The 288,358-nt window shown below is 43.1% G+C and overlaps 1 protein-coding gene across 6 annotated transcripts; it reads left to right on the top strand.

The window, feature by feature from the left end:
• Positions 1-95,257: 95,257 nt before the first annotated feature.
• On the top strand, positions 95,258-232,994 carry SVIL (supervillin). 6 transcript variants are annotated; one of them, XM_035545202.2, is made up of 35 exons: positions 95,258-95,372; positions 124,476-124,564; positions 164,478-164,544; positions 169,724-169,815; positions 175,452-175,509; positions 175,636-175,787; positions 176,190-176,871; positions 186,510-186,544; positions 187,672-187,733; positions 188,103-188,242; positions 190,315-190,567; positions 193,121-193,607; positions 195,066-195,285; positions 200,768-200,897; positions 209,903-210,050; positions 212,658-212,747; positions 212,830-212,916; positions 213,941-214,118; positions 214,400-214,572; positions 215,812-215,967; positions 216,737-216,873; positions 217,383-217,530; positions 217,657-217,802; positions 218,776-218,951; positions 219,066-219,210; positions 219,551-219,827; positions 221,684-221,835; positions 223,042-223,147; positions 223,950-224,157; positions 224,818-224,951; positions 225,657-225,812; positions 226,216-226,359; positions 230,493-230,614; positions 231,434-231,589; positions 231,715-232,994. In XM_035545202.2, exons 5-35 carry the CDS (start codon positions 175,502-175,504, stop codon positions 231,799-231,801), a joined length of 5,295 nt encoding a protein of 1,764 aa, XP_035401095.1. In that variant the 5' UTR covers positions 95,258-95,372; positions 124,476-124,564; positions 164,478-164,544; positions 169,724-169,815; positions 175,452-175,501; the 3' UTR covers positions 231,802-232,994. The 6 variants fall into 6 exon arrangements, with proteins under 6 accessions (XP_035401095.1, XP_035401097.1, XP_050564567.1 ...); XM_035545204.2 differs by lacking the exon at positions 95,258-95,372 and adding an exon at positions 95,453-95,559; XM_035545205.2 differs by lacking the exon at positions 95,258-95,372 and adding an exon at positions 101,434-101,452.
• The last annotated feature ends 55,364 nt before the right edge of the window (positions 232,995-288,358 follow it).

The raw sequence follows: 288,358 nt of genomic DNA, 5'->3' as shown, positions 1-288,358 counted from the left end.
TGGATTTTCTGGTTGGTTAAAATGTTGATATTTCCCTTCACTGCCCCTTTTCAGAAGAAAAGCGATTGGGAGAAAAGTAAAAGTGAGATGTTCTTGCATTTTAAATGGCAGAAGTTCTTGCAATTGCAAGGTAGGCATTTCGTCCAAGCTCACAATCTGATTGAGGCAAGTGTATCTGAGAAGCACATCTTTACTTGACAGGAGCCATCAGATGAAGTAAGTGAGCCTTTTTAATTGTTGGCCTTTTGAATGTTTTCTGTAAAGCTGTCCTTTTGCAGGACACTGATATTTTCTTGGTTAAGGATCAAACACCCCCCTAATTTCATTCCCCTGGCAATAAGCCATGATGCTGCAGTCCTAATTTACTGGAGTGAGATTTTACTTACAGGTGTAGACCACGGAGTTTAAACTTCTATCCTTCTGCACAGTCCCAGCAAAGAATGGAGCTGGAAATTTCATGAGACGATGATTATATCATTGAATCCATTAGAAAAGTTGGGAAAGTGTGACTTCATGTTTTCATTCAAACTTGCATGAAAAAGTGTTCGCTCCACCTCCCCCTGGGAACTAAACGAAAGCTGTTTACCATCAACTCTATTTTTAAAGGAAAAAATGTTTGAAACAAAGAAAAAGGGAAATCCTGATATCAATAGCAAAGCCCCAAACCACAATGCTACCTCCCACCCATGCTGAAAAATATGTTTGCAACATGGCTTGCAGAGCTGCTCAGCAGGGAGAGGGGTGAAGTCAGAATTGACTGACACATGGCTGAGATTAGAAATAAAAACGAAATTTCCCAGCCAAGAGAAACCACAATAACATACAGATTATAAAACGAAGGAGGAACTTTCCACCACGAACAGCAGCAATCTCAGCCTTCCTTCTAGATCTGGACTGGCAGAGAAAATAATCAGAACCATTCCAAAAGCTATTCCTAACCTGTAAGGAAAACAGGCAGAGTATCCTCATGTCTTTTTCCTTACACATTGCAGATAATTCTCCATACTGACTTTCAAGATACTGTGGCCTATCTCCAAAACTAATACTAGCTCATTTCCACAGCTTTCTGCTCTAGGTAGCCCAAGGGCAGAGAGCTGGAGGAATAAAGAGAAAATGGAGGCAAGCAATTTCAATAGTATTCATATTATGTCAGAAGATGAATGCATTTTAAGAATTTTCTTTGTATTTTTTTCTGCACAATGCAAATACCGTGCTTCTGTGCTTACCTGTAAACTGGAGGGGTGCTGCTGTCCCACAGGAGACATTCTCCAAATAAAGATTTTGCATGGATACGCTCCTCTGTGATGTTGGCGTTGTTACAGAGCAAAACCGAGCATGTGCTCTGATGTTTGCATTGCCTTGAGAAAGATAAATGTATTGGTGAAGTGATAAAAGGCTGCACGTATTCTCAGGGGGCTGCTACTTCACTATACTAAAACCTGACATTGTGGCCGGCTTGTTACACCAGCAGGTACAGAAATTCTCATTACCTTTCACATATTTGCCTTCAAAAAAAATTACTTTCCACATTTACACTTACTCAGATCTTCATAAACCCTAGGTCACGTATTTCCAAATTGTGTTCTTTGTTTGCTACCATTAGGGTATGTTCTGCCTCCGTGTAAGAGTCGGTTCCTCCTTTACTGGCAGCCAGCCATTTGCACTGGGTAAACCTACCGTGTCACAGCATTTCCCACTCCACATCAGAGCATTTTCCACTCCCTTTGCACAACTTGATATGGCACTGGGGTAGTTTACTTTGGCTGTGCTGCAGTAAAGAATGGCATGCTCTGTATCTGTGCTGATAAGACTTCAAGAGAGCTAAGCTATCATTTTAATATTAAAAACCACCAACTATCTTTTTCACGCAAAAGTGTAGGCTGCTCATGGTTAGAATGTGCAGGTCTGTCTTTTGTCATGGGCTCACAAACAGGTTAGACCTTACTGTCATACTCATACATATGCTGTGGAGAAACACTGGATTCATCCTGGTGCTCCTCACCTGTCACAAATCTACCTACGGAACAAGAGACAAGACAGGGCTGGTGAAGCTGCACACAGAAATCATTGTGGCAGTTTTACTCTCCTTTTCTTTCCATCATCCAGACACTCTGAACTCACTTTACCTCCCCCTTCCCTACCTTCTTCAAGTATTAAAACTTCTAGTCTGGCATAATCCCAGCTTCCACCCATTTTTAGTCTAGAAATCAATTTTTTTTCTTATTTTTTTTTCCTGCAGGTAGGAAAGGGCAGGCACTCAGTTCTATCCAGTTGCTGTTATTTTTTTGTTGGTGATGTTCCTGTTCTTCCTCTTAGTGTTGGTCCCTGCATCACTGCATACATACAGTTTGACTTTTTTTTTTTTTTTCCAGAAGCAGCAATACACATAACAGAATTGTCCCGTCTGCTAAAGGTACGAGAGCAGAGACCTTTCTGTGCTTGCTCCCACCCACCAGCACCCACTCTCCCTGCAAAGAGGAGAGCAGCAGTATCATGGCAGACATTGGCCCACGCTGGCAGGGAGCCGTCTGTTGCTTCCAGCCCTGGATGTCAGCCAGCCAGCTCTCCTGACACGCTTCAGGCTGGCAGATGCCCTGCTGTCTGCCACCACGCACGGACAGGGGCTGGCCAACAGAGCTCATGCTCCCTCCGAGCAAATCTGTAGGCACTCCCAACAACCCTGCAAATCAGTGGATGAGAGTGGATGCTGCTAAGCCCTCAATCGGAAACCGTTTTGCTAAGGCAACCAGAAACCTGCTGAAGGGCTCTGCGCCTCCTCTCCAGCACCAGTTTGGGAGCCACCAGGTCACTCACCCTTGTCCACAGAGCCCTGACCCTTTGCTAATTAAATAAAACCCCTTGCTCTTATCTTACACAACACACACCTCATCTTCTTTATCTCTCTCACTGAACTCTTACAGCCCTAGAGCATGTTTGACCTTTGCAGGGTACTGGTGGGCATGCCCAAATACAGTTAAAGCTGTATACTCTCTCCGTGTTCTGCTTTGAATCTTGTCAGGTGCAAAGAAAAACAGCCCCTGGGAATCCCCTTGCATTCTTCATGCAGGAGTGTCACACCTCGGGGAAATGATGTGGAAAGAAAGGGGGCTGATAGGAAGCCAACTCCCTTACTTTACCCCTAGAAATAAGAACATTTCTTGCACAGATAAGCAAGATCAAGGCAAATGTTTGCCAAAAAAAAAGGAGAAAAAAACAAACAACAAAAACAAAAACAAACAACAACAAAAAACAGCTTAGATCCCTTTGAGGAGCTACACTTCATCTGAGCTCTGCAGCACTGTACTTAAAGAGCTAGCTGTAGCTTTCTTTATCAATGATTTAACAGCCAAACTTTGGGAAGGATTGGGTGGACACTTGTTGCCCTAACTGGTGAGCTTTAGCTTCTCTTACCCCTTTGCTACTCTATTTAGCCTGCAGAGTATTTAGACGCTGCTGCCCTACGTACAGCCTTTAGCCTCAGTTTCACTACAGCTGCAGGAACAACCGGCAATCTGAAACCCACTGAACAAACAGCACGGTGACCTAGCCAGCTCGTGTCATTTGAAGTGGCAGGGTTATGACACTTTGTGGGCAGGAAGGCTTGTCATTTGTCCTAGTTTCTCATTATTATTGCAGCCCAGCATTTAGAGTATAAAGGAAGTCCTCTGCTCTCCCAGCGGTGGGTCACGCTATAAATACCCCAGATGGCACAGGACAAGGAGGGCTGTAAAACTCAGGATGTGGGTCACAGGATGGCTGTCTGCTTTCTGTCTGGGAGAACATGATAATAAACCCTTGCAAAGAACTCTGATAACACCACATGAAAGGAGTACAAACATTGTGGAGATCTTCGGCTGCTGTAAAATGTCACCGCTCTCTTCACTTTGTGATATGCTGCTTTTCTTATTTCCTTCCCTTCCCAGCCCCCTTTCGAGTGCTCAAGGCTGAGAAGCATCCACAAAGCTTTTTCCTTCTGTATTACCTTTCAGTTCCTTCTCCCTGTCAGTGCAGACATCTCCATGTTCTTGCAACACACTCCTTACCCTAAGCAGCTCTCATGCAAATCAGTGACTCCAACCAAAGGTACCCTGAAGAATACCACATCAAAAATACAGGGCCCTTTCCCGTGCACCACAAGAATGACACTTACTACAGGGAGGTGAGTCACGTCAGTCCTGCATCATAGGTTTAACAGAAACACTCCTCATATAAAAATTATCTTTTGTTCCCCTGAAAAAATAAATAAATAAATAAATAAATATCACGAGTGTTGTCAGCTCCTGTAATAAAAGGATGTTCACGGTGAACATCATGCCTTTTATTCCTGCATATTTTGTATGTTTATTAGCAAATGCTTATTGGCTGGGGTGTTTTAATAACCCCTGGACAAAGTTTCTGATAACAGTTTTGGAAAAGAGGATTTGGGAGTAGAGAGAATAATGAAACAATTACAGGTACATTTCAAAGCCTCTGAAACTCCCTTTGAAATTCTTTTTTTTTTTTCCTTCCCACAAAACTCATTTTTCATTTTATGTCCCCAGGTTTTCCCCAGTCCCCACCTTTCATACAGCCACCAAAGCCTGGTGTGCACAGTTCTGCGAAGCAATGTATCTATTCCAGCTGAGGTTACAATTCACTGCTTGGTGACTGCATTTATATCCATGCAATTTTGACAACTGCTGAGAAATTATACTGCTTTAACTACATCAGCGAGGCGGCAGAGTTTTGTGATATGGGTTCACGTTTCTCCCAGACAGGTTGCAAGGTATAACTCTGGCCTCCAATGGTAAAGGAGATTTATTTCCTTCTTTTATTCTCCTTCCCCTTGAGACAGGAACTGCCCTCTCCTGCTGAATCAGCAGGATATATTGTGGGACACTGCCCTTAGCTGGCTGAAGAGCTGTTAATGGGTCCAAAAATCGCATCCCACCCAAGCCCCCCTCTGGTCAGTGAGTACTGGAGAGGGAAGGAGCCAAGCAAGAGGCATGGGAGAGGGGAGCTGAGCCCCCTGATGCACACAGCTGTTATCTATGATAAGCTGCATCCCGTGCCATGCTCCACCTCGCTGCAGCAGAGAAGCTGTTTGAACTCCAGGACCCTTTCTCGGTTCAATCGCTATCTGACAAACACACAGTAGGCAGCTCGAAGAAAAAAACAAAGGTCAGCCCATCCCAATGACTCACTTTCTAAGACTTCTGACCAATTTCCTAAAACTCTGCCTTAGGAGTTTTTTAGGCAGCATCCATACTTTTGAACCATATACATAGTTGAGGGAGTTCATCATAGCAGCAGAGCAGTGAAGCAAAGAGCTTGATCTGAGAAGGGAAACAAAAAAGCTCAATCACATGCAGACAGAACAGTAAAAAAAAGCGCAAGCCCCTTTCAGAAGTATTCAGAAGTATTGTGTGTTTAAAAGGGCGGCAGCTGACCTCCGATCTCCTGCCAGGCCGTGAACCTACCTGGCGTGGTTTTTTTTGCCTGCCTTCCCCCTTACAGGTGGCTAGTAACAACCTCACAGACCCCCCAGGTCTGACTGTCCTGTGCAGTGCAAACCTGTGGTAGATTCCCCAGTGTCCTCCTGGAAGTCTCTTCCTTGCTGCCTGGGGGTGCAGACAGCAGGAGAAACAAACCCACAGCTGTGAATTTAACTTAACTTCTGATCACCTCTGTCAAGCACCTGTCCCTCCTTTCTGTGCCCACTCTGTTTTTACACAACATGGTGTGATCACCGCTCACAGGCCTCAATAGCCTGTCAGGGAGCTGGCCCCATCCTTCTGTTCTCTGTAGCCAGCCCGGAGCACCCCTTCGGCATGATTCAGAGCTCACTTTTTCTTTCATTTCTCTTCCCACACAGAGAGGCCAAACTGAGCTGACAAGCCACTGCAGCCCCTTCCTCACAAATCCCCCCAGAGACCATGGCCCCTAGGCCTCTGCAAACCCCCAGAGCTGGCAGCCGTCAGCAACCTCCACAGGGCTTCTAGACAGCCCTGATCCTTCCTCATGTGTGCCCCAACCCCACGGCAAAATCTGTGAGGACACACCAGGGTTTCCCATGTGGGTGCAAGGGCGGTGCTGCACTGCTGCTGGGGCAGGCACCATTTTGTGTGGCAGAGCCCTGGTGCTTCTGCCACGGGGCACAGGTCTCCGCACTGGGTAGAGACTTGCCACCATGGTTGGTTGGTTGTTTTCTCAAGAAAGACCCCGTGTAAAAATATATATATAATATATATATATATTACTGTGTTGTTTTTTGTTTGTTTGTTTGTTTTCATGGTGTTGTTTACATATGAGAAAACTAGACAAGCTGAAAGAGGCTGCCCCAGCCTGCACTGCCTCCTCAGGGGGACACGATCCCCAGTGTCCCGTCAGGCCAACGGGGCTTTTTCACGGAGGGGTAAATCAGGCGAATTCACGCCTCGCAAAACGCTGCGGCCACCAACAGCTTCCCCCAGCACGAAGCGGCCGGCGGAGCCCGCAGCTCTCCCGGCCCCCCGGAGGCCGGCGGGGGCCGAGGCAGCAGCGCCATCTGCGGGGCGAGGCCGGGCCGGGCCGGGGGGAGCTGGGCTCGGCCTCGCCAGCGCCGCGGGTCCTGGCCTTGGGGCGGTGGGAGCGGTGTGGGGGGGAAAGGGGGAGGTGGTGAGACGGCGGTGGGGTTTAGCAGGAAGGTGCGGGGACAGGTTGGGGTTGGCTGGGGGCTGGTGGGCTGCACGTCCTCCACAGCTGGGGTCGGGGCAGATCGGGGTGAGGAGTGGGGAAGTACTCCCGCTGCCAGGTGGGTTAAATGCGGGGCTGTCTGTGCTGTAGCTGGTGCTGTGGCATGCTGTTTGTTAGAAACGTTGCTTGGCAGACCCACAAAGAGACAAAAAAATCAAAAGGTTTTCTACTGGAGCTCCCGTTTCCTTTGATTTACCTATGAGGCATGTATCAATGTACCTCAGTCCTGAAACTACTTTCACTGTGACTTTCCTGAGAACAGGCACATGTACTGGACCTCAGCAACTCCCTTCAGGTTTGTGTAGGTACAGTTGCAGCACCTAGGTCAGCATTTCTCTTCACAGGTCGTCAGTCCATCTTGTAGCATCACTAAGACAGGTAGATTCTACTTCAGCAACTTCCCCAAAGGTGTGGGGACCCAGAACTACTCAGAGAGTCACAGGACTAGCCAGCGATTTACAAAATGTATGTGAAATTACTCAACAGTGTCACCACAGGCTACCACTAACCTTTTAAAACATCTGTGTCTCACCAACATCTGCTTTGGCTCTGAACACAACACCTCTAGTTCCATTTTGGCCAAAAAAATATCATCAACATTTGACTTCCGTAAATCCCCTCAGAGCATCCCGCTTTCCTCCTGTAGCCACCCTTCCTCCATGCCCCCATTTTCATGCCTGGCTTGTTCTCTTTTACATCTTGAACTCTGGCCAGAACCCTCCATTTTAAATTCCTTCCTCTTTCTAAATGGGCATGCCAGTAAGCTGAGACAATAATCAGTTTACTCCAACTGAGGGCATATACAGACAAAATTTCTCCTGCTCTTACCACATATAAAATTAGTTATACGAAATTGATACTTTTAGCAACGGAGACTGAGATGTAACCAAGAACCTCAAAAAAAAAAAAAAAAAAGACAATGCATGATAGCCAGACTGCTCTGCCTGGTACATACCCAGATTATGAGTTTGGGTTTGTGTACTGTCACAAATATTAATTTAGACAAACTCAAACTTAGCAGCAATTAGGATTTATTAATAGTTTTATAGTAAATCACAAGATCAGATTGTGTGATTTTTAACAACACCTAATCATCAACCAATTTAATAAAGTGACACAAATTGGATTTATGTTATGTCTAGCAGCTCTTAAGATTTATTGATACCATATAGTAATTTAACAAAAATTAGTTGTGATTAAAACAGTGACTTAATTAAAGATTTGACAATGGGAAGGTTCACACAAAACTTACTGCATGGTCCCGGGGGGTTCTCAAGTTAGTTGTGTGCCTAAGGATTTCCCCTTGGTGAATTACTCACCCTGTAGGCACTGGTGTTAGTCAGCGGACGATCTTTGAATCTCAAGAAGTCATCCCTGAGAGGCATCCCAACTGAGGGGGGTTCCTGGGTCACAGCCTGCAATGACCCTGGACAGCTCTGGGGGCTCTTCGCTTAGGATCAGTGTTTATAGGACCTCAAGACAATTGACTCTTAGTACTTTTCCTTCCTGTCTATGATTTAGACAAGGCAATTCCAGTATTTTCCACCAACGACACCATTCCAGTATCTTCCACAAAGTACAGTTCTGGCACTTCTCAGGCTGGGCTACAATTCAGGACACAAGTGTTCGAAATGCGATCAGGGAGTGCCTGTTTTTACTCACCCACTATGCCTGTCGCCCACTGACAATAGAAAGATGGTGTAACAACAGCTAATCTTAAACCATAGCTGAGCTGGGGAACGAGCTACTCTGCCACATGTACTTCAGGCTGCTGGACTCTTCTTCTAATTTTTAATGTATATTTCAGAGAACCTGGGTTTTATTCCAGTGATGGTTCTCATGGAGTCAAAGCAGTAGAAAGCTGTTCTCAAAACTGAATTAACCACAGCTTCTTGCCACTTTCCAAACCCTAGCAGCCAGAGCTCCATAGCTCTTTCCAAGCCAGGCAACCAATACCCCAGGCCCAAATATGTGACCCACAATCCCATTTGCCTTTGATACCCCAGCAGAATTGTCCGATCCCAGTTCTGTGGTTTCAGACACAGCATAGGCAAATTGGAAATTCCATGCTTGTGTGGAAAATAGCTTTAAGGCAGTGAGTAAAAAGGAAGTCTATGGAGGTTGGCTTTGTTTTTCATTACTGATTGTGATGAAATGGCTAAAGAATAGCTGAGAAGGGATTAGGGAAGTTAGCTTGATGCTGGAGGAGGAAAGCTGTGTCTTGGCATTTCTCTCATGGGGAGCCGGGTCCCAGGATGGCTGGGAACACCCACTGAACTAAACAATTAATCACCCAGCTGCTCTGTAACCTCACCCATCACTGATACATTTTTCTCAAAATTTGAAAGAGATGTTGCTGAAATAACCCCATTTTGCCTTGAAATCCATCTAAATCCCAGGCTTAGTGTAGGTTTTCTCCAGCCTTTGAACTCAGTGAATCTCTGTTTTGGAAAGTGTACATTTGTATTGAAACATGTCACTAGATGAGCTGGGAGGAGGAATGAAGAACATTTCAAGAGAGCATGAAGATAATTTTTCACCCTTTATTCTGATGTAAATATGTTCAGTGAACTTGGCAACGGGCTTTGTGTGCTTTTTTATGTAGATCTTTAAAATAATACTGGCTTACACATTAAAGGACAAACACTGCTGGACACCGCGTTGTGTTATAAAATGGGTGTGGTTCACCCACTTCCTTCTGAGAAGCATTTTGAGAACTGAAGGTAGGAAAAGGTGGTACTAACACTACATCTCTATGAGTGTATTTTTGCCTTCACATTACCTGTGCTGTGCTAGCCACAGCTCATTAGACAGTCTTTGGAATTGCCAGCCTCTTTCAAGTCACACAACACAACATTTTTTACCTATACTGATCCCTTTGGCATCACAGACTATAGGAGGGAGATGAATGCCAAACACTTCAGATCTGCCTGCGTACATAGAAATCAAATACCAATTACTCTCCCTTGTCTCTCTTTCTCCCCTCACCTAATACTGCCTACCGCCTGTGATAAAGCAGGGTATTCATTTAAAGGCACTGAAGAGGGAGAAAATGTAGTCATAACTGTAGAACCAAAACCTGAGAAATGAACAGAAAAAGGTTTCACGTCCCACAAATAGAAACTCCTCTTGTTTCAAATGAGTATTAGATAAGACTCTACTCTGCAGCTCCCCAGAAGCATTTATCTGACTTTTTTCTGAGCTGACCGAAGTAAGAGCGCAGGCTGCCCTCCAGGGAAATGCCTGCCAGTCACCACCTCTGAACAAATATTTCTCAAATCAAATCTTATTCCACAAGAGACAAAAGAAACAGAACACCCAGCCTGATAGATGTCTGTATTTGCTAGATGCAAAGAACCAGACAGTGCCCTTCCAGCACTGGAGGTGGGAGGGGGTGGACATCTCTCCAGGGACAGTTACAAGAGCCCTGCTTCCTCAAAAACATCTTCCTGCCCTCCCATGGCAAAGGCCAGGTTTATGTCCAGCAGCTGCAAATCTTGCCCTTTGGCTGGCTCCCAGCACCTGCAGGCTGCTTTCTGTATGAGCCAGGCTAGATGCTTTCCCCAGTCTCTAAAGGGCACGGATTTCTCTTACACAGATTTTCTGTGCAGATTTATTTGCATAAAATGAATATTCTTCAAACCCAGGTTCTTCTTTTTTGAGATCAAAAGCCTAATGCCCTTCAGCCCAGCAGTGTCTGTCTTTTAATGTGTAAGCCAGTATTATTTTAAAGATTTACATAAACGGCTTCAGTGAGCTCATCTCTCCTGCAATGCAAGAGGCTTTAGAGAAAACTTATATCAGTGAAAATTAAATCCAAAAGAACAGATACAAACATAAAGCAGAGAACCCGAAACAGCATTTGGGATGATAAATATGAAAGTGTATCTACCTACCACTAGGTATCTTAATCAGAACCTTTTACAAGTCACTGTCTTAGGTTCCTCCATTTTAGCCCTTCAGAAGAGAAAAGCAGGTAAGGAGAGGCAATGCTCTCAGAGAAGGAGTCAACGTCAAGATAACACTTGTCCTTTTTCTTTCAAACTGGGCATCCTGCAAATGAACACCAACATTTTTGAAGTAGCCATATGTAGAAAGAAGCTGATCTGTGGGAATATTTATTGTCACCTTGGTTTAATAAGTGAAAATTATAGTCCATGAATTAGTCCTACACATTGTTAGTGCAGAACAGAAATCTGAGCAGACTGGATACTCACATAAACCAAGAGACTATCACTTTTTGGCTGTGGATTTAGTTCAGAGCAACTCTTGGTGTCAGTCTAATCTCAGTGAATGTCTACAGGAAAACGTAGGCCTTCATTAAAAAAAAAAAAAAAAAAGTCCTTGGCTTAATAGTTTTGAACCTTATGTGGAGAAACTTTTTTATATATCTTATATCAAGTGTTACTTTGGAGAGGTCTAGTAGCTCTGCTTATAAACCCTAGTCTTCCTTGTTTCCTTGTTTGTAATTTCACTAAACTTTTAAACATGTTTGGGCAGGAGATTTCCCACGTCAGGTATCCATCTTGGGCTTTACTCTTGGGAAAAATTTCAATAAGTTGAGCTACTTCCAGGATCCAAGCTCAGGATGAAAAATGCTTCTTTTCCTCATGTCCTGAAATATTTGAGAGCCCCTGCGAGGCTGAGGGGAGCAGAGGTGCCACTTCTTTCACTCTCAGGAGAAGGCTTACAGTGTAGCAGAAGAAGTGGACGTAGTGCAGAGTATCAGCCAGAATGACAGCCTGCAAAACACCAGAGCAGTCCTCAAGGCACGTTTACAAAATGCAGTTTTAGCATCTCCAAGAGTTCATCCCCTCTGAGCACAAACAGAGAGGGTGCACACACTGCAGCAGGGAAGAACATGCATAGTAAAGACAGTACCACCCCAGAAAGCTGGATTCTCCTTGTCCCTCTGTCCCTGTGCTATGCAGGGAACACCATTGAAATAGGCTTTAGAAACTGTGGCAGCACCACTGAAATCCAGCAGAAGCAGTGCTTTTGGCAGATGAGGTGCCATGCTTGCAAATACTGAAACATTGGGTGCAACACACTTCAAACTGAGTACTCAATTTCCTAGCAGGCTTTGGCTGTCCTGATTTATATGGGTGAGTGTAGGATGGGATGTTCACTCACAGATATGCTAATCTCACAGACTGGCTTGAAAATAATAATTGTTTTCTGTGGAGTACAGATGCTACAGTGATGACTGCAACAGAAGGATAACATGGCTCTGTCATTCGAAGTGCTACAACAGAGAATAATGACCTTATTTCTGGTATTGCCAAACTTTTGAATACTTGAGTTGGCAACCTTTGTGTTGTTATTTTAATAGAGGTTTTATGTGAGATAATATGGCTCTGACAGGCTGGAAAGCCAATTATTATCCAGGCTTCTTAATCTCTTTCTAACTTTACAGTTGAAACACCCAGCCCTGAAATTGGGTTGTCAGAGATGATTGATCTAAAATGGTGGTTGCCTCAGCCATCATCTGTGGATCCCTGGAACATCTCTGGGGGAGGGGATTGTCCAAGTTAACTGCTTGCTGTCAGCCAGCTTGCATTTGAAAAGCAGGACCTTCCCCTCCACTGCATGTTCTTTAGAGGTTTGCAAATGAAAATCATGGGTTTCATCATAGAGTCCTAGAATATCCTGAGATGGAAGGGACCCACAAAGATCGAGTCCAACTCCTGGCTCCACACAGGATCACCCCAAAACCAGACCCTATGTCTGAGAGTTGCCCAAACACTTCTTGAACTCCGGCAGCTCGGTGCTGTGACCACTGCCCTGGGGATCCTGTCCCAGTGCCCGACCACCCTCTCAGTGAAGAACCTTTTCCTAATGCCCAGCCTGACCCTCCCCTGTCCCAGCTCCATGCCGTCCCCTCGTGTCCTGTCGCTGTCCCCAGAGAGCAGAGCTCAGCGCCTGCCCCTCCGCTCCCCTCGTGAGGGAGCTGCAGGCCGCCATGAGGCCTCCCCTCAGCCTGCTCTGCTCTGGGCTGAACAAACCCAGGGCCCTCAGCCGCTCCTCATACGCCTTCCCCTCCAGACCCCTCACCACCTCAGCAGCCCTCCCTCGGAGGCTCTCTGACAGCTTTATGCCCTCCCTGGCGCACCCCAGGGCACGGCTGGCCCTCCTGGCTGCCAGGGCACACCGCTGGCTCGTGGCCAGCCGGCCTCCACCAGAGCCCCCAGGCCCCTTTCTGCGGGGCTGCTCTCCAGCCTCTCGCCCCCAGTCTGTGCGTACAGCCGGGGTTGCCCTGTCCCAGATGCAGAATCCGTCACTAACTCATTAAATTTCATGAGGTTGGAGATCACCCAGCCCTCTAATCTCTTTGCAAGGCCTCTCTACCCTCAAGGGAGTCAACAGGTCCTCCTAATTTAGCATCATCTGCAAACTTACTTGGTATGCCTTCAAGTCCTGTGTCCAGATCATTTATAAAAACTTGAACACAGATGGCCCTAAAATGGGTTTGAAGCATGAAGGCTGATTTTCCTGGTGTCCTATTGCTGGTAGCTTGCCAGTGGGTATGTGTGGCTTGGATGCATGTATCTCAGTGTTGGCACGTGAATAGAACAGAATAAACTTCTTGTATTTGGTTATTACTTTTGTGTGTGTGTGTGTGTGTGTGTGTGTGTGAATTGGCCACAAGTAGGTTATGACCATTTTGAACATTTTTGCTTAATCAGAATTACTCAGTAGATAACTTCCTGATCAAAAGAAATTTGGGAGCAGTCTATAACTAGTATTCAGTATGTGGACGCTGACCGTGCTGACCGAATTCCTGACTCATAAGGAGGTTTTTGCTCCTCGTTCTGCCATTGGGCAAGTTAAACTTAGCCGCAAGTTTTGTGCAGGATCACTCCCATTGTACAAGTCCAAAATTGCCCTTTTCTGTGGACATTTCCAATTGTCACTTAAAAGATGCTTGGCACAAGCAATAGAAGCTGTCAAATCTAATGTGCATTTGAACTCCTGCAGGGCCTCTGGAAACTAGCTTCTGATTGCTGGAGGAACAGCTTAAATTAATGGCAGTAAATGCTTCACCTCACACTTTCTTTTTATTAAAGTACCTACAGACTTCTTGGCCTTTATGATATTCCTGTAGTTAAGTGAATCAATTGTAAAGATGTGAATGAATGTTTCCAGAAAGTGTTTTGTATGTGCAAGATCTGGAGAGGGAAACTGCTTTGGTTGTGTATAGGACACCTCTGGAAGAACTGTGTGTCGCTACGGCATATCAAATATTGCAAGAGCAAAATAACAATAATATAGTATCGTAAATCAAAATATACAATTTCCCTTGTTGACTGCTATAAGTCCCTTAAACCCTGGGTGTAGTGGATTTTGAGCAGTTCTGAAAGGGCAGGTACTAAGTTGTGTGTTGCTCATTAAGTTTGTCAAGTACAAGATTGCCATAGGTTTTGAGAGATAAAACACATAAAAATTAGAAATATTTTTTTTTAATAAAATAATTTAGCTGCTATTTTCATAACAGGAACATAAAGGGTTCAATAAAGAAACAGGGTATTTTAGTCATTTCTGTTGCACTTTAGACTTAAAGGCTAATAAGCATAAGCTGTTTAAAATACAGGAAATGGGACTGAAGGGATTTTGGTCTGTCCTCTGGATTTCCCAGCCGTTGTATTGCCCCTTCCTTCCAGATCACACTGTAAGTACCAATGCTGTTCGTATTCTGCCTCATGGGCAACCGGGATTTGAACACTGCAATTCGGCTTGAATCAGGACCTGTGGAGGGATTTCATCTCTATTGCCCTGGCTTCCTTTGTAGTCAGTGGAAAGGATGGGGTGTGGGGCAGTTTGGGGGCATGTTTTTTAGGTTTCCAGTTTGGGATGAGATGTGACATGCTCAGGACTCCACTAACCAAATTATCCAGGTTTTTATTAGCTAAATATTTATTATGCCATACAAATATGTCTACCGTGTCTCTCCAGTCATTATAGCTGCTGCTCCCTCTGGTAACCTCTTCCAGGTGTAGCTGGAAAGTCACTCTGTACAAAGACATCAATGGGGCTCTCAGCACTTAGCCAAGCAGTTCTCCCAGATAGGACAGGCTCTGTTTTGGAGGCAATGAGCTGTGGGAGCTGGGGCCCTACTGCTGCCTTCCACCTTCCCCTGGAGCTGCTGGAGCACACAGGATGGCAGCAGTAGCTGGTGGACACAGCACCTTAACAGCCCCAGCAGAGTCACATCTGGCTGGCAGATGTCCTGGGACACCAGCAGATGGGAGGAGATGGCCTTCCTTTTCCCCCAGATCTGTATCTCATTTCCATACTAAACTATTCACACTCCATGAACCTTGCTCACATACACTTCTTCCCATAACTCAGAGTTTTTTCTTTCTGCTGTAAATCACATGCATAATGCACTGTAGAGCCCCATTTATGAAAACAAGATCTATAACAAAACCCTCTTACCACCAGTAAATCTTCTTTTAATGAATTGGGCCTGTAGCTTCAATTATGAAGCTGGGCTGTGACGGCTGCTGAACGAGCCATGCCAACAACAACAGTGAAGCAGATCCCTGTCATGAGGGTGCTAGGAGAGTTTCAGGAAAGGCTTGGACGCTCCCTCCTTCCCTTCGAGCACTTTCACATCTGCAGCACATTACATCCCCGTCCAGATGACTTCGCTGGGATCTACAGTGTTCTCAGGAGTATTTACATTATCAGAAAAGAAACCACTAATTTATTTGTTCAGTCTTCGACATAAATATATGCATAGCCCAATGTGAAACAGTTCACATTTATTTGTTTTGCTTTGTTTTCAAATGGACCTACCCTGGATTTTCAGTTTTACAGCGTGTATAAAGAATTAAAATGTTTAATTAAGTTGTAAACCCTCTGAATCATATTTTTACTTTTTTTTTTTTTTTTAATGCATTACATACTATCAGAGATTGCTCTCCTTCCCCATTATGAGAAATAGATAAAGCACGTCCAGGTACCTGCGGGAGCTGAGCAGGCTGCTTATGGGTAGGGACACACTAAGCGACTCCCACACAGCCAGGCAGTGGGGAAAGGCTGCAAATGCTATTTCTGTCCTCTCTTGGGCCCTATATTTGAGCCAACCATATGACAGGGTGTTGAGGAGGCCAATTTTCCCTTCTCTGGTGGTAAGAAATTGTCAGTGGACACTGAGATAGGTGACGGTCTTATCCTTGTGGTCTTGGGCACAGAGAAAGGGGCAAAGCACAAAGCAAATGCTTGTCCTCACACCTTCCTACCCTTCTGTGTGGCCAGTTTGATGATAAAGATGCTGGGCTGAAGGAACCTGATTGCCTGCTCTGAGGCAGTCTTTGGGGCTGGTCACCCCCCTAATATGGCTAGTGGGATGATTTTCACCCAGACTTGCCATATTGACACAAATTGCAAGCTTCTCCTGCTACCCGCCTCATTTGTTGGCCTCTTGGAGTAGCTTGGTGCTGTTGTAAAATTTGGTATTTCAGAGGACATCTTTGGCTCCATTTTGTTTTTAGAAAGCCTGTGTTTGTCCTGTTTTTTTGTCTGTTCCTGCAGCAGGCTGAGTCATGTTGATTTAGTGGTGGAAGATCCCTTTAGTGACGGAGAAATGGAGGACAGCAATATTAAAACAATACGTTTCCCTTACTGGAATACTTGTCCTGGACACACCTTGTCCTGTGGACTTCTTCACTGTGCTCTGGCTGAAGATGGGCACTCATCTATGTCCATCTACCTTGTGTACTGCGAGGTAGACTGCGAGGTGACGTGATGTCTGGATTGATGACAAAAACAGGGACCTAGCTCACTAAAGAGAGGTCACTGAGGAGAGAGGAAAACTTTTGAGGTTTTTATGCGTCATTCCATCTCCTTCCCCTCTGAAATTCAAGATTTCAAACTGGGTTACTGCAGAGATCCATTTCTAAGTGTTCCCTTACTGTAACCCCCTTTCTGCTGAAAATAACCATTCTAATTAACCCTTCCCCAGCCCCAAATCAGAGTGCAGTCCTCCACGGAGTTGCTTGGCTCTGTGGGTTTCCCAGCTGGGGACTGGTGACCGCTGTGTGCCAGCACACGGTGTAGGGGATAAGGCAGAGGAGAGGTGTGGGGGTGTGCATGCTGCATGGCCTTCTGGTGCTTGGGAATTTGAGGATGAATGTTTCTCCCAGTTGCTCGGTTTCTGCAAAACAGATGGAGATGCATCAGTAAGGTTTTGGCATTGCTCATGAGTCCAAAATGAGACAGTATTTATGCTTACTCGTCATCTATATATCCAACCCTAAATGGTCTGGGCTCAAAAATAATTTTGCTGGTTTGGACTTGAGGTCAGCTGCATGACCCTGGAGTGAATTTAAAGGAAGGGTGTGACTGAGAAAGTAAGAGAAAAGCCCCTAGGACCGCGGCCAGTTTTAGTCAGATGAACTGCTTTGTTATTGTATTACAGCTGCATGGTGTTCTTAACTATAAACCACGCTTTGGGCCCAGGCTGAAATGGGCTCGAGTGCTGCAGAGATTCATAGAGCAAAACAATTTACAAATCCCACATGAGACAGTGTTTGAAAGTCCTTTGAAAGCATTGTTTGGCCAGCAGCGGGGCGCTTTTCAAGCTCCGCTCTGGTCGGGACTCTGACTTCTGAGGGTACAGCTATACAAACAAGTGACTGGCGGGATGTGCACTTACATCACCTCGTGTTTGCCACAGCCAGATCCCATTTGCAGCCGGTGGTAAGTGAAAAGTTGCCTAGCCCTAAAGGCAAATTTGCTCCAGGACAAGAGGCTGCCCCTGAGAAGCTGCCGTCAGCAGCGCTGTAAATCCACACCTCCGCTCCATTCAGAGCGGTGTGTGCAGAGCCGTGCCCCGTGTTACTCACGCACTTGCTACAGGTGTGGTTTCATGGATGGAAGAAGCTGCCGTGCACGAGGTGCAGTCCAAACACGCAGCGTGGGATGGGTGCTGGAAATGGAGGCACTCTCTGAGCAGCCAGCTGGAGAGCGGGGAGACAAGTCCAGGGCAAGCATCGCTTCACAAGCCCATACATTACGATGTTATCTTCCTCCTCCGTCCATTGCTTGGAGAATTCTGGCCAGCGGGATGCTTTCCAGATGAATCACCATCTCCGCTCTGGCAATCGAAAGGAGATGGGCCGAATTTGCTGTCTGCCCCATCACGCACCGTGCAGTTACTCACATACTGACCACTTCAGCAGCACACGAGAGGAACGACGACCTGCGGGAGGCACTTGCAGCCTGGCAGGAGAATGGCTCCCACGCTTCTGGCGAGCTCCTGTGGGCACTGCATGGCCTGAGATCGTCTGCTTGTGTGGGGAGGCCACAGACTCAGTGTGGACTTTGTTTTACAGACTTCAGTCATGGACTTTGCTTTATCTGTTACCCTCTTTTATAGAAGAAACAGTGTATGAATGGGACAAGGATTACGCTATTAGTCTATCCGTTTCCCTCAAAGCAAGGATTTCTAGTGCCTCTAATTCCCTAAATTAGTGATGAGGTAAAAGAGCACCAGAGAAATATGGGCTAAGGCTGGAACTCCAGCCAGTCAATATCTGGGTAATAATTTAAGGTGTATTATTCATGAACACTCTATTAGTGTTCACGTTAAATCATTATAATTCTTTCAGTACCAATGTCCCCGCCTCACATGAGAGGTGTTTAATATTAGCTGCCGTTCAGCCCTTTCCAGCCAAATAAAATCAGTCTTAGTTCATTCTTAGATCAACAAACATGGGCTCACCCTGATCTGTGACTTATCTTTCCAGGATGGGAAAGGCAACGCATGGCAGCAAACCATTCCCCGGTGTTTTTCTTTGACAGCATGCTCTCTGACTGGAGCAAGGACTGTTGCTGCACCCTCCAGGCTCCTCCATCCCCCGTGCCTGCTCTTCCCTCTGCCAGCTGCTTTGGAAGTGCAATACGATGCTCCTGTGGCTAGGCTGCTTTCCAGAAGGGCTCAAGGAGGGCCATTCCCCAGCAGCAGCCTCTCTCCTGCCCCATCACCCCAGTGCAAGGGTGGCAGCTGGCTTGCAGACAGATGCTGCCGGGCTTCGTCTGTGTGAGTAACCCTGGCCCTGGCACTGCAGTGAGCAATAGGAAACTGGCTCACTGCTCCACTAAGTCTCACTCATAATGATGGAAGCAGGAAATTTGGGGTGTACCCTCCCCCATCTCTATTAAGAGTTTCAAAGCAGGGCTCCGGGAATGTCTTTGAATCATGAAAGCAATACCGAGAACAAAACCATAGAATAATGTCAAGTTCTTCTGATTAAATCTAAATTTTTCCCACCACTACTTGAAAATTAGAAGCAGGCAAAACTATCCATCATGTTACAGATAACTTGGCTGCAGAAATATGGCATCAGCATATGCTGAAAAGTAAAAGCTAACATGATTAGTAGACTATTAATTCTAGCAGCAGGCTCGCCTGTATGGGATCCATCTGTTTAGAAAGTTATGACTTTGTAGCAAAGACCAGCTTTACTGTGAGTCTGTAAAGCAGGTGGCATAGGTCAGAGCATTAGACTAAAAACCTGGTATTGCAAAACTGGCCGTGACCTTTGAAAATGTTGGCCCATCTGGAGCCCTGCCCGGGACCTGTACTTCTATTGATCCGGAAGGTGATGATATCCACGTTTCGTTCTGCTGAGCTGGATGGGCTGATTTGGATCCAGTGTCCAGATAAGTCCATCCAAAAACTAGGTCTTCAAAGCACATTGCAGCTCCTGGAGTAGATAAAAGCTGCGACTGTAGAAGTGGTAGTCAGTGCTCTGTGTGATGCAGTCCACATGATAACGCATTGGTTGCTGGCTCCCTCAGCCTCCAAAGACATTTGTTTCGCCCTTGGTACTGCCCAGGCGTTTTAACCTAGCAGCTGCAAATTCCTTTTCCCAATCTGTGAAAATAAAATAAAAAAATAGATGTACCCTTGGCAGATAATCAGTGCAGCTCCCTTGGCTGGGCAAAAGACTCGATCCCTGGTAGTATGATTAGCCCCACTGCATTACAGTGCTTTTCTTTTTTTCCCCAGGGAAAATGGGAAAGAAATTGCAGCCTGCTAAGTTTGGGCGGCTCTTTGGCAGGGGAAGGTCCGTAAAGAAAACACTATCAGCAAAGGTCCTGTGAAAAACAAACTTCAGCATCCCTTTATCCAAATATCCCTGTTTAATCATGTTCAGTGTTTTCTATGCATCCGCTAAGGGTATGACAGCTGGTGTCTCCATATCGCGGCAGCCTGGGTTGGGTTACAAATTATACACATACCGTCCCCTGCTCGCCTCCTTCTCATGAATCCAGCTTGGCCCTTCCAAATCAATTTGGCTACAGCATTTTCCAGCCTGATCTTTAGCATTTCAACGTAAATAATGCACGTTGCAGTTCATCCATCACAGGGTCCTCCTCTCCGTGGTGGGATCCGTTCCTTCTCCTGGGAGAGGCCGCGATTTCCTGGTGGCTGCTGCTGGGGGCAGCCATCCCTCGCCCAGCCACATGTTGTGCTGTGCAGACCTCAGCCATGCCCGCAGCTCAGTCGTGGCGATGGTGGCAGCCCAGAGCAAACCTCAGCAGGCCAGTAGACTTCTTCCCACGTGCGGCTTCTTTGTCACATTTCGTTAATTCAGGCAATTTTGATCACTAGATCTAAACTTTACAGAAAATGAAAGAATAACAGGGCAGTTAAAATTATTTCACACCCACTTGGTTTCTGTCCCTCTCATGGTTTCTACCCCCGTCCTCTGCTCCTCTGCACCCACAGGTGGATGGGCTTGGTGCTGGGGTGCTGCAGCAGGCCAGGGGCTCAGGAGCATTTTTCTGGAAGTATTGAGATTGATCATTTCTCTAGAAGTCATACATATCTCTGTCTGCACAGAGTAACTGCTTGTTTCTTCTGTCTGTGTAAAGCTAAGGTTGTGCCATGCAAAGATAACGCAGAAGTAAAACAGAAGAGCTTTGTGCACGTGGCCAGTTAGAGGAATTGCTGTCGCAGCTAAACGAAGCAAAACAAACTGAAACAAAGCTGCAGGCAGGTCAAGAAAAGTTCAGAGCGAACCTGACCGAAAGCCTCCGTCATGAGCCCATGCAAATTCAGCACACGGCTTCTGGCCTGCCCCTGGGAAAGGCAGTGCTGCCCAGCAAGGCTATGTCTTCTGCACTGCTCTCTTCAGCATTTGCAGAGCCTCACCTGAAAACCAGGCTGCCGGCTTTGCCTGGAGCACGAGAGATGGCTGGCAGTGACAGGCAAAGGCACCACCATGTGTCCAACATCGTGCTAGTCCACGCTTGCTTTTTTGTTTAGCTGCTCGAAAGCTGCTTGTGCGGAAGTGCTGCTGCGGGTGATGGAGCAGGTACCTCTTGCTTTTCACCTCTTGAGCTCTGAAGGCGCTTCTGGCCTGTTTTAAGAGAGGCAGGGGCTCGGTTTGCCAACCCAGCTGCAGCCCAGCAGGCCGGGAAAGGTGTTCCTCCTCCTCAGGCCTACTGCTGCAGCTCACGGGAGAGAGCAAAGCCCTTCACATTTGCCAGGGGCAGCTTGTCAAGACTCCTTTATTTTCCCTTTCAGACACATCATTTCCCAGGTAAATAGCAGCTGAGGACTCCTGGCATCCCGGCGTTATTCGTGTCCTTCAAAGAGATTCGAGTGGCCACTTCTGGTCAGGCTGGCGTTCACCGTGTTAGGTTCACAGATCATGGGGGCACTTCTAACCCAAGCGGTCGATGAGCCTCTTGCCCTGATCACCCTGCTGTAGTAAGGCACTTAATTCTGCTGTAAGAGGAAAATGCCACTTCTGTTTTCAAAACGGACTCATTTCCATGGGCAATAAATGAAGCAAGCCGCTCTCTGTAGGCCCTGGCAGTTATCTTCTGCTCCTCGCTCCTCAATTTATTGTGTATGCAGGCAGTTTAGCACATCAATATCGCAGATTAAATACCAAGTGGGTACAACTTTCAAGCGGATATTTCATCTCCCTTCTTCTGTTCAAACTAGGACACGCAGCTGATCAAACAGCGTGAGGCTTGTACCCATCTCCAGCCTGCACGGTCCACAGAGAGCTGTTTCTTTCCTCTCTCCCCCTCTTCCTCTCTCTGTCAAAAGTTAAATTTCACATCAAAGGCTGCTTGAAGCTTTTAGATCAGTACTGCACCATTCACTGGGTAAATGGAAGCTGCTTAAAATCCTGAATAATTATTACTGCCTTTGCATATCTGTTTTCCTCTGTGGTCTGAATAGCTTGTGCAATTACTATGTCTCTTAGAAGGATCAGGGGCAGGTACAGTTATGCCAATGAAAATGCAAATTAGAATGGAAAAAATACTGTATATGTTCTATATGTTTAGCTCTAAAAAAATATGTTAAAAATCCTCAGCCTTAACACTCTAAAGATGTCAGATACATCTCTCAGATGCTGTCTTTGGAGTCCAAGTAAGCCTCAGCAGAGGGAGATTGTTTCGTTAAAACCCCCCCGCTAATGAGACCCGCGTGTGCACCCGCCGCACCACGCGCCCTGTCTTGCTTTTCAGCTTCAGGCCCGTGCCAGTGGTTTGTGATAAACTTCTGGCTGTGTTTTAGAATATAAAATAACACATAATAAAATGTAAACACGGCACGTAGCACAAACATAGCAAAATGCATAACATATAAAATAAGATGTAAAAAATATGTCTTACTAACTATTTAAGCTACCAAGTGAATGCGCTGAGCTAGGAAAGGCCTGTGTGCGAGGCCATGGCACCCTCCTGTGCCTCCTTCTGTCACATCCTGCACAGTGACACAGCCTCTGGTGGCACAGCCGGATGCTGCGTTTCCTGCAGGACCTCCGTCTCACCCAGGGCACAGAAGGCTACTGCTAATTAACCAGCAGCTGATCAGGAGATCGGGTTCATCCTGTTCCTCAGAGGGTGACCCAGCAGCCTGCTCTGCCTCGGCGGGGTCAGACCACAGACCTGCAGCCGGAGCTCGGCAGCAAGTTGCCAGCACCTCGGGGAGCTGGCGAGGATGTGGCTGTCCTCCTGCCTTCTCTGGGCATCTTCTCACACCCCAACAGACCCGGCTCTTCCTCCCTGCCTTCTCTCCTTCCTCCCCCTTTCTTTCTCTGTCCTTCACTTACCATCAAAGGCAGGATGCTGCTTCCCACCCCTTGCCTCTCTGTGGGCAGAGGGACATTTGGGAGCCCAGCAGCGAGCTTGTGGCCATGGGCAGCCCTAGGCTGGAGTCCCAGGGTGCCTGCAGCAGCCACATGCTCACCGTGGTGGCACACGTCTGGGCCACCCCACGCAGCAGCCAGGGGCTGGCTTGCTTCTGTGGCTCTGCTGGACCTTGGCAGCTTCTGTCCCCAGCTGTGTGAGAGAGCTCCAAGTTCTCCAAGGCACAAAGGACCCTTAACTCGGGTGAATAATCCTGGAAGAGGTGTATCTCCAATGGCAGCACCAAATCCCAGCTCCAGCCCTGTGGTAGCTAGGGGAGGCTCATCAAAAGGGCTGTGAGGGAGGTTGTTAATGTTTACAGGGAGCCGAGCGGTGTATATTTTATTTTAGTCTTGGAAATGGATGAATTATTTTGTACTGCGGTCTCTGGGTGACAGAGCCCACTGCCGTGCCAGCACTTGGCTGCAGACCGTTCCTGAAGGATGACGGAGGTGAGACCCTGCCAGATCGCTGCCCCTTCCTCCTGCCACCCCCTGCTCCTCGCTGTGTGTCCCCGAAGCCACACACGTGTGTGTGCCCAGGAGCCTGGCCAGCGCCTCCGGCGTGGGGTCGGCAGTGAGAGGCACGGAGGTGGTCCCCAGCAGAGCCGGTGTGTGCCAGGACTCACCTTCCCTCCCTCAGGCCCCCGGGGCTGCCATGGAGACACGGAGTTCATGCGTTAGTGCAAGAGGAGGGGATCCTGCCCTTGGCAGGGGGAGAGCACTAAAACCTAAATAACTGCGTAAAATGAGAGTTATGCCAAGAAAACAAGCCCAAAGGTTTAACCATGAAAGTGGAACAATAACATTTCATCAGCGTGATCTTCCTAACGCTGCCTAGCACTGTTCTCCGTGTCACCCAGCACAATAATTTCCCGTTCAGCCTCACTTTCCGAGCAAAGCCAGTGACTGGCAAGCTGCGGCAGGGGCTCTGGGCTCTCCCTGCACCCCAGCCCCCAGAGCAGCCCCGCTTTCTGCTGTGCTGCTCCCAGCACAAGCCCGCTCAGCCACCGGGTGATCCTCTTGAATCACTTTTTAACCAGCTCAAGAAGACTCCTATGGCAACAACCTTGTTTGTGTTTGAGCAGCGAAGGGAATTTCTAGCGAGGTAGTGAAGGGGGAGGGAAGAGAAGACATTTGGCCAAGGCTGCTTGCAGAAGTAAAAACCAGATTTCCTCCACATCGTGCTTCAGAACAAGTTTTTGGAGAACCAGAGCTCTATAAACATGTAATTACTGTTTGCTTTCTGTACAGATAAATTCTTCTTTCTTTCTTTCTTATTTTTCTTTTTCTTTCTTTCTTTCTTTCTTTCTTTCTTTCTTTCTTTCTTTCTTTCTTTCTTTCTTTCTTTCTTTTTCTTTCTTTTTCTTTCTTTTTCTTTTTCTTTCTTTCTTTCTTTCTTTCTTTCTTTCTTTCTTTCTTTCTTTCTTTCTTTCTTTCTTTCTTTCTTTTGCCACAGGGGTATTGTTTCTGGCTCTGACAGAAGCCAGCCTGCCCAAAGCCCAAAGCCCCCTCCCTCTACCTGCAGGTCCCCCCTCTGCCTTTTCCTTCCCCTGGCCGCAGCAAGCTGCTGCCTGTCCCACGCCGTGCCCTGGCGCTTGAGGTGCAAGCAGCTTTGCTAATTGTGCACAGCCAAATCCAGATTGCTTTTCCATGCTGACAGAGCTATTTTTAGGCTCTCCAGGAACTGCATCCCAGGTTTTCTAACCTAAATCAATTCGTGCCTTGTGCAGCCCGACATGCCCCTGGGCTCCAGGGGTCTAGCAGCAGGGCCAGGATTGGGCAAGTCCCTTCTCCTCTCCTGCTCTGCCCCTCTTTGTGCCCTCCCCACCAGCTGCTGACCTGCACTCAGGTCGATACAGCTCTGAAACGAGTTCAGCTGAAGTGGAGATTTGCACCTATGCAGAGAGAACGTAGCTGCTGGGGCATTCTCCTATTTTAACCATCACTTGATACCCACTTGGATTTGTGAAAAAATAACCACCCTTCACTGACCTCTGTAGGAAACAAGGCAAACAAAACAATCTCTTCTGCTGCAAGAAGCACAGTTTGGTCTTAAATATGCATTTTTATCCCAGGGATCCAGTTATAAACCGAGCCAAGGGAAAGGACTGTAATTTCTGTAAGCTGTTCTGAAAAAAATGAAAAGCCAGTCACATGAAATTTTCTCCTTGCTCTTGGGAAATTTTCTCCTTTCTTCCTGTTGTGGGCTGGACTTTGCGGAGCAGAAATTGCAGTCTGCAGGATTTAGGCCTGAAGAGTTCTGTTTGAATTCCCCCATATTTCAAAAGTATAAGGAGCTGGTTTTATCCTGTGCTTTTTAGCTGCCAATAGTTGGGATTTTAGCCATACACCATTGCTTCCATAGAAATCACAGCTAGAAACTTGTTTCAACTCTTTTCTGTGAAGCCTTTCCTGTAAGGCTCGCTGACATCTATTTTGTGGAACATCTCGTGATGGTCCTGACTCGCAGACATCAGCCTTGGGCTGCTACTCGTGGCATCCTTCAGAGTTTTTTGCAGAACTGGATTCCTGCTGGGTTGGCAACACGTACAGAGAGTTCGTGGCGAAGCAGAGCGAAGGACCTCCGACACGACACCGAGCTGCATAGCTGAAGTGTCAGCCTTGAAGACAGCTGCATGCTCCTTTATTTCCAAGTCATCTGAGTCAATGCTAATAATTAATTAGCTATTCAATTTTTGTGGTCACAATAGAATTTTGGAGTCCTGCAGCACTGAAACTGAGAAATGCAAAACATCCTCAACGTCCTCTCTCCCACCCCCCAGGTTTAGCCCAGCTCTCCCTTCTCATGCTGAAATACAGTTGCCTTCTCCATTCACCAGACCAACTATGTGTGGGTGACATTTATAAATAAAAGGTGTCATTGCTGCGGTCGTGTGGATTTTGAACAGCACACAACTCTTTACCAAGGTGCAAACTTGCCAAAATCGGGCAATACGCTCATCCAAAGTTCAGAGGAATGGCCAAGCCCTACCAAATTGCAACATTTCTCATAAATCAAAAAGCTCCAGTGTATCAGCTGGCAGAAATCCAGTGCCTAATCTGTCCCATCACTGAGTGGAGTGATAGGGACACTGCAGCTGGAAAGATGCCATTCTGGGAAGCAGTCGCATCTTGTCTGCAAATTAATTCCTGGAGATTTTCAACAGTTTTGTCTAATCAGCTTTTTTTTCTTGTTGTTTTTAAGAAATCCTGTGAATCCTGCTCCAGTGATCTGGCCAGCCCCAAGGGTGAGGGGCTGAGAGACTTCAAATCAGATCAGACGTGAGAGCTAAGTAAATTGGGGTGTTCTTGGCAAGGCTCCTCTGCAACACAGAAACAGATGTATAGAGAGACACACAGGAACAGCAATGCCTCGGCTGCTCCTAATGAGAGCCCCAGCAGGGAGCTGGTTAACCCCGTGCTGGGGCTGGCAGGCTCCAGCCTGACTGGACCAGGACCCAAAAAAGCAGTGTCAGCACACGCAGGAGTTAAAATGACTCTTCCTAACTGTGTGAACCCAACAGTGCACGGTGCATGCAGCCTGCACTGGCACAAAATTCAGGGTATATCGAGGATTCAGTCATTTTCAACAGTCATTTTCCCATGGTGAGGAATTTGGGGTCTCTCTTGCTGCCCAGACAGCGCCAGCAAACTCTCTCCTGAAAGAAAAAAATAAAAAAAAACAAAAGGCAAAAATGTCCTCAGACCCTCCTCAGCAGGAAGGTTGCTGCTGCCCTCTGAGTACCGGCTGGAAGTGTTCCCATGCACCCGAAGTGCCTGCGGTTACATTAGTCATGCGGCGATGAGAAAACAGGCTGCTGGGGGGGCGAGGCTGGGGGAGCCTCTGCGTGCCACTGCTCCCCCCTCTCCTTCAATAACCACACAGCAAGGGGCAGGAACCAGCGACAAAAATCCCTGGCAGATCGGGTCTGAAGAGTCAGTGGGGCAAGTCAGTTGTTGATGCCCCGCTGTGGAGGGCACAGGAGGAAGACGGGCGCAGGGTGGTTTTGAGTAGAGAAGCAGCACTTTAGCAAGCACATGGAAATGCAAACAAAGGGAGGTTTGCTGTGTAACATTTCCTGCTTTTGAGGCAATCTTTGCTACCCGAGCAAGTTGCCACTTGTAGGTTTTGTTTCGTTGCTGTTTAACCAAACTCCAGATTCCCCGCGTCTCAAATACTCCTCTTTTCTGAGTTTGTCATCACCAAAAAATAAAAACTCTTGACTGACATGAAAGAAGTTTTCTTGCCTTTTTTGGTAGAGCATCTTACTGCAGTAATTCTGTCAAGACACAAACAAAGGGCACTTTTTAATTGCTAAGCAAAAAGGCAGAGCAAAAAATAAGGCATGAAATATGTGATGGGGTAACTTGTGCACTAAGGATAGCATCTCTGAGCATGGTGTCGTGATCTTGTACTAACACTCTGCAGCTACTGGGGGAGTGAGTTTTGAAATGCTCATATCCACTTAGAAAACTGAACAATGAAGAAAAAAAAAAAAAGTATATTCCACAGTGCTAACTTAGAGGACTTGTGCATCTCATGTACCTGTGCCACAGCTCCCGTGCTGGATGAAGCCTCAGGCAGTGCCCCAGGCATCACTGCTGGGGGCACCCTGGGAGCAGCAGCACAAGGCTCCATCCAACAGCCCTTCAGGAGTGCCAAAACTTGAAAGATTTTGGTTTCTTGGAGTTCCTAAGAGGCGACTCATTCCATATAAAGCCAACACCATGAAAGCCGAGTGGCATTAAAAACACAGCGTTCCCCAGAGGCATCAGGGAAACGCCTGGGAAAGCGTTGGCCACCTGTAGTAACAAAACCAGCCCACAGCTCTGCTGGTCCTCGGGAAACGTCCACATGGCTAGAGACACCCTACAGTCAGGGGACTTTCCGTGCCTCCGCGTCCTGGAGAAGAAGGGAAGGGCTGAGCACGGACACAATGGAGCACGGCAGTGGCCAAGGCAAGTCACGAGCCGCAGCAACGATGAGCAGATGGCCAGAGGTAGGTGCTTAGCATGTCTGTCTGTGGTTTTACAAAGTGACTTTAAAGTACCTATATAAGGAGCAGCTGGGGTACTTACAATCCATTAAGTTAGACAGGGAACATTAGTGGAAATAATACTCCCGCATAGTGGCCTTCCTGGGGTTGGGATCAGCATTGGAATCGTCTAAATGGAGTAACAGATATTCCTACTTGTCTTGTTACCCGTGGTAATCTCCACTTAACTGCTCACTCGCTTTTTTTTCTTTTTTTCTTTTTCCTCCCCCCTTTGCATTTCTTTTAGTTGGTAACTGCAGCTTCCTGTGGTATTGGGGCGGAAATCTGGACACGAAGTTTCGCAGAAGAGGAAGGTCACTGCAGCAGTGACAAGTGGCAAGGGAGGTTATGCAACACACGGCCCGTCCGCCCTGCTCCCTAGCCCCGGGTGTGCTGGTGCAAATGCTCTCTCCTGCTAGACTACAAAAGCCAGAGGGGAAGCATGCTAGATACCAAGGGATTTAGCTAATAGGGATCAAAATATGTTTCTGTTAATTGCTCAGTGCTCAAACGCGTTAAAAATATCCCCATAACAATAACAAATCTATTTCATAGCTTATGTATGACTGGATATTTCCAAAGATGCTGTTAAGCAGCAGCTCTTGCTGAAGTCCATGACAGCAGAGGACAGCGTGTGTGCGCACTGAACAGACAGTCTGAATGCAAGCAGACAGTAAATTTTCTGGCAAAAGTCCCAAACTCGAGTGCAAATCTTGGGGAATTTATGAAGTTATGTATTCTAGCAGAAAGTTTGGGAAAGATTATCTTCAAGGAAGGCTACGTTTGCTTGGCTGTGATAATATAATGTGGTACTGCAGCCAGGGGGAGCACTTACAGGTAGAAAGTGAAAAACAGCCACACGAAAAGACATCTACAGATCTTTCGTATCAGCATATTATATATGAGTGTCCAAAATTGCTCTAAATCTTTCCTTTCCAAAGTGATGTCTCACTCCTGTTGAAAATAGCAAGAAAATAACCAAAGCTGTACTAAGATTAAGTGCGATATGCCAGCTGGACAACTCCATCACAGGCAATGCTTGAATCTCTGCATAGTTGTTATGCGTGCATTTACGCAGCTGGAGACAGCACTGACCTCTTGGAAGGAGGGAAGGAAGGAAGGAAAGGAAGGAAGGAAGGAAGGAAGGAAGGAAGGAAGGTTGGTTATATATATTAAAAACAAAACAAAACAAAAAAGCAGTTTAGATACATTGCAGATAGCAAGACCATGAAGCAACTTGTTTGGAAAATGGTTTTTCGCTGAGCTGACATGTCCACAATGGTTTGAGCTAATCCCCAGTCCTAAACACTAGCAGGCTTGGTCTTGGCTGAACTTTGCAACTCCTATCTGTCGTACTTAGAGAGAGAGGAGCCAACAGTCCCCAAAGCACCCCTTCCCCCAGCCTCTGGCCATGAGAGCCCCGATCCTGCTCCTCGTGTGTGAGCTGCTGGTGACGGGGCGAGGGGAGGGCGCCCGAGACCACGCGGCAGGTCTGGACACATCGGAGGGCTCTGCTGCTGAACAGTGACTCAGCCAAACAGTTTAGCTCTGGCTGGCCTTAAAAATAAGGATCAGGGATAAGGATAAGAGTCCATTAACATTCCCAGGCTTCTCAGCATAGCCATCAGTCCAGCTGAGCCTGACGCCAGCGTGGTCACACTGCTGGCCATACACGCAGGAGAAAAGGTTACCACACTCAACGGCTTTTCCCCTCCCTCTGCCACACTCACCTTACCTATTTAACAGCTGATTTAAGTGCTCCCCGACTAAGTTGGACTAACCGAGACAAGCAGACTGACTTGTTCAAGCCATCCCCACCTCGTGGTGGCTCCTGCCTTTTCTGAGCCAGTAAGAGTGGGGCGAGGGAGGGAGCACGGCTGTGGCAGGGCTCTGCAGGGTGTCAGGGCAGGGAATCCTCCCTTATCTCTTTGCAAAGCCTCCATTTTTCTAAGACTCGGAGAACCAGACATCATCAGTGGTTTCTGGTGTCTGCAGTCATCAGTTGCACCACGTGAAAAATTACTCTGCATCCTTGGTATCTCCAAAAAGAGCACTGGGATATTAGTGGCAAGGGAAAATGTCCAGAAAACTTGGAGGATTTATACAGCTGACAAGAGGCACTTTGCCTTTGAAACATGTATGTGAGATCTTGAGAAATACATCTAAGAAACTACATAATAAATGTAGGTCTTTTTGGAGTAATTGCGTTCTCTCTTGTGCCCCTTTGAAACATTTAACACCCTCACAACCTTTTCTGTAAAGTTTGTGGAACTTTATGGCCCTCGTTATTAAAGTCGTTGAAGCCATTTTATTGGGGAGAGGAGGAATTTGTTCTCTGCATCACTTCACACTGAGCCTGCATCAGCCCTGTTTGATTTTCTCTTATTTCTTGCGAACGTGACCCGGGTCCACTCCTACATCAGACGAGAGAGAAAAGGTCAGAACCATAAATTTTTGACCTCGCTGGGTGAAGGTAGGCACTGCACTCAAGTCCCTGTTACTGATGGCAGCTGTACTTCATGGCTGCGCAGGCAGTGCTAAAGGGCACCAGCAATGACATCTTTCATCACGCGTGCTGAAATGCTCTTCGCTGCCGGCCTCGTGCGCGGGGTGCCAGCGAAATGAGATGCAAATGGATCTGTTGACAAACAGGTTAAATGTCAGCACCCAGGGTGATACGTTGTTAGGAGTAAAGGCAGCAGGCACTACAGAATTGTTTAAAAGGGGCAAGTGCTGAAAGGTGAGCGAGGTTGTTAGCACGGTTACTTACTGGGCGAGTACCACGGTGTGACTGCAGGGCTTTGGTTCACTGCAGCCTTCTTCCTAATCCTTCACTTCTTTCAAGCAGCCCTGCTCCAAACATTGCTGAGGTCCATCCACACCCTCGTGGCTCTCCTGATAGTGTTGCAATGCAACAGGAGGAGTGTGAGGACATACGTGGAGGCACCAAGCCCTCCTGGGACGTGATTTGGGGCTAAAATGCCTTCTGCTTGCTGGAGGCTGTTCTGAGGGAGGGTGAGAGCCTCAGGTAGGAGATGCTGGATGTTGTGCAACTTGGGGCAGCTATTAGATACACCACTCCTGTGCGCTCTGACTTGTTTGCTTTAGAGCTAGGCTTTTTAATCCTACTGGTATTTATATTGTTTTGCAATGTTTTCATTATTATTCTGAATCACTATCCAGGGCTTGTGCTAAGCACAACTTAATCAATGCATTTATTCTCGTTTGCTTTTCTACTGTAATAAGCATCTTGAGACCCTGAGAATTGCTACTGAGAGAAGCAGACTGAAAACCCCCCTTTCTTGGATACTGAAATGTGCAGTGTTATTCACAGGGAAGGAGCCAGAGTGAGGGACTGCAGCTTGTTTCCTCTGTGCCTGGGGCAAAGGAGGAAAGATGCTACCGAAATAAGCGCATACACATAAAAGGTTGTACTTGTAGATTGACTTAGTATCTTCCAGGCAAAATAATATATAAATAGGATAGCAATTAGACAAATGAGCCGTTCTTTTTCTAAAGCTGTTATTATATGTTATGTTTAATATATGACCATGCCCCCATGTCCCATTAAGGACTGCTGTCTTTTGTGCTCTGCAAACACGGTAGTGTACATAGAGGGAAAGACTAGACTTAGTCCAGTCACTTTTTGATGAGTAAACATTTTGATGGTATATTTTAATGATGTGAGTGGAGAAGCTATCCCGTGAAAGGATGTTAGTAAGAAATAGCCAAAGGGAAAAGCAACTTCTAATGAGATATGAGCAGCTCTGAAACCACAGGGTTTCCCGTCTTAAGCTGATGGATTTGTCACTTCCTCCCTTGGCTCTTTCCCAAATGTAGGTGCCAAATGAAACAAAAACAGTAACTTCAGCTGAAACTCTTCATGGATCATCACAATAATCAAAAATTGCCATGCAGAGCATCAGGAAAGTATCTCCATGAGAATACAATATTGGTATAAAATGTGAGTATCTCTCTTTCTAGAAAAAGGAAAATGTGTTAAATAATGAAAAGGAAGTGTGGCATGTAAAGTCATCAGGAACTTCTGCAGAAATAGGGCTAGGTCCTGTCTCAATCAGCGATCATCTTAGATGCTAATCCTGAAGTAACTTCTTCTTCATCTAAACAATTCAATTTTGAGACAGGAAACCAGTGGAAAAGTAGAAATTCCTGACACTAAAAAATAACAAATCGTATCCTCAATAATTTCTGTACTTTGGAATGTATTTTTTCATGCAGTTATTAGTTGAAATGCGGTGTTATTCTGAAAAGATTTTCAAATGTGAGGATTAAATGATGGTTTGAAAACAAGCAATAGCCATTTCCATTCTAGCACTACACCCAGTAAAACTGAAAGAGCAAGGGGAAGGGTCTAAACTTTCATGCAGTAGGGCAGAACCTACCCCCTCACGCCTGAGGAAATCTTCCCTTGCAGCATCTTGTCCCTGAAGTCAGCTTCAGGCTTTGCTCCTCTGTGGCCCTGGGTTCTTGCACAGGAGGTGCTGGACTGTGAGCACTACCCAGAGCAGTGGTTTCTCAGTCCACCACAGAAAAAATAAGCTTCATGGAAATATCCCACATGTACCGGTGACCAGCCCCACTTGTCATGCTATATGGCAGCTTCCTGTGCCCTGCCTCGTCTGTGCTTCAAGCTTTCTGCATCCAGGACTGGATACCTGTGTACCTGTCCTCACAAATGGCTTCATCCTGTACTTGGGCAGTACCTGGCTGGACCTCTTCCTCTCCAGACCTCTGCTGAAGCCCAGCATCTTTCCTGCCATCTCTTCTGCCACCTCTTGGACCTCTCAGCTGCCATGGGACATCTTTTTCCAGATCCAGCTACCCGTAGCTGCTAACTTAGTAGCTGTCTCTCAAACCCAGTAACAGCAGTAAATATTTATACTTTATCAGCATCTTAACTGGTATGTAGACTATATTAAATTGGGTGCTGTACAAAGTCGAAGGAAAACGGTGTTTGGCTTGACAACAAAAGCTGCAGAAGGTGGGTTCAAGCAGAATGCCTCGGGGCAGCATGTGTCAAAGGATGACCGTGCCACACCGCACAACGCTGGCTTTTTAAGTGGGAACTTCAGAGACTTTTGTATACCATAAATTTACAGTTTGTGTTCCTCTCCCCTATTACTGGGTTGCCGTAAAAATCCCGGCCAAATAACTCATACTGCCTACCAAACATTGGTTAAAGAACACCACACATAATATAAACTTACATAAACTCCTAAGGTTACTGAAGATTCAGCTCCTCCGAACAATAATATTTCGCAGCTCCAAGACCGGAGCATGAACTTCCACAGGAAATACCTCATCACCTTCTGCCCTCAGAATGGGCTGTGTTTCTTTGATGTTACCTCCCCTGAAATGTATAACAACATGTGTGTGTTAGAAAATTCAAATCATTGTATACACTGGAAGAGAGAGTAAAGAAAAGCAAGCATGGGAGAAATGAATCCCCGCGGGGAACCCAGGACTGAGGCGTGCTGAGATATGGCAATGGTGTGCGTTAGGTTCAGCGCAGGAAGAGCAGAGCAGCTGGGTGACTTGCCAGGATGAAGAAATGGCTTTCTGCTGATATGGGAAGGGAAGCCACAAGGTCTGCCTCCGGGCTTCTTCTTCAACCAGCTTTTGCAATTAAGTAAAGACATTCCTGCTTTAACAGTCGCGGTTAAAAATGAGACATTAATAACAAACTCAAAGACGTGTACCACAGGCTAACCCCGAGGTGAGGATGGGAGATAATACTGCTGCAGTACCTCTACGTGGTCAGTTGTGGCTGAGTGCAAGGCTCCCTAATGGTGACAGTGGTAACTCGAGGACTTGATAAGCTTCTTGTTATCGGGGAAGTTAGAGAGTGCTATTAGTAATTGTACATGGACTCTGTGTTTGCCTATAGCACATGTTTGTACAGCCATTTCTGACAGTTAAAGATGTGCTAAGTTTCCTTGACAGAAAACAGACATTTTAATAAAATGGCTGCCATTTAACTAGAAACTCCTGGGCTGAGCTCTATGGGAAACTGTTCCCACGACCTTCTAGGGGAAGTAATGTTTGTCTTTTAACAGGGTTCCATACTGTAAAAGAAAAAAAATCCTTGCTCTGCAGTATATAGATTTTTTTTAACATAATCCTAATGACTCAAGTGTGAGGAACTGCATATGCTGTTTTCTGAAATGTATTGCAAGTTACACTCATCTGTGCTTTCAGGAAAAGAAATTTTGCAATAGTCTTTCAGAACAATGAATCTGGAACAATGAAAGACTGAAGCAGGAACTCCTGTAATGCATCTGACTCCATTATATTACATATTTTAATCCTCAAATGACAATCACTTATTGATTTATGCACTCTGTTTAAGTAGCTGACTGCTTGTCTTGTGTGTCTGGCACTTCTTACCTCTACTCTACATGGATTTTGTTTTGGATCATAGCTAAGTTCACATTTAATGTATTTATTTTAATTTAAAGCTTGCTTTACAAAAGCAGCGAAACCTATCACCCAGCTGTCTTTATTCACTGCATTCAGTTCATGCTCAAGGGTCTCCAGCTTGAACTGGCTCCTTATCCAACATTGCTGGACTGCTTATAGGCAGCTCATGTCACTGAGCAATTGTAAGGACAGATTTGTTTACGAGCTGCCCTACCTGGGAGTGCTCCCCAGCGGCAGGACAAGAAGTGCCCAGTGGGAACTAGAGCTGCAAAGGAAGTCACACCATCTGTCTTGAAAGCAAGACACCAGTCAGGGATAAGGAAGGGATGAAGAGAGGCATTCATAACAAGCTGATTCGTCATTAATCTTCTTGCAGTCAAACACAGACAACAATAGCTTGTTTAATGAAAAGGTGCTGCTCTTCCAAAGCTGTGCTGGGAGGGAGAACGTGCTGCACGCAGTGAACTCGGGGGGCTGCTTTCATTGCACCAAAGGGCTTGTGTTGAAACTCCACTTCTTGTTTGTGGTTGGCACAGAAATTAAATATATGTTTAGGAGTAAGAAAAAAGGAGAGAAACGCCCCAGAGTCCACCTAGAGTGACCACTCCTGAAGTTTCTGGGTTGTTGGTTGACTGCTCTGCATGGACGGGGGTGCCCACACCAGCTCAGCTGCCTGGATGTGAAATGCAAACTACACTTCGAGTACCTAAACTGCAAAGTAAGAGGAGTCCTAGACAGAAGTTCCTCTAAAGGTTGCTAGTAGCTGCAAATTAAATATCTCTAGGGATAAAAAAATAAAAAATAAAATAAAATAAAATAAAATAAAATAATAAAATAAATGGCCTGTACTCTTCCTGCCGAGTCTGCTTACGGAAGGAAGTGAGGCTCACATGGCTGCACTCTCTCTGTCAAACTGCCTTCCTTTCCCACGGACCACATCTTTTCAGCTTGTTGGCTGATTCAGCCAGGTTGGAGCAGGATAAGGGTCCCAGAGAGGCTCTTCCTTCCTGTTCCATAAAACCTGGGGGCTGCACAGAGGGGAGAGACCCAGACCAGTGTCTCATCTGGGGAAAAGACCCCATTGCGTTCCCAGTAGTTATCCACTCCGTTCAGATTGTCTATTGGCAGATTAGCTCGTGGTTATTGGTTCAAGGGGATACCTGATATTTATGCTATAGAACTTCTCTTATTTTATTCCTGGGTCATGAAGGGGAAGGAAAAGTTCACTGGACTTCGTAGGGTGACATCAGGCCTCCCAGCTGCTGTTTAAGTTGGATTTTTTTTGTTAGAGTTCGATGGGGATCAACCCATTTTAACAAATCTTAACTGTAGAGCAAAGCAAAAACAAAACAGGGCCCTCAATTTTTCATCACTGTCAGACTTTACAGAGTTCACACCTGAAATGAGAATAACTGGGGCTTGAGGCTTTGCCAGTAAAAACACGACAATATTGCAGACTTTGCTTGCAGTGAAGGAAGCCAGGTAGAAGAATGGTATGCATGGGAGAAAATTTCTGGCTGGGTATTTAAATAGCAGACGCTTGCCTCCTGTACTTGATAGCAGGTTTTCTTGCAAAGGTTCAGTGAATGTGCAGTGAGTTGTCTTGTCCCCATGTGAAACATGGACATTTTGGTGTACCAAGATGACTTTTACTCCATATTTTCTTGGGAGCTGTGATGCCCATCACACAGGCAGTGCAGAGGAACAGAGCCGGCATGACCTACAGCTGGGTCTAAGCACTTTGAGTTATTCAGGTTACCTCTCATGTAAATTGTTGTCATGATAGCATCTGTTCTGATAACATCTTTGACCTGTCAAGATGCATGCCCTAGAAGGTAGACAAAAGGAATTTGCCCTGTTGAAAATGAGTTCAGAATTTATGGATAGGTAAGAGTAGTAAAAATTGTCATTGGAGTTACTGCAGGTATTACAGGAGAGCTTCTTGAAGAGATGACTGTAGACTGTCATGCTTCACACAACATGTAGAAGCAATATACACCAAAAATTATCTTCACATTACTTGGTTTTGTCTTTATTTCTTATTTTAAAAGTATAATGACAACAGAAAAAGATAAAAAACAATATCATTCCAGGCATATACTAGCTTTCAAATAGCTGGCTTTACATTTTGATTTCAACAAACAACATTTCATTAATTGATTCAGCCACTTTCATTGAAAAAAATGTTGGTAAAAACTTGGAAGAGAATTACCAAGCAGATTGTGCATGGTTAAGGATAATTGTGCTAGGGAGTGGTATAAGCTCTGTTTTCAGAGTCATACTCTGTAATTTGTTGAAATGCATTAAGTTTGTCATGTCCTTTCCTTCGTCACATGAAGGAGTGGAAATAATATTTTCCTTGTCCAAGCAGGCAGGTCTCTACATACAGATAATTTTATAAATTGATTAGAAAAGAGTGATGTACTAGAACTGTCTCTAACTACCATCTTAAATGCGAAGACCTGAATTATGTATTGAAGGGCAGTAGCAATGCATACATAAGAGGAAAATGCATTGTCTCTAAGGGAAATACAGTGCCTCTGACAGCCCCTGTAAAAAAAGAATTGTTCACATTTGTGTCTTACAACCAACCAAGTACACAAGCCGTGGTACCAACCACTCCATTGCCAAATATGAACCTCCCTGGCTGCTACAGCAGGCATTTGCTTGCTGACAGCCACAGCTCCCCCTGATCTGCACCTGGGGAACACAGGTAGGAAGAGAGGGGCCTGAGGGAGGCCCAGAAGTGGTGGGTTGCAGAGCAGGGAGAGGAGAGCGGGGGGCAAGAGGGATCTTCTGGTGGGCTGAAAGGGGCAGAGAGACAACAAAGGTCTGGGGAAGCAGTGGGGAGATGGGGTTATGAATGGGGGCGGAAAAGGAAAGCATAAGAGAAAATAAAGGCCACAGCTGAGGAAAAGAGATCCTGTGAACGACTGAAGAAAAAAGGCCAGAATGAAAAGAAAGTGGAAGAACAGCAAAAGAAAGCCAGTGTATGGGGTTGCTCAGTAGCAGCTCATGAATATACCACGAGATGATGTTAACCAGCAGGCCATGTGTAATTCAGCCAGTTAGTTAACCTTCATCCAGTAAAGTCTGACATTTCTCCTGGCTCACCCCTAATGCAGTGCAAATCATAACATGTGCCAACTCCAGTGCCAAGTAAATACTAGTAGTTATTGGTCTATAACTTACAGACTCAGGGTCTGTAGAAAGTAACAAAGGGAATTTTATCATAACAGGTTTCAACTAGCTAGAAGGTTCCTCTCTGCAAAAATATCAGAGAGATTCAAGCCATAAAGGGTTCAAAGACAATGCAATGTATAATATCCAGTGGTGGTGTCATCTGTTCAGCATCAGAGGATGGTTCAGTAGTCTGGTGGCTTTTAAGTCAGTAGTAAACACTGATCTGCAATTTCCATGTAGACAGAGATGTTTTCCAATGACCATCTTAACCACAAACACCAGAAAAGTGTGCAGACTGCTTCCAGAAGTTGCTGCTGTGTCTATTCTGTGTTGTCATCTGTCATTCATCTCCCAATGCAGGCATTGCAGGAGATTATATGCTCACATGGGATGAAAACACCTGGATGATAGTGGTGGTGCCAAACTAAAAGGAGGGCATGCATTAGGCCCAATCCCCTTACTAGGGCTTATTCCCTTCCAATTAAAGTCTTTCTGAAATTGGCCCAGTAGCCTACCACCAGCAGGTATAGTTTTACTATCCATTATTAGGTGTGGTTCACTTGAAACTACTAGCAGTGTACAGTACTGCTGTACAAAAGGAAATTCAGAATTTTCCAAATTCACAGCACATTAGTGTCTCAATGACATTCAGATGAGCCATGACCTCTTCGAGCCTCCATGATACGAAGGCTCATTACACACACTCTATAGCTGCAAAATATCCCCCTCTTCCTTTCCTTTGTCGTGACTCCATTATATTCTTCTGAATAGCTTCATACAGTGAAGAGCTCAGCTGAAGGGAGAGCACTTTGTGTTAGCTGCTTCCCAAAGACATGACCACAGCTGCAGCTGCAGGACAGAGGAAACCTGAGAAACTTTTATCTCATTATTGCTGTAATCAGAATGCTGCCTCTGGATAATAATTCTCTCTCTAATAACGTTTTAGCTTACACTCTAAGTCTTGCTCTAAGCATGTTTGTAAACTTAAAAGGAGACTTTTGAAAAGGTTGAAAAAAGCTTTGATTACACTCTGAGGTGCCAACAGAGTGCACAGGAAGATTAGACACCCAAAGACAAGAGGCCTGGGGCTTTTATTACATACCTTCACTTGCCTACAAATCCCAATCTACATTTGCTCATATTCATCCAGATGATGCAAACAAGGACTTTGGAATAGATCCTGTCTCCTAGTGTTATGTTTCTATCTGTATTCCCGGGGCTTCACAGTAGCATGGGTGTCCCAGCACCAAAACTGGAGGCAGAAGACACAGAGGGCAGATCAAATATCGGAGTTGCAGCCCAGTTAGACCCCTTTGGTCAGGACTTGCTTGAGTAGACAGCAGTAGACATCATACTTCTGTTGCTTCAGCATAGTTGCTCAGGCTCCCATCATGTTATAAAGCATTTCACTCCCAGGATCCAACATGAGAACGTCTCACGTCAGAGAGTCACTGTTGGTGTGGTTCATGGCCTAATACGCTCATATTGATAGTATAGGTCAGGACTAAAAGACATGCCTCACCACTTCCCTGTGCAACACCTCAGGATGCAGCAAACCTAGTCTCTACCATTGTTGTAGCCAGAGAAGCCTTTTATTTTATTTTTTGTCGCAGAGAGCAGAACCCTGCTGCTGGTGGTGAAGAGCTGGCCAAAGCATTGGGAGCGTGTGTGTCCCCAAGCCTCCTCTCAGCTGCCGACAGCAGCTCCAGAGCCCTGTGGAGAAAGTAATGAGGCAAGAGCAGAAACAATTAAGACAGTTTTTTTTCAAAATCCAGGTTGAGCTTCAGAGATGGCAGTGAGGAAAAAATAACATAGCAGCTTCCAACTTGCTTGCTGACTGAATATCATGCGGACATCATCGTGACGTGCCAATTTTTTGATTCTAGCTGGTCTTCATTGGATAAGAAAGGTCCTCAGAGGTCCATCCAGAGGACTGGTGCTTTGATAATCTACTCCATTTTGTTCCCCCAGCTCCCTTCCCTCTGTAATTAGACTGTCGGTCACTACAAAGGATCAAAATTGCCACGTTTAAATACTATTCTCCTTGTGAGAAACTAGCATCTGATCAAAGCTTGACAGCGTGAAATGCATTTCTTGTTTTTGCAGTAAACCTTCATGTCCCTTGTTGTCGATCCAAGTTCATGGAGGCTTATTTTCAAAGCAAATCTCTTGTTTTCATTCCACCGGAGAGCTGTTACAAAGCCAACTATTGTTACTGTAGAATATAACTTTATTTTTTTAGTCTAGCTGTTAGAAGCAAATGGTTTTCATCAGGTAAAAAGTCATTTTATATGTGCCTTATACAGACAAGTCTTGGACACAACAATCAGTTAATGGTTTTTTAATTAAATGGAGTGAGACAGGACACTCAACGAGTGACCCAAAGATTGCTTTTGGAGGAAGTTTCTCTCATGACTAATAGTGACTACAAATAAGATGGGGTATTACAATAAAATTCTACTGCTGACAAAAATATTAACAGTAAACGACGACAGAGCTTTCATCTGGGACTAGGAGAACATCTGGAATATATTAAGACTGTAAAATTTCCCTTTAAGTATGGATTGCTAAAGTTAAAACCAGCCACCCAGAAACTATGGCACTCAGAGTAACTCAATATTCTTTTTCATTAAAAATTACTTAAGGAGATTTACATCTTCCCTTGGTTGACATCGTGATGTTCTGCTTGTCCAGACTTTGAGTCCCGAAAATATGTGATGAGAAGGAATGGAGAAAAAAAAAATTGTCTTGGATATGTCTTGTGTATGTTCATCTGGGAAAGTGAGCCCAGTTCTAGGCGTCCTTCTGTAATGCAATCAGTCAGATGTTCTTTGCGACCATTCTGTGCAGATACCCACTGCTTATTAATACCATATGTGAATTTGATGCATTATGTATCTAGAGATGCAATATAAGCACCAGATATTGACAGATATAAACAGGAGAGAAGTGGGATGTGCTGGGAGATCATTCTAGAAAACAGGAACGCTTGCCTTAAATAAAAAGGCAGAGCGCTAGAAGAAGGATAAGATTGTAGCAAGGTTCCTATCTCCCATCCTCCTTCCTCCCTGTTTCCAGTTCTTGTGAGACCTCTCACTGCAGTCCTGTCTTAATTTAGACTGTGGGTTCCTGGACACAGAAATTATCCTGTAACTTGTATATATTGCACATAGTACAACAAGTCCTCCTCTCAACTGGATGCTCAAAAGGTGTTTAGGAGGCAGCTGCAGCATTAAAAGGGAACCTGGTTATCTCTGTGGCTCAGCTCCAGAGGTGACATTGGTTTTGGCTACACTGGGAGCTCCCAAAAGCCAAGCCAAGGTCTGTAGAACAAGCTGAGAGACGAGAATTAGGCACTGCTCTCCCTGCCCTTGGCAAACTGTACCAAAACCCACACAGCCTCTCTGAGCAGGATTCATCCCACCTCCTGGGAGGCCCCAGGTCATGAAGATCCAAGGTAAATGATCCAGGTTCCCTCTGCTGGGAAACAAGGAGAGAGGACTCAGGGGTATATAAAATATCCTACCCTGCAGAGCTTCCCGGCAGTTTCTGGAGGAGACTCAGTGAGATGCACACAGCGAGGCTCAGTGCATGAAGCACGGGAGGCCTCACACCCTCGTTGGTGCAGCAGTGGTAGGTCCTGGTTCCCCCTTGGAGCCAAGCACCCCGTGGTGAAAGACATGCACAAATACAGAACAGAAAGATGGTCTAGAATAAAAGCCAACTCACTGGGTGGCCTTGGTAAGCATCTGATGCCTCAGCTGAATATTTATGTATTTATTTCCGCTTATGCATGTTTTGCTCAGAATAGGGAAGGGGTTTTGAATGTCTTCCCTATAAACCGTCAGCCCAAATCCCAAAGCTGCGGTAACAACTGGTATTCACAGACTGAAGAACCACGTTAGAAAAAAAGAGATCACTCTTGTCTCTCCTTCTCCTTGCACGATCCTCCAGCTCTCACTTCCTCTTCCTTCTGACCAGGTACTTGTGTGGCTGAAGTATTTAAAGTAAATTTGAAATGAGATCAACTTTTTCAGAAGTTTTCCAGGGAGCAGGGATTATATCCGCTGAGATCCTCACAGATCTCCAGCACACTGGATCTGAACTCTGGTGAGAAGGTAGCTACTTTTTTGGCATTCAAGAGGGAGTTTTGAAATGCCAGCCTGCAGTGCTAAGAACGACAAATACTCTGTACAAGTCTCCAGCAGGAAAATCTGAACTTCCTGACCTTCCCCACATCTCTTCCTACCAAGAAATTGTCAAAAGTTAACAAAAACAATAGAACACAGAGAGAAAGTCTAATTCTGGAAATGTTATTCAAGGAGGAAGATAGAGAAATACGCTGCCTTGAGCACCAGTCCTCACCATCTGGCCCCATTTCTGGGCATGGCAGTAAGGGGTGGCATGTGTATGTGCAGGAGACAAAGCAGGGGGCTGGAATAAGCTGCTAATGTCGTCAAATTTTTCTTCCTATCAGTAAGTCGTTGCTCCTAAAGGCAACAAAGGAAACCTGCCAAATACAACAGCTAAAACCAACACCCTGAAAAACATAATATTTAGGGAACGATCTGTGTGGTGGAGCCAGCTAGCGCCAGCTGCCAAGTCTGCGGCTGCCAGAGGCCTAGGGCGCGGGGAGGCCTCCAGGAGAGGGGCCAGGCCCAGGACGACCCCCCTGCTCCTTGCAGGTACGAGACCTGTGTCCCCCACAGCTGAGGGAGGGTCCCACCGATGTTGTGGGTGGTTCAGCCTTCTTCAAATCAAATGGAGATGGAGATAGATACCAGCATCAGGCCCAGGGTGGGAGGCATGGACTTGTCAAGTGGTGGCTCAGAGAGGGGCTGGGGTTATCACTCCGGCAGCAGCTCTCAGGGTCTTAGCAGGAGCTCAGCGTCAGGCTGGGGCAAAACAGGGGCTAAAGGAAATCTTGGACATGCCAGGGTCTCCTGTTTCTCCTACAGGGAAGACATTCTGCCTGTTGACACAGCCCTGTACAATGCCACTTCTTTGTCTGCATTTCAGATGTAGAAGTACAACTGAGGGCTCAGACTGGAGCCACAGGTGGGAAAAAAGGTGGGAAAAAAGGTGGGAAAAGGGTGGGAAAAAAACTTGTAAGTCTTGAGGAGACAGGAAGTGAAGTGGACAAAGAATTCCCTTGCTTTGATGTCCTCCCTGATCATACACTGGGGAGCTAATTTGGGGCTGAAGTGAACCTTTTTTCCCCCACGTCAGAATAACATCCCCCCCTCCCCCAAGGGAAATTTTGCCTTGCCTTTGCCACTATACTGCCATTGTCAGGGAATCGGGTGCTGCTGTTAGTGGGGTGAATCCTGCTTCCTGCTGGCAGCAAGCAGCAGCTCAGTTTCCTGAGGATTTAGGTGCTTTTGTCTAACTCATGCCTATGGCCTTGAGTGACAAGCAACCAAGCAAAACTTTACTAAGTGCCTCAGCAGCAGGCAGTTTGATGACGTTTTGCCCTTGAACTCAGTGAAATCCATGGCTTTGGGGCAAAAATGGTGTCCCCATCAGCTGCTTCTCTCAGCCAGCCTGGTGTCCTTGGCACAAGGGCCTGCTGAGAAGGCTGAGACCTGAGGCCAGGATGTGCAAAACAGTGGTTTGGGATGTTGAGTGGGGATGTCTTTAAAAAGATGTGAACTTTGGAGTATGCCAAGCAGCTGTTCTCTGAAGCTGGGCCTGGTGGACATCAAGCAGAGCATCTGTATATCCAAGGGCCCAGAGTTAATGGTCCCCATTTCATGGGAGCTCTGAAAAGCTCCTGCTCATGGGACAGACCCTGCTGCAGGGTGGCAGCTCCTTCTGCTGAGGATGGTGCTACGACAGTAACACAGGTCACTGCACCTAAGAAAAAAAAAATACTTGCTTGTTTCTGATGGCTGTCTTAGTCCAGAGAGTCAGAAAGCAGCTTTTACGAACTTCACAGCAAGTTATTCCTAAGGTCTCCTGAATTTCCTGGTATCTGAAGGAATTCTGATAGGAAGGATTCTCTCCAGAGGGCTCCCAGGAGCCATTACAATTGTTCCTGGCCTCTCTTCTCCTTGCAGCTGCTGTTCTGCTCACACTCCTGCCTGCCTGCTATTCCTGCGTTCATTTTTATCTTCATGCCAGGCTTGAGCCGTGGCTCCTTGTAACAATATTTCCTCATAAGGCTGTGCTTAAAAAGTATGGAGCTTGTATTTGTTGGTGCTGCGTGGTGGCATGTGAGGCTGCACAAAGGAAAACAAATGTTTGAGATGTTTGCGAAGGTGCTGTCATGAGACAAAACAGGGCACTTGGGTCTGACATTGCTACGTTTACTTGTGCTTGGATATACCAGAGCCTGCTCAGTCTCTGCAATAACCCTCCCCTGGGAAGTTTCCATAACCTCACTCTCCTCCCTGCCCTCCTGCTCTGCTGGCCTCCAGGGTTGTGCTCTTAGGGGAGACTATGGGAAAGATCACCCTCATCTTGGAAAGAGACTGACCAACCATTGGCACCTTGCAAAATCAACTTCTTCAGCCCTGTTTTGTCACACAGGTGACACAGCCCAGAGCACCCAAGCTGCTCACAGCCACAGCAGGGCTGCTTTGCCCACCTCAGGGAAATGATTCACTCCAACCCCGCAGGTTTAAACATCAGAGTCCTTGTGCTGGCTCCAAGTGATTACGTTATTCCCCACCCTGTGCAAATGAGGAGTCAAATATCCCCGTTACTCAGTTCTGTGTGAGCTGTAAAAGTGGGAGTTACATCCTGTCCCTCGGCGTTCCTCAGAAAAGAGCTAGCTGTCCCTCCAGGAGACCTTCTTCACATGCCAGCCGTTCTCAGCCCACCCTGCTGTGGTGCTTCCACCTTGGATGGACATTTATAGGGCAGCCCGTCCACACACTTCTAGGGGGCAGGAGGCCAAGGAAAGGGCAATGAACTGCACCTAATTCAGCTTGCTTGCTCCTTATCCAGCCTTGTTTGGAAGCAGAACTTAAAACCTGTTTGTTTAGGAGGTTTGTTATAGTTTTGGAAGCTAACACTAGAGTTACACTGAGCAGCAGGGCAGAGGGTAAAACAATATTTTATTCTTAAGTTAAAGGGCTTTCACAAGGGTAACATAAGTAGGCTGCACTGGCTGAGATGTGTGCTGTGGGAGCTGGGACCTTCCCCACGCCTGCTGTCACGGTGGGCATGCTGCACCCATGGGGGATGAAATCACTGGGGCCCTCCTCGCTCTGCTTATCATCTGGGGACCCTGGTGATTGCTCTGGGATGAGAGAAGGAAAGGGGATTCTTTTAATGGCTGGTCAAAGCTGGGGCATGTGTCTCTGTTAAAGCCCTCGGAATATAAGACCTTCTTTCTCTACAGAAGAAATTTATAGGTGTGAAGACGTAATTCCTGGAAACAGGGTGCCTTCTATTACAATAGCTTGAGTTGCTGATGAGCTGATTAAAAAGGTGTAAAGGATGTGGTGAAATACTGGCATTTGTGGGTATGAGCTGGGTAACAAAGCATTATCCAGGTATTTAGGCAAAAACTTCTTTTGAAGTTGGAATTGCTTGCTACTTTGTGACCAGCTGTGCTATTCTCCTTTGAAATACGTAAAAACTTCCCCAGAGTTTTAGTTTTAGGGTTTAATATTTCTTCTTTTGACTTCTTGTTTTTCCCTTCTGAAAATTCCATACTAATTCCCCCTGGAAATAAGACACACAAAGGAAATACATTTGGAGGGCAATCATGCTCTGAACATGGGCAAAGGAGGTCCCAGGAGGTGCAGAGACTGGCCCCAGGCCTTGCAGAAAGCTAGCTGCACACTGCAGAACCAAAGGACCTCTCAAACCCCAAACCTTTGTCTTAGTTGCAAGTTTCTTGCAAATATTTGGGAGTCACATTTCAAAGTTCAGGCTGGGTTAATCACAAAGAATGCAGCTCTTCCTGCTCGGCATGAGGAGGTGTAAGGTAACAGCGGCTGTGGTGCCCTCCCCTACACCCCATGCATCTGCACAGGTTTCAAGTAACATCTGGTCTCTCAGCTCCACATCACACATACAGATTAATGTTTACCTGCCTGCTGTCCTGGCTCCCAATCTGTTCCACTTTATTGACTTAGCCTTGGCTCGACAATGGTGTATTAATCTTGCCTTTGTGTACACACAGCAGCTTTATTCTGAATATATTTCCCCTAATTCTATTAACCAATGCTATTATCGTAACACACTAAGGACTTTGCTCAATATTAATTTGGGCGGCTCTTAACAGTCTGCAGACAGGAGCCTTAGCGTGATAATTTGGAGAGGTGGATCAAGCTCTGCTGCGTGGGAAGCAATTTGTTAACAAGACCTTGTCACGTCCCGAGGGGAACATGGGCATGGGCTCTGGAGGCTGCAGGCAGGGAAAACAGGGCACAGCAACAGGGTTTTACCTGTGCTGCAGGGTTACTGCTTGGCTCTAGGTGGATAACACTTTTGGGAAAGTCTCTATGGGCCATTCCCAAGAGCTCGTTCCTGGAAACAGATAATTCAAAACATTTGTCCGGAAGATGGTTCATGGGATAACCACAAGCATTTCTATCATGGGGCACATATTTGAGGCACATCCAGACCAGCTCTTGCCAATGTTTTTGCTTTCAATCATCCTTTGGAGGAGTCCCTGGGGGTGGCCGCTGTGCTGGGAAGTGGTAGGGAGAGGAAGGCTGGGGTGTGAGGTCTTTAGTCCCCGCCGCGTGGGATGCTGTGCAGGGAGTGGGATGTGCACCCTGGGCGGATTGCTTAATGCCTGCTGTGAGCACAGTGGATGTGAGAGCTGGGGGTGGCATGGCAGATCTTCCAAAGGTTTACTTTTCTGGGAGGTAACCAGCATGGAAGGAGAAACAAGATCCTTTTAATAAAAAGTAGGGGGATTCAAATAGCAGCTGTAAAAACGAGAACCTCCAACAACACGACGAACAGAAAATTAGATTTCCCCTCATTGTGTCGAAGAGGCCAAGCTTGCAGCCAGCTGTAGAGGAAATAAGTTTATGTTATTTGCAATGTCAACGAGGACCCATGTACGAATTTCCTGTCTGGCTCCCTCTGAAGATTAGCAAAACTTCAGCAAACAATATATTTTCATTACATTTCATTTTTCTGTTTCTGTGGGGAAAAAGATGCTCCCCAAGCAGAGTGGTCACAGAAGCTGTGGCTGTGAGGAGGTGCTGTGGGACACCAAGCATACAAGAGACACAAGGAGAAAAATGTCCCTGTGATGCCGGGCACTGCAGCTCTGACACCTGTAGTTCTGGGCCCAGATCTGTGTCAATGCCCTTGGCCTTTTGGATAAGGATGCAATTTACTCAGAAGCCCAAAGTTTTTCCCAACGTGTGTATTGCCATGCAGAAAATGACCTCCCCACTATGTTTGTTTTAAACTTCAAAGTACTGACATGCAAATTTAAGTGATTAAGAGAAAAGGCTTTATTCTCTCTGCGTGTTTACTTATCCAGTCTGTGTAAGCAGAGAGCACAGCCTGTGTGTGACGGAGCATTTTTGGCATCTCCCTGTGTTTCAGTGCAGGGCATCCCCCCAGCCTGGGGGCAGGAACGGACCCCACCAGGCCCCTGGCATCTACGCTGCTTTCCCAGCTGCTTCCAGCACCCTGTGTCTGACAGCAGTGGGCAGGCAGGAAACAGACAGACACCATCAGCAGATTGCAGTCAATGCATAATGAAGCAGACACCGATAGCCCGCTGCAAACGGCTCAGCACAGGGCAGCCTCCCTGAAACACCAGCAGGAATGGCCGGGGTACAGAAAAACCCCAGGCTCAGGACCTCGACACCACAGGCATGGTGCTCTCTCTGGTTTTCAGATAATCCCATCACCATTAAAACTGGCATTACCAGCTCCTGTCCAGTATTAACACATTTGGGTTCCTAACACATTTAGGGCATCTTCTGTCCACCCTTCTCCTGTGTTTGAAGTGTGCTGGCTGCTGGACCCCTGGTAGCTTCTTGGAATAAATGGCAGACCAGCAGCTGCCCTGTTCCTGGGATGCGTGGAGGCATTCAGGGGGATTTCATGCTGGCAGCCCAGGGAGAAGAACATTTCAGGCTTCATCACTTGAGAAAATGGAAGGAGCATGGAGGAACCCTTGAATAAAAAGCTGGGTTTCACCAACCGTAAATCTTCCTGAAGTATGAAGGTGACCTGACCCAGCTACCCTCACTTTTATGGCCTGACAGGACTGATCCCTGCCCAGACAACACTGTGTTTTCAGGAGTCCTGTCCCTCTGCTCCTGTGTGTTGTGCAGAGGTGGTGGGTGACAGCCAGGAGGAGAAAGGACAGAGGGCCAGGCTAAGGGAGATGCTCCAGGAGGCCTTGAGGAGAGGGCATGGTAGCTAAAAAACAGTTTTTAGGAAAGGGACAGAGATCTGCTTAGAAAAGGCTGTGAGGTTTGTTGGCTCCATGGTCTCCCGGGCCTGTTAAGCTCTGCTGCGGAGCAGGCCCGTTTGTTTACCTTCCCGGGAGATGAAAAACAGAGTGAGATTTCGCAGCACTCAGATTCCCTGAATTTTTTTTTAAGATTTTGATTAATCATGAGGCATTTTGGCAGCCTCCTCAGATACTCCGTAACCCCTGTTTAATCAGTCACAGCCTAAGTGCTTATTCTGTCTGGTCGCTAACTGCACGGCTCGAGCGCATGGCGGGGACTGGTGGGCCTCAAAGTGCTGGGGCGGGGGCGGCAGCTGGCTCTCAGGGTCTGTGCCGATATCCCCTCGGTTTCTGCGAGGGGAGCCCTCATGACGAATGTCCTTACATGGGTGTAGAATGAGGAATAACCTTAATTTGTATTCTGTGGTGTCACAGCTTGCTCAAGGGCTCAAGGGATAAAAAGATCCAGACTTCATGGATCTGGAGGCCATCATCACTCCTGTTAAAACTGGAAAATTAGGCTATCAGTGTTGCAACTGTCAGAAGTTGTGGCCAGACAGGTTATAAAATTGGGGAATCCCAGTCTCCCTCAGCTCCCTGAGTGCCCCTGTGATGCTGGATTAGGGGATGGAAAGAGACCCCTGAGCTCAGGCACGTGCTGGCTGTGTCACCATTCACATCTCAGTGCTAATGGGGCACTTGGAGCAAACATCTCCATGTGCCATGCTTTGATTGGGATCGTGGAAGAATTTTGGAGGATATGAGCTGGGTCACTTCTGGAAGAAAAGAGTTTTTCCTTCCAAAAAAGTGAATCCCAGGAAAATGCCTAAAGATGTCACTTCACAGACCTTGGGTAATAACATAGGCCACTGATTTGCTGAACAAAGTAAAACCAAGCATATCTGGAAAATCAGCGTGAACAAAAATTGGCACAGGATAAAAGAAGAGAGCTTCTACTGCAAAATAAATGTTTTCATTTTATGTGTTACAGTGCAGCAGCATTAACAAATATACTGTTCACTGCTGCTTCCAAGTCCATTTGGAATCACCAGCTTTGGGAACATCAGGTTTCCACCATCACAGTGCATCTGTCTCTCCGTTTGCTTCGGTGACAATGACTGCAGCTATCTGTGTGGTACATGCACAGGATCAGAAGTGCCATCTGGTTCTTCTTCAACAAGCGACTCATCAGCACATTTTTCTACTGGTCTTTGTGCAACAGCAGTTATGAAGGTACAGTCTTCTAATTACCTGTTTCATTTGTTTGTTTGTTTGTTTGTTTTGCATTGATAGGAAGAAGAAGCTGATGAGGAGGTTCCTTTCAGATGTATGGCTTGAAGACCCTGGCTGACCCGTATTGTTCAATGTCAAACATAGAGTTGAAGGTGTGTAGGGGACTGCATCATTTTAAGCCTTGAGCATTTCCAACAGAGGATGAGAGGGATATAGCTGAGAAAGCAAAGCTCCAACTGGAGGTTCAGTAGATACTGACAACTGATAGACTTCCCAAACAAGCCCATTAAAACCAGTCTCAGTAAAATGAAAATTCTGTGGAATTGTGTTTCTGGCACACATAAATGATAAACTTTCCCCTCATGTGTGTTGTAGATGGTGAGTTGAGCATTCCCTGTTTTTTCTCTGTGTATCAAAGGCAGCTCATGCCTTGCACAAACATTTGTAGATATCGATATCTTTTAACTGGGGGCATGAGTTTCCTCTCAAAATAGAGGGGTTTTACAGTGAGGTGGGTATTTTTTTCACATAGGCCCTGCTTGCATCAGGTTTCAACATCCAATCATCTTCAGACCCCAAATTTCCTAAAAAGAAGTGCTAGCCCTCTTAATAGCCAGATAGTGAGTAATTCAAAGATTTAGGCCAGGTGTCATAACATACATGTTGGGTTTTTTGTTTGTTTGTTTGTTTTTTGCCATCCTATACATGCCCTACAGCTTGGGTCACCATTATGGGTTTTGGTTCATTTCCACAGTTCCTGCCACTAATGATGTCTTAGAAATTAGTTTCCCAGAGCAAGGTCTGTGGTGGTGCCTTGTAAGAACATTTCCCTGCCACTCATAACTTCAGCCAGCGGCACTGGCTTGTGTGTTTGGGAATTCTCCAGCAAGTTGTGTGCACAGGAAAGTCTTCTGCTGTCTTCTCCCTTTCTCTTCCATGCAGTAGCCACTCTATATTTACACACTAACTCATCAGATTTTAGGTGTGCTACTCTCAATTCTTTCTGCCAGTGATAAAATAATTTGTTTCCCATTCATTGTTATAGCTGAGTGACATGAGAATTGCAATGATGCAGTTGATGAATGAACAGGTGAGACAGTTGCAAAATTCACATTTAATGCCATTTAGTTTAGTTACAGAACAGTTTTGTTATAGAACACCTTTGCTGAGATAACCAAACACTGAGTTAACTGCCATGCAGACAGCTTGTAGTGGGTGTCCTGGGATCCCTTTTGCCTACAATTGCTGAGTAACCAAACAAGCAAAGGACCATTTTCTTTTAAGATTTCCTTCATGGTGGCATTTATTAGTTAGAAAAAAATATACAAACATTCCCCTGTAACTGGCACCAAACTATTATCCAAAGGAATATTCACACACGGTCTTTCATGAAAGAATTTGTTTATTCTGAAGCTATCAGAAGCAGGATAAGCATGTGTGTTGAAGATACTGAAGGGATGATCACACAGCTTCCCACATCAGGCCTGGAGCTGGCCCAGACAGATGTATGGTGAGACTCTTTGTAGTCAAGAGTTATACAACTGGCACTGATTTTTCCTGAAAAATTCTCAGGCTGCTTAGATAGACTGTTCAGCAACTGCAGTGGAATAAAATACCCACGATTTGTTGTTTGTTTTGTAACCTTGTAAAATTTCTAACAAAGATTGCAGATCACTCAGCAGTTTTCTTGTGTCCATCTTCAGACTAGGGAAGCATAAAACCTGTGCTCAGCCTGTGCCATTTAAAAACTCCAAGGACACAGTGGAAACACTCAGAAGTGTAACTTGTACACATGTGAAGTTTGATATTTTGATGTTGCCATCTTTCTTCCACTGCTGGTATGTGGAAGTGTGGGAAGAGAAATTCAAACCAGAGAGAACAGGAAGTGAGAAATACACTGTTCTGTTCTCTTGCAGCTCCTGAAGTACAAATGCTGCTGTGTCCTCTGTTAACAGCTTGATGATGCTTTTAATCATGCATACTTTTTACCTAAAATGGTGAAGTGATATGAATAGAGAGTAATGATCCTCAAGACTTCAAGGAATGGAAATGTCAACATTAATAAGCCATTGAAAGTTTGGGACTTCCCTGAAACTTACCTTGAAACAGCTTTAGCTCTGAATCCTCAGTTCCTGTTTATATCTTCATGGGAACTATCATGGCAAACCATCACAGTGGCTCCAGATCTCTGATCCTGGCTAACGTATACAGTAACAGAGCTGGATATGGGGTTTTCTTACTCTTTTTTAGAATCTTAGAAGGGTTTGGGACTTTTCTCTGCAAGATGGTGAATAGTAGCTGCAAAACTCCACTTAGAAAACTGGAAATGAGAAATTACTCTTTCAAATGGATAAAATATGTTGCCCACATCAAACAGGCAGCATTCTACAGATTTAAACGCATCTGATAGACTAGAACTAGATGGAAAAATCAATTATATATTGTACAGAACTGAAATGGAGACCTGACTGGAAGTCTTCCAATGGAAAGATTTTTCTTGCAGAATGCTGACTACAATTAACTGTCTTGAGGACACTTTTGGCCATCAATAAAAAAAAATAATCAACAAAAGAAAAAAAATTGGAAATATAATTTTAATAACATTGAACATTTTTTTATTTGGATATCATCATTCTTTTTCTTTGCATTATAAACAATAACCTCTTCCCAAAAGCTTATTTCAGTCAATCTCTTTATTTTTGTTAGCACAGGATGTTTTAACCATGTTGTAATTTATTTTTTTTTCAAAATTAGGATTCATTTGCAATATTCATTCTGGAATGAAAGAAACTTCAAAGTTGTAAAATGCTGTCTGCAATGAAAAATCTAACTCCAGGATTAGCTGTTACTTTTCTCCACTGAAATGACCTTCACTTACTGGCTTGTCCTTTTATTTATATGAGAAAATATTTCAGCCTTCAAAAGCAAAGAACAGTTGTTGACTGGGACATTCTTCTCACACCTCACAATATGTCTCTATAGGAATGCAAGGAAATTTTACTTTTTTGATATATACCATGTTCCTACAAACAGTTATACAATAAACATGTGTTTAAGTAACTCGGATTTATTAAACTTTGCCAGAAAGTTTGGAAAGCTACATTACATTATTTATTGACTTTGTATTTATTTTTTTTATAGTTGTTGTTCATCCTTAAGACTCAGACTGAAAATTTCCTCAGTCTATATGGAATCCTTAATGAAGACAAGCAAGATTTACATTTTTTAATCTGGGGTCTGGATTTTCTTTTTAATTTATGGGAATAGCAATGAAAAAGTATGTCCTTGGGACATGCACCAAACTTCTTTGATAGTATGTCAGCAGGGACTGCATGTCTGAGGATAAATAAATGGAGAATACTACTGCTTGACAGATTCCAGAGGAGGGGAGAAAGAAAAGAAGCCAGGGAGGGCTGGCATTTCCTCAAAAAAGTGATAGTGAGGCCACAGGGACAAATGTGCCAATTAGGAGAGGATGGGAGGGTAAAGAATAACTTGGCTAAAACAGTGGCTTTGGGCACTAGAGGGAAACAGAAAGGAAGAGAAAACCATGTTGTGTGAAGCATAAAGATTGGAAGAAAGAGGCAAGGCTGGAGCCAAACAGGAATATCTCAGAAAGGGACATGATACTGGTGGCTTTGCAAGCGGTGATGGTCTAGAGCATTCTAGACTGAGTTTGTACAGAGAAGCAGCAGCTTTGTTAGACAAGCTGATACGGCTGACTGAATGCATGACCTGTTGGGCACCAAGGTCCTTCCTGAGGAGACAACAAAGTAGATCGTGGCACATGTCAGGTAGCAGCTACCAAGAGAAGTCTAGAGGAAGAAGAAGCTGTTTGATAGATGCTGTCACACAAAGAACAAGGCCAAGGAAAGCTCTGGTTCACAGCTCAGCGAGGATGCTGCTGTTGGAAAAAGGCTTAAGTTTCTTATCTGTTTTTGTGCCAGTCTTTGCTGCAACCAGGTGGCCAGCATGTTAGTGGAAAAGAAGCAAGACTGTGGCTTTTAGTAGTCAACATACAGCTTAAGAAGAACTCAGCTATTTTCAAAATTGGAATGTCTAACTAGTCTTAGCCTCAGGTCCATAAGGCACAGGCTGAAACAATTACAGAACCATTGGCTTGGGTTTCCAAGCTGTTCTGGAAAAGTGGAGGGGTCTCGTAAGCCTGAAAAAAAGAGCAAATGTAGTGTCCCTCTAAGGAGGAAGAGCAGGGAAATATAAGCTAGCCAGGTTCGTTTTAATCCTCTAGAAATTTTTGAACCAATAGCAAGGAAATAAACAGTACTCAGCACAGATTTGTCAAGAAGAAGTTGTAGGAAATATTGAGTAAAATTCGTCCTGTGATGGGCTGGCGGGCTTTGTGGGTGAGGGCCAGAGGCTTGACTTTAGCCAGGCACTGAGTGCTGCGTCTTGCCATTTTTGTAAGCAAGGCAGGGAAATGTGGGGAACTGGACATCGCTCAAAGCAGACTAGATAAAAATCCATAAGGAATGGAAAAAATTTGGAGAAAAGGAAAATGCTGAGGGATCGTTCGGGTCCCTTCCCACTTATTTTTCTATGATTCTGTGACTTTTTATGTCCATAAATGATTATTATTACCTGATTTTCCATTCTGTCCCTGCCCTGCCCTGAATTCCACACTACTTTTCTGTGTCTGGTTGACACGGAGTTCTCTATAATGCCTGTTGAAGTATACTGTGAGTGCTTCTTAGTCCTAAGTGGCATTGAGATCTGACAGCCCGTTTTGCCAGAGGAGTTTCTTTATTCTTTAAAGTTATTACATTCAGTAAAACAAGGCAGAGAGATGGAATTGTTATTATCCCCGCTTTGCAGGCAAGAAACCAAGACACAGAGAAGCCAGACTCCACAGAAACCAGAGCAAAGCTTGTAAATGAACCCAAATGTCCCAGATCCCCAAAGAGCATCTTATGTGCACAGCTACCCTATTAATCCTGAGGGCAGAACGGGGTGTCATCTGCTATTGAGGGTCCTCAAGTCAGCAACTGTCATTTGCTCTCTTTCTCAATGTGAGTGGGTACAGGAGCGATCAGGTTGAGTCTAAATCATGTAAGCCCAGGAAATGCTCCTGGGCTTGAACAGCTTAACGAAGCCAAAGTTTAGATATCAGCATCGCAAGCTAATGAGCCTTCCAAAGCTCCCCTCAGGTTGTCTGGAGCCACTCCCCAGCCACAGATTTAGTTCTCTTTATACACTCTGAAAATGTGGTCTATTTAATATTCTATCCACAACTTAGCTTGAGGCTAATTGAAGCTATTGTTGTTAGGGTTTTTTTCTGGTCTGTTAACTATACCTACATTGGCAAACTACCATCTGTGACGTAAAGCTACATGTGATGTGTCCCTAAGCCAAACCATATATGATCTTGGGCTGGAAGGTTAACAGCTAGCAGCCAAATGCAGCAAAAGCTGAGCTCTGGAAGTGTCCCTTGAGCATATGTAGGCTGCAGCCAAGGCACAGTGAGAAGATGCCAGAACAGCAGACCCTGAAGCGCTTGCTCGATTCTTATGGCAGTCCTTTACTCAGGCAAAACTCTCCTTGGTTTTAGGAAAATTAAGACTTTGGAGCTTGGATTTTTGGTGCTTAGAGGCAGATGACTGTGAGGTCCTCTGAGGAAAGCTCCCCTTTGTGGTACCTACAGAGATGCTGATGGTAGGCACCGCACCCTGCCCTGTGCTCCAGGGAGGCTGACATTGCTGGCATCGTGGGCACCAACAACAACGCAGTGCTGCCAAAAACCTTCCTAACGTGGTGTAGGGACTTGGGAGCAGGGAAAATGCTGCCCTGGCTGCCTGCACATCCGTGTGGCAAAACAGTTTCAAGCCAGCCTCTCTTGTGACAGCAGGAGAGGCAGAGTGCAACAGCCCAAAGTGACGGGAAGTTTTTGGTCATCGCTTGCCTGTGATGCCACAGTGATGGATCAAGAGAAGGCCACCACCACTGTGGGTCCTCAGTGGTCGTGCCTAACTGTGGCCAGTGGGCCTGAGGTGATGAAAAACTAATTCACTCTGAGCTGGTCAAGAGGTAATGAGCACCTCCAGGAATTCCCTCTGAATTCGTGTATTTTTGTGGGAAACCACAGGATTTGGCCACCAACGCCCATCCCATGGCAAAGAGACAAACAGCCATGTCTCGCCTTCCACGTCACAACCAGCTGCCAGACCCAGAGGGATTCTCCTGAACCTTCATCTTGCAGTCCTCACCAGGAGGGACAATGCAGACCCAAACAAGTATGACGACGCTTAATGAATGCAATAAGAAAACATAGTTATATAAAAAGTAATCAGAATGGAATTAAAAAATATTTTAATTTTGCAAATCTGGGGTGAACATTCTTACATTTTTTGCAATTCATGGAATATGTTAGTATTTCAACTTTGTGATAGTTTAGCCTTGAGTTTCTTCTTTGCTGCCCAATGTAATAAACTAAGCGGTGGCCACAGGGTAGCACTTTTCTCTATTTTTTCACTTTTCCCTTTGTTACCCTAAGTTTTCAAGACATCATAAAAACAAGGAAGTTCTGAAAATTTAGAGAGCTGCAGAAGGAAAATGAAAAGAAAAATGAAGCATGGGGAGAAGAACAGGCATTATTCTTTTGCAGTAAAAGAAAAAAAGATCAAAAGATTCTGATATGGCAAATGGGCCTTTTCTCAGAAATTTGAATGGGCAACAGCAATGAGAGGCCCAGCCTAACCCAGTTTGTGTAGCCACACACAAGCCACAGGCTAGTCCCTCTGACTCCACAGGTGGATCGGTTGTACCGAGGCATAAAATGGTTTGTGCCACACTGTTTGTGCTTAAATTACAAATATTCTTAATGCCATACTTGAATGAAGTCTGAGGCAACTTAATTTGACCAATTAGTTCAAGACTGGGGCCAGTGAAATCCCTTATATAAACATTTCAGAGTCAGTGCAAACAATTTCCTACTTTGCACAAAACAAACCTCCCTCTTCCATAAAATTCAGAACACAGAAAGAAAAATTGGCCAGAACAAGTCCCTTGGTAGAAAGGCTGCTTTCTGCAGCTATGCAAAAGAAGGTGTTTTACAAGCAAAACTGTAAAGTCATATAAAACAACGCTCCAGCCACAGCAACGAAATGGGGGGTGCACTGGCTTTTTGCTTGTGCAATGACAGATCGGTGTGGAGGGAAGCACAGCGACGGCTGGATCAGCAGCCATAATAGGAACTGGACGACTGCTGTCTATTAAAATCTGTTCATCCCCATGTCACTGTTGCGTGATGCAGGATGGAGTCCACTATGACCTGGAAAGCTGCAAGGGGAGGGGAAGAGGAGAGACATGACAAAGGGGTCAGCATACTTGAGCATTTGCCTCGTACAGAACGAATCTGGAGCAGCAGCATTGCTGGGAAATAAAGTAATATAAGAGAATTTACAGGGCAACATCTGTTTCAGTGTCAGAATTCATTAGTAAGGAAAAGGAGAACACAGGTACACCAGAGGGATTTGGAAAATCTGAGATTACAAGCAAATGTGCCATTCAACATCCGTTGTTTTCTGTTTCTTGCAACTTTGCTTAACAGATCAAAAGAATTTGAATCCAGCTAAAGAGTATATGTGAGACTTAAAAGTATTATGGTACTCATTATCCTTCACGCAATCCTCTTTAATGATTTGTTTTGTGGCCGTATACAGGATCACAAATGCAATAAAAGTGGGAAATGTTGAGTTAAAGCAACAGTCTGCACAGTGATGTCATCTATACAATAAACAAATGTCAACGCAGAGCTATAAATAATCATTTTATCATAATCTTGAGTTGGTCCGATACCAGATGTATACACACTTCATGAAAATTCCTTAGCTTTGAAGAAAGAGGACAATAACCTGTAATATAACGTTGGATATATTTATATGTGTGCTTCTCGTGGGTAATATACATTACAGGCAGGAGGGGACAAGGCCATTGTCTCTCCTGCTAACGATGCCTATACGTCTGTGCCAAGCATGACACAGTGCTGCGAGCATGGAGGCTAAAAGGATCACTCCAGGCTGGTAAAGATCTACCCAACAGCAGGCAGGTCCTTAGAGGTACAGAAAAGCCTTTAAAAAATTAATAAATAAATACAATTGTTTATTGTGTGAGACAGTTCTAGTTTACATGGGGACATGCCCAGGTTCCCAGTGCTAACCCTTTCCCAGTGCACCTGAGCTTTTTCTCTGTACAGTGCAAAGTATGAACGAAGCACGTTGTTGTGGCACATCACAGCGCATAAACATTAATCCATGATTAAACACCAGTCTTGGACAGCTAAATCTGTTCTTTTGTTCAGGGCTTCTTTTATAATTCTCTTTCTATGAGATATTTCTGTCCAACAGAAGCTTTTACATTATAACAATTGCATTAAAAAAAGAAAATCTCGTTGCATCAGTCTAACAGTGTCTTGGTGCTGGCTCAAGCCTATGAGAATCTTTCCATTGACGTCATTAAGCTTTTATTCAGGCCCTTAATCTGCAATCAATCAACCCTTAATATTATTCCGTGCAGAACTCCATGCCTTCTTTTGGTGATAGAAAAAAAAATGAGACCGAATGCTTGTCCCAGCCACCCGTGCTGGCAAAATTGCCTGGGTCCCGATCGCATTTTCAGTGAGCCTCAGTCAGGAGCTGTCCTGAAATGCACTACGGTTTTGCCATTTCTCCCTTGTGTACGTTCCTCCAGCTTCATGTTTTGGCTTTCATGCTGCGCTGGACTGTCCCTGCAGACCCAAGAGCCCGCTCTTGTGGCAGCCCCAGTGCCACCCAGGACCAGCACCCTGAGCCCTGGGCTGGCTCCAGGGGGCACACATTGCTTCCCGGAGGCAGGATCTGGGGTGTTAAATCCTCCTGCCATAGCATGGGCTATTTACTAATGGTGCTGAGAAAATACATGACATTGTTAGGAAAACAGACATAAACCCTAATCTTGCTAGGCCTCTACCAGGATTGTGTTAGGTTCATCTTCTTACCTTTTCCATCTCGTGGCTGCGGTTCCCCACGGGGCAGTGACTCTGCACTGGCTGCCGTGTGGGTTCACCCATCCAGCAGGTCTGATGGTGGGGGCTTTCTCCCGTTTTATTCCCTGGTGGCCCTTCTGGTCTTCCTGCATGAAGGGGTGCCTGCCGTGCAGGGCAGTTTCACAGGGCTATATAAAGCTCAGTAATTATCATCCCTCACCCCAGGACTTACAGTGCGGCTGTGCCTGGTCTGAAACAGATTTTCTCCCTTAGCAGCAAACAGGAGAAAAAGGAAGAACCAAAAATTCGGGGATGAGCAGAGGCGTCTGGGAGCACAGGGCATGCCGAGTTCACCTGGAAGAGGAGTGGTGGGAGGGAGGGCTGCACGCCAGAAGTAAGGTTAAACACGGGCAGTGTGGAAATGGGCACAACAGTGAGCACAGAGGGGCCAGCGACTGCAAGGTCACGGGTGGGAATGGCAGCCTGATGCTTCCTGCTGTAGCTGCAGGTCCATAACACTTTTGGAAATCATCCAGCAAAGGCTTGGACATGCTTACTTCAGTGCTTAGGTGTTCCTGAATGGATAAGAAATCATCCAGCAGCCCCCATGAGGTCAGAGAACTGGGTAAAATGTGCTTAACGTTATAGAAAGACTTTAAAAAGCAGGGCATTCTGGATTGTTCTCGTGGCTTAAGAGAGCAGAGGGGTATGTGCCCACCGATGCCTGACGGTACCTGAGTCTGCACAGTGGCCAAGTGGAGGCCAAAGGGGTAGACCCAGAGAAGTACAGCGCGCCCAGATCCAGGCTGTAGGTCCAGAGAGTGTCCACGTATCTAAAGTAGACCGGGACCAGAGCAGGAACCGCTTCCAGGTCTCTCAAGTCTTGGTCCCACATCTCATCCCTGCTGACTCCCTGGGGGGCAGCTCCTTTTTTGTTCCCATTCGCAACACAGACTTGGGGGGTGAAGTGTGCAGATTTGGAAACAGGGAAAGGAAACTACCGTGGGACACGGGGATGCAGGGCTCAGGGCTGTTCTGCCCTGCCGGCAGGCACCAGCCTTCTCTGAAAGCAGCGAGCAGGCACTGCCCAGCACCCATGGGTGGGCACTGAGGCAGCAGCGCCCCAAGAGCTGACCTGGGACCAGGGAGAAAGCAGAAGAGCAGCCAAGATTAAAGGCAAGCTTGAACTTCTGACACATCTGAGTGAGGGTGAGGTGGTTGGGGCTCCGTCAGAGGGTTTTTTTAATACGCAGTGTATAGGAAAATGGCCGTGGGTCAGTGCCTCTGACACCCGTCACCTCCCAGCCCTGCTGGAGTTTCCCCCCGTTGCTGATGGCCTTGCTGTACTTGTCCTGAGCGTGCACTGGGTGAGATATGGCAAACCTCGTTCAAGAGCAGAGGGCTTTCTCCAGGTGATAGATAGCAAGGGATCCCCTGTCCTGCCCAGGTGCAAAGGTGAAACGTGAGCCTTCAGCCCCAGCGTGGCAGGGAGCAGTGCCGCAGGCGCTCAGAAGCAAACTGCTTCTTTCTGTCTCGTAAGCAACCTCACTGTAGTAGCAGCTTCTTTACAATGCTAAAGATTACTTAGTTGTAACCCGAGGTTTAATTTATGGTGAAGCCATAAATTAACTTATTCTCATCTCTCATCATTCATTGTTTCTAGGAAGATGTGAGCAGATACAAGTCACAGCTGGAAAACGAGGGGTAAGTGAAGGAGCAGCCAGAGGGTTCTGTAGTACCCACATTCATTTTGTGCTTATGAATTATGCCAACAACAGCAAATATATTTACACACATTAGTAGCACATCCAGGGTAATTTTGCGGTGCGTAAAGCATGTGCGGGCATTCTGATGCTGTATATCCTGCAGAGATATCCTGCATCAACAACACGCTGCTCTGTTTCTGAATTATTGCTGAGAGTTCCAGGTGCTGTACAAGACTGAATGCCTTTGCACTATAAATCACATGAGAGCAATAATTTTTGCCTTTCACAATGAGAAAGCTTGTTCTGGAAAACCTTCCCTTTCAAAGGGCCCCTCTTGATTTTGGGTGGTTTGGGCTTGCAGGTCTCACTACTTTTCTAGGCTAGGGTTCACAGACAGAAACTGAAAAAACAGATCTATGTCTTTAATATTTATCACAGGTGTAAATATACTATAACACAAAGGTAACGATGCCCAGCCCGGGGCAGTGAGACCTTCCTTTATGTTGCTTATAGCCACAGGAAATTAAAAAGTTGAAGCTAAGGAGGGACAAAGTATGCAATGCTGCTTGCTGAGCACTGCTACTCCCTGCTGCAGGGGACCTGCTGACAGCCCGGCTGCTGCCACAAGTGTCCTGCCATTTCGGGTGTCCTTAGAGACTTGCCATCTGGATATGCAAGAAATGCAAATGTCAGTTCACAAGACAGTGTTCTTGCTCTCAGCATTCCAGTAAAAAACAAACAAACAAACAAACAAAAACACTGGAAATGCAAACTGAATGTAATTAATGACTCACAGAAATTGAGAGGAAGAAGTACTCAAACTAAGTTATTCTACCAAATATCATAACTTTAAATCAAAGTGATCAGGTCCGACTGACCAGCCTGTACTCAGAGGTGTGTCATTTCTACAACCAGGAAGACCAGCATTTCTCCAGCATTACAGAACTATTAACAACTGTTAGTAACCTGATTTTCTCCCTAATAATGTAACCTGGCCAACCGCTGGTGCATGAATCTTCTCAGCAAAGAGCTGCAAGGCTGTGCTGATTGCCCTGGTGCTGCAGCCCCTCTGCTGTGGCTGGAGCTCTGCAGACAACTGCTTTGTCTGTAGCTCACTGAATGAAGGAAGAAGAAGAAAAAAAAAAAAAACAAAAGAAAAAACCCAGTCTGTGTCAAATGAAGGAGGGGGATTAGGAAGCAGGGAGGTACCTGGATAAGCATTTCCACAGAGGGGATTAGCACAGCTGGGCTCAAGAGCTGAGTTTCCAGCTGATTTGCCTCCCCCATCTCCAGCCCCCGGGTCAGGACACCTGCACAAAGCTCCCGGAGCACCAAGCCCTCACAGAGGCTTGCCCATCCCAAGAGGGGCCTCCCTGGCCCCACACTCATGCTGACCACATTTGCATTAGCTGTCCAGCATCTCCCACCCCAGCAGCCCCCAGGACCACCGTCCTGAGGCTCTTCTGGTCTCACGCAGGCTGCAGAGATGTGACTCTTCTCGCCTTGGAGGCTGGGCAACCAGCATCTCGTGGGGCTTCTGCTTCTGGGTGGAGAAAGCCAGCCAGCTGCAACTGGCTTTTGACCCAAAAACTGATGATGGGGAAGGGGACAGGGTCTTTGACTGGTTCTATCCAGTCTTCTGTTCCCAGGCACAAGAAAGTGAGTTAAGGAGGATTGGGGTTATGCTGTTATTCTCCTGGATAAATGCTACTGACGGCTGGGTAGCCTTGGCTGGCAGCACTGTTGGATTTCTATTCTTACATTTGTATATTTTAAGCCCAGGGAAAGCAGCTGAGGCCACAAGCTGGGTAATTTCAGAAAATCCCAGAAAAAAAAATTAATAAAATTTCCCCTAGAACATGCCTATCCCACATGAGGAGGGATGTGTTGTCATTGCCTCCAGCCATTGGCACCTCTCCCATGGCAAGAGGCGATGTGAAAGCATCGTCAGATGCTCCTGGGGCACTTGCAGTTGGGGGCCACTTGCTGACCTGCACCCAATGTTTCCTAGACCTCTTCCCTCTGTGCACCATGTTTCACAAAGGCTTGCTATGGAAACAACCCCAGATCAGTTTTTTTCACTCTTTTTAAATATATAGGCAGTGACAGGTGTAAAATTACACCAAGCAGGCAATAACTCTGACCTGTCTGAGTGCCAATTACGTGTCTTTTTACAACACTGGGCCTCTGCCTGAACACATCATTTAGGAGAAAAATGTGTTGTAAAAAGGTATTCTTTCAAAAGAATGCTGTAAAAAAATGATTGTTAGTATTGGTCTCACTCATTTAATCTTCAGCCTCTCCCTGTTCTTCCCCCGTCCTGGGATAAAAGAGCTCTGGGTGCCCTGTGCTGCATGTGCAGTCCTGTAGAGCTAGTGAATAGGCCGTCAAAACTAAATACACATAAATCTGAGCCGTGTAAGGTCCCTAGCTGGGAAAATGGCTTACAAAATCCCAGAAAGATGACCACCCATAAAACAAATGCCGGACAGCATTATTTGGAGGGCAGGGACCCCACGCACGGCAGGGTTTACAGAAGAAGAGCTGGCTTGGCAGGCAGAGCAGCTCCCAGCCCGGGCTCGTGCCCAAGGTCGTGTCCCCTTCGGTGGCTGCTACCAGAAGTAGAGCTTGGCCAGGGCTATGTGGTTTGGTCAATAACAACTAAAGATTGGCTGGAGATGGGGGGATCCAGCCACTAAAACATGGATGTCTGGATACTGCCTCTTTTCTAACAGGAATGATTTACACATGAATTTATTTACACTCTCCGTGTGTGGAACCACGGCCTGCTCTGGAGCCTGGGGGACTTCTGTGGCCGGGCAGTGGAGATCTCCAGTGGAAGAAGGCTCAGAGAAGATAGGCCAGGATGATGTGCTCATGAAGCTCATAAATACCTGTAGGAAGTAACCACAACTGTTACAAAGGAAGCTGAACTTATCTCAGCATGAAGGGGACCGGAGGGTGGCCTTTGTTTTAGATAAATAGCTGTATCAGTTGAGTGGGTCAACTAGTTATGTAAATGTCTTCCCTAAAACAATCAATAGGGAGTGTTATCTTCCTGAGCCAGCCACATCAGCATGGGGGAAGTGCATCTGTGGCTCAGCCCAACACAGAGTCTAAAAATTAAGCAACCAAATGAACCATGAAGAGATCAGTGGGCTTGAGCTGGGTTCAACCACTGGTGGAAATCACCTTTGTATCACAATCTTGCTGTACCTTGCAATTGTTGTATTGTGTGCACTGTGATTTCAGCATATTGCTGTGTCACTCTGGTACATCAAACTCTCATGCAATGTCAAATACTCCAAAATAAGTAAATTTGATATTAAATATTAAACCCTTCTCATCTGGACTATCCAGAAGAAGTTAGTGAGAGGGTATAAGGCTCTGATAACCTCACCAGTAGACGGCCTTAGGAACCGACTTCCTAAGCCATTTGGAGCACATTTCTCCTGCCAATAAAGTCGGTTTCCTGTTCCCTGTGGAGGTTATCACACTTCCTTGTCATGGTAGTTTCTGCTGTCTCCCTGTAATTTCCCAAACTGTGCATGACCAAGAGAACTGATATGAAACCACAGCTTCTCTGCAAACTTCCCCAAGAATCTCCCAAGCCTCCAGAAAACATCTAACCTGTAGAAAACCTTTCTCCTGCACGTCCCTAAGTTCTGCCCAGGCTCTTCTCCCTGATTTCCTTATCCCTCAAGTCACTCACGCTCAGGTATAGAGACTGAGATGAGCAGAAAAGCCGTTTGTTTATTATTTGTCCATGTTATGTAGAGCATAAGAGGGAAGGCTGAGCCCTTGCTCTTGAACAGTAGGCAGAATGATTCAAAACATGCTCATGCTTTTTACATTTTTGTAATTACATTACATAATGTAATGGTCTTATAATATATTATTATAAAACTATAATAATATCTTTGAGTATTTTATTAATATACATAATGGCACATTTTTATATTTAAATGTGTATGCTTTTTCTTTTTTAGCCAGCTAGTAGAAACACTGGACGAGAACCCAGAAGCCCTAACAAAAAGTTGAAATATATCAAATGTACCAAATGGAAGTGCTTTCTTTTGTGGTACAGACATATTTACAAGAAATCATTTCACACGTTCAGTTATGCTGCTGATAGACATAGTTTTCTTTTGCTGACACTGTATTCCTAAGCCTGCGGAAGCTGTTTCTTTCCTTACAAGCCATGTTTTAATAACACTTCAAGCAATTTAAAAATCTGCACTGCAAGCACAGTCAAGGGGTGTAGAACAGAGCAGAAATTAGGACAAGAAGAAGGCAGCCAAGTCTGAGGCTCGCACAGATGTTTCTGTGCATAGGTACTGTTATGATTAAGAGGAATCCCTTTTGGTAAAGGAGCTGCGAAGCAAGGCTCAAAGGTTGCACATTCCCATGTATGGGAGAAAATGCACATTTGTTAACACAAAGAAGCAATCTCCACCGAGCTCCAGACACATATTCTCCGGGCTGCTAGTTTCAGCTGTCACCTTTTAAAACAAGGTATCTTGCCATAGGGTTTTTGTATGCAAATTCATGATAAAGCCTGAGGTACCTGCTCCACTTTGACCTTCTCAGTATCCTGCTAGCCTGGGGCCACCTTTACCCTTTCTTAAATGACTCCCAAAGCCCAGGTTTGCAGCAACCTCATTTCAGCCAGGGATAATGAGATGCTTTCTGACCTCTCGGGGTCATTTCTTAGCATCATCACAACCCTTCCTTCCCTCCCCCCACAGCTTCCAAAGACTGAGCTGGAAGTTCATCTTTTTATACACATTTCAACTGCAAACACAGATCAACAAAAGCAATGAGGCTAAAAGAGATCACTGTCAGAAGGAGGTGGTGGGAGAGCGGGGGGTCTCCTGGGTTTGGGACATTTATGGTTCTTAGGACTCCAGCTTGGGACTGGGAATCTTTTATAAACCCGAATAAATATAGCCAGCATAATGGTCCAGTGGTTCTGATGGAGTCAGCAATTAATGGCCCTTCAGAGGAAAGCCTGTGGCTAATTGGTTTATAAAACTGAACAAACTGGAAGCAATGTCAAATAGCAGATCGGGATCAGGATGCAAAGTGCACCTGTGAAAGGAGATTTTAATTACTGCAAGCAGGCAAGAAGAAGATTGCAAATAAGATGGCAGCAAGAAAGTAGCAAGACCGTTTGTGTTGCCTGTGTGCCGTAGAAAGGTTAAATCCTCCAAATTCATTTCCACGTGTATAGTCTGTAGGATGTCCTGGCATCTGCTTGGACCTATTTGCAGGATACCCCATGAAATAATTATGTGCTTTAGGTCCATAGAGAATACTGGCATTGGAGGCAGTACAAATTCTGAGGAAAAATGTCTTTTATTTATCAGCGCTTGGCTTGTTAGTGTGACTGGGCCAGATGGTAAATACCAGCTTGTAATACAGTATAATGTAGTTTGCTGCAGAAAAAAATGTACCATAATTTAATATAAGGGCAAGGAACCAATCACCCAGAGCAATGAGCAGGGAAGGGATTGAGGGTATTATGGAAAAATCATTGAAACCATGAGACCAGCACACAGCTGCAGTAATAAAGTCTGCCATAAAGTAGAAGGGACTAGGAGAGAGGAGGACTTAGTGCGGACGGCATTAGGGCCCATCTGCTCTAAACCCCACACTACGTAGGGGGGCTGTTAATGGCTCAGGGGTGCAGGGGGCAGCTCAGGGAGAGGGCGTCTGTTTTACTGCCAAGTTTGTGGGGAGGACGTGACTTATATGGAGGCTCCATCCATGGATGCTCTCCTATTGCATGGAGGGATGCAGACGCACAGCTGAACCCAGGTTTGTAATGGTCAGGTCTTCAAGTCCTCAAACAGACAAAATTCCTTGTATTTTACAGATGTTTTCTGTCGTTTGCTTAGCTTCAGGTAAGGTACAAGTAGATATTTTGCAATTTGTGTGACCAGCCTGTAACTCTGGACAATGCCAAGTGCTGTGTGAGCATCGCACGGAGGCACATCAGGCAGCCAGCACCCACAAAAGCTCCTCACTGTCTTTTCCTGAAACCTACCTGCCCCCAACAAACCTTTCCATAGAAACATCCTTCCTCAAATTTCACAAAATCTGCCCCGTGCCATTCTAGATTTCTCCAGAGAAGTGTGGGAAATCTTACAAGTTATTTAATACCATGATTCTGAAATTTTTGGCAGTTTTTTTCTCAAGCAATCCTGATTTTCTGATTCAAAAAATTCACTTTTGATATGAAAGTCAAGCTGAGGTTCCCCTACTCGTGTCTCTTTCCCAGCCCCAAACAAGCTGCAGACCAGACTACACCGCGTTACCCCTGTGTGATGCATGCCACTGTACTCCAGCTCGCTACTCCAGGGGCCTTCTTTGTCTTCCGTGGGATTGCAGAGTGATGAATGAGCACAGAATCCAACCGAGCAGGTATTAATGAAGTTTAATACTGTCTTTGGCCAGCCACATTGACCACCGCTTGATAGCTGAAGAAACTATTACATTCCACAAGAAACCATATAATTAAACCTACAGAAACCTCCACATCAAACACAAGTATGTGTCATTGCCCAAGATGAAAGTACACATGGGGCATGGAAGGGGGGAGAGCTTTTACTGCCTATCCTTTTACAAAGGCTTATGTGTCTGAGAATGAGGCAGAGCAGCCAAGGGGAGCTAGCAGAGAAAATGGAAAGCAGCACTTGAAACGAAAACACCCCATTAAAAGTTGTGCAAGAAATAAAGGGTATCTGACTGGGTGAGGGATGTAAGAAAAGAGATTATCTCCCTTAGTCTATTCTTTCTTGTGATTTGCGACCAGTGCATACCCTTAGTGAATTAACAGCGGTGTATCAAAAGAAACACCTTCCTCATCACCATTTTTTCCTTTTAAAGGAAATAGGCCACAATTCTTTCATTTCACTAAAAGCTTAGGGTCAAAATGGAAGAGTGGTACTGCTGCTGGCTGAGATGAGACAGTGCAACTCAACCTCTGCACCGTCAACACGAAAAAGGAGTACATGAAATAAATTCTTGCCATTGAAGTCGGTAGAGCTGATTCTGATTTCACACATGGAATATATCTGCAAAGGAAGCAGATGCCAATTTTATACAGCCACTCTTTAGAGTAAAACCACACTTTAAATAATGAGGGAGTGGGGAAGTGCATCAAAGATTGGAATGAAACTGCTTGTTACCATGCATAAAGGCTGGCAGTGCTCTGGATGCCTTCAGACCTGAATCTGGGAGATTTTCTCATAAATAAGTTAAGTGAGTGCAATGGAGCTGTGTGCGCATTAACTCACTTCTCGTAAACAGAGAGGGGAACGGGAGGCATCCCTAACCTCACTCTCCTGGACCAGTTACTGAAGTCCATGTCCTGGTTGTGTGTCAACAGCACAATCTTAGAGCTACTCTTGGCCAAAATCCTCGTCTTCGCTGGCGTGCTCAGCACGCTCTGGTAGTGTGAGGCCTGCAGCCCAAGGCCCACGACGAGCCCTAGGCCTCTTGGCCAGAAGGGCCAGAAGGGCCAGCCAGGAGTGGCCATAGCAATATCTACCCAAAATGAAAAGGACAACACCACTGTCCTCAAACTGTTTCAGAGCATGGCTTTCCATGTGCTGAAGACTGGGGCCCGCTTGTCCCAGTTTGCCCAGCAATGTGGTTTCCCTGTTTATTTTCACAGCAGGCTTGATTGCCATCAGGGTTCCAGTGTTGAGATGAATCTCTGTTTTCACCAGCACTGTGCTCTGTCCCCATGTGTACCAGAAATTATGACTGAAACTGCGAGCCAAACTGGACGCAAACAATCTAACTGGAGACACTCCGAGCTAGAAAATACAGCCCTAATTTATGCTCAGTTGCAGCTGCCCTGACTTTATTATTACTGTTGCCCTGAAATAATAGGATGTGAGACAGTGTAAGCAACCTCTTTCCCTGTGATTTTGTGATGACCACAAGATAATACTTCTGTTGTTACATTTTTATGTTATGTTCCACTAGTGACTTGCCCTAAAGTAATGAAGCAATAACAACATTTAAGGAAGTGTAAAATATGGTTTGTTTTTAAACTGTATTTCGATAAAACTATGTGACATTTTCCATGTGGATTTCTTCTGTCTCCCCCTTCTACCGATACTTTCAAAATAGCTGTTATTATTCCTGTTCAGAATGCTCATTTTTAAACACCAATATTTCCAGCAAAATAGGAACTCCGAGGTTTTGAGGGTAGATCTGTGAGTGACAGCCCAGCTTTTGCAGTGAAGTAACATCCCCTCTGTAGCCTTGCTCAAGACCTCCAGGACAGCAAGGAGAATCCATCACAAATCTTTCTTGTCTTTGCATGTCTTTGTCTGTCCTGTTACCCGTAACAGCAGCAGAACCCAAATCCCCTTACAGAGTACACACAGGGCCTACTGGGCCATTGCAGTAGGCAGCGCACAAATCCATATGAAAGGAGAGTCCCAGGGATTTTGCCAGCCCAGGCAGAGAGTACCCTGCTCTCCTGGAGTGCCAGCTGGTTACCCCGATGCCTTGGGTTGCCCTTGATTCCTCTTCTTCCATAAACACTTTCACTGGGACGGTGCAGATCGCCACTGCTCTGTCAGATCCTCATCTGGAGCCCGATCATGTCTTCACCAATTAAAGTGAAGTCCTGAGACAGGATTCAAGTCATGGAAGCTGGAAACAGCATTCCTCATTAACTTGCCAAACAAAAGCAGCTATATCTTTGCCTATTACCCCCCACCACTGCCCCTACTCAACTTCTATCCAGCCTTCTTGGCCATGGAAGTACCAAGGAGGCTGACAGTCACTGCCTGTGCTGAATTAAAGCTGAGGGATGTAGTGAGGAGCAGTGCCACAGCTGCAAAACCCTCCTTTGGGCTTACCACCTCATGCTGTCGGAACGTATAGTGCGAGTCCTCTCTCCTCATTAGCTGTGGGAGAAGCCCGTGGGTACCACCATTAAAGCTCATTATAGCTGCCAGAAGCAACAGAAGCAGTCTTGTGGTGAGCAGTTAAAGCAGTTTAGCTCCACTCTGCCTCAAACACATCATGTCCTGATCAGATACTTGACAACAATGTGCAGCCGAATGGGATCACTGTAGAATTGGCAAATCCTAGGGGACCTTGTTTTATTTTATCAATATACTTTTGGATAATTACCCCCAAACAATTTTAAATGAGGTTAAGAAAAATAACTCCATGCTTTATTTTAACTGCAGCTGCTAATTTGTAGCAGTTCTCAAAGCAAAGGGCCCTTGTGTGCCCTAAGAAACTTTGATCTGGCATAGGTGCCTTCCCTAGGAGGCTCCAAGAAGAAGAGAGGAGTGCAACTCATTCCAGGACAAAACAAAAAGCTATATTCTTAATTGTTCAGCATTACATCTAGACTGATTTCAAACCATCTGCATTATCCAAGTACAGATCAAAGCCTGGATGCCTGAGAATATTCCTCCAGTGATGAATGCAGGATGCCAGTGACTCCATACATTACGCGACAGGTGGTGGAATACCGAGGGATCGTGTTTCTGGAGCCACTCGTGATGTGCTCCAGGAGGAATTTCACATGCAAAACAGATCAAGTGAAAGTGGTCCTGAGCTCCACTTTGAGGAAACCTCTTGGTCCTCACCTGGCTGCTGCTGCAGGGCCGTCGGGGCCAGGACTTCAGCCTTGGTGCTGGGCTATGGGGCTGCGTGGTGCTGTTGGTGCATCAGGGAGCCTGGCTCCAGATCAAAGCTGCCAGGGTTCATCTGGGCAAAGCACCTGAGTGAAGAAGCTCCCAGGTACGTTCAGCACGGAGCTTATCTTGGGGCTCTGTGCTGACTGATCTGCAAGTTACAACAGTTACGGTAATTAAATTGTTTCTTGTCAGTGAATTGTAGATCCCTTTAGGCTCTTGCTGTCAATTACGAGACGGAGAGTGGTTGCTTTTAATGGAGCCAAGCTTGGTAACAGGCTGCCCTCTGAGGAATGTTCCACTCTGGGGGCAGATTTTTTAGGGAAAGTTCAAAATGGAAAAATTTTCTTTATGTGGAACAAAAATTCCATTACCATCACATTAAGCATAACAATATACCTATATATGCACACATTCATGCACATTCATATAAATATATAGAAAATATATAGAGAATGCTTATGCTTACATATATCTGTTATTTATATAACGTTCATCCCACAAGTTCAGTACAAAAGATACCTCAGGTAGTGTTCTTTGCATTGCATTTTCTTTAGCTTTCACGTAGGGAGATGAAAATACAAATTCCTTAAAAAATAATAGCATGTTTGTGAAGGCTTGTTTAATTTATCTTTTGTGATCCACCCCAGTAGCTGGGAATAGGGTTCCCTCAGTGTGGTTGTGCTGAGCAGGACGTTAAAGAACACTGTCATCTCCAGTCACAAACCCAGCACACTGCCCTGAAAAACAATCTATAAGCATTGTACTGCATAAGCGTAAGCCCAGTCTAAATAGAGTTAATGGGATCTTGACCTGGCATGAATACCTACACCTTCAATGTGTGCTGTAAATACAGACACCATCTATTTACTTTACCTAACTCTTGTCCAATAGTTTGCAATCTGCAGTGAAGCTGTGACCAGTGCATGCTGAAATCTTGGATGAAGAAATTTTCTTCTCCCAGAAAACATACAAACAAAACCCTATGCCCTCCTTTATTTTGATGGGATGTCTCTGCCCTGCAGCTGACCTCCCACATTCAGCTGCCATTGGAAAACAAAGTCGGGAAGCAGCTCTAGTGAGTGCCTGGACACATTTGAGAAGCATTTCTGAACACCACTCATTAGACATCTTTACTGTTAGATGACTGATGTGGGTTTAGGGACCCAGGTTTAAAATCTGTCGTTGGAACTGCATGCTGCTTCAGTTAGAAACAAGAAGCTGGTAACATAAAAATAAAGGATGTTGACAAGTGAAATAACACCCTTCAATGAAAAGAGGAAAGCACCCTGGCTTCGGGCCAATGGGACTCACTCTGAAGCAATTTCGAGATAATGGCTCATTCATTAAGAAGCCTTGCTCAACCGCAGCAGTGATTTGTGGGAATCAGGATCCCCCCTGTGCTGGGGCGAGGGTCTGGGTGTGTTCAGCGGGGGAACAAGGTGTCTCCACACTGCAGCACGCCGCCTGCTACGTGCCTTCAGTGCTCTCCAACCAGGCAGAGCTGGGGACACAGCTCAGCCTCACTGCATTTGGGAGAGGCGATGCCCCTTTTAGACAGGCCTAACAAATCCTAAACAACTCTGCTTTTATAATGTAACAGAAACCAAAGTTATTTTCCATGGGATCTGTGTAGAACTCATTTTGACTGTGTTTTGCACTGCCTGTGATTTCTTGCTTTGTATTTTTGGATATAAATTCTTCATACCAGGACAATATCCAAGATGCTGATTTATTTGTAAAACTTCATACAAATGATTAAATATTAGATAAACACAGTTTTCTCTGAACTAGCTTATAAATAGATGCCTCAGTTACTGCGCTGCATTCCAGGCCGCAGGGGCATGGATCTCATTAGACAGCCTTACACAGCCTATATGGACAGCCTTGTTAGGAAAGAGGATGCCATGGGACTCTTCCTGATTTCACTTGAGCTAAAGGACTTTTTGACAGCGTATTCTTGAGGAATACTTGTTTAAAAAAAAAAAAAAAGCTTTAAGATGTACTTATGTACTTGAAAGTGAGAGAATACGAAAGAGAGAGAAAGCAAGAAAGGAAGGAAGGAAAGAGGATTATTAAGTATTCACCTTTTATTACCATATGTAATTGATGAGCAACAAATTTAACTACACAAGCATTACTGGAACAGATTCTGGGAGCACTATCACTCAGGCCTCTTCTGACCCAGCACAATTAACAAGTAGTAAAACTTCACTTCACTTAGCAGAAAAGTGGAAGAAGAAGGCATGGACTTCCCCACTTTTGTGGGTTGCATATACCATCTCGGAAGCTAGAAGCCTGTCTCTGTCCATAGGCTCTTTCAACAGAGTATGAACAATTCCTGTTGTTTCGAAATCTTTCTCCTGCTTTTGCACCCAAAAGACCACAGCCCAGACTGAAGTTCCTTTTTTGAGGAGAGCTGCACAAACAAAGATAATAACAGGCCTAATCTTGTGCCAAAATGATCTGCAGCAACAAACTAGGACATGGTTACGGCCATATTTATTGGCATTCCAGCACTATGACTCACGTGGAATTAGCTCTAGAAGTGGAACAATGTGAGCTGAAGAGGTTTACAGTTGAGGGATTAACAGACAAAGGAGATGGATTGAGGATCCAACCTGAAAGAGATCACTTTTAGGAGAGAATTGGCATGGTACAACTTCTGAGTTGCTGGGGTTTTGCTTTTCTTTCTTTCTCTTTCTTTCTTTCTTTTCTTTCTTTCTTTTTCTTTCTTCCTTCCTTCCTTCCTTCCTTCCTTCCTTTTCCTTTTCCTTTTCCTTTTCCTTTTCCTTTTCCTTTTCCTTTTCCTTTTCCTTTCAGTTCCTCAGCTGTGAAAGTGAAGTTTTTGTCAATGATGCCAAGCTTTAAGAGCTAACATTTAAGAGTTAAATGGGTAAAAGCAGTGTACCCTGCCTTTGTGCAAGATAGATGAGTGAACTTCTCTTTTTAACTTGCCAGTATGTGAAAGTGTGAAACTTTCAGTGTTTAAAATGAAGCAAAAAATTAGGCCATGAATTAGGTTTCATCCTAGAGGATTTTATCAGGATTTTAGTCAGAGCCCACCACCGCATTCACAAGATCCTCTAAAATCATGCTCAGATGAGCTCTGAGAGTGGGATCTGCTTGCCTTATTGGTGCAGTTGATTAAAACCCATGTTTTCATGTAAGAAAGCTTCTGGCCCACCTATTTTATTGTTAGGGTCCATTTAAAGTCTCGGGAGCAAGACGCTGTGTTATGAGAGTCCTACGGTAACTTCCCACTTTTCCCTGAGTTTGTATTCCCAGGGAATGTATCCCTCATCTCCTTTCACCTCCTACCAGCTGGAAGCTACTGCTAAGTTTGTATAAATGCAGCCACTGTTTTACCTTATGCCTTAAGCAGTTTGCTTCATTTCTTCAGGATTCAGCTCATTACAGTTAGATGGTGCTAGAAACTGGTGTCTTGGTGTGCTGCTAATGGGGACGAGCACCAGTGAGCTGCTGGTGCAAGTGCAAGAACAGACCAGCAGCAGCTGAAATGCGTGCAGCTGGATGCCAGAGACACCCAAACTGCTGGAGATGGAGCTGAAGCCAATGGCAGGAGGAGCAGTAAGGCCAGAAATCTGGATCAGGCCTTAGAGAAGGTGGCTGTAGGGCTACAGCCCTCAGGTCTGTCTGGGTAGAGTGGATAAAAGGTCTCAGAGAAGAGCCAAAACAGACGGCAGCAGGGTGAGTGATGGTCTCAACTTGGTTGTTACTGGGTAAAGTGCAGCATTAATATAGGTGTTGTGTAGAGCGGTGCTTTACATGGGATTGTTTTACTTCAGTTGATGGTGGGAGTCATTTCACTTCTTGGAGGTCCCTTTCTTTCCTCCCCATGCACCACCACTGGGTGCAATCCAGACTGGTTTCCAAGTGGGAGAAGGAAAGGAAACACACAATTATTGATTTTCTCTGCCAAGGTTTGAACGGATTCCTTCTAAAACAAATGAAAACTTGTTCAACTGGCCTGGAAAACACGAATGCACATGAAGTTATGTACTGCCCTCTGTCACTCTGTCACACTGGGAGTTCATTACAGAGTGAGACAGCATTGTCCCAAGCAGCCTGAATTATAAATCCTAAAGGCTGTATTACACTAAAAAAATCCCCAGGTGATGGTAAGAGTTGGTCTCTCTGCTTTACCTAGGCAGGGGACATCAGCCTACCCAGCTCAGCATCTCATTAATTTTTGAGGGGATATCTTTCTGACTCTGCCCCATTCCCAGCTGGTGGCTGACACTTCAAAATATGCAATGAAGGAGAAACTGAAGACAGTTGATCAGAATCTGAGGTAGAGCAAAATTCCCATCACCTTGCTTGTAATTTGCAGTCTTTTCCACTCCCAGTCTGGCTGGTGAATTAGTAGGTGATGAAAAATATACTTCTCACAAAGACATGATCTAGTGGTGGAAGATCTGCCACCACTAGGTAATGTGCTGCTTTTCCAGATGCACTTCCACCCCAAAAGAATTTAAATTCACTATTGGAAGCTGCTCCTGATCTGAGCATACCGTGTAAGCTTCTTAATCTTTTATGAAGGCACCAAACCTCAAATGCCTCAAATGAAATTGTGCCTGTGGGCTAACAGCAGCCTCTGTACATGGGAGCAGCTGAAAGGTGGTTACAGACCATCTTTGCCATCTTTGTTAATCCTTTCAGATCAGTACTCAGCATAGCTTGGCTAAGTTTGACTTTGCTCTAGCTTGTGAAAGCAAAATAGCGTACCCACTGTGTCTTGAAGTGTGATCTATGAAATAACTTACATACAGTTCACTTACTTTGAACTTACACAATGCAGAAGGGAGCTTGCCACAGTGACAAGGCACAGAAAATGCCTTGAAAAGCTGAGAAGTAATAGGTTCTGCTGTAGCCAACCCATGCTCACAAGAGCACATCCATAAGCAAAAGTGCCCCAGTTCCACCAATGTTACTGAGAAGTAGGTATTTCTGGCTTTGTGGGCTCCTCAGACACCATCCCCTAAAAGCAATACTAGCATCAAAACGTTAGACATTATTGTTGTGGAACTTGTGAGAAGGACTGAGAACATCAGAAGGGGAAAAGTTTTTCCTTCAGTCTTCAGCTATATACTGGCTGAAAGAGGTAAGCAGGAAAAGCACACGAGTGTGGCTGATGTCTGTTTGAAGACAGGTGCAAACTATGAAGGAGCAAACAAGCTAATGGCTACAGTGAAAACATTTAAAACCAGATTTAACCTGAACATTCCCCTCTTATCAAAGACATGGAGAGACTCCAGAAGTAACTCATTGAAGAAAACTACCCCATCCAGAAGAAATACCCTAGGATTTAACAAGTGTCATCTGATGAGGACATTTCTAGAGAAAGACAGGAGAGGTAGACTGTAACTACCTGAAATGAGTAAGTTATTATTTTTTTATACTTCCCATTACCTTCTTGGACCAGGATCAAAAATGCCAGAATGTCACAAGAAAATCTGGTTTTGCAGGGTTTTTGGCCTGTGCTTGAAGTCAGAGAGCTGGAAATTTTTGTGAGTGAAAGTTTCACTCATTCCTCATCTGCTGAGTTACGGGGATATATGTAAATGCCAAATAAACATTAGCCTTCAGGTACTTGACTGAACTCCAACTCTGAAAACTACCTAAACCTTCTTCTGAGTATTCATTTTCTTTTAGTGGGGGGAGCATGTAGAGAAAAGATGCATGGCCCCCCAAATGGATGCAACTGACACCATTTTCAAGCCTCAAACTCTTAGAATGCCCTTTGAAGAACACTTAAAATAAGTCTCCAGTACATCTGGATAGGTTAGAAACCAAGACAGTTCAAAACATTCCTTCCTGTTCTGTTTCTAATAACTTGTACTTTGGAATAACAATTAATTCAGCGCCATGATTAGGTAATCTATGGAATCAGTGTATCATTGCATTTTTGTTTGAACCGTGACTGCAGGGAAACAAACCTTCATGGGCCAGGCCATAAGCCAGCTACCTGGCTTTAGGAAGAAACGTGCCTTGGGCAGGCTAATCTGAAAGCCTATACTTACACGGTTGCTTGCACATTTTTCTGAAACATCTGGTATTAACCACTGTCAGAGCAGTAACTAAATACTGTGGATCATTAATCAAATGCGGAAAGCACAATATGATTAAGGTGCAAATGTTTCTCGTGCTAGGTCAGTTTTGTGACTACATTTTAAATACTGAAAGACTCTCTCAAGTTCTACAGAACTCCTTCCCTTTTTCCAAAGAGATGCAGGCAAGGCCAAAACAGCTCTGCCAGAGCTGAGTGCCCCCCATGCCAGCAAGGCCCTCTTTTTTTTCTCCCATCTCTGGTTCTCTGTCCACCTTGTTCCTCAGGTCTATCTTAGCTGTGATATCCAGCAGAATGAGAACAAGGGGCTGATTTCTGAGAACAAGTCTAGAAACTAAAATCTTCTGCTTCCTGTTCTTGTTTCTGACTTGATTTGCCATGTAATCTTGGGAAGTCCTTTAGGGAGAGATTCCCATCGCATTAGAGTGTTAAGAGTGGGGACAGCATTTCCATTCAACCTTCTCAGACCAGTTTACAGTCTCCCTGTGAATGTGTTTTAATATTTGAAAAATAAGTTAACAGGAATTTTACAGGGATTCAGAACCAAGGCCTGGTTATTTACAGAACAAACACATGCAGAAGGTAAAGCAGAGAAGGGAAGCCTCTTGCCTAGGCTCACATACTGTGGCTGTGGCAGAGAGATGGGAATAAGCCTTGTCTTCTGAAGTCAAAGTTAGTCCACAGCCTTATTTCCAGACTTCCAGAAAGTGTCTGCAAGTTAATGAACCAGCTAGCTGTTTGTGCATTCCTGTCATCTTAGCTCTCGATCTTGATACTTTTCTGCTGTGTTAAAACAGCTTGACAGCTTGACAGACCCAGTCTTGGAGCTGGAAACCAAATGAAGTCAGTGATTGTGAGCATTAGACAAATCTTAAAACGCTCCCCTGTCATGACACAAAAAGGGAGCTGCCACTCACTGCTCGGGCAGTGCTGCCGTGTACACGGGTACAAACGGCCAGTGCCAGTGTACAAAGGTAAATGCCACCTAACGTGCCTTAGTCTACAAGGTGCAGACCCGAGATAGCTGCCTCACAGAGCAATACAGGCACCGCTACTGACAAAATATGTGTGCGTGTCCTGACAAAAGAATTGGTTTGTCCAAAAGCTGATGCCAGACTGCTTAATTGCCTTGGAGGCAAGGCTCTTAAAAATCAGCAGAAATTCAAGCCATACCTGGATTAATAATGCAAATATGAAGGAATCACAACCCCCCTTTGGGGTTTAAAGCTCTCTAAAGAAGCAGTCTGGACTGAGTATGGACTTGCTGAAATACTGGAGAGTAAATCCCAGGGCAGCTCTTGCATGCTATGGCAGAATCCTAAAAAAAAGCTCTGCCTAGCGGTGGATCGAGTGTGAGGTTGTGTTGGGGAGTTCCTGGAGGATGGCTTTCAGCCGGTTGTACCAGGAGGGGTGTGTGGAGGTGTCCCTGTGGCACTTCTCAGCTCTGTGCTCTTAGTGCTCTCAGCTCTTAGTGAGGAAAACCTTGGGCTAGGACCCCCATGCTTTCCTACAGGGGATCTCCCTTGCTGATTTAGGAAAGAAAAATATGACCTGTTATTCCATCCTTGGCAAAAAGGAGAGACTCCAACATCAGGGCTGAGTAAGCTTCTGCCGTGCTTGTAGTCTACAGGCTTGCTTTTTGTTATGGTTCAATTGCAGCCAAAGCACACCTGAGACTCTCAATTATTGTAATTAATATTATGGCAATGCCCCAAGCAGAAATTAGGTCCCCACTGAATGGTTTGCTGCCCTAATGCATACAAAGATGTAGTTCCTGGCCTTAATGTCTTGCAAGTTAAAAGGAGAAACAATGGTCATGTTTGTGGGATATAATAGCAGAGACAAATCGAGGGAGGGGGTGATGAGAGATGCATGGCTTGTTAGCTCCACTTCTTTCTGACTCGTTTGCTTTAATTGTATTACATAAACCTGCATTCAGGGGATGTCAGGGGGAAAATATTGCTGAAACAGGAGACAAGAGGGAATATTGGAATAGGAGGAAAGATGGGGGCAATTACAGCCTGTTGGTGCACTCAGGACCCTGTATGAGATGTGGGGAGAGGGAATACAAAAGAGCAAAAAGCACGCAAGAGATGAAGCTGAGCTCACTCATTCAGCAGCAACAGAGCAGGAAACTAATGGCTTCTCTTTCTTCTACTAGGAACTATTTTCTTAAAAAAAAAAAAAAAAAAAAAAAAAAAAAAGCTGGGCACCAGCCATTCTGATTTCCTTCTTCACACAGTTGCTAGAAGGGACCTGTTGTGGCTCTTCTACTATCCTGGGGAAAGGAATGGCCAGGGAACCGTGCAGTTTGCCTACCCTGAGATGCTCCCATGGAGCCTTGAGCCAGACTAACCTTGAGAACGCTGTCAGAGCTGGTACAGATTGTTTTGGTGAAGACCATTGCACATTACCTCTCGGCAGAGCAGCCAGGCCTTTTTCTAACCCAAAAGCCAAGCCAGCCCAAGTCTTTCCAAAAGAGAAGAGGAAGAGAAGAGCACAAAAAAAAAAAAATTAACTGGGTAGAAAGAAGACCTTTAACTGCCCATCTTTTCATTTTCCAGGCCCCAGAGCTCCTGCTGTCCCAAAGCTACAAGTGCTGCTGGCTCTTTTCTTCCATGACCAAATCTTTGCTCCACTGCCTGATGCTTTAAATGTACTAGGGAAGGCAGACATGGTGCTAACATTGCAACTGCTCTTTGTGTACAGGATCACTGCCTGGTCAAGACATACCTATCCTTCTCCAGGGAAAACAATCCACTGCAAAACATCTTCAGTGAAGTATTCTTTTTATCTGCTTCTTTTCTCACCCTTCTAGGATTTCAAGGTATCCTTTCATCCTGAACAGGTGGCAAGCATCATTTGTTATTTTGCTCTGTACATCCCTTTTACATAGCGAAGTTCATTTTCATGAGTCCATATGGTTTCCTAGCTACAATTCCCTTTGTTAAGTGGCTATGAGACAGTTCCAGCTTCTTCCCAGAATATGGCTCAGCTGAGTGTCTGATGCTCCAGCTCAGAATTTTAGTTATGAAACTATTTAGCAGTGTCCCTTTTTGAAATCTATTTGGTGGCTCTCACCATGATGAATAGTGCTTTACAAGACTTAGTGTCAAACCACACAAAAGCACATGAATAGCTTCCTAGTTTTATCGGGATTTTATTGACAAATGGTTTCCAGAACTTATTTCTGACCCTCGTCTCATAGCAAACAATGGTGCCTCCGTAAGCCAAAGTTTACCCTACATTAAGTATTGCCTGTAGCTACAAATCTAAAAGAGGCAGATAAAAAAAATAGAAATGAGCTAATTTGCCAGTGTTTCTGTATTTAAACTCTCCTCTCCTTTGAAGTAAATCCACAGGTATTTCATGATGCTGGCTTCCAGAGAACACAAGTATTTCCCCAGATAATTATCCTTTGGAAACTTCTGCACTAACTCCTTTTTAAAACAAAACAGGCAGAGTGGCAAGACTATCAAGAGAAAGAAAGAAAGATCAGAAATGTTACAAGCTCAACAGCAAGGAACTAACAAAATCATGCAGGACGAGAATTGAGGCTCTTTATTATTTTTTTTTCCTCCCGAATAAACTACTCACCAGAGCCATAGTTGCTCTGTCTTTGTGGGTCATGTAAATCTGAAATGTTTGGGTTATAATGGACATCATGCACATGTGCACCTCAACGGCACGATGCATACCTTGTAGTAGATACCGACTAAGTTTGCTGCACACACACCAGAGCAGGAGAAAAGGTCTGCCTTTGCACAGTGTACACATGAAAATATTCTGGACACTGGCAGCCAAGCTAGCTATGTGCATTTGCCGATATATTAGGGTCTAAAATAGAATAATAATTATTGTTGTAATTGCTGTATTATATTAACTTATAATACTATTTATCTTAATCATTTATGTTATATATTGGTTTTGCCTTCTGGGCATAGGTCCAGGAGTCCTGGAGAAATGTGTAAAATTCTCAAGTTCTGCTTAGACAAGTGAGAGAGAATTACACAGCTGAGGAAATGTGGTCAGAAGCCAGGTTGGTTAAGAGGTTGGTGACTTCCTCCTTGTGCCCATTGCCCCAGCAGTGACACCAGGTCTAACTGGAAGGGAAAGGGCTCTTTCCCACTGGTCACTAAATGGGCAGGAGTGCTGTGACTTGACAAATCAACCTCAAACAAGTCAAATCCCACTGTGTATAAAAACAACCCCATACCTGGTAGGGGTTCTCTTCTCTCCTGCAGCTGGTGTTGCAGTTGATGGTGGTGTTGCTTACAAAGATGAGATAAAAATACACCAGCCTTGCTGCAGGAAGCGCATTGGCACCGGCTCAACCTCAGACCATGGCCGGCGCTCGCAGGGTCAGGGGAAGTCATTCAGCTCTCCCTCCCAGGAGCAAAACAGCAACCAGCAGGCAGCCAAGGCCACCAGTTGTCCCACAGAAGTAAGCACTCATCCCTGGACTCTCCCGAAAGTGGGATTAAGTTTCTCCCCGCTGCCGGGAGGGGGTGAAGGGTCCCAAGAAGGAGAATTCCCTGGCCTGCTCCTCGCTTCAGCTCATTAATTTACTTAATTCCACATTTGATACTCAATCTGGAGCTTCCACGTGCAAGAGAAAGTGATGGATAAAGCCAGGAGCACAGGACCAGTTTCCTCTATGGCATTTAAAACAAATCCCATGAACATGGAAGTAGGACTGGGCTCAGTGGTTGTTCTCTGATTGGAATGTGAAGTTAAGGGAAGAGTAATCTGCTGGGCTACTTTGGTGCTGTTCTACTAAAGTCAAGGAAGAACCTGGTATTTTAATTCCAGTCATGTCTTCCAGCCTCTTAACCATCTTAGTGACCCTTCACTAATATGTGTTATCATTTTCACACCCCGTTGTCATGCCCCATCCTTGGAAGTGTTCAAGGTCAGGTTGGATGGGGCCTTAAACAACCTGATCTGGGGGAAAACGTCCATGCCCACGACAGGCAGGCTGGAACTAGATGATCTCTAAAGGTCCCTTCCAACCCAAACCACTTTGTGGTTCCATATTTTAACTCTGAATATTTTCTGACGAAAAGAGGTCCAGTGCCTTAATTTTGATCACACTGTTGTCCCCTGGCACAGCTCCAGAAACGTATGTGTAATTTTTAACCCTACATGCATACTGATTACTGATTCTGAATTTAAAACTGAGATAAGAAATACACTTTCCATCCACCCTTAAATAAGGTTTTAGAAACTTGTTTGTGCTACCTGCCTTGGCTGGTATCTGGTTGGAATGTGAGTCTTATGTCTCTTGAGACAATGTCTGCTTTTGATATGGTTGCTAAATCCAGTTCTTTTCCTTGTTAAATTCGGCTGCCTCAATGGAGCAATCCACCCTTCCACAGACCAGAAAGGCTGGTTACATTTTTCAGGCAGTTCTCTTTTGGGATGATCAGGTTACAGCAAATGTATCAGCAATTATACAAATAAAAATATACTTCAAGGGCCTGGGATTTTTTAAGGCAGCAATTCTAATTCTAATTCAGTTACAGAGAAGATGGAGACACTTTCTTAGAGGTCAACAGCAAAAGAGGCAATGGAGATGAACTGCAAGAAGGAAATTCCAAATAGGAAAAAAAAATTCCTCACTATGAGGGTGGCCAAACACCAGAAAATTTGTCCAGAGATAAGTTGTCCAAGTCTCTCTTGTGGAGACTTCATTCTTGCAGAGGCTCAAAACTCAACCAAAACCCTGAGCAACCTGATCTAATACTGAGTTAGTCCTGTTCTGAGCAGAGGATTAGATCAGATGACCTCCAGAAACCCTTTCTAACCTAAATTATGCTTTGTTTCTATGAAAAACATTGTAGCTCCTTGTCAAACCAGACACAAGGTGACAGGCATACCACAACTTGCATGAGGAACAAGAAATACTAAAATAATGTTCATTATTTCAAGTAGTTTTGCCAATATGGGAATACAGCCTATGTATTTCATATTTATTATAAAGTTATTTTGTCTTCACTGGCTGTGAGTTTCCGGGATGATGTGACTGCCTATGCCTGAGGCTCCTGAGATCCAGCAGCTTTCCAGCAAAGCCAAGACCTTTGTTAAGTTCTTGCTACCAAATATCAGAATAATTTATCAGCTCTGTCTCACACCAGTTACAGAAGATGCTCCCGAAGGACATCTTTATGTTTGTCTTTCATTCTGGGATGCATAAATCCCTATCTAATCAATCACAGAAACTGCAAGGCTGGCAATTCACTGTGCTGCTTTTGCTCAGCCTTCCAGTGATATGTCTGGTGAGGAGAACATTTCGCTTGCATACGCCCAGGAATGGTGACCGCCTCCATGAAAGAAACCTGGAGAATAATAGACACATTCTTCTTGATTAGCAGAGTAAAGAGTAACTCTGTAACGTACCCTGCAGCTATGATAAAAGAGATATAACTGGAGATGAAATAATAGAACTCAAATTCTGTGGAGAAGTAAAGACTCTACAATCATTTTTCTCTCTCTCTGGGGCATGCTTCAGAAGTGGGGCTGGACCAAATATGTGGAATAATTTAGGCTTGGACTGACAAGTAATCACAAATTTAAGAGTTCAATATGTGAAGTAATTTCAAACCTACTCCAAAAAGAGACAGGTTTGGGAGGGGTTTCTTTTTGGAAAATATTTATCTGTAGCCAAGTCTAAGCCACACATTATGTCTAACTCGATAGCTACCATAGCTATAGTCAGGGCAGCGGAACAGGCATGTCTGGAGGTCAATTTGCTTTATTCAAGGACATACATTTAAGACTGTGATGCTTATACCTGAGTCAGATGAATACCACCCAAAGGTTTCTGTTTCATAATGTTGAAAATTAAATATTTACCTTTGGAAATATGAAATGTATGTTTTTGACTTTTTCTAAAAAATAAAATAAAATGGGGGCTGTTACTTTAAAGTAGAAAGTAATTTTGATTAATAATTACAAAGTTGCAAAATTAATCATTTTGCTCTATTTCAGGGGAAAAAAAAAAGAACTTCAAACTTTTTAAACTTTTTTTTCCTTTTTTTTTTTTTTTGGTTTTCTCCAAAAAAAAGGTAACTCATTGGTTTCCATTCTACAGGTCCAGTACCACATACATTGTAGTAGGGTGGAGTCAGTATTTATAAAGCAAAACAAAAAGCTATTTAAGTAGGAAACATGGTTGCTAATCAGCTGCAGAATGTGTTTTTTTAATTATTATTATTATTTTCTTGCCTTATTTATCAAATTACTGAGCATTTCCCTCAAAAGCTTGTGATTACAAATATTTTAAGAAAGTGATTATCCTCTTGAAACAGAATATGTGACAGTTTGGTATTTTTTTTTATTGATTTATGATCCTATTTAATATTTAAGAGTCATTCAGTCAGGGAAAACAGTATGTGAAAGTACAAACACACGACATGGACAAATATGCTGAAATGCTCGAAGGAAGCTCTTTCTAACAGCCAAAGGACTGAATGTTATTTGTGCAAGATATTCCACAAAGAAAGAACTTAAAAAGCAAAACCAAAAACATTAAAAAGCTTAATTCAGAATTTTTCCCTCTCCAAAAAATAATGCTAAATCCACAACAAACAGTTCAGCCAGCTCTAAACTCAACTGGGGTCTGATCCAGTCATTATTTTGGTGCTTGAAATCAAAAGGGATTTGATGGGAATGTATGATAGATTATTTTCTTCACGTTTTTAATTGGGTGACTTCTTCCCTTAAAGGGTCCCTAATTTTTCACACATGTCTCCAAATATCCTCTGCCAATACTAAATTCTGCTCAGATGGATTTTCTGTTAGAGAAAAATTTGGCAGTTACAACTCTTTGGCCGTAATCCAGTAAATGCAAGTAGGAGGAGCCTTCAAATTGAAATGTTTTATGTAGATAGCATGTTACTTCTTTGTGCATCCAGATTTACACATTCTTGGAAAAAATAAAGTCATGAACTTTCTTTTAGTTCCTTTTGACTTAAAAAAAAAAAAAAAAAAGGAAGATAAAAAAAGGGAAAAAAAGAAAGAAAAGAAAAGAAAAAAAGAACAAGAAAAGTATCAGTAACACAGAATCTTCTTCCAAATCATTAATAATTCTTTCTCTGGTCTTCAGTCTACCAGAAGTTAACTGGCTGTATTTACTAATGTCTACACATCTTTCTCCCTTTGTCCATGTTGTTAGTATACACAACCCAATGCAGGCATTTTTAGAAATTAAAAGTAATTCGGTCAGATGGCTTGAATTATCCATAGTCTTCTTAGGAAGGATCAATCTTATTAAGCAGGTGAATGCCTTAAGATATTACGTCCTCTTTAGTTATTCCCTCTTTTAATCTTCTGAAAAGGGATTTGAGAGAAAGAGAGAGATACCATTTGTTAAATTTACTTAAAAAAAAATAGAAGACTTTGGGTGAATAAATTACACACACTCAAATCAGAAGGAAAATTGAGATTTCCAAGTTTGTAGATGAATATTTAAGTATGCCAATAATGAGCAGTTGAAATAGTAGAGCTGAGCACAGTAATGCAGCTTTAAAAGGCTCCAAATGGTGACATTCAGATTCCATGATTTTGAGTGATTATTTTTGCTACAGATTTAAACAAAATCTATCTTCTTATTCCAGTTTGCTGAAAAAAAATGACTTGAAGAATGGGTTGTACCTTACCACTGATGCCTCCTTTGTACAACATCAGAGGGCTGATATAGGCTTATGGCTAGAAAGCTCCCACATATAATTTCTGTTAGAGGGACAACTGTTTGTATGCTTGACTTATTGAGGACATGCTCATTACAAAAATCTGCATAAATTATTTCTTCTCGCTCTCTCTCTTTTGTTTGTTTTTAATTTATTTTTTTGTTTGCTTCTCCTTGCAAGTTTGGGTTTATTGGGTAGTGACTGAGATTAACAACCATTCCCCAATCTAAAGGCTCAACAGACAGGGCTGTGTCAGAATGGGAAATTCTCTTTCACAAGAAGTTCTGACATTTTTAAATATATCCAAGTTCACAGGGGAAAAAATCATAGAATTTGTAAATTCCCATAAAACAAATTGTTCCAAAAAAAGCCACGTCAATATAAATATATCATTTTGTTAAAATAATAATGGAAAAAAACACATTTATTTTATTTTTTTAATAAGAGCTTTTCTGAAAGAGGAGTAATAAATGAGAAACATTCCACTCCAAAAGCTCTGCAATGTGCCCTAAACAAATTTCCTTTTAAGTAACCATGAATATTTCCAATATGAATATCCACCTTGACTTCTTCCCACTGATGAATCAGCATTTTCAAAATGGAAAACATTTATTTACAAACTATTTGCCCAGCACTTGTGCTCCTTTGTGCCACCTTGGCAGCATAAAAAAAGCCATACAATAATAGAAGAACTTCAGTCTTCCCTCAGTTTTCACAACTACTCATTTTCACTTGAGATCAAGTGATAATAAAGGAGCAGGAGATAAGACAACAAGCAATGTCTGAGGAACAAACTTACAGTCCTTGTCCCCATCCATAAGATATTCAGCTACACACTTTCTCTCCTCTTTGACACCATTTCCACTGGGAAAAAATAACTTGGTAAATCTGCAGAAGCACCCTTGTTGTGGCAGTGATGTTTCTCCTTGATTATCTTAACTTTCCCTGATCGTGTTTTTGCATTGATGGCCTGCACACATGCAGCACCATGAACCCCACCCATCCACAGATGCCAGCATCATCCAAGGGAAGTGGTATTAGTCACTGTTTTCCTTAGTGCTTCTAGTGTAAAATACAACATTTTAGGGTTCTTTCATGGCTTGGTTTAATAAAACACAATTATACTCACATCAGATTGGGTAGGGTTATTTGCATTAGTGAGAGTGGCTAAGAAGAAAATAGGAAATTGGACCTGGGTGTAAAGATAGCTGACAATTATGCTTAGTAGTAAAAACCAGAGAAGGACAGGATTTCATTATATAGACCTGTACAGCACATTTCATATTCCTTGACTCACGATGCCTTTGTTACAGGTACTGGCTTTTTTTTTTTTATTATTGGTTTTGGACAGGCTCCAGAGTCATGGGTTTACAGATTATTTGAACGCACTGAGATATTTTAAGTGGCTAAAATGTAAACATTTTACATTTAGTGAAGGATAACTTTGGAGCCTGGCTTTCCACTGCCTTGTACCGTATGTAGCCATTACTTTACAGTAGGAGAAAGGTCTCAAAGTGCAGTTTGGCAGCTCACTGCTCATGACCTTTCCATGACATTAAGCCCATGGAGCTTTGAGAAATGTTCTCCAGTGTGACTGGTCCTGCTCTAGCTCTTCCCTGTTGTCCCAGCAAGATGACAGTGTTCGTAGTTTATGAAGACGGGCTGCAGGGCTTTTCCCAAGCATAGGTGCTCCCGTGGTCATCTCTAACTTCAGTAACCAGTCTTTGCAACCTACCAGTGAAGAGATATCTGTTGCTGGATTATGCTGTATTACAGCTTTTTGGTTTATTTAATTTCATTTAATTTTATGTTGTTATAGTATTTGCTAGGCCTCCAAATATCTGACAAAAAGAAGCAAAAATACAGCTTAAAGTACCAACATCTTTTGCCACAAACCTGTTTCAATCATAGCTTGTCCTGGACTTTGAGATCACTTCTCAGCATATGTAAAACCTAGATTTGGGAAATCATTCCAGCTTATGTTTAACTTAAAATCTTCAAGTATTACTACTGTATACTGTGAAGAGTTCCTAGGTACTCTACTGCTATGTTTAACTGGGGCTTAATGAAAGAAGTAAATAAGATAGAAGTCAGAAAAGAATGTGTCTTTGGTTTGAGGTGCTTTCACTGTTGGTTTGGAGGCTGTATTTCATCACTAAATAATTTCTGATCTTTGCAAAGTATTATGGAAATAGCTCCTTGATGCAGTGTCACAGATGGGACTGTTATGCTTTCCCACTGCTTCTCGTGTGACACAAATCAGTGATAACAATATCATGGGGGCTGGGGGAATCATGTATGAAATTGTGTCAACATTGCAAATGAACTTACAAGCTTTTCCTTTAAAAACTTTTTTTTTTTTTTTTTTGCAATTTGTGCTTTACTGCTTACTGTATAGTGGCAATGTTCTGGATCACTTCAGAAATGTATGCAGCAGTTCTCAAGCAAATTGTGGATTGAGAGACTGAGTTTTCAACCAAATGTCACCCTAACCACTATTTTTTTGCGTATGGGAGTTGTAGGTGCTGCCACATGCTGTGTTTTCTATCTCATGTCACTGAGTCACATTGCAGACAAACAGTGAATAAATAAGAACACTAACAAAATCAGTTTATACCAAAGACAGCATTTCCATTGTGCAACACACTGAGACTGGTCATGCTTTTCACGTGAAAGTTCACAATACAATCATGCAAGAAGGAGTAACTGCTAGGTCACCAAACTGCTCACTGCATTACTTGGTAGTAAACAAGTATTTGCTTCATAAAATGTGTCTCTATTAAATTCCTGCCTTGAAAGTTTTATTTAGCCAAGAGGTTGGGGTGTTTCATTAGGAGACAAAACATCTCTGTTTAGTCTTTTTGTTCCTTCTTGAATTCAGTTTGCTGAAAAAGCTCTGAGTTGTACAGAGTGTTACTTGTTTAAATTAGGGCTTTCCTATTCAAATAACCTTATTCTATTTCCCTGAAAAGTTGCTTTAGGCAAGCCAAAATGGGATCTTTATTTCACACAGATGAGATGTAAGGTTCCATATAGCTCTTCTGACTACAAACATGGCAAGCAAGACTGCAAATATTTTCATTCCTACAGGCAGAAGTCACCCTAAGCTCCAGTTTTGCCTTCTACACTCTAATATGCTTTGATGCAGACTGTTTATAAGAAATATCTACACTTGACTGATTTCTTTTCTTTTCTTTTCTTTTCTTTTCTTTTCTTTTCTTTTCTTTTCTTTTCTTTTCTTTTCTTTTCTTTTCTTTTCTTTTCTTTTCTTTTCTTTTCTTTTCTTTTTTTCCCCTAGCTTCTCTCATATCTGTTGATAACACATCAGTGAAAGAGGGAATATACATAATGAATGAGCTATTAAATTGCAGGATCCTACTGAAAGACTGCAAGAAACTCAGGCTTTTCCAGAGTGCTAACATGATTCATACTATATGTTTGCATGATATTGGCAGCTATAAGACTTGGGATTATTTTTAAAGGTTGTGTTCTCACACATATTTAAGTATTTGTCATTGTGGCTCTTCATGGGAAGTCTGTGATTAAGTTGTACAAGAGTGCTACAGAGAAATTCTTATTGGTAGCAGATCATTTGGGACCTTCCACTTCCATCTCTTGGCTTCAGATCTCAACAAGTCTAGCTCCAGCTGAAGAGACCAAGACACAGCTTCATGCAGAGAATATTACTGGATCTCTGAGTAGTGGTCACAGCTGGCCCACGGGGCCACATGGGTCATGGATACCTGACTCAGTATGCTGCACTGGGTAAACTGAAAATTTGAAAACTTTCACAGTTGTGATTTGTTCAAGGTGTTTTGCTTCATTCTTGGATTTATTTAACTGTTTTGCAACTTTTTAAAAAATCAATCCAAATATAAAATTGACATATCACTTCCAAATCCAAAGTCAAAACATTTCACTTAAAAATATCAAAATTAAACTTTTAATATTTCAGATTCTTTCCCTCCTATTTTTCCATGTGAAACAATTAAGAAAACTCATTTGAACTTTCCAAATACTCTTGCTCCATTGAATGCAACTTGTTCAGAGAATTTACTATTTAAGATAATAAAATTGTTACTCTAAAGTAGTGCAAAACAATCCTTTCTCTACAACCAACAAGTTCTGCAAAACTGAGAGCCGAAAGGGCTCCCGGTGGCAGTCTGCTCTCATACTATCCCATACAAGCAATGAAATGTTGCACATACTAAAAGCATTTAAAGTTCTAATTGTAGGTGTTTTCAAGTAAACACCTTGCTTTAATATTTTGTTTTTATTTGCATCATTGTTTATAAGTTGAATACTCCCCTGCAGTGCTTGAAACACAAACACAGCCATGCAGAATGAGACCTCTGTGGAAGCAGAATTCGGATGTGCATTCAGACAAAAAGATAACCTGGTAAGCCCAATTACAAAATGCAAGGACTTAAACCAAGGACTGGAAACTGCAGGGTTTTCCTTGTGGGAAGAGTCCTGCATTTAAGTGGACTGGCGCAGATTTTGCTCCATCGCTTTTCCAAATGTGTCAGTCCTGAAAGCAGCAACAGCCTACAGACTCATGGTGCATCTACATTGCCAGCTGAAGCCTGGAAGCCTGAGAAATTCTTCCTATGCTCCTTGCATAAACCTGTGTTTCAAAGCCATTAACGTTACAGATCACAGCCTTCATTTTGCCACAATCATAGGTTGGTGAATGACTGCATCACTCTGCAAGGAGGATCTGTACCTTCCTGAAGTCTCTGGGATGCACTTGAGTGCAGTCCAGTATTGCCAGTGGAACTTCTGGAACTGGAAGATCTTCATTCAGTTCCTTTTAGACGCTACAGAGAGCCCGTATTCGATGCCAATAACTCATGCAATTGCTATGAACAGCAAACTGGGATTGTTAACACGAGGTGATGTTTCTTGTCATCGTGGAATTATGCCATGAGATTGTTAGATGGCACTGGAAGCCAAAGAAGAATGGAGTTCAAAATCCCAAATATTATTCTAAAAGCACTATTTATTTTAATAACTGTGAGCTCCATGTGAGGACCGTTACACCAAATAATGTGAAGAAAACTCTGTGGCAGACAGGCCCACTGCCTGTGCTGAAATCCATATGGCAATGCCAGCTAGTTTCTGACAGATATTTACCTAGGCTCCTTTCAACATTTTCTTGATGTTCTTCAGATGCTGTCGGTAGCTGAAAGGTTTGTTCAGTGTGCCTCCAAAATTCCTGTGCTCCAACATTCCACTGAGCTCAGTGGTTTGGATACCAGCAGAGCTGACCACCTACAACCAAGTCTTGCAGAATGTTATGAATGGATCCCAAACAAAAATTGGTTATTTCCAAGCAGCCCTGTCTCACCATAGAGAGACATGCAAACAGGTAAATAAAAAGTCAGTCGTTCCGAGCCCAAGAAATACCCGTCAGAAGGCTATGAGCATGTGCAGAATAGAAAATAACTGTGAGCCCAGCATGTTAAAGTACCAGATGTACAGAGCATAAATTATATAGTTAATCTGACTTCTCACGGTAAGTGGGTTTACTATGAGCTGTGCAGCTCATCTGGGCAACATATGCTCAGAAGGTCTACCTCTGTGGAAGCACTGCATACTTTGTGGAGCTGAGCTGCAGTGCACAGTGATGTGTCTAGGATTTCTAGATATCCAGCAGCTCAGGCAGAGTTGCTATTTTGGTCAGGCTGTACCAGACAATTGTCAGTATTCTCAAATTCTGCCTCAACAAAATTACCAAGAACAACAACAATTAAAAAAAAAAAAAAAGGACACATCTGGTGAAAACCAGTTGTATGGTAGGGAAGAAGGAAAAAAAAATCCATTCCTGTATATTACACATTTGTTGTTGACCTTACACCAGAGCTCCAGACTGTTAAGTCATCTCCTTAAGACCTGCGAGACATATATTTATAGAGGAAAGTATAAAAGCATGCAGAATAATAACCTGAAGTGTTAAATAAATGTCAAATAAAAAGTTAAATAAAGTTAAATAAAAAATAATTATTATTAAAAAAAAAAAAAACGAGAAAAAAAAAAAGCTTTAAATAACACAGAACTCCAATTCCACATATCGTTCCTGAGCAGAAAAACCTGATACCATTGTCAGATCAGGGAGTATGGGCTGGACAGCCTGGGCTAACCCACTTCAATATGTGCAGTTCCCAGGGACTTAGCTTGAAGAAGTGCACACTCACCAGCCACCTGAGGACTGAATGTGCTCTGCAGTGGCCATTCCTTTTTCACTAGTCTTTCTCCTTCACAGTTGGAGTCACACACTCCACGCTGTGAGTGAGAAGTTCCCGAGAAGTTGGGTGAGTGCGGTACAGCAGGTCACCTGAAGATGGCATGTTCTGGGCCACTAACCCCATTCATTCGTCCAGGATTCCTTTTCCTTCAGACACTGTCTAGTGTTACTGCGCTCGGTATTGATTGCCAGGGCACTTGACTTTTGGTTGTCTGATGAGAACAACTCACTGGAATGCTCCCCCTGAGAAAATCCATTTATATATATGTATCTGTGTACCTCTGCACATGTAGTTAATACGTCCTGAAAGCCTACATAAGGGAAACCCACAATATGCTGTTTAGGTGTAGCACAAACGTAACTGCTCTTGCTTCATTAAACATTCACTCATAACTTGCAATTCAATTCCATCACCTGAAATAAAATACTCGAGACAACTGTAAACTAAATGTCAGGCCTCTTTCTTGTCAGAGAAGATGCCTTTTCCATTCAGCAGAATTAATCAACTTATCTTACTTGAAAAGTATTCTTTTCTGGAAAACTCCCAGCGAGTTAGCTTTTTAAAGCTGTCTTACAGAAATTCAATAGAAAATAATATGGGGTGATTCAGATGGAAAGGATCGAACAGTGGGATATAAATCTTGATGTAAGACTGCAGATGTTTTAAATACTAAGATTTTTAACCCTGATTTTCATCGATGTTATACCAATGATATGAACTAGCAGAATCAGACTTGCAGTAAAGAACAAAAAGTCTATTTCTATTCAGTGCATGAATTTGAAAATAAATCATATGCTACAGCATAGTTTTCTTCGAACATCTTTTTCCAAAGCCAATGGCTTCATGGTAACGTAATTTAGGTGATGAGCATGCTTGGATAAATGCCACGTGGGCCACAAACTATCTGCTCCACCGAAAGAAACTGCTGCCCCAACTTATCCCAGCTTCCTTCGCACCCACCATTTTCATTTTTTCCAGTGCAGTAATTGCAATAGTACTGACATGATTCAGGACTTACTCCAAAATTCTCTGTAGCTCCTTTCAGAAAATATATAGGGGTTATACACTGAAAGTATCTCCTGACAAGCAGGAGATCTTTTCGGGATTATATTGCCCTCCCCTCTCCCCACCTGCCCTTTCCCTTCCCTTTATTTTCTGTTGCTTATGAGACGGATGGTTATTATCAGTTTATTATTACTGTTTTTCCACAGACTTTCTCAAATGTCAAGTGAATCTGATCTGGAGTTCAGGCCCATAATTACACTGGACTGACTCCAGGAACTCGTAAATAAATCGGTGGTGGCTGCAATGGCTGCCAGAGCTCTGTCATTCTGCTCTTCCGAGGGTGGACAGAGGCTTTGGCTGTTTTCTAAAATTCTACACTTGCCCTTGAGTTTTTCACACCTTCTTTTAAAAGACCCTAGGCTTCCTCACTCGAGTTTGGCATAGCCTTAGGCAGGAAGAGAAAGCTACTAGCCTGCAACATTGTTGAATGCATTCATTTAGAAAAGCAGTTGAAATGCAGATTGTTACTTCTTTTCTGCTTTCTCCACATGTGGAAACCTTGCAGGAATAGACATATTTCTGCCTCTCCCCTCTGGCCTCTTTGCTGACATTAACAGTTTATGCTGGGCTCTACACTGAGGCACATCTTTGTCATAGCACATCGACTGTGTTGAGCTACAGAGGTCAGTCCCACAGCTTCGCAAGAAAGTCCCTTAAGCATAGAGACGCCTGGATTTGAGTTTATGGACTGAAAAGAAGCAGCAGGCACAACATTCATTCACAGATCTGGCTTACTGAAGTCTGGTAAGTTGACTAGTAAAGCTAGATGCTATTTTCAAGCCTGTTTCTAATCATATCGATCCATATGGAGCACAGCATCTGGTTACAGATGGAATCTCCACCCAGTGTAGGGTAGAACTTAAAACAATGCTACAGATGTCATCTTCTGATAGCCCTCAACACCTTTTCCCCCAAAAAAACTTCAAACAAACTCCTTCAGCACATGATGAGAGCTGATTTGGGACAGGAAACCGTTCAGAAACCGGTTCCTTTGCATTGACCTCATCTGCAGTTAAAACTAGCCCTGTATCAGCCATTGAACGGTGCAGACGTCAGTGCACATCACAGCTTGCTTTGTCTACAGTGGGTTTGTACCAGAAGCTACAATAATTCCTGAAATCAGAGCTAATCCTGAGTGCAGACAAGACCTCAGATTACCAACCAGTTCCAAATGTTTTTAAGATGTGAATACTTATATGCTGCCAGTGTGACTGAGATGACCAAATCTTTTCACATGGCTCACTCAAAGGCAAGCAAACAATAATAGTATTTCATCAGTGACAACCTTGTTCGTTGTCATACCAATCACATAAAGGTAAAAGTTGCCTGACTCCTTTAAAATAGATTGAGTCACTGTGTCTTCTGCAGGGTGCTTTTCAAAACAAAGCAGATACTTCATGGAGTGAAATACACTGAATTCTTTGCAAAAGAATGTAATTTCTTCCCTATATCAACCCCCCAGGCAGCCCCATTGTTTAAATAAGCATTTGCTCGTGCCCCAAAGTACAGATGTTTTTGACTCCCATCATAAATCAAAAATGCTTGTGTCTAACATTAAAAAAGTAGGGAAAATCATCTTTTAAACTGACATGGATTAAGACGCTTGGTCTGACCCAAATTACGTTTCTTTAATAAACTTAATTCTTTCTTGGTTCTGCTGGGAACAAAAGATTCCACTATATCATTGTGCCTCCCTCTCCTCCCCTGGAATTCCAATCAATCTTTTACTCCTTTTTAAATGTAAATTTTAAATAATGATGTATCTGGATCATGGATTAAGTCTGCAGGAGAAAAACCTCTGGCAGAGGATGGCAGGGACTGTGCCTAAAGCTAAATCCAGACAAATCAGATCTGAACTGGGGTAAAAACAGAGCTCTTGGTAAATGGATTGCGGGTTTTTGGTTGTAAAAGTTCCATCAAGAAACCATTCTGATATTTGAAAATATATAAGGACAGTGTCGTGTCAATCACAACAAAAGCAAACTTAATATTCAATTCCTTTTTTTTTTTTTTCTTTTTTCCCACTCTGACAATTCTCTCAGGCCTGTTTTACAGGGCATTTTTTACAAGATCAAAATTCCATCTCTAAACCTTGACGATTTTAGTGAGAAGCTGCTGCCTCTTTTATCCTTAGGGAAAGCGAAGACCTTTCATGATTTCAAATAGGACGACATGACTTGTGTTGAAAGGCAGCAGGATAAGTTATACTTTTAAGGCCACTTTTCAGTCCAGGATTTTGAGCCTTGCTACAGTTTTGGTCTGTCCTCTTTTCTGTGCTAGCCTTCCTTCTCCTCTCCCTCAACCAGACTGGAATGACACGTCTATGCTTTCTATTTGATGTGGGTTTCATGTATCTGCTGCACAAAATAATTCATAACCACTAGGCAAAAGGCATGTGCCCACACCACATCGTTATCCTGCAATTAAGAAAATTCTCCCTGCCACAGAGCTATAAAGCCCAGCAGTGTTTCGAGCTAAGCCCTCGGTATTCAGTTCAGAACTCATCCAAGGGCACGCAGCTGCTGGAGTGCTGCAGATATTTTGTAGCGTGCCTTGTGAGATACACTTGGGGTGTTGATGTGAAATTTCTTTGGTTTGCCTCACTTTAGTGTTTCCACACCTGAAGATTTCCCTTCTGCTTCTCTGCACAGACTTCGTGAGGATGAGAAGATAGCTCTGCTCGTGCATATGCAACTGACAGGAGAGAATGAGCTATTCTGCCTCGCCCCATGTGCTCTCTGCCTGAGCTGTAAGGTTTAACACACCCTACGAACAATTCTCCCTCTGGTAGTTCTTTTTGTGGTCACGTTTTGGGTTGCTTTATAAGAACAAGTGAAGCAGAACTCATTCTCCACATAACACACTTCGGGAAATGTTTGCCTAAACTAAAAGATAGCGAGTAGAGGATTAAAATAAAAAGAATGACACTAAAATGACACTAAGGATGATACTAAAATGTGACACTAGGGATGATACTAAAATGATACTAGGGATGTCACTAAAATAATACTAGGGATGATACCTTCTGGGCTGCTTAGCCTCAGAGAACTTGGATGCTCTGCTCACCCTGTGCTGAATGGACCAACACCTTTGACGCACTACTTAGGTGAGGTCTACAACGTCGTAGACGTTTCCTGCACCTTCCTAACAATGCCTTGATTTTGAACCAGCACAGCCAGGAAGGAAAATGGTCTGAATTTACTTCAGGAGGGGCAATGACTTTCTGCACCTCCTGCTCCTGGCCCCACAGGGGTCCCAGCAGCAGCGTGGGCACGGGGCTCTCTGAGGTGTCCCTCCGTGGGGCTCCTGGGGGGCTTCACCCCACCGCACTCCCCAGCAGCACTCTGTAACACCGTTTGCACCACCCACAGGGGCTGTGTGCGCGTTGACGAAACATGAGGGGAACATGAGGGGGCCTCTGAGGGGCGCGGCCCCTTTAAGGAGCGGGGCAGCGCCTCCAGGAGGCGCGCGGAAGCGGGGCGAGCCGGGCGGGGGGCGCGCAGGGGAGGGGGCGGGGCCAAGGCGGGGAGGGGCGTGTCCTACCCCCTGCGTTGGCCCCGCCCCCTCTCCGCCTAGCCCCGCCCCTCGTCCCGCGTGGGGAGGGGGGGGGGAGGAGGAGGAGGAGGAGAAGGGGGAGGAAGGGGAGGAGGAGGAGGAGGAGGAGGAGGAAGGCCGCCCCCTGCGGAGGGGTCCCCGCCCCGCCGGACGGAGGCGCGGACGCCGGAGGCAGCGGCTGCCCCCGAGCCGCGGGCTGCGAGGTGAGTGGCGGCGGCACCGGCGACGGGCGGCACCGGGGACGGGCAGCACCCGGGGGGCTGCCCCCGGGGGCTGGCCCCCGAAGCCCCCCGAGGCTGTGCCCGAGCTGCGGCGGGACCCCCCGCCTGCCCCGACCCCGCTGGGCGTGCTTTGGGGAGGAACAAGTGTTGTGCTCGGGAGGACGGGCAGGTAGCAGCGCGGTGCGGGGGCTCCTGCAGGGCGCGGGTGCCCCGTGCCGCTTGCTGGCCGCCTCTTGTGCGAACGGTGCCTCTTAATGCCCGCACGTGGCCCAGGGCTAGGGCGCTGCTGGGAGAGGTGGAAGTGGTCCCGCAAAGGTCGGGTGTACTCGAGTGGATTGCTTGGCAGGCTGGGTGCGAGTCGGAAGGGCGAGTTGTCCGCTTCGTTTTGATGGTTTTGTAGGTCTTCGACAGCTGGCAGTGGCGTCGCTGACCGCTCTTAGCTCAGGTAGCATCTCGTGACCCGAGAGGTAGCGCTCTCCTTCGGGTGGGCACGGCCATCCCGGTGCGAGCACGCCGTCCGGTAGCGTACGGAAAGTGTTCTCAGCCGGCCCGGTTATTTTTATTGTGTGTTTCTTTAGGAGCAAACCGAACTATACCGTACTGAGAAATGTTCTCAGCCTGCAGTTATCTCAATCTCTCGCGTTCAGAATGAAAACAAAAGCCGCTTTGGAGTGGAAGCCTCCCTTGACAGGCTTACGAAGCCCGTGGGGTTTGTGACAGCAGAGCCGGACGCAGCAAGCTTCAGCGTTACCTCCAGCTGAGGAGGTGCCGTCCTCAGGCTGGGTGCTGCCCTGTGCGACCCACAGTCCCAGGGGTCCGCCAGCCTGTGCCTGGAAGCGTGGTCCACGCTTTCCTCTGTGTTCGCAGAGAAGCGGTCCTGGTGTGCACCACGCCTCCGAGAGACGGAGGGGCCCGTTGTGGAGACGGGAGGAAGGGGCAGTGGTTCAGCTCAGCTCCTGCAACGCAGCCCTGACAGCTGTTCCCGCCGCCAGAAATTCTTCCCTGGTATGGCATGCTGTTTTCCTGTGCCTCTTGAGGCTCCCGTGCCTCTTGAGGCCTCAGTAAGAGGGTGTTGGCCTGGCCCTTCCGTGCATCTGTCGTAGGTAACGGCGTGGGATGCACAGGAGTAGTTTGCTCTGTTTCAGTTCTTTGTTTATCTGCCTGGAGACTTTGATGGTGCTGTTGTATTAATGAAACGAGATGCATTCAATTATTTTCTGTACTGTCCCGATGGGAAATGTGTTTCAGCTTTCACTTTAAATGAGGCAAATAAGAGTTAAAAAGCTGTATCGTAGTGTGGATGTGCGTGCCTGTCAGTTTATCTGGCCGTGATACCTTTGTTAACCTCACTGATGCAGGCAGGACCGAAGCGTCTGTTCCGCACAGAAACTTTTGAAATTACTACAGGAAAATCGCGTGCCTTCGAGCAGTGAGGTTCTGAACAAAATTCCTGTCTTCACGTGATTGTTAGCTTCTGCTAGGTGCAGCCTGAGTGTATTCCGCTGGGGGAATCGTTTCACACTCTTTGTTTCTATTGAAAGCGTATAGTTTTCTAACCGCACTGCTCAGTTCTGTGTGGATGCAAACCATGCTGACTCATATTCTGAACTGTTGCAGCCTTGCTCCATGTAAACACAAGCACACTTCTAAAATATTTAATTTGTAATGTCTTCAGTGGAGAGCTATCCCACAGCTCCTGGCAAAATTCCCAGAAGCAGCAGATTCTGGGGTACTGGGAGTTTCAAAGGCCACTGGTGCCTGGTGGGATAACTGTCTGAACTGGTTGAGTGTAGTTTATCCTGGCACTGGGACAGTTCAAACTGAACAGGTATTTAATCTTGCTGAAAGCAAGTCTGCTTTGAACAATACTTGGTATGTGTATAAGCGATTTAGAGCCTGTTGGGACATGGCTGTCAGGAGATCTACATGGTAGGGAAATCTTTGTTATGGCAAGTAAACTTTGGTGTGGATGCACCTCCTAATAATTTTTAAATAATACCTTTGTGTAGTTGTATTAAATGATTTGTTTGCCTAGTTCCTCCATAGTAAATAATGACAGTAATTGCTTTGTGAAAGAGCTGAATTTACATCCATGTGTAAAATGCTTGTTAAAGAGAACTTTTCGAAAGATGGAAACTCACCCCTCTGCTGATAGATATAAGCACGCCCCGATAAGTCTTTCAGTGGAAATAAACTGTGGTATATGACTTGACTACAAAGAAGGGGAGCAGTGGTAGCAAAGAATGATTTCCAAGTACACTTATTTTGTCTGTACCTGGCAAGTACAGCACTGGAATTTTAAGATAAATACCTTCTCTTTTAAAGCAGCAAGTAGTTTACAGGAGACTAACTGACAGAAAATCTTAGAGACTGGAGTGGTGTTGTGGTTTTTTTCTTGATTGTGATCTGTCTTGGTCGAAAGAGTAATCCCTAATGGTAAGCGTGGAGAGTAAGTTGGGAGAGGTTCAGTGCAATTTATGGATGGTCCGGATCATTTATGTATCACTTGCTCATGCTGGTTGACTCAGTGCATTACTTGTAACTGTTAAAAATCAGCTGTTTGCCAAACTGTGCTAAGCTTCACGAATGTCTTAACTCATTCCAATATCCTGTTCTTGCTTTCATTTTTACTTTTTTATTTTCAGAACAAGACTTCAGAGACACTAGAGTAGTGGGGTGGGCTCAAAGCTGGACAAGTCTGGATAGCAGACCTGGCTCAAAACCGGAGAAAAAGATGGTGCTCTAGAGCTCATTCTGAGGTCCTAGAACCATAGAATGGTTTGGGTTGGAAGGGACCTTGAAGTCCATCCAGTTCCGACCCCAATGCCATGGGCAGGTATGCCACCCCCTAGACTAGGTTGCTCAAAGCCCCATCCAGCCTGGCCTGGAACAACTCCAGGGATGGGGAATTTGCAACTTCTCTGGGCAACCTGTGCCAGTGCCTTAGCACCAATAAAGAATTTCTTCCTAATATCTAATCTAAATCTACTTTCTTTCAGTTTAAAACCTTTCCCTGACAAAGAGTCCCTCCCCAGCTTTCCTGTAGGCCCCCTTTATGTGCTAGAAGGCTGCTATAAGGTCTCCCTGGGGCCTTCCCTCCTCCAGGCTGAACATCCCCAACTCCCTGAGCCTGTCTTCATAGGAGAGGTGCTCCAGCCCTCTCATCATCTTTGTGGCCCTCATCTGGACTTGCTGCAATATGTTCATGGCCTTCTTACAGCCCCAGAGCTGAATGTGGCATTCCAGATGGGGTCCCACGAGAGCAGAGGGGGGACAATCCCCTCCCTCACCCTGCTGCCCATACTGCTCTTGGTGCAGCCCAGGATCTGGCTGGCTTTCTGGGCTGTGAGCACACATTGCCACTCATGTCGAGCTTCTCGTCAACCAACACCCCCAGGTCCTTCTCCTCGGGGCTGCTCTTTGTCAATTTTCTGCCCAGCCTGTATTTATGCTTGGGATTGCCCTGGCCCAGGTGCAGGACCTTGCACTTGGCCTTGTTGAACCCCATGAGGTTCACGCAGGCCCACCTCTGAGGCCTATCCAGGTCCCTCTGGATGGCATCCCTTCCCTCCTGCGTGTCAACTAACTGCTCCACACAGCTTGGTGTCATCGGCAAACTTGCTGAGGGTGCACTTGATCTCGTTGTCCATAACTGACAACAATGTTAGTCCCTTGGAGATAGGAGACATCACTCCCTCTTCCACAACGTGGCAGTACTAGCAGCTGTGCAGCTAGCACCAAGTGCAGCTGGAAGAGCAAATCTGTCTTTTTACCTCTACAAATGTTAGGGTGAGGGTAGCATGCCTGTTACTGCTTTGCCTCCAGGAAGGGCACCATGCTGTAGCACAACAGTATTTTGGTACCAGAAATATCTTCTCTGTAACTGTGGTTCAAGGCTCTACTCTATTTTCCTTCCTTATTGAGCACATAGGTTCTATTTAGGTGAGGAAATTCTTAGAAATATGGCTTAATTCACAAAAGGATTTCACTAGAAAGTCTGTATCAGAAGTCTGAAACTGAAGTGTACGGATGTGGCATTTTGTTGGGTAAGTGTGCAGAGACACACACTTGCCACTGACAGAGTGGCAATTAAAAGAGTCTTACAACCCCTACTTCCAAATCCTTTCTGTGTTGGCTATTAGTAGCACTTTTCTTTATAAAAGGGAGGGAGGTTAAAAATTGTGCTTGCATCTGTCTTTGTTGCTATGACAGCTGTCTTGGTCCAGTTTTAACTATCATACTCTGGATAGCTCTTAACTGGGATTTTAAACTTAATAGTTATGTGCAGAGGAAGTCGAAGAGGAAATCTTTCGATACTGTCTCCTTCTCTTGCTCAAAAAAGCTTCCCTTTGAGTTGTACTGTTTTTAATCAAGATGTAATGGAATGTCTCAATCCGCTGCTAACTGTTTTGGTGCCTAGCATAATTAGAAGTGCTACAGTTACTGTATAAAATAGTAGCCAGTTTGTTAGCACTAGTTAATCATGGCTTGTCTTGAGCAAGAAAGATGGTACCACTGATACTTTGCTTCTGAGACTTGAAAACTGGGAAGATCACTTGAACTGAGGTGATGCAATTTTTGTGCAAGGTCACGTACAAAATCATGTACTCGGATGGCAGTTGTGAAACCAGACAGCGCTCCTTGCAACATGTTATCTGTCATTGCACAGCCAGCAGTAAACAAGGACTGGCCCTCTAGTGCAGGCAGGGGGACGTGTTGTCTTCAGGTACCAACTTACTTTTACACTAATGTGCAAAACCAGTGTAAAAAAGCTGTGGAATGGTCAATTTTATTTAAACGTTCTTTTCTAACACACCAAACGCTTCTTTCTCTCAAGTGAATAGCTAACTTTAGCAGTCAGTGTCTGTATTAAGAGTTTGCTGTCTTCCTGGCACTAGCTGGAAAATACTGTAATGGGAGAAACTTTTAAATGTTAGATGGCAGCCTGTTAGTCTGAATAAAGCATTTTTGGTAACTGTTGGTGGTAAAGCAGAAGTTTGGAAAGCTCTATGACCCTAATCCAGACCTGTTTTAAAGGGCAACTTCTAATAGAGAATACCGTACCGTTTAGTCCAGTTGGAGGGCCAGCTGTCTATTTTGGAAACCAAGCTGCTGCTTTTTAAGATGAAAGCCATATTTTTGTGAATATGAACTCTTTTGTATCTGCTGGCTGTGCCTCGTCTGAAGGAAGGAGCAGCTGTAGTGCATTCGCCAGACCTGCATTTGGCTGTTGCTGCCATTGTGTTGTGTGTAAACATGTACCATTATTTTGGATCACATAGCAGCCTGTTCAAAAGGGTCTCGCATTCCCCAGCTGTTCCGCAACTTTTCCATCTCTGAGCTTGCCAGCTGCTTAGCACAGGCAACTGTAGCTGCATTTGCTTTTCTGGTGTTAAGTATTAGTGGAGATAAAATTGACTTCTTGCATGCTAGGTGCCGTGAGCCCCTTTACTACATCTAATGGACTTAAAGCAGTAGACTGTTCTTGCTACACCAAGGTTGTCACGAGAAGTTTTCTTTGCCACTAGGTGCACTGATTGCTTACAAGTCTTTTCCTATAGATTTGGCACAAATACGATATAAGGCAGTATTTACCTAGAGTTGTAGATCCCATGTCCGTGGTAGTAACTAATCTAAAAGAAGCAGGGTATGAAAAGGCTCCCCTTACAGCTATGTCAACAGCTCTTTTGTTTCCCCACTTCTCTGAACAATGTTCAGTTTACCAAGGCATCTTGTGATCTGTTGTCAGCCAAGGCTTTTGCTTACCTATTCTTGAAAGGAGTTTTGTTTCAGTAGCAGCACTGCTGGGATCGGATGTCGAGGAGGAAGCAGGCTCTGAAATGCCTGGTACCTGCGGGTGAGGGACCCTCATCTGCATCCTGCCTGCTGGATCTTTCCACCCAGCCTGCTGCCCCTGCCGTGGAAGGGATAGGAAACATCCAGGAAAGCTGTTTGTGCTCTTCCCCCCACCAGTGAGTCCACGGCTATGTCCCTGGAGGCAGAGAAAAGCCAAAAGGCAGACTATCTTCATGTGGTGAACTTCACCAAAACTTTTGAACAGAGTAAGTTCCAGCACCCTTGGAGAAGGGAGATAATACATTTAATGCCCAAAGTTATTGTTCTAACCACTTAACCTGTTCTACAATGTCAGTTTGAAACTTTGGGTAAGGAGCATATCCTTGGTTGCTGCAAGAGACTGTTAAAGGTGCGACAAAGCTAACTTTTCAGAAGCTAGAGATGGTTTCATTAACTGGTACTCCCTACAAAGGTATAAATCGGGCATTTTAGTGAAAACATACTGAATACAGTTTGTAGTTTAAGAATGTAAATTTGAATTTTCCTGGCTGTGTGAATCGTGGAATGGTGAAGGAAACTGGAAGGGAATGACTTGCACGCTCTTGCTGGGGATAGCAGAAAAAGCTGCCTCTGCCCCAGGATCTTAGTTACCTGTTTTAACTGGTCTGAAAACCCTGTTATTCAGAGAGGAAATTTTGCGGTGGCTGCAGATAGATTTCTTTTTCTTCCTAACTGTTTTTTTCTTTCTCCAGGCCTATTCCGTCCTAGATGGTCATAGCTTTTTTGTTCATGTTAACATGATTAAAGTAATATTCGTGTTTAATAGGAGGATGACTGGCTTAATAATAGAGCATTGCCCTGTAAAAAACAAAACAAAAAAACCACAAGTCTCTTGGTTTAAGGTAACATAGTTCAGGATCCGTTTTGTATTTCCAAATTGCTGAGATTTTGAACTTTGCCATTCAAATGCTAGTGTCTTAAAAGAAGTTAAAACACTGGCTGTCTTTGGCGAAATGCTTGCTCTTGTCTTCTGGAAAATTACTCGTTCACACTCTGTGTTGGAATACTAAACCAGTATTTGTCTGAAATCGTAGCAGAAGTACAGACCAATAGTTTGAAATTATTGTATTAGTTACATAGTTAGGTAGGCTGAGCTAAGTCATTGATACTAACTTCTACACTATGTGTATAGAATAAGACACTACATGTCTTTTTTTTTTTTTAAAGTGCTTTTGATTAATTCATAAACCTCTTCAGAGTCTAGGGAATGGACATGGAGGAGTGGAATTTGAGAAGTATAAGAGGGGGTTGGTTTATCCTCAGTTGAACAGAGAAAGAAGAGAATATCTGATTGATAAGAGGTATTAAATTATTAAAGGCTCTAAGAGAAACATTTATTTTTCTTGGAAGGTGGTGGGAAGCCAAGCGATGAGACTTTTTTAATGGCACTAACTTGCTAAACATGTTCAAAGGAATGGGGCAAAAAGAAGGCATTACTCCCTCGCCCACCTCCAAAAATAGTTCTTAACTGCAAAAATTGGTGGAAGTTCTGGAGACACATTTAAAAAAAAAAATAAAAAAAAAAGAGCATTGCTGAAAGCATGTTGTTGTCTCTTTTATTTTCCTTTTAAATGAAAGGTTCTGCCAGTGTTGTTAAATTGGCTTAAATTTGCTCCATCCCCTAAAGGGGAAAATATTTATTTTAAAGTTTCCTCTACATTTAAATTGGCTTCCCAGCCAGTTTAAAGACATGTCTGTCCATGCAATGCCTTCCAACTCTAGGAAAGCTGGCAACGGCGAGGCTTAGCAGAGGAGGAGACCTTGTGGACTGCACAGGAGAGCAGCATTTCCAGCAGCCCGGAAATTGCTGTTCTGAAAATGTAACTTGAGTTCATCCCTTCAACCTTTGCTTCCTTTTGCTGTTGTTAATAATTTCCTTTGCACAGCTAGTGGTAAGTGCTGCTTTGCCTGCCTCACTTTGCTGCTTCTCCCACTGCTCTCTGAAACTAAAAAAAAAAAAATAAAAAAAAAAATACAGAATGTATTAACTTAAAATCAGCAACAGACCAGTGGCAGGTAGAGCTGCTTCCCCAGGCCTCGGGTTGATGTTTGCTGGGAGCTGTCATCTCCAGCTTTGGCAATTTGTTTCTCTCCAGGCAGGTTATTGCAGCTCCTACCATGGTTTGATGTGCACAGTGGCGAGCTTGGGTGCCTGTTATCTCACAGCTCGTGAGTCTGCCCCGTAATAGCTGAGCAGCCCTGGGTAAGGCACCACAGATCCAGTTACAATTTTCTCCATCACTGGAAGATTTAAGAGTTTGGAAGTTTACTTAAAGCAAAAGTTGCAATAATGAACAAAATTGCCAAAAGAAAACAGAATATATTTCCTGAGGTAATAGCTATCAGTAAGGATCTGGTGTAATTCTCTCATCTTTTTAGGGTTTCCTGTTATAGCTTTGCATGTTCTAGATGCTTTGCATTGTTTGTGAGCCTCATGTGAGACTGCGCCCTTCTTTGTAATCTTTTGCATCGAGGTGTTACATGCTAAAAAGTGACTGCTGCTGCTTCTCCCACCTCACTCCAGAAGGCTACTTAACTTATGTATTCCCGATTAGATTACACTGTTGGTTTTGGGCTTAAATTACATTAGGGTATTCTGTCATTTGTGGCTTAAAGTATGTACTGTGACAAATAGTACTTCAAAGGAGTTTGTACAAAGCCTGATCCTTGCAAAGCTCACAGAGTAAAGATTCCCCAGAACTCTGTAAACACCCCGACCGTGGCGTTGCATGCGAGCTCAAGTCCTGCTCACCCCGCGCACCTCTCCCCAGTGCCCCAGACCTGGGGGAACCCCAGCACAGACTCGAGTGCGGAGTATGTTGTGTCTGTCCTCTTCCTGTCGTGTGGTAGAGTGCCGAGAATTGACAGACAAAGGGTTTGATTATTCTTAATTACGCTTGTTTATCCTGTCTCCATAATATTTGGTGCTTGTTTGACTTTACAACTCGCATGCAATTGCCTATTTTGTATTGTTTTTGTGGGTTGGCAGTAAAGTTGTTCTGGCTTCCCACTCCAAGCAAAAGCCTGGAGTATGGAAAGTTGTTTATATGGATTCCTGGTATGCATTGCAAGCCTAATTCTTCCAGGTTGAAATAAAATTGCTGTGAATAAAATTAACTTTGAATTTAAATGGCATTGAACCCAGATAAACAACTTCCTAGGGCTGGTGCTAATAAAAGCTAACTGTAGCATAACTAACTGCTGCTAGGTATGCCTTGCACGTTCTTAAAACTTGCAGTTTGAGGGTGATGCCTGGACATTACTTCTGTAATAAACTTCACGTCTGAAATGCACAATGCATTGTGCCCTGCTGGGATAGTTCAGGCACAGACAACTTGAAGGGATTTGTGTGGGCAGGGAGGTGGCAGGTGAAACGTTACAGGTGAGTTATAAATTGCCATTCCGTAGTTTGGGAACCCAATCTGCCTTCCGATTAGCAAGCTGGGAATTTGTTTCATGTGTCCTGCTGCTGAAAATTCGACCTAGTAGCCTTCTTTTAAAAGAAATCTTTAAGGCAGAGTTGGACTTGCTCTTTCTGGGCTGCCAGGAGGTGCTTGCTGGGAATGAGCTGCTGAAACCAAAAGGCAGGTATGTGTATGTGACATAAGGGAGCTCTGCATCTGAGTGCTTTTCTGCTGAACCTCAGCCTGGCCAAAAAATCTCTCCAAATGCAATATAGAGAAGCAACACCTTACATACTGTCTTCAGGAATTGTGATTTCTTGTGAAATTCCTGGAGCAACATACATGTGTGCTGTCATGGTGTAATAGAAGACTGTATCCTTCCAATCAAACAAATGCTACCTCATTAAATCTCCTTTATGCAACGACTGACATGAGCACTTATAATTGCGCCGGTCTGCTGAAACAAAGCAAGTGATCTTGGTGTTACAGAAGCTGGTTGCTCAAGGAAGCCCCCCAAAAAAACTTTTTCCATGAACAAGCTGGTACGAATTGGCATTCTTCCTTGCACAGGAAACCACGAGTTCTTATTGTGGAAAACTTTTAGCTCTTGTAAAACAGGCATTAGTTTTATGTATGAAAGCTGTGCAGAATGTTCCGGTGTTCTCGGTACAGCCTCTAGAGCTGCTGTAAGAAACTCTGCTGTTTTGATAAACACAAGATCACTTGCTCAGATGTTTGCAGTCTCGTGTTCGCTGTGCACGTTGCTGTGGCTTGGATGCCTGTCAAATACCTACAAGCTTGAGACCATCTTTATTGCTCAATTATTTTTACCCCCTGAAGTCTCTGCAGATGACGGTTGTGGCAAGTGAACGTGTCTTAAATAGAGCATTGTGTTTGAGTTGCTTTGTTAGGGTTTCTGCGACTGGCGTACTTGGAAATTGCCCGTTGTGGTTGGGTGGCTTCTGGGTCAGGGCGGCTCAGTGCGCACACATGGATGCGTGCGCACGTGTGCTCACACACACACACTTACATGTGCTTGTGCACACTCTTTGGCAACACTTGGCCAACATGTGTGTGCAGTATCAACAGGGCTTGCATGAGTGATGTGTATAGTGCAGGCTGGGAGCTTCAAATTCTGGTGGCTTGAAAAATCATGTGGTCAGTCAGTTCCCTGAAGCTATACCGAGCTTCCCTCTTCTTCTTTATGCTTTCTAGTGACCAATTTTGGGTGTTCACCGCTGTTTTTCTCATCCTGAAGTATGACCTGATCTTCTCAATCTCCTCGTTTTTTTTTTTGTTGTTGTATTTTTTCAGACTTCATCTAATTTAAACCTCTCTTTGTTACCTGAGAACTGGACCCTAATTTTGTTCCTTTCTGTTCCACTCTCCTTTTTGTTCCACTGTCAAAAGTATAACTCAAATTACCCAGCCCATTCTTTTTTTTTTTTCCTCTTTAATGAAAGAACAATGGATGTGGGTGTAGCAAATTGCTTAAGCTAGTGGTGATAAAAATGATTTTTTGCTTTGCAGAGCAGGCTACTTGTTTGAAACTGATTTATCACATCATCTTCATTAATGTTTTATGCTTTCTACTATTTTGGAGTGTTAGCTGGGCTGTCAAGTACTGGAACATTACTGCTGCTATTTAAGGCAGGACATCTGTCATGATGTGTCTAGAGTCTGATTTCCCCAAGCCAGAACAATTCTTGCCTTTATGCTCTACCTATGTAGCTGTTGCTCTTTCTAAAGACTAAAAATACTGCAAATAAATAAAGCTACGGAGAGGTTACACGGCTCTTGGAAAGGCTGTGATTTCGGAGAGCAGGAACTTGCCAGTAGCTATTTCTTGTGTTGCCTGGACGATACCTTGGCAGAGTTTTAGTGTAAAGAATTTGCACAACTAGACCAAATTAACTTTCCCTTCTGGTCAGGCATAACTTTCTGGGCTGGGAGGGCGTGCACAAAATAAACTCACGCCGTGTTCTCTCTCATGCTGCAGGCACAAGGGGCACTGGGATGCGCCCCAGCAGCACCCTGCTGGTGTGCTACCCTCTCCTGCTTCTGGAAATCGCGGCCTGCACGCCAACCGCCTCGGGCTTTGGGACTCTTCCTTGCCTCAGTGCTGGCGGCCCTCTCGGTCGTGGTTTGCGTCCCGGCAGCTGCTCAGTTTGCAGACTTCCATTGTAGGTCCTAGTATTGCTGAATATTCCCTGCACAGCAGAGGGAGGTTACTCTGTGGAGCCTCAGAGCTTGTTTCTGGAAGGGGCAGACTTCAGAGAGTGATCCAGAGAAATTATTTCCCTTCCCCATTGAAACCTTACTCTGAAAACTTTGTTTCAGAGGCGATTTTAATGAGCTTTGAAACCCACATCACAGTTCTGAGGCCAGCTCTTTATGTGTGCATGTGGCTTTGCAATAATACCGCTTTGGGGATGAGCCTAACAGCTCTGCTCCTCCCGCTCCCATCCTTCCTTCCTGCTCCCAGCAGCATGCCTGTGCTGCTCCTCCTGGGCTGGCTCTTGTCTTTGGGCCTTTGCAAGCTGCCACATCTCCATTTCTGGTGTCGGCAGCAGGTCGGTGTTTGCTGTGCTGCTGAGCCAAGGAAGCCCTGGGAGCTCCAGTGGGGAACGGGGACCGGTGCCAGAGGCATCAGCCTTGGTCTTCACGCTGGTGGTGCAAGGGATGTGGAAATGTACAAAACGCATGCTCTCCACATTTTTTTTTCATTTAACTATAGTGCAAACGTGGATTTTCCCATCACACCTTCGCTGTGATTTGACAAATTACAGACTTTCAAACGGATTCTGAAGTGGTATTTATTTGATGCTTAAAATGCTGGAATCTGATTGTTTTTTTTTCCCTTTTCTCTATTTTTGTGGCTCCTTCACCACAGACTACTTTTTACAGTTGTTTGTTTAACGGAAGCTTTGTGCTTCGATCAGGGAAGGTCGCAGCTGGGAGAGGCCAGAAGCTATTGCAGTCATGTTGCGTGGTTTGGCTCTGTTGGACTGTGACTGTGTATGGCTACCAGAACTGTTCTCGATGGGAAATTGCAGATCCTTTACTCGTTCACCAGACTGTAAAGATGTTATGAGAACATTTTTTTAAAGACAGCAGGAGTTGGGTTTTGGAGTTAGGATAGTCGTGGTGACAGCGTCTCTCTTCTGTACTTGGTGGGGTAAATTAAGGGGGGGAAAGGGTAGGCGAGGAAGGAGATTCAGACTGGCTAGAAGTTATTCATTCTGCAGTTCTGTTCTACCTACAAGATCAGAGGTTTTGGGCAGCGTTGTTCAACTCCAAGTGCTTTAAAGTTTACTAGAGAGCAATACGTGCTGCTAACCTGCTGGCTTTGGCTTGTGATCATCAGCAAAGGCCCGCTTTTTCACCTAGTTTTGCAAATGGGGATTTGCTTTGGCACAGGGGGGACGAGCATGTTGTTTGAGCTACATAATGCAAGCACCTGGCTGGACACAATCCTAGCGGTGGTCGGTGCGCAGCCCTTTCTGCAGCTGCCCGGTGGTGCCACCAGTGCATGTTTGGCAATGAGGGAGTTAGGACAACTCACGCAAACTTGGATTTTTAAACATCTCAGAAACAATTAAACACGGGGTGAAAGTTGTTCTTTTAAAATACTAGTTTGAAACAAGAGAATTACTCTTAATGGGACATCTGGGTGGATTGTAAGTCCCAAGTGATCCTGGCTTGCTAGAAGCTGCCAGCTGTTTCAACGATTGCTTGCGTATGCTGAGCTTGTAGCACTACAAGTGCAGCTTGGTAAGTTGTTTGGCAGTGCGCACCTACTGCACGGCAAGGGGTCTTGTCTCCCAAGACATCATCTTCCAGACCACGATCTCCAGATTAACGTGAGGCTTCGTTTGCAAAGGACGCCTGGGCTGGCTGCTGAAGGTGTTGCATTGCCCAAGTGTTGTAGAGAAGGCCGTGCTGTACTGTCCATACGTTCTCCAGGGTAATTCATGTATGCGTTTTTGACCAAAATAAAAAAAGACACTATCTTCTTTCACATCTTAGCAAAACTTTTACTCTTTTTAGAATAAATTGAAGATTTTTTTTTTTTTAAATTATATATATACTTGAATTCTCCCTATTCTGGTAGTAGATGCACTGCTGCTGTGCAGAGGGAAGACTGATGGTTGTGTTAAGCTCCAGATGCAGGAGAGTGTTCTGCATTACAGGTGGATAAAATCAATTTCAGAGCCATCTGGCAATGAGCAGAGCTCGACTGCTTGACTGCACCGAACATCACTTGTATAAACAAACCTCGATCACAGCTTTCATTTTGAATTGGTTATAGCACTGTCCTGAAAAGATTCTCATTAGTTCTTTTTTACATTATTATCTGGTGGTCTTATCTAAATTTGTACATAATTCTGGATTATTCCATAACTCAGCTCTGAGATTTAGGCTGAAAGTAAAGGCAATATCTTCATGTCAAAGTCCGTGTTGTTCAGAGATGTTCCAGCGTTAATTGTTAACAGGAGTGCCCTCGCTGCTGAGCTGTGCTAGCTGTTCAGGTGCAGTTTCTGGTGTCTCACAGCACTGATGTATTTGACTTAAGAGATGTGACATGGAAGACCCTTATCCAGAAATCTGCTAGAACTTACTTGGGATTGGATTATGCTCGCAAATGTTACTTGGCGTTTTCTCCAGATTTAATTACAGCATCTATTTGATTCATTCTACTTAAATAGTACATCCTAATGGATGGAAGGGGAAGAAAGCAAGCTTTCTTTGATCTTTGAGCACAAGATCTGATATTATTTCATGGCAACCTGAGTATTGTGTTTTGTTTTTTAAATCGTCTTAATAGCTTCTGTGTTGAGTGCTGCGGTTTCAGGTTATAAAAATAAATAAATAAATAAATCAGGTTCTAATCGCTGTTCAGATTAAGCATGCATTTTTTGGTGCACCCGATTCCCAAGAATCACTGTGATGTTCCCGTGTTTTTAGGCACTTGAGAGGCTTGCTTCATCTTGTCTATTGCCCTTGCTTCATTTTGCCTCATTCCTATTTCTTTCTCGTTTGGCACTACCCATCTCCAAGACTTTGGGGAGGGGCTTTCAACTACAGCTATGGCACTGGTGTTATAAGTAAGCCTTCAGCCTTGTTCTGTAATTGCTCAATGAAGAGAGCTGTCTGAGGCATCACTGAGGGAGCTGAGGTGCTTTGAGGAGCTGCAGATCAGAAGACGATCACATCTCCGTAAGAGTTCTGCTCTCCAGCGTGGCGTAACGTCACCGTCCCTGACAGATCGAGAGTCTTCGCTTGGGTGAACAGAAGTGCAGTAGGCTTCGTGGATCCAGTATGCCCCTAAATAAGTTATTTTGTTAGTTTTTAAAAGGTATTTTTTCTTAAATATAAATTCAGTAATTTCACTAAAGAATTCTTACATTTAATTTCAGTAATTAGTGTGGAGTTTTTAGTCATTCTATCACAAGATGCTTAAACTCAGGAAATAAATCTAAACGCTAAAGAAATGTCCTGGAATACATTGTCAAGAGATGATCTGAGTAGGCCAGGGCACGACCTACTGATTAATGACCATATGGCATTAATTGTGTCCTTCTGCCTTGTCTGAGAGAGCTAAATGTTTTATATTCCTTCCATTTCTGAAACTGGCCTTTCTAGAGACTGTAGCCACTTGTTACTGTTGTCTTTTGTAAGACATTCAACTTTTTATTTTGGATTTTATGGTCTGTTTCTGTCATTAGCCTGTTCTTGGTTGTTTGTTTTTAGTTCTCTTTGGCCGTGTGTTCCTCCCTAGCTTGCAATGAAGACCTCATCGCTAGACACTCAGCCCGTGTCCAGTTGATCCAGGTGTTCCCAGCAGCCAAGCTATCTTGTATTCTCTGGCGTTTGGATAATGTGCGTCTGCATTTCAGGATGATTCATACTAACCTGATCAGGAGAGATTGTCTTGGGGGGGGAGAGGGGGAAGAGGTGGAAAAATGCTTTCTGAATTAGGTGGCCTCTTGCTAGCTTCAGAAGAGCTGCTTGAAAGCAGATACACTTCTAAAGAGCTGCTTTTGTATTACGGGCCTCTCTCTCAAGAGCTGCACAGCTTTAATTCTCATTTAAAACTTTTTGGATTACTTGGCTGTTCCTGGTTTTGTCCAGATGCACGAAGCAATTTTGCCTTTTCTGTGCTTACCGGATGAACGATGTTGCTTTGGTGCAGAGCTGTCGTGATTGCTAATCTAGCTGGGGCAGGAAATGCCAGTCCATCTCTGCCAAACCCAGATTTGATTCCTTTTTTGTAGAGATGCAGAAGGAGCATGTGCTAAGTAAGGCTTCTGCACAAAGCAAGTCTTACAGTATAGCTGAATGTAACTGAAGATCACAGCCACCTTCCAGATTTTATAGTGTTCTCCACGTGATCTATCATATATCACACAGTTTAATGGAAATCTACTGCTGAGAATCTACTGTCCTTACCCTACGAATTTGATACTGACCGCCCAATTCAAGTGAGAAGGCTTTTATTCAGCAATGACTTTAAACACAGTTTGTACTTCCCTCCCTTTCCACTTTTTATTCAAATACAACAATCCTGTACTTCCTACTTCTACTTTGGCTGGCCAGGCACCTGGAGTTGCCAGCCATTCTAGCACTTCTCTGCTTTTTCTTGCCTTCCACCAAATCCTCTCCTTTAGCCGTGTTTGCAATATCTTCATTCCTGGCCAAAAGTAAGCATGGGTGTTTTGGTTGGTTTGTGCTCCACTCGATGATTGTGCTAGACCGGGGCTGTGGTGTGCGCGGAAATGCTGTGTTCCCTGGCAGAATAGCATCTTCCTTCCTGCTGCCAGCTAAACAAGATGTTCTGGGAGTACTGGAACCAACACCGCCTTGCTTTCCTTCTGCTTTGTCCTGGAGCTCCTGCAGCTGCCTGTCTGCCTGACGTCCAGCGACGCAGGAGCTCTCCAGGGGGTTTTGGAGCTGAAGCACAAAATTCCCCTTTTTGCAGGGTGGGGTGATTTTCTTGTCTGAGAAGATGAATAGATAAATTCATGCAGTACTTGTTGTTGGGATCACCTATACACAGTTGTCCAATTCCACTGAGGTTTTTTGGGGGTGGTTGGGGAGGAGAATATAACCATTTAATAGCCTTTGCTTACCCGTTTGAAATCAGCAGCCCCAAAATCTCTGAGTTCAGAAGGTGGCAGAAGTTATGTGAATGATACTGTCTCACAGGTTCATTTTCCGTAGGTAAGGCCCAAGGAGAGTCAAAAAAAAAAAAAAAAAAAAAAGCTCTTCCAGACTAATTTGAAAAACTTGATGGTCAGAACTGTGCAATTACTACCGCTAGCACTGCCTGGGTCTCTTAATTCTTGAGGTCTGGCAATGGACAGCTGTTTCTGTTGCCTGTTTTGTTCATGAGAGCACATTCAAGCTGTAGGCACTGCTTGTGATAAGATGGGCTTCCCCTGGTGAAACTGCCATCGGCTGTCTTGCTACCTGCTGCTCTCTGTGCCTGATGCAGCAAATCTGTCCCTCTGCAGTCCCGTGGTAAGCAGCTCTGACAACTGCCATTCCTCAGCATACGGTAAGCTCAACATACCAAAGACGGCGAAAGCTTTGTATTTGGCAGTAAACATTATTCTGCAAATGGCTTTTGGCTGACTAGATTAAATGGAAACCAAGCAGCTCCTCACTTAAGTTTTGCTCAAGATTTTGTTTAAATTTTGCTCAAGATCTTGTTTGTAAACCCTGTTAGAAATCAGTTATGCACCTGTTTTTCAGCATTTCTCCTGTACTCGTTTCTCCTGTACTCAACTGCCGAGGGAGACGTGGAGTATGAACACTGGTAAAAGTTTATTTGTGTTGGAGGGAGAAAGGGAATGCGTTCTGGCTTGGGGGAACAGATACTCTTGACCTTACTACTAGGTATTAACACTGGAACTTCAGGGTAGTTTGAATGCCATAGAATGAGGTTACAACGGGGAGGTAACAAGGCTGCAAAATGAGTTGGAGGAATAAGAGAAAGTACACAAATCAAACTAAAGTTTGATTTGAAACAAAATCTTGAAAATATATTTATAGTGGGAATGAGTGGGCAGTTGGGTTTTATGTTTTTTCTTAAGAGTGTAAGCACTGTAACTTCCAGCATAACAAAATTTGTCTTTTGAAGGAGAAAAAGAAAGCTCTTAAGAAATCAAAACATGCAAATGTCAATGAGCCTGAAAGAATGTTTCTAAAAACTTACTCTGAGAACCTGGAGGACAATCTGATGAGCCTGTGTGGAAATCTGTTCCACCGGTTGACAGAAGTCACTGGATTACGTGCTGATAAAATATCTGTAAGTGTTACTATTCAACAAGTCTAGGAACATTGTAGTTTGGTTTTGCAGCCCTTTCAGAAGTTGCCCAGAACAACTGATGTCCCTGCTTAGGGAGCTAAAAGAGAGACTGTAATGGAACCGCTTCTGATGTCCCATTTCAGTTGTAGAGAAGCTTATTAAATAACAAAGGGGCCTTTAAATTAAGATTGTATTTTGTGTTGGCTAACACTGGCATTTATTTAATTACAGCTGTGCTCTAGTTCTAGGTCTTTCTTGAGGAATTTTTGAAAGCTGAACATGTTCTTGCTCAAATACGCAGTTGTGCATGGCAGTTGCCATTAGGCAAAGGAGTTTGCCTTTGTTAGGATATGAGGTCAAGATGGGCTGCTGTGTGACTGGAATCACTGGCAGCTAATTTACGGACATAAAAGAAAGCTTCTGTTTGCCGGGTGTATCTTGGGCAAAGCTGCTGAGGATGTTTGAACATGCAGTCAGTGAACCCTGCGCACGGGCTGCCGTGTGAAGACTTCAGACTTCTTCGTCACTGGGACGCCCACGCTCAGACTGCCTACAACATGTGGCAGTTAAAGTGCTTCACTTTTTTTTTTTAAATTGGATTTTGGGGATGAACTAGTTTATGCAGCTAGCACTTGGCTTTTATTTTGGTGTGTCTATTTGATAGGTGTTGGTATTGTATGTATTGATAAGGAAGGAATTCAAGCTGAAGGTTAAGGAGTAGGTGTGCCAAGGAGGGTTTGAACACTATGATTTGCCCCCTGACCTGATGACTGAAGTTCTAACTCCAGTGTATGTTTCTGGCCACTGTGTCTGTCCCACAGCACTCTGCCAGAAGAGGTTCCCACCCCTGTTAGTTGTGGACCCACACGTGTCAGAGGTAACTCTTGGTACGAGTGCACACCGCAAGTGTGCGCGGCTCTGATTTATAACCGAGCTCTGGCTGAGCAGAGCTGCCCAAGTGCAGGTTGGATAGCACTGACTGATTTATGCTCAGATAGCATAAATTCAGAGCTCTTGGGCCTGCCAGTTGGCCAGTACATGAGGTGAGTGTTTTACAGCACAGAATCTCATCCTTGCAGTTCAGAGTGAAAACAGCAGATGATTCCTGGGCTTGCTGTAAACCTAATTTTAAGCTTGTTTGTTTGTGTTGCACTATTGTGTTTTTCCTGCCTTTTTTTTTTTTTAGCCTGTAGGTAGGAAAATTCCCTTGAACTTGAATGAAATTCAAAGATAATGTAAATAGTTAACTTTTGCATTCGTTGGGGTTCTTGCCGTTCTTTATCCAGCCTAGTGGGTTACCTATCTGAGAGGGAATTGCCTTGCTGCAGTGTGGTCAGCTTCTCAGAAGGTCGTTACCAGCCTACAAATAACCTCATCCTTATCATTTCATGTGAAACGAGGCCATCTAAAATTTAATTAAAATAAAGCAAAAACAGAAGTTGAATTTACCCTGTATGTTGTAGCCCTTTGTGTATGTTTCAGAAAATGCACTTCGCCACTGTTGGCTAGCTAACGAACTGACCATCTGCCCGAGGTGTGTAGGTTATGAATTTGCACAAAGATGGGGAAAAGCAAGCGTGCACACCTCTGTGCAGGGCCGGACTGAGCTGCGGTTTCTCAAGAGCCTGAAGCAGGGAGGTCTGCTCTCCTTCAGATGCCTTACCCAGCAGTGCGGTGGGAGGAGAGGAGCGCTTGCCAGGAATGATAAGGCCTCCAGGTGGTGATCACGGTAAACACGCTGTGAGAATCTCAGCTCTGCTTTCCCAGGCGTTATGTGAGGCAAGCAAGGATGTACTTCTGTCGCTTGTACGGCTGGAAGCTTCTTGCCTCTAGCAGCTAAATGACATGCAGAGTAATCCAACTGCGGCGCTTCCAGTGCTGCTGGTGTTCTGGCTTATGGTACTTCTGTTTTCAAAACAGAATTTGTCAGCAGAGACAGACTACTTCACTCTGGAAATGTAAATCTTATCACAGGAGCTTGTTGTGTTGTAATAAACACACAACTTTCCTTTCCAACAAAAGCTGCATATCTGGTGTCTTTTTTTTCTTATTGTTTATTCAATAGACTGCCTAACAGCAAAGATACCTTCTGAACAGATTTATGCAAAACAGGCAAATTGAGTGGTAATGGCATTGCCTCCACGAAATTCAGGTTATTGTCTTCCACATACGGCATTCATGACTGTATTACTGACTAACGAGGCTGCCGTTGGCTACAATGAAGTACACTGTAAGATTTCTCTGATATTAGACTTGAGCTTTAACTTGAGACAAGTACCTTAAAACATAAGAACCCAAGTCCATAAATAAACTCTAAGCAGCATAGGCTTTTTAATAGCAGAGTCAGTTAGCAAGGAACTAAGCAAATCCCGCAGGACTAGACAGTCTCTGCCATAATTATGCAGTCCACCAAGTGAGTAAAATTTCCAAAGCTTAGCTCATAAATAAGACGATGGTTTGTTCTGTGATTTGTGATGTGATTCCTTAAAACAAACAAGGAGACTAAAGGCTCCAGAGGCTACTTAATGTTTTGCAGATGGGTTGATGGCTGCTACTTAATTGGTTAAAGCACGTATAAGGAGATGCACTGCAGTTATAGAAAGAATGGTTAATAAAGAAACTCATTATTAGATATGTGCTGGATTTCTTTGCCGATGTAGCTGTTTCCAACAGGTCACCTTTCTCATTTTCTGTCTACCATAACCTCTAAATGTTGAGTCAGGTTTTCACTGCTTACTCTGCTGGATAATATATGTTGCTAAATACATTCTGTCTGCTGCATTCAAATTGTGCTAATAAATTGAACACTTGCTGTGACGTTGCTGGTCCTGCTTTGGTACTGTTAGTGTGCGTCTGTTCTAATCCCACACATCCTGTCTTACTATTTCGCCTAAGACAGTTGTGTCAATAGAAGAACTGGGAAATAAATGACATTTGCAACAGGCTGAGGAAGAAATGCTTCCCAGAACAGGAGAAGACCAATTCTGTGCCTGTTCCTTCCTACCTCCCTTGTACTGCAGCTTCCTGCAAAACAGAGGCTTGGCCTGGAGCCTCCTGCCACAGCAAGGGTTCCTCTGAAAACTTTATTTCTGTAATTGTCTGACTCTGAGTCCTTGGAGAACCTTGACGTCTAGGTGATGGGAGCCAAAGGCTCCTCCCATATAGGTATTTTGTGAAACAATTCCCTTCCCTAGGGGTAGCATCTAAAAATTTGTTCGAGACAGTTACATTTTAACCTCTGTTTTTTCAACCTCACCTCTCTGAAATTGGGCGGGTCTCTGAATCTCAGATTATGAACCAGAAGCTGGAATATGGTATCATGCCCTCATCCACATGTACCAACTCTCCTCTCTGCATCAGCTCTGCTTTTCTGACCTTGCACTGAGTCATTTATGTGTTTAACATGTAAGGAAGGAATTGAATTATTTTTATGGTTGCTGGTCTGAAATGAGTCAGCGCAGGGCCAAACAAGTCGTGGAGCAGGGAAGGGACAGGCTCAGCAGCCAGGGAGAGGACGGAGGATCTGGCAGCCAGCAGCCAGCTGAGATTGCTGCAGAGCCACGGATTGACCCCAGGGGCTTCTCCAAGTTCTCCAAGGTCACACGAGCTTCTGCCAGCAAGAAACTGAAACCATCTCTCTCGTGTCGTAGGGTGCTGGCTGCTGATCTGTGACATGCAGTAACTGGTAGAAAGTGGCTTTAGATTGACTTGAATGTATTGTTTGCTTGCAGGTACTGATGTATGGTATGAATTAATAGGGGCTTTCTAGTGTATGCCAAAATCCAAATGTACTGGTCATGTAGATTTCTGCATGTAGGCTGTGTGCGTTTGATGAGGAACGCAGAGTTAACTTCAGGTCACTTTCCCATAGAAGTGTGGTGGTTGGATAGACAGTGATCTGCCAGCTACAGCCCCTTTGTGTTTCAGGGCTACTGCCTCGATAGCCCAGGAATTAGCACGTGGTGTTATATTGCCAGTTTGGGAAAAACTGAGTCACGCACACAATTGCCTGATAACTCACGCAACCTGCAGCGTAGCACTTTACCAGTTGCCTGATATAATATTTAGCATGGAATATTTCACTAGTCTGGGACGCACAAGTGTCTTAGTAGGTACCACAACTTGAGCTGTGTTCCTTGTGATGATCACAGTGCTGAATGTAAGGGTCCGAGGGCAGAGCTTAGGTAGTGTGTTGTGGCATCAGTTTCTGTGCCGTCCTTTTGTTTGGGTTTATTTAGGAAGGAACGAACTAGGAAACTTGAGTGAAGACTGTAGAGATCTCTGCTGGCTATGATGTTGTCTGCTTCACTCCCGTGTTTTTAGTTTCTTTAGAAGAATGGCTATCCATTAAAAAAAAAAAAAAAAAATCTGGACATGATTAGTATATTGTAGAGTGTGTCAATATGTATTTAATTCTATTTCTGGAAATCAAAGAATGCTTGTGCCAGTTCAAAAAAAAAAAAAAAAAAAAAAAAGAAAAAAGAAAGTCCGGCTTCTCCAATAATGTCTTTAGCAACCCAACATATTGTCCGATGTTTGTCTAGGAACAAATGCATCATATGTGGATTTTTATGTAGGAGGATTTTTAGCCTGTAATGGTTGGGTGTCAGCCACGAGGTTCATGTGACATGACAAATGTGGAACATCTGTGTACTGATGCACACCACTGTTCTAAAAGTCATTCCATCGCCACATGCATTGAATTAAATACAAGAATTTAGGGCAGAAATAGTTGGAAGAACGCATTCTGTCAAATACAATGGCAAGGATCTGTTGTGCAAGCCATCAGAAGTCAATTATGCACTTCTCCACGCACTTTTTGTTCAGGGATCTGCCTGATGTGCTCGGTGTATTAGCCATTGCCCCCCTTTGGACTGGGAGGAGCAGTGCTGTGCTTTCCTGGTCACTGGCAAAGCATTTGGTGGGCAGAAATGGCAGTTCAGCGTAGGTGACTTCTTGTTACAGCTCCTTTTCTGAGTGATGCGTTGGCTGTATGGGAGGTAAATAGCTGGCCAGGCTGGCATACTTGAATTGGAAATGAAGTGTGGCTGAGTGGCTTAGACCAGGGTCTCTCGTATTAAAACATCATCTTATACGTAACTCAGCCTGAAATGACCTTACTTGGTGGCCAAGATCCTTGGAAATCCTGAGCCCTACTGTTTTGACTCCATGCTATAACTGGGGTATGAGTGTTTGGCTGTAAAAGGGCTGTGGCATAGAAAAGCAAAACAGTTCTTGTAGGTAAAATTCGTCCTTTGCAGTTCTGGACCAGTGGCCAGGAATCCCATTTCTTCCAGACTGTTTGGTGGATTGCTTGAAGGGTGCAGTGCTTCATTATGGTTTGTGTACTCGGTGTTATGTCTTAGGTCTGACGAGAGGCTGCCAGGTTAGACTGCAGGATACAGCGCGTCCAAACCCAATCTAGGATGGATGCAGAGGGGCTGCTTTGGGTGCTGTGTTCATGGCTGGGGCAGCAGGGAGCTCGCTGTGGTGTACAAGGCAAGTGTCATAGATGCCAACAGTTGTCTTCCTAGTTGCATACGTGTATTTCAGAAGTAGCTTTTAACCTTAGATGTTTAGGTTTAAGCATGTAACTGAATAATTGTGTTGTGTTTTGTTTGTTTTTAACACAAAACTGTTCTTTTAGGTGTTGTCATTGCAGATAAGGATTTATTGTACTCACAGCTAAAAACCAGCCTTAAAAAAATCAATCTTTACTTTCTAGGTTGCCTTCACAGACTCGGATAGGGAAACGCAAAGAAGAAGGACCTCCTCTAGTTGATCTGAACTTGGTTTCAAACGACTGTCTTGGAGATGGTTTCCAAATACTTCCTTCGTACATTGAAATTGTGATGGCTGTTTTCATGCTGTGCTGAAATCTTTTTGAACTTGATATTTCCTAAGCTTTTAATGTCTTGTTCTAAAGAGATTTCAGTGTGTAAGAGCTTGCCCTCTAGAGCCCATATGAAAGCTTTTGTTCCAACGTAGCCGTATATGTCTGAATTTCAGAGGCCGTGTGTACAGAAATGGGAACACTTGGACACTTTGAAAATGACACTTCTCTTGGAAGCTGTTTCTGAATGACACCCTGCTTTTACGGGAGGTTGAGTTAAATTGAATATCACTGGGACTTGTTGTACAAAGTCTTCTGGACAGGTGCTTAGGGCTTATACCAGAAATGGCATAAAGGCCCTAAATAATTTGGGCATCCATTTTAATTGTCCTTTTCAGCAATGCTCTCTTAAAATTGGTTCCACCTTTATTAAGTAGTTTTTATAATAAAACTATAGTTAGCTCATAAAGAAATGCTGACATTTCGATTGTTAAAGCTGTCGGGGGGAATTGTTTCTGTTCAGGTTTTAAGATGACAATTTAACAATGTTTTTTCAAAAGCTGTCGGGCAAAACCAACCAGCCACTCTCTCACCTTGCTCTGCCTGGGGTGGCTCTGGCTGGTCCTTAGTGAATGAGGACCCACGTGGATTTTTGTATCCTCTACTTCCAGCAGACTTCTTGTCCTGAGTGCTGGCTACAGTGAGTACCTCTGAGCCAACAGCTCTTTCCACATGCCATCTGAGAGTCTGATACAGAACCTGGGCTGATCTAATCGTGTCTCTCGGGTACAGAGCTTGCCCAAGCTGAGTGTTTATATTTGAGATGCTTTTAACTGAGTTTTGTGAAAGTTTAGTTAGGAAACAATTCTGTACATCCAGAATATTTAGATGTTAAATTAAGTTGGTGTTCAAAGTACCTAAATACAGCTTTGTTACAAAGTACTTTATGTAAACACAGCAGGAGCCTCACATTCCTTAAAAGAATTTAAGTTTTGTAGCTTTTTGTACCAGTCCTACAGTTTTCTTAAACAATTGAGAATAATCCTGCTGGCACCATCTGACTGAAGCGTGTTTTATTTCACGGAAGCGTCCTTCAGAGTGTTGGGAAAATAACTTGATAATGTTTCGTAAGGCTTTGAAGAGACTTCTGATGTTTTGAGTCTTTATTACACTAGAGGTCAGTGTATGACGGCAGCTTGTGAGGTGGTGTAGAGTTTCTTGCAGAATCCTATTTCATCAAATTTGAAACCAGATTCGAAGAGAAACTGTAGCCTACAACTATGGAAAAAACTTCACATTAACATGTCTTGTGACTTTCTTGGCTAAAGGGCTTTTTTGAGCTTCCTACTTTTATTTCTTCTTGCTTGAGAAGTATTTGGCATGTATCAATAATAGCGCTTTAATGTGGTAAGGATGAATGTGCACACTTGATTGTTCCAACATGCACCTCAAACATTTATGTTGCTTTGCAGTAACGTGACTTTTTGGTTTGGATAATATATTTCCATAAGCTATGCTAGTTTTAGGAGTCATCTGTCACTCTTGCACTGTATAAACCTACTGCAGGTGTGGTGAGAGAATTGTATCTGTATCTGTTATGCTTTGGGTAGCTCTCAACTAGATAAATGGGTAACTTTTGGGTGAGTGGTTTCTCATTTGGGTGTTGAGGGAAGTTGAGAGTCATGCATGTTTCTACCACAAGACTTGCAGAGATTGGCTCCTTAGCAGGTCTTCCTCAGTAATGCAGAAAAAGGATTTCTTTCAACATCTGGAATGTGCAAAAGCAGATTGTTTCTGAAAACGTCATTGGCCAGGGGGGACTAAACCAGATGGTCAAGTACAACAGTGTTAAGTAAGGTCAGACGGAAGAGAAACTTGCTGAAGGAGAGTCCTGGTTGGAGCAGATCCCCGTGTGTGCATAAATGGTAATTTAAGTGAGAGGACAGAATGGAAGAAATAACAGTAGGGTGGATTTGAGCTCTTGAGTGTGTTTTCTAAGAGAATTGGGTACAAACAGAAGCGTCTGTATCGTGTTCTTGCATCGGGTTCTTCCTGAATGACTGGAGAGCAAGAAAAAATGGGCAAGGACCAATGTAGGGGGGTGAGTGCAGACAGAGCTGAATTTTGCTGTTCTTAAGAGATTTTTCCAGTGTTTGAGAGACCCAGACCCATGCACATGTTTGTGATCTTTCTTTTTGGTGGGGGGGGGGGGGGGCGGATGGATGCTGTAAAAGCATAACCATCAGGCTGAAAATCTCCTTTGCACTTGGCTGCTGCCCGGTATGTTTTGTTGCATGCTTCTGAAGCATGAAGCAGGATGGCACCTCAGCTCAGACAGTGTGAAAGAGGTGTTAGGCACTGCTTTAATTGGGCTCCCTCTGAGGATTTCTTGCTTTACGGGAAACTTGCTGACTCCCCTGCCTCTCCGCCGGGTTTTTCCAGTGTGGATTTTCTTATTCTCTGTGAGAAATGAAGCTGTACCAAGGCTTTGCAGAATGGTGACTTATCAAAACATCTTTAAGAAGTTTTGTGTGCTCAGACTTAATTGGATGGCGTTTGAAGAGCCTGAGAAGAGGAAGGCTTTGCAGAACAATGTGATACAAGTCGATAAATAAAACACCCTACAAAATTCTTTCCTTTTCCTGTCCTTTTTGACATTGGAGGGACGCAGAGAAAAAGTTTATCGTGTGAAAACACACAGCATAAACTCCACAAGCCCTTCAAAGTCCTTTTGAGGAACGGAGCAGACCTGATTATAAGCAATTGATTAGAAAATTCTCACCTTTTTAATGAAAATGTATTTAGGGCTATTATATATATAATATAATAGGCCTAAATATAATATAATATATAAAATCATGGAATGGTTTGGGTTGGAAGGGACCTTAAAGCCCACCCAGTTCCAACCCCCCTGCCATGGGCAGGGACACCTCCCACCAGACCAAGCTCAATTTTTTTTTTGTTCATGAAGTACAGACACAGACATTATTTAAACCTGGTATTAAAGGGTGCATTGGAATTAATTCTTGTGCTTCAGACACTCACTTGAAATTTCTAACCTTGTTTCAGGAAAACTCTTTAAAGTCCGTTTTGCATGTAAGAACTCCAGAACTAGGAGGCTCTTTAAAGAAGAGAAGCTGTCGTATCTGTCATGTGGCCGCCCTATAGATAACCCGATGGGTCACTGTGCATTCTTACAGAGCAGGTATAGCTCTGTCTGCTGTGTACAAAGTGGCACCGTTTCCTGGTTTGGCTTTTGGGTGATAAATCCAAGCAAATACTGTTGTTATCTACATCTGGGATAATCTTTGTCTAGAAAAACTGGAAGTTTGGCTCTTTTTCTTGGTCAAAAATGATGTGTCTTTGTGGCTAAGTGGAAGCAGTTACCCACTAGCCTGTCTTCCTAAGTCCCAATATCCAGCATCCAAATAATGAATTGGTGTCTGTCTTTTCTTCATAATATGCTGTCTAATCCCAGGAGCCATGAAGTATGTAACAAAGCAGAGCCCATCAGAAAGGGAAAATTAGTATTTGGAGTGCCTTTTCCTGCTTTTGTTCTAAGCTCTCACAATGCAGAAGTTGTCAGATACGTGGTTCGAGTGACCCGCCAGACACTTCTCAGATGAACTGGACAGAGTACAGAAAATCGCAGCCAAGGTCAGGCTTTAAAAGGTTGGAATTCAATTTCCAGCTCTCACATTTTGATTGCAATCTCAAATGTTCACTGATAGTTGCTCTGTTTCTTGTGCCTTGTGCTAGCCTCATTGTCTGTTCGTGCCAAAACTTCTTGTAAGACTTCAGACGCTAAGAAGGATTCACAGAATATAGTGACATAGGCAAATATAAAAAATAATAAATAAATAAAAACACCCACCCCAAATCCGTCAAGATAGTTCAACTCACACTGGATATTCAAGGTCCCTTTGCAAGGACAGACTTTATCAGGCCTCAGAGATACAGGCCTTCGAAACTGCAGTGCTATTTTCTCGGTTTTGTGCCAATACACAAACATAGCATTTGCCAAATCAGAAGAAATAATGAAATACACCAAGGGAACAGTAGTAGCACAGACTAGGTTTAATACATTCTGTGCATTATAAATGTGATCTCTTCCTACCTCATGATGACTTCCAGGAAACCCTTGAAGTAGTTGACCGAAACTATTATTGCTTTTCAAACCCTTGGCTTGTCTATTTGAGGACAGCAAGCCTCTGCCATTCATTCACCTCAGAGGAACATTCCTCAGAAAGCTGGAGATGGGCAAACAATAGGTTGTGGTTTACCATATTCAAGGAACTTTAGATTAGTTTCCTATCTGAAATACAAAGATAAATGTGGGTAGGCCATAAAAACTCAGTTGGTTAACATGTATGAACAGCTGCCATGACATTACGGAGCGGGCTGAATTGCTCCCTTAAATGTTCCCATAGGCTCTAAGGTAGCCTACATCTAGGGTTTTGTTTACCTCCTAAACTCAGATATTTTCCAAACTCGAGCAAAATTCCCGTGTTGCGTGTCTGTTTGTCTTTTCAATGAATTATTTACGCTGTGACCTCTTCTCTAGATGCTGTTCTTAGCGTCTGACATGTTCAGCAGCTGCAGTGGAGGCAGAGCAGCAATCTGGCTGCTCTTAGCAGTTGTTGCTCTGGTTGCTCAGGATATCATGATGTCATTTGGTGCCTCTTATTAGATTAAAAAAGGAAGTTTAGTGAAGCAGCTGTGAAAGTGAAAGACCTGAGCGGTATATTTGCCACCTAAAAATACCACGCAGGTGAGCTGAACCTCACCCTGCAAGAGTAAAAATATGTTTTTTGCAGCTGGTTGTTGCAAGGGGGAGACAATAATCTCTTTAACAGCAGGTACTATTTTGTGGACTATTCATATTATATAATATATAATATTATAATATTTAATGGGCTATTTTCCGTCTGCATTGGAGCTCTGTTTGTTTCCCTGTGGGAAGAAACAGCCTCATCAGTGGTAGAGAATACAGTAGCAAGCCTTGAGTAGTTGATTACTGTGGGTTTATGAGTTCAAGGGGTTGGCATCTTTAAGGACAATGTAGTGCCAGGATAGTGAATCTAGGTTGAAACAACCTGAATTGAACATTTCATGAACATGAATCACCACACCTGGGCTAGGTCACCTTTTGGGAAAGCAGTTTGTGTTACAGGCAGACCTGGAGATGGTTTATTATGGCTCTTCTGGTTGTATCCATTGATGTTTAAAACTGGATTTTAAAGATAGTAATCTTCTGGTAGGCGTGCGGTGGTCTTGTCATCTTCAGTGCCACGTGACCTTACTGAAAGGTGTAATACAGACTATTTTCTGTGAGGTTGTTAAGTAAAGGCTCAGTGTTTAAATAGTTCAAGAACGTGTCTCGTTAAAGGCTCTGACTTTAGTAACTGAAGGGTCAGGTTCCTTGGGGTTCCTACTAAACTTGCAGAACCCCTCTTTCCATGTGAATGTAGCTACAGCACATAGGCTCTGAAAAGTGCTGTTGCTTGTGGTGGCAATCTTGTCTATATGAATGGATGAGGTAGCTGTATACTCTAAACCGCTCTCTTCCATGTAGTCAACCCTTTGTCCAACTGCTTAGTATTTCTAAAGTTGTTTTCATATCCTGGGATGTGCATTTGCGGTTCTTACCCATACTTTTTTGTGTTTATTTCTTGTAGGAGGAGGACTGCCTTTTGGATTGTGAGCCACTTGGACATGCTAATGCAGATGTACCTTGAGAGTCAGACCTGGATGACTGGGATTTAAGGTGAGTGTGTGCTGAAGAATATGTGTAGATCTGAACCACGAACTATTTTTTGTAGTCGTCTTTTTTTTTTTTTTTCCTGGAGTTTGTACAAAACATTTAAAGCAGAATCCATCTGTACCTCCTTGTGTATGTGTAGAAGAAATGTTATTCAATGTGAAAGTGACAAGAGGTGTTCCCCAAACTTCACATCAGCATGCACTGAGAGCCAGCAGGCAACTGGGATGGATCCCTTCTTCCAGACCTTCTGTCACTCACTCTTCCAATTGTTGCATGTTAAAATAAGTAGCCATTCTAATGGCAATTCTTTGAAATGTAACATTTTAATTAATTGCAGGTCTATAGCCTGCCCTCTAGGCTGTACAGTCTTCATTTTTCAGATTTTTGAGGATATATTTGCAACTTAGACTTAATTCAGTTATTTTGGTTCTTGCCTGTTAAGGTGCTTGAATCTCGCCCTTACCACATGTGGCCTTATGGCTCTATGTCATGTACTTTGATCTAAATAACTTTCTAGATTCTTCTGTAATGAGTGAGGTTGTCTAGTACACGTTGTCTAGCCTTACAGAGCAGGCTGCAGCTGTGTGACCTGAGCGTATAGTGTTAGACATCAAAGATCTGCTCTATGAAGGTGACCAGTAGAGCACTTTGATGCCAGCCTCATTTAGTATCCTTGTCATGCTCAGAGCTATGCTTTCGAGTCCTTCCTGCTTTGTAACACTGAGGAATTGATTCTTTTTGAAAGGTAAAATTATAAATAGGCCCATGCTGTCATTGTATTTGGAAACAAATGGTGGGGTGACACAATGAGAGAATCTTTCTCCTCCACCTTCAGCTGTTGTTTCCCCCTTACTGGAGAGAAATGTTTCTTCACCTGTAGCACCTACTCTTTCCTTTATAAAGGACAGCTATTCGGGGAACTCAAAACCAATGCAGAATATAAATGCAATGCATTTTGTTTTCAAATCACCCTGGAAGTATAACGTTGTTGGGACAAATCATTTTAAGAACATTTCAACTCCTTCTGTTATTTGAAAGCTTGAAGTACTGTTTAATCCAGCCATATCTTTCACATATACTACACTTGTTTTCCCCACAGAAAGTGGTAAAGCATTTTCCCACACAAACCAAGAACAAAAGGTACCTTTTTTATTTTATTTTTATTTTTGTGTGTGTGTGTCTATCAGGTTCTGTCACTCCCATAAAGACAACTCCCACTACTTGTGTAGTGCATGGGATTAATCTTGCTCTGAGAATTATGTAGTTTCTGTGCGTTGTGATTTCTTAGAGGTGATCAGGATCTCACTATTTTGTGTCTGCAAAATAAGGGATAGAAAGTCCTTTCCTAGCTTCTGAAGGCTTGGGAGAGCATGCTGTAAAGAGTGGAAATTTGAACAAAAGCTGTGGTGGTTTTTTTGTTGTTGTCATTTTTGTTTTTTTTTAAGATGTTAAAAACAAGTGGAGGAGTAGGGATAGTGGTCACTGTCCTCTCACACATGCTAGGCAGCTTGAAAAGTTGGAAGGAGTTGAAGTAGAAAAATGAAACTTGACCAAGATTTGAAAAAAAAAAAATATTGGTTTGCACGGTCATGAAAAAATGTATTGAATCTTGACAATCCCGAATAAAAGCATTTGTGTAAAGTGTCTTCCAGAAATGTTTAGAACGAGCATATTCACATCTGCTATTAGCTGTATGTTTTCCGAAAGTGAGCAGAAGTAGCCTGTTTGAGCAGTAATGCCAGGCTGTAGCTCACAATCTCCTACTGACCTAGAACTTTTTTTTAATCTTCTTTCTGATTTGAGAATACTTTGTCTGAACTTCTGTGATTTACTGCTGCAGAGCAGTAGTATTGGACTTCTTGCAAAAGCCAAGCATACAAGAAAGATCATCCTCTTGAGAGTGGTATGCTCTTGTACAGTAAATGCTAGTGTTTTCTTGAAATGTGCATTTGGTGACTGGAGAGTTTTCTGGCATTTTCTGACAGTGAGTATTACTCACACTCAGTTTGCCTGAGGATGAACGTGTTAGTGTTGGGTTAGCTTGGTACCTAGTGCAGGCTGTGGGGTTCTCGCTGTTTGTTTTCTATCTTGTTGGTAAGGACTGGTCTTCAGTTATCTTCTACCTAGATCCTCTCGGGCTTTGGGATTGCACAGCTTGAAGTGCAATACTCAAAACTTTGATTTTTTTTTAATCCTTTTCGTTGTTGTTCGTTCGTCCAGATTGTCGTGAATTTTTAGTAAAGATAATGCCAAGTGAAAAAGTATGAGGTAGGTAGAGAGTGCAAAAGCATCTTCCATACTGCTGCATCCCTCTTCAAATGGATGAGTACTGGTAAGGAAGTAAGCTATGCCCCATGTCATTCCCAGAAGTTTAATGTGCATCTCTGCACATGGCTTGGATTGGTGACAAATGCCCGTAGCTATTGATTACGGTCAACGAAATAGCATCTTGGCAATTTGAGAGTTGTAAACTTTAGATGAAACCACTAGTTGATTCTGTTTAATAGCCCTTCTGAAAGCAAAAACCTTGTAGGAAGTATTTGAGGAGCAGTCTGTCCACTTAGGAAGCTGCTTCCTGATCTCCATTCACTGAAAACTTTTGCTTTTGTTTCTAGAATCTGAATTACCCCTGCCTCTTTCCAATGTTTTTGTTGCAGCGTCGTACTGAAAATATCAGAAACTTTTGGTTTTAGGAATATTTTGTTTCCCTCAAACTGCAATGGCTCAGGACTGTTGGTGTGAAGTTATGCGCAGCAAGAGAAGGTCAAGAAATCTGAGAAGTGATGATGTAATTATACTGCTTCTGCTAATTTCCTTGAATTGTGGATTCTAACTTCATTAGTGCCTTTGCAAACGTTAGCGTATGAGACTTGCAACTGATACCTTTTCTAAAAATGGAGGATGGGAGGAGAGGAAGCTCTGTTTATTTCAACAAGCACAAGCAACACTTCCAAAATACACTCGTGGCCGTATCGCGGAGTTATGAATCTTAGGTTATCTAGCGGTGACTAACGTGGCGAGATGGCAGCCTAATATGTCCATGCTTTATTTAGAAAAGGTAGTTCTTATCAAAAGATGAAGAGGGCCAGTGTTTCATTCACTGTGTGTGTTGAACCTCCAAGCACAGATACCACGTCTGTCAGCAGTTCGCACTGTGAGATACAGGCACTCGCCTCCCAAAGTCGCACTGGAAGTTCTTGAGGATTGCATTGTACAGAAAGGAACAAATGCCCTCTACCTTCTCTCCTCCCAAGTGCATACTTTTTAGGCTGTCTTATTGTTTGATCGAAATTAACAAAGGATTGAGATGTCTTTTGATCAGATAGAGTTTCACTTGCATTGTGGCGAGGTTTTTTTTGACGCTGTATTATCTGACTGGGGTGGTGGTTCACAAATAGATCGTAGCAGCTTTCCAAATTCCTTGGGCAGAGCCTAGCTATTACATTCAAAAAACCCTTCAGATTTAAACGAAAGAAAAGAAAAAAAAGAAGACTTTCCTCACTGCAGTTTAACATGCGGAGTTGAGGTGTGCGACAGCAGCCCTTTACCATTCTGCCTATTTAAAAATAAAATGGAAGGGTAAATCCTCCCTGGAGAACCATGAGATCCTCAGTTTGTGGGGTGTATATAGATGCGCTGAAGAGAAGCTGGAGGGCGTAGGCTTTGACACAAGGCACGTGGCGTTTCCTCCACGGGCAGGCAGTGCCTGGCGTTGGGGATGGCTGATGCTAGCCCTCCCCGGCTGGCCACCTCCTCATCGATTCTGAGCACGGGCAATTGCTTGGCCCCGTGACAACACCACCAGCTGTAACGTGTGTCTGATAGCGAAACAATGAACTGTTTGTTCTCCCAGAAGTACAAAAAGGGGGCTGGGTTTAAAAAAAAAAATCAGTAAGAATTTCCCTATGGCTGATTTTAGGCTCTCACAGCAACTTGAGTGTGCTGAATGAGTGGCTCCCGAACTGAGCCAATGGGGGTGGTCAGGCACAGGCAACACTTTTATCCCACAAGAGGGAGGAGGGGTGAATGAGCTGGAAGATATAAGCTGAAACAAAGCCATGCTGTCCTTCTGAGTCATTCGCACGCACTGGATGGGTAAGGCTTCCTGCTTCCTGGGACGCAGAAGTGGGGTCATGATTCTGACAATGGATGCTGGTAAGTCACTCGTTATTAAATCTGCCTTTGATTTTTCTGGGAAGTCTTGCCCTTCCCTCCCATTCCCAGCTGAAAAGAAGAAGATATCTGTAAACTGGGAAGCTGAAATGTTAAATGAATGCATGCTTGCTCACTTCAGGCTTTTCAAACTGTTTTGTCTTGACTGTTACTCATCTTGCAAAGCAAGACCATGGTACCAAAGTTGTGTCTGTTCATGTGCACTTCTGTGTTCACCGAGACAGAACCTGTGGCCTGAAAAGGGCACAGCATCTCTTTTTTTTTCTTTTGGTAAGAGATGTGTTACTCTTTGTACAGTACAAGCCAGATCTCACACTTGCTCTAAAGAGCTAGAGGTGATTTAATATATTGGATGTGGCTTCCTCTGCTCTGCTTAGAGAAATTTTGTAGTGGCGAGGAAGAGGAAGAAAATGCTGCATTTCCATGACAGTCAGTTCTGTTTTGTGAGTTTGTAGACAAGGAAGTGTGTGTGAAAAGAGCATATGCAGTTGTGTTTTTTTTAAAATTAGCTGCAAAAGTGAAATCTTTACTGTAGTGCCCTGTGTGATAGGGAGAATGGATGCGAGCAGTAAGATGTGGAGTGGTTTGTATGAAAGAAACAAGGAATCCCAGTCCTGCTCCTTGAGAGGGGGTGTGTTCCCATGTCATAACTCACATCCTTCAAATTCCTCAGTAATAAAAGACCTAAGATTTGAAATGGTTATGGATAGGGCACGAAACGCCAGCACTTGTGCTCTGGCAGCGTGCTCATGACTGCTCTTTCTCTTCAGCACTTGCAGGCATGCTTGCTGCATTCTAAGAGCTCCGTTGAACTTTTGTCAGCAATGGGTTCGGCTACTTTTTTCACCACTGTGCAGCATAATGTGACAAGTTCTACAAGCAGTGTTCAAAGTGATAAACTTATTCAGGCAGATCTTGCAGGTCTGTTTAATCTACTTGTCACATGCTCGGTTTACTCCACGCTAATGAAAAGCTCGCTGTCCCCTGTGCATCTGAATTAATTTGGTTGGGCATTTAGTAGGGCCTAAAGGGCAGCCCTCTGTGCCCAGTTCCAACTCTTTGACTTTTCTGACACTTCCAGAAAGTGACACAGCTGGGCTCTTCATGCACAGTTACAGCTAAACACAAGCCTCTTCATTTAACCCACCCACACTTAATTGAAGTTACTTCGTCATCCATCATCTGTGCAGGCAAGATGGAAACCAGCGACTCCTCCTGTGTTTAGTGTGTGTTACGTACTTTGCACAGCAGTTAAAACCCAGGTCCTTTAATTGAGGTGATAACATTTAACACAAGCTCAGAGAGGAGCAGGGTGGCAGATAGTTGACAAAGGGATACAGAATTTTCCATGATGGATTTTTTTTTGTCCTTCTCATTAGATTAGCTTCCAGAGGAGCCGAATTCCAGGCCCTTCTTGAAGCAGTTTGAATACTGGGAATTAGAAATCCTCTTCTTCCTGTCTTGTGCAAGAAGAACCAATGTTTAAATGCTAGATGTTATGCCCAGTATTTATAGGAGGATGCTCTGGCAATGTTCAGGGTGTCAGTGGTCACAGGAGGTATGGATTCAGGCCGTACAGCCAAGACACATCTCCCTTTGAAGTGCTGGAGTTCCTGCACTGTACTGGAGTAATTTAACTCTTTGTTTTGGAAAGAGTTAATGGGGAGACATCAATAATATGTAGTTAAAAATACATCTTTTGTTTATGTACACTTACATGCTTGTGTGCTGTTCCTTTGCACTGCGAAGTGAACCGTAAAGATAATGCTGCTCATCTGTGCTTCGCGGGATCCAAACGGGTGTCCTCTTTCACAGCAGTGGCCCTGCACTAATTTCTCGGCAGTCACTGTGCTCTAGTAGTCCCTGTGGTGGTTTTTGGAGATCTGTTGGCTTGTATTGGTAGCAAACGTGCGTTTTGAACACTCCCAGTTATTTAAGTATTCTGAAGTTAGGGTTTCTTTATGGGAAAATGGTTCTAAATACCAGAAAGGAAACACTGTAATATAAAAATTCATAACAGTGAGTTCTAGTGCTTCGCAGTTGTGTCTAAGTTACAGAAAAAATAAGCAAGCAATTCAGTGCCTTAATCTGGGACACGGATAGTGCTCCATGAAGTTTTATCTTCTTTTTTTTTAACCAACCTTTTAAAGCTGGGCTTACTGTTCTCAGAGCTGTTTGCTTATTTTGAATCACGTTTGCGTTACAAGTCAGGGCCGATTTAAAAAAAAAAAAAAAAAAAAGGCATCAAATGCTCAAGCTGTTTTAAAACTTCTGCTCCTTGAGATAATTGCAAGAATACTTACTCATTTGTTTCAGTTTTTATTAAACACGTTTTATTCTGCTGCATTTGTCTGTGCAGCGTTTAATTTCTTGCAGGAGCAGGACTTGAAAAGTCGTGGACCGGAGGGGGGAATAAAAAGGAAAGCTGGAAGGTAGAGTTGACAATCTAATTGGATTGGAAGCAGCTACAGGCTGGGACTGTTGCAAACAGCTGATTTGATCCTTCTGAGTTTCAAGAGCTATTTATGGTAGATTAGCTGTATCAAAGCTCTACTGTTCCAACCATAAAAGGTTGGTCCTATGTGAAGTTGCCACACTGCATTTGGCTTAGTCCTCTGAGCTTGGAGAGCCTATAGCTTTTTCTGTGGATAAATCCAGGGATGGATGGAAGTACTAAAGGCAGATCGAGGAGTAACGTTGTTGAGGACTTCAGATCGCAGCGAACTCTTAAAAGGAGATTTTCCCTAATAAATTTTTTGCTCTAATGTCTGGAATCAGCCCTTGGAATATAGCTCCTGCATATTTGCTGCATTTGGTGAACGCATGCTTTTAGGAAAGCGCTGTTCTAAATTTATCTGACTTATCTGAATCATCTTGACTGCACATGCACTTGCCAGCCTTGTGTGTTGATATTTGGTAACTTTGTGAAGTCACTTTTCTGTTTTCTTAGCGGTGAGTGTTAAGTCCTTTGGGAAGGAGCCTTAGCTGAAGTAAGAAACTTCTCTCAAACAAGAATTATGAAAATTTTGGCTAAAGAGCGCTTCAGGAGTTATTTCTAACCATTTTGAGAAGACTTTGCCCCCTCCTGCTACATCTGTACCTTCAATTTCTCTTCCTTTGTGTAAAGGCAGACAAGTGGATTTTTTGCAGGATTCAGCAGTAAGTAGCATGTCCTTCGGAGAGCGCGCACGCAGTCGTTGGAGCCAGTTGTTTGAGAATATTTGAGGCTCTGTCAGGTTGAAATGTGAGTGGGTTTATTCCAGCCTGTGCATGCCAGTCATTCAGCCTTCCTTAAGGCATTTTGTGTTTTTATTCTTGTGGTTTTGCGTAGAGGATGAGTTCATTCTGCTATGAATGGAAGGTGCTGTTGCTGGTTGGTTTGTGTGTAAGGTGACTCTTTTTTCTTTTTTAGTTTTAATACGTTAACCTTAGCCACAGCACTACAGGCAGCTATAAGAACACCCATAAAAACAAAATTTTTCAGTAGTGATTTTCGCCTGTTTAACAAGTACTATAAACATATGTGAATACTGTTACATGAGAGAACTCTGTTATAGTTTGACTCTTGGGGTGTTCTGAAGAAAGCTTCCTCCAACTTTATATTTTCTTATTTTTAAACGTGACCAGGACACAACAGGTGAAAGTCACTGGCACTGCTTTACCGTCCGCTTCTGCAGCAGGATCAGCTGCTAAAAGGGGGGAGCACGGTGAGGGACGGGGGGGAAAGAGGAGGCTTCTTGCTTCAAGGGTGTTCCAGATGTTGTGTTTTAATCTCCAGAAATGCAAGTAGTGTGTCCTTGCCAGTAAGTTTTTTGTTTTAAAAATAGTTCTACTCATTGTCTCTATTCCCCTTTCAGGAGCTAGCAATGTAAGGCCATCATCCATTTTCTTTGGATTGCAAATCTGTATTTGTATCCGTCTGACAAATGGCTCTAGAATTTTTGTTTGGAATTCTATGTTCTTTATTCTATTTTGCATTTTAGTGTAAGGAGTGTTTATTGAAAAAATAGATATATATTTTTAATCTTCCTTAAGTGAGCCTTGGCAGACACCCATTTTAATACTTATTTCTATTTGTAGATTTTATAGGAGATAAAATCCTTCAAGCAGGGGGTGGGGGAAGCCTGCAGGATCAGTATTCTCCTTCAGGTTATCTCTTAATTTTTGTCTGGAATAACAGACCTGAACTTCGATTTGCTCCTGACTTAAAATATTGTTATATTGCTTCCAGTAAAATTAGTATTTTTACCAGCTATCCTTTTTTGTATGATCAGATTTTTTTCTTTGCTGCTTGCACTTTGAAAGCAAGTTGACATAAATTCCTCCACCATTTTGGCCTGTCTGTGTTGTGCTCCTATGAGCCTGTTAGAAGAGGTCAGTGCCTTAAAGGCCTTGAAACAGACCACAAAGACATCAGATACCAGAAGTTGGCTACCCCTGGGTCTGCACAAGAGCAGGAGTCCTTAACTTGGGTTTCAGGCTGAAATGCACAACGGGTGTAATGCAGCAAACATTTTGATTGATGAGAGGTACTAATATCAGCTTCTCTTTGTGCAGCAGATGCTTAAATATTTGGAACAGGTACACATTCTTCCTTGGTATCTCGGGGGGATTAGTTAGTCAATTTAAGCATTAATTCTACCTCTTCTAATGCAGTTTTGTCTTGACTGCATTGCTAAATGACATTCTTGGCAGAAGTTTTCAGTGTGAGGGAGATTTTCAGATCTCTAGGAGCTTTATTCAGAACGAATACAGCTTTATATTTGGTATTTCTTTCCCAAATTCCTTATATTTGTTAGTGTTAATGGAATAAAGGTAGTGGGGAGCAGGCAAGGAGTTTTAATCTGGGTATTCCGTCTTTGCTTGTTATATGGAGAAGACAGATTACAGCATAAATTTAATTGTACGTAGAGCCCCAGAGAGGGTAAGGAATAATGAAATTGCAGACTACACATTTCTCCTTCACAGTGAGTCAAGGCAGACTCAGAGGGGGTGGTGTTGAGCCATTTGTGACCGAGACATTTTCAGGCAGAGGCTGGAGGTGTCTTTTGCCAGTTTGCTGTGTGGAAAGGGTATGTGTGTTATAATGCATGCGTCATAATGCATTATGAGCTGAGGTTTCTGTCTTGTTTAGATTTATGTTGATGAAGTGGTTTGAAAGCTTTTTACAGTCTTAGTACACTTGTTTAAGCAAACTGTTCGCCACAGCGTGTAGAATTTATTTGTTTTCTTGTTTGTTTAAATGCAACATTGTCATTTTCCACGCTTAGAATGGATTCACAAGACAGGCTCTTATCTATGAAGCCTTTCATATAATGAATATAACGAAAAATTGCACAAGCACATTTAGTTTAAATTGCCACTGCTGGAGTGCGTTTTTGCTCTCCAAGTTGTTGGCTCATGTGCATGGCAATCTCCTTACAACTTTAAAGAGGCAAAAATCTCTGGACTAGTTTGCAGAAACAGGGTGGCTGAGATTGTTGACTTTCCAGAGGCATCGCTGTGCCTGCTCTGTTTTCTCGCACAAGACACAGGCTTCTTTTTCTACATTCAGAAGCCTCCGTTTGACATAATGGAAGGGAATAGTATGCTCTTAAGAGAAGCAGTAGGCAAAGTTCTCTTCCCTTATGAATTCCCTGGTTTTGCTACTTTCCCAGCTAGGCAGTTTAGAGTTAACCGATGCATTGGAAGGTCTCTGGTTTTTAATGAGCAAAGCATGTCCTAGTTGGAGTCTGCCTTAAGCAGATAAGAATGCATTGGGTAAGTGGTGATAAAAATGCTTCTGATGTCACTTGCTCACATGGTGTTATGTTCAAGGGAGCCTTTCAGCAGAGAGGGTAGAACAATTATGCATTAAGTATTTGCTGATTTCTCTGGATGTAGTTGATGAAATGGTCCCTGTTTGCTGTAATGATGCCAGTTTACAGAGTTTAAAAAAATAAAATTAAAAAAAAAAGTAAAATCAGACTTCAAATAACCAGATAAAATTAACTCGGATTTCCAGGGTTGTGTCTCTTCAGGTAAACAACAAACGTCACGATGAACTTGGACATAAAGCATCATGTGTATTAATAACTAAGGCCCTGTACTTTTCTAAACAAACAACAACAACAAACACACAAAAAAGCATGTCAGGCTACATCAGACCATTAGGCAGATATGTAATTTCCCCACAGAACTGAGCTTGCATGCCAAAGCCATGTGCGAAGGGAATACTGCTTCCGTGGAGTTAAAGGCTGCCAAGCGTGTTCCTCGGGGCTTATACCTGTAAAAATGTTGGCAGTCAGCAAAGACCTTCAGGATTTCATTCTTCCTCCATCATATCGGTGTTAGATTTGGTCAAAATTGCTGTATATTCCCCAGCATAAAACAAAGCTAGCACTGTCTCCTGAGAGCTTGCTGGGCAAGAAGGGAGGAGTGTGCAATCAAAACGACTGCACAAAATGGTCTAGGATGTACTCAGGTGGTATGTGCTTTACATGTGACTTTTTCAGTCTTGCTGTTTCTGAAAAGAAGTGGAACTAAGCCTCTGAGACAGCTAGAATAACTCTGCTATAAAGGTAGTTGCCCCAGCTGCTTATATGAGAGAGACAAAAGGACAGTATTTCAATGTCATCTTCCACTAAGTACCAGCTGGAAACAAGATGAGGTCTTGCTGGAAGCAGTTTCTCAGTCCTCTATTGGCACTCCATTGGTAACCAGGAGTTAGTAATGGTAATCCTGCAGCCACAAGGTTCCAGCTTCACTGGATTTCACTTTTTTCTCCTATTCTTTGTGAATACAATTAGCTATTTTTAATTTTTATTTTCAAAGGTTTGAAGGTTGCATACCACTGAAGCGTGCAGGTAAGAAACTGAAGAAACTGTGCAGTGAACAAGGAGAGTCAAAAGTGTAAGGAAATATCCAAATGTTATGTTGTTTTCAGTGGGAACTTGAGCCCTGTGGAAAATTGCTGAATTGCAACAATGAGATAGGAAGGGTCCTCTCGGCAAGCAGACATGAATAGCTGGAGGTTGTGTTTCAATTTCAATATTGTCAAAATGCATTTGTCAGTTTATATGTGCAAGTAGTGGAGATACTGATGTTTTGACAATTAGTGTGTTAGTCTCTGGGCTGGGGTGAGTCCTGCTACTCAGCCATTTAAAACTGAACTGAGCAGTTACAGAAAATGTTTCTGTACCTCTGCAGAGCTTCAAGAACATTGTACTTTCAGTAATCCTTAACCAATTGTATTGAGAATGAACAAACCCATTAATAGCTTTTTTTTTGTCAATTTTGCTTATATAGCAATCATCTAGAATAGTGCTTCAGCTGGTTGCACTTATTTTGTAATAGAAGCAGTAGTGAATGACAACACTCCTAGGAGAAATGTATTCTATTCGCAAAAATTTGCTGTGTGGACAACTTTTGGTATTTTTTTCCTTGCTGAAGTTTCTAGGAAGCAGTAGGGTCTTTGGCTTGTTTCCTTCAGAGCAAGAATGACTAACTGAACTAACCACATGTACTTATGTACGCAATTTAATTTTTTGAAATGATATGTAAGTCTATCACTGACATCTCCTCGAGATTTTTGGGGAGTGTGGATCAGGCAGCCTTAGGGGTACATATGTATGGAAAAGGCATGTCTGTAAAGGGGTAAATAGACTGATGTTAATGTATTGATGCTTTCAGCAGATGCAAGTTGATGCAGTGAAGAGCCAGGCAGGCTACCAGTTCTGGTGCCAGCTAAGGTAGAGGAGGATCAAACGTGGGAATCTATGCCAAGTCTTCATCTCGCTACCTCCTGCCCTGTGCATTTGAAGCGACCTGTCCAGCCGAAGATCTCACAGACATGGAGCAAGATATTAGATCTGTGGAGCACTGTGTTAGGTTAGGTTCTTTGAAGCAGCAGTAAAGAATTGCTTGTCTCAAAGTATCTCAGAGCTCAACAGAAGAGCTTTGGTCATAAACTTATGTGTGGCATGCTGAGTGCCAGGTAAGAAAGAGAAGTGTTCAGCTAAGAGGAGCTCTGGTAACTTGAATAGTTGTGAATTTTAGAGAACTCCCATATGCGCAAGCCGTTGTCATTTCTCTTCTGACCAGAGGCTGGAAGTCTTTGCTGATCAGTCATCAGATGAAGTCACAACTCTTAACATGTAAGGGTTCCCTTTAGGTGGGCACAGGAAAAAAAAATGATCTGTCCTGGCACTTACTCAAAGCCATAAGGTTTTTCCGGTGTTAATCATGTACTGGGATATTAGGATTGTATACATATATACATATAAGTATATGCTGGATATAATGATTTGTAATGGCTGAGTCAAAGGAGAAAATATGACATGAGGTTGCTCAGCACACTTCAGTCCAACGTTTTGTTCTCTGAGCTAGTAATGTGTCAAACATTAACTAGGAGGATTTATAGCAATTGCTAATTGCAGAAAAACAAAATCATCAGTAAGACTTCCTGTGTTTGTCATAGCTGCCCAGCTTGAGACAAGGGAGCTCAAGAGTTGCCATGCAGTTCCTGTGCTTGTAGACTGCTGTTCGGGACTGTCACTTGAAGTAGGAGTGCAGGTTTCTGGCTGGAAAGTTTGAAATTCAGGTCTCTCCATTTCTTGTAGAAATGCCTAGACAGTTCAAACACCATTTGGTGAGGCCAGCAACATTCTTTCCTACTGTCAGCTGCATTAGTAAAAGCAATGAGTAAAAGCCCAGCTATGTTAGGTATACCCAAGCACACCTACTGGGTCATGTCCTTGCAAATGTTAAAGGCTAGGCTTACCAAGGTTGTTTTCTGACTGCTTTAGGCAGCTGAAGGCTTGGACTTACAGATGAGAACAGTGAAAGTGACAATCCTGATTTAAAACACTGCTTTAGGAAGCCCTCCAGGCCATTGTCATCCCCCAGCTTGCTCCCAACCCATTCTCTCCACCTGCCGCAGTTTGCCCCCTGGCCACACAGGTCAGGGAACTGCTGTCTGAAGGCTTTTTATTCTCTCCTCTCTAGCCCTATGGGTTCCCCAGCCCTGCTCACCATGGCTCTGCCAGTGCCTGTGCTGAGTTACGTGGGGGTGAGAAAAGAGGTGCTCCATGTGGAAGTGAGAGTGAAGGACAAGCGAGTAGGGAACACCGCTTAGGCTGGAAGGCAGGAGCAGGGACAAAAACCGTGGGCCCTATGAGTTGTGAGATGCCTCAGTGACTTGCATTGCTTTCACATCAGGTGAAACGTCAGCACTAAACGTGTACAGCTCACGCACTATTATACTGTGTTCTTGACAGCCTCAGTCTGCTGAATTCAGAGGCCTAAACAGACCACGGTAAGGCAGGTAGGACAACACGTTATGTCTTATGCCAAAGAGAACTTCTCTCTTAATCTAAGACACAGTGTTGATTCTTGAGCCAAGCCTACTGCTGTTTCTCCTAGCCCAGTGCTCAAATTGCCCTGTTATCTACTTGCCTCTGCTCCGTGCATCTGAAAGAGCATCGTGGAGACTTAGGTCTGAACAGCCTTCTACTTGAAATTAGTCAGTTCTGCACCTTTCATTTGAGATTTAAATAAGCTTCTGTCTTGAATTACAGAGGCTTAGATGCTGCCTGTGCTGGTTTCTTTGGACTTAAGTAAAAAGAGGTGTAAAAGTAAAGCTAGGACATAATTTTGAAGTGCAGATACTAAAGACTTCTATTTGATATCTCAGAAACTTCACAACTTGATTGAAGCCAGCATAGAAATTGCTAGTTTCTTACTGAAATATTGAATGGATGAGTATTTCCAAGTTAAACCTAGGGCCAGTAATTGAGTAGACTTTTATGAGTGACTTGCAATTGCCCATGATGATGTGAGACTGTATGCAGACAGTGAAATATCATGACAGCACGATTCTGTGGAAGTAATTGTCAGGAAAGAAAGTGACTCTATGCACATTCATCTCAGCAGACACATAAGATAAAGCGAGGACTATTAGGCTTGGTTGCCCTGGCTTGTCTTCCTGGCTTAGCAAGCAGCCTGCCACTGCAGGCCGCTTGGTCCCTCTGCAAGATTTCAAGGAGACAGAGGCACAGAGAGGCATGAAAGCAGGGGTTGAGACAGATCAAGGGTTAGAGACCAGGCTTTGAGACTGAAACCTAGAGCTGGTTTCAAGGAAAACCAAGGGAATTTATTAGATAAGTTCTCCCATGCTTTTGTTTTCACTGTCTTGATTGGATAAATGGACTGGTTTAAACAGGATCTTTGGGTCACCTCTCTGCTGGGAACAGACAGGGTTGATATGCTGGGATAATAGTCTGAGATTTAATCTGGGTATTGCGTCATGGGATTACACCCTAGGAGGTGTAAATGGCTGGTGCTTGACATGACTTCGCTCACATGTTGTGCACCCTGACAATGTTCAGTACCTCAGAATATTTTGATCTTTATTCATCTTTTATTCAGTGGCTGTGAAACGCAACCTGACTGCAGGACGTACTGGGTAGCTCGAGTTTAAGTCGGCTCCAGATTGATTAATGCTTCCAAATTGCTTTTCTTTTGCAGCACGTGGTAATTACTTGAATTACAAAGTAGTCTTCTGGCATTTGCATTGCTTCAGCAGAACTAGGTTTTTGTGTTGAACGCCACTTCCCATTAGCAGGGGAGCAAAATTTAAGAGTGGCCCTTGCACATTACAAGACTGGTAGGCTGAAACCTAAACGTGCAGGGTGATGGAGCTGAGCTGCATCCTTCTGCCCACCAAGTGATGCTCTGGGGTATCACGCTGGGCAGACAGGTGAAACTTCCCGAGGCAGAGGAGCCATTCTGTAAGTTCACGGGGGTTAAGTAGAGTACAGTAAAAAACAATGAAGTTGGTAGTACTGTTCCCGTGGGCATCAAGCTGTACTCCTTGTGGGTGGTCTACTAAGGCAGTTGAGCTGTAAAGTTAGGAAATATTTACATAACGCAGGACCCTGACCCTGGACAATGTGGCTCTATATCCTACGAGAGCACTGGATGCCAAAAAAACCTGGGCATTCAGCTTTACTGAGCCTATTGTTCTTTTCCATGTAGCTAAAAGTCCTTCCTACAACCACCTGCCAAGTGCTGTGGCTGTTTAGCTCTAAAGGTTGCTGGCTACCCAAACATAGTTTTGTTACAGGCTGGGGATTTAGCTTGCAAGTCCATAAAAATAAGTAAATAAATGGGTGGTGGTGGTGTAGTTTTGCAGCACGGATTTGTTTGTTTTTTCCTCCCCTCCAATTGGAGCTCTTAGAAAAGCAAAAATCTAGCTTTTAGCTCAGGGATTCTTGAAGTAATTTATTTTAACCTTCTGTTGTTGTTTTAATAAAAGCATTCTCTTTCTCAAGGAGATTGCTTAGAAAGGAAAGGTTCCCCTTCCCCCTCCACCACAAAGAATCTATCCCTTTTGGGGCAAACAGGCTGCTTGTGACCGACAATAGGGTTTTGTGTTCTGAAGACATAGCATAAATTATTCCCTACCCTCCCCAAAGAGGTCTGGGAGAGAAAAAAACGAGGCCAAGTAGCCTGGTTTCTCCACAGAAGGAAAACAAAAATAGCGTAGTTTAACCACAGTGATGCTGTGCCTGCTGTAGTCTGACCGGTGTCAGGGACTGCCTGTAGTATCAGAGTTTTTCTCTAGATTTTGGTAAGAATTTACAGTTTTATCCCAATTCCCAAAGCTGTGGCCTGGGACCTAAAGGAAGCATTGACTGAAAAAGCTCAAGTGATGCTCTGTAAAGCATTTTATTTGTGGTACTTCACACTTTAAGGACTGGCCAATAGGCCATTGTATCAGTCACAATTATAGCCTTTCCCTTTTTAAAACAGGATCACGATTACATCCCTCAAGACTTCTGACCTTTCTTCCTGACTGCCTTTGAGTTGCTGGTCTCTAATTTCCCCTTCCTTACCCTCCAGGGATTAAATCCTTTTTTTATTACTTGTTATTCTTTATCTGTGTTTCTGTCCCCCTCTTCCCCTGCTAACTTTGAATAGTCTGCAGGTTCTGTTTTAAATGTAATCATTTGCCAGACAGTACTACTGGAAACGACTCCTTGAAGTTGAGATCTTCCCTTTGCTTTTTAAATATTTGGAGCAGAAACTCAAACAAAGCAGAAACTTTGAATGCTTGTTTACAGCACATCAAAACTCTTTGCGTGTTTGTTCTGTAGTGGTGATGGTGAGGGGAAAATCACATAGTTGCATAAATTGTTCTACGGTAAGGCTTGCTGATGCCTTCAGAAAGGTCTATTGAAATTCGTTCTGTTAGGAAATGACAAAAGTAGTTCTGAGACTTCTTGAGCTTCTGCTTTGCTGACAAAGGAGGAGCCCGGTCAGGGAAGAGATGAGAGAAATGGCATCTACTATTTGGCTTTCTAGTTTTGCTTACCAGCTTGCAAGAATATTAGGAGGAAGCTTCTGAATAATTGAGTAAAAATACACCTGGCTTAATACATTTAACATGGCCTTAAATCCACATGCCTTTACAAACTGTGCTCTAAACATTTGTTGCACAATTCAATTCATAAGAGCTTTTGATTTACTTGTACTGTGAACTTCCATTGAGCTCCTTTTTTAGAATAAGGAGATGCTTTAACATCTGAGGAAGATTGGGTCACCACGCATGTGTGAAACACAATAATGCCCAAGCCAATGGTTTCAAGCACTGTCACGGTTCAGGGGGTGATGTGAGGGGACGCAACTGTCAAGCAAATTACATATTTCAGTACAGAAGAAGTGTTTATGCCTCTTGGTAATGGAATAATGTGTCACAAACTTTATATAGCTGTTGCAGTGTGCCAGTGTCCGACTTGCAGCATTTGCTGAAGCAAGCTGACTGCACGCAATAGTTGTCTCTACAAAACTCATAAGCCCCTTGTGGTTTGGGCTTTGGGAATACGCGACTGCTTTCTTACATGGTGGCAGACTTTGAAGGGCTGGTTGTTGCATGCCTGGCGTCTAATTCCTGCACCATGTGGGAGGAGAGAAACGGGAGGAGATAAGGGAGAAAGAGGTTTTAAAGGCTAGAACCAACGAGGCCTGTGAAGAAGCATCCTGTCCGGCGGGGGGATTAATAGGCATCCTTAGAAGTAGCACTCAGATGTCTGCTGTGCCTATTAATCTCTCCAAAATGGCCTAGGTGGCTGGACCAACTGCAGGCTCGATACACTTTCTGTCAGCATAAAATTGGCTTGTAATAAATATGCTGAGGAAGCAGCAGGAATAATGGAACCTATTTGGGAACTGACGTGCCATTGGGTTTTCATAAATCCCTGGAAGTATAACGCTGGCAAATGAATATTCATAAACCAGGCTATTAAAACTTTAAGAGAACCTTGAGGGGGTGATGATGTCAGACTGCGGAGTTAATTATAGAGATGGTAAAGTTCTTGGCTAACTAGGCTGAGCATACGCTCACAATAGTTTTTACACAATACGGCAATCAGAGGGAGCTACAGTATTGGATGTAGGCTCTGAATCTCTTGATATATTCCCTGAGCTAAAAGTCTAGTGGTTAGAGGAGGGGAAGTATTTACATCTCGCTACTGTGTAAATAAATTGGCTTCAAGTAGTTGAGTAGCTGATTGTGTCTTTTGTGATTATTTTTGTTACCGAGTTGTTCACGATTTCTGGCTTGCTTGCCATAAAGTACCCTGCTGGGTTGGGAAGCTTGTGGTGGCTCTCAAAAATTGCCAGTTGTCGGTAGATGTGATGTTTTATCTGTGTCATTCGCTAGACTTGTTATGGGGGACACCAATACCACAGTAACTGTACTCACACCTGGTAGTGATCAGTTTTAATGATTGTTGCTTTCTTTTAAGAGACTCTATGCCTCTTGAAAGAGCTATGAAAAATATAATTTCTGTTTTGTAGGACAGAAGTAGTTTATAATGCTCTTAGAATTGCTGAGGGTTGGAGAGACCTCCAGAGGTCACGGTTCTGGTCTCATTTGGCAGAAACAAATTTAAAAAATCTCTATAGTTTTTGCTGGTGGTCACTGTATTCTTAATTTTCCGTGGTATTGATTGAAACTTTAGAACTGCCAAAGCAAATCCCTCATATGTGATTCTGTTGTGGTACGATGGGCAAAAATGATGACTACCTTTATTCCAAATAGTTCAAGTCCTAAATTTTAGGACCTTACTGAATTAATGTTACTTATAATGTAACTAATAATGTTCCACTTTAAAAAATAAATAAATAAAGCAGCAACAACAACAAAAAAACCCACACATTTCCTTCTGTAAATAGAGAGCGTGCTAGGAAAGAACATGCTATTGTGTTTCCTGAATCAAGATCTGTAACATAGGACCCTTTTAACGGCACAACTGGTAGGAGGAAGAGGAATAAAAATAATACTTGGATTTTTTTTTTTTTTGGTATGTGGTGTAAAGCTAAAATCTAAACCAAACTAAACTAGTCATTTGTTTGGGTCAAGGAATTAAATGAAACAGCTGATTATCCCCCGTCTTCTGCCAGAGCAAGGAACAGCAAATGCTGTAAGCATAGATGGAGCAGTTCGTGAATACCAGCAAAAAGTCTGAAAACAACTGCGAATCTCAAAACATGCTGAGTAGGATTCTGAAGGTTTGGGAGGACTTCAGAAAGAGGTCTGACTTGTTAGGAAGTTGAAATCTTACTTTGAAAGAGGCAACTTTCAGCTGTGAGTAAGTGGTAGAGATGCTGTATAGCCATAAAGTTGCAAGAAGCCCTGAAGTTTGACATACCAGAAATAATGCTTGTAAGAGCTCTCACAAGCTGGGGGAGGGCAGCAGGAAATCGCTAGTGTCCAGTGAGACTTGCTTCAATTTTGAGAAAAGGAAAATCACTTCTTACCTCAGCCTTCAGCAGCCCTTGTTGTAGGGTGACTAAAGAGGCAATGTCAGCTTTTGGGTGTAAAGTTGGGCTGCCTTTTTACAGTTGCCTTCAGAGGAAGAGGAAAATATGTTTGTCATGTATATAATGTCACAGTTTGCATCACTAAGTACGAAGTCTTCCGTGCTTATTCCTCAGCCTTGGATCCCCTGTTACGAGGTGACTCGCTGCAGACTCCGTCTCTCCCCTACCCTTCTGCTCTCTCCCTTCCTGCTCTAGGCTCACCAAAGACACTAGCTGTGTGGCCTCCCTATTGGAGATCAGTTGGGTAAAATAAAAAATACACGTTTGCAAGATGTGTTTGATGACGGAAAACAAACTTCAGCTGTTCTGGACAAGAGCCTTTGGACTGTAACTTGCAGGCAGGCAAAATTGTGTCGATTGCATCTGTGCAGGAGACAGCAAGGCTGCTTGTCAGGGAGGAAGGACTGAACAGATGCTGAGCTAGTCTGTCCCCTGGGGACACTAGTCTGTCCCTTGGGAAGAAAATCCACTTTGTTTGAAGTCCAGGTTTCTCCTTAGCAAATCAAGTTATTTCCCCTCCTTTCTCCTACAGCCTCATTATTACGTTGCTGTTGTATTTGGCTTTCTTGTCTGAATTGTTTGGACTTTTCAGATGGGGAATTGGCATTTTTAGGTAGATGCAGAGCAGGTTTGGCTCAAGAGGTTCTGTGGGTGCCATCCCAAGGTGAGCAGTATCCACAGGTATAGCGACTGATGTAATCAAACCTGCTGTCCATCAAAGGATGGATGCAGGTGGGATATTTCTTAGGACATTTTGTGTCTGCCATGGCAGCCAGGTGTTTCTGTGAACGGCGTGGTCTGGAAAGGTTGGAAGTGAGCGGCCGGCTTGGTGGTGATGGTGCACCCAGTGCAAGTGCTGGAGGTGTCTGCAGTGACTGGATAGCAACGTGAAAGTGAACATTTTTTCCTTACCTCGACAATGCTGAGCCAGTGCTCCTGGAGGAGCACAGGGGATAATCCAAGCTAAAGACTGTACAGAACGTGAACTTCAGCTTCTGGAACAAATATTCTTTTTCTGAGGAAGATGAAAGTGCCTTTAAATAGATACCTTTGATTTCTATTTTGCTTCAGTGCCTTTTTTTAAGGTTCTTTTATATGACCTTGGCAAGATCTGAGATGAAGGAGATTGGGGGTGCGGGTGCCTGGATGGGACTTAATCATGTCTTTTTCAATAAAATAAAACTTGCTGAAGATATGATAACTCTCCTAACTGAGAGCATTCCTTGGTGTGAGAGAAAGCAGAGTGAAGAAAGGAAATGCAAACAGATCTCATGTGGCCTGTGAGGTAGGGTGAGCATCCGAGGTGAGCAACTTAAAATTCATAGGGTCTCCTGCTCTCCTCTGGTTTCCTCTGCTGCTTATGTTTCTGAGGCTCTTGGAAGATGGGACTATAAGGAATATGGCTGGCCTCGAGTCTTAGTTCTGTTTATTTTTGTCAAAGTGGGCTGGTCAGGAGGTGTGTAAAAATAGTATCTCTTCCCTGTCTGTGGGAAGACGGGGATGTGATCCCAAGCGGTCATCGTGTAGGTATTACAGCGAGCCCATGAGCACTAATGCCAACATTTGAGGTGATTCCTGCATTTTGGTACATCGATGGCGCCCAGTTTGAAGCTTTATTCCCAGTCATTTGGCAGCATTTCAGTTAGCTGTTTGTCCCTATCCCATTCATAACCAGTGCTGCTTGTGTGTTACGTGTGGCTGCATAATCTGGATCCAGCCCCTGCTCTCAAGCAAATACGTTGCAGTGCTGAAGATAGCACTACGATACAGGCAACAAGTATCCTAAGGAGTTACAGCTGGGTGAACTTGAAGCTTTATAGGATTTCTGTGGTGCTCTTGTCTCTGCATAAAAGCGGAGAGTAGATTTCTCCTCTTCCCTTTAATGATTAATAAGCGATTACAAAGGGGTTTTGTTTGATTGCTTTGTCAGACTCAATCCCGCATTTGTTTTTTTGTCCAGGGTTGTTTAGAGGAGCATATGGCTGTATCGATGGTGCAGGGCTGCCCCTCGTTTTGCCAAGTTGTTATTTTGCATGTGGCTGGGCACCGTGTATGAAAAAGCCCTGCCCTGCCTGCTCGTGCATTGTTCCCAAATAAAGGCATGTCTGCACTGGGAGCTGAGCCTCCAGCTGCCGGACCTCGGGGAAAAAAAGGACCTTTACCCACGGACTGAAAAGAGGTGATTTATCTGCAACAAACTGTGCCTTCCCCAACTCTCTTCTCTTTCTCAAATTAAATAAAAAAAGTTGTTTTTAAACTTAAATAATGCAAGCTGGTTATATGTTCATGCTCTGTAGCAAATAGTTTAAGCACCTAACCATCAGCCCTGACGTCACCTCAAGCTTACTGAAATGTCCAAACATTAAAAAAAAAAAAAAAAAGAGCAGTTTAGATCGGAAATGTTTCTGTTCCTGAAAGGTATTTAGTAAGTGAGTTTTTCCTTGTATATAAACTCTCATCTGCATGATAAGTGGGAAGTTGAACAGGTACCTTTACAAGACAAGGCAGTAGTTTGGGAGGCTTTTTTTTTTTCTTTTTCTTTCTATGCCAGAAGTGCTTTTAATCAGGGTTTAATTCCAAGTTGAAGTGGCATAATAACATTTTTGCTGTATGTTCTAAGGGCATAGCTAACATAAGGTTGTTAGGAAGAGGTAATTTATTAGACCAGCTGGTATAGGGGGGGAAAAAATGAGACAAGCTTTCAGGCACACCAGCACTTCGTCGCGTCTGAAATAGAAACAGAAGATTTCAAGGTTAAACAGAAGTTACAAAAAACTACTCCATTTAATGAGATATGGGTTGAACTGTCAAAGAGGAGCTTGCTGGTATGGTATTCCTTCGGTGGGGTGGGGAAGGTAATTGATTTACTGGAGGAAAAAAGAAGGAGTTTACGGTCTGGAGAGGCTATAAACCTACTACCTGGTGAGCACACGGCTTTTCTTCGTGTCTAGGGGAGTTAGGAAAGTTCAGTTCTTTGTCGTCTCTTTGGAAGGTTTTATTTTTATTAGTTTTGTTTTGTTTTTGAGAGTTGAGATTGCAAGATCAGATTCATTTCTAGATAAATAGTCGGGTTTATTTAAAGGAACTTTATCAGGCAAATGTAGTTTCAAGCCTTCTTTGTCAACAGGTTTCCATTATTAGCCTACCATTATTAAAGTACGAGGTTACCTAGTGGTCAGTTGTTGTAAAGTTAATAGCAAAATGGAAAAAAAAAATACTGTTTGTTTGTTTATTTATTTATTTATTTATTAAAGACCAAAGTACTTGCTTCCAAAATCAGATCAAATCTATTCTAACAGAACCGCTGAATGTTAGTGGGTTGTTTGTTCCTTTTAACCTATAATTTTCCTCAACAGGAACAAAATTCAGAGTTGAAATGCTAAGAAACAATTTCAAGGCTTTGCAAAATGACAGATTCTTTGCTTGCTCTAATAGAGCTGACAACATGTTTTTTTAGGCTTTGAATTAGGATGTTTTATCAAGGTGGTTATTTCAATACATGTCTGGCGATGCACTGTCAATGTATATTAGACTGTACGCTGTGGAGGAGAGCAGAGGAAAACTATTCAGTGCTCTTTCTGAAGCTTTTCACTTTTTTTTTCTGTAGTGCTGTACCCTAAAATGATTAATGTTATAGTTTAAGCAGCGTCAGATTAAACATGTTAAAGGAGCAGTCATTATCTTCTGACTTTTTAGTTCATTTTAATGGGCTGTCTGTACAAATGCCCTCTAAGTTAACCCTTGTATATGTTAACAGTTGCTTTTAAAGTTATGATATCTGGCTTCATCATGCAAACCTGACTTTGCATCTCAATTATAAGGTTCAAAACGATTGATGCCATTTGAGTGGTCCGGAAAGCAGCCTGTTCTCTTTCCTGAGTCCCACTGCTGCGTGCTAAGAGGGCAGAGCTGTTTGCTCAGCTGTGTCCTGTCGGTACTGCAGGGGCTGCAGAGGTAACCCTTGCATTTAACCCGAGCTCTGGGTAGGTGGAGGAGGTCAGAAAGGCTTAATCTAATTTAGATAAATTGTGTGCCAGGAAAGGGGTGTAGTTGTGCTAGCATTTGTCTTGCTCTGCTGGAAGCCAGCTTCCTCCAACCTGGTGACCCAACAGTGGAAAAAAAAAAAAAAAGTGTCATGTATTGGGAGCAGCTTGACATGTATCAGATACATCAGATACATCATCCTCTGTGATCCTTGATGTTGTAGGGTAAGGCACATCTGTGTCTCAGCTTCCTTGAAGGCAGTTCTTCAGAAACTCCCCATATTGAGGTATGCTTAAATATCCTTTTCGCGTGGCACTTCAGTCATGGTGGCTAGAATTGGAGCTGGCATTTTTGTGTTTTGCTCTCAAATTCCTTTAAGGCTAGTAACTACTTGTAAATCCCTTCTACCACTGCCTACTTTTGTAACCTGGCTTATGGATCTCAGGAGATTTCCTGAAAACCTAAACTGAACACCAAGCTACCCTGCAACTGGTTTCGAGGCATTAGATAGCTTGAGTATGGCCTCTGTATAACAAACACACAGAGAAACTAATATTAAAAGCTTACACTAATATGTCATTTTAAAATTTGACCAAAAAGAAGTAGCAGCACTACACATTCAAATAATTATTGATATGGAACAAGTTACAGGAAAAACTGTCATCTAGTTGGAGCTTACTGGAGAGTGGCGACTTGGTTTTAACAAAGGTAAGGGCTTTGTCCGCGTGCTGGTCGCGCATCACCGAAGTGGCTTTCCTTTATGGCAAACGTAGGCAGCATGCTCTGTAAAGCTGGAATAAGAGGAATTCTAAATGGGAGCAGGGAAGAAAAAAAATAATTCCCAATTCCAGTAGACTGTGATGGGTATAACTATGCACTGGTTTTACATAATGGAACCCCAAATGTGTTCTGAGTTCTCATTCTTGCTATATTATTTTCTAAACCCTGCCTCCTAGCAAGGGTCACTGAAAAGAAGTCAAGGCTCTGCTACAGTCTCTAAATTTGGAAACTGAAGTATCCTGTATGGAGTCTGTACTTGTTTATCTTCTTCGCAATGTAAGTTATTAAGGGGAAAAAAAAAGTGTCTCTCAGAACAGGAGAAGTTAAGCCTTCAGGTAAGGCAACAGAAGTAAAATGTAAGCTTTATTTTGAGGTGGTAGCAGTAAATTTGTCACGTTATTTAACAACTCAAGTTACTGGATGTTCCTTTTAAGGTACTTGCCACAAAGTAGTGAATGTGAAATGCCCTCAGTGACATGCTTTCACCCTTTAGGAAAAAAAGTACTTCGACTACCAATTTATCACTAACACAAAGAAACAACTGCTTGACTTTTTAAATAAAACAGGCAGTGGTGTACACGGATGCAGATTTCTGGCATTCCTGCTGCTGATTCACCTTGGCATCATTTAGTCTCCTCGATTCTTTTCCCTGCCTTTCTATGTTTGGAAGTCATTTTTCAAGTTTCCTTACCAAGCTGCCTGCCTCCTGTTTCTCTTTGCTTCCTGATTACAGGATGAGAAGATTGTATGGGTAAATAAGACCCTTTCCATCAAAGGCTTTGTGTTTATTCTAACAGAAAATTTTCTTAGTCTGTAGCTGAAACAAATGTAAGAAGTGGAAAAGAAGAAATAAACAAACAAAAACACAACATAACTCTATCTTTTTTTTTCCTGTGGGCCCTCTGTAGAAAACAGTTTCTATGTGGATGGTTTTTACATACCCTCAGACCCTTGAAATATCAGAAACTGTGGACACTCTCATACTGTTCCTCATAATGACTTGCAAGAAATAAAGATAATCTTGGCAATCAAAAAAGCTCAAAAAATCAACTAGCTGAGAACTTACATATGCCAAAGTCTTTAATAGAATGCTTTTTTTCCTCCCTTGAGGGAGAAGAGTGTGAATTTGACTATAAAAATGAAACTGCTTTCCAAGTGAAATCCCTATATAGTGTCCTCTCTAGGAGCAGTCGTCTAGTTTTGGTCAGCCTTTATTAAATAGCATTCTGGTGCTCCAGATCTTCTTGGATAGGGTTTTGTTATTTTACTGCATATTGTGAGCTAATGCAGCTCCTGGACTTGCTCCAGTCTGTGCTGTCTGAAATACAGACTTTGGGTATAAGCTGCTGATTATGGTTTCAGACTTCCCAGGAAACAAAAATAAAGACCTGAAGAAAATGCTGCAGCTTTTCGTAGTGACCTCATGCATGGCCACATGCTGTCAGGATGTTTAAGTTTCTTGTACTGGGTTTTAATGCAGGCATACTTTCCATGGGAGTTTAAACTACTACTGTAGTTTGACTTAAAGCCATTGGCAAGCAATACACTTACAAGATAGTCTAAATGTCTTGAATTGTAGCCTTGACTGAGCTCTTTTCTGTTTACTTGACTATTTGAGAACTTGATTTTGAAGTCAAAGCAAGATATGTTTATGCTGAAGTGTGATACAAATTGTTAAATCATTTATTTGGAGAAACTGATGATTGCCTAGATTTTCTACTGCTTTCTCTTATTCAGTTTTTTCATTAGCACATGTAGCACATATATAGATCAGGCCAGGTGTAGAAAGGCAGTGAGGAAAACAAGCGTCTTGCTTGGACTTCAAAATGCTTTGCATGGAGTGCTGATATATCAATTTAATAGCAAATGTGCCAGTACTGCTGGTGTGCTGAAATAAAGTTCCCAAACGGCTCCCGGAGGCTCCCTGCTGCAGGAAGGAGGGCTATTCTTGTGCCATAAGATTGCCTTCCGCAGATTCTGTGAGCGGGGCATTGTTCTAACGATAAACTAGATGTGTTTCAGTGAATTTCTTGTGCAACTGCCCCACACATGCTGTTAAAGTGCTGAAGCTCGTATAAAATCTCACTTTGGTGCTTGGATCAGGAGCTGAGGGTACAGCCTTAGCAGTGGCTGTGATGCCTGTGAGAGATGATTGGGTGTTTTAACAGCAAGGCTTCTCAGGGTCCATGTACCCCCAAATTCTCCACCTCCCATCGCTCTGCAGAACTGCAAGGACCTGGATTTGGAGAAGGCGGTGTGGGTAGGAAGAGAAGTTTTGCTGCAGCGTGGGCCCCATTTCCTTGCTGGGTTCTGCAGCCCATGCTGAGCTCTGTCCTGCTGCAGCTAAGCGTGTTGTTGCTGCCTTGGCCAAGCCTTGAATATCTCGCTCAGCAGCAGACTGCATCCAGACGTGACAGAGGGTTTTGTAGCATCACCTGGCACAGGGCTATGTACCACTGTGCCTGCTGGCTAAGAAGCTCTGTACTGTGCCTGTCTGTGATTTAGGTGATAATGTGCTATTCCTCAGCAGTGTTCTTCCTCACTTCAAGACAAATGCTGCTGTAGGTATATTTTCAGAACTTGGGTGGCACAGCCTGCCTTGCAAAGGCCTAGTCCAGCACCCAGCAATGTGGAATCCTTCCTGTAACTAGTTGTGACTGTATTACTGTAATACCTGCTGACCATCAAGACATCCATGGAGTCCTTCATTCTTTCCAAATCTAATTTGTTTAAGCTGTCCGTCTTGCCTTTCTTCTAAGGGATGTCTCTTTTTTCCATTACACACACTCAGTGCCTCTCTTCAAACAGCACAATGTTCCTTCGTTGCTATTCATGGGGCAAACAAGTTGACTGATGAAGGGAATTCACCTGCAGAAGAAAAGTGTCCAAGACCATCAGCACGCTCACATCATGGCCCTCTAGTTGGTGGTGTGCTCTGTGGTGTGCTGCTGAAGTTGAGTTTTGTGTGCTCTGGGTTGGTACAGCTCTCACAATGTGCAGATCTCTCCTAATGAAGGGGAGGGTAAATATCAAGCAGCAAGACTACTGGACTGGACAGTCTTGTGCTGAAACCTTCTGGCCTTCTGGAGAAGGAAAACAAAACCCTGCTCAAGAAGGCGGCCTGGTTTGGGGCAGGGGTGGAGTGGGTGAAGGGAGCCACAAGAGTGGGACTGGGTGTGATGGGAGAGTCTGCAGTGGGAGCTGGAAAAGAGGCAGGGGAGAAGTGGAAATAGGTTGGGAAGCACTGAAGAATGCAAGTGTGGTGGGATTACCCCTAGGATGGGGTGCAGGAGGAAGGCAGAGGTATGCAGAGGGCAGCAGGAATAGAACCAGAAAAGAGGGATTGGCAAGGATGAGAACTAGGAGAGGAAAAGGAGTGGAGCTGGGAAAGGTAATTTTGGTCTTGGGAAGACCAAGACGGGTGAAATCTGGGGCGAGTGCTCCCATGTGGGACGAGTTGCAGCGTGGCAGAGCGCTCCTTTCTGCCAGCACGCAGGCATCCAGGTTGCACCAGCCTTGGTGGCTGTACTCTGTACATTCACAGTGGGGCATTTGGGAGAGAGCATAATGAACCTCTCAACTTCCTATACATCTGCATCCACTCAGAGATTTGTAGGATCTCTGTTTTCTCTGCTTGCTACATTTCAGTTGACCAAAGTAGCATCGCTACTTTGCTTTCCAGCTTGAAGGGACTGTCTTTAAACCAGGGGGAAGAACCTCCCCATTATCTCACTGAAACCCCATTCCTCGTCTGACCAAATGTGTGCCTGCAGCATGTAACTGTTGATTGTGGTAGATGTATTTCCTCCCATATGACTGAGGTCTGAGGTGGGAGTCGACTGTTGTAAGGTCACTGGAGGAAGTGGCCTGCTTGGGGGAGTGTGTGAAAAAAACAAACTCTTCAGCCTTGATTTAAAGCAGAGGACTTGGGTGAGCCTTTAGCCTGTTCCTTAAGTGTCACCTTTGATGTGCATAGATTTTGCTGAAATTATCTTCCAATCCTCTTCTTGAAGAATTCAACAAGATCTTTACTACCTAGATCTGCACTGATCAGGTATAGCTGACAAACAGCTCTGCTTTGTTGTGAACAGTGAGAATACCATGCTTCCTAGTGAGGGTGACTTCTGTACCAACCAAGTATCCTTTTGCAGTTAAGATATTTAGTATATAGATATAAAAATGTTAATTCTTGTTTTTTTTCTTCATCTTTTTTCTTAATAACAGTGGAGAAAATACTGCGGTATTTCTAAACTGTCCCCAAAATAGGACAGTTTAGATAAATAAATTCTTAATGTCTGTGAGCTAAGATGGGAAAATGGGAGTGTTAGAATGGAAAAATGTCAACTGTTACTTTACCTCCATTTGAAATTAAAACTGCAAAAGTACAATAGCATCTAGTGTGCAGTTGCACAAATGGCCCTAAATTAACAGATGCCAAATAATTACCTGTGAGTGGCTTTTTGGATGTGTCTGACTTTATTCTCCTTTTTAACCAAAAAGAAAGACGGATTTCCCCCTGGTACTTTGGGTTTGTCAGTGTGTATTCTGAGAGACTAGAAAAATGTTGATGTTTTGAAATGCATTTCCTTTATAAAGTAGTGCAAGCCTGGTAGGTTTTCTCTCAGCCCAGCCTGGATGTCTGTGCAGTGTGACTGACTTGCATAGTCCACGGTGCTATTCTTCTTCATAAGACTTTGCTGACAGATCTGTCTAATGCATGCATGCAACAATCCATCTCATTGTTATTTAGTTTTATACAGCTTTCGCTATAAATATTAAATAGTAATGAGAACATACTGTGCTGCTGATCTAAGCAAATTGGACACAAAGTGAGTTAGCTTATTTTAGGACTACTTGTGTGTAATCATTTCTGACCCTTTTTTGAATGTGTCCCATTTCTTTGTATTATTGAAGCTTATTGGGTGAGAAAGCACTTTTAGCAGAAAATCAGCAGTTCTGAGCCAGGATCTGTGAGTGCATCTGGGCACAGCTTCAACCTGAGATGCTAATGGCTAAGCTTACAAACTGCCAGCGTGATTTACAGCTGTATTGTTCACCGTGCAGTATCTACAGAGTATCTACAGAGTTGGCCATATATGCTGTCACTTTGCCTCTTAATAGTATGAACCTAGGGTTTATTGCAGGAATAGGGCATACCTGTGGCGGTTTGGTTTCTTTCGGTGGAGTGATAATCATGGCTTCATTTAATCACTGTGTGTTGGAGATCTTTCTAGCTGTGAGAAACATTTGGTAAGTTCATCATTACCGCTAGCTGTCGTAGGCAAGTATTAAACCCTTACAGGGCAGTGCTTCTTCAGTACTTCAAAGCTGTTGTACTGAGTTTCCAAATTTTGAGGACTAAAAGTTTCCAGAACAATGGGCAGCGTCCCCCGTTTGTTCTCCAGTGCCTCCCACGTCCTCTGGAGACTTTGTGCCCTCTGCTGAAAGGGGACAGCCAGCCCCTGCAGCCCTCGGGCAGTGCACTCAGCGGGGCTGTTTCATTCAAGGCCGCAAAGCACTTAGAAGATTGGATGCTGATTTTAGAAATAACAAGGTACAAGCAGCAGTTGAATTGCCTTGATATTTTACTATACGGTGCCAGACAGGGACTGAAGTGCCCTGTCTGGCCTGAAGTACACTGTCTGCTCTGACGTGCAGCTCTGGGCGCCCCGGAGGGGGCTGGCAGCCCCACGGCGGAGGTGACCGCGCTCTGCCTGCTGGCTCCAGCCTTGGAGCAGGCTCTTTGCTTTCCTTGCAGACCCTGCACTGTGAAAGAGGATAAGATGGTGTCCAAATCTAGCATCTTGAAATGATGCTTAATGATGATTAACAAGGTGATCTTTAAGGTCCCTTCCGACCCGAGCCATTCTATGAAATTACCCTGGGAGAGGTGCGAAGGAAAAGCTAGTCAGAATTACAAGCGAGGCAGCAAGCAGCAGGAGCAGATTTTTTGCCAGGTAGTTATTTTGGGGAGAGTAGATCGTTACTTTTGAAGCCATCTGTCTGAATTGCAGCAAATCTCACTGTAACAGATCAACAGTGCTAAATAATTAAATAGCACTGTTCAAATGCCTGTCTGCTCCTTCCTTTCATCTAGTTCATTTGCTTCTCGTGCTCGACAAGTATCTGCCTGCTGTCAGGAGCCGTGAAGGTGGCTGTTTATACCCACGCTGCTGGCCTACTTCCGAGCAGTTCACGTAACGAGAAACCCCATTATTTCTCCGGCCCAGCGATCCTCAAACGGGCTGCATGGCGAGCTGCCAGCGGCTTTGTGCTGCCTCCCCCCGCCGCCAGCTATGGCCTCCTCTCCCACCCCGCGCTGAGGTGCGGCCCTCGCCCTGGGCACCCAAGGGTGGCGGAGGAGGGCTGGGGTGGCAAGTGAACCGCAGGGTGACCTACAAGGCAGCCACTCAACGCGCGTGTGGCCTTATTAGGCAAGCTGCGGTGGTGGTGTCTGGGGACAGAACGTGCTGGATGGCGGCGAGGAGCGCGCAGCCCCGATCCGATCCAGCCCAGACCCCAGGAGATGCGACCCAGTACCGCCGCGCCCGGAGGAGGCCGAGCTGCGTGTGGCAGATACCGGGAATCATGCTAGAGGCGGCTTAAAAAACCCTGCTGCGTAAACGTTCATAGCTGTAGCTCGCTTTCCTGAAGTGTTTTTTTCACAGGCTTGGCTGTAATCCTGAGATTCACGTTGTTATTCCGTACACCGAGTGCTTTGCAGTGCCCTCTCTTAAGAAGTCTGTTTTCGTTCTTTATTGTGCTGTGTGCTTTTAGAGAGACACCTGAACAAAGAGGAATGAGTTTTTTTTTGTGTGACTTCAGGACTGTTTCTCCACTCTTCTCGTGCAATTTTATGCCCTTTATTGGAAGACTGTATTTTATTGGCTAAAGGAACGGTCCTGTTCCCTGGAGAAGGGGAATATTGGCACCCGTTGCCTGCACACAGACCAGGACTTGACTAGGTTTCATCATACCCACCTCATAAAAACTGATTTTTATGTGGAAGAAGGCTTTAAAAAAAAAAGGCTGTGTGTTATTCCTTTAGTGAAATCCCCCCAGACCTTGTCAAGTACAGTACAGCCAGGTGCTGCGCGGGCTTCCTGTGCAGCTCTGGTAAAGCTCCTCAGATCTGACTGGTGATTACCTCGCTATTAGTGATCGGTGCCCTGCCGAGCACTGCACACACTTGTGGTTTTTGTAGGGCGCTTGAGAGCATGTGAGGACAATAAAGAAATAAAGAGAAAAGGTCCTAGCTGCTACGAATTTAAACCTGCTCCCTAGACAAGTTGCTCCAGAACTGCAGCATCACTGCTAACCAGGTTTTCTTTCCTCATGATTTTTTGCTTAGCTGTGCTGGATGCAAATTAAGCCTTGTATGTGTGCTTACTCACTGTGACATTATTTTCAGTGACAGAGCTTGTAGCAAAGTTAGCCCACCTTGACCGTCAGCACTAGAGCAAAACACATTTTATGCTTTTTTTTTTTTTTTCCTTTATTGAATATTTAATTTTCTGAGAAAGTATTGCAACATGCTATAAGCAGGATGGGAGCTGGGGTCATAGGTTTGGTGTCTGCAAGGTTGCTGTCTGCCTGAGGCTTAAAAATGATGGTTATATTTCAAGGTAAATATGCAGGAGTGTTAAGTGGCCTGTGAAATGTCACATCATTGTGGTAAACAAAATTGACGCTTTCCTTAGATGACTATTGAGAACAGCCAAAGAACTTTGTTATAAATTCTTTCTTGTGGTATGCACTCCTCTCTGCTCCCTTATTGGGCTTTTACTTGCGAGCAGAGATGCAGTTCAAGAGCAGCCAGGAGGAAGCTCCGTAGCATAGCTGTGCTTTTAGTGTCACTTAGCTGCCCAGGGCCACTTGCCACTGCAGGGAAGGAGACAGCCTTGTGCTGGGAATGTTGTGCTCAGGAGACTGAAGAGACTGGAAGTGTCAGAAGATGGAGAAACCTGTCCTAGAAACCCCAACAACTTGTTAGGAGGACAGGAGCCCTGCAGGCAGTCTCTCCCAACAGAAGCTTGTACCCTTGGTCATTGCAACAGCTTCCACCCTGTTAGTAAATAAGAAGCTGCTGCTTGTGGCAAGACTTCATTGCAGAGTGCTCACAGAAGCTGACCCCATGCCTCCACAATCTGAACCGCAGCTTCTTTACAGTGGGCCATGATGTGAAATGCTCTCAGTCATTATTTGGCTAGGTAAAAATGCTTCTTCCTCAAAGTCCTTGGGCTGCTTTGTCACATAAATTGTCCATGCTGCTGGGACAGGAGATCCTGCCTTATCCCTCATTTCCAGCCATTTGCTAAGTCCATCCCTGACCATGGCATGGTACACATCTGACATGTTCTTTTACAGTTTCAGGCTCACAGACAAACAGGTCTGACTCAATTTGGATAAGCTCTGTGCCATCTCTGGTCTATCTGATTACAGAAGCGTAAGCAGTGTGTGGCCTTTCAACTTCATTTAAGGAGCTGGTGTAGGCTTATCCTACTGTTAAACAGGAAAACCCTGAAGATCTTTAAATTTGCTAGTCTTGACATACAGTTTCATGAACAGTGATACAAGATGTGGGAATATCAGGGGAAATTACCTTCATGTTTCTTATTCTGAAAATGTGTTACGAGATTGAAAGGTACCAACATCTCCCTTTAGGAGCAATTCACTGCTAAAATTAATGGTTCGAGTGAGATTTTGTTAAATCTGAAATAGTAATCAGACTGATTTTTTTTCTTTTTAGTATGTATAGAAAATACCTGTTGTTCTCCCATTTTCCAGTACAAGAGTAAATACTCAGTAACAAAAAAATTCATATTCTTTTTAAACACATCTGTCACGTTATACTCAAAAAAATTTAGTCCTCTTTATGACTCTAACTAATCAGCTTTTTTGCTCTGTGCATGTGACCTGTTTTAAATTGTCACACAGGTGCTACAATGCTGCAGTTTACCAGAAGACTTGTCCAAAACATAATCAGCAGTCAAGCAGCAGGCATCATCTTGACAGAATCATTTTTCAAAAACTTTTGCACAGTGAAAATGAGAAAAAGCAAAGTGAAAAGGATTAAACTTGATTCCTATTGGAGGGATGGTAACATGTCAGGAAACTTTATCTTGGTTTAAAAATCTGTACAAATGGCCTCCCTTTAGGAAATGAGAATATTGCTTGCCTGTGTACATGGGGTTTGGGTAGAGAGGACAAAATTGACTGGCATTGCCAATCCCAGATATGTCTTGTATTTGCAAGCAAGGATGCCAGTGATGCTTGCACATGTCTTGAGACAATAACTTGCTGTTAAGTGAATATGCTACTTAAGAAATCTTCTGTTAGACTTTTGACATGTATTTTAACTTTGGGTTAAATTACTTCTTGTAATTACTTCTGCCTTGGCAGAAGTTGCTGGAAGGTGGGGGAAAGAGGAAATAGGAGAGGCTCTTCCAGTACCTCCTCACTTACCTTTGGAAGTCCAAGTCTGCATGCTAAAAAGTGGCAGGGTATGCTTGGGGTGTGTGTGTGGCCTGGAGTCTGGGAAAGGTCAGGTGGAGTGATGGAAAAGAGTGGGCTGCTCTAGCCCTCCTTTTTAACCCTCATTCCTGAGATCTTCCACAGCATCTCAGATCTCAACACAGCTCTCAGGGTATTGCTATTCCAAGTGCACTCTCTCCTTGTCCAGGAGCGGAAAAGAGCAGTGGAATAAAATTCATGAGCTCCTTTAGACCTCTACGCATGAAGTGTGGATGCAAATATTATTTCATCATCTTGTTTATATAGATCATCTCAGTTTTCCATGCTGCTCAGAATCCTGTTTACCTAACTAGCACATTTGCTGAAAGTTTCTTTGCAATCACTGTAGTGTTTTTTTCCCCCTCAGTGTTCTTGATTTTTTTTTACTTTATTTTTAGACTTCTTTCAAACAGCTGTCATGGGCTTCTTTGATTTTTGTTTTTATGATAACTGCAAGTCATAACAAAGTATCTGGTTCTCCTTATTACACAGGAACCTATCTAAATATAAATTCCTAAGTGATCAAAATTTAGAAAGAAAAAAGACTTGATCTTAGTGGGACCTGATTCATAACTCTTCAGTGCTTTGGGGCTGGCAGCCCTGTAAGTTGGGAACAGCTTTGCAAGCCGTTTAAACTCCAGCTTTGATTACAATGATTAGTTTTGCCAGACAAAAGGAAGATATTTTCCTTCTCTTCCTGTGGGAAGCTTCGGAACAACATTTAGCTGCCAGCTGGTCTTTCATGAGCGGTCTCAGATTGGAAATGTATGCATGTTTAACCTCTAGCTCTTTGCCCAGATGACTGCAAACTTAGCTTCCAGCTGGGTTTGCCCCCCTTTCCAACAGCCGAACTGTTGTTCTCTTTTTTGTTTGCTTATGTTGGAGGCCACAAATGCTCAAGAATTAATCATGGCAGGGAGGACAAGAACATTACTACTGATTTGTAACTCAGACTTGATAACGTCGTTTGGCTCAGCATCCTTCTGGGTCCTGCAGACTGGATCGCTTTAAAGGAGAAAATACTCTTCCTCCTTCCTTCATCAAGTGCTTGGAGATGGATTTCTTCTCTTCTGGAAAAGACTTTCTCTCAAGCCCACTGTTTCCAAACAAGCAGCAAAAAAACTGAATCCAAGGCTTCCTTTTTTTATACCATTGTTTGACACTGCTGACATACTGTTCTTACCAAGGTATCTTCTCCACTCCCAAAGCTGGTTAAGGGTCAGTACAGAGACCTCTCCTGCAACAGCAGACCCCTTTGACCCTTATGACTTTAAGACTTAATATTGGAAGCAGTATTGGCACATACACTTTGTCCTGAGGTGAAGCAGAAGTAACTCTGGGGGTCACAGATTGTGCACAGTATCAGGAGCTTTTCTGTCTTTCCACAGCTCTGTGTGATTTACCTTCTGTACCTCCTTCACCAGACAGGTGAAGGCCTAGCAGAGGTCCTGCGGGTAGGGCTTTCTGTCTGGGCAGCCGTGAGCTATTGCACCAGCTCAGCTATCAGGTCTAACTTCTTTTCCAACCCTTCTAAAGATCGCAGCCATGAGATTTATCAAATGAGTGTTATTTATCTGTGCTTTATGAAAAACAGTTCCCTTACTGTGTACCAAATGAGTTACAGGTGCTTAAAAATGCTACAGGTAGTAATGCATCCACTCACCAGATCAAGCAAGAAGTATTCATATGAGCAGGGTTCAGAAAGAAGGGACCTTTTTGGACCTGGGCATATCTTTTATTGGTTCACCTGCAAAGATACTGGTCCACAGTGTCCAGAGTAGATGTTACCTGCAGATTCTTTGTTATCTCTGCACTCGCTGTCTCATTTGTGTGTTTTAAGCGTGTCAGCACTTAGGTCTAGACTATAAAGTGGATTTTCAGGTTAGTGGCAAATTTGGACAAGTGTCGACAAATGACATGTTTTGTTCCTGCTTTTATATTTTCTAGGCCTGAGTACAGCTGGTGCAGAGGGCATAAAAGTGTTTGCGCCACTTGTCCTGTGTGATAGTGTGGTGAAGTGGTTAGAGTTAGATGCAAGAGCCAGTAAGGTTACAGGCAAAGGACAAAACGCAGCGTGTAGTTTCAGATACTTTTGATCAGAGTTACTACTTGGGGAATCGGGAGCTTCAATGACAGATCCCAGGTCTTGGGCTACGCTTGCCTTAAGGAGTTCTGTATGGTTGAAAGGCTCACAGCCAATATTTGTGCTTCTGTTAAGGCCACTCTAAGATTATTCACATTTAAAAATAAATAAAAACAGCAGTGACATTAGACAATATGGAGTGCATATTCTTACATCCATTGCAAAAACTTGTTTGCGCAAAAAGCTGTAGTTGTGATGGCCTAGACAGGCTAAATACAACTTCATGGTGAGCCAACAAAAAATCAGTAGTTTTCTGAGAGATTATGGTTTTCACTTGTGGTTCACCAGTCTCTTTCACAGCATTATTGCTTATATTTTGTCTGTTCCAAGCATGGATTGGGGTCCTGTTATACCAAATATCATAAAAATGGGTAAGCAAAGTCAAGAACTTCAGTCCTGTGTTTGTAGACCATCTCGTCACTGTCCTAACACCCCCAGCTTTGCATTGAGTTTTCCACCGATGCTGGCTGAAATCCTTCTGAAGGGAAGAAGTGTGTTTGGGGCAGGGAAGCTAGCAGGCAGTCACTGCCTTTGGTTGGCTGGCTGGGGTTAAGCGTGCGGATCTGTTGCAGTTAGGTATTTAACGTGCTTTGTGGGTGATCAGGTAGTTCGGTGGGGAAGATCGAGCCAGGGTTATTGCACCATTTTGAGCAAACACTTCCAGACTTTCCAAAAGGAATCCGACTCCTCGCTTGGATCCAAAATCCATCGACTCCGTTTAATAAAAAAAAATGGTAGCTAGACAGACAGTATTTGTGCAATTTTACACCTTCTGTCTCAAATTAAAATATTTTGAGTTGCGGTGTCTGTTCTTAAGTTCCCGCCCCCACCAGTAATTTTGCTCATATGTTATCCATAAATCTTGTCTATTTTAAACGTTCCAACTAATAGTTGGGCAAACGTTTAGCATAATGATATGATTAACAGAGTCCATTTTTTGGCAGCCTGGATACTGTTTTTCTTCAGCAAGCATTGCAGTTTATCCTGGTCAGAGATAGGAAGAAATTATTCTTCTTTTTGGAGGATTTTTTTTTTAAATATGAGGATTTAGGGGTTCTGCATTCACTTTGCAGGAATATAATGTGTGATTTGGCTGGATCTTTGAAGTGGTAATATTATAAATCTTCCAATCACCATTGCCCAATCTGTTTTAGCATTCATGTGCCTAATTTCTGTTTGTAATCTGATTACTGGCTTGAGCTGCTCCAGCTTGCAGCCTATTGCTATGCATTTACTGTACTCCCTGGGACGCGATAGCCTGACAGCTCCAGTCCTGTGCTATGAAAAATCTCTACACGATATTGCTAAGACAGGCCCAAGGGCTGTGGCTGGTGGAGAATTAGCTGCTATTGTAGTTTCTCTTTGCTGAATCCTTTGTTTGTGCAACCATGTTCAGAAATCCTTGGATCTCCAGCTATTTGGGAAATGTTAAATACTCTGAAGAGCAAGGTAAGAAGAGTTCAAAGTAGATAGGAGAAAATGTAGTTCATTTGCGTGCTTTTAATCTCTCTTGTGTGCTTGTATGTGTAAATATTGTTTGGCTGGATCTCCTACAGCTACATTAGCTACTTTACTGATCAGTATTCAGTTAGTCACCGAGGCTGTTTCATTATTTCCTAAAGGACACTTTTGAAAGATCCGATTAGATGGATCTTCTAATTAGCTTAGCTTGCTACCGATTTAGGGCCTTTAAATATACTAAATAACAGTGGAAGGTTGTATCTGATATATATATATATATATATTTAAATTCAGCATTTTTAATTTCCTATGTATTAATCTGGATATGGATAGTTGTTTTATCTGATAGTTTGTACCTGGGAGGGAGTGGGGGGGGCTAGACCAACCAAATGGTTAAACTTATGCGCAAGTTTGATTTAGTAAATATACTCTTAAATACAAGTATTTAAAATTATTTTAATGGGGTTACGTGCACGTTTATATTTCTTCAGTGAAAGAAAGGACAAAATGCTGTTGCAATCATTTTCCTTCTGTGTTTGAGGTACTATGAGGGTTTTTTAAATTAACCATTGAAATGAGACTGTTAAACTGATGTTTCTTTTGTGGGCTTATTTATTTTCTTTTGAAGGAGAATTGTTTTACGTTTTCTCCTGTGTTTGTATTTGATTTTAACGCTTCCATATTATAGTGAGTAAATTTTATTGGGCTTTAATCCTCCCACATGGGGTTTAATTAGAACAGGAGGAAATGCATAAAATATCAAAACTGTGTAGTAGAACATAGTTCTCTGGTTGGGTTTTCTGTTTATTTGTGTGTGGGATGAGAGCAGCTTGCTCTATGAAATATGACAGAGTTTTAATAGGTTTTGGAGGCATTATAAATGTGGTGTGTATGAATATTGCAAAATGTGTTTAATGGGTACCAAAAGTCAGAACGGCTTGTCTGCCCTGTCTTAGCAGCCCTTCTCCCTCCCTTCTTCCACCGAAGCAATGAAAGCTACTTTCTTCCCCTCTCACATCCCCTCTTTATTTTTGGCCAGGGTAGGGAGAATTTCTCTGTGGTCTACTTGTGGTTTTCATGGTGGACAGCTGTTTCAGTGCCAAAAACTATACGATGGGTGGTTATCCCGTTAGAATGGCTATAAATTTAAGATTTGCCTGGTTCTGGTTAGCTAAATCGATATTGAGCTGGGCTTTTTAAATTATTGCATACTGTTCTTACAGTAATGTAAAGCTGGCCTTTTTAGAGATACTTACAGTATGGAGTATTCTTTGCTTTTTACTGCTCTAGTGTAAAATACAGTGATTTATATACCATTCATACTGTTTTTCTTAAAATACTCTGTTTTAGTCTGACAAGATGTTTCTGTGTAATCTGTGTGCTTTATTCTCCATTTACTTGGAAAGAGAAACTGAATGTTAACAAAAACAGGAAAAAGTTGCTTATTAAAGCTGAAGAAAGCTATTAGCAAAATCGCTTGAAATTTTTCAGTGACTTGTAGCAAATGCATAAAAAATGCCCTTTTGCATGTTTTAGTCTCTTATAAAGAGCTTTATACAGAGCTTTATAAAAGCTGTTAAAATTATCTTTTTTCTTTTTCCGTTTCTTTTTTAATCTGTGTACCTGGTGAGGTGGCAGGGGGAAAGAAGTGGAAGAGCAAAGGAAGGAGTAAAGTTTTGAAAGGCATAGAGAAAAGATACATTTTTTAAATTAAGGCTCATGTTGTTTGCTATAATAAGCTTCATAAAACCTTTTTTGCAAAAATAATAAACATTCTACCTAGATTTTAAAATGTTTTTTGCTTGCAAAGTAAATTTAATTTATTTTAATAACACAAGACTATGTTACAAAATGTTGTTGCCCAGTTAACTCTTCCTTTAAATAGTTAAATCTGAATTCTGCATTAGAGTAAAAGGAATGTTGCTGCTTTTGAATTGTTTAGAAGTTTTTGACTGAAAAATAAGGTGATCACTATGTCAGTGAACAGTTGTTTATTAATTTTGGGTCTTAGAGTAGCTGACTTAACGCAGATGGAGACCCAAAGCCATTTTCCCATTGGGAGTACATTTTTAGTAGCTTCATGTGTTTTTCAGCAGCAGTTACAGACAAGGCTGCCCTGCTTCCTGGCTAGCAGTTGTGTAAGGTCTCTTAATAGTGTCAGCATTGCTGAATGGAGGCGCCTGGTACTTGGAGCACTGGTCCCCCTTGCTGCTGGTCATCATTTATAGACCCTATGATGGTGCTCCTGACTGAAAAATTGAAGAAGTCAAATCTGGGGATGGAGATGGGAGATTTCTGAATCAAAGCAAGCAACAGGCAAGGTTTGGGAACTGGTGGTTTTGTAATACACTACATCCTTCTTGAATTTCAGGTTGTATCTCATGTGATTTTGCTCTCAGCATAATATGTAATGTGTTCCACTCTGATAACAAACAAGTCCTAAGGTTATTCAGAAGAAATAAATAAATGGGAGCTTGCAAACAGTGGACAACCTTCAGAAATATTTTTGTCATGGATGGTGTGATAATGTTGCAACAAATCTTCAGCTGGGCATCTCTGATTTCTGCAGTGAATATGCAGTTTTGATAGTATTGCTAGGCTGCAGCCAAAAAGGCTCTTGCTGCTTGCTGCATTTTTCATTATCAGAGTGCTTTATAAACGTATCTACTGGCCATTTTATAAGCAGGGAAACTGAGTCAAGCGGTTTAAATGATAGCCTCAGGCTGCAGTGCTACACTGAATACTAGGATTAGAACAGCAGAAGCTTCACCGCTTTATGGAACTGCCGTATGTTTTACTGTCTGTACTTATTTTTGCAAAGGTTTGGTTTACCCCCACCTTGGGCATGCCAGCCCATGCTCCTTTGACTAGAGGCAAGGCCTTTGTACAGCCTTTGCCAGGGGAAAAGGACTATTATTGGAAATTATAGGCTAGTTTCTTAAAAGTTCCCCATTTATTAAAGCATCTTCACTATGTTATTTTTTTTTTCTTTCACAGATTTTAGCAAAGGAAACTCGGTTAGATTTAAACCTTCACGATTGCTCCAAAGGAAGAGAGCGTTAAGGTAAGGTCAAGTTTGTCTTCCTAGTGAAGATGACCACTTGCATAACTGTATCTTGCAGTCATTGCTTGAATCTACACTTACTTCTTTGTCAGGAAAGATGATTCTTGGTCGTCTCATAAGACCAAGCTTTGGTGGATGCTCTGAACAGTTATTGAAAACACCAGCTGCCTCCTAAATAATTGTGTGAAAATTTACGACAGGTACTGCCAAGGGAAGAGTCCTGCTCTGCACTCAGCCTCCTGCCACAGCAGTGCCCCTCTTTTCTTAAAAGGCACGGACACAGTACAGACATTTAGTGAACCAGCTTGGAAAACTGATCTGTCTAACAAATAAGGTGGTTGAGGTGGGGGGAATTCTTCTCCAGCTGTGCAGGCAGCTTTGTCAGCACATGGGAGGGGAGCTCACGGAGATGAATGGGGGGGTGATGTGTCCGCTTCCATGCAGGGCAGTGCTGCCTCATGCCTGCAGGCTCAGGGTGCGGTTCCACGAGGCCGGGTAAGGTGACACAGTTCACAGTTAAGCAAGGTGGCAGGTCGTGTTCCCTCTCTTTTCCCATCCTTACTCCGATTGTTCTCTGGTTTCCACTTTCATGCTTGCTGGACTCATGCAGTGCAGAGCGGAGGGGAGGTCAGGGAGCTGGGAATTGCCCCTTGCCCTAGAAACCAGCCGTTTGCTGGCTCACCCAGACTCACATTTGCAAACATCCTCACAGTGGGACTCCCCATCAGCTTTTCTTCCTCAGCGTTTCTGATTCTCTGCCATGCTGTGTCTCTTAGGCACTGGAGAGAAAGATAGGGAATATGTGTAGGAGACACATCATCTTACAAAAGGCAGGTAGGGGAAAGTCAAAATAAGACTAGGGGAGAAGGATGCAACCATGGAGCAGATCTGTTATTTAAGAATCTAGAGAAGGAAATTCTCCTGGAGGTAGAGCAAGAGAAGAATAATGCATGCCAAGCACCTATCTGGCAGGTGCACAAGTGGATTGTCATGCATGTCTTTCAATCACAAAATCTCACTATATCCCATAGCTTTAACCCAGATGGCAGAGCAGCGTTACTAGTGGCATTTGGATCAAACTCCTGCTTGCTTCTGGGCATGTAACTAGGTTAGTGGGACAGCTATTTAGAAACTGTATGCTGCCACTGCAGCAGAAGGAGTTTTCAGACTGGAATCCCTGATGTATAGAAGGAGCCTGCATTTGGGAACCTGCAGGAGCAGTGTAACTAGTAGATAATCTACTGATGCCACATTATATATTGTTTTTAAAGAAAAACTATTGAAGTTGTGAAATGCTGTTGTCTGTGTTTTAATAGGAATCATATGAAATCCTGAAAATTGAGGAGTATGAGTTCCTTGGCAACCTCAGGCCGAACCACACGCAAATCGCATGTGAAACAAGCTTGTGGGACCTCATGCTGTTGATTGTATTTCAGGAACCATACTCATGGGCTATAGCCCCGGCAAGCAAAGGAGGAGGAGTTGCCCTTTCAGTAGTCAGTTTTAGCAGGGACTTTAAGAAGAGGGCATTCTTTCATGTTTCTAAAACCTGGTTTGTTTGTTTTTTTGATTTAGAGAAACCCAAGTATGCCTTAAATTATTTTTGTAATGAATGCTCATAGCCTAGCTGTGGAGCGCAGAAGCTCCTGATGCTGCTGGTCAGAATCTGCACCTACATTTGTAACATGACGTGAGAAATTAAGGAAAACGAAGTTGAGTAGATACAGTTGAGATACTTATAAAACAGAGCTGTTGATGAGTTTGAAGGTACAGTATACCTGGCAGTCTAAGTCTGACTGACTTTGTACAAGCAACTATATTGATGATTAAACTGTTCCTTTATCAAATAAACTAATAAAACAAGGAGATATCTAGCTAGCTCTCTTTGAGGGGAAAAAGGGAAGTCTTGCTGAGGAATTACTTATGAGCAGATATTTTTTAAAAACCCTTTTGAATAATTTCCTGAAATTATTTCTTTTAAAACTACTTGGAATTACTCCAACATCATTTTGACTCAATTTAGATTCCTAATGAACGTTCTTTTTGAATATGTGACATGTCATAAATACACTTACTTTCATTCTTAGAACTAATTTTATATATGTATCTATAAATAGGCAATTGCTTGGATTAACTGTATCATCTTCAGAACAGTGCTCTGTCCCTGAATTCTCTGTGCAAATGAAAGCAATGTAATTGATGCATCAGTTGAAGACATTTTTTTCTAATGTGTCAGTTTTTAAAACAAGCAATGTCCCTTGCGCCAGTGTGAGCAAGTGGGCGTGCAAAAATGCCTCTGAAGAGAAAAAGCAAAAATTCTGTGGATAAAATGGTCACTGTGTGAAAACAGCTAATCATTAAAATAAATGAATAACTGTTGAAAGTCTGTCCTGAGGGGAAGGAGAAAGGAGGGCATAAGGGAAACTGAAGGGACTTTCAAAAAGCAAGTAACCTGTGATGTCATGTAGCCCAGCAAGGGTTAAGCTTAAGAAGTCTGTAATTATTAAAAGAACTTGAATGAAATCTGCCAGTGAGCAGAGGCTGGAAGCCACCCTCAGTACAAAGGAGGAGGAAGCTCACATGCAGGAAGAACTGGATGACCTTGAGTAATAGAAAAGGGATGTAATGTAATAATACTAAGTGCACAGTTGTACATTGGGGGCTGATAAATTTTTCTGTCACTTGCAACTGATGAAAGCAAAGCCTTGGCATATTAGTTTCTCATGCAGGATTGAGCAACCCATACAGTGTAGTTATAAAAAGGCTAACATGTTGTAGACCCCAGCACTCATCTGGCTGGTCCTACAATAGTGCTTTCTCCATTAGAAGTCATGATTTTGCAAGACACTAGTGAGACCCAGCTCTGGAATCAAGACTTTCCAATTCTGGTCACCATATTAAAAAAATAAAAGACTTACAATTGAGAATAAGTAGAGAATATTTTTTAAAACGATCAATCAAATGGAGAGCCTGTCTTGAGGAGACTGAGTAGATGTGGAAAACTTCTGTTAAAAAAAAAAAAGTAAAGTAACCAACTATACTGGCAGGAGAACAAATGCATGTAAACCCAGTGAAAGACTTTTAGGCTACGATTAAAAGCTCTCTATCTTCAGAGTCCCTGGAACAATTTGAATAAAGGGTGAGGGGAAACCAAACTAGTTTACAATATTTGAAATTTTGTTGAAGATCCACAAGCAATCCAATAATGTTATTCCTTTTTATAACCAATGGGCTACTAACAGTCCTGATTCTGTATGTTTTTTTCCTTGGAAATTCATGTGTGACACAGGCACAGTGGTGGATATTAGTGCACAGTTAATTTAAACAGGGATTTTGCTGCATGAGTGAATGTTAGGAGTCCTGTGTTAATGGAAACTTGAGGTATTGCACTGTTGTCACAAGCATTACAGAAGCAACTGGAGATGCTGCCAAATAAACCCCAGGTATACCAAAGTCGTAAGTTGGGTCCCTCAACACTTGGAGACAAGTCTTAAGTAATAAAAAATGTTTTGACAACATAGATTTTGATTCTGATTTATGGCCATAGTGCAGTCTTATTCACATTTTTCAAAGTCATCCTCAGCCAAAAGGAGTAGAAACTGGTTTCATATGGAAACTGGTAGTCCCTCAACCTTGGGGTTCTCAGTAAGAAAATAACATACTGTGAGGCTGATAAAAGCCATGAGTGCTTGCAGTGAGGGGTTAGGCACATGGAAACTTGCAGTTAATTGTCTTAGTCTCTGCCCAGTCTCAGATGACACATGCACCCATTTGCTTGTGGCCACTACCTGATATATATATTTTAAGTTCCATTAAAGTGTTTTCACCCTGGATGGATGCACAGTCTTCTGTAATGGACAGCTTATTGCCACTATTAATCTTCTATTTGATATTGCTTTTCTGTGGGGGCTAGCATTGCTTCTCTTGGCAGCACCTGGAATAATTTCTTTAAGTGCAGTTATTGGAGACAATTTGCAGCAGGTGGCATGGTGCCTGGATGTGACACAGCCCGGTTTCCTTATAGACATTTCAAGAGTTTAATTCTCTCCACAATGTCTTCTAACAAGGGAAGATTATTTGTAAATGATTAAGAAGCAAATATTTCTTGGAGTTAATGTAGAATATTATTGGTCATTATATTTAAGACTTTTCAATGAGAAATTTTCATCTGGAATAATGACTAAAAAAAAAAAAAGACAATTTCTTCTTTTCTACCAAATATCCTTGATGAAAGGGTATTCAGCTGATTCAAAACAAACAAAAAATTTAAAAACTGTCCTAAGAAAGGATTTTCCAGTAGTAAAGCTCTGTAATTTATCTCGTCAGAATGACAGCAATTTGTATAGTGCATCACTTCCATGATAAAATGAAGAGCCTAGAATCACTGTGGGGTTTTATATCTTACACCTGTCTACATAATTTACTAAAGGTCTTAAGACTAGTATATTTTTTCTATGCCTGGTTGGGATAGATTAGAAGTCGTAATGGCAGAATACAGCAGGTCTTCATCCATTTTTAATAAATGGAGAATAGATCTCATTTTGTTTACCCACAAGGAGAAATACTCTTTCCAAAAAAAAAGTCATTGTAGACAATTAGCATCTGTGGTAGAGCATTATTACAATACTTCCATTTTAGAGTTAGAATTTGTATGTTTAATGAACATATTTAAAGAGATTTTTATCTTATCTAAATAGGCATTTTTGCTGTTTTGAAGTGACGAGGTATAAAACTGAATGACCTGCTCATATTACTGTATTATGAGCCAAATAATATCCAGAGATCAGAGCAGTAACAACAACAGGGCAGTCATGCAGAAGGCTTCTAGGTGTAGTGTACATACAGTACTGTACTGCATCTGATGAAATATGTTTTAGTATTTATGGAGAATCATTCTATGTAGATTATTTCAAATGTAATTACTAGTAGAGCATTTTGAAAGCAGTCTCTGGTCAGTAATTTAATGCAAAAATGTGTCATAGTCAGTTCCAAATAAGTTTCAAATTATGTTGGGTTTGGCTTTGTGAGTTTCTTGGGGTTGTTTCTTATTTCGTTCTTATGGAAAGTATTTTCTTCAGTATCTCTGCTAAAATATCTTGCAGTAAATTGGTTACATCTTGGCTTTATTTGATTTGTAGCAGAAACAGCCACAGTTCTGTAAACCAGATGTTGCTTTCAGTTTTCAGAAGGAGTTCTCATTTGAAGATAAAGAAGAACTTGCAAACAGCACAAAGGATATTGATGCTAATCTCTTAGCAGTACTTCCAAAAGGTAGGTAAGGGAGACATGTTATGAGCACAAGTGATAATTTAACAGCATATGAAATTTAGTCTATTCAAGTGCACAGCACAGTTAAAATCACTTAAGCACAGCTGTTTTGTAAATGGGTTTTCCTTGTGAAGTATGATAGGGGATGAAATGGGATGAATCACAATGCTCTTTTACAAGGCTTTGTTATGTCCCTGCTTCATAAGGCTCAGTTTTGTTTAGCTAGTTTTAAATAGGTTAAAAAGTGGTTGAAATTCAAAACTTCAGAGAGGTAATCTAAGTAGATTAGTACTGAATTCAAAGGCATTAATTTGGCTTGTAGTCGTAGCTCTTTCCAGTCACCCCCAGTGGTTGGTAGAATCACTGTTTACATGAGTAACTGACTACACACAGAATTTTAATCTTGCATGTACTACATAAGGTACATTTTGTTGTTAATGAGACCATTTTGGAGAAAAGTAGACCAGCAGTATTCCCAACACTCTTACCACTAACTCTGTTAAACAATTCAGCAGGTGGGTTGTGGCTAGCTTTGTGACTTGAGCCATCCAAGAACTTTTGTTTACAGTAGGTAGTAAATCTCACAATAGCCCAATTATTCTAGAAATAGCAACTCTGGCATAACATTGTTTATAAGCAAGAAAAATAGCTCAAATATCCTGTCTCTCATAGATTTTTTTTTCTCCTTAAACTGCTGAAGAAATAAAACAGCTGTTTTTGTTTTCAAATTTCTATCTTACTTTGAATAACTTATGAAGAAAACATCGCTGCCATCTTTATCTTTTGATACAGTTGAGGTATTGGAGAGAATTGAAATTCTCTTTTATTATTTAGAGGAAATCACAATCTTTTTGGAAGTAGTTATTGACCAGTAAAGGATGGCATTTGAAGGAGGAGCTCCATGTAAATGGCATATTCCATTCACTCAGGCATGTTGTAGATCTTAGAACTTTGATTAAAACTGTGTTGTTGGAACTTTGATTAAAACTGTGTTTATGTTCTTTTGAAACTGATGGTATTTACCCTTTTCACACAAAATACAGGGCTGGATGCACTAATCCCAGTGAAATAGAACTAACTGGCTTTCTCTTTTGTGTCATTTGTTGCAGCTTACTTCTTCCAACATAACATTTAAGTAATATGCTTGCTCTTGTAGTATAATCATTACAAATGTTTAGAAAGAGATTTCGTTGGCATAGTGTTAGAATAAAATTGTATGCATTTATACAGTACAGACTACATGAGAGCACCAGCCAGTAAGAATAAATAGTCCCTTGTTACCCCGTGTACTTAGCTTCACAATTATGCTGGCCAAGATGGGCAGTAAGTTAATTGTGAGAGCCTTCACTTGAGAAATTTTCTCTGTAAGTCGTTTCTTAGTGAACTAGTTTCTATTTCGGGATGTCTCTTCTTTTCCTAAGATGTTATTCTTGTAATAAAGGCATCAGATAAAGGCATCAGACTAGACTCCAACAAAAGTTAGTAATGGGAGCTGATAGTTACGTTACTTGAGTCCAAGCACTTTGTGAAAATCTAGGCTATTTGCCCCATCTAGGGGTTAACTTTGGTCCACATTTGCATCTGCTGGAAAATGAGAGGAGTATATTTAATTTTCAACTGACAGGGACAGAACTAATGTTCAAAGAGTCTAGCGCATCACTGCCTGGAATTAAGCATTAAGCGTATTAGCATACCTCTGCTAGCATAAACAGAAGGTAAAAGCTTCCCCAGGCTGGTTTGTAGACTGTCACCTCTTCAGGTGGGGAGAGGAGAAGGAAGGAACAAGATTGGTTGGCTTCACTAGTGTGTTACATTTTCCTCAAAATTAAAATGTTTATACCCGTGTTGCAATTGAGGAAGCATGCCTGTGGCAGGTTCGTTTTGAACCACCTTTATACAAACTTTATAAACCTATACCTGTGTGCAAGCTTTATAAACGTATATCTCCACCCTCTGCTAGAGACTTTTGGAAAGCTTGACTCAGTTTTTACAGCTTGTGTATTTAAAAACAAAATTTGCATGTGTTGGAACATGTCTGCAACTTTATCAGCACGTGTCTGCTCTGCTATTATCAAAGAGGGCTTTCAGCAAAAACATTTATATTCTGAAAGATTTCTGAATTCAGTAAGAAAACTATCACTTTAAAGATTTTTTTCATAAAATTCTTATAAGGTGCACTCCAAATGTACTTTTCATTATTATTATGGGATGAGACATGGAACAATGCTGCTTTTGCTAAGTATCTGGTCTGACAAGGTAATTGTAGACCTTCTACTCAGTTACTGTAGACCTCTGAAGGTCTACAGTTACCGAAATTAAGATGCCTCTTGACAATCTGCATGAGAGGATATCCTACCACAGAAATCTGCTCAACATTCTAAAATAAAGCTTGAAGCCCAGGGCTGTTCCTAAACTGTTGTGGTTCTTCCTCTTTCCCTTTACTATACTGACCAACAATGCTTATGACGTGTTGGCATGAAGTATCTTCGATAAGGAGCTTTTACTGTGAAACAAATTATTTTAAGCTTTTTAGTCGTTTCTCGTGTGCTATATCAGAATCATGTTTGCTGAATCAGATCTTTGTGCTACCTTTTAGGTAGAGGTGTTATCATTCTTTATGTTGTCATGGATGTCTTTGAGATGCTATGGTTTCTGATGGTAATGTGGAAAACCATTCATGAACAGATTGGAAGCTGGCACCAGCATATTCAAACTGCAAACCGAAAAAGAGAAACCTGATCACCTTAGCATGCAAGGGCCAACCAAAGTCCTTGGGACAGAAACTTTTCCAACTAGCTTTCATGATTTGAAGTCCTATATTTTATTTAACAAAAAGAAATCACTAAAGCAGTAGAAGACATCTTGCATTTTTCTTCTTTTTTTGTATATGGTTTTTTTTTTTTTTTTCGTTGTATAGATGAAAAATATTACTGAAACTGTTTTCACAAGAAAAGCTCCGTAGATATTGGCCAACCCAGCTGAAATTACTGTCTGGAATCTCAAGTGTGGAAAAAGTGTAAGGCAGCCTAGAGTAGTCCCATGCTATTTTTGTCCCATCTTGTTTGGGAAGGTGTTGGAGAGATGCTTCATGAGTCCAGTGCTCTTTTTAGGACTGCAGAGCTGTAGTAGAATCTCTGGAACTTCAGCTAACACATAGTGGGAGGGTGTTGAACTAATGCTGCTGGGAGCTCTTCGGAAATTCCAAATATCTTGTATGAGAATGACTTGTAGGCAAATTTCCTTTTTTCTGAGGAAAAAAAAAGATTGATTACATGAAGCTCAGTTTCAGAGCTTGACTAAAACTATGTAAAAGGCCTGTTCTGTGATGGTTTTAAGGACCATATAAATTGGTGACTAGGGAAGAGAAATGATCAGGATTTGGATGGAATGTGGTTTTATTAACTGTGAGCTATGGAGGTCTTTGACCTGTCTGAAGTGGCAGAACAATTATGGGTTTTGTGTTAACCATTTTATGTATGTACAGGCAACAGATGGAACAGAAAAACCCTAATATCCAGAGGACAAACTTAAACAGAAGTAGGTTTGGCAGAGGTGAAAGCAAAGTATTTATGAGAAATCATTTCCTTCAGTGTGAACGTGAGACGGCTGGTTTCACATGGATAAAGTCTTTGCTGAATACAGTTCCACCGCTAGCACAGCTGAGTAGGCAGGGCAGCAGTGGGAACGCACCATTTATTGGGAGAAAAGTCTACGAAAACGCAGTGTCAGGGCTCATCTTTGCTTTAATCTTGGTTCAGCATGCAAATTTTCCATTGGCCAAGTCCAGTCCCCATCTGTCTCCAGCGATCTCTACCTGGAGCTTGTTGGCTTTCAGTGACTATCTTCATTTGCAGGTCAGCTTGGTTAATAGTGTAGGCTTCAATCTGCTTTGCTGCAGGTGCTTAAGCTAGGTATGGAAGAGGTAACCCCATGGGTTAGCTGTGTTATATCTAGCTACTCTGTGCTTCTAGTCATATCAAATGTGTACATCTTAGATTTTTCATTGCATGATGACAATCAGTTTGACTAACCTGGCTTGAAAAATTCAAGTGGATAGTTTTAGACTGTTCTGTAAAACTGTAGACTGGGATTTTTTCAGAGTGCCCCAGATGATTTTTTCTCCCGTGTACCCTGTATTCCCTGTAGGCATCCATCTGTAGCCTCAGGTTCTGTATTAATACTTCACTCATTTGCTTCCCTGAGTAGTCATGATAAGAATCCATCCAGTCTTGCTGGTCAGAGGCATTTTACCTGGAGTCCTAGTGGCTTTTCAGCACATAAGGGTAATATAACAGCCAGTGTTAAAGGCATCTGTCTGTATCTAGCACTAACTGTATCTAGCACTATGATGTACAAGCACTGATACTGACTACAGAAAACCACCTGGGTATGTGGCAGCTCAGCTGAAAACCTGACTTAGATTTGCCCATAAACTCTAACAGTTAAGAAGATAGGGAGAGAAACTGCACCTGACCTTTAAAAGGGTGGTGTTTCAATAATGTTTAACAAGTATCTAGAGCTATGAAGTCCAGTAGGGAATAGAGCTGATAGAATTACTTTTACACTGGTGTGGTCTTCTAGACTCTCCTGAGTCATCAAGTGTTTCTGATGGCAGTCTTGGGCTGATTTATCAGGCTGTGGACTATAGTTTGCTTTCATTTCTGATCCCTGGGTAAACAGGATCAGAAATCTAGAGATGCATTGCATTAAAATAGCTTCAGCTTCTGGCTTAAAAAAACAAACAAACATAAGCACACCTTTTGGCACCGTGTCTTTGCTAAGGCAATGACATTCAAGGGCCTTTTGACATTCCCAGCCCCACTCCAATCCACTGCATCCCTTGACAGCTTGGATGGTTTCTCTTCCTGGTGGTAAGAGGTCACACCACACTTGTTTACGTAGCACTCACTGCTCCAGTGTGGTTTGCGAACATCACTGATAACCATGCACACATATGTATATATATAGGGATTACCTCATCTATCATGCCTCCTGCTGGTTCACTACTGTTTTGTGAACTGTGACAGCTGTCTACTAGCACATAACACCACCTAACAATTTAGGGCAAGAGAGGGAAAGTATGTCCAACTAAAACTGAATGGGAAAACTAGCAAAGTAGAAAGTGATTAGCCATGCAGAAATATCATGAGAGTACATGGTAGTTTGCACAGGTTTTCTCCAGTCATGAGCCACGTGTGGGAGGAGGAAGTAAGGAATAAGGGACACCATTTTTCTCTTTAAACATGGTCACCAATCTTTGTGTAGACAGGGTAAGCAATAACTCCATACTGCCTGGTTTGGAAGCAGTTACTACAGCGTGTAAGCTTGGTGTTACCTAATCAAAATATAACTTGTCCAGTTTACACTAGATCTCAAAAAATGCTCAGGTGGCATAGCAGATTCTAGCATAGCCTTGAAGTACTTGGAGGACTCCTCGGTGCCCATGTGCTTAATGCACTTGTGACAGCAAGCTTAGTAAAGTAGCAAAACAAGAGGTAAATACTTGTTACCAGACAAAAACTATGAGAAACCTCTTAACTTTTTTGACTGTTCCTTCTTATTCTGAAGTATTTTAGCAAGTTTCTTTGAGTTTCTGAAACTTAGTGGCTTATAAACTGTATAATCTTTTGTTGTCTCAGTTTCAGAATTAAGAAAACTGTTTGAACCAAACAACCAAGATTTTTTGGAAATGAAAAGGTAAAAAAGAAAAAAGTCTTTAGCCCATAAAACAAAACACACAGCTTGTTTTGTTTCCTCCTCTTAGAAACTCCCCCCTCAAATCTTCAAAGATATTTGACTTCACATTTTTCAAATCTTTTTCAGAAAAGAGAGAATAGCTAGACGCTTAGAAGGAATTGAAAATGATACACAACCTATGCTTCTACAAAACTGCCCAGGGTCAGTCACACACCGTTTACTAGAAGAAGATACACCAAGATATATGCGTGCAACTGATCCATACAGTCACCACTTAGGTAAGTAGTATATATAAGTCAATCTGTTGCTAAATTACTTATTTTCTACCCCTATCATACGTTCAGTTCACAGAGAAGAGTTTTATAGGACAGCTGTGCAGACTTTTTTTTAACGTCTTTTAGTTCTATGATTGTCTTATTTGATAAAGGTCAATTATATATATTGCTTTACGAGAATAATTTGATGTGAGACTTTTAGAGGATTGTGACTAATACACACTTAATCATTTTTATGTGTTTTCAGAGACTATAGTGCAGAAGTGTAATGTATCTGTGCAGCCACTAGTACATTTTGATTTGTAAGAAAATGGAAAACACTTAGTCCACTTAATGTGAAGGGTGGGTGTGGTACGTGGTGGAGTTTGGGGATGGATTGGCCCATATATGTTGTACTTTTGACAGGAAGATCAAATGAAGAGGAGGAAACTTCAGATTCTTCTGTAGAAAAACAACCCAGGTCATCCAGATACCGAGCAGAAATCACAGGAGGAAATACAGAGCCCTTGTATACAGGAAACATGGATACCCACGAACTAGAGTCTAAAGCTGAAAGAATAGCTAGGTACAAGGCAGAGAGGCGGCGTCAGCTGGCAGAAAAATACGGATTATCTCTTGATTCTGATTTGGATTCTGACTACTCGTCTAGATATACACGGGCAAGGAAAGATCCCGACAGTTTGGAAAGAAAGGGAGTGAAAAGTGAAAGGCAAGATGATGAAAGTAAGGACTCTAGCTCCTTGTATTCATCCAGGACTGAGGCGAAGGAGTCAAAGAGTGTGATTTCTGAATCCAAGGAGTACTCCAGCCATGAAAAAGATGGTATCCCAGCTAAAGAAGAGCTCTCAAATGAAAAGAGTGATAAAAAGGCAGATGATGATAGTGCCATTAGACAGGCTTCTGACCCATCAGCAACCTTGGATAGTTCCGTCTCTCATACCCTTTCTGGACGAGAATCTTCCTCTTATAACGAAGTGCCAATATCACCAAAGCAAACCCCCAGAGAGTCCCTTTCTTCACCAAAGCGGGCAGCCTCACCAATCCATTTGCAGAATGACCAGCCCTTGCACAGTAACATCAGACAAAGGTAAGCATGATTTTTTTTGCTTGGTTATACAATTTGCTTGTTTAACTTATTCACCTTCTGCAGCAGTATCTATACTATTTATGAGAATATATTTATTGCCCTTGAAGAATGCATTTATTGGGTTTTGAATGTCTAATAGAATCATAGAATGGTTTGAATTGGAAGGGACCTTAAAGATATCTAATTCCCACCCCACTTCCACTAGACCAGGCTTCCCGAAGCATTCATCCTGGGATGGGGCATCCACAGCTTCTCTGGGCAACCTGTCCCAGTGCCTCACCACCCTCTGAGTAAAGAATTTCTTCCTAATGTCTAATCTAAATCTACCCTCTTTTACTCTAAAGCCATTCCCCCTTGTCCCGTCGTTACACTCCCTGACAGAGTCCTTCCCCAGCTTTCCTGTAGGCCCCCCTTAGGTACTGGAAGGCCTCTACAAGGTCTCCCCAGGGCCTTCTTTTCTCCAGGCTGAACAACCCCAACTCCCTCAGCCTCTCTTCCTGGCAGAGGTGCACCAGCCCTCAGCAATACAGTCTCAGGCTGGTTTGGTTGGATTTATTGAATTTCTGATACAAGGAAGTGGGTATCTGTATTTCTGCGATCAGTTATGCGCTTGACTTACCTTTATACTTAGAGAATTTATGCTAAGATTAGGTCCTGTTGGGAGAGTGGAATAATTGATGTTTAAGATATTTATACAAACTAGAAATTGAAGCAGGTACAGTTCTAAATCTGCTTTTTTTCATTAATTGTTATAGCAAGCCTTTAACTTTTCTCCCGTGTATCCTGTAATTGTTTGGTCAGGGTTTCCAAGTAAAGGCAAGTTGTTTGTCAATGAAGATTTGAATAGCTTTATGACAGTTTCTGCCAAGATAAAACAGGTCTCAGAGTTAAAAACTGAAAAGTGTCTTGGGTTAGTTGAAAAAATAGACAACTTGTTTTCCTGCTATGAAATGTGAAAACCCTTTTGAACTGTGATAGTTGATCCCTCAGATTGTATCAGGGTACATGTGTGAAGGGGCAGAAGGGGGAGTTAAAATTCCATGCTGAAATAGGAAAACATAGTCTCTTTCTTGGTATGCTGAATTACTTCAGATTCGACTAATTTAATCCAGCAGCAGGGCAACCAGATTTTTCCAAGAGGAAAAGAAAAGCTTTCATTAATTTTACATTGTAGTTCCACATGGTAATGCAAAAACAGACTATCAAGGTGTTACGGTAACTGAAAAACAACACTTGACTAAGAGTTTTTAAATCTTATGTTTTTCTTTAAGTCTGATTCTTCAATTTCTAGATCATCGCATATACGAAAAATAACAGGTGTAAAAAGAAGATATGTTGGAGTGTTGCAGTCAAAAAGGATACCAATTGTAGTAGGAATTCCACTGCAAACACATCTCCATCATGCAGAGACTTGCTGACAGTTTCTAAACAGAAGTGTTTCTAAGCTGAGATGAACTGGCATAAGCTGAAAAGTTTAGACTTTTTTCCATCTTAACCACAGAAGCAGTGAGTTCAGAAACAAACTACCTTGACTGGACTTCTTTATCCTTTCCATCAAAATCACAAAATCTGATCCTTATTTAAAAGTCATTAAATGGTTGCAACTTTTCTTATTAACTCCCTTAAAGTTTGAATGAGGAAGCAATCTTCCACGTCAAAGGTTAACAACGTGGTGGATTGATCAAATCACCTATTTACAGTGCTTGTAAACTGCTGAAAGGTACTTTCGCTTTCTTTTTTTTTAATTTCACTTTATTGAATAGGACACACTGTTGAGAGTCTTCTAATATTTTTTTTCATATCCTTTCATTATTCAGGTGATTTGTAATCTGTTCACCTTCTTTTGCATGGATAGATGTATGTATGAGATATCACTGGAATCCCACAATTCAACTGAAGTTTTAAAGGAATATAATTATTTGAAGAAAAAAAAAAAACAACAAAAAGCCCTCAGAGGAAAGCCAGCATACTTAGGAAGTACTATATTTTATTTAGTTTATATTGTAATCTTACAATTCTGCTACTATAGTAAGGAAAATAATCATTGCAAGATCATCCACAGAACTGAGAACAGAGTTGTACTGAAACTCATTGAGCTGACTGGGTTATTCCAGACCACAAAAACTTGTCTCTGAAGCAGCCTCAACTCAAATACTACAAAATACTATTCCTTAGCTTCAGACAGTCAATTTGAGATAAATCTCTTGACTATTCCAATTACTGATAGGAAGGGGTATTGAAAATTGGGAGGAAGTGTTTTGGCTGGTTCCTTCTTAGTTTTATAAGTTGTTTTCTTTGTTTTATAAGGTGAAGGAAGGGACCAAGTTTTTATCCTTAGGAAATCAAAGAGAGTAGCCTATCAAACTTTATAGCCGAGAACGTGTCTGCTGCAGTGTAAAAGGGGGTTTCATTTTCTTTACTTTCATAAAGCAACCCTAGTCTCCCTTTCTGTAAAGGGAAACCAATGAGATGCAGAACAATGAAATGCGTTGTAGATAATTTTCTCTTCCAGCTCGAGAGAAGTTAGGCTGCTGGCAGCATTGGTGGGGTGGCAGTTGTCCTGGCAAAACATCATAATGGCTGTAGAGAACCACCTCAATGAGCTCATTCAGAGATGAACTTTCAGAATGGAGAAGTCAGGTATCTTTAAAAAGATCTTTTCACTTTTAAATTCTGCTTTTTGAAGAGCAAGGATTTGTTCTCGTGAAGCAGTTTACCAAAATTTGTGCCTTAAAGGAATCAGAGCTAGCCCAGTGTGCTTTTCTAATGCAGCTCTATAAACCAGTTACAAATTCAGACTGAGCAGGGCAAAAGCATTATCACATCATTCACTAATTCCAGCTGCTTCTTATTAAAGCTGCCACCTCAAGCATTACCTCTTTCTATGACAAAAGGTACTGCAAAAGTTGGGCTGAAGAGAAATAACTAAGGAAGCAGTCTGTTTAATGGGGATATACTTTTTCATTTGTTAGAAGTTATATGTCCCTGTGAGATCTAGTGCTGTGTGAAGCACTATGGGATCAGTTGTGCTTGGCAAGAACTGGAGACAGGCCCCATCTGCAAGGTTTTTCTTTTTGGGGGGACTTAGTTGTTTTCCCCTTCCAAGTAAGAAAGTGGTAAAATCCATTTTCAGGTGGGTCCTGCTGTTAGCGCAGTTCCTGAGATTAAACTGAACAGTTCCATCCCATTTGTAGTGTGGTTGGTTTTCACTTAAGCTGCTCTGCAGAAGTTCTGTACTAACAAATGAGAGACTGGGGCAAAAGTGGAAGAAAGAAAGTGGAGCTTACTACAATGCTGGCTGCAAAAGAATATCAGATTCTTTCTAGATAAGGCTTGGGTCAGTATTAGCGTACAACAGGTTTCCCTCAACTACTGTCTTTCATGTCTTTTAAAGGAAACCATCTGCACCTGCAAAGACATGGTGTAGCTCTTACAGCAGCCAAAAGCTTGAATTTAGGATTTGGTTTCTTGTTTGGATACACGTGTAGACATTAGGTGGTATTTTAAAGGCCAAGTTGCCAAAAGTCCATTCTTTGTTTTAATGCCCTGACAACTTCCTGTGCTAGTGTGTATCCACTGTGTGATGCTCAGAGATTTACAGATAACCCTCGGAAACACTTGTTCCTGTTTCCGAATGGTAAAGAAGTCATTGCCTGTTTCCACGTGGTCTGTTTGAAGTTAATGTCTCTCACAAGGCCATTTACACAAGCACAGTAAAAGCTCAATTTCCAGATGGGTGCCAGTTTGACAGCAGCTTCCCATTATATGTATGGCAAACTTGTTTTTGTTAAATTTTAGTGTGCTGAATTCAAACTGGAAAATAAATGCAGCTTAGTAAGCACAGGAGCTTTATGCCTTTGGTCTTCCTATGACTTCAGTCTCCTACGTATCAATAATCAATCCTATTGTCCATCATTGAGAAGACAACAAAGTGCTGAGGAAGTAGCAGTTGACATTTTGTACAGTTTGCTGCTGAATAAAGCGGCTGATTAAATTCAAAACATGGCTTGCATTTTTCTGACTGCTCTCTTCAAAGGATGAATGATCAAATACAAATAATTCCTGCTTGCGCCCTGCCCACTATAAAATGTGCCGAAGTACACGTTAAGAAGCAAATGGGAAGTTTGCTTTCTACTGAGCAATTTCAGCTACTGGGCCAGCTCCTGGTAAAGCTCCTGTGAACACCTCCTGTTTGGTCAGCTCCTTGAAGAATTCAAAAACATTTGGGGAAAGAAAATGAAAGTTGTTTCTACAGTCAGTGGTTGGCTTTGTTCTGAGCTTGATTTGGATTTGGTGACAGCTGTGGGTGAGTCCTCAAATTCAACAGAGAATTTGTTGCAAATCAATTTATCTTAAGAATCTCTGATTTGATCTTTTCCAACCATTCTTATTAAATGACCAGCTAATAAAAACCAAAGTAGAGTACCCTCAGCTCAATTCGACAATTGGTGGGATTTTTGATGCCAAATGGCTCTAGTGTAATGTGAGGAGTTCCTTCAGAGTTAGCTACATGTAATGGGAAGCAGCCTGCCCTGTTGTCACCTCCAGGGGGTTTGTTTGTAAACACGAGTGTGGCCGGGCAGGCTGTGGTTGGAAGGTTAAAAGCATTTGCCAGGACCTGCTGTTGCTAGGGGTTGGGAACTAAAGCGGACAGGAGGAAAGCATTCAAGAAACTACGGGTAGGGAGCCCGCAACCGCTGTTTCCTGTAGGGCTGTTGAGTCTGCAGTGCCTTTGTTTCTTTTTTGCCTTTAAATCCAGTGAGGAAACAGGATGAAATGAAGACCAGATCAAGGTTGGGGATTATTTTGCCTGTTTCTTAAGCTTTTTGTTTCCCCAGTCGTGCAGTGACACAGCACGTCTTACCTGATGGGTCTCAGAGCTCACGGGGTTTGCATTGCTGAAGCTGCCGTGTTACGGTGTCATAAAAAGAGGGAGGGATTCCAGCTGTTCCAGAGAATTTCTTAGGAAGTACGATAGAGCCATTTAAGTTTCTAATTTCATTAAATTCATATTACTTCTGTGTTTTGGACCCACCGGGTAGTGAAAGGTTTTTACCACTGTAAATCACAAGTTAAAGGAGTGATATGAGCAACTTTTAGAGCTGTCCTTAAATCTATCCTCCAAACTGACCTGCAGTGGCAAATGGCAAATGTGACATTGTAGAGTTGCTTTCCCTTCTCAAATTCTGGACAGCGTACACTTGGCACATTTACCTTTGAAAACAACAACAACAACAAAAAATTAATGTTCAGAACACCATTTAGCTGTTTGTGGAAATAACACGATAGTCTGCTTCACAGTTTGTCACCTTGTAATTTGATTAATGTGCTGTACTTTTATTTTCCTGAACAGTTCTCTGTAACTACGTAATTGCATCTTTGTTTAAAAATGAAAGGGTTTTGAGCTCAAACGGGGGGAGGGAAGAGTGGGAGATGAGAGTGAGCAAATGTTGAGATTTTCTCCAAAACTACCTGAAGTTCTGTTTTCTGTAGTAGTGCAGGGAAATCAAAACCTGAGTGGTTTCTTCAGAAAGATTCGGAAGGGGACACACCTTCACTTATCAGCTGGCCCTCCAGGTATCATAAAACGTAGCTGTGTGGCTAACAATCAGACTGAACACCTCCCTTTTCCTCCCCTTTACCCTGGCATCATTTAACATTTGTCCTTTATTTTCCTTTAACAGCAGTGAGTTAGAAAGTATCATTTCTTGTGGATAAACAGCTGTTGAAACTTTTCTGAAGCATCTGCTTTTATTGTGACTTGCAACCAACTGGTATTTTGATGGAGGAGTACAAAATGCCCCTCACTTCTTCCACTGCTATTATCATACTGGCTTCCCCTACTTTTTGTAACTCCTTATTCTATCTCGTTTTGCACTCTGCAAACCAACAGATTTTTCTACCACAACCCAATCTGCATTAGCATTCCTTACAATAAAATCCTTGAATTCCAAAGGCATGGTGCAAGAAAAATAAAAATTTAATACTGGAAGGTAAAGCAAGATCTTGATCAGAGCTACAAGCAGCTGCTTTCTCCCACTTTGGTAACACATGCTGTTAGCCCACCCTGCGAAGCATTGCAGGAAGACTCTTTCCCATGTTCCTGGTTAAAATAATTCTTATAACCCAGTTGCTAACATCATTGTGGATGTTCTGGAGCATGCTTGGTACATGCATTATAGTTTACAGAATCACTTTTTAACAGTGAATAAACTTTCTGTGTTTAAGTAAACTTGAGAAGGTTCCCTGGTAAGTGCACCAATACTAAGAGATAAGAAACACCAAAATATTAGAAAGGTCAGTGTTTCAGATAAATTTGGATATCCTGAATTAATCCTCTCAGACATTAATTTTCATTTTATGTAAGTGGTGCTTTTTTAATAATATAAACTTCAAAAAGTCCCATAGCAGCAAACCTGGAATTGCACGTACTTCGAGCTGGATTACTGTTGACCAAAGGGTTTCTAACCTTGCTCAGAGTTAAAATCATTCTTGACACCCATTTGCAATGTGTATGTGATATTTACTAATACTCACCCTGTAAGCTGTATGACCACCTGGTGTGGCTGTAAAACTGCTAGAGAGTGGAGCTGCAGTTATTTTGTATAAAATAACTTTGTGTCTAATATAATATAATATATTAATAATATGTTATAATATGTATATAATTTTGTATAGTTGTAAAGCAAAGGCTGCCTCCAGGTGCGCATGCTTGTTTTTTTTGTTAGCGGAGTTGCATTAAGTGTCTACAGGTAGAACATGGCTCTGTGTTTTGCATGTGTGCTCCACAAGTCTAGAAGTGTTTCTAGAAAACATACTGGAGTAAGGTAACCTTTGGGAACATTCCTGTAGGTTTTGCATGTTGGAATGTAGTGAGACATTTTAAAACAGAATGCCTGATTCTGGTTTTCTTTTGTATCTGTTGATCTCCTGCAAGCCCACTAAACAACAACAGCCATGCCATAGTTTCACCTGGGGCTTCAAGGCTTGCACTTCCAATGTTTTTCTCACTGTACTAAGTTATACTACATTTAAGACATCTTAAATGTTACATGATACACAAAAGTAAACAAAATCTCAGACAACATCAGAAGGTTTAGGTGGAGATACCAACATGTGTTCTCATCCTCTCCCCAAGTATGCAACAGTATCTCAGTATGAAGTAAGCTGCCCAATGTTTAGAAACCTTTACAAATCTGAATAAATATAGGATTGTCAACAGAATATGAACCCAACACTTTAATAACATAAACGTGAGTTTGATTATCTTGTTTTTTTATTTGTTTGAGACTATGGGTATGTGCTGTTGGCCAAATGCAGTTGTGACCGAATGGGAAGATGCTGGCCGTTTTCGGGGCTTGCTCGGTTACCTCTCAGGAGCCATGCATGTTCAAGGGCCTGTGAATCACCTGAATGTTTTTGAGCAATATTACTGCTAATACTGGGGGGTAGGAAGGGGTAGCACCGTAATATTGCTCTCTTTTTTATATAGATTGCTTTTTATTTTAATATGATATTGCTGTCTGTACCCTCGGTCTGTGTTCCTTCCCAGATTGGGTATTGCTGTTCACAGCTTTGATCCTTTTTCTTTCTTAAAGAGTAAAAGTTAGAGAGAAACTGGTGAAAGAGGAAAGCGCGCGTGGAAGCCCCGAACCTGTCACAGACAGTGTCCCTCAGAGAAAATCCCATCCAGTGCCAGCCCACTACATGCCTCTTCAGACAGAAACATCTGCCTTTGATAGGGTTATAAATCAGCCCGTCAGCGCAGTCCGCCAACCAATACATGGCTATATCCAGCCTGCTGGCATTGCTCACACAGCTCAGCTGATGGCAACAGAAGAACCAGAAAATCTCCCTGTTGGCGGCCGCCTCCTAGCAGACAGCGTCAGCCTGCTAACAAAATCAGCAGCAGCCCCTGCATCGGAGAGTGACAAGAAAGAGGCGCTCGGTTATGGAGCAAAGCCTGATGAAGAGGAGTCCTTGGAGGGTGAGCAGGCTTCCAAAGGCAGAAGGCCGATTTTGCCATCTGAGATTCGCAAGCAAGGGAAGAGCCACGAAGGCCTCTTTGGAGGAGGAGAACTGGATACCACCATGGGGAGCTCCTCTTCAGCAAGCAAGCCGAAGGTTAACTCGGAAGTTCAGAGAGAGCTAGAGTGCAATAGGAGACAGGGTCCTGAGCAGCCCCTGAAGGCCCCGGAGAACATAGAAAGGAGCGAAGCTGTTATGTACATACAGAGCGGGTCTGTATCGCAGCCTGCCAAGGCAAAAGGTCCCGTCTGGAAAGTGTCAACAGCAAAGCATAAAGTCCTGACTCGCTCAATGTCTGACTATACGGTGGCTCCTAAGCTAGCATCTTTTCATAGTAAGGAGAGCACGGAAGCAAACGCAGCAAATGGTGAGATTGGCATGGTTGACACAAAAGTCTCTGTTGCCCAGCTCCGTAATGTCTTTCTGGAAACTGCTAATGCCAACAAGAAAACAGACCTGTAGGTGACATTTCAGACATATTTTCGTGTGAAACTTGCACGTCCTTGGCAAAATTACACACACTCAACATCAGTTGTCAGTTGTGTTGGGCACTTAAAGCACACAGCTTAGCTCTCACCAGTGTGTATTGGAGGCTGAGATGGTCTGAAGGCCGCTTCTGTGCTTCTGCTTGCTAGTCCAAGTTGTGATGGGGGTAGCTGGGATGTGTACGTCCATGCATGATACTGGAGGAGCATGCAGAGTGATCTCTAGTGGATTGTAGAGATGCTTACATCTATGCTTTACTTCTCTCTTCTATTTTCTTTTCTATGCGCTTTCTATCATGTGGTTTAAAAGCGAATCTCGGTTTGAGATGTCAACGTCAGGTAGCGCTTTGTCTGCCAATGGTGATCGCGAAAGAGGGCCACGAAGGCCGAGGCGCTATTTTACTCCTGGTGAAAATAGAAAGACTTCTGAGAGATTTAAAACTCAACCTATAACATCAGCAGAACGAAAGGAGACGGATAGGTAGGCATGTATGTGGTTCTGTGTAGTGTTCTGGTGCAGGTAGGCATGAACAAGCTTGTGAAGAAAATGTGTTCATTTGTTAGCATAAATATTTTACAAGGTTATCATTTCTCTTTAAAAATAATCGAGTATTGGTTATAGGATAAATTCCAATTGACTTGAGTATGCAGTTTCTTATAAAATAAAAACCAACAAAAACCAATTTGCTGCAAATCCCCCTGCATAAAATGGTAAACAGTGAATCATAAAGTATTACAGCTGTCTGGTTCTGTCTAATGATAAAAGCTTTTGTCTGGTTTTATATAAAGAGTTATATAAAATAAAGAGCCCATCTACCCTGCTTTATCATTTACTATTAAAAAAGTCTACAGATTTTGTGTTAAAAGACCTGGCATCAAATCTTAGATCTTCTGCAAGATGAACTGGAAATCATTTTCTTTTACTTTATGTAAGTGTGGCTGTGATTGCTTGCCTTTCTGCTTTATTGAAGGATGTTACAAGTGGAAACTGTTGAAACTTGAAAAATAGACAAGTTTCGTATTCTTAAGAATTTTTTATGTCTTGCTGCTTCAGATGGAGTTTGAATCTCATTTTTGATGTCTCATTTCAAGCTAACTTCTTCCTGTTTGATTATTTTTCACTAGGTCATTTTTGAGTGCAGAAATACCAACTGCTGATGGTATGTCACTATACAATTTTCTAAGGAAGACATGGGAACAAATGTATTTTTTTTTAACTGAAGTGGTGTTTGATAATGCAAACAAAGTCCACCGGAATATAAGCATCAATTCCTATAATATGTTTGAAATACTACTTTTCCTTGGGCCGTGTCTGCTACAGACTTAATTTCAGATTAATTTAAGTCCAGAAGTCTATCTGTGGACTCCTAACTATATACAGGGAGTAGAGGGTGGAGTGGCATGCTTTTTTAATTTAATTGCTTTTATCTGACTGCTAGCTGGAAAAAAATACACATTTTAATCAGTAGTTTAGGACTAATAACTAAAAAGCTTTCACTATAGTAGGAAACTGACATTAGCAAAGTATTTTCCAGCTAAGGATGTTGCAAGATGCTGGTTATTAAATTATATAATCGTCTGCCATCTTGCTTCTCTTTTCTTCATGTCACTCTTGGCAACTCTGGCACAAATTAAGAAGCTAATCTCATGAGTAGCTAAATTTAGACTTTAATGCCTTATGCTATTTGAAAGCTGATACTCTGCAGCTTTGAGATGCTGGCTCTTGGATCTGGAGGATGCTGATTTCAGCTCCTAAGCATACCAGTTGAACTTTTAAAATATGGGGATACAAGATGGTAATCAGAATGACCAGCTGCCAGGAGAGACTCTCTTGTCTGGTCAACTGAGAGAAAATAGGTGTCCTGTTCAGCAGGATGAATATTGAGCTTAAGACAGTGGTTGATCTCTCAGTCTAAAGTATTTTCTTAGTCAATGTGTTGTCATAGACTAATACATATATGATTATAAATAAAAGTTTCTTTACTTAACCTGAAATCACATGAACTGTCCTGAAGAAAAACCTTTTGCTCTCAAAATCCTGTTCAGAATTTTTCTCTGATGCAGTATATGTAAATATAAGTAAAAGTTTATGCAATTTGGTTCATGATATATCTTTCATTAAAAGGGAGTACAGCCAATTTATTTGCTGCAAATGCTGCTTTTATTAGTAAAATGTTATTTTGGGGGAGTTTGGAAATCATTTAGTCAGAAAAACTTTCACTTACTACAAGCTATGAGCCTGATTCATTACATTCATTACATTCAGCTTTTTTTTTTCTTTCTGTAGATGAAGAAAAATTAGATGACCGAGCCAAACTAAGTGTAGCTGCAAAGAGGCTGCTTTTTAGAGTAAGTATTACATTTTCTTAATAGAAAACAGAGCTAAACATTGCATATTCAAGATGCTGAAGATCGTTAGGTTCATTAGGATGAAGTGTAATGCAGTTAACCAAGTCCAAGCACATACTTTTTTTTTTTTTACTTCATCTCGTCTACCTACACAGCAGACCTGTTGCTTTAAAGCCATCTTTGAGAACAACATTTAAAGAAACGTGCATTTAATTTTAACTCCATAATGGCTACTGTGAGATTATATCCTGCTTCTAATTCAGAAGTAGACAATCAGGAAAATTAATACTTTGCATCCAGGAAAGCTGAAAAGAAAGTAGTGTTTTAGAACTTTTTTTTCATGGTTTTAATTGACATATGCCCACTTAGGAAATGGAAAAATCATTCGAAATAAAGAACATTCCTAAACCTCCTACAAGAAGTTCAGCAGTAGAGAGAAGACTGCGGCGTTTGCAGGATAGATCGCACACACAACCAATTACCAGTGAGGAAGTGGTGATTGCAGCTTCGTAAGTCTTGTTCATGTGTTGGCTCTAACTTTGGTTCCTGCTTTTAAATCTGGGAATAAGTACCATATATGTGGTGTTTACAGCTTTGTAGCAGGGAAAATGTTTATTGTTAAGGGCCAACTTCCTTGAGAACCACAAGGGAAGCTATACTGAAATTCCTTATTAGAAGTAGAGGGAATAGTAAAGCATAAATTGCATGAACTGTAATTTGGCCGAAGGTTTATGAAGCCGTAGATTAGGTAAACGGCATTAATCATAGCATTGGTTTGTAACTCAAACGAAAAGGATACTTTGCACTGAGGGAAATCTGCACTATTTCTTATGGAATGTGTTTGTATTGGGAAAAGCCTTTTAAACTCTGAAATCTCAAATGTACTTCCTGAAAACATTTCTTGCACTTTGGTCATACATCATGAAATTTTCCTGGAAAAAAAAAAAAAAAAGTTTTTGGGGGAAAATGGAGAAAAAGATGAATGGATGTTCATCTGATGATCTGCTAAAAGATGGCTTATGTTATGGGTAACAGCATCTTCAAGAGACAACCTGTTTGCTCCTCTAGGCTTTTAGTTCTTTCAAAGTATTTGATGTTATTTTGCAAAGTTCACAGCAGTTAATTAAAAATCATTGCTATTTGTTTTTTTCTGTTTTGTTTTGTTTTTGGTCTTTTCTGTAGTTAACACTTAATGTATTGCTTTTCTTAATGCTTTTTTCTTCTCTCTCCCTGTGAATTTTCCCTCCTTGGCAATTCTTTAAAGTGAACCTACCCCTGCTTCACGTTCTGTGAATACCCACACAGTAGTGACAAGAGTACCTAGTCCCACTGTAGTTAAGAGCACTGTACAACCTATCAGGTACTGGGGGGGATAAACATGCATGTTACATGGAGCACAAGATTCCTCAATAGCAGATGCATCTTTAAAATCTTGAATGCCTTTTCAATGTGTCAAGTCAATACTTGTTTCAAGAATATTTAAAACATTTGTCAACTTCATTTACGTTTGCATGATAAAACATCGCAGCTTTTTTTGGTCAAGCATCTGTTTTTAGGACCTCTCTAACCACACTCACCTATTCTAGAAGTGTATTATATGTGAAAGAAATGAATATGCATGTGAGCAAACCTGGCAGAACCCTCTTTGCTCTTGTACTTTTATATATAGCGATGTCGTCTTGACGTGAAAATACCAAAGCTGGGTGCTTGATTTCACAAGCAGTACATATCCTCTTTGTCTGTCTCTACATATATTTTTTTTCTAGTTTGCAAAATTGAAGGAAAGATAAGAAATTGCACCACCTATAGGTAAAGTTGCAGAATACTATTACGTTCTGAACAAGAGAATTTTAGCAAAGAGAGCACGACAGAAAAAAAATACTAATTCCATAAATGTGGCTGAATCTAGCTAGAGGTGAATAAAATGTTATTGTAGAGACAAATGCAGTTACAGCTTTTATGAATGAATGTGTCTGCCTTCAGCATTGGTCAAAAAATCTTCAAAATTAATGGAGTATATTGCAAAACTATTTTTTGTTCTAGAGTCACCCCCAATAACTCTAAACAAAAAACAAAACTGAACTCTATTCTCCTTCAAGTTATCAGAGGCATTACAATTTATGCCAACCTAAAAGAAGCCCCAACTTGGAATTTAAATCCATCTTCTACATGTTTTTATCATATATGATCCACAAATTATTTCTAATAAAACTGAATTTTACATAAATTGCATTGTAGGACAAGTGTTTGTTCTACAGCAGCATTGTAAATGTCTCTAACTGTATTCTGTACGAAGCGATTGGTCTGAAAAGTCTGTCTTCAATCTTGAGTTCTCCTTTCAAAAAATTGTTATGTCATAATCAAATGAATTTGCGAATGAAAAATTTTAACTTTTTTTTTAAATCTTCAGCTGTTAAATTAGAACCCATCATGCCAATGTTGAACCACTGCATAATCACTTAGGCTGCTATATTACATTGGCTATTGTGCTTCATACGCAGTTCTTCTGCTTCTATCAGGTTAAGATTCTAAAACTTTATAACAGCATCTTTAAAACTCATTTCCAGTTCTGTTTCTTCAGCTTGCAGGCATCAGCACACCAAAAAATTTTAGCTAAAGAGGAGATAAGAGCAGCCAAAGAGGCGATGGGGCAAGATCAATCTGATGAACCAGATTCTTCCACATTAAGTTTGGCAGAAAAGATGGCTTTGTTTAACAAACTGTCTCAACCAGTATCCAGGGCCATCTCCACGAGGAGTCGAGGAGATATTAGGCACAGGAGGATGAATGCTCGTTACCAGACCCAGCCTGTCACTCTTGGAGAAGTTGAGCAGGTAAGTACAATCTTAGCTCTTTTTCATTTGTTTATTTTATTGGAAAAAAGAGCTTTAGTGTGAGATGCCATGACAGTTGCCCTTTTCTTTGCTCTGAGCTACACAGTGGGGTCATGACATATTCACAGGAAAAAGCTTCAGGAAGCAGTCTTCTGACACTGAGAAACAACATCCTCCAAAATGCTCAAGTTCATTGATGTGTTTTCCTTTTTTAAGTAATTTAGGGGTATATCATCTTCCTGATGAGTGCATGCTGTACGTTTCACAGTCTGTCTTTTCCGGTGTCTTTTTCAACTTCTAAAAGTAAATTCCTGACCAAAAGGGTGAAAACTGGTGCATCTCGTTTTGGAGCTTTGTCATGTGCATCTTTCAAATCTGTTCCTGAAGGCACTATTTATTCCAGTATTATGACATTGTTCTGTTGTTTTCCACTGGGAGGGGGCATTGGTTTTAATTTTTCTTTTGTTTCACCAAAACAGAATACTTCTGAAATTCAGAAATTCACAGTCAAAATGAAGTGGTTTAAACTGGGCAGTGGAATTGGGCTTCTCAGTCTGGAATCCTTCATATAATTGGAACTGAAAAGGAATGCCTTTTTAGTGAAGCTTGAGAACAGTATGGCCAAGCAGTAATCTTTCAGATCTAATGTTCGCAACAACAGAAACATCAGTCCCTTAGAACTACAGCTTTAGAAGAAATCACTTTAACAGTGAAGGATCACTCCTTTGCATGTTATATTTCTAAGGGTTTGGATTGATCTGAGTGTTAGAAGGTTCCTGCCCTACGTACTCTTTCTATAATGCTTCATTCATCTTTCTACATTTTCCATATAATAATAGAATTGTGGGAAGGTAGGATTTCTCTAAGTATATTGGTGCAAATCTGCATGAATACATAACTGTGCCTTATGCTTACTTTACTTAGGCTTAAAGTAGTAGTAAATATTTGGCATATTTATCTTAACAAGATTTCCAGACGTTACAGAGTACAATTTCCATTCATTTTCCACATGCCAACCACTGTCACAGTTTGAACTCTTTAATGATCATGTCACTAACTTGTTTGGGAGCCAGGAAGGTGATCAACAGAAATGGGCTGAAGCAGATAGGAAAGAAGCCAGTGACAGTCACATTAATTTGTCAGATTTTTACAAGATGAACTTACACTTCAAGCAAGAAAATGCAGAGGAAGCATGTTTTGTCATATCCTTTTGAACCTAGCAAAAGAAACCAGAGTTGCCTCTGAACAGAGTACAGTGGGAATGTACTGTCAAAACGACCTTACATAGTGAGCTGTGCATTTGGAGTTTTGAGATGTAGTTATGGTTGTTGTAGAAAGAAACAAAAGGAAGGTAAGAAAATAGACAACTAGAGGTTTAATTACCGAAATACATAATTGCAAATGTAATCTTGTAATTGAAGCTGAAATCCCTTTGCTGATCTCCTCTAAATTTCTAATTCTAATAGATGCAATGGAAAAAGAGTAAACCGGTAACTATGTTATTAATGTTTCTTTGGAATCTTTGAGCTAGTGTAGTAGTCTTTGCTCAGCTTTCTGATTTGTTTAATATATGAGTGTGTTGTCCATGCTTTATGGAATTTGCATGTGCTTTTTAAGTTTTTAGTCGACTTACTCCTACTGGTGTGAGTTTGCCTATTCCTTTTGCATGCTGTTCACTAGCCCTTCAGTTAAAGAAAACAACAAAAAAGTCAAACAAAAAACATCTCCTGATTTGTATAAAGGCATATTTGTCACTATTTCATGGCTTTTATCCCTTTGGAGAAGACAAACCCAAGCTGTCCATTTCAGGGAAATTTTGCATCTTAACTGTCTCTAAGTAAACTGTATAAAATTATAACGTTCGAGTAATGAAAGTTAATTGTTCTTCTGTAGAGGCTGGCAAAGCAAATTTGGACTTAAAAAATGTATATGCAATTCTTAGATATAAATACTTTTCTCAGAGATGTATGAGACAGCAAATGTTTGATATTTGAAAAACTGTTAAGAGTAACAGTCCTGTGTGAAGGTGATTTATGTGGCGAAAGTGGCAGGAATGTGTGCCCCATGTAAGACAGCACGGAGCGTTCTCTCGGTGCTGAGCTTGCTCTGGAGCTGCAAGCTGCATAACCATATCAGAGCAGAGCTGTGCCAAAGCTAATTAGTCCTGTTGATTAGCCTGAGCACATGGCATGTCATCCGGCATCTGGAACCTGAACTAATTCCTTCTCCCGGTGCTGTGCAGTACCATGTCAGTACGGACCTTTTCATGGAGCTCCGACACAATGTCATATTGCATGCTACACACCTGCCCTCTATTGCTAAAGATTTTGCTGTTCATATGCAGTCATTTTTACCCTGGGTGGAATCACCCATTTGCAGCCAAATGATGGGACATTCTTGCTCCCCCTAACTGTTATGAGTGTATATTTGTAGAGCATTGTATTCATGTGGAAGCATACCTTCTGCTCTGAAGAACATATATGACAGACTTTTCTTGGGAATGGATGATTTTGGAGCTCTCAGGTCCTTTTTTATTTTTATGTTTGTCCATAGGTGCAAAATGAAAGTGGAAAAATTGCTCCCCTGCCAACTGCAGTCGCAACATCAGTGGCAACAATGGCTTCTGCCCTTTCTGCACTGTTTGCTGGAGACCTGCATGCGAAGCCAGCTAGAGATGGAAGCATGAGTGCCGCCACAAAAGCTGATTTGAGATTCCACACTTCAGCAGAAAACTCAGAGTCTTCAGGAAAACACATGCAGAAGTCAGAACAGTGGCAGCCTTCATCAGAAGTGCTAGAAAGCAAAAGATCATCAAAGAAGCATGAAGAAGAGGGAAAGAGGTTTCTGGCACATGAGGCTAATGAAATTAGAAAGTACAGCTCCTTTGAGGAAGAAACCACACATCCTGTTCCTGAAAAAACAGGGGACTACCATAAAGAATCAACATACAGCTTCCTGAGGAAGGGCAGCATGGAACTGTTTAGTTCACAAGCACTTTTTCAGCCTCTTGAGCATAAGGAAATGGATACTAGCATGCAAGGTAAGTGGGAAGCCAAAGAAGGCCAGTCCTTTGAAGAAAACATAGATTTGGAATGTGATGAGCAAAGCAAGACTTTGCAAAGAAGTGCAGTATATGCCTGCTGTTGGTGTAGTCTAGTTCACCAAACAGCAGAGTTTCTCAGTTTTTAAACATCTTCATTTCAAATATTATCAAGACAGTTTTTCTTTTTTAACACTGCTTAAAGGTAGAGGAAAAAGTTGTGACAACTTAAGTTTTGCAAGTACAATTTTCTCTTAGTTATTCTTGTAACTCTTCAGGCCTTACAGATGGCTCAATTTTATTGAGATTTTTCTTACCTTTAAAGAAGTGGTAGTATATACTGAAGTTAAATTTTTTTGTTGTTTCCTCTGCTGCCCGTGCCTCTACACTCCAAAATACTGAACAAGCTGAACTTGTTGCTCTGGGTCAAGTATTTGTTCTGAATTGTTGCCACCTTCTGCATATATAGCTATATTATATTTTAACTACATATGTACATATATAGCAAGTAGTGCTATATGATTTTTGAAACACTACTATTATTTTCCCTTCAATGTTGTGACAAAATATAAACCGAGTAATTCCAGAGCAGTTTTCTGTTTTAAGTTGGGGGTACAGGACCAATGTGTCCTATAGTGCTAGAAATATTTTTTTCTTTGTCCCGTGAAGTTAATTCATTTTGAATTTAAATGGTCTCCAAACAGATGTAGGGAGGAAGGTATAGTTCTGCTTGTATTCATCAAAAGCAGTGTCCCTTCTGTCTAATTAGCTTTCTGTGACTACAGAGGAGACGGAGACTGGAGTAAAACAGGAGCAGTCGTGTATCGGGGGTATTGTGCTTGTAAAATTTCAAAAAGAGTGAAGATAACTTCTGTTTCCTTCAGGATAGCTCTAATGGTGCATTTATTTTTTCTCAAGGCAGTTTTTCCTGTGGTTTAATTGCAGCTCAAGAAAACAACAACAAAAAAGTCCCTAACACCCTCCTAGAAAATAAGATCTTCATTAAATTATTAAACATATTAAATTATTCTCCTAGTATAGTACTTATGCATTAAATGCTTAACTGGTAAATTAATTTCTTCTTTAAATTTTGCTTCTCTTCCCCTACCCTTTTTTCTCTTCTCTCTTTCATCTGACCTTTTTTTTTTTCCTGTTGGCATGATGAAAAGAGCAGCAATTTGTGCCTCATCCATATGAAGTTCAGGATTGTGTATTGAACACTGAAGCTCTGTGGCTTCATGTGAACTTCAGTCAAAAAGGGAGAGTCTATTCAGCAGATAATATTGAACAATTAATCTTTCTATGCTAGCTCAGCCAGAATTGTTTTCTCTTTTGGGATAGCATATGATCTGTGATTTGAATATTAAAAAACAGATCTACTGCTTCAGTGTAGGTAATGTAAAATAAGTTTGAGAATAGCACTAAGTCTAATTCAGCACATTTCTTTTGACCGGGCAGACCATGTTGAGTCTACTTCTGAACTCACCAGCACATCAGCAACGAGGACTGTTTCACAGACTGCAGCTGTGGCATCCTGTAGACTGCAGGAGCTCTCCGAACAATTGGAAGGAAAATTTTATAAGAATTCCTGTGAGATGTTTTCTGTTGGAGAGAATAAAACACAAGCAGCTGAAGATGTCCTTGATAGTTCCAGCAAAACGATGTCAATTAAGGAAAGGTACTTAAATTTCACTTTATTGAAATGGTCTCTATAAATACAGTTATTAGAGTGATGATTATAAAAAGAAGCTTTAAGCCAGTTTCTGAAAAAGCTAAGCCATGTTTATTGGGCTCTATTAGCTGTCAAAAACTAACAGCAGAAACATGCAGTTAATCTGACTGACATGCTTATAAAGCATTATCATCTCATGATGAATGAGAATTACTGTTGAAGAGAACATGATGATCTGATTTTGAAACAGCCACCTGAATAATCAATAAGAGCTTCAGAAAATGAAAGTAGTAAAATACTTATTCTAGTTACATTTGTTCTACTCAATATATTTCATCAGGTTCTGTTTTCAGTTACAATAGTTATAATGTGTTTTTTTTTTAATTTTATTTTTTAATTAGCTGTCTCATTGTTGCTCTGTGGAAATAGTCTCTTTATAGTAAGCCAAGTACAGAGAATCAGGGATAGACTGTGATATTTCACACTTTACTTCAGAAATATATAGTTTCTGTTTTGATGTCTGAGAACTTACTCAGGAATTTTAAAGGATAATAAGCTGGACAGGTTTGTGGGAGTATTAGAAGCATTTTTTCCAGCCCAAGATCATTCAAAAATGAAATCAAATGTTAATTATTCTGTGCTTGCAGTAGCAGTCCAGTGAGTAAAATGATGATGGTTTGCTTCAGGTTGACAAATAGGCTTATTCATACTTCAGTTTTTGTTCAGTGAAGGTAGAACTGATAAATCAAAGTAGCTGCTTCATCGAACTTTCACTGTGTCAAAGTATTCCATCACTTTGTGAGGTGGGTGTGATATTCGGTACTCTAACCCATTTTTTTCAACAAGATACCAAAGCATGCTTCATGTATTTCTAGGAGGTGTGTGAGTCATCCTCATTTTTAGCATTCCCACTCTCTGTTATCTATTTAATATAAGGAGAGCAGAGTGACTAAAACAGCTGTAACAGTCTTAGTCCCCTTTCTGAAAGATGTACTTAGCATTTCAGGTTTTTTGTTTGTTTGTTTTAAAGCAACCTTTCATCCCTCATCCTTCTGCAAATATGTCAACTGTCTGGACAGATAAGACTTAAATCCAGTAAATTCTGGTTTATGGGTAGTAAATGATCTACCTTCCCTGAGCCTAGTGGGGAAAAAGAGATTGGAGGGAGGGGGAAGATCCAAGTATTAGCAGCTGTTTCAATCCTAAATTTAATGCTTCAGTTGAGTTAGTCTCTTGAAGAACTGATGTTCCTGTCAGACTGTCAATCACACTCACAATCAGGAATTGCTTTCATTGGGCCTCCAAGACTGTCTATTCAATACGAAAGCCAACACCAGAAAATACCTGTTCTCTTGTCACGAATTCATGTATTCTGATTCTGCAAACATCTGTAAATGGCAGAGCTGCTATCAAAACGTTTTAGCATTCCAAAATACTACAGTAGTCTACTTCTTGGCCCAGAATTTAAAAAAAAAAAAAAAAAAAAAAAAAAAAAAAAAAGACTGGTTGTATTCTTTTTTCTTTTGCTTGACTGTATCTGATGCCAACTATTCATAAACCTCAAAGAACATTTCTGCTAAAGATTAACTTTTACACTTTGCTTTTTTGGGTTGGATTGTTTTCTTTCCTTTTTACATTCACTAACTTCATCTTCCCATCCAGTGGATTTTTCTGGCTGTGTCAGACATTCTTTCACCTTATGGAAGAACAGCTTTTCCACAGATGTAATGATATTTGGGCAGGATGCATGCATGTTGGTCTGGATGAAAGTGATTTTCCACAAAGACTTATTTCACTGAAGTAGTATTATCCTTGTGGGGTGAGTGTATACCTAGCATTTTCAAAATTACCTATATTTTATGGAAGAATGAAAACCATGATTTTTCAAGAAAGAAAATATGCCTATCCTCTCTTCTGCAAACATGACACTTGGAGGTGAGAGGGAGCAAAGGCTCATATCTTACAGTAGGCTGTGTTTTTTGTTAGACAGACAGGGCCAATCCACTGATGTGTTATATATGAGCGCTGGAAACCTTTTTATAATTGTCTTGTATTCAGCCAGACAAATTAGGAGTTTGGGAGAGGCCTTCAGGAAGAGGAATGTCTTGGAGGACTTTGAACAGAGTGTCATTTACATCTAGCTACCTGTATTTGTACATTTACAGAGACCAGAGTTTCTCAAAAGCCACCCTGCCTGCTCCTCTTCAGAAGTCAGCTGTGCACCATGAACACCATTTTCAAAAACTACAGATAAGTAGCTGGTGGACCTCCAGCCTTCATCTAGTCCTTGTCAGGACAAACCCAATCTAAAATTTAGTTTCAACCTTTTTTGGTGAATGGATGCCTGAACAAGACCTTCTGGAGGCTAGTACACATATATAGTGAATTTATGAACTCTTTGACCATCGGCTTCCTTTCTGTAGTTATTGCACTCAAATTGGCCTCCAGGCAGCTGAAAGGCAGCTAAAAAGAACTGGTCAAGTGCAGCCGATGGAGTCCATGTGAAAGCCAAACCCGTGTCCAGTTCATGTCATCTCAACGATGACGCTAGCAGCAAAGACACTAAAATATTGCCACAGAAGAAAGATGTCTTTTTTTTTGTTTCATTTTTGCCTGGGCTTTTGCCAGACAATGCTCCTTATTTAGGCAAAACCACTGTTCGAATCTTGCTTGTATTTCCCCTCAGTACTAATCTGACATTTTTCCTTCAGCTGTGAAACCTTTTACTTTGACTCTATCCCAACACCTCTGGATCATTCTATCTGAGTACCTGAGTAGCAGGTAAAAAAAAAAAAAAAAGACACTGAGCAAGCTGACAAAGATGGGCAGATAAATAGTAAAGATGTTCCTTCCGAGAACAGTGTTATACTGATTTTTCAGATTGGAAAATGAACTTTGGGATGCAAAGGAGGAAGTTGTATGAAAAGAACTATGAAGGTGAATAATGAATCAAACTAGAGATGCAATGAAACTAGTAGGAAGCAGGCCTTAAATAAATCCAAACGTTAGATCACAATTTTTTTATTGTTTTTCAAACTTCCCAAAGAATCAGCTGCTCTATACTCTCAGAGTAAAGCTACTGATCTGGTGGGCCTGCTTGGGTGATCCAATTCAGCATTTCTTGCATCTTTATTTATACAAAAGGATGCCCTTCAAAGGCTGCTGAGTCAAGGTGGCCTGTATTTATTGCTGTTTCCATGGTTCGAGACAAATGCACGGCTTTAGGTTTTGCGCAGCAGTGAAGTTTTCAAGGGCATGCTGGGCATGCTTATCTCTTTAAAGGTGTTATTTAATCGCTTGAGGCAGACAGACACATGACCTTACTGTAGGAATGAGTTCTTTCATTGCATATACAAGTGGAGGGGATGAATCCATCCTTACGATGAAGAAGAGAACAGTCTCCAGAGACACAGAAACAGTCTCAGAATTAGAGATTTTCCCTTTCTGATCTGCCAAGCTGTTTGGGCCAAAGGTCTAGGGCAAATACCCTGCAGTAATGTCAAACTGCAGGGTCAAAAACAGGGCAGATCTTTTCTGCCTACTATGCTGTGCAGCTATGGACATTTTTAAAAACAAACCCATTTTAGGCTAAAGCTGACCAAAACGCCTTACAGCTTCAATTAGTGCATATCATTTCTAAGCAAAGCTGACCTGAGAGAATGTGACTATTGAAGATAATTCAGCAGTGTGGTGGCAATTCAGTCCGATCTTGGTCTCCTCCACAGTTTCACACATGCATGGACATACTCCAGAAGATAAGTTCTGGGCAGTGAAATCTTGTATACGTGCTGGAAGCAATGACCATAGCCTCAATTCTTTATCCTGAGTCCTCTTCACCCCTACCCATGCAGTGCTGTTAGGTACGAAGCAGCCAGGCAACGTGAAGCCTGCCAGCGGTGCCTGCATGGGCAGGAAGAGAAAGAGAGGAAATAACTGAACACTAGCCACCTTTTCTTGAACACTAGCATTCTTATTGCCATTGTATTCTTTGGATTTACTGTCTTCTGTATTCTGAGTTTTTCTCAGCTGACTGCCTTAGGACCAGTTGGGTTTCCTTGAGGAAGTCAGTAGCACGGTTACACTCCCTGGATTTTTGCAGGAAGCAACTGCCTGAAACAGTCCTATCTCTTCCTTTTCATAGTTACAGGACAAAACTTGGACAGTAATCACATCTCTGAAAACACATCTCCATATCTTGTGATGGAAATAAGTTGCCAGCCTACTGAACCTGTGCAAATATTAATAGGGTTAAGGGTCTTGGTATAATCTTACTGAAATGCCCTAGATTAATAAAAGTTATATAACAAAATTTAACAACTCAACTAAAATAAAAATGATTTAGTGGACCAGCGCAACTGTTTACATAATTGCTACAGATACACATTTAAGGAATGCTAAGAATGATTTCTAAAAGCTAGAAAATTCATATATTAATTCAAATTCATATATCAATTCAAATATTAGTTTCTGAGGGAGGTAAGCTGAAGATCATGTCTCTGTGGACCTTATATTCCAAACTGATTTCCCCTGAGCCCAAAACTAATCACCTCAGAGTTTGTATGGACTGATAGGTTCTAATTCCAGCAAAACAAATCTACATGCTGTGCCCGCTGGGCCAGTCAGCATCCATTTGTGCTGCATTCAGAATTTTACTTAAGATTAGAAAATAGTACTTTTACAAGATCCTGCTTAATTGAGATGAATGGTAATCTACATTTTAAATATAAGGCTTCCTTTAAACCAGTTGAATCTTGCAGATGGGTTTCACAGCTGTAGTATCATAGCACCAAGTTGTTAGTGCGTTGGTACTACTGATTTATATGACAGCAATGCCTGAAATGACCAAGGAGATACTAAATGATCCCTAGCAGTCTGATAGTAACTTCAGTCATCAGAGCTGTAGTCCAAACATTAACTGCAAAGTTATCATTTGATGTGCCTGATGAGACCTAATTGATGGCTGCCTGCTCTTAATAAACCTCTTCCTTCTTGGGTTTTAAAGGAAATAAATTTTATTTTTTTTAATGACTACAATAAACAGCAGTGATAGGATTCATCTCATTAACTTCGGACATCTACAACAGAAGCATCCATAGCTGAGCTAGTCAATCTCTGTGCCTTATCGACAAGGAGGGGAAGAGAGCAGTGATTCATCTAACCTGTTTTTATATCTACTTCAGGATGATCTTCATTATACCTTGGCCTCCCTTGACTGTATTGGCAATTTGCACTGACTGTACAAATTAACTGGAGTGCTTGTCACAGACTAGATGTCTGTGTTTTGTCAGATGATTCCCATTCGACATGTTCAGTAAAGGCTTGTTGTTCATTGGTGAGCTTTGTATATGTGTATGAAATGTAAATAACTATGGTTAGCTAGAAAACTTAATTTCAGATTTTCTTGAATGCATCATTAGTGAGGTACTAAGGGTAATTTCTAAGGATAATGGGAGGTAAAGATACTATGTTGGCATGTTTTTTCTTCTAGGTTGGCATTGCTGAAGAAGAGTGGTGAAGAGGATTGGAAGAGCAGGCTCAGCAAAAAGCAAGAGTATGCAAAAGTGTCTGCCACTGATCGTAGTGCACAAATGCAAGAAGTTGAGCAGCTGTTGAAGAAGGTAATTCTATCCTTTTTTTGAAAAAACTTATTGCTTGAATTGCTTCAGCTTTGATGATGCATCCAACAAGACAGGCATGCCTAATATTAGCTACTAGCTCTTGCTACTCCTTTTGTTTAAAGGCATGTTTAAAACACAATTCTCCCAACATGAGAGCTCTTTAAACAAGAATGCCTTCACTGTCTTGGTGCATACAATATTGGTTAGAATGCCTTTACATCAGCAGATTGTGGAGCAGTAAGTGGGCCTGTAAGGCTTCTGGAATGTTTACAGGTATAATGATTAAGGTTCTCCTACACACGCACCAATGTATGAGAAACTGGCTTAAGACTTGAAGTGTTTTCTTTAGTAAGGGTGACCTTGGAAGAATTTCATGTTCCTAAAGGTGTGTTGCCTCTGTGCATGTGCTTATTTTGAGCGATAATTTTGGATCCTAGAAGCACTAAGGAAATGCAGGTATCAGAGCATTCATGAGTCGTTCGTCCTTTGATTATCTTGCATGATCTTTGGTGTTTGTGGATAGCCAGAACCTCCTGGACAAGGATTTTATCTGTCTTGTCGGTGTTAGTGAGTAGAGCAGGAGATGGGTAGAAAGGTATGGATGGATTACTGAGAGATTTGCTTCAAGAATGGACTCCCAGTTCCAACTAATGTAGATTCGCTTCTCTACTGAGTCTAGTATTTCAGAAATTACAGTGTTAGATAAAATGGCTGTTCCAAAAGCATTTAATTTTTCAAGGAATATTTCCACAGAGGACAAGTGAAGATAAAATTTGTATTATAAATTTTACCACTGGGAACAATAATCTTGGGATCTAATCATTTAGTTGTGAAAATACTGCTTCTATTGAATAGTATAGGTAAGCAAACAATAAAAAGACTACTTCTTCCATCAGTATATTACAAAAAAGGTGTTGTTACAGTCTGTTCTTATTGGGGATAAATCTGTGCCTCAACTTGCAGCTCATCAATGGTTGTGTGTTAACTGTACAGAAAATCAAGAAAACTGATCTTTACAGTTTGGTCTGTGGGTTTTGTTTTCTATTTGCTGTGTGGACTTGCTCACAAATTCAGTCGCTAGTTTGAAGATGTCCTAAAACACAAATAGTTTCACTGAGGAAAGCAAAATTGTGGTCACATTTTTAACAGGCTAGTCTTCAAAATGACAGCTGTTGAGATCAGGTTACAAATGTTCTGAAGCTGAAGACAATGGGGCTGAGAAAAAGTTTTAAGTAGCTGCCAAGATTTAGGCAGAGATGAAACCTTTGTTCTCTCTTTTTACTCCCTGGCCCCCATATCCTCCCTGTTGTGTTACCATGTGCAGCAACATCACTCAGCACAGCACAAGTTAGGCTTTTAAAGTAAGAGAGCATGAAGTGCTTGAAGGGTATGAGCTTTGATGTGACAATGCTAGCAGTGGGAGCTTCTGTGACACAGGGTCACCCACTGTGTTGGTTCATGTTAGCTCTTGGCCATTTAGAGCCTGAGCCAGAGGATTTTTGCACTTCTGCCAAAATGTGGGTGGAATCTTGGATATATAAGAAAAAAATGTCAGTAGTCTTGTCAGACACACAACCATATTGATATTTGTGATGCTGATTCATTATGTTCGTGACAAATAATGTAAAGCTTTGTCCAAGTTGACCACACTGCTGTCAACACATCACTGTCAGATGTCCTTACATCTGGAAATATTACTATCTATAAGTCTTCAGTGTGGTGGCTATTACCCTGTGAGGACCACAAAGCAGCATGCCACTGAAGTACCTACTTGTAGAAGAGCTTTGAGACTACAGTGTACTTTAAGAATCTTACTGCTTGCTGTTGCTGAATTTGCAATAAAAGTGCAGGATCTGAATTGACTACTGTGTTTTGAGCTAGTTAAAATACAATTTCCACACATGCCAGTCATGCATTGGCAGCAAGAGTGTGTACACTTCAGGCATTATTGTTAACCAGCAGGGCATGACAGAAGTTTTTCTAGTTGTGGTATGTCACTGTTCTTAATGCGGTCAAGCTCACCTTTTTAGTTTTTTTTTTTTTTTTTGTCTTTAGAAAGGCTGTTTAACTCATTCTAGAGGCTTAATTATTGAAGCATAGCTATATAAAATAGAAGTTAGAGTACATTTAGATTTCTTGTAATCAACAAAAGTTGAAAGATATTACTAAAATAGTTACTTTAAATAGTGCGGTTTGATCACTTCTAGTCAAAATGCTTCTTCACAGTGTATTCATGTTGATATCTCTCTCTGAAGGTACTATAATCATTTATATGTCGGCTAAACTGTAGAAAAGCCATAAAATTCATGGAAAAGCTGACAGAGCAACTTAACATGGGGGAAAAAAAAAAAGTAGAATAAGGAATTAACTCAAAGAGATACAGACTTAGGGAGAAAAAAAAAGTTGAGATTTACATGGAGGTCCAGCATCTGTTTTAATGATTGCTGCATATAGGAGGAAAATTTGTTGGAAGATGTGAGACTTCTTAAATTACTTACATGTACGCTAAAACATACTTGGACAATTTAAAGAATTGCTCTATCGTCAGGGGAACAACTGTAGGCTGTGGAATGTCTTAGCAAAGAAAAGAATCCATTTTATTTTGGAAAAATATTTTGGATTTGGTATATATTTTTTTCTCTATGTAGAAAACATAACTAACTTTAAAGTCTTTCCTTAGTATCAAAAGAGTGAGACTTACTGGAATGAAAACTCCTGTTTTATAGTTGGCCATTTTAACGGTGTCCTTGATTAATGGGATTACCAGCTGCACTGCAGTAGCACTGAAGCAGTGAATGACATTTGAAATGCACTTAATTCTTATGGCAAGCTTGTATTGCAGCTCAGTACTGGTGTTAAAGGCCAGAACGGAGCAGTCAATTCCAGATTACTCAGAGATGAAGTGTATAAAAATCTTAAAGGGGGTAGGCCTTTAAAAAGTGACCTTTAGGCAAAATATTAGTCTCCTCCTGTGGTAAGAGTTTTCTCCATTTCAGATAAGGCAGCCACCAAGTGCTTGTACCCAGTTCTAATCAAAGCTGAAGCTTTAATGGCTGGGCTTCATTTTGGGCCACTCTAACGAGCTGCAGTTGTCCCATGCTGTGCAATGTTCTGTATTTGCTTTAACCTAGAGAAAGGAAGAAGAATTATCGTTGTTAAAGCCATGTCTTAATCAGCTTTGGGTAAGCCCAGCTCTGAGGCAGGGGTTATTTGTAGGCTTTGTTTAGAATGGTAAACTCACCTTTGCTAAGCGCCATGGGCTTAGTAGTTGCCTCCAGATGGTTTTTGAGTATCTCAGTTTTAGTAGATGTTCTTTCCTTTTGTCCTGAACATAGGTGGTTTGTTGGTTGATTAAACTTGCAGCAGAATTGTTTCCATCATGGCTGACATGGTTCATCACTTTATTGGTGCATGAAAGCAGAGTGATAAAAATTACCAGCATACAAAATGTATATCTCCTGACTGGGCTGTTTAGTGTTGTGTTGACTTGTAGTGATGTTGTTACTAACATCTTTAATTCTTGCATGGATTGGCTTTGGTAAAGATGCTGTTGTGTTGTGAAAATATTTTTTGGTCTCTGGCTTTCCAATAGGGAAAATGCTTCTAGAAGATTAAACGATTGAGATTTACTCCATCTCAAGATCCTGGGGAAAATGAGTGTGTTTTCCCCCATCTTCATCTCTGGCAGTCCACTTCTTTTCTAATTCCTTTACTTTGCTTCTGTCCTTGTCATAGGAACCTGTATATGCTTCTACTTACTCTCCTGCTATACCCGCTGTCCATAAATTTCATCCTTTTCTACCTATTAATCAGGTGAGCAAAAGTCTGCACAGTTTAAATGCTCAACAATATCAAGTAAACACATTTTGACTTTTTTTTTTTCTTTTTACATAGGGAATTAATAATCCTCTTAGTTGATTAACCAGCTTAATAAATGCTGCTTTAAAGAAACGTAGCAGGAGTGGGCAAAGAAGCAAGCTGTACACAAGAAAACAAGGAGAGTTCAGTGGAAGGTCTTGATAGATCTATGCAAATCTAATCCTGCTTTATTGCCTTGCCTCCCAGCTCAGATCTGTGGTGGTAGTACTACCAGGAATCCACTCTGTTCTCAATTCCCCCCTGCCAAAATACAGCATGTGTCGCACGTCAGGAGCACTCTGGCTAGCGTGGGTAATGGTAATGAACCCCAGGAACAGTTAGTTACTCACTGCTAGAACAGAGGATGATGATTATGGTAGATACTACTGAAACAATGTTAAAATATTTTGACTACTGATATTTACCATTTCCACATTCACCTTCATAGAAGTTTCTGGGGATGTTTACTCCGATTTTTTTTTTTAATCAAAAATTAAATTTTGGGCTTATTGCTACCTCTACTCTGTAAGCTCTGAATTTAATATAGCTTTATTACTATTTGACTTAAGATGACCTATTCATTTTGTCATGATGGAGTTCACCAGCTCTATATATCAAGAAGGTAAATGTATCATCTAACTTAATAACTTAATATCCCCTCAACAGTCAGCGGAGAGAGAAAGTCCTTCAGTGGCTGTTCACCTCATTTATCTTAAATGAGGATCAGTTGCCCCCAAAAGCAGAGAAGTTATTTGTATTACAAGGCAAATACATACCTCTTTTATATAATTCATAACACTGGTTTTAAATGGATTCCCACTTTGAAAAATACATTTTCAGTGTCCATTTTTGGTTTGGACTCCTCCAGCTAGGGTCCAACACAGACCTTAACATAGAAAACTGTCAATACTTGTATTTCTTGTGTTTATAAAATAGAAATAAAAAAGAAAAGAAGCTTAAAAATATAAGGCAGGCTCAAAGACCACTGTGAATTGTGTTCTTGTGACCCGATGTGGCACTACTTAGACTAGAAAATCCTAGGGTACAAAATGGAGCATTGTCTAGATGTGTTGCAGTGCTGGAAGAGACCAGTGTCATCAACCAGCCCAGGCAAGCAGTGCAAGAAAAGTAATCCCTTTATCTAGCTGTTCTTACATCAAGTCTGTAACTCTCCCTCAGACTATGTGGTCTTTAAATATGTGGTCTTTATTCTTGACTGTCCAAACATGAAAAATGCACTGCAATCTGATTTATTATGAGGTAGATTTTTTTTTTTTTTCAAATCTTGAAAAATTATTTCAGATCTTTTCTAAAACCTTCCAAAACTATTGGGATCCTGGATAGAAGTGTAGATGCTGGAAATGGGATGAGTTATTTCAGTAAAGATCTCAGTATGGAGAATCACCATCTTCTTCCTCTCCTCAGTATTCTTGTTTATACAGTAATGGCAGATGATACCGGTTCTTAGCTACCATTGTATGTAATCCCTTTTTCATTTAATTATCTGTTCAGAACTACTGCTCCATGTTTTTCCTCATCTTCTGTATTTCTAAATGGCTGTTTTTTTTTTTTCCTTGATTCTCTTTTCAGCTGATAGTGCTCTTAAAAGCCTGGCTTTTCTCATAACCTTTTTTAAACCTGTGTGATTATTTTTTCTTCATCTTTATCGCCCACCCTTCTCTTCTGTGCGTTGGTGACATCCCGAGGTTCTTCTCAGCAGAACTGATTTTTTTTCCACGTGCATGAAACCATACTGGTCAGGGTTGGGATGAATCAGATCGCTGCATGGCCATGTCCTGTTTAGAAGTATTTTTTCTGTCAGTTAACTAGTATATAGTCTGCAAGCTGCAGTGATATTTTTATATTGCTCAAAAAAAGCTCCGAATGTCATCTGTGATTAAGTCAAATATATTAAAGAAATCAGAGGTAACCGTGTTAACATATTTAATCATACTTGATCTCATCAAACTTACCATTTTGATTAAACCTGTTTTCCATAATGCCATGTGGAACGGCATTAATTATGCAACTGTGCTTTGATTCTTTATTGATTGTCTTACAGCAGTCTTCCCATGATTGTCTGGAACGAAACGCAACTTACGTGACCTGTACTTACACTCTTCAGTTTTTCTGCTAAAGATTATTCCCATCTTAGCTTTTATCAATCCTACGCCATTTCCCATTTTCAAAGGTTTTTTTTTTTTGGGTTTGGTTTAGTGTTGTTTTTTAATCAGTGCTTTTGTTTGGGGCATCTCCTATTCCTGTTATTTCATGTTGCTGGATGCCAATTCTTCTGACCCTTTCAGTATTTAACTTGATTTTAAGATTCTATCATTTCTCTGTAACAAGAGGTATCAGTGAAAACATAGACGTATTTTTCACTACAAATTAGAATGTTTCATTGTATATAAGTACTTGTTTTGTTTAATGGGAAAAGCAGCATTAGATCTGTTGTCTTCCAAAGCTTTAACTTATTCCTGATACTCTAAAATAATTCCTTATTTTATTTTTTTTTTATTGGGGTCTCCAGCATCCTTTATCAAAAAGTCACAGGTATGAATTTGAGATTTTTCTTTCTTCTTCTTTTTTTTTTTGTTTGTTTTCTATTTGGAAATAAAATTTGCACTTTGAAGATTGGCAAGGCTTATGTTTCTTACAACATCTTCCCTCGAGCAGAATGGGCTTTAGCCAGCTCATTCCTCCAGAAATGCTGCCCTTTGGCAATTGTGCAAGCTATTTAAACTACTCCCAATTACCAAGGGTATTTGTTATGAATTTTTTACTGACAATTGCCTTGGCTCATACTAGTTTTCTAGCTATAGAAAATAGTTCTTTCTTTTAAGTACAGCATATGCTTTTGTTTTTCACCAGGACTGTTATAGTGAGTTATATGGGTTAGGGATTGCTTGCTTTCTATTCAGCTCATCATTTTTTAAGTTCATTTGTTCATTAATAGGGGAAGGTGGGAGTCTTTGTGCATTAGGAAGAGATCTGATATGAATTGCATCAGGTTTTGTGATATACGCATCCAGTCTGATTTTTAGGAACTTGAGGATGTTCTGCCCAATGGAGCAGCTTTAAATCTTCCATTAAGAAGAAGTTTGTTTATGCTGTTAGAGAGCTACTTACTCTCTTTTGTTCTTTGACACTGCTCCAGATTTACTCATGACCTTTCTTAAAATTTATGTGTGCAGTGATTAATGCAGACACATTCCAGATCTGTGCCTTCAGAATTTCCAGTAGCTCTGCACATTCTTCATGTATTCTCTGGAAGGAAAATGTGAAATTAAGCCCCCTATCACTTGAGAGAGAAAACAAACAAACAAAACTCACCAACATATAAAAGAACCCATATTACGTCTTCTTGCCTCTTCTTCACTTCCTTTCGTATTGTAATCAAAGACAGCATCCTTGCTAAATTAAAAATATTTGTTTTGTGTTTCAAATTTCACTTGTGGTTTCATTGGAGGGTGTTCATTAATTTCCTCACCAGATCTCCTGTAATGTGTTGCTATGATTTTTTCTGCCAGCTGCTCATCCCAGAGGTGGCTGTGCTTCCAACACTGGAATGAGTGGAGATTGAGGAAAACAAATAGGGGTTGCTTTCAGTGTTTTCATTTAAAGTATTCAGAGGCTTTTACAGAAGAGGAAGCATTACTTGAATAGACTTGCATTTTGATATTTCTGTTGAACATTTTGGAACTCTAGGGAAAATTCTGAGTGTTTTATCCTGATTATCACGATTGGCATAGTGTCTGGCTGCCCAACTATCTTTCCTGATAACTTGGGTGCAAACATTACTGCAGAAGGCTGTAAATGTACATGGAACTAGAGGGAGGAGTGGGAGGCTTGCATGTTCTAGTCCTTGTACAAGCCACTTCTTGGCTTGTCTTTACTCTTCTGCCTGATGGATGCTGCCCATGGTACATGCTGAAAGCCATAAGAAAGTCTCTATTTCCCTGTGCCCCCTGTAGTCACAACAGTTCTTGTATAGTTTTATTTACAGTGTTAACCTTGGATCGATTTCTTCAGTGCTGTTGATTTAAGGAAAATAAATAAATATCTGGGTTTATATCCCTTCCTTGTATCTTGACATCAGGAAAAGTGTTTACTTCACATTCACAAGCTTTTGGGTTCTTTTTCACTTCAATTCTTCTGTAGTTGTATGAGCTAGTGCTTTGCTAAAGCTTTACATTTTCATGTGGTTTTTCAAATCTAGCAGTTAAGTTATGAAAAAAAATGTCAAATAGCACACAACTTGGAAGTAATTCTAGAGCTGACAGCCCCATGGACTAGAATGATTTCTATGCCATATAATCCCTGAAACGTTGCTACTTTCTTAAGCAAAGTGCATTGAAGCAATGTTTCCATGGCCTAACCTAGCTACAGCTTAGTATGTAAATTCCTTCCTGTTTAATGTACCTTCATCAATCCTTTGTGTTAGGAGGGCACTAAGATGCTTAATGCTCCTAGCTGCATCTAATCGCTCAAGCTGTTTGGTGCTACTCTGTAACGAAAGCAAGAAAAGCTGAGGGTGACCCATAAAAAAAGGTGAGGGAGGAAATGATCACAGTCATTGGAAAAATATTCAGAAGAGCAAACTGACCTAGGACCTAAAGTGAGCAGCCTCTGGAGAGATAAGGCAGCTAATCCTGCCTGGAAAATTAAGTTGCAGTAAGAGAGTGATTCAGAAATGACAAACCGAGGTTCCAGTTCTTAGTTGTTATTCCCTGTGCCACCTGCAAATTTGCACACTGGAAAACATTTGCTGAAAGTCAGATTAGTGATCTCAGTAGTGTAGCAGGTCACATTTCAAGAGAACAAGGTCTGGAAAATTATATCGCATCCAGAGTAAATGGTTTGTTTTGCTTAGAGGGATGCCATTTGCCTTGGCTGGTAGTTTCAAGAAAAGGTCAAAGAACATAGACCAAAACCTTATCTTCACAGTCTAATGAGGAAGCAAAACAATGAGGCTTGTAAGGGCCAGGGTCACTAAGCTCTATCTGTGACTTTCCTTTAGTAGCTTGTTACTCCTGTTCTCTTGCCTCTACAGCTGGCGTTTGAAATGTTCACCCAGTACTTTGCTATATTCTGGTCGGCTTACTTATTGTTAAACATCTCTTTCTCTCTTCCCCCTTTAAAATCAGAGGCTAGCAGATAATCAGGAGAGTCAAATGACCATTGAAGAAAGAAAACACCTGATTACAGCTCGAGAGGAAGCCTGGAAATCCAAGGGTAAAGGAGCAGCCAATGACTCTACGCAGTTCACTGTAGCTGGCCGAATGGTTAAAAAAGGTCAGTGATGAAATGATCCCAATATAAACAAGCCGCTGCTTATCTGTCTAGTCAAAATAAAGTCAGGCTAAAGCTAAGCAGAAACAGTATCCATGTTTAGCAAGAGGAAGACTGTTTATATTCAACCAAATATCATACCATAAGGCTGTTCTCTCTAGCTTCTTGTGGCTGTTGGTGTTGATCCATTTTTTTCTGCACTACTGCACTACCATCCAGTTGTTACCGGGATCTGTCTTGACTGGTGATCATCAATCACTTCAATGTTCATATGTTTCATTTTTCCTTCGAATACAATCCAGAGGGCACAGTCGGATTATTCTTTCTTATTTATTTCTCATTTGAAAACCCAGGTGCAGTTTCTAGAGAAAAGTTGTGAAATCTAGCCATTGCTGTTGCTGGCACTTGCCCCACTCTTAGGATCTCTGGGAATATTTAGCAAACGTGTTATTTTTATGGATGCTGTTTTGGACGACAACTTAAGTGTTGTGTTTGGCTCAAGAAATCACTGAACAGATTTCTGCGTAGAACCAGGGAGTAGAAATGACATGGGAGCAATGCTGACATTTTTGGGATCTCTTGAATTCAGCCCGTCACTGTTTCCAGATGCAATTATTCTCTTGAAGTGGAGAGAAATATGTGAAGGTTGTCCATGGTAGAATACAGCTGTTCATGCAGTGGTTCTGGGAAGATGATAGTTTTGGAAGAAGGTACCTAAACTGATCTCTTGTAAGTAGAGAATACTCAAGTTTGCTCTGTGACAAGAAACTGGTTGTTAAACGCAACAACAATGAACCCTGAGTTTCATGACAACCACCCAAGAAACTCATTGTGGAGTGAAAGCAGCATTGCAACAGGGAGTAAAGCTATTTGCAATCTAGAACATACTCTGTTTATGGATATGACAGATAGATGATACTGACAATTGCATCTATTAGCAGTGTACTTTAGCTTCTGCTTACATTGTTTTGCTGCGAAAAATGCTAGTGGTCAGTGTTTCAAGACTAACCTGCTTTGGAGGGTCACCAATAAAATGTGATCAGTTGCCCACAGACTGCTGGATGAGATATTTTGCCAAATACATTGATCTTTCAAAAGGAAGAGAAGGTGATAGCATTTGTTCTTAATATGAAAAGACAAATATCCTGAAAGGATCTCTTTAGGTACTGTGATCAGTCTTGTGGAGAAACAAGGTAATCCAGTGACAGTGACATCAATAAAAGTAGTCCGAGTGGGATTTTATGCAGATGTGTGCTATTTTTATTGCCTAGAAGAAGAAATTATCATGATAGGTTTTTAATTTAAGGGATGATGAGAAAGCAATGCAAAATTAAATCCTTGTTACATACGGGTGCACAGATGCTGTATTTTAATTGCTTCTTACAGCTTAAAATTTTTCAGTCCTACTCGGAAGGTGATTCTTGACTAACATCTGAAGCAGATCTCGTTGTGGTCTTGTGGATTAAGTCCTGGGAGAGCTGCTTAAAAGCTGTGTCCTCTCAAATACATCTTGTTGAAGGCTTTACCAATTGACTTAAAACCTGATGAATAATTGAGTCTCTTAGGTAACAGGGAAAAGTGTGTTTGTGGAAAAACCACTTGATTATATTTTAAATCTGTGCTGGTGTTTAGTAATTACGACTTGCTAGGACTTGCAGTAAAGATGGTGGAAACATGGTTAGTGTAGTTTCTCTCAGCACAGCATTGGTTTATCTGATCAAAACAACTAATGACTTAAACTTAAGTGACTCAGTAATTAGTAAGCTATGGCTAAATGGAGAACAGCTATTAGAGGAAGGCTTAAATATCATTTTCCTCCCTCACTGAAAACCTAGGCAGCAATGGTTAATAGATATAATCTTCACTACAGTATGCTTTTTCACCTAATCAAAAGCACTAAATCCATAGAGCACAATTTGTTTAACTAGAGCAACAGATTCGTATCAAAAGAACAAAAATGTCCTTTGATTTTTATCTACTGAGTCGAAAATGAATTGCTTCATGATAGTTACTGAGGAGGGAGAAGAGTACAAATTCAACAATTTTGCTGTATATGGTGGGGATTCTTCCATTTCTACTTTTCTGCTTCCATGTGCTCTAAGACAACAAAGCAAAACAAAAACACACGCAAAAAAACAGCTGTGCGCAAGAATTACTGCTTAATCCAGGGACTGTATTCACAGGTCAGATGCATCCTGCTATGTTTGTTAAAAAAAATTTTGGTTAAAAAAGGGTCCAGGTAGGGGAGACAACACCAAGGTCTGGGTAATTTCCTTGCTCTTTTTTTGTATCTTTTTGTTCAGAATGGTTGCATGTTTCTAGCGTGTGGCCTGGGTAGAACTCGAGTCCAAAATGTAAACCAAGTGACAGTTGGAAACAAAGCTTTGTTCTTGTGAATGGGGCTGTTTCTGAGATTGCTGTTGATTTAAGGAATGGGCAGGGCAGCACACTCCCAACATCACTGATAAAACAGTTGTGGAGACTGGGGTAGTATAAAGGACTGTAGGAAATGGCAAGGCTCATCTCTTTTCCCTATATAGCTTGCTCTCTTATTGTTCAGATGTGGTCTGACATGAGACTGTGTTTCTTATGTTCTCTGTTGTTATGCAGGCCTGGCTTCTCCAAGTGCACTAACACCAGTAGCATCCCCTTTCAGTAACAGGCAGAAGTCTACCACTCCAGTGACAAAGCCCTTGGAAGGTAAGGAACAAAAATGGCTGAAATAAGTTCAGACTTTTTTACTTCCCTTGACTTAACCAGTTTTACTTTCTGTTTTGCTTAGAAATTGAAGCCAGGCCTGATATGCAATTGGAATCCGATATGAAGCTCGACAAGCTGGAGTCGTTCTTGGGAAGGCTGAATAACAAAGGTCAGTACAATTACCAAAGAAGGCAATGTATTCACTCAGACGTCACTAAATCACTTGAAGTACTTCTAAGTTAAAATATCTGGTAACAGAAGCTGAATATTGCTTTGTTCAGCCGATACTTTCTGATTATACAGCTTGTTTTCCTGATTCAGTCTTTGCTAAATTTTATCAAAAAAAAAAAAAAGCTATTGCTTTACACATATACAACAGAATAAATCACAAATGCAAAAAAATGCAACTTTCTTTTTTCTCCACATACAATGTACACATTCTTCTTGAGAGCAAAATTTCTGAAATCTACACACTCAAGACACTGAACCGCATTGAACATATACCATGAAACAGCTTTAAATGTTTTTTAAACTTACTAAATTGAAGATATGACACTAAGCTGCTCCCAAGCACAATTCATCCACCTTCCTGATTTTTGAAAATTGATTTTCTGTAGCAGCTCATACAGCTTCCTTGAACAATTTGTTGGCCGTATGTGAAGCTGTCTAGAGTCCTCTAGCTGTTTCCATCTCATATGTCGGTCTTCCATGTTGTACGACAAAAATTCTTTTGTGAATTGTGTCAAATACTGAAAATAAATGTATTCACATTTCAGCAGCAGAGGCACTAGCATTGTATAATGATTGCACTATACTAACTAATCTCAAGCAGTGACTTTCCACTTGTAGTTTTAGTAGATCTTTTCAAGGGAAGGATTTATTTGGCCAGAGGCACCATGGAATACACAAGACCATAAAATGCATATAACATCCTACCAAAACAACTAATTTTTGATAGCACCTATCTTTGTATTTAGCCATTTTTTCAACCATTTTGTAACAAAGATCTTTGCATATCAGTAGCACTTACAGTCCCATGTTATCATTTCTTTTCCTACAGACATTTCTACCATGTTTCCCTTAAATTCCATCAATCAAAGAAAACCAAAACAAAACCACAATGACCATGTTAACCTCTTCTACAGTTAGAAACTCTAATTCAATTATTTAATGCATGGGTTCTTTTCCTGTAGTTGCTGGGATGCCAGAGACAGTACTGACAGTTACAGGAAAATCTGTGAAAGAGGTGATGAAGCTGGATGATGATGAAACATTTTCCAAATTTTATCGCCATGTGGATTTCCCTTCCTCCTCAGTGCCTTTGGACCTTGATGAGGACTTTGATGCCATCTTTGATCCCTATGCACCAAAGTAAGATTTATTATTTTCATTGTTTTGAAAGGAGATATAGGGGTGGTGGTCACAAATTCGGCTTTAAGATATTTTAGTAGATATTGTAGTAGATATGTTAGTACTGGGCATGTCCATTTCTTCTACATATTTTTGAAAACACCCTTTGGTCTGGATTGGTAAACTGATTATGATTTCATTACAAATGTCACACCCCAAATCAAAGTAAATCTCCTGTCATTAGATGTTCTGTCTAGCAACTTAAACTCAACTAATGATTTTAAACACTGTTTGTTTTTCAGGTTAATATCTTCTGTAGCAGAGCACAAACGTGCAGTGAGGCCTATGCGCAGAGTTCAGTCTTCAAGAAATCCCCTGAAAATGCTGGCAGCAAGAGAAGATATACTTCATGAGTACACTGAACAAAGACTGAATGTTGCCTTCATGGAGTCAAAGCGAATGAAAGTAGAAAAAAGTAAGCTAACAGGATGGTTTGTACAAGCCACTGTCGTGCTAATTTAATTAAAAACAAAACAAAGAAAAAATATAGAAGGAATAAAACACATTCTCCAAGAGACCATAAATTACTTGAGGTATAAGGTTGAATGTAGGTTGGCCTAGGAGGTCTGGAGAAAAGGGCATGTTTTATTTCCTCAGGGAAAGCTACCTGCAGCCTCCTCTTGTGCATATTTATTTATTTTTAGCAGTCACCTTGTGCAGAGGTACCATTGTTACACTTGCAGGGTGAGGGCAGAAGAACAAGCAAAGCAAATCTAGCAAAATATTATGCTGTGAGGGTTAGGGGGAGCTGGAAAGAATAGGTAAATTTTTGTTCAAGTACACTAGCCTCAATTTTGGGTCCTTGTATTCTCTCAAACTGGAACTAGCCTTCTTGACTCCCAAAGGTTAATCTCCATAAAGGATCTGTGCTCTGTAGCAGGTCTTCGTGTTTTGCTTGTGACATTGCTCTGTCCTGAGAACCAGACTGACAGCAAGAGATGATACTGTAAAAATTTATCAAAGGTTTGTCAAGCCACTTTTAAAATTTGGGGTCCAAGTTTTCTTCATTAAATTTGAATAAAGGGAGATCATTTCTAAAATTTGCCTGTATTGATGAAACACTAATTATATGTCTAATACTTTATTGCAATTTGATGAGAAGCATTTCCCTGAATTATAAATTCATAAACTGCTTTGTCTTTGGTTGCGAAATAAGCAAAAACAGCCAAGAATTTAAGGCTTTAAGTTTACAGTAAAACATGACTAGTTCTTTGAAATATAAATGGCTGTTGCATCACACTAGCTGAGACAAATCTGAAGTGAATTTGAGTTCATTAGCTTTGGCTACTTGGGTCTCTTTCATCATTAATCACGTATATGGCATTGAAGATCTACACAGTACTTCACAAAACATTGGGTAAGTCATGTTTCCTACCGAAGTTAGTATTTCTGCCAAGGATCATAATTCTGACACTGACAGTTTAGTTTTGGATGGTATCTGGAGACTTAGGTACTACTAAACCCACAAAGCTTTGAGGGTAGCAGTTAATGCAAGTTCAACCTGTTTTTTACCATTGCTATTGTGGAAGGGAAACCTGGAAATATTTGAGGGAAAATATTTTTTGTAATACAGCAACCAAAGCTATTTTGAATATAATTTTGTCTTTTTTGTGTGTTTTTTGTCCAACTTTTTTTTTTTTTTTTAATGTGCAAGTGTCTACAAACTCAAATTTCTCAGAAGTAGCACTTGCTGGCTTGGCAAGCAAGGAGAACTTCAGCAATGTTAGCCTGCGGAGTGTTAATCTAACAGAGCAAAATTCTAACAACAGTGCTGTGCCATACAAGAAGCTAATGCTGCTGCAAATTAAAGGTATGCTAGAGCTGTTTTTTTACTTTCTGTACATTCTGGGCTGATTGCACTATGTGGGAGTTGCCATCACAATTGAATGCTTAGTTTGCTCTAGGAGATCTCCAGGTCAAGATTTATGCACAAAAGCTTTTAGCTTTTCACACTAAGTGAAAACTGTGTGACAAATGCAAAACCTTAGAAATAGGTTTACATTTTCATTACTGGTGTATGTTTTCTAAGGAGAAAACAGAATGTTTCAGGAATTATAGCTATCTCCCGTGGAAATTGTTGAACTGTTCCATTTTTCTAGCGTTCAGTGTAATTTGGAGGTGAACTGAAAATGTTTTTGCTCCACTTCCTTTTACATGACATAGCAATGTGTCTGATTCTGCAAAATAATAGCTAGTTTTTTTGGCAAAGTAAAATCCTTAAAACTTTTTACTGACTTCTGAAACTGTCTCATACCTTCACTTAAGCATATGTAAATGATTTTAGAATTTGGCTGCTCCTCTGCCATTTACAACTGATTTCTTTCCAGAAGGGCATAAAGTTGTTAAAGCAAGAACAGGAAATAATAGAACTATTAGCTGATAGGAGGAAACAAATTTTGCTTCCTATGAGTAAACCCTTCTTCCACCATAATGTTCTTTTAATTCTTCTTTTTTAACAGTTCTTTTCCATATAGTTTGCTAAATGTGCCAGGAGTGTTTGTCTTTCATTCAGAACAATTAGACTTTGGCATTTGATGGCATTATTCATAGGAATATAATTAGCTTTGTTTTATCTTTAGGAAGAAGACATGTTCAAACAAGATTAGTTGAACCAAGGGCCTCATCACTGAACAGTGGAGACTGTTTCCTGTTGTTAACTCCACATCTCTGTTTCTTGTGGGTAGGAGAGTTTGCAAATGTCATAGAAAAAGCAAAGGTAAGTACTAGTTCATTTTTTTTACTATTTATTTTTAGAACTATCACAGCATACATCTCTTTGATGTAACTGAGCCATGGTGCCAGTTGTCTCAATAAATTTGTGTGTTACAAAGTCAGGTAGATATGCAGGTTTCCCATAAACATGTTTTAGCCTGTGTACTGAATGAAAGCTGACATAGGAGTGTGTAGGTTGCAAAGCTGCAAGAGAAAAGAGGATATCCTCAGGAAATGAATTTGCACACAAACAAAAAATAGTCTGAATTGCAGGATGTCCTTTTATTCCCATGTTCGTTAAGATCAAGTCTTGTTTTAAGGCAAATGAAAGAATGAATGTATTTCTGTAACTTTTTCTCTAGTGTCTGTTTATTTAGGGCAATAAATAATAACTACTTCTACTGCTATTTCAGGTATTATATATTATCTACTTTTGCCTTCTCTTTGAATGCCATATGCATGAGTGTTCCAAAGGCTTATGCAATCCTGTTCAGATAACTCTTAATCTCCTAGGCTTCAGAACTTGCAACTTTAATTCAAACGAAGAGGGAACTTGGCTGTAGAGCTTCTTATATACAGACTATTGAAGAAGGAATAAATACCCATACCCATGCAGCCAAAGACTTCTGGAAACTCCTTGGTGGCCAGACAAATTACCAGTGTAAGCATTCTTATGGTTACGATATCTGCTGTTTTACCACAATAAAATAGTTGAGTTGGTTCTGTCTAGAAAAAAATATATATAAAAAATTAATATCCGATTATGTTTGACAATCCTTCCCTTAAGCCGCTGGAAGTCCTGAAGAAGATGAAATGTATGAAGCTGCCATAATAGAAACAAATTGCATTTACCGCCTTGTAGAGGACAAACTCATTCCTGAGGATGACTACTGGGGAAAGATGCCAAAATGTACCCTGCTACAACCAAAAGAGGTATCGTGCCACTTACTGCTCCTGTGGTAAGTGCAGGAACATACAGCTGATAAGACTTTCAGTAACTGCAAATGCTCACGGAGAGGCTCACTGAAAATTGGTTCTTCTGTGTTTCTGAACATGTTGCTGCATAGAGTGTGCTGCAGGTCTCAAGAAACTTAAGCATGTTATATTTAAAGTGAAATACTATTTTAGGAAGTGTAAATCTTTTTGCCAACGGTGGCTTCTAACACTCCAAAATTATGAAGTAGAAAACAAGAAGCACTTCAGAAAAGCAAAAAATAAAAAACTGTTTCCCATTTCAAGCATTTTTATTTATATCCTTAGTAGCCTTTTTTCTTTCAAAGAACCATTTCACTCCTCTAAGTGCAAATTAGAGCAGATTTCTGAAATAAAGGCATGATGTACTTTTTTGAACACGTTCAAGTTGCAGCCTGTTTGCTGAGCCAGTTATCCAGGCTGTATGTTCTGTCAGCCTTCCTGTTTTGGGATGAAGTACAGGTCTACACCTCAGAGAAGCTTGCTGTAGTTGGACAGCATTCAGTCATGCAGCAGAATCAGTTTTTAAGTAGTCAGAGCTCTCTAGTCTGCTAGTGACTTAGCTATCACCTAATGACACACCTCACAGCATCCCCAGTATTTACTTTAGTCATCTTTTTGGGTGGTCCTGTGCAGACCCAGGAGTTGGACTCGATGAGCCTTGTGGGTCCCTTCCAACTCAGGATATTCTATGATTCTAGTATCAGCAACAACTAGCCATCATGGTGCAGACCACTGCCCTGGCCTTACTTTCATTATAGTGCTAGCAGTTACTGTTACTGCAGAAATGCAGATATTCGGAGGAGTTTGTGTTGGACACATTGTCAGCTTGCAGTATCAGGAAACTGGAGGAACAGGGCATCAGCTAACCTAACTGTATGTTACTAAATTGTTTTTTTGGTTTGGTTTGGTTTTGGTTTGGTTTGTTTTTTAGGTGCTGGTGTTTGATTTTGGCAGTGAAGTGTATGTGTGGCATGGAAAGGAAGTTACTTTAGCACAAAGAAAAGTGGCATTCCAGTTGGCAAAACACTTGTGGAATGGCACCTTTGACTACTCAAACTGTGACATAAATCCTCTGGACCCAGGAGAATGCAATCCCATCATACCCAGGTACCAAAACTCAAGTTTAATCTTTGCGGAAACATAGATTTCTTGCCCTTATTTATCGCTTACCTTATCGCCCAGTGTTTAATTTTATTCTATTTCTTTTATTCCCTTGTACAGAAAGGGACAAGGACGTCCAGACTGGGCTGTGTTTGGCAGACTCACAGAACATAATGAGACCATACTGTTCAAAGAAAAGTTTCTTGATTGGACAGAGCTGAAGAAACTCAATGAGAAGAATTCTAGCGAATCCCTTCACCAGAAGGTGCATTTAATAAGCATGATAGGTATTTCAAACTAGATGGCCTAGCTGGGATGGAAGCCAGGGAAGCTTGTTCTTAAGGATTCAGAGCACTTCTTTTTATCTTGCTGGCTTTGACCTGAGGTCAGAGCATCACCACCTATAGTGAAGCCACAGAGTTACTTTTTATTAGTGCTGAGCAATTCAGTTAAGACTGGCAAGGTGGTTTTGACAAGGCATCAAGTGATGACAATATATCAAAGTACTGAAATATGCAGGAGTCAAACTGTTTGGGTGGAACTGTGGGGTAAGGGAAAAAAAAAAAAGCTATGCTCAAAGAAATCTGTTCTGTGTTTTCTCACAGGAAGAATCCAGATCTGAGACTAAACCATACGATGTCATGCTAATGGTAGCTGTGCCTCAGACTACTGTAGGCACGGTCTTAGATGGAATGAACGTTGGCCGGGGCTATGGACTTGTAGAAGGAGAAGATGGAAGGCAGTTTGAAATTATCACTGCATCTGTGGATGTCTGGCACATCCTCGAATTCGATTATAGCAGACTGCCTAAACAAAGCATAGGACAATTCCATGAGGGAGACACATATGTTGTGAAGTGGAAGTACATGGTGAGCACTACAGGTTAGTGAACAATTCCATTTCATCCTGCTGAAACATGGATAAGTGCAGCTAAAACTGCTGCTGTTGGTGGCAAGATCCAGACCTAGACTTCCTTGTATGTGAAACTGTTTCAAAGGTTAGAAATGCTAATTTAGCCTTCCTAGGCTGTTAAGTAGTAGAACTTTTATTTTTTAAGGGAAAAAAAAAAGTGTAGTTACTTTTCATACGTCAAATGTAATACTGTCCATCTCTGCTTTTACCAGACGGTGGTGTTGTACATGTTCACAAGACAGCTCATGAAGCCAGAATTGTGCCCACAGCTTAACACCAAAATAATTAGGCAGCTGGGCTAATGACAGAGGCTGAATGTCTTATAAGAGAGGTAGGCTTAGCAACAAGGAAAGCCTTTGCTGGGTAATGGAGAACAGTAACAATGACAGGAAAAGTCCGTACCAACTCATTGCCCTTGCTGTCCTTTTTGCTGTTTCTGGAAACCCTTTGCTATGGGTTTCAGTCGCAAGTGGAAAATTTTGACTGTGTCCTGACAAAATGCCTGAGAGCAGCAGGTAAATGTTGAGAGTCAGTCAACTTGGTATGCTCATTGGAACTCTCCCTTCTGACACTAAAATAAGAAGTGGCTTTTGTGGTAAGTAAAATAGAAATAGCCTAAAAAATGATTGCTCCAAGTAGGAAAATATCAAAATTGGTTCAAAGGAGTAAAACAGCTATACAGCTTTAGGCTTTTAGCCAAAAAATGTAGGTCTTATTCGGGATCGTTGAGTTCAGATACTGTGAATCCAAGAAAAATACCATAGCTTGTAAGCCTTAGGAGAAGTGGGTAACACTAATACTGAACTGTAAACAGATTTTTATTGCAAATGGATGAAAACATTCCATCACTCCAAAAAAGAATACATTTTTATGTAAGAGTCTGTACTTTTATGGGCTTGGATGTACAGTTCACAGTGAAACCATACATTTTAGAAGTGACTAGTAGTTTGAGTATTCTCAACTTGAAAAAAAACAGGATGCTCTCTCCTAAGTATTTCAATTGGATGCTGGTCAGCACTGCTGAAGTTTTAATGATTTTTTAGGAATCTGGTTGAAAGCTCCTTGGTTTTGAAAATCTTCAGTTAATTATATCTGTTTATGTAGTATTCACTGGAAAGAGTAAAATATTCTATAACTGTTTTTATTGTTGAACTTCACTTACTCTAAACATTGTTTGCTTATTATAACAACTAAATAACGTTCCTCTAAAATAATGTTGCTGCTAACCCTGTTTCCAAACCAACATGAAATATTGAGTTAATTTTAAAAGGACAGGGAGGGGAACAAGGGAGAAGCTTACCCGATCCTAACTTTTTTTTACAGCTGCAAAATCTGCAAAATCCTGCTTTGGTGTTCTTTTGTTCTGTAGGTTTTCTACCAAGAAAGATTTTTCTTTTATACCTGTAGCTTTGTCAACTGTTGCTGTTTCCAGTATCACTCAGCAGCCAGCTACTTTGCCTGCTGCCAAAGAACAGTGTGTAATGTGGAAAATGAGCCATAATGCACTCTTCTGGTAACATGATGGGACATACCATTTCACAGGCTAATTTGCTTAAGTGATTGTCAGTTATTTTTCTCCAGATACTACCAGTTCTTCCTTAATGCTCTTTTTGGCCCACATGGGCTTACCTCCACCTGAAGAGACAATACCAGCTTTGCACAAGGGCACACTATACTGGCTTGGTGACCTAATGTTCCTCCAGTTGGACATTTTATCTTTCCTGTTCTGGCTGGGATAGTGCTGAGCTGGCAGATGAGATTAAACCACGTGTTATTTAAATTTATAGCCAGTGTTCTTTCTTCAGCATGTGCTTTCTGTTTTACAGTTGGAAGCAGGCAAAAAGGAGAGCAACAAGTAAGGGCTGTTGGAAAGGAGAAATGTGTGTATTTCTTTTGGCAAGGAAGACACTCCACAGTGAGTGAGAAAGGGACATCAGCACTGATGACAGTGGAGCTTGATGAAGAGAGAGGAGCACAGGTGAGTTTCCTGCAGACCTGGGTGGAAGTCCTGGTAAGATTTGCCCGCCCAAGTGGCCACTGGCAGTAAACGTGGGTTATCTTTTTTGCCTGCTCTCTTTCTGTTAAGGTGTCCTTGCAGGTACAAATAGCCAGCCCTCAAAATTACTTTTAGCTTTAGTCCAACTTCCAGAGACACATCAGCCTCCTTTATGGATGGCTATTTCCCAATCCCTCTTATGAAGAAGATGGTTCTGGGAATGGCTGAAGAAGTCTTCTCTCCTCCCCACTTAGGGATAGGTGAAGCACAGTGAAAGAAATTTGTGCCTTTCCTTCCAGTACATATTCAGGTAACAGGACTGTCTTCCCAGCACTGAGAACAGAAGCACTCTGTTTCATTGAACTCTGTCAGAAGCACTCTCTCTGTTGGGCTAAGACATGAAAATACATTTGAAATCAAATTTTCAATTTCTTTCCTCTGTAATTATGGCGGAGATTGCCTTGTTTTGCAGAGATTCTAGCAACTGCAGATACAGACAGTTTAGATCAGACAGAGCACAGGCTTGCTTGCTTTGTCTTTAGGCTGAGCTAACTGTTGCTGTGGCTTGAGTGTTACTAGCACACAAAATGGGAGATTTAAAGTTAGTACCTTGATAAAGCTGTAATTAATTCTTCAACAGCAGTATAAACATGCCTAGTAAGCCAGTAGTTCACAGGGCAGATGTACAAATACACTTGGCCCAGTGCGTGGGATGCTGTGCAAGCTAGCTGATTTAATGATTGGCTGTAGCAGATTAGCTAGATATAAAATTTAATAAGCAAAGAATATGCAGTTGTCACATAAGCCAGTTTTGCAGCAAATTTTAAACCTACTTCAGTTCCTATGTTATGTCCATAATAGTTTCAAAGAATATTAGGCAGTATGGCCTAGTCCTATAAAGAATTCAAACAACAGTTAATTTAATCTAATCCAAATTAAAGTTTATTTGGTATTTCTTATCCTCTAAAACTCTGGATTGTTAGATTCCAGATAGAGGTTTCTTTTAATATGCAGGTCACATATGAAACTCATTGCATGTTGATATACATGGTAACTTAAACAATAAGGAAAGCCATCTTCGAGGTTGGCCACAACTATATAAATTTTAATAAACCACAGGGAGTAGTTTTTTTAAGTCTATATACTTGCTTCATTTTTTTAATGAGTACTGGTGCTTTCAATTTCCAGGTACAAGTGCTTCAAGGGAAAGAACCACCATGCTTCCTGCAGTGCTTCCAAGGAGGAATGATTGTGCATGCTGGAAGAAGGGAAGAGGAGGAAGAAAATGCACAAAGTAAATTACTGTTACAGTTTCTGCCCCCAAATCCCTTTTTACCTATTGTGAAAGTCTCAACTTCCATACTCTATGGAAAAGAGCAATGAATGCCATGAAAACGATGAGACTGCCTTGCTTTCAAGGTCGTTTGTTTCTTCCCTGAGCTTTGAGTGGATTTTGTCAGTCAAGAGCAAGCTGACTTTGTTGTATTGATACATGTATAAATTGCTCTAGATGTTTTTTAATTGAGCAAAGTGCCTGTTTGCAGTATGTTCTTTTCTACATAGTCTAGGAAAAAGATCATTTTTATGATCAGTTCTTCTGTGACTAAAGCAAAACTAAGTTTTTGTTACCCATTCATTGCATTTTGCAACATATTCCTTGAATGCTACAGTTAAGGTAGGGGAATTTCAAAGCAGATGTAGCTTGGAAATGTTCCAGCTCACATCTGAATGTGACCTGCTGTGCCTAAGGTGCACAGAGGAAGCGAAGCTGAATAGAAGGACTACTCGGTTTATTTCCCTTTTTGTTCCTGTATGGAACAACAGAAAAAAAACTTGACTCTTCTGCTCATAACAGTGCAGACGTGACTCTTCAAGTCTCTCTACTAGCAAGGCTTCGTAGGGCATTTTTTTCTGCAGCAGAGTTTCTCAAGAAATGTTAGCCAAACCTGATGCTTAGCTAGTTTATTCTGTGACAATAGAGATGTACAGTATGTGAAATTCACCCAGTATCAGAACAAATGTTCCAGAGCAGAGGTCTTGAATTTTCAGTTCCACATGACTGTATAATACCGCTGCGCTGTTCCTGTCTGCTCCAGGTGACTGGAGACTATATTGCGTGCGAGGAGAAGTTCCCAATGAAGGAAACTTACTTGAAGTAGCATGTCACTGCAGCAGCCTGCGTTCCCGGACATCCATGATTGTCCTCAATATAAATAAAGCTCTTATCTACCTGTGGCATGGCTGCAAAGCACAATCTCACACCAAGGACGTAGGAAGAACAGCAGCCAATAAAATAAAAGAACAGTGAGTGTCTAACCTATGTTTTGGAGATGTTTATACAGACTAAAATTGTCTGCGTCAAAGAAAAAATGAAGAAGAGCTGTCCTCTGAGTACAATTGTAGCATATACATGCTTGCTGAGGAGGAGGAATGGCAGGTAGTCTATTCATTGGAATGGGGAAAACACATGTTCTGTGATCACTTTCACTTGGCGTCAAATGCACTTACTCATCCTACTGTACTAATTACAGTTGCAAAAATACTGTCTTTCCATTTGGAGGGAGATGCTCAATGTTTGAGTAGCGAACTAAAGCCCAGTTGATAGGAGGATTAGAACCAAGGGAGATGAACCTTGTGAATAAGGGAGAGGAAATGAATTTAAGAAAGCATGTGAGGACAGCAGTAGTTACAAATTTGTACAGTGAGAATCCCTGGAGTGAATTCATGCAAGCATCTCTTCCTCCTTGGGTATGTGATCAGAAATGCTATGAGAATGGTTGTTGAAATTCTTTGCCTTGTTTATTGATAATTTTTGTCATAATTTTCCAAAAGATTATTGACATGGAATGTATGACAAACCTATACGGTGGTTTGGGGCTCTAATAATACGAGGGGTCAGCAGGTGTGTGTAGTGGTGACTGGGGCAGGAAAGTTGGGTTCACTCTATTTCTTTGTGTTTCGTAGATGTCCGCTGGAAGCAGGGCTGCACAGCAGCAGCAAGGTGACAATACATGAATGTGATGAGGGGTCAGAGCCGTTGGGATTCTGGGATGCGTTGGGAAGGCGAGATCGAAAGGCCTATGACTGCATGTTGCAAGGTAGGCCTGTGTTTCTGGGTTTGGACTTACTGTGTACTTTGCTGGTCTACAGTGCTATGAGATTTAATGTAAAGCTTTTGAAGAACTTCTCAGCAGTTGAGATGATCCTTTCAGAGATATGCTTCCAAAAAAACACCCAAAAGCAGCCACCCTCCACTGAGTCGAGTAATACTGTTCAAGAAGGCAGAAGGAAAGTGCTGGAACACAACGTGTTTCATTTTCTTCTCTCCCCCTTCTGCAGCCCCTCTGTTTTCAAGCAGCACAGAGCAACACTTAACGCTGTTAACAACACATTTTCCTTCTCTTCTGAAGGGATTAGGGAGTGGTTCTGCATACATTCTTGTCCAGTCTTTGCTCGGAACTGCCAGCAAAGGTAGCAGGGGGATTGATTTACAAAGTGAAAAATTTGTCAGCTGAAAAGTAGACTCTGAGATGGGCTTGCTTTACTTGAACTGCAAAACAGCCAGTTATGAAACGGCTGATAGCAAGTAGCCAGGATCGTATTCAAGCTGATGGCAGCCAGCCTTTTAGCTCAAGTTCATCACAGCTGCTGCCAGTCCCCCAGGACATCTGGTTATCTTTCTTGATTTTTTCAAAAAACTGAGAACTTACAGTCACTCTAAAAGTTGATTTTTATTTTTTTTAACATTCATCTCCATCATTTTCTATTGGAAATCTTTTTTTTTAATCTTTTGTTCTTTCAAGATCCTGGAAAGTTTAATTTCACCCCCCGCCTGTTCAGCCTCAGTAGTTCATCGGGAGAATTCTCAGCCACCGAGTTCGTCTACCCTTCAAGAGACCCTGCTGTCATCAATTCTATGCCATTCTTGCAAGAGGATCTTTACACTGCCCCACAGCCAGGTATATGTTTTAATATATGTCAGTAACAAGCAACTAGGTAACTGTATCGTGCCTTGGGCAGCAATTCAGTTACTGTAATCACTTCTAACTCAATTCATAGCAGGAAAATGTGCGTATGTGATGCTTATACGGCATTAAGCAATAAAAGTAATTTTTCCCCAATAAAGATGCTGAGAACTAATCAAATGTGCACGTATACCAAAAGCTTGCTATAAAAATACCTTGTTTATATCAGAAAATCTGGGTTCAGCTGAAGTTCAGCTGGATGAATAACAAAAGGGATTGGTAAGCATTGAAATGATCCTGTTCTGATGCTGACGAACATGTAAGGCTGAATTTGTTTGCAGAATTCAGAGAACTAATAAGTGGCTAATGGTGGGTTTGTTGCTTTTTGTCTTTATAGCACTGTTCCTTGTTGACAATCACCATGAAGTGTACCTGTGGCAAGGCTGGTGGCCTGTGGAAAACAAAATTGCTGGATCAGCTCGAATCAGGTGGGCTACAGACAGGAAAAGCGCGATGGAGACAGTGCTCCAGTACTGCAAAGGTAACAGATTGCTGTGCCTGGCTGCTCTGTGTGCGTCGTGCCCTTCCACGCATTGCTGTCCCAAGGTAGTCGCTCAGGTGCTCCCCCAATGGTGTTGATAAGCACAAGTGTATTTGAAAGTACATTCTCCGCTCTTCATTAGCAAACCATTTGCCCAGTAATGGCATTATTCCCAAGTTGCCACGTTACTCTGGTGACCCATTTCTGAAAAGCTTTTTTTCCCCTCTGTGCCCTCATTGTGGGAGCATAGTTCAGACATCAGATTTTTAAAAGTGGATTCTGAGAACGGAGCTGCTTAAACCTGATGCTTTCTGTCTAGCTCTTCTTCGATTCCATAAGCTTCTGTGTGTCAAAAGACTGAAGGAAAATACTGTTTGCTGATGTAACTGGGTTTTGATTTAGTGGGACAGATGGAAAGTCTTTGAAGATCCAGAACAAGTCTCACACAGAAACAGGTGGCTGCTGGAAAAGCTGGAGCACAGAGCTAAGGCATTTTCTCAGTAGCTTCCTAGATTAATTTCTATAAGGCAGAGCTACTGCTGCTCAGTGAGCAGTGATTCAAGCTGCAGTTGATGATCATGTAAGGGTACTCTGACCAGATTCTCTTCTGCACTAGTGTAGTTTCCCTGGGACACTGTAATGCTTTCCTTTCATTTCATCTAAGGTTACGTGAGACTGGAAACAGACCTTGCAACTTCCAGTGGCGGATGAGCAAAGAAAGGTGTGGGGGTACTGTCCAGGGAAGAAGGCACAGTAACAGCCACGTTCTGTTAGTTCAGAGCAATTCTCACTGTGAATAAGTTGCTAGGCCTTAATTGGTGCAAACTATGTCCTTTTGCAACGAAAGGCGTATCTCTTAGAGACCTTGAGACCTCATGATGATACTGATTTTTTTTCTGTAGCAAAAGCTTTACAACTTGTGACACAGCTGTTGGCAACTGTCATCTTCTCACATGGACATTGGTATGTTTGAAGAGAGAAAACGATATCCTTGCTGGATTCCACCATTATGAGGATAAAGCCAGTCGCTTCTTCCCAAGCATGTCCAATAAGAGCAGGAGCAATTGCTGTGTTTCTGTTCAGCTGGCTCTTGTCACTGAGGGGAACTGGTAATACCTGGCAGGAGATAGCTGAAAACCAGTAGTGGAGACACTGAAATTTGATCCTTATGAGACTATATTACTAACCTGTGTAGTTCACCTTCTGATCGAAAACAGCAGGTTTTTAGGAATGGGGTGCTAAAGACAAGGTAGTAGTTGGAAAAGTCTTTGGCAGTGACTGCTAAATTCCTAAAGAAGAAGCTAGCTACTTCCTTCTCCTCCTACATCCCCCCCAGTTTTTTTTTTTGCAAGTCCAGAGGAGCAATAAGATGTGTCTCTGAGATCATTTCATACAGTGGTCTTCACAGCAGAAGCAAATGTCAGCACAGAAGAACAGAGCCTGTACAATGAAGTGCCTAGAGTTGCCCAGCAGGCTGGTGAGAGAGAGGGAAGAATCCCCCAGTCTGTATTCCTCATGTAGAGCTGTCATCTTCTGGTAAAGAAATCGTATTTTCTGGCCCAAGCAAAGCTGGAATCTGATACACATGCTGAGGTTTGGATACTTTCCCACATTGCTTGAACATCACTGAGTTAGATGATGGGAAGATGGATTAACACCTACCTTCTGCACTGGGATAATTTTGCTGCGTCTGAGTTTGCACAGTGGAAAGCTCCTCAGTGAGTCCTCATGGGTCTGAAGTTTAGCATACATATCATTGTTTTTTTCTGGCTACTAACTTTTTAGCCCCTGGCCATAACTTTGCAGCAGTGATGGCTTTTCCCTCTTTGCCTTGGGGTTGTTCTCAAGAGCTTGGAGCTATGTGGTTGGATAGGTACAGAGCAAGTTTGCTACTCTTAAAAAACCAATTCTGTTTGCATTATGTCAATTGCAAAGTTGATGTCACAGTCACAGAACATGATCTTTGGCAGTTTTTCACTGTTCAAGCTGTGTTGTTTTGCTGGTCCTTTCATGATCTGCCACTGGGCTATTCTGTCAACCAATTCAAAATTTCATTGTATCAGGCTATCGGGGCTGACTAACTTATCAAGGTGGAGAAAATAAACACCAGGAGATACCAATGTTGCAAATATTTTGACTATCAGAATGTAGAAGAGTGATCAGAAGCATTAAAAGACTTTTCTCTTATTTTTCTCTTTCCATTTCTTTTGTCCTCTGTCTCACTTTTTTCTTTTTCTTGGCTTTAACTACATGATGATATGAAAAAGATTGATTAGCAACTCTGAATACCCCTGGAATATACCTTATCAATTCTCCTTGTGCATAAATTTTATTTAACTTGTCAAAATGTATTGAAATTTTTTGTGTGTTTTTATCTGCTAAATCAGCAGTCTGGAGAGCTGAGCCGCAGACAGCTAAGAGAGGGAAGAATCTGGTGTGACCATTACGGATTTTTACTGAGGAGATCAGCTTGTGATGAGGGCAGAGTTCATGCAATGAAAATATTTTTCTGCTTATGTATGAAGTCAGTCTTACCAGAGGGTTACACCTATACTGGACCATTATCAAATGCTACTTCCCTTTTATCTCTTGGTTAAATTACTGAGACTGGAGCAGTTCAATTAGAGCAGAATTTTTTGAACACAAAGTTTTTAAGTACTTGTTGAATCGTTCATGGTAGAATGAACAAATAAACCATAGGGGAAAATAAATATGTGGAAGAGAGGACTTACGTGGGAGATGATAAATCTGTCTAAATTGTGTAGTTAAAACATTCACATTCTGATACATTTGTTTGACTACTCCACAGAGCTTTTATCTCTAGTGTTCAGAGTTTCGTGCTAACATATTCTCTCTGAACAGTTTGCTACTAATATCTGATGTTAAGCCAAACCTGTTATGTTCAGGTTTTGCCAACTAACTGGAACAATGATGTCCAGCCAGGCTCTCTCTTTGCATTCAGGATAGGTGTTACATCAGTTCCATGGGGTGCTCCCTGGCAGTGGGTAGGTGGCCCTGTTCTTTTTGATCTTCACACTTCGTAGCCCACACAAATGAAGTGTAGGTGGCTACAGTAAGCAAGCTCATCTTTAGTAGATTTGTATACTCTTGAGGAAATCTTAGTGTAGTAAAGATGTTCTGAGACCGAATGTAGAATTTTGCATGAAGTTACAGCCTTCAGAAGCAAGTTGGTGTAATATTGCTCTGTTAGCAATACTGCTTTGATTCTGGACTTAGCAACATGTTCAGATTTTCCATCTCCTGTCTGAAAGAATGATACGATTTGATTGAGTTTGAATCCAGCTAAGATGAAGGTATAAGAGTTTTTAGAACAGTAGCTCCTCCCAGCACTAACCGTTTTGTCTGCCTCTTTCCAGTAACATTTGGAGTTTATCAGTGCTTTTGAATCCGTGTCGTATGAATTAATTCGACCAACAACAGGGCCTTTATTCTGCTGTACTGGGTGTAATGACTTCAACTACTTCTCTGATAGGGCATCTCTCCCAGTCAGGGCTATTGCCATGTCCTATGTAGTGTACACACGTACCTGTTTTATAGAAATGGGACTGCCTTTGAAGATCACCAGTAATTACCAACCAGCTATTGCAATACCGTTGGTATTCTTCAGATCCTGTTCCTTTGAATTTGTAGTAACAAAATGATGTCAGCATCCTGATTTAAGGGCAATTACACATTCTTACTTAAGCCTTCAAGCTTAAGTTTGATTTGCTGGCAGGACACTTCTGCTGAGCATATTAGGAGGTTTTATTTACCTGAATTTGACTAATTTCAGACCAGATTGCTTGCTCTATTCTCGCTCTGTTCTTGTAAGATAAGACATAGATTGGGTTAGGAAGAAAATGTGGATTTCTTTTTTCAGTGTACATCGTTTGATCTTTGTGGTCAGATACAAGTGAAAAACTTACTTAAAAATACTGAAAAATATGTTAAAAGATGCCATACTAGATTAAAAAAAAACATCCTGGTGAAATTTATTCCTAAGGCCTTAAATTACTTCAGCTTTTTAGGAGACAATCCATTAAACATACTTACAAAGTAGTTCTGTGTAGTGGGTGACCCCAGAAAATGTGGTACAATCTTTAATTTCTCTTTTTTGTGTTTTGGCTTTTTAGGAAAAAATGTTAAGAAGCCCCCAAAATCCTATCTAATTCATGCTGGCCTAGAGCCTCTGACCTTCACTAATATGTTCCCAAGTTGGGAACACAGGGAAGACATTGCAGAGATCACAGAAATGGTAAATCTTTTCATTGTATGCACTGTTGCCTATTGCTTGTAAGTGTGTCTTGTGTTGTCAGTAGCATTGCTGGTTTGTGCTGTCAAGCCCCAAAATCCAGAGGATAAACCTATTAAGTACAGTTTAGGAATCTGCACAGGGGAAAACAAACAAACAAACAAACCAACAAACAAAAAACATAGCTGAATTCTGACTGGTAGTGTGGCTATCAGAGGCATTTCCAGTTGTTTTCCATGTAACTTCTAATACTGCTTTTTGTTAAAAATGGGGACTAGAGAGAAGTGGTGCCTGAATCATTTCGTAGAAACAGATGTGCTAGAGTTTAGCAGAACAGCTGTTTCGGCTTTGTGGAACAAGCACCGACCTGCAGCTCTGCTCAGTCCTCCAAGCTGGAAGAGCTGAGGAGCGAAATGCCATGCAAAGAATCAGCTGCTCGAATTGCTCCAGCACTGACTTCCCCATCTGGGAAGCACACTCACACCGAATTACACGTGACTGCTTTAAAAGCCTTCAGTGAGGGGTGATCTCAAGGCAAATGACATTTGCTGCTTCTGCAGCCATCCTTGGAGGAAAATGCTGGCTTTATGACTAAACACAGAATTCAGCCTTAAACTGGGATTCTTAACGTGCACAATGTCCTTCTGCAAAGCACAGGCGTTTTTGTGAAATTGTTGTAGGCAAAGGCTGGTAAGCTGTGTGGATCTGCAGGTATAGCTTTGTGGTATGGGTTGATCCCTTGGCACCTACAGACAGTTGCTTTTATCGGATGGTTTCAGTACTGTGATCCTGAACTTACTGTTTTCCCTTTTCTCCCCACAGGATGCCGATGTTTCTAATCAGATAATCCTTGTAGAGGATGTGCTGGCCAAGCTGTGTAAAACTGTGTATCCACTAGCAGATCTCTTGGCTAGGCCTTTACCTGAGGGAGTTGATCCACTGAAGCTTGAAATTTATCTTTCAGATGAGGACTTCGAGGTAAGGAGAGAAGGGGTGCACTGTTACTCTGTGCATGTATGTCTACCCTTGCTGTTAAGTCATTTGGCAGTTTTGCTACATGTAGGTGTTCTTACTAATAGCGTATCCTCTTGTTTTAAATGCAGGTTGCATTAGAGATGACGAGAGAAGAGTACAATGCACTGCCATCTTGGAAGCAGGTTAATCTGAAGAAGGCAAAAGGACTTTTCTAAGCTGTGTTTATTGGAGTGAGCTCTAAAGGGATGTCTGTTTTCACTTTCTATGCCCTTTAGCAGAATTGTACCCCACATTTACAAAATAAATAGAAATAATCTGAAGTTATTAGTGACTACCTATCTGGAGGTGTGTAATATTATAAAAGGCCAAGAGAACTCTTTGGAAATGGAATTTGATTTTGACTCTTAAAGGTAATGTGTTTAAGCTCTGCTCTCCTATGCACTTAAACAGTAGTTTCTTGAGCTACTGCTGTAGCTGTCCTTTGGCTATATACAATACTTGCCATTTTGTTTTTGAAGAAGTTCTCTTTGTAAAGTGTTATTTTGTTAGTTTGTGGATTACAAAGAATTTATATTTATATAAACACATAGAACAAGTATGTATTTAACAATGCAATATATATTCACTTTCGAGACTTTCATGTCAAAAATACAGAAAAGTAGCTGGATGGCAGTTGCTTGTACTGAATTAGCTATACCACCAACATGTATCTCTTATGCATTCTGAAAAGTTTCTCTTTGCAATAGGTAATGAATTGTTCTCAGTGCTGCTTCAGGTGCTAAACTGAACAAAGCGTTTGTATTTATAGCATGGATTTCTTGAGAAACTATGCGAATCAACCTTTATACTTTAATATCCAAAAATGTATAGTGCCTTGTTTTTTGTGTACAGTTTATATACAAAAAAAGATTGGTCTGCATTTTGAAGATGGCTTAGAACGGTCTCCTACATTACTTTTATAACAGTAGAAATAAAAACATCTCAGTTTCTAATACTTGTTGTAAACATTAAACATGTCTTTTGTGATATAAGAACTGAAAGTAAAAGCTTCTGAATAAACTCTTAGCGACGCTCTGACTTGTCATTATTTTGTACTGTAAACTGTACTAATTCATTGGAATCTTCCATAACATGGTATTTTATCAAAATACTTTAACCTTAGGTGTCTGCGGGTGTTGTACAGAGTTATAATTGGGGAAGCAGATAATCAAAAAAAAATATATTGTATGAGATAAAACTAGGTTGTACAACACTTCAATGCTGCATGTTGGAACAGTCACACAACTCCTGTATCTTCTGAGTTGCCCTGTTTTATACATGAAACCGAAATTATTATGCTGATTTTCAACCTTTGAAAAACCTTTTCAACCTTTGTGCAATTGGGAGTAAAACTTGAACTGAAAATGAGCGTGGCATTGTGTTCATTCTTTTCAATTAGCACTGAAGTCCGAACTGTTTTCTTTCAGCTAATTAGCATATTGGGTAAATATCAAGTAAAAAAAAATCATTATTGTTTGAAATGTTTCCCAGGCTTTTGGCATTTCTATAACAACTTGTGTGGTTCCCCTCTGGTGGCCTAGTGGATTTCACATTTTGATTCCTGCCAGCATGAGTAAGTTGTCTTCTGCAGTGCAGCCATTTGAAACTCCTCCTGCCTCGCTGAAAAGTGACCACCTGGAGGGGGGACTGTTGCTGGTCTTGTAGTTCTCCTCCTAGGCCCAAGGGAATGAAGTAGGATCCCTAAGTGTGGAAGGTGTAAACTTACTCAAGGTCTGCAGTAAATATTACTCCGTAGTTAAAATTAGTCTTGTTCTGAAAGATCAGTTAAGAAATTAAGCTAGCCTTTAACTAAATAAATCAAAAGTACAGAAACACACAAACACTGTTCAGCTGATGCGAGATATCACAGGTGAATTTTCAGAACTGGTGTATTTCTTTTCATACTGGTTTCTGTCAAGAACTGAAAATAACACAATAAAAGGGCAGCAACAATATTTAGAGCCAGGATTCTTCCTATACAGTGTCCTATACTGCTGTTTCCTCAGAAATCCTCAACTATGTCTTCCGGAAGAGATAACACTCTTAGTTTGAAAATGCAGGGCTTTATAGTGACAAGATATTTTTTCAAGCACTGAGAGGTTTCCAAAGTCACTGCTGCCTTCATGCTATTGTCTAAGTACTTTTGCACCTATGTATTTTTCTCTTTCACCCTCTCTGGTGATAAAATCAAGCAGGAATTAAGTTTTGTTTATTCATGTTCAATCTATACTGTGAGGGTAGCAGGTTCCTCTGTTTTGATTTTCTCTCTAACAGAGCTGATTTGCATAGCGTGATTGACCTTGTTTTTCCCTCTGTCAGTGTAGCATCATTTATTTCTGTTTTTTTTGAAAACTCTATCAGTCCTCCAAGTGCTGCTGAAGGGCAACATCCACCTCTAAAGCTTTTGGAAACCCAGCTAAAAAGGGTGACAGCAGGCACAGAGGCCTGCAGGCAGTGAAATATAATTAAGTGTTGTCAGCTTTTGGAGTTCCCGTAATTTTAAAACATTTTGGTATCTTGTGTCCCAGTTCCTGGAACTGGAGCAGAACCCAACTTCTTTCTTAGTGCTTTGTTCCTAACTTTGTAAAGGAAAGCTTCGAAAGCAACTCAAAGCTGTGGAGAAAATAAAATATTTTTATTGTCCTTAATATACTTGTTATTTATCAACACGCGTTGCTGAAATGCAAAGCTGACAGTAGAAAGCAAGTCAGTGCAAGGCCTCAGTCAGAACTGTGGGGTTATACTGTAATTTTTGCTGCCATTTCTCTCCATCGTGGGGATGCTGTTTATGGCTAGAAATTGGAAGGGGCCTCTACAATTGTCTTGAATGGATTTTACAACCCCGTGTAGGAAATACAGCATGGGCAGGGGGGAAGGAAGGGGGAGCTGTTTGTGTGCTTGGGGTATTTAATGCTGTATGCTTGTTTCAGATAGACCCCCACTTAATGTCTAGGGTGAATTCAAAGGCAAAGTATCCGGCAGAGGGGCTCTGTGTTTGGAAAAAGGCAGTACCTTGAACAGGGCATTCTGGATTTTCTGTCGATCTCGCAGCTTCCAGGTCTCGAGCCAGGATTCCGAATCTTATCTCCTGTGGTTTAAAACTGATGGGTACTGACTTAAAAATACAGCTGTTCGATTTCACAAACATTCCTGCACATGTAAGGCTTTGCTAGCAGTGAAATGGGCTGGACACTAGAACGCATTAGCGTGCCAAAACAGCAAATAAAACATTGTCTGAAAAATTTGCAGCCCATATGCTTTAGCCAGAAGAGGAAGGAAGATGGAAGGGAGGTAGCGGAGATTAAAAACTAATTTTCACAGTTTGGGAGGCTTGTTTCTGTACACCACCAGTCTCACAAACATGTATTTAGTGGTGCAGGAGCTGGGGACCCACGTGTAGTATGGTGAAAGCTGATTCTGAACTCTTCTGAAAGCCTGTGGTGCTCTGGTGGGAGCAGAATAGCTTATCACAGCCCAGAAATAGGAGAAAGCAGCCTGCACACCCAGGTCATCGCTCAAACACGAGGCCCCTGTTCACTGTTCTGCTCTCCCAGTGCTGGGAGTGCTGGCAGCTGATGGCTGATGCTGCAGGGAATCCCTTTTGGGTACAGGGTCCCCTTTGCCTCTCAGGGGGCAGCAGCATGTGGCAGATCATATGAGCCCAGGATGCTACCATGCACAGATGAACATTCCTAACCTTTCTAGTTTCCTAATTTGCATTGGATCTGCGGCTAAGTTCTGCTATATCCTGTATCTGTACTGGGGTAGTGTAGTCACAGCATTAGTTTTTCTCTAAGCAAAGTGTCCTGACCCTATAATAATAGTATTACCAAAAAAAAAAAAAAAAAAAAACCACAACAAAAAGAGTTGAAATATTTTCCTATTTTTCCTCTTCATGTTAAGCCTTAGCATACACATTGTGCTGGCTTCTTGCAAGCACTCCTCATTTACCAAAGGTGCTGTTTTGCTGTTCACAAGGCATTGCAGTTGCTCTGCAACTTGCACGTGGTTTTAAACTCCCCCTTTGGCAGCCCCCAGCCCTGCTCTGTACCAACAGCTTGTGCAGTTTGTTTTTGTGGTACTTGGGGATGGGGATACATGGTCAAGGGGCAGTATTTCATCGGCCATGGACTTGGCAGCCCTGTCTCATGGGAGGACAGCCCTCTTGCATGCTCCTCTGCACTCAAAGGGGGCAAAGGAGGGAGCACCACGCGCTGCATGCACATCATCATCCTTCCTGCAGCTGGGCTGCTTTGCCTTCGTGTGCTCCCTGCCCTCAGTTCCTCAGGAAACCCATGCAAGGTGCCCAGCAGCCAAGGCAGGCACACAAGATCTGCAGCAGGGGCTGCATCTTCACACTCTTCCACCCCAAATCTTGTGCTCTCCCTAAGCCCAAGGAGCAAAGATGGCCCCATCCTGCTTCTACAGCCACAGTCATAATGTAAGGGCAGCCCCAAGACTCGAGGTTCATATGCAGTCCCGACTCACCGACAAACAGCAGAAAGCACCAGTTTCTCTTGGCAAGACCCTACAGCGCAGCCTGTACAAAGCTTTGTAAATCCTTCCTGCTCGGTGTCACCCCTTAGGCTAGAGCAGGAATATGTTTCCACAGCAAGGACAAGTTTCTTACATCCTGTTGCTAAAAGACACGATATTTACGCATAAGGAACAGTTCTGTTGTCTTCTCTCTTCACAATAAGCAACTGGGGCATTTGAAGAAAACTTCAAATAGCATATTTGAAGCCCCAACCAAGGGCTTCACTTGAACCACCCCAACCAAGCTGGAAGAGGCCGTGAGGGGTTACCCAGCCTGGCTGCTGATGCCAATGCTACAAACATGACCTGCACCCCCCCAAACTTCTGCTCTCTCCTCTGCAGGGACCTGGACACAGACCTGACCACCAGCCGAGTGAATTAGACAAAAGTCCTGGACAATGTGCAATGCTGGGAAAGCAAGGGGAGGGAGGAGAAAGCAACCTGTCGTGTCCCCATTTTCCATAATGCTGGCTCATGCCTGAGGAATTAACTTAGAGTTGAAGCTGCTTGGCTTCAATTTCGCACTTACCAAGGGGGCTGTGTTTGCTCGGTCTCCCCCTCTGCAGCCCCTGGTTCCAGGCTGCAGTAATCAGCACATCAGTTTTCCTGCGGCAATTGCTGAGCCACTTGAGCTGTGATAGCAGCACTCATATTTAATCCCTTTAATTTAGGTATTTACTATGCAAACTGGTAACTGTTTACTTGTGTGGTTATTAATTGTCTTTATGCAGCCAATAAACATATAGTAGCCTTGATATGATCGCTACTCTCGGTAATGGCAACTTACTGCAAAGAAAGGTTCCTGCTTCCCAGCTCCATAAATTGGATGCTGTATATAATAATGTTGTTGAAGTGGTAACACTTTATTATAAGTGCCTCTGTTCTCACAGAAATCATTGTTCATTCTGCGCTTTATAAATTGCTCATGACTTATAGAGAGAAAAGTAATTGATTTGGCTTGGCTTATTTATGGGGGCCCAGGCAATATTTTATTCTTTTACTTTTAGAGCTTTTTGAACTTCAGTCATTTATGCAAGTAGTTTCCAAGAAAAATCTAAACTAGTTCTAATAGTTTTCCTTTTTCCAACTCTGATTGCTACCTTCATTTCATTGAAATCTTGCCTTTTTTTTTTTTTTTTTTTTCTTTCAGGAGTATGATTGCTGGTGTCTTAATGCACAGTTAAAACTTTTCTTTTTTTTTTTTTTTCTTTTTTTCCCTGATTCTTTCTATGTGATTTATTAGTGATTTGGGAAAGATGATTCTCTAGTTCAGAAAGGATTTTTAAAATTTGGCTGCAGACCAGAAGCAGAACTGTGCCACACTGTACCACACCAGAGGAGTAAAAACTAAGCAGTTTAGCACACTTTGCAAAAAGAAAACTACCAGAAATAGCCTGGGGTTTGCCTTTATCCAGGAGCCTCTGGTTTACTTTAGAATCAAGATTTCCAGCAAAATAGACTTAATTTTTATAATGCTTTTTGGTTTAGATAGAGCCAGACATTCTGCCAACACATGATTACTGGATGAATTAAGATTTGCAAGGTGAACTTTGCAAAAGCAGATGCAACACTCAACACTCTTGAGTGCTGTGAGGCACAGAAAAACTGGCCTAAATTACACCAAAATTACAGAGCACGGGAACAAACTTTGGGAGTCCAGAGCCTGAACAACAGAGAGACAAGCTAGAGCCCTCCAGGAATGACCTGTGAAGATGAGATCCTCTGAACCATCACCAAGTCAATCTCATTGCCTGGGCCATTGGGGAAAAATAATTAACCAAACCCAAGAAAATAGGATTCCACAGGCTCCCTGCTTCCTTATTCAGGTGGTGCACACCAGCAAGCAGGCAAAAGCCTGGGTGTGTGTTGTGTGCAGGGGAGCAGGAATGTGCACAGGCAAGGAGAGCAGAGTGTGTTAGACCTCTGACAGCTGGGGTACTGACCAGCAAATATAAAATCCTTTTGCCTTTTTTTTTTTTTTTTTTTAAATATTTTGTTTTCTCTCAGTAAGGTCACCAGGATATGTTTTGCTACTAGTTTGGACAGAGTACATTCTGCAGAAGAAGAGCTACAGTTTGTCCATAAAATATGTGCAAAGACTTCATAAGGTGAGGTTTCTGAGGAGCCTGCATAGGTTCGTCAAATAAGGTACCACCTTTTCCAATAAACCCTACTTGCTGGTGTTCAAGACTGAGTGCCAGAAGCACATGCATTTTTGCGTTTGAGGATCTTCCTGCAGCTGCCTCATTTACAATAACACAGAACAGGCAGTGGTCTGTGAGACGCTGGTAGCAGCAGATTTGATTCCACGTATGTCTCTAAAGCAAGATGTCCCATGTTGGATATGACTGAGTGTAAAAGTGGACCTTCTGGGAATACACCAGTGCGTGCAGCATCCTCACTTGTCCTCAGCAAGTCTTCTATTGCTTTGTTCCCCCCAAATGGTATCCACCAAATCTTCCCCTCGCTTAGCCAAACTCATTAAGAAATGTTTAAACCCCTTAAAGCAGCATGTTCCAGATCAGGGACCGAGCTGTGTGTGGGGAGGACAGCAGAGCCCAGGGAAGGCAGGCCGAGGATGCCTGCTAATGAGAAGATGCCCCTGGTAGATGGGATAACGATCGTACCTTCTGGGAAGGGGAGAGACAAGGAAAAACTGCTGGGGAAATGCCAGCACTGAGTGACTAAAATGTGTTTCCATTTTATATTAAGCAGCAGCAGAAGGCTGCCAGCCTCGTTTGAATTTAATGGCAGATTGTTCTTGTTTCACCATCACGCCACACCATGTGAGCCATGGTCACAGGACCTCATGCAGGCAGATGAGCAGCGGCTGTACCACACGCACGGCGCCGACACCGCGCCTCCTCTGCACCTCAGGCACACAAAAAAACATGGTTAGAAACCAAACCAAACCAAACCAAACCACACCACAAAAAAACACGCTGCGAGTCTGAGGTGCAGCAGTGAGACGGGGGAAATGGCTGGGTGCCCTCACAGCCCCTGGCGCCGCTCCCATATTTCTGGGGCCTCCTGTGAGGTTCCCCTTCCTCCCGGCGCCCTTGGGCCCTCGGCAACCCGCTGCCTCGGGGGCCGGCCGCCCTGCCGTGGGCCGAGCCCCGGGTCCGAGCCCGTGGGCCCGCTGCCATGGAGCCCCGCGGCCGGCAGGTGGCACCTCCGCCTCGCCCAGCCCGGCCCGCGGCCTCATGGCCGGCCCCGCGCCCCGGCTCCCCCTCGGGGCGGCGGCCCTACAGCGGGCCCTGAGGGCGAGGCGAGGGGGCTTTATGTGGGCCCGTGAGCACGTCCCCGTGCCGGCTGTTCGTCTGGTAGCCAGTGTGAGCAGGCTCCTGGGGCCGGGGAGCACGGCCTCGCTTCCCCTCTCCTGCCCCAGCTGGGAGTTTGGGCTGGTCAGGGCTTCAGAGAGGTTGTGATGAGCGTGGGTCGCTGCAGCGAGGCACTTCTGTACACCCACACAGCCCTCCTCCATCCATCCCATGAGTGCATGTTTCTGGTGGCTCCGTCCTGCCTGCTCTGGCAGGATATCTGGCACGTTGGCGGGCAGAGCGGTGGCTTGCCCCTGGCACGGATCAGCCGTGGCTCTCAGGCTCCCAGATGGCTCTCTCTGAACTTGCTGTCCTCTTTCCTTCCCCCCTTCTTCCCAGAGTTGCTCGAGGAGAGCTGGCGAGGTCACCCCCTATCCTGACAGGCACCTCTCACCTCACCAAACCGAGCCGGGTCATGCTTCCCTGTGCCCAACTGCTGCCACCTCCCAGCCGCTTCACCCCATGGCACCCTCATGTCCACAAGCTTTGGAAATGTGCAGGAAATGTCAGCTCGGCTGAGGCGATAAAAGGAGAGAGCGAAACGCCTGCTGGCGTGTGGGGCTTGGGTTCAGAGCAGGGCTGGTGCTGAATACCTCCTCCTGCAGGTGGCCAGCGACAGAGCTGTTGGGGGGGATTTTACTCCACAACCAGATCATAGCAGCACAGCAGTTCGCAGAGAAACTGGTCCCCATCACACACACAAAACTATTTCCCCATCACACACACAAAACTATTATTTTTAAGCACTTCATGTGCTTACTCAAGTAACTTATACTTGAGTAGTAACAATACTCAAGTGCTTCACACGTTGCAATGGGAAAGCTGTTAGAAAGGACTAAATGGACTAACCAACAGCAGTATTCCTGTCATGTTGCACTGGTGACAGTGTGTGTTTTCACATATGGACATTATATCTCTTGAAAGTATTTTGGGACCACAACAATTTCAACCTGTGAGATGCCTTTTAGTACCTTGTCTAGGACATGAGAACTAAGAGAGTGAGGTCGAAATGAGAGCCCTCAGTTCAAGCAAGGCTGACCAAGTCCAACTCCTTCTCTGAGAGCATCAGGCACTCAGGGGCATGCATGGCAGAGCAACACATGTCCCAAAAACCTCCTAGCAGAGGTAATGAGGTACAGGCACGGGTGTCTCCAGAAATCTGAAGGCTAAAAATAGGCAAGTGTAAAGGGAGGGCAGAAGTGGTGGGACAAATGTGGTGCACTGGAAGAGATGTGGACAGGCAGGGGGACAGGATGCTTGTGGCCAAGGTGAAGCCACTCACCCCGAAGGAAGCAGCAAGAATGGGGTTTTGGCAGTCTGCTCATTCCCAAAGCACAGATCCAAATGGGTGACCAAACCAGGCTTGGACTTTCTTCTCTCTCATTTGCTATGACTTATTTATGGAGTTTATTACTGTGTATATAGAAGTGAGAGGGAGGTGAGCCTTGCACATTTAGCCTGAAGCAAGCAGTGGTTATGAGCCATATACACCCTGAAACAAGCAGCCCAGAGCTGCCCATGCGCGGGGAGCTGGTAACAGCACAAGGTGCAGCCTTGTGTTGCACAGACATGGCAGTGTGGGTCTGAAGGCAGTACTGACGCATTTGCTGGCATTGCACCTGAGCTAATAAGCCCTGGATTTGTTAGCTTGGGCGCAGCACTGCACTGACATCAGGGGACATGCACTGGCTTTCAGCCCACCAAAAGGATGCCTCAGGGCTGTTTCCCCTGGTTCTGGTGTTGGGTAAGCACAGACTTGAAAGCCAGGGTAGCTACATCATTCGGGCTCCTCTCCTCAGTTTTTGTGGCACTTGCTGAAGCTGAAAGCCCAATAATTCCTCAGCTTTTATTCCTGCCTACAGAGGAGGTGACCAGGAATGGGTAAGATAAGAGAGGGCATGGAACCAGCTATAAATGGCTTTGTCACTGTGACCACTGCGATGCCCTGCCTACCCCTTCTTTTGTTCATTTTCAGCCTTCAGACTTGAGAGATGTTTGCATCTGAGTCCACCTCATGGCTCCATGCTTTGGAGAAGCATTCACCATGGGTGAGATCTGTAGCCAGCAGAGCTCTACTGAGCTCAGCTGCTGGATTCTAGTATTTGAATTGTCTCATCTGTAAAGAGGTAGGTAAACCAAGTGAACTGTATCCAAAGGTTTTTTCCCTTCCCCCACTGACTTTGAAGGAGCCCAGGGTGTATGACTCCACTAGGGCAGTCTGAGTGAAGAGAGAGGAATCCCACTGTTGCTACAGGTGCTTAAGTTTTCCCAGTAACCCAGGGCTATACATGGGAAATTTGCCTTGAACCCCTGCCATTGCAGCAGGACGCCTCACCTTCCCATCTAATGTTGTGCAGGAGCTGAAGGTCCTCCTTCCCTCCCTGAAGGACCCCAAGACACCTGGTGCTCCACTAGTGGCTCTGCACAAGGCGCACCAGCCCTGGCTGCTCTCGTGCTGAAGCAGAGCTGGTGGAGGCAGCACGGACTTGCCTTTACCCTGTAACACTAGTTAGAGCTGTGGAGAGATTTGGGTGTGATGTCCAGCATGAGGAGTTGCGGAGCCTTTTTCTTCTAGGTCATCTCCCCAGCCATTTGGTGCTGACCATGTGACGACCTTCTTCCCCTGCGTGCTGGAGAAGCTGGAAGGGGGAGAGCTGAAGGGAGAAGGCTGACGCGGGGGGAACGTGCATGTGTGACTCCTTTGTGTCATCTGCAGGCTGGTCACATCACGTCAGCCTCTCTGTGGAGCTGGCCCTGCTTGCCCAGGTGCCAGACAGCTGGGTGTGGGAAACCTTCCACGGATTAAGTCTGACTTAGTAAATATGAGTTTGCAGGATCGTTTGCAGTCTAGTGAAACGTAAGCCATTCTCTGCTGAAGAGCCAGTTTTCTAAAGGCTCACGGCAGTGAAATTAAGAATGCTCCCTTCGTGTTGGCAGACACGATGCCTCCGTTGTCAAGTGGGAAAAAGCACCGAGGAAGCAAGAGGTGCAATGATGAAAGGCTAAGAACAGCTGCTGAAAATGTTTGTGAACCAGGAGTAACTTTACATAAAGAATGAAAAAATAAAGCCCAGTTTGATTAAATGGTTGGATTCGGGAAAGCAGGTCACCTCCTGGAAAGCAGCTTATGGAGGTGTGAGACGGTTCAGGCTATTTCTGAAGAAGGAAAATATGCAACAGCTTGCTGGCTGAAGCACAGCCCCCCCACTCCCAAGCAAGGCCACAGGCTCCCAGTGACGCCTCTCTTCCCCCCTGTGCTCTCGGGGAGTACCAGTGCCCCTCTGCCTGGTCTCTGTCTCCAAAACCAGAACAGGCACACACGCAGTAATGCACACACATGCCTGCAAGCGGTTCCAAAATCACTGAAATTCGGTCACCTCCGCAAAAGTAATTTCAGAGGTGAAATTCAAGAGTGGTGAACATTTCTGCTCTCGGTCGAGTCATGCCCAGAGCTCCGTTCTTTAGGCAGTGGGATGGCCGGAATCACTGGTGGAAAAACTACAAGCGCTCAACATCTAAAAATCAGGACACGTTCCTTTTTGTGTCTAATCTCAAAGAACTGCGCGGAAATAACCCCTGATCATCTCCCCTGAGGACCCAGGGGCACCTTGCAGGTCACTGTAGGAGTTGGAAATCCTCACCCTGCATGACCACGTGGGTCAGCTGGCGACCGCTGCGGCTCCTGCCTGTGTGACCAGGTAGGCTGGAAAAAGAAAGGGTGTTTGTTAAACAAAATTAGACTGTGCCTGGGAAAAGTGAAGTTAAGACATTTGGGGGAAATAATCCCAAACTCTGCTCATCAAAAGGACAGAGAAATCTGGAAAGCAGGCCACTGACAGCAGGTGCGTTAGTTAACGTCCCCTTGCTGCAGTGCAGAAGAGGACAAGATCTGGGGCTGCCCACAGAGGTTGGCAGGGTGAGGACGTGCTGGGGACAGGCAAGGGGCATGCACCTGGGCTCTTGGCATCGTTTCTGTGCTCCTCAGGCCTGGGGTGCTGCAGGCAGCCCGGAGAGCCTTCAGAGGACACCCCCACGAGCGAGAGGTGGGAGGGAACGGCTGGATGAGGAAAGCCTGAAAGAATTCAGCACAAGCAGCTTGCCCAAGCGATGACTAAAGGAGGAGGATATGATAACCCTCCGCAAGTATTCGAAAGCTATAAACACCAAGGGTGGCTCATTTTGGGATAAGATTAGATGTAATGGGATGAATTTGCGGACGGGAAAAAATGTGTGTTATGTGAAGACACACCGCTTTGAACGGTGAGAAGTATCAGAAGCTGGGAGTTGCCCAGAGTGGTCGTGGAAGTCCCCTTGGCCTATACAAAACTGCTCTGGGTATAAAAATAATGTGCATCATAACCAGAAACTTGTCCTACGTTAGGCTCGTACAGCTTGGGAGGCACAGCGCCTGCTTTGCGTGGGCTTTGTCGAGCACAGCCAGGACACAAGAAGGGAGAGTTGGCTACGGTCGGTTATCCCTGCACCACTGGCAGCATGTCAGCAGTGGCAAGGTGGTTTCATCACCCTGCAGTCTTCCTGGAGATGAAACCCAAATTAAGTCAGGTGATAGTGGCAAAATGTTTCTCCTAACCCATGGCAGCTGATCGCCCTCTGGGAAATGAAGCAATGGAGGGAAACTATTTTAGAGAGGCAGGATACACATACACTGCTCTAATGGGAGGACCATCCCAGGGGCTATGGAGAGGAAAATCCTACACACCTGGCACCGTGGTGTCAGGGATAAGGGAAGGGAAGGGAAGGGAAGGGAAGGGAAGGGAAGGGAAGGGAAGGGAAGGGAAGGGAAGGGAAGGGAAGGGAAGGGAAGGGAAGGGAAGGGAAGGGAAGGGAAGGGAAGGGAAGGGAAGGGAAGGGAAGGGAAGGGAAGGGAAGGGAAAGGGAAAAAAATGAAGAGAAAAAAGAAGAGAAAAAAAAAGAAAAAAAGACCATCAAAGAAATTTACTTCACCTTACAGATGAAAAGGTGGTTCATGAGAGGAGCATAGATCCCTTCACCTCCCACTCAAATTGATGCAGGCAAGGTGAGGTCACACCTCCCACCTTTCAACACCTATCTTGGACGCTTTGGGTCAGCCTGTGGACGTCACTTGTGGTTCCACGACCACACAGACAACTCAGGTGCTCCATTTCAGGTGCTCCAAGTTGTACTGCAACATGGCTGTCTAACACGTATAGCACAAGCATCCACTGTAATTATTTGTTTTCCAAATGAAACCAATGTCCAGGCACTGTGTGGTTCAAGTGCAATACTTTTGTTAGAAAAAAATAGTTGTGAGACAATTAAAGGAATCTTCAAATAAGCTTTCCAGTGTATTGAGAGCATCTGTTGGCCAGTTATGGAGTGGCCAAGCTGTGATTTCTGGGACTGCACCTACTAAAGACACCAGGGAAGTGGCACCCCAGTTCCACCACTAGTTTCTCTTCACAGTAGAAATGAGGCAGGCACAATGTTTCTCCTCATGTTTTATTCAGCCCCTTTGCAAGCTGTGGCTTTTACAGGCATTTTGAAGGAAAAATTCCAGACTTGGATCCGATCCTATCACCTGCTGATGTCTCTCTCAACTCCAGTTGGTGTAGAGCTAGCCAAAAAAAGAGTGTTTTTTCCCCCCTCTCTCTCTCTTTTCCTCTCCCACTCCCCCAAATCTGTGTAATCTATAGAGCCTGAGGTATTCGGTGCTGCTCAAATCCTGTACTTCGGCTCATTAAAATGTCAGACTCAGCACTGCAGACACAGTGCACTCATTCCTATTGACAGCAGTGGACAATGAAGTCAGTGGGAGCTGGGGAAGTAGGAAAAAAACCCACGACTTTCTTTATAATGTGATTACTGATCAGTGTCTTTAAATTACATTAAACTCCTCTTGTGTCATTAAACCAAGTTTTCAGGCTGTCCTGTCCAGCATAAATACGCAAACATTTCAATGAGTTTTCCCTTCTTGTGTAACTCAGGAAACAAAAGTATGTTTGACACTCACCCCTGCTCCAGTAACGCTGGGTTTCAAAGTGTTCCTGTAGCTGGTGATCTGCAGTGCATGAGGAAAATGGATTTTTCTGCTGTTTCCAGCTTTTCTAATGCATCATACAAAGCATTTAATAAATACAGAGTAAAGTGAAAAATAAATCATTCTGAGAGAAGCCCAAGGTGCTCTGAGAGCCAGGCACAAAGCTGTCACTCTGCTTCCCTGGGACAAAAACCCTTCCATCGTTTATTTTCAGGCTGCAGAATTAACATCTACTACAAACTCTGCTTATCCACTTGCAGCTGGGATCCTTTTACTTCCAAACCTTAGCTAACATATTTCTTAATGTGAAAACAAGGCTGTTCACAGAAATAATGCAGTACCCGAAAATAAGCATTGACCAGAGCTAAAATTTAAGTCTGGGAAGCTGAATGATTGCTGTCTATTGCCTTCCTCACATCTAATAGGATGCCCATACTTTCACATTCAGGTGAACACATTCGTTTCCCATATATGACACTTCTATATCCCCCAATATGTCTAATAATGTTTCCAGTTTAACTCTGGAAATTATTTTAATGAGGACTGTCTTCTAATAAATGGGTATAATGGGAGCTCATTAAATATAATCAAAAGGTTCTTCATGTAATAAATCATCATAATATTTTATCACATATGGAAGTGTAAATGTCTCTCCGTATCGCTAAACATCCCTTACGCGAACCACTCTTCCAGGATATGACCGAGGAATTAACTTTTTTTTTTTCCCTGGGATTTCCCCAAAGAAAAGCAAAGAGTTAATGCTCCTGCTTCAGCTCTCATTTTCTGCTGGGCTAGACATTTCCTGGAGAAGCTGAAGGGAGCTGGCAGCTGCTGTGATTCGGGATGGGGCCGCTGCCCTGGGGGACAGTGCCCAGCTCGGGCTGCACCGTGCTGCTCCCTGCACCTCTCACAGGCACCAGCTCCGTTGGGAGCGCTCAGATCAGTGCTAAGAGGGGCCAGCGCTGGTGGCACAGGGCATTTAATTACCACGTTAAATAGTCACATGCGCTTGTCAAAGCAGCGCCAGCTGAGAATGAAAGCCGTGCGGCTCACAGTTCGAAGGAAACGGTCGTGTTTGCAAACACTTTTTTCCCCCTAGGTTGATTGTTGCCTTTTGCATGGGAAGGGGGGTCTGCTCTTTTGGAAGCAGAGCCTACACTGAAGTCCCCTATTAAATCAGCTGGCTGAACTGCAGCCGCTGAAGGCAGCGGTGAGAACTCGCCAGCTTCTTTTGAAAAAGCATCCTCTTGTTCTGGGCATGTTTTAGGCAACGCAAGTTTATTGCAGATACTGAACTCTCCCCCAGAGGGTAGGGGCAAGCACTTCGGCACCGATCATCACACGTTTCTGGGACACTGAGAGGCTGCCAGACAAGTTATCTCGCTCCACCTGGAAACAACTAAAAAGGAGATTTCTTTCTCTTTGATTCCTCTGTGTCTCAGCCAGATGAACTTGGAAACTCAACCTGCCAAATTCACGTGGTTTGAGAAGGTTCAAATTAAACCTGTGGGACCTTGCTGTGCTTTCCAGAGCTTTCACCTCGTGTTCTTACTCCAGCAACTCTTCCAACCCCAGCAGTCTGAGGGCCTGAGGCAAAAAAATCCTAAGGAAAATGCCTCAGTCCCAGCTGCCACCTGGCACAAAGCTTGCCCAGCACACAGACACACACACACATATCTTCCTGGCCTTTGGTTAGAAACACATGTGGTCCCACCGTGGCTTCCACTGACCTGCAAACATTTGTTTTCATGTTCACAATTTAAAGAAAAACAAAACAAAACAACGAAATAAATAAAATCCATCAGCCCCCTCACCAAGTCCTATTTTAAAGACCCTACATGTTGCTCTAAGCGCAAGGGGTAGCATCGACATTAGGGCTGGGGGTCTGGAAATCATGATGTGAATCCCTGGCCCCCTGCGGCTGGAGCTTTGCTGTTCAGGAAGAGCAGGAGAGCAGAGCCTCCATGGGGCTGCTCCAGAGAAGGGAACTGATGCTCCCTCGGGCATTGAGCCCTGCTGGGCTCCCTGCCCCGTTATGGTGGGGAGGGAGCTGCCCTTTCAGCCAGGAGAGCAGTCTGTAGCACTTTTGGGGGAGAGGAAGGTGCTGGGCACGCCGCAGGATCAGGCCAGGTGCAGAGGTGAGCCTCTGCAAGGCAGCCTTGTCCACACCCGGCGTGTTTGGGTCACGGAGAACTGATCATTTGGGCCCAATGCACTCTAAAAATATATTAGATGGCAAGCCCTTGGCTGCTGGGGGCTGATAAGAATGAGAAAAGCACCTGGGGAAATCTGTGAGGCAGCAAGAAACCGGGAGATTGGAGGCAAGACTGCAGTTTTTAAATCCTTTTCTTCTCCAGAGTTTCACAGTCTGCTAGGTTTGGCCTAAGCCGACCTGAAGGATCTGGTGTGTTTCCTGTTACACGTGACAAATGGCACACACACCACTAACATCAATATTATTATATTATTTTAAAATTGGACTTCACACCTAATTTTTACGTAAATTATGCACTTCAAGATGTCTCGTTCGTCTCAGCCTGGCTTTCCTCCTTGACGGTGCCTGCAGTTTCAGGAGGAGTGACGGGATACTGAGTCTCCCAGGCGATGCCCACTGCTGCCCAGAGCTGAGTCAGTAGCGCCAGCGTGCCACCTGCATCTTTAATAATGCCAAACGGACCCGAAACACTGACATCTGCTCACGAAGTCTGCGCTTTAAGTGATTTCTCAGATACGCAAGTCGACGCTCTCTACCTGGAATCTCGCTCGGAAAATGTTTGACATTTCTATAGCAGGCATTTGCTCACTTAGGAAAAAATTATCCAGAGAAAATAAGGGCTCTGCTGCCCGGCCAGCTCTTACTCAGCCTGCGAGCGAGCTCCCCGCTCGTCTCTGCTCTCTGGGCTGTCATGTTTCGACGGGAGAGGCTCACCACCGCCATCAACCTGCTTGCGGGCTTTCCGCCTCCCGCAGGAACTCTGCTTCGGCGCTCATAAACCAGCACATTTTGGTTTATTTTCTCCTGACAACTCACTAGCAGAACGACCAGCAAAACTGTTTTTTTCATTATTTAGCTACGGATGCTTATGATTGCTCAATAATGTAAATGTCTTGTAAAGGGACTTCAGTTTTTGCCGGAATACCGAAATCCCTGCCAGAAGTTCAGGATTTCTCACGATTTAAGCAGGCCTTTTAAAAGCCCAACTGTATTTTAAAATGTCTCTTTTTATTTTCTTATATAGCTTTGTGTACATACTGTGAGGATCAGGCCATATAATTATATAAAGACTTGGATAAAATCAAATCTAGATTAGCTGTGATTGCAGGAACAAATCCGTGGTTTTTTTTGTTTTGTTTTGTTTTGTTTTCCTCTCAAAACAAGAAACAAGACTGGAGCTGAACCAGCTGCCAGCAAGTCAGGGGTGAATGTAGGCACGCTGAGCCTGCAGTTGGTTTCATCTTTTACCATCAGGCCCGTAGGCCAAAAAGAGCTCGCCTGTGCCCTTCTTGTGGGGGTCCAGGCCCCACAAGCCACACACCTGTGCATTCTGAGGTCAAGAAAGCCAAACGCACCCGTAACAACACCTGCAGAACGCTCTCCTGGTCTATCTGAAGTAATATCTTCCTTGTGAGGAAAGGCTGAGAGACTTGGGTCTGTTCAGCCTTGAGAAGAGAAGGCTGAGAGGGGATCTTATCAGTGTTTACAAATATCTTAAGTGTGGGAGACAGAGGGATTTGGCCAACCTCTTTTCAGTGGTTTGTGGGGACAGGACAAGGGGCAATGGCCACAAGATGGAGCGCAGGAAGTTCCGCACCAACACGCGAAAGAACTTCTTCACGGTGAGGGTGACAGAGCACTGGGACAGGCTGCCCAGGGAGGTTGTGGAGTCTCCTTCTCTGGAGATATTCAAGGCCCATCTGGATGCCTACCTGAGCAACCTGCTCTAGGGAACCTGCTTTGGCAGGGGGTTGGACCTGATGATCTCTTGAGGTCCCTTCCAACTCCTATAATTCTGTGATTCTGTGAATATGTGGGTGCCAAGAAGTCCAATGTGCATCCTAAGGCCAATCTGCGTGAGTGGGCTGTGCTGAATATCCAGGTGATAGGGCACATCTGCGTGAAGATGTGATCACGTATGACCATCGCTTCTGTTACCAGTATTTGTACTGCCGCAGCTGGCTGGAAGCGCTTGTGGGTTAGGATCCCGCTGTGCTAGGTGGGGTGCCTGAGATACATGCACACCGAGAGGGGAGTCAAACAGCACAGCGGCTGTACGTAGCCATACACCACATAAAGGATTGTTTGGCCAAGAGGTTGTTACAGAGCTGGGCTGGCTGGAGCTCCGGCATCACCAGCACCTTTCTGAATCAGGCCCTCACTGCTTGGCTGAAGGACAGCGGCACCGCTGGCAGCCCCGGCTGCGAGGACGTCCCTGCTCTCCCCACCGCGGGCTTCCAGCCTCCGGCCCCATACATCAGCACCGGGGAGCAGAGACTAACGACACAGCGTGGCCCCAACGCATATTTCTTCCTTATAAAACCACAGAACCGGTCATTTGGCTTCCCTTACCGGAGGCCTGGGGTATAATTAATCCACCCTATCTTACATTTTTAATTACATCTCTGCTCAGGTAGCCAAGTCTTTCACAACCCCAATACTTTTAAGGTGTAGGAAAAGAACTGCAGCCCTGGTTTTGCAGGGAGAGAAGCTGTGGCACAGAGACTCTGAGTAAGTAGGACAAACTTGAGAGAAAACCTGTAGCATGACTGAGAACAGAACCCAGATGTACCAAGGGCTCGTGCTTTGCTTTAAATACAACACTAGGATCCCTCTCATTCATGATGCCAGTGTAATGGTATTTCCTCTCCTGGAATGGTGCATTCATCTTTGGCCAGAACCTCTCTCTCTCCGGAAAGTCAGAGGGAGAGAGCGAGAGGGAGAAAAAGGCCAGAGAAGCGCAACCAACACAGATCTCCCTGCAGAGGAGCTCCCCACAAGGCGAGGAGGAGGCGCATGGGGCAGCAGCAGTACCAGGATGGGCGTTGGGGATCAGCCCCAGGTCTGTTTCTGTGGCCTGGAATGAGACATTTGACATTTATGGGTTTCTCTACCGGGGGAAACTGTTGCAGGGTGCACGTTTAACATGTGCCAGACATGGGTGTACAGCATCCGTGCTGTTCTGCGCTCGTGCCCTGGGGAGGGACTGAGGTCGCTGCCTCTGCTTGGAGAGAGAAGCGTGCACGAGGGCAGACGGGGCATGGCATGGCTCTGTGCAGTCCCACCTCGGGGCTGCGTACAGCGCTGCTGGCAGAGGTGAGTCCAGAGAAGCAAAGCTCAGCTTCATAAAACCTGAAGGCCTGACTCACAGTGGCGATGGAAATGCAAAATGTTCTTTTCTCAAGCCTTTATTGTTCCAGCGTGATCTGTCTCAAGTACCCCACGCACTTCACTGTGCAATGGTGAAACAACGTTTGCCCAAATGAAAAAGAAAGAATTTCAAAGACTTGAAAAATAGACAAGAAAATAGGTTAATGGGGCCAAAATAGCCTTTTTAGTTTCTTAGGGAAACACCTCCCAGATGGGTTTTAAAAAAAAAAATTTATCAGAGCTTTTGACACCATGCAATTACTTCATGGAGCTCTTCCAGTTTATGCTTGCAATGTACAGAAAAGGGCATCTTATTTAACAAAAAAGTATTGGTTTACTGAAAGCCACATGGCTCCACATCAGAGCTGGGAACACTCACAGTCACGCTGAGGATGCTGTTTTTGACTCCAGGCCCGTGTAAGAGCCGCTCACCTGCAGGTACATTGAGTGCTGTGATGAAGATTAACTGGGCAAGGCTCACAGCCTGGGCTTGGAGGACGAGAAGTGCCTCGATAGCACAGGGAAGGCCCCGATGGGCCTCTTGCCCCAGTGGGCTGCAGGGCTGCATGATGCAGCCAGGGGGAGAGCCTGCGGAGGAGCAGGCAGCCCGTGCCACAGCTGATGGATCAACGCTTCCTCCTGCCTGCCCTGCAAAGCTTTGTGACCCCCCGGCTTTGGCAGCACATGGGGAATTTAATGAAGAAGCTGTGGCTGACACCTGAGGGCTCTGTCTTGCTCCTTGCAGAGCTGTCTGACAGCCCAAGGTGCCACAGCTACCGGGTCAGTGGTGTTGGCTGGAGAAGCCCAGAGGGGTTGGTGAGTGATAGCATTTCTGACAAGAACTCTACAGTTCAGCTCACAGGTCATCGCCAGCTCCAGCCTGCTGCTTGAACCTCCAGCTGCCCTTCCTGGAGCCTGCCCTCACCCCCTGGTCTCCCCACAGGGCAGGACCCCACGGCATCTTCCCATCTGCAGCCTCCCTCCATTGCTGGCCTTGCTGCTCACTCACATCTTTTGCAGTTGGAGAGAAAAATAAAGCGAGATTCAGCTCGTGGGTTAAGATCATTTTACGTTTGAGTTAGGTTTCTGAGGTCTTGCTATAGTCAGTGGAGATGCAGTTGATGCAGACAGTCAAGGATAGGAGCTGAGACTCAATTTGATGTCTTCATCTGAAAGTTCGAGGCCTCATGGAGCAAAATATTCTCTTGTACTGAATTTGATTATTGTTCATACTCAGCTGAGTGAAGGCATTGTGGCAAAAGAGCCTTGCTCTAGCAGGCACAGATACGGGCATCGATGAAGACGTGCATTGATAAGGTCAGGCTCCCCAGCATCATACAGCCAGCATCCCCAGGGGCTGCAGACACTTCTGCCAAACCAGAGTCTGCCGTGCCTTCAGCATTTGTGCTCACTCAGGCACACCTGCCTGTCCCAGTCCTGCCTGACTGCCAAGCTGCTGTACCATGGCAGAGGACAGAAAGTTGTCCATGAAGTTTGGCTTCCAAAGGAGAGGCTCTTCAGGGCATTCCTCCCAAACAGAGACTGGGGAACGCAATCCCCCAGTTTCCAGGCACTTTTTCAAAGCAGTCCTTCAGTGTTCCTGTGCTATTCCATGAGGGCCTGATGAAGCTGGCAGTGGGGAGAGTTGTTAGGCAGGATGGGTGTCTTCGGCACAAGGCCATCGGACAGAGATGGGAAGCTCTCCGCCAGCAGAGCAGCTCAGGGCTGTCAGCGCCTGCCTCTACGCTTGGAGACGGGGGGAGCCCAGAGCAGCTTGTCCCAAACACCACAAATCCCAAAGGCATCCTCTCCTCAGCCACATGCAGATCCTTTGCCATCTCTGGAGGATGAGGTGACCTTGTCTGCCTCTGACTTGTACCATTGTCCCTGAGAAGTCCTGTTTTCCATCCAGGCACACACACAAGTCTCAGCAATTTGTTCTCCTTAAAGCCAGGGTCTCTCTGTAAAACAGCATCTTTTCCCACATCTGCAGGTCTTGCAATCACTTTGAAATCTAAGCTACACTTACAGTTCTGCTCCTTTCCTTTGTGCACATATTAGTGTGAATGTGGGATTTCCATGCAAGTTGAGACAGTGCTCCTTTGGTAACCACATTTATGTTCTGCCTGAACCCTGTAGGTTAGGATCCTGGGGCAGCCTCTATCACCCACTTGTAGTTTGCACAGCTCTGCCCTCTACCATTTACCCTTCCATGCTCGAGGGGAGCCTCCTGTAAACATTCGCCAGGTATCTCTAAAAATCTCTCCTGCCATGCCGTCTATGAAAAGCTTTCTAAAAACCAGTGTTTGCTATTCATGATGCTGATAATGTCTCTGTGTTCCACAGGCCCTGGGCTTGCCTGCAGTGTAAAATGCCTGTGCAGGACCAACGCTGTGCCCTTCCTTTGCACAGTGCCTGGAGGTGACAGCCCAGGATGAGTGACACTGTGTGAGCTGACAATTAAAGTGGTAAATGAGTGCTCAGTCTAATGCAGGGGCAGGTACTTACTGGGACACTCATAGGTGAAATCAAGAAATTTCTCTAAAAATCAAGTTATTCCAAATATCTTCCTTCATCCAAATCGAGCCATGAGGTCCCACGCTGATGTGACTGACTAGATTTACCGTCATGAGAACCTGCTTACCCACTAACTCTTCAGCCTCTGATACACTTCACTTTGAGAGCCTGCAAACATAAATCAATTGGAAATAAAATTTAATTTACAACATCAAAAACAGTCACATTTGAAAACAGTCTAATTTCCTGACACTCAAAAGCACATCACATTATAATTTATCAACCATCACATTTTTAATGATGTCAGACATTTGTCATAAAATCACCATTAAATTGGTATCTAATGGCTTCTAATAAATGTCAAAATGAACTTGCAGATGCCTATTTGAAATATATTAGGAGCCATTAAACAGCAATTAAAAGGAAGTTTCACAAATAATATTTCATATTAGATAGGTCGCAGAGCTATGCCAAGGAAGGGACGGTGACATTTTGAGGAGCCTCTGAAAACACTGCCTCTTTTCACATATTTCTGTAATGATGGAGCGAGTGCTTCCCCGGAGAGCAGCCCACGCTCTCTGGGCAACCGGAGCCCTTCCTGCAGGACGAGCCAGGGCTCCAAGTGGGAGGTGATTGAGAAAGATGGGCACAAAGCTGGGCAGAGGGACAGCTGGAGGCCACCTGGCACTGTAGTGCATGCCCTCTACGCCCTGAATGTGCAGTTTACTGCTGATGTACAGAAAAGAGCTCACACCACTGGCACTACCCTCCCTGACATCCTTTCAGGTATCTCCAGTCCACATATTAACAAACCTCACCTTGTGTCATTGGTGCAATGTGGTATTGCCACATCCCAGGCTCTCCTGAAAGGGCACTGAAGACCACCTTTAACTTCTGGCTCAAACCTTTGCAGAAGCAGCTGTGTACTGAGAGCCACCAATGGTTCATGAGTCCATGCTCCTTCTGCTCTGGAAATGTGTTTAAAAAGGTGCACCTTCTCTACACCCTAAGTACATGTGCACATGTATATATGTTTTATATAAAATATAATCTCATTAAAATATGCCCAGGTATTGATGCCCTCTGTTTCTCTTGCAATACAAAGCTTACTTTCATCTGCTATACCTTGAAAACGATCAACAAGCATTTAACCTTCAAGCATCAGCAAGAATCTCACAGTATTTATGTTCCTGTATCAGCACAGAAACCAGAAATGGTTAAAAAGAGGGACTTAATCCCAGCTTGCACCATTCCCAAGATAGATTCCTGTAAAAGAGCAGCTTGCTTGCTCCCTGTCTTTTCACTTCAGCCTGCACAGAGAGGAGAAGGGAGGTGTGGGACTGGATCTGGCCACTAATCCTGCCAGGGCTCAGGCCAGCGCGGTGAGCATTGCCTAAGATGGAGGATGCAGAGCCCGACGGCTGGGGACGGCACGTTCTGGTGTGGCTGGGGGAGCGAGCAGCAGGCCAGTGCGTTACACAAGTAGGTATTAGCAGCCAATAATAGACCCGTTGTGTCAGTACACAAATATGTTGTTACGCTCCACCTTCCGTCCTATTTGTTTCTTACAGTACTATGGCTACTTTCCTCTCCCATTTACGCAGCTCAGAACTGGTCCTGAGTCAGAAGAGCAAGAAAAAAATCCCCTTACCTCCACCCATCCCGTCACCTGCTCCTTAAAGGACCTGTTTATACAACTGTAGAGAAGGGTGTGTATTTGCATATTAAATGGGACCGAGAAAATATGTAACATATGTTGCAAACAGAACTAATGTCTAAACACACATGTAAACCTGGGCTAACGGGTCCTGCCAAAATATTTTAACCATCTGTTTTTACTTAGCTGTTTTTGAACAAATTATGTTTATTATGTTAATTTATTTTACTGTCAACAACACCAAATGACAGAGTTGCCGCTGAACAACATCATTATATATCACATTCTGGCATAATACCGGCAGGTTTTTTTAATGCGACAGGAATAAATGCATATTAAAATGTCAATTTGTTTAAAATCTCATTCAGGATGGTAAATACATCTGCACAAATCCATCGTGTTCCAACATACACTGTTTGCACAGAGACTACTTAAAGATAAGGCACTCGGATGGGACTTGGAGGAAGACTCAGGAGCGCAGAGATCCTGCCTGGATGCCTGGTTCAACCTTGAGGCTGAAGCCAAGGAGGGAAGGAGCAAATGAAAGGGAGGTATGCCACATTTTAAGAAGTTGTGATAAGCTTCCTGCAAGTCTGTCCTCATTTGCAGCATCCAGGAGAGCTCCCTCAGACAAAACAAAACTGAAGTTGAGGTCAAGCATCCCAGGACCACATCCTGTTCCCCAGCATACCCTGTTTGTGTCCAGGTAGGAGTCTCTGCATCTGGAAGACAGCCAGGGCTGCTCTGGAGGCCCCAACACCCTTGCAAAGATCCCCCAGTGATTAAGTTGCATGGTGTTGTGGTGGCTTCACCCTGACGGGCAGCTGAACTCCAGCACACTGCTCTCTCACTCCCCTTCTTCAAAGGAAGAGGGGGAGAAAATACGATGGAAAGGGCTCAAGGGTTGAGGTAAGGACAGGGAGATCACTCACCAATTACTGTCATGGGCAAAACAGATGCAGCATAGGGGGATTAATATAATTTATTTTCTATCACTAGGAGACTAGACCAGTGAGAACTAAAAGCAAACTAGAAACACCTTCCCCCCCCATACACCCTCTTTCACCTCCTTCCCGAACTGAGCCTGCGGGGGCTGCCCACAGGCAGCAGCTCTTCAAGAACTGCTCCCACACGGCTCCGTACCACGGGGTCCATCCCCCAGGAGCAAACTGCTCCAGCACGGGTCCCCCACAGGCGGCAGCTCCCCCCAGGCCCCCTGCTCCTGTGTGGGCTCCTCTCCACGGGCTGCAGCTCCGGCCCGGGGCCTGCTCCTGCGGGGGCTCTCCATGGGCCACAGCCTCCTCCAGGCCACATCCACCTGCTCCACCGGGGGCTCCTCCACGGGGGGTCTGCAGCAGTGGAGATCTGCTCCATGTGGGACCCGTGGGCTGCAGGGGGACAGCCTGCTCCACCAGGGGCCTCTCCACAGGCCGCAGGGGAACTGCTGCTGCGTGCCTGGAGCACCTCCTGCCCTCCTGCTGCACTCACCTTGGGGGCTGCAGGGACTGCTTCTCACTCCTCTCTCTCCCAGCTGCCATTGTGCAGCAGGTTTTTTTTCCCTTTCTTAAATATGCTCTCACAGAGACACAAACAACAGCACTTATTCACTCAGCTCTCGCCAGCGATGGGTCCCTTTTGGAGCTGTCTGGAGCTGGCTCTGCTCTGACATGGGGCAGCTGCTGGACTCTGCTCACAGAGGCCACCCCTGCAGCCCTCCACCGCCAAAACCTTGCCACATAAACCCAATACAAGTATCTTCTGGATCATCTCCTTTCTTTTGCTCAAATAATTCTCTGCTCATTGCCCAGAAGCAGATTGTACTTCAGCAGGATGTTTTGCTGACCCCTCAAAGAAGAAAGGTCTCCTCTCTGGAGCACAAGGATCAGGCAGCGGCTTCTCACCCTCCCGACTGACCCTCTTTGCTGTCCACAAGTGCTGCCTCGACAAAATTGTTCCTCTCCCCAATTCCAAAGCCAGTACCTGTTCTCCTAAATCAAAGTCTGCTCCCTCAATCCCTTTCCCTTTTAGACAGTTCCTCACACCTTCCCTAACTAAAGTAACCTTTTCTCCACATAACTGATGCTAAAAACCTGCCTTTTTCTTCCACATAGGCAGTAATTTTATCTTTATATATATATATATATATATGTATAAAATTTTACCCTCCAGCCACGTTTTCCTTTTGGTAACATTCATGGGGTGGCACAGGGTGCTTTTGATTGCCCTGTTCCCCTCTCAGGTCCCCATTCACAGAGGACTGACCATCCCTCATATAGGGAAGGGACCCTGCTTCTTCCAGCCCCATGCCTGCACATGCATTTACACCACACCACATTGGGTCAGGGAGATGGCCAGAAGAACCCAGCCTACCTCAATTCATCCTTTGCAGCAGCAGGAAAAGTAGGCCATGCCCTGTGCAACTGGAAGCAGAGAGTCTTATGTGCTCCGGAAGACAGCTAGAAAAAAGTAAGAAGTGGGGAGTCCTCTGGTTTTCGAGTCAAAAAACAGACAGAAGACAGACTGTCCCACCTAAATATTCCTCCTCCAGAAGAATATCTTCAGATACACTGTAGGACTGGAATGGAACAGGATGAAAGATAAGCAAGTGGAAAAGTTTGAGACAAGGTCACAAGGGCAAGGAGTGCTCTGTGGCCTTCACAAAGCACCGTGTTTCTATCAGTCTGCTCAGGTAGCTGAAGGCACTCATGACATATAAGCCAGTGACAAGGTGATATATTATAGGATATGGTACAACATAAAATGCAATCAGGCCGCGGTCCTGCAAAAACTCATGGGCTTGCGTAACGTTGCACATGAACGGTCCTGCCGAGACCTGAGGATTGCTCCAGTGCAGATGGTGGAACGCTTGCATAAAGCAAGCAGAGGTATGGTCAGCGAGGAACTCTCAAGCCCTGAGAAATCCTAAAGTAGCTTAACACTGCCTCTAATATTGAATCAATTAGCTGAGAAATAACCAGTAAGGAAATGTGATATTGCTTTCTGGGGATTAGGCAGCAGGCATTTTGGGACAAGATTTTGTTTAAGACAAGGAACAGGCTCCTTTTGATTAACCTCAGTCTTTTGAAAAGTATAGTGAAGAAATACTGTGCACATAAATATTTTGATATCTCACTAACAAATACTATAAGCCATGCCACTTTTGTTTAAACCTCCTTCCCCAACAAGACCAGGGCTGTTCACGCAGAATTGTAAAGAAATCAGTGTTTATAGTGTCCATTATAGCACCAAACTTTGTCAAGTGTGGTGATACGTGAGAGGCAGTGCCACACAGTGTACAGTTTGGGGGGATTCTCCCTCCCCTCTCTAAATTCTGGTTTTACGAAGAGAAAGGTTACAAGGTTTATATTTCAGGAGTTGAAGTCCTGAGAAAATAAACCTCAGTCCAAGTACTTGTCCAGCCTACAACAGATATTCCATAAAATGTATGGGCTGATTTCACGCATATGGCCGCTCATTTTACAAGGGGATGATTAAGATGGTCATGGTTATGTTGGCTTTTAGTCCAAAAATGCCTCAGCTGCTCTGGATTCATTTAAAATAATAATGTACCTCTGTGTGCAAAAAGCAAGCAGCCAGCACTCCTCTGCTCTTGCAGACCTGCAGACTCTTTGCTTTTGACAGTGTTTCCAGCATGGTTCATTAGACACTATTTGCTCCAGCCGTCCATCTCGTTCTCCTCTCAGCCTGCCATCTCTCTCTTCTCTGGCACCAAAGAGACTCGCAGAGCAGGCAGAGATGCCTTCGGGAAGAGATGAGCTCTTACTGCAGTTTGCTGGCTTTCACCCCCCGCAGGGGTCCCAGTTCCTCCGCCCAGCCAGAGCGCACCCAGCTCAGATGAGCAATTTGTTGAAAAGCAATGGGGGTGCAGTTCAAAAGTGCGCCCCCAAAAAAACAAACAAAAAAATATTATTATTAATTAATAATAATTATTAATAATAATAAAACACTTCATCTCTTTGCACCCCAACCCAAAAGAGAATGTGCTGGCACCGTAAGAATAAGCAGCCTTTCACCCCATGCTCGTCCCCCCAGGGAGGAGAAGCCTTTTGCAGCATGCTCTGGGTTGTGCAGCATTGCAGGGTTTGATTCCTAACATGGCCTGTCCCCAGGAGTCACGCAGAGAGTGATTAAAACGGCAGACTATGAGTCAAAATGAGCAACCACCTTTTCCTATTTTAATCTGATTTGGTCGTCTCAGGCTCCCCATGCACACTCTATTCGATACTTCCTGCTCCACAAGTTTTTCTGACTGCAGCTGCCCCAGCATCCTTTCCCCTCGCCCTCCTCCACAGCTTGTCCTGCTCTTGGTTTATCTCTTCGCTGTAAAAAGGAAAGGCATTTATTGCTTCATTCACTTTAAGCGATTATCGTGTAACAGAAATAAACTGCTTGTTCCTATATAGTCATAGATCACTTTGCAGAATGCAGGCTTCAAACAACGGAGGTAAAACTCTGCAGTGTTTTCCTGTGAAGCAATCTTTGTTTCTTAAAAAAAAAAAAAAAAAAAAAAAAAAAAAAAAAAAAACCTAAAAGCCCTAAGTCAGTATCTTCCCGCAATTGCAGCTGATTTCCTGTGTAAACTAAAACCATGTGATATTCCATAAGTGCTTCCAGCTCTAAATTACAGGAAATGAAAACCATCATGGAAAAGGAAAGCTTTGGAATAAATTCCCAGATCAGATATCATTATAACTACATTTCGGTCTGATTACAATGTGGGTGCTTTCTGACATACCTGGGAGAGATTAAAGGGGCTGGCAGCAGCTGATGGCATGTGGTGTCACCCCGGCCCCGCTGCAGGACAGAGACATCTCCCACACCCAGGGCAGTGCCTCAGGGGTGCCAGAGCTGAAATCATGGACTGAGGTTGATAAAGGGAGACACTTTTATGTACCCTTTGTGAAGGTCAGGCTGCGAGCCTTCAGCTGTATTAAATTGCATGTGCCCTACACCGTCATGGTTTGCAATTAGCTGTCCACACGCACCCACAGCTGCACATGCACGTGCTCTTTCACCATCAAGGGCTTAGTGACTCTGCAGCTCTTCATTGCTCATTTTCTGCAAAAAAGAAAGAAGCTGGGGTTGCACAATGTCACACAAGCCCATGCTGGTAGGGAGCACGTACATGAAAAGAAGATAGGAAAGGAGGGCAGCCGAGCTCACCCCATCCCACCTGAATTTGGAATACATGCAAGTGTTGCTGCCTACTGCTACCAAGTGAAGGCTGTGGGAGAGATTTCAGCCGTGCTTTGTGATGCTTCATGTTTTTCTGTAGGTCCCCCCATGGCTGTGATGAACTTACCACTAGTTACAACCCTCCTTTCAGCTGGATTCTCCGTGGCTCCGACCATCTTCCTGGTTAGTCAAGCGGCCAAGCTGAGATTTGTAGATGCTTCTCCTGGTGTTCTCATCCTGTAAGTGGCTGCAGAAAGGGGACTTCCATTCATTTGACCAGTGCATTTTATTTGTTTCTGTGTGCCCCAGGCCACTAAACAAGCCTGGCACTGTTAAGAAATAGGGGCTTCCACTAAACCAAGTAATTGCAATGCTCTTATACATTTTGTTAATTGATATGCTAGTGTTGTTTTTTTTTTCAGTTTGTTCAGCCAAAATCATGATAATTTTCCTTTTGTACCAATGCAGTGAATAACTATCAGACTGAAACAAAGTTGCAGCGGATTACTCATTTCAAGGACAGTTCTTGGGTACGCCATCATTCGTTCCTCATTTCAAATGTCAAAGGAGCAAAGCATCACTCGCACCACCTAAGTGGCTCTTGCTGGGTGTCAGACCCACGCCTGCACACCGCAGTGCCCCTTGCAGATACTTTAAGCGTTGCCACCTCCTCTTCACACACAGAACATTCGGGGCAGTCCCACGGCTTCTGGATGGTAAATCCTAGGCTGTCCTTCTGCTGGTATGATGAAAGCATTTCTACCAACAAGCGTACCTCAGCCATCAATACATCATTCACATGTAGGCTGGCATTGATTTCTGCCTTGTTACCAGAACACGGCAGATCCTCCAGGGGGGCAGAGGGTCACATGTCTGGTGCCAAAGGAACCAAGACAATTTGCACAGATCAAGGACTTCAGCCAATGCTTTTTATAAGCTGTTCTTGCCGAACGTCCCAAATGAGAGGCTTCGGTGCCAGCAAAATCATTAAAGTGAACAGCTTTGCCTCGTTCCCTACCCAGCAGACATTTCTGTTGGGGTAGGTCATTAGTTATTCCTGAGGTGGTTAGGTTATCACATTGAATCTTAATCCATCTAATTCATCCCAGCACACTCCCATTTGTTTCTAGTGCTTGCTTTTTAAAATACCATTAAATCATGTCAAAGGCCTTCTCTGCACCTGCCAAGAAAGCTGCATGCGTGCTCTGATTGTCTTTGCCAGGTGAATTCTATTTAGTATATTTAGTATATTCCTGGAGAAGACAGCTTGTTGCAGATCCTATTTCTCCTTCTCCTATTTCTCCTTCCCAAGCAGACTTCCTCACATGTACCAGGGGATTTTAACTTTAACACACCCAGGCTAGAGTCAGTCAGCGTTGTCCTGAGCAGATGCTGGCAGGTTTCCATTGCCTCCAGCTAGCCTGGGTGTCCCACTTTCTCTTGCTGAGATAAGAAGTTATCAGAGGGAAGAAAGAGCAGATATCGCCTTTGATAGTATAACACAAAAACAAAGAAATCCTAACAAAACCTGCCCTTATTGTGCATAAACCACTTCAGTTAAAAATTCCTAGCAGGATCCTAAAAATAGAGAAACTCCACTGAGATTAGTGCACAGCTTTAAACCAAACGTATAAATAAGTAAAGAAATGGCATTCTCAGTCCCAGATAGCCTGTAAGTGAATTAGACCAAGGCTTTTACAGAACAAAGGAACCTAAAAAAACCCCTAATCTCACTTTGAAGGAAAAAAGTCTCTGATCATTCCACCTGCCACTTCTCTCTGTGCCAAGAAAAACTCGAGTATACACCAAAATGCTGAAGGAGAGTTGAGTGTTGCATTAAATTTATGTACCACTAGAGACTAGGGTTGAATGTGCTGACTGAACTTATTCTAATAATGTAGATGGGAAAAATCCATACTGCAAATCACCTTACTTAGGTTGGTTTCACAAGAACTATTTACCCAAGAAAGAAAAAACCCTGAGTGCTGATTGCTTGCTTTCTCACCCGAGAAGCAAGAACTACACACAGCCAGTGCCTCAGATTTTTTTTTCTAGCTGCAAAACACAACGTGAGATGAAAGGGAGTAGTTTGTTCGGCTGGGTAAAGCAATTTCCACAGAAAACAAGCAAGGATTTGCAGAGAGCATGTGTTTGTGCATGTGTCACTGAGTAAACGCTTGCAATTGGTACAAGACTTGAAGGCATGCAGGGTACCAGGGCATCCTGGGGTTGTGCTAGTGCTGCTGTAGCTGTCACAGAAAGCTTCAGGGAGCACATTGGACTTCGTGTACCTGAGCCCATGTGGCTGGGCCGAGCCAGACATCCCTGCCCTAGGGCCGTGCCGTGCCAGTGCCTTCTGGTGAAGGCTCCACTCAGGCTGTGGCTCTTGGTTTGGGGGAATGGGCAAGTGGCACGGGCTGGAGGTGGAGGAGGTACTCAAATGCAGCTGCATTCATTGCTACAGGGGGAAAGCCACCTCCACCCTAATTCACATTAAATAAGAGAGGGCAAACCCCAATCACACATGGCCAGGCTGTGTCCAATGAGACCCACACTAGAAGGTCTGGTCACGTCCCATGCGTGGGGACAAGGAGTTAGGGAGCACCCCTGGGTCCCCCTTAGGGGGTACAGGGCAGGGAGAGGGTGAAGGAGCTAACCCTAGAGCAGGGCCCCAGGGAAGGGTCAGGACAAAGCTGGGTAAATCTACTTTTCTTAAAATATCAGGTCTTCAAAACCTTGCAAAAAAAGCCAGAGCATCTAAGGCCAGCCTTCACCGCAGCCATATCTGTAGCAGCTTGTTCGGTGCTTGTGCCCACGCAGGGGTCTGCACTGAAATTGCCAGCAAAGTTTCCAATTAGCACCAATTGAGGCAAGTTATTTTGGGGTTTTAATCAGGCAGACATGCCTCCCCTGGGAGGCAGCATGAGACCACCCACTCACATTGCGTAACCCACCAAAAAACATTAAACTTATAGTAACCACTTTCAATCACTACCAACCCACACTAGATTTGAACCATCCACTGAAAGGGGAAAGGTTAATGCGAGCTAATTTTTTTAATCATTGCTGTAACATTAGGAAGAAGCTCTGTTAACCTTTTGGGGACTGCTGACTTACTGCCCGGTGTTCATTTGGCTGATCCTACAGGCTACAATCATGATAGGGTAGTTTCCCAGGGGAGCAAATAAAATCCAAGAGGTCCATTTTTCTTCTCAGTGCTTGCCTGCTATAACACTGAGCCCTTCATTAAAAATGTGATAAGCCATGCAATACATTTTCCTGTATATTATAGCCTTTAATCTTTAATGTTAATGACAGAAATGTTACCATTAGCAGGACCATATTTTGCTCCACACTTTAGACATTCTTTTGTAACCACATTTTCCTGTCCTCTTTCAGGCAGATGGTAACTATTTCAGCTTGAATTCCTTCTTATATTAACACAAAGAGAATTTGAAAAAACAAACTAAGGTATAATATAACTAAAATAGAAGAACTTATGGTGGTGAAATGTCAACACTTTTTCTTGCCATGACCACACTTTGACATTGCTGTTACTAGGTGTGTGCCTTGAAACTGAAGTCAGTTTTGTAAATACTGCTGACAAAGAGGATTCAAGCCACCTCAATCACCAAGTCATGCTGACTTGAATTGTGCCTTGCACAAATTTTAGAGGACAAATTATTGGCTGATCAATTGGAAAATTCATGTGTTTACAGAGCATGTGAAAGGCATGTTGGAGAGTAGGGCTTGGTCCAACAATTAATAATAATGCTACTAAAGAAGGAATTTCTGAAGTCTAATCCCAACTACGTGTTTCTCTGTGTCCTTTACACAATTATTTGCAGCTTACCCTTCTCTGACCTTTGTAGCTGTTAAATGTAGATAATAGTACTAATGCCTGTATGTCACGCACTGTTGTTGAGAGTCATTAACGGTGTTGCACGTGCTTATAAGGTTAGCATCACATTTCCAATACAGTTACAGCCAACACTCAGAAGACGTGGGGACTGAGGGTGGAGGCACAAGGAACATCTCTCTTATGGGAGATGGGGTGCCAAGGTGGGCACGTGGTGCACAGCCCATGTGCTGGCTGCACCAGAAGATACCTAGGGACTTGAAAAGCCAGCATGGGAGACTGTCAGGGAAGAGTGCTCAGTGTGACAGGCAGTGGTCGCACCTCATGAGCTTCCTGGAGGTACGAGAGTAAGGACAGATTTTAAGGAAGAAGACAGACACTCGGGTATTGTGGTCTCCAGTGACTTCCGTTCTTTCAGCACGGCTAAGGAAAGGAATGGGGCACCCATGCAATGACAGACCTCAGCGACACAGTCAGAAGCAAAGGGTGAATGGTACAACACCAACAGCAAAGCAAATGGGGAAAGGCCTGCTCCTGCAGCGGCCCTGCTCTCCTCATTTTCTCTGGACACTAGGCCTGTGGCCTGAGCCACCTCCTCGTCATGCTGACGTGCAGGAAGAGGCCAAGCACAGTTACTCCTGCCTTGAATCATAGTTTAATCCTGTCAGCATGGGCATCTTATCCTTGAAAATCATTGCTTCTTGGTAATAAAACCTTTCTCGAGGCAGCTCCCTGCCGCAGCACTCCTCCATGCCTGCGGTGAAAAAAAGAGCTCAAGCCGTGGTGCACTGGGGAGCGGCCGGGCTGTCTGAGGGACCAAATGGTGAAACTCTTGAAGGCCAGGATGGTGTGGGGACACCTCAATCCCCTCTGCTTGGGGAAAGTCCAGCTGCCTTCCAGCCCCTTGGCTTTTTGCTTGGAGCTGAGGGAGTGCACTGAGGTGAGCCCCAGCAGCCCTGCCCAGCCAGGGAGGAAAGGCACCCAAAGAGAGGTGCTGCCAACAGGCACACCAGTGCCCATGGTCACAAAGTGCTGACCTGTTGTCCTAAGCTGTATAAACCTGAGCCCAGAGCATTAACCCATGTGAAAACACACATTTGCCTGGTCTTTAGGTATGAACTCTGCTTTTGTTTTCTCTACTGATAGACATATGCATGTATGCTGAGCCATAGAGGCGTATACATTATATACCTAAACGATCTTGGAGAGAAAACAAAATTATGTAGACAAGTTATTAGGAGTCTTATTTTGAGAAATTGTTTGCACATGTGCTCACATGGTGTACTCAAGATATTGAATGATTCCTGGGGAAATAGGTAGACAAGTGTATTTGTTTATCACCACCCACAGTTAGACAATCAAAACCAGGATGCATCTTCCCTGTTTACCAGACTTTGACAGTAGGAGTATGGTATTTCAAACATAAATCAGCTTCTTAGAGTATCGAGTTATGCTGAGAAATTAGTTTGGGAGTTTGGAGATGTTTTCTTAAAAAGTTGTTAAGAAATCACAGCCACTTAATCTGTTTTGGCCCTTCTAGTGAGGGCTGGTAAGCTATGAGGATAGCAGAGAGGAGGTGTCCATCTCTATTGGGGAATTTTCTGTTTTTAATTTTTTAAGGCGGTGAGCATGACTGCTCTACTGAATTTAACGTTAGCAGTGAGTGCAAATCAGCTCTGAATATCAAATGAAACTTTCCCTGAATAAGGCTCAGCCAAGATGGTACAGGTCTCTGGCTGTGCAATAGAGGACTTCAGAGACCTGAGTGTGATCACTGCTGAAAATATAAGCACCTACAACCTCCCAGGCTTCTGCACCATTTTTGCTCCTTGTGTGTATTTTTTGCTATTAATTTTAAGCACATAAAGCTAGTATTTGAAGAGCAGCAGCCTCATAACCACAGTGTTTAGGGATTTGTTTCCCCCCAAAATAAACTTTTCAAGATTCCATGTAGCATTATAGTGGTGGCAAGGTGTGACTGCTTGAGCTACTGAGAGCCCTGCAATACTGAGCCGTCTCCCAGTAGCCATTCAACAGAAAGATGCTCTCATTAAAGCCTTCATGTTTCTGACCCTATAAATCAGTATTGTTTCAATCTTCTGTTTTCATTAACAGCTCTATATTATAGTGTTGACATCGTAAATCTTACCTGATGCTGAGGTTCTGTTGTGATTGATAGTGTCAATGTTCCTCTGTCACTTGAATTTGCAGCTCTCGGTGTAATCAGTGCTACCGTTTTTGGAAGATGTTATGCATTATACCAAATGCTGGCATCCTTTTCAAGATTTGAACTGAATATTACTTGCAAATACAATGCAGTAGCATTAAAATGTGCTCAGTGCTCCATATCTAGCAGAGCAAATACTGAATCACCACTGGTCTTAATTAGCATGAGCTGAGAAACTTTTGTTCTCCAAGGAGCTGTAGGGCCCTTCCTCGAGAAGAAGGCATAGTGACTCTCCTTGTAGTCATTTGTTCTGTTACAATTTATTTTGTTATACAAAGTTCCTGTCTGGGGGATTTAATCCGTATATTTCCCTGTAAATCAGTACACACTTTAGCATGCTCAGTAAATAACAAAAAAAAAATATTAATTATAGGCAGTTATGGTTTTATCACGCTGTACCTGTCAGACGCCAGAAGTTTACCTCATCCTTTACTATAATATTAGTTACCTTCCTGCTACTTCTTCAGCTGATTTTTAACCTCTCAGTGGGAGTCTAAGCCATGGAAAAGAAAATAGGGTAGCAGTGAGAATAGCATCGCTCATCTTGGTAATGATGGAAATCTCTTTCTATTTAAAATAATTACTTCGTTTTCCAATCTTTTACCGGTCTGCTGAACATAAATAATCTCCTGTTTTTGTTCCTTGGCCTCTCAACAACTTGATCTCTGCTACTAATGTCTTCTTATGTCTCCAGGGGGAATAAAGCAGCAGAAAGTAGATAATGATTTAATCAAAGGCAACTCCAATGGTAGTTTGGTGTGCAGACATAAACAGAATTATTGGTTTTCTCTGGATTTCTTTTTGAGAACCGTAAAGAAAATGCAGCACTTAAGAAACAAGAGTTAATGCACACTTTAAAGAAATGTTTTTCTCTTTGAGGAAAGGATTGGTCTAATATTGGTTGAAACTTAAAACATTTATGATGCTGTGAAGACAAGGTGTTTATTATACATTTTATCTTCATTTCTTTTATTCCTTACAGTAAAATCAAATAATCAGTAATAGCTTGATGTTTTGCCGCTGTGAAATGGAACCTAAACCACACATGAATGTGGAAAATTTTTCAAGTGTGAACCTTTAGTGCTTGAACCTTAACTAAGTAATGGACCATAGGCAGTACCAATCAGGTGTTTTACGTTTCTCCAAGGTCTCTTTCTCCAATTTTAAAGAGCTACTGGCATAAATAAGCAGCCGATGTATGGAGGAGTTTCTATGCCATTTGAGCTGGATGGCAGCATTTTAAAAATCGGTTTCTCACATCTTCATTTCAATTTGGGAGAAAATGGTACAATCAAAGCTATCATATTAAGGATATCAGGTGCTACAGATAAGGTATCTGTTTTATAGTCCAGCAGCAAAAATATGCACATTACAACGCTTCATTTCCGTACTACTTTCTCACTTTTTAATGGTGTTAACTAGAAACTACAAGGCAACTTCCAAGTGTAAAGTTGGTTTGAATTGTTGGAGAGTAACCAGATGAAAGGTGAATTTAGAATAAAAATAGTATAAGCAGCTTAAAGGCTTATAACTATAGATGAGAGATTATATTCTGCAAGCGAGTTTTGCAGGGAATCCAGGCAAAAGTGTTCAATGTCATTAACAAGTTTGTCTCTTTCAATCACAGAAATGTATATTTTAGTGTGAGAAACCTCAGCACATATGGAATTGTTACAAGCTGCTGGAGTACCTCATTTTCTTTTAACCCTCTGACATTTTGCAAGTGCTTTACTTTATTCCCTTTCTAAGAAATAAATAAACGCAGACTGTGCTACTTAATAGCATTAAGAGAATCAGCCTGCTCTGCTGGCTGGATCTGGATCAAACAGTGCGGATCAAAAAGAATATAAATGTTCCTGATATTCTGGCATATCCAGAAATAAACAGCATATAACAGAAGGGCTAAAGAGAGGAAGAATACATATCGAGTATTTTTATTCCCAGTGTTCTTTCACAGTTACTGGATTAACTCACCCTTCATCCCTGCTTTACTCATTCACATCTTGACTCTTTTATCCTCTGCTGGCAAATTGAAGGTCTGCCTTGTGGTCAGAGGTCACTGAATTAATCACTTTAAACAAGAGCTTTGCTGAGGTTTCAGAATTTCTAGCACAACCTCTTTCTCCTTTCTCTTTTCCACAGCTTTCCCAGCTTTTTTCCTTCTTGCTCGTAAAGGAAAATCAGCGGAATAAGATCAAGAGACAGAAAGTGCCAGGAAACGAGCGGTGTTGTGGCCTGGCTTACAGGAATCCCCCCGCCGGGAGGGGAGGTTTGCTTGCGGCATCTCTCTGGTGCAGGATCTGGCTGCAGCAGGAGCGGCACACGCCAGCGGGACTTGCAGGCGCAGCGACACCGAGCCCCGGATGACATCTCCTGCTAACGCTGACATCCACCTCCAGCCCCAGCAGCTGCAGGCAGAACCAGTTACCCGCTTCATCCAGCTGGAATTGCACGATGCTTCATCTTACGCCCAAGGAAGTTTCCAAATTGCCATTGTGTGAGTGTTGCTGTTGCTTAGGGTTTGATGTTTTTCTTCGTTACCTACTGATAATAGGCTCTGCAGGGAGCAAGCCACCAAAATAAAAGAAATCATCGGTCCGATGCATTTTAGAAACCTGAAGGGTTTAGAAACCTGAAGGGTAGAAACCTGAAGGGTTTCTAAAAAGCAGGCAAGGTGAACCAGGAGGAGCTGGGCCCCGCTCTGCGGCAGGGGCCAAACCGCGGTGCTGCCGCTCCAAGGGCAGCATGGGGCATGCAGCACGGGTCCTGCAGTGATGGCGTTGTGCTCGGGGAGCGCGAGCTGCCCTCTCGCCAGGCACTTCAGGACCCAAAAGTCTCCTGGGGCCTCACTTCTTCGCTGGTCCTTTGGCCCCAGCTGTAGAGGCAGGTGAGCGTGGCTTTCTCAGAGGTTCCCCTTCTGCAGTCTTCTCCTCTTTTGTAACACAGGGGGTCAATTTTCGTATGCATTAATATTCCAGGGCCGTCACAGGGCAGCAAATCCTTTGAAGAGCAGAGGAGCTCTTTCCCTTCAGAGCCTATTCCAACACAAAGCCGTGGCTGAACGACTGTTCGGTGACTAATGCAATAATTCTACCCTGACCAGTTGCAATACTGCGCTCCCTACTTCTGTATATACTCAATTTACACCAAACCAAATAGGAATTAAAGAAAGTGATATAAGAGTCAGTGAAATTAGGGCTGTGGCTGGGAGCCAGGGCCCAAGCATATTTTTCCTTGTTTTAAGATCTCCTCAGATATAGAGAATGGGCTGAAAAATAGCATTTCCCACTTAGACACGGGGGAGTTGATGTAGATAGGAAGAGAAAGATGCTCCCAGCTGAGCTCTGATCCCATCGCACCTTCTCAGCCGCTGGCATTGCTCTCAGGCATTCTGCAGGCATTAATTGCCTTTAGCTGGTTTCCTCTATTTTCTGTTCTTTCAATCTCCAGTACAACTTGAAAGATTGCATTTGAAATGTAAAATAAAAAAAAAGAACTAATTCCATTAACTCAAAATAGGCCTCTAATTGACCTATTAATATAGTGTATTTAACATGACACCGTACCATTTTCATAGGCAAAGGGGCTGGCTCTCAATAATTCAGCGTGTCTATTCTCATTCTATAGGATACATCTTCCAAGGGAGTGGGGAGAGCATTGTGAATTCCTCTCATCTATCACCCAGCCACGGAGATGAAGCCGCCGCTGCCACTGACACAACACAGGGTATTTTGCGCCTGCCTTCCCATGCTTTGCTCTTGCAGTGTGTGACTCCCAAAACTTTGTAGTTTTCCCATTAATTAACGTGTATGCAAACAAAGTTTTTAATAGCCTTGTCAGCACCAGGATGGGGGCAGGCAGCACGCCACACCGTGGGGCTCAGCTCGGGCTCTCTACCACCCCAAGGAGTGAGGTGCAGGCTGGGCAGACAAGGATGCTCTGCTCTAGCTCCAGCTCCCAGGTGACACACACCCCTCGTCCCATCCCATCCCACCCGGGTTAGGCGAGCCTGCCATTTGCTGTCGTGGCAAGACCAGTTTGGATGACTGGGATGATGTAAAGGGGAGTTTGTTTCAACGAGGCTCTGCTCCTTAATTTTAAGCCTGCAGACCCGCTTGAAACACCCGCTTGTTGGGGCTGTCAGTAAGGCCTTCAATTTGCATTCAGTCTTGCATTCGGCTGGGAACCGTGTGTGTGGTACTGACTGATGCGTTTGCATCGTTTGGGAGATACAAATATTTAAATTAAGAACAACTGCAGGAAGGGCTCCGTGCAGCCGTGGCACCGCGCTTCTCCCGCTGCGGGGAGCGGAGGCGGCAGGTTGGTTTTCTACCACTTAGCGTGCCACGGCTGACACATTTTAAGAACATTATCAAAGTGTAGCTGCAGAAACCACCTTAAACACACAAACAAAGAAAGAAATCAATAGTCTTTTGACAGCTCCCTCAGCCAAGCTGTTCCAACATGCTATTTCTATGTTCGTTGCTCCCTCTTGTCTTTGGCTCACAGGGGGCTGGGAGCGCACAGCGAGCCAAAGAAAACAGGGTCATGGAAACGAAGTGAGGCGTTTTCACCCAAACAGGGCACAACAGGCCACAAAAATGGTGTTTGTCCTCCCGGCCCAGATGTCTGCTGTGGTTGGGAAGACTGCTCCCTTGTGCAGCACAGCAAGGAGCGTCGTGGTGCACCGACAGCTCAGCGCCAGCGAGGGCGAGGAGCAAGCATGGGACATCACCGCGATGCCGTGTGACAGCCTCCTGGCACCGCCAGCCCCACGGGCGACAGCAGCTTCACCACAGAGCACAAATGTTAAAGCATCCCGGCCAGATGTGCAGCACTGCCTCTTCTCATGGGCTTTACGTAGGTGCCCGTGTGCATGTTACCGACCCGCCTTCCCCTGCGCGCCCAGGGGACACGCTGCCCGCGGTGCAGCCAGACCGCGGCATTTCTCACCCGCCGGCCCCCGACATCTGCCGCACACTTGCTGCACGGCTGGAGCACGAACAGAGCTTTTAATTCTGCACTTTGAATTTCGCATTCCTGTTTTTAAATGCTGTTTGTGTAATTTATGCCTTGCAAGCCCGCAGAGGTTTGGTGGAGAGGAACCTCTTCTTTATTTGAACTCCCTGACGTGCCATATTTCTTTTGACTTAATTTTTTCCTCCTTCTAAGCTTATGCATTATCATCTGACAAATTGGATATATTCTCTTCCAGGAAGTTATTTGAACATGTACTTCTAGCTGCTTTTAAGAACAGTACAGCCTTCAGATAATTTCATTGTTATTTTATGGGCCAGATGTGGCTTGTTGTCTGCAGCTGGAGTTTTAGAGAAACGTTGCATAACATCCACCCATTCTTCTACAAACAGAAATTAAATTCTACAGATAAAAGATAAGTGGGTCCCTGAGTTGCCTGCAGAACCCAATACTGCCTTATTTCACTTGTCTGTTTATGCTGAAGTGAGTTCAGCCTTGTGGTCACCTCCCAAATCTGCCAAAATGTAAGCTCGTTGCTCATCTCCGCCATCCCTGGGCATCCGCAGCCACACTGGTTCGCTACACTTAACTGACTGCGTTTGACTTAACGCATCTACGGACCAGAATTTGAAACACCACAAAACCATCTTTATTCAAACCAAATCAAGTTGAGTAAGCCTCTTCATTACGCCCATGGATCAGCATCACCCAAATTAGCATATTTAATTTTAAAGTTTTGAATTTGTTTAGAATCGTGTGCCCTGAGGTTTGCCCACACCTTGTGTAACCTCTTTTTATTTCCTTCTTTCAGGAGTAATCGAGGAATTGCCGTCTAAGTCCTTATAAACAGTTCGGCAGTTTTTAAACCAACTTCTTCCTGAACACACACCAGAGCTGGGACAGCTGGGATATCACGTCTTATACAGAAAGAAGGAAGAGCTGAAAAGTTAAGGCTAATAGACATCAACCTCTGTCCAGAGAGAGGACAAACGGATGCTTCCTTCGCTCAAAGCCCGTGTTGATGGATACGACCCTACACCAGGCTGCTTCCATGACTAGGGCCAGACCTCACTGTGCTGTAGCCATGGGCATGCTGGCACTAAAAGGGCTGCATCACCGCTAACTGCAGTGCAATCAACGTGCAGAAAAACACAGTTTCTGTATGCTGCAAAGCTGCCAGGGGTGCAGCCAGCTCCGCTCCATCCTGTCCGTGCCCCATAGTGCCTATAGCAGCACTACAACCATATAAAAGCCGCCACCCCAAAGCCTGACCCGAGGGTCACCCTCTGTGCTGATCTCCTAGGAATGCACCCAAAGACTGAAAGATTCCTTAAAGAAAGCACCTCATGACAGAGACCCCCTTGCAAAGCAATGGCAAGCAGCTCCGTGGACCTTGGGAGGAAGCATAACCCAGCCCCAGCACACAAGTCTGGAAAAAACATCCCCCCACCCCTGGGGTCTGTGCCCTGGTGGGATAAAGCCATGGAAGGACCCCCCCTGAGGGAGCACATCTGGGACGCACAGGGAGAGGATACGTCGCGGCCTCTCGTTACCATCAAAGGAGGCTAAATGCAAACAAACACATTCAGCTCAGCGGGAACCGAACGGGGCAGCCAACGTGTGCATCCAGCTGAGAGCTCCGCAAGGCCTGGGTGACACCGCCTTCCTTCAAAGAAAAGGACGGGGAAAAAAAACGGGTTTTATGAAACCCACAAAAGCTGCCTTTGGAAGTCACCACTAGAGAAATGGAGGTGTCAGCTGGGCAGAAAGCCAGGTTCAGTCCTGATCTCTGAGATAGCAGTGCCTTGTGTTTCTTTGGGAATTGCTTGTGCACGTGTAATCTCTGTGTGTACTGCTTCTAACATTTGTGACACCCTGTTTGTCACTGTTTGCCCTTTGGAAAGGGACCAGTGTCACTGGGAGAGGGCATGCAGTGGAAGGGCTTCCGTGGTGCTGGCTGAGGACGGGAGGAAACAGACCGATGCAACATGTAAAGCCAGGCAGTGCATAAATCACTGACACGCCCGACCTGCAGAAGCAGTGCCATGGAAACATTGTACGTATTTTAACATTTTAATTAAATGCATGTTTTATTGCATAAATGCTCTATGGCCACTGACTCTGCAGTCTTCTGAACTTCTGTGGTAAAGGGATACCCTGCACGTGGGAGGAGACAGACACCAGGACTCAATATGTTTCTGCTTTATTCTTAGTTTTATAGAAAAAGCACATCAGGAATTCACAGACCAAGTATTAGGGCTTCAAAAGGTTTAAATGCAAGCCATTTTGGCATGAGAGAAATACGTGGGCACATACACAGAGTTTTCTCGTTTCAAGGTGCCACCCAGACATCAATTAACAGACAGATCTTGCTTGCCTTAGCTAGAAAAGTCCCTCTGGTGGTCCTGGACTTCCCCCCAAAGCTGCCAGCAGAGGCTTTATCGTAACTGCTGGAGGAGCACTGGGCACAGATCATATCTTGACTAACGGGATGTGATGCAACAAAAGGCTTTAGAGGTAGATAATGAAACCAGCTCTTAAAATTAGAGTACCAGAGAAGTCTGGACCCCGTTACAGGAAGCGCTGCAGCACCGTGCCTCTGCTCCCTGCAGGCGGGCCCTGTGGGCAGCTCTCCTGTAACCCCACCACAAACCCAGCGGCCACCAGCAGCTTCCCTGCTGCTCGCTGTGACCCTGTGGGCCAGAAGAGGTGTCACCACCCGGGCACCCGCCTCTTGGAGGGAAGGCTGGCAGGGTGCGATCCGAAAGCCTGGCACGCCGCTTGCTTCGTTATGCCCAAGTCAGTGTGCCATATACGTAAATCTTCAGCTCGCTGGGGCTAAGAGCTTATTTACCTAATTATCTCTGTTGGCTTGGCACCGCTGTAATTAAAAGGTTCTGCTCTTTTCACAGCATGAACTCAACACCAAGTACAAATTGCTAGAGAGGAGCCCATGCGTGAGTGCGCAGGGAGGAGACAGCGCGGCCGCTGGCACGGAACCAGCACGTGGCTGAGCAGTGGGTGTGCAAGTCAGCCTGCTGGCTACACCAGGTCTTGAGATAGACAAAAAAAGCAAACAAAAAAAAAATATCACACAAAACCAAAACAACAACAACAACAAAAAGCATGTCAATGTGACTTGCACAAGAACACTTTTTCCCCAGGCCTCAAAGCCCACTCCAAAAGTGGTGGCATTGAGTCACACCTGGAAATGGGCGCTGGGAAACTCAGCAATACCCGCACATCCAGATTTGGGTCCCTTCAGACCTTTCAGGGATGCTAGGTGAGAAGGGAGGGATCAGAACTCTGCTGCTCGCAGCATCTGCTAACAAATGCTCTTCTTGGCTTTACAGCCACTCGCTTGAGAAACCTCACTAAGACCTGAATGCTGCCTCACGCCATTGTGAAAAGCACTTCTAAGGGCTAATTTGGTGCATTATTCAGATTCATTTCACTAAGCTGTAATCATGCTGGTCAATAAGTTCTCTGATTTGATGTTAACTTTCCAGTATCCCACTAATTGACTCTCAAGAGAATTGCAGTTCATGCCCGCCGTGGCAGAGTATTGAAGAACTGCAACTACTGCAATCTCTACAAATCAAAATCACTTTAAAAAATAAAATGTTTTTAAGGAGCAGAGGTGAAGCATGGGATTAAAAGAATGGAGTGTTATTATTATTATGTTATTATTTCAGATAGCATCCCTGTTTTCATTCTGACTGGTATTTTGCAATCAAACCCAACAGCTTGCATGTCCTATGTGATGAACATTTATTTTCAAGAAAAGTCCCACCAGACGGGTAACTACTGCACTGAATTAAAATGTACCTCTCTGTTTCCTATAAAATATAAAATGAATAACCTAGGGAAAATAATCACCTGACTGCTGAGAAACGATACATAAAGCAGGGCTGTAAACGAGTGGCACACTCTGTATATGTATTTAAACGTTCCCTAGTTACCCCTGATTACAGCTTGCCACATCAACAAAACATCTGGTTTGGTATTCCTCCTACATGGAAATCTCTTGGCCGAGCAGGGATTTTTATCTGAAAAGCAGCTGAAACCTTTGTTTACCATCTCGCAGGACATACTGTTAGACTCGTGTACCGAAGATCGCTTTTAATGACATGCTTGATGGGACCGAACAGTGTATGTTCACCAGCTTTCACCTTCACTATTAATAACAGCACAGTTCCTATCTGAAATGTCTTCTATAATTGTGTAATTACACACCTCATTTATCCAATTGTTAAGCCAAGAGCCTGATTAAATATTAACAACTGCTTGGTTCTCCTAGTGTCATTAGTCGGAAAGCAACCCTGTAATCTCAGGTAACACATGATGGTAATTATCCTTCACAGTCACACTTAGCTGAAAGCCCAGCACCATCGGAGCAGATAAGGGTGCCCAGCAGAAGACACATTGCCTCTCCGTTCCTGGTTATCTCCACGGTGCCCGAGCCTCGTACTTTCGCATGGGCTTCCTAGTGCATAAAAGCAAACAGTCGGGGAGCCGTGCAGAGGAGGGCACTGCCTGGTTTTGCTCCTCTAATCCTGTGCTGCATAACGATGTGATTTTACTTCACGACAAAGAAGGGATGGTTTGGCTTGCCCATTCTTTCCCATAGCAAAAAAGGTGCAGAGCAGAGCAGCTTGGCTTTCACAACCAGCAATGTGAAATTTGGGAGCGATGCTACTGTCACCTGGCCACGCAGCAGAGAGGAGCCAGCTCTGCCGAAATACATACACCAGGAGCAAGCTACTTCTACAGCCCTCCGCACAAGAGGATCACCAGGCTCTTTAAATAAAATGTTGCAGAAAAAAAGCCATCAAAATGTTATAAACAACCCGAAGCAATGGCAAACAGATGCTGCTCAGCAGCAGCCCCCAGGCAGGAGCCGGTCTCGCTGCCACGGGCATGGGGCTGTGTGTGTGTGTGGTGGGCATCACCGAAACCCCCCAGCAGCCCCCCAGCTGCTGCCACGGCGTTAACAGAGGGCCGCCGAGAGCAGCAGGGCTTTCCCCCGTTAACATCTTGTTAGGATGAAAGGCGCGGTTTATCCCTCCCGGAGTTACTGCTTCCAGGCTGTCTGTAAAGGCAGGTGAAACCAGATGTGAGCATCTGGTTCGGGTTTCCGGGCTTCTCGCTGAGGCAGAGAGGATGCAATTCGTGTGCGAGGAGCGTGGGGACACCAGGGGTCATGGCAGGGGAAGGGGCGAGATGCCCCAGGGCCGGCTGCGGGCGGCTCTGCTGCTGGTGGCAGGGCCAGAGCCCACCGAGGAGCTCTGCTGCCTGTGCAGCCCCGGCAGGAGATGTGTTTGGAATCAGGTTTGCAAGCTCGGAGTCAGAAATCAATAAACTCCATCAGCCGGGACCTAGCAGCTGTCTGAAACAACAGGCTGCAGCGGCTGATGAATACTTTAAGGTGGGGAAAATGAATTAAAAATAAGACCGAAATGTGATCAGAAAGCATGCTCTCCAGCTGCTAGCCCTATAGGAGAGAAAAACCCAGGAGAAATAACTACATTCAGGTATGTCCTTTAAAACACAGCTCCAGCAACCTCTTCAAGCTGGGCTAACGCATTTATCTGGTGGGCAGGTTATGCTACCAATTACCACAAAGCTCTTTCTTTGAGTTTCAATTGCTCCGCTTTGTGGCTCGTAAAACTGAATTACCAGTCGTCATATTCCTGCTGAAATCCACTTTGTACAGCCCTCATCCGGCCTTCTGCAGTAATCTCCCCGTGATATTTGCACCGTTTGTATAAATTAAGGCTTCAGCGAGACACCATCGGCACTCACAACTCTCAGCCCCAGCAAGGGATTTTTGGGCTTCTGCCTGTCATTTTCCCTTTCCGGCCAAAGCCGTACGAAATGGGATTAATGGGATTCAAGCCAGGAATGGTCAAGCACGGGCAGGAAAGGCAGCAGAAGGCAAACGCAAGGCACTGGCAGGGCCCTGCCAGGCGGGGTGGCAGTGGGGAGCCACGGGCTGTACCCTCGCTGGAAACGCTGCTTTGGCTGGGACAAGGAACCCCAAGGCAAAGCCACGCGAGGGGCCAAAAACCTGCCAGAGGTGATGGGGAGAATGTGGTCAGGACCTCCTGAGGTTGCCCACTGTATCGCTCACTTCAGAACAGCAATCGTTTCTCTCCCATCATGAGCTTGTAAGGCCAACCAGACGGCCGGGTGGCTGCACTTCCCGGCACGCTGTGCAGGTCACCCACGGGGAAACGCCGCTGTCACCCGGGTGTCACTGCCTTGAGGGGAAAACCCACGCCAGACAGTGAGTCAGAGCGGACGGGCAAACGAGCCTTCCTGGTCAACGTGTGACAAGAGCATGACATGTTGGTGAGGATGCTCATTTCCCGCGTGCACTCATCAGCTTTCGTGGGCTCCTCGTGGCTGCAGAGAAAGACAGCCTGGGGAAAGGAGGCACGGACCTGGCCACCACTCCTGGAGATGCTTCCAGCTCATTACAACCTCTGGATGTTACAATAATAAAACCCATAATATCATGTCTTGTTATTTGAAGGGATTATAAAAATTGATCATCAGGAAACATCTAACAGGTCTCTGATGAAAAATAATACAGAATACATATATAAATATATATATGAAAAATAAAACAATATATATATATATAAATATATTATATGAACAGATTTTTGCAGCACAACACTGGCAGTCTTCTGTCTTGCCGCGAGAAGTTTAACCAAAAAGTAAAATCACTTGGAGGAATAAATATGTTCAGTGAAGCTTGACCTGAATAAAAGGCTTTTCTTCCTTCTGGCCCTGCACAGACACTTTAGAAACAATTGCTTTCCAAAGCAGTGTATTGATCTTAACCAATTATTGATACTGATGCCAGGAAGAGAGAAAATGCAGCCTGCCCTTCCTCCTGGAGATGCAGAGGATCTGCGAACATGAGCACGGCTGTGCAGAAAAACTGCGTATTTCCCCCGAAAGACACAGCCAGCAGCTCAGAAAGCCAACGCACAGCTGAGGAGCATTTCAGAGGAAGCACAAACACATGGCCACGCAAAGTTGCTTCGTTTCCTGCTGCTGCCTGCGCCTTCGCAGCACCGGACCCAGCGAGGAGGCGATTACAGCAGAGATGTGAGATCACGGGGACCCACCTGCAAAATCCCACACAAAAGTGTTCCCCAGAAACTTTCCGGCCTTGTAAACCTCTCATGGGCCCCTGAAGGCCATAAATTCTGCAGGGGCTCTCACGGCTGTTTCGCAGCACTTTAACGTTTTCCGCCTGCTCTGCGATTCCCCTGCCTGCCATGGGATCTCTGCACCCACCCGGTACCAAGCCCAGCTCGGCATTGCTGAAAGCTCAGCATGCAGAAAGCACCGGGGAATTCAGCTCAGTGCCTGGGCTGACATCTGCCAAGGTAAGGCATCGTCGATGCCACTTCCTTATGATTTGATTAATTTTAAATTAAAAGGAAAAAAAAGTAATCAAGGAAATGAGTATTCATGTCAGATTTTCAATTTCTAATGGCAAGCTTTAAGAAATTAGTGAAACAGGTTAATGAAATCAGCTGAACTGAGGAACTCAGGTGGGGGACAGGCATGAGGCTTCTCTCAGTAAATGAACATGCAATTTAAATGCCAGCGTCCAAAAAGCTCGTAAGGAAGACACCCGGGGAAGCCCTCGATGAGTTACTGAAAACAAAACTGATTGGCAGAGCTAAGTTAACTCTTACCTCTAAGAATGTGTAGGGAAGTGAACGCTGCCAAACGAGAAACCCAGCTGGACTTTTCAAAGGCAGCCAAACGGGAATGCAGATGTGAAACGGCGTGCCCATACCACACCTGGACAAGGTTTTGTTGCACAGAAACTGGGAAGGAACAGAACAGCCTGCCTGCAACGCGAGCACCTCGTGACTGGAGGGTGTTCAGGGGTGAGCCAAAACCACGCTATGGAGAGGGAAAAGCAACCTTGGCAGCTGTCACCATTTCAGTCTCTCCTCAGTACTGAACTAAGGTTTGGAAACATTTCTGAAGTAAAGAGATAATTGAAGACATGGAGGACTGTGTATACTTCCTAAAGTTGTTTGCCCTCAATCTAATTTCTAATTATTTAGTAAGACAAGTGGCTTTTTGCATGTGCAATGTGTGAGTGCTAGCTACTCGCACCTCAGTTACGAGGTGCCATGCACAAAATGGTGATGTGATGAAGTGCCTTTTCAGCAGGCAGGGGCTGGCCCAGGGCATTGTGCTGAGATGGGAGCCGCCAAGTAAAGATGGGCACTAGGCTTTCTGAGGGCCCAGCATTTCAATATTAATATTTAATATTTTTATTAATGACTTTTTAAAACGGTAGGAGAATCCTAGCACGATCTGTGCGGAGGTCGCAAGTATTCTAAGTCTGAGGATATCGGAAGAGTATGTGTGGGATTCAGGTGACTTTGTGGGTTGGGGTACTGGAAATGGGTTGCATCTGTTTGTACTGGCTGGTACCTGAAGAGACGAGAGGGGACCTGCAGCCGCAACGCGGGGCCTGGTTTTCGGGCTGCGGCAGAGGAAGAGGAGGATCAGAAGCTCACAGACAAGCCACCAGCATAATCAGGCTTTATGGCCCAAGAGAACTCGGAGAAGAGGAGACAACAAAATGAAGCCACACCAGCTCTTCGTGCTGTCTCTGACACTCAGCTGAGGCTGTCGGCACTGCTCAAAGCCCTGGCGGGGCAGGGAGGGCCAGGGGCTGCTCCTCTGAGCCTGCCTCCCCTTCCCTCTGTGTGAACCACGGGGGGCTGGCTCCTCGCTTTCTCATCAGCCAAACCAAAGCCTTTCAAGATGTAGGTATCAAAGTGCAGTAACCCCAACCGCACATTGATTATTTTAACATAAAAGCCGTATCCGATTTCTCCAGGAAAGCATTTTACACGGGTTGAAAAGTATCGTGTTCCCTGTGATGAGTCACATTTTTCTCGCTGGGACGCTGCCGGAGCCTGCAAGCGGCTGCCCTGGTTTTAACATCGTCCCCAGGAACATGGCAGGGGTGGGACACGGGGAAAAAGCCAGGGCAGGCTGGGTGTGCCTGCAGCCCGGCCCTCCTGGGCATCACCTCCCCGGGGGGCAGGCAGGTGGGTGCCACGAGCCTTGCTGCTCAGCTTCACCTGGGAGCTTCAGCTTGTCCATTTGCTTGTGAACTGGATCGCTGGAAGGGATTGCTGCCTCCAGACAGGAGGGCGATGCAGATGGACAGCCAACAAAACATGCAATTTGCCACAGCACGTAGGAAAATCAAGCTGCTGTTACGTTTTCAAAGCCATTTCTCTGTGTGTGTTTCAATCTTTCTCTTTGACATCCCTGCAAATACTTCCAGGCACGCTTAATTACTTTTCCCAGACTGTCCATAAAGCATCAGCCAACTTCCAACGGTACAGGTAGGGAAACTGTGAGGAAGAAAAACCTAAAGCAAACGGTGTACTTTTACAGTCTGTGAGGAAGAAATCGTGTTTTGGCCACATGGCCAGTCCTTCTTACATCAGTCATTTCTACTTAGAGTTACATACTGCTGTCCTCTGCAGAGACTCACCAGGATTTCATATTGTAGAGGTTACAATAAAGAAACTTAAAATAAGGGAGTTTTGCTTCTTTTTGCCTACCGGACACCCAGCTCAGGTGCACTGCTCCTGGCTGCTTCGTACCTGAGCAGAGTGCTGCCTGTGCCCCTGGGATGCCAGCACTTATAAAAGAACAAATGGGGCAGGGAAAGCTGCCCAAGGAATTTAACACAGGATGAGGAACCAAATACTCCTTACTTTCAATCCCTTGCAGTGAGTTTGTTGGACATAAACGAATATACATCCCCTTTCAGGTACCTTTATTCGCGTTCGCTCTTAACAAATACCCAGCTCTGAAAATACTTCTGACTTCTTCAGCTCCTCTCCAGCATTTGTTGACCTAATTTGGTAATTTCTGCAAGCTGCAATTTGTTCAGCGAGTCCAGACCAATTTATTCCAGTTTGCATTGTTATTGCACACAGCAATCAGCCTTGTAAGTTGTAAGTACGCAAGTGAAACTACTCCTTGTTCTCCTCCGTCTCGGTTCAGGCTGCCTGACAGAACTTCACTCTTCGTCCCAAGGTTGCAGGACGACCCACCAGCGAGAATATTCGCTGAATCCAGACCTGTTGTTGGGGTTGCTGCAGTCAGCAGGAGGAACGGGATTTTCCCTGTTACACACACTATTTCCTCGGTAATTAATTAGATGAGACAAGCTGCACTTATTCCATAATTCAGTCAGATTCTCCCTTTGCATCGCCCGCTGCCGTGCACTCACCCGGTGGCACGGCTGCTCCCCAGCCAGCGACCCGTGCATGCATCAGCGCTCCAGGTTGCACATCAGGGCCTCACCCTGAGGGACCTAGTGACAAAAACTCCCAAATTGCTGCAGACATACACAGGACATGGCTCGGCAACTGGTGCTAGCAGGAGCCGGCCAGCCCCGATGCTCGGCGACCTCGCCCCTCACAGAGGAATCGTGCTCGTGGGGCACATCTCTCGCGGTCTGTTGAAATACCTCTAATACACAATACTGATATCGCACCAGCTGAGACGGGGAGCAGCTCAAAGTTCGACCGGGCAATTACAACTCCGGCCATTAGCACAGCGAGCTATTAAAACCAAGTCAAAAAAAGGACGGTGGCTGCATTTACCACGCTGTTTTAGTTCTCAGAGGGCTGGCGTTCAGAAGGAGACTAATCGCTTCAATTTGACAGCGAGCTAAGCACTATTTGCTGCGTTGTCTGAAAGCCTTTAGAAGGATTTGGATGCATTTAGGGGTTTATTAGGATACCGACACAGTTTGCCTGCACAGAGCGAGAATGCTGGATGGCTGGCATGAATTGATACTGATGTGCATTAAATCTAACACTGATACAATGAGGGACAGGAAACTTGAAAGGTAAAAGGCAAGAAGCTTCATTATAGTGGCTTTTTTTTTTTTTTTTTAATGAGATTTCTGTCACTGTAAACTGAAAACTCAGTTGCTTTGCAGGCTCAGCAGTGATTAAGGTTCTAGCATCTCTCCTCCACATGAAATGAACACTCTCATATTAGGTCAAAGAGAAGAATATTGAACATAAATGCTGCATCTAGAATTGACAATTCCAAGGGATAAACTTGTTATTTGCACTTTTCCCCTACCTCAGTGGGAACATCTCTTCCAAGTCCTCCAAGGCTAAAAGATCATTTTCCTTTGGTTTGAAAGGAGTTCCTTCAGTTTCATCAGAGCTGTTGATCAAGAAGTCTAAACTATCATCAGCTTCACACTTGGCTAGCCGGTCTGTGTTGGAGAATTCTTGCTGATTTTTTTTTTTTTCTAAATGACTTTTTATGTTTACAGCTTTTTTTTTTTTTTTTTCTTCAAAACTTCTTTTTGCCACACTTCAGGCACACCTTTTAGGCACACCTAGAAAACTGACTAAGAGCAAAAGCGATTTTTTCTTTTAAGTGAGGATGAATCCTCATAAATTCATGAGCTTGAAAGCTATAAACATCAGCATGCTTCCCCATACCTTACAGCAGCCTTATCCACTAGAACAAAACCTTACTCGCTGCTGAGTAAACAATATTGCACTTCTTCCCCAACCTTTAAAACTAACTTGTGGATTCATCATCTTACTTTCCTTGGACACAAGTGCAAAAGGGGGATTATTTTTCACAGCTGACAGTGGGAATGCTGAGCCCATGAGGCAGATAGCCCAGGAGACCTGACAGGCTGCTTGAACTGTGCCTGAAAAATGTGATTCATCTAAATGCTGCGGAGAGAAGGGGGAGTAAAGGATGAGCCTAATTGGTTCTGACTATAAAAGTCAGATCTCAGCTCTCTCTAGAGATGCGCATTGCAGGAAACACTATTAGCGAACCTGCATTCTTTTTAAAAGGGCTAATTTAATCAGGCTCTAAAATAATTTAAAAATATGTCACTGTTAGATTTACATGCAATATTTGACAGTAGAAGCCATCAAATGTTTGCCTTAAAACGACATCGAATGAAGGTGATAAATATTAGCAACAATTGAGTGGTCTCATGTACCAGAAAGGTTCGGAACAATTTTTTGAGAACTCACTCAAAACCCGATCCCATCTATTATGCACAAAATGAAAACACGAGACAACAGCTCAGCGCATAAGGGAAGTTGCCTACAATGAAGACACGGGAACGATTTATTATCAAGTGACAGACGAAACGAGTCTGGTGTCAAAACATATTCCTGTGCCGTGCATCAGGCCCCAGGATCCTGGAGGCGAGCTCCGTGGCGCCAGCAGCAGCTCCCCTCCAGCAGCCCCAGCGCCGCCGGCCGAGGGGCAGGGGCACAGCCACGGCGCCCGCCTGGACCTCCGAGGGGACCTCGCTTTTCCAATCTCTCACCTTCCATAAGCACTTCATTTATCAGAAAGAAAGGGGGAAAATCCATTCGGTGCTGAAACGGACTGCCACCTGCATTGCTTCCTAATGCGAGCAAATGTCAGCGGAAGGGCCCAGCACCAGACTTTTCTTCCGCGCCAATAAATCACTCTCAGAAATATTGTTTAAATCCTACCTGCGGTGTTAACCAGCAAGAGCAGCACTTTTTTCTTTTCTTATTTTTTTTTTTAATATGAAATTCAAACAATTCAACAATTAATCCAATTTCCTGGAAGAGCCCAGATGGCCATGGTGTATTTCAGGAATCAGATCAGCCATAAATATATTAGTAGTATAATAATCATAGTGTTATTGCACTCTAATAAAAGAAAAATAACTGGAGTACATTGTGTACAGTATGGCACTAACAAGTTAAAAAAAAATGTTCCTCAGACCTAATCCTTTTATAGTTTTGTGCGTGGTGGTGCCTGCGTAGGGGGATTGGAAATTGTGCTTCTGAAAGACTTTAGACTATGAACCCATGCAGACATCGTCTTTGTCTCCTGGAGTGCCGGCATCCCATCCATTTATCAGATGAGCTGTCTCACCAGGTAAAAATAAAGCAGTGCTTTGCGTTTAACAGGATGCAATCAACGTACAGAGCATGGGCACTGGCTTTCTGCATTGAGGAGAGTCTTAAAAAGTGGGCGAGGAGAGCACCACATACAGCAGCATGAACAAAACCCACTTCTTTCTGCAAAACTTCCCCTCCAACAATTCCCCAAAAAAGAATAAAAGTAAGGAAGCTTTCAATCTGTACCACTTCTCTCTTTTATAATTAAAACGCATAGCAGCGAACTGACTTACTCAATTGAAATGGCCAGAATTCTGTCCCCTTTAAAAAATGGCTTCTCACAAACTTTGATTAGCTGCACAGAAATACAGCAGATGACTTTAAATGGCATGAAGGTGGATTTATTGGCAGCAGTGTCAGGTTTGCACTTAGCAAGGAATTGGCAGATAGCAGAAAATGGCTGGAGAGGATTCAAACTCCAAGGACTCCGAGCTGTAAAAGGATTTATTTGAAAAGCAAAGTATAGCATATTTACTTCAGTTAAAATTAATAAAAGCTTTTAACTAAAAACATGAAGAAATCAAACTTCCACTGGAAAGCAATCGCGTTGCTTCAAAGGTATGCTCACAGGGATATTTATCATGTTCCTCCCCCGCCATGTCATTTATTGCTTCCAGCGATAGGGAGGTATATCGATCTCCTTGATCGGGCGTACCTTCGGAAGTCAGATTAAACCTGAAGCTGCACGAAATTACTTAGCATGCAGTAAATAAAATGCTTTATTTATATCCTAAATCTGAAAAAAAAAAAAAAGTAGCATATTCATTGTGTATGAAAGGCAGAGAGCCTGAAGCCCCAGTAAGCACGGAGCACTGAGAGGAGCAGAAGCCCTTTGTGCAGGTATTCAAAGGCCTTGGCCATGCTCTGCGACAACAGAAAGAACGGGGTTTTGTGCCAAAACATGTTCTCACTACTGAAGCATCACCAGCTGAAACCAACACTTTATTTGGTCTTGAGGTGGACTTTTTATCCCAAGTTCTGTTCTTTCTTTACAAATGTCACAAAACCGCTTGTAACAGTGCCTAAAATACCAGCTACCGCACCGAAGCCTTGCTAACGCTAGCAGCCCTGCCACTGGGGATGGACCAGCAGTAAGGGCGACCAAAATGTTTTCCAAAAAGCCAAACCCCACAGAAGCAGGCTAGGGCTGCTATGCCAGGGGCTGCTGCTGAGCCCAGCAGAGGCTGCCCCCGGTCCCCACATGTCCCCGAGCCCCAAAGAGCACTCACGGCTGCTCCGTCCGCAGCTCCCGGCTCGCAGCAGAGACGTCGGACACGGCCCCGACTTTGTCGAGCTGGATGTTTCTGAACTGTGTTCAGCCAGAATGGCTCAGAGAGGATGCTCGAAAGGCAGCTTTAAGGCTTTAAAACGGGGAAAATGGGGAGAGGGGAGGGAAAACAGAGGGGAAAAAAAAGGGAAAAAGGGGTTGGGAGAAAAAAAGGGAAGAGAAGGGTCTTGCGTTCAGCAGGTCATGCCTACCTCTGCTGCCACAACCTGCTTCGGATATTTCTTCTTCTTTCCTCCACTGAATTATGCTGCACTCTGCAAGCTCCTTAGAAGATGCCCTGGACCATGATCTGGACTGGCACAACAGCAGAAATATTGAACAAAATTCAAGTCAGAGACAGTAACAAATTTTTTTCTCTTTTCCCTGTACTACTCTGGATAAGAAGAAACTGTTGGCACCTACCAGCAGACCTATAATCCACGAATTTAATCTACAGCAGCGTGCAGAGAAATCCATATATGAAGGACAGTTTGCTTACGTATCTCTTTCTGAAATAATTCTCTTTTCACTGACTTAATCCTTTATTCTAGATTAAATTGTAAATTTCTGCAAAATAACTTCAGAATAATGTACCTGGATTTGTCAGCAGCATAAATCATAATTCATGCCATCATTCCTAATGCGTACATGGAAAAGTCAATAAAATGCGGGGAAAAAAAGAGAAAGTTTCCTTTGTACTTCACAGCCCCAGTCCTACCATGTTTAAGAACATTGCTGGTACTGTTACAGCAATAAAATCACCAAAGCACTTTTTTTTTCCCTTTATTTATTTATTTATTTATTTTTTAAGAACTTCTTAAATGTTTGACAGTAAAGTTATTAGAAATTCACTCAGGTCTGAAAAGTAAGATATTTTTAGGCTCAAATTCACAATTTCTGCTTTGGAACTGCAGAAAGGTCAGCCACAAGGGCACACAGTGAGGCCAGACCTTGAGCGTTGCCCCACTCTGTGCCTGTACGAGGTCACCCAGACTATTCAATCCCATGGACGTGTCTGCCTGTATGGAGAAAGGAAGTAAAGGCATTTTTGTCATGAAACTTGCCTCTAGGCTTGGGTCCTCTTCAGTGTTACTAACAAAGAAATATTCAGACAAATTAATCAAAAATGGAGGAAATCCCAAACTGTGACAGATCAGCTATAAAACCACACACTGCAATATGGACACACTTTGCCATTCTTTTTAAGCCATCAGAATTTTCTTCGTGAGACCAGATTTTCTCAGTGTCAGACTTGACACACAGAGACTTTCATTTTTCAGAGCTATAAGGAACTTGACAAGTCAACCTACTACAGTTAATAGCATTTTAATCTTCATGCATAATAATCACAAACCTACATTGTACAGGTTTGATAATAATAATTGACAATAGCTGTATTTGAAGTATACATTTCTTTCCAAAATAGATGCGTATGTAGGGGGATGCGTTGTAGAAATATAATACACTACATGGCTGAGCCTAGATAAGCTGGTGATTCTCAAACGTCAGCATCATCTGAACAAAGTTAGGGTTGAAATCTGCTCTCTTAAATACCTGTTCATCCTTCTTATGACACAGATTCTAAAGAGCTCAGTGACTAGTAGATAAAATAAGTATCTAATGAGGTATGACAGAAACTCTGATGGAGCGAAACAGCGGAGATCTAAATTCTAATAAATAAATGAAGTAAAAAATTTACTGCCAGCAACTATGTCAAGTTAGCCATAGGAAACTGTAGCTCTGCAGCTGGAGAAAGGCAATACTCGGCAAGCCAGCGAAGCAGTGGAACTCATCCAGCTTTGATTATTTATGGTGTGATGATGAAGGAACAACTTTCCATGTGAGGAACAGCTTTAAAGTTGAACAGGGAAGCTGAAACAGAGATTTAATGAAAAATCAGAGGGGAACAAAACTACAGCTAAAAAAACAACAACATTCGTTTTAACAATTTAAAAATATAATTTACGTGCAAAACCAGATGTTAACTTGTCCGACTTCAAGGTAAACAGCAGACTGTACTCATGACAACCATTCAGCTGAACTGCAAACATGAGCTATTTAATGTTGCTGTAAATAAGGCTCACTCCATACCTCCAAATGCTATCAAAACCAACACAAATTCAAAACAAACATTTTTCAAACAAAGGACAGCTTTGCATTAAATACAGATGTATTTTCAAAAAATCCCAACCTTTCATGATCTACCATAATCGTAATAGCCTGAAACTTAAGAATGCTTTCAGGCTCAGAAAAAAAAAAAAAAAAAGAAAAAAGAATTAAAAAAGAAAAAAAAGTGCTTCTAATTTTAAACATTTACAAGAACACTGAGAAACAGCTTAAAACCACGCTTTAAAATATGTTTTTCAGGCTTTAAATTGCTGAAAGCTGAGACTCGTTTACCCATTTGGCCTGGACTAGAGAAAGGAAGAGAAGCTCAAGAATTCGATGAAAGCGAAGCACTTCAAGTACATGAGAATTTCCAGTTTAAAAAAAGCAACCTGCTCCCTCATCCCAAACCTCCCCCACCAGCACTGCAACCCCCTCTTCAATGTGCAATGAGAGCGGTGAGACTTCTCCTTGTCGAAAACCACCACAAACCAACTCATTCACATCCCTGGCTCTATAGAATGAACTTATTTTTAACAAATACTTTTGGAAAATATTTTGGAAGGACTGCTTGGCCATCGTTTGTGCTGTTCCCAAACAGGAGGAGCTCATTGGCAGAGCTGCATTCATTTCAGCTCATTTTAAACTACACTCAGGAACGGGCAATGTTGCAGAAA

Source organism: Cygnus atratus, chromosome 2 (genome assembly GCF_013377495.2).
Source record: "Cygnus atratus isolate AKBS03 ecotype Queensland, Australia chromosome 2, CAtr_DNAZoo_HiC_assembly, whole genome shotgun sequence".
Lineage (NCBI taxonomy): Eukaryota > Metazoa > Chordata > Aves > Anseriformes > Anatidae > Cygnus > Cygnus atratus.
The sequence above is the reverse complement of the archived record's forward strand: the minus strand, read 5'-3'. Positions and strand labels throughout refer to the sequence as shown.

Excerpts from the sequence above, each read along its gene's own strand:
- SVIL (XM_035545201.2), top strand. The coding sequence starts at position 128,653 with ATGGGTAAGGCTTCCTGCTTCCTGGGACGCAGAAGTGGGGTCATGATT. Across the intron at positions 128,717-164,477 it reads GATTCTGACAATGGATGCTG|ATTTTAGCAAAGGAAACTCG; the intron begins GTAAGTCACTCG and ends TTTCTTTCACAG. Across the intron at positions 212,748-212,829 it reads AGTGACAAAGCCCTTGGAAG|AAATTGAAGCCAGGCCTGAT; the intron begins GTAAGGAACAAA and ends TGTTTTGCTTAG.